Raw genomic sequence first — 288,358 nt, 5'->3', positions numbered from 1 at the left:
CCCTTAGGTACGAGGGTCCTAGGCCGTGAAGGGCTTTAAAGATCAAAAGCAGCACCTTAAATCTGACCCTGTACTCCACCAGAAGCCAGTGCAGCTTGAAAAGCACTGGCTGAATATGCTCCCATGGCAGAGACCCCGTGAGGAGCCTCGCTGCAGCATTCTGCACCCGCTGGAGTTTCTGTGACAGCTTCAAGGGCAGCCCCGCGTAGAGCGAATTACAGTAGTCAAGCCTGGAGGTGACCGTCGCATGGATCACTGTGGCCAGGTCGGGGAGGTAGGGACTGGAATGCCTCCCTGTCAAATATACTACAGTGCTAGTATGTGCAGGGGATTAGACTACATGACCACGTAGCTCTCTCCCAACTCTGCCATTCACCTTTTAGGAAAGGGTGGTCCTAAAAAGACCTACAATAAGGTGAATCTAGCCTGATATTCCCCAGAAACATCAGAAGCACAGAGGGGCTTGATCACATCAAAGGACCAGTTAGCCCAGCATCTTGTATTCAGATATGCTCACCTGATGCCTCTTCTGGAAAGGCCTGCAATCAGGACGCTCTTCACAATTTTGCTTCCCAGCAGCTGGCATTCAGAGGTTCCCTGCCTCTGAAAGTGGAGGGAAAATGTGGTCGTTGTGGGTAGAAAAGATTTTCTTTGTGGGGGCCACAAAGAAAATGTAAAGAAAGCTTCAATCTAGTTTATAGTAACATGGTACAATTTGTTTGACATTACAGTGGTTACTATTTGTTATATATGGTGGTTATAATAGTCATTAATGACTTTTCCAGTTTATAATGAAAGAACTATCTTTTAAAAATGTATTAATGGACATTTTTGCACCCCCAATGCAGCGTATTTATACATCTAATTACTGACACAATTTCACCATCCATTCACTATGCTAGTTTATCATGTGTTTTTATAATTAGGTCCAAGACAATCTCAAAAAGTGAGGTTTCTCCTAAGCATCCAAAACACATCTTTATATATCACTAGGTGTGTGTGTGTGTGTGTGTGTGTCTGTCTGCCTGCCTGCATGTGTATGTGTGTGTGTGTATACACCCCCCACAGCCTAGTATTTTTACAATATATACATATTTTGTCATAGAATCATAGAATTATAGAGTTGGAAGAGACCACAAGGGCCATTGAATCCAACCCCCTGCCAAGCAGGAAACACCACCAGAGCACTCCTGACATATGGTTGTCAAGCCTCTGCTTAAAGACCTCCAAAGTAGGAGACTCCACCACACTCCTTGGCAGCAAATTCCACTGTCGAACAGCTCTTACTGTCAGGAAGTTCTTCCTAATGTTTAGGTGGAATCTTCTTTCTTGTAGTTTGGATCCATTGATCCGTGCCCGCTTCTCTGGAGCAGCGGAAAACAACCTTTCTCCCTCCTCTAGATGGCATCCTTTTATATATTTGAACATGGCTATCATATCACCCCTTAACCTCCTCTTCTCCAGGCTAAACATGCCCAGCTCCCTTAGCCGTTCCTCATAAGGCATCGTTTCCAGGCCTTTGACCATTTTGGTTGCCCTCCTCTGGACACGTTCCAGTTTGTCAGTGTCCTTCTTAAACTGTGGTGCCCAGAACTGGACACAGTACTCCAGGTGAGGTCTGACCAGAGCAGAATACAGTGGCACTATTACTTCCCTTGATCTAGATGCTATACTCCTATTGATGCGGCCCAGAATTGCATTGGCTTTTTTAGCTGCCGCGTCACACTGTTGGCTCATGTCAAGTTTGTGGTCAACCAAGACTCCTAGATCCTTTTCACATGTACTGCCCTCAAGCCAGGTGTCCCCCATCTTGTATTTATGCCTCTCATTTTTTTTGCCCAAGTGCAATACTTTACATTTCTCCCTGTTAAAATTCATCTTGTTTGTTTTGGCCCAGTTCTCTAATCTGTCAAGGTTGTTTTGAAGTGTGATCCTGTCTTCTGGGGTGTTAGCCACCCCTCCCAGTTTGGTGTCATCTGCAAATTTGATCAGGATGCCCTTGAGTCCATCATCCAAGTCGTTGATAAAGATGTTGAATAAGACCGGGCCCAAGACAGAACCCTGTGGCACCCCACTAGTCACTCTTCTCCAGGATGAAGAGGAACCATTGATGAGCACCCTTTGGGTTCGGTCAGTCAGCCAGTTACAAATCCACTGAGTGGTAGTATAGTCAAGACCGCATTTTACCAGCTTCTTTACAAGAATATCATGGGGCACCTTGTCAAATGCCTTGCTGAAATCAAGGTAGGCTACATCCACTGCATTCCCTTCATCTACCAGGCTTGTAATTCTGTCAAAAAACGAGATCAGGTTAGTCTGACATGACTTATTTTTCAGAAATCCATGCTGACTATTGGTGATCACAGCATTCCTTTCTAGGTGCTCACAGACTGTTTGCTTAATGATCTGCTCCAGAATCTTCCCTGGTATTGATGTCAGACTGACTGGGCGGTAATTATTTGGGTCCTCTCTTTTCCCCTTTTTGCAAATAGGGACAACATTCTTTTAATACTCTTGGATGCAGTTCATCTGGCCCTGGAGACTTGAATACATCTAAACTAGCCAAGTATTCTTGTACTATCTCCTTAGTTATTCTGGGCTGTGTTTCCTTTGCTGAATCATTTGCTCCAAATTCTTCAGGTCGGGCATTTTTTTCTTTATTGGAGAAGACTGAGGCAAAGAAGGCATTGAGGAGTTCAGTCCTTTCTGTGTCCCCTGTTTGCATTTCACCATCTTCTCCTCTGAGTGACCCCACTGTTTCTTTGTTCTTCCTTTTGCTACGGACATACCCATAAAAGCCTTTTTTGTTGCTTTTAACCTCTCTAGCAAGCCTGAGTTCATTCTGTGCTTTAGCTTTTCTGACTTTGTGTCTACATGTGCTGGCTAGAGCCAGTGTGGTGTAGTGGTTAAGAGCGGTAGTCACGTAATCTGGGTAACCGGGTTCGTGTCTCCGCTCCTCCACATGCAGCTGCTGGGTGACCTTGGGCCAGTCACACTTCTTTGAAGTCTCTCAGCCCCACTCACCTCACAGAGTGTTTGTTGTGGGGGAGGAAGGGAAAGGAGATTGTTAGCCGCTTTGAGACTCCTGAAGGGGAGTGAAAGGCGGGATATCAAATCCAAACTCTTCTTCTCTTTGGTGGTTTCCCCCCTTTTCCATTTTTTGTACACATCCTTTTTTAATCTTAACTCAGTTAAAAGTTGTTTAGATAGCCACCCTGGCTTCTTTAGGCACCTTCCATGTTTCCGTCTCATTGGTCACATAGCTATATATTTCTCCACAACCTAATATTCTGAAGAAAGAGAATATCTGGACCTAAATCAGCCTCTACTCTTCCTCACCAGGTCAGCTATGGCTCTTCTCATAATGATAAAACTCAGTTCCCTTTTGTCTACCAGATGATCCCCAAGGAAGAAATCCAGTACCTGGGGATTGTCAAGTTGCTCCTGCATTTTGGATGGACATGGATTGGTCTCTTTGCTTCAGACAATGACAGTGGAGAAAGGTTTTTGAATGCTGTGAGACCTCTGATGATGGGTAGAGGAATCTGTGTCGCCTTCTCAGAAAGAGTGGAACGTGAGACTCTATATGCAGAGTTCATGGAGAGGAAGCCACCTGTCATGTGGAGAAAAGTCAATGTATTTGTCTTCTACGGGGACTCTCGCTATGAATTTACTCCAATATTTGTGATACAAGAAATTCTTGAAAAGATACAAACTGGGGGGAAAGTTTGGATTACAACAGCTTTTCAAGACATCAACAGGCTTTTGCACTACGATATTAAGCACTTTATGTACACCCATGGTTCTTTGTCCTTCACAATGAAGACCAGAAGATGGACAAAACATGACTACTTTGAGCCATGGTCTGAAAGGACAATACAATTTTGGGATGAATCATTTCACTGTTTATGTTCCAAGGATGTCTTGCCCGTGAAACAATGGATACGGTGCACAGAGAAAGAGAAACTGGAGATTCTTCCCCAGGAGGAGATTGAAAGGGCCCTGTCTCAAGACAGCTATATTACTTACAACAGCGTCCAAGCTGTGGCACTTGCCTTAAATTCTGCCTCTTCTTCCAGATCCAAACAGATGCTGATGATGGGTAGAGGAGACAGTTGGGGACATGGAAGACTGCAGCCTTGGCAGGTATACTTATCTCTTTTGCACCATCACTGCAAATGCGTAATCCACTCTCCAACTCTGGAATCAATGTCCTTCACTTAGGCATCATCTAAGATTAATACAGATTATTTTATTGATTTATGATAAGAATATGTAAAATTATCCGCTGTCTTGAGGGACATCATTGGGTGGTAAGAAAAGGGTAAGGATCAAACCCCAAACAAATTGGAGTGGAATTCCTAAGTTGGTTTGATGGCATCTTGTATGCTCCATGCTTCCGGCAAATTCTGCAGCCAAGCTGGTGCCAAATGTATTGCATTCCATTCCATTGGACTACATCAATGAGGCGGAAATGGTCTTGCCATCTGGGCAGCCTAGGACCTCCAGTCACACTGCCCCAGCTTGTGCCCCAGAGTAGGTCGCTTTGGTGCTGCCAGTGCAACAAAAGACAGGAGAAAGCAGTTACCAGTTACCAGTCTCTGCAGCCACAGCAGGCGCTGTGATTCTCCAGCCATTTCACTTCACCCCTGGAGGTGCACTCTATTGTCTCTCAAGACAGACGGATGCCCACAACAAAATGTGGGATTCATGACTGGGAATTCAGAAGGCTCTTATGTTACCTTAACTGCATTGTTTTTTCTTGCCATTCCAGCTTCACCCTTTCTTAAGAAGTGTCCAGTTGTTTAACACCTCCAGGGGCGGACTCTATTCAGATGAGAATGGGGATCTGGCAGCAGATTATGATATTGTGAACTGGGTGCTGTTTCGTAATAGGTCTCGTGGAAGAGTGAAAGTTGGGAGTGTAGAGAGACAGGCATCTTCAGATCTAAAACTCACCATTAACACAGAAGCCATTGTGTGGCCCTGGCAGTTTAAGCAGGTAGGGGAGATGAATGAAGTGTCCTCCCTCCCTGCTTTTCATCTGTGAAGCTGAAATCATTTATACTGTTTACAGGATACTGAAACAGGAAATTATTCTTATCCAATTCCTGTAAACCCAATCTAGAGCTCATCTGTAACCATCCCAACTCCTATCCCAAACACTCCTTTCTTGAGTGAATCAACCACACCACTTTGTGCTTCAATGTCAGGTTCAAACATGTGATAACAGCATGAAACATTTGTCTCTCCATTCATCCAACAGCCCTTGTTTCACATCTTTAATGCAGAATTCAAGCAATCTGAGCAGCATCCACACTCAGCTTCAGAAAGTCACTAGAAACACTCTAGCTCATGACCTGCAACAGGTGTGCCAAAAAAACCGTCCATACAGTACAATCCCTTTGGTTAACAAGTACTTCCTGTTCCAGCTTAGCATGAGACCTGTGATCTTTCCTTGGCCCTCTGCTCTGAAATTATCAGAGCAGAAAAATAATATATAGCAGAATAGTTTGTAAGCACAAAAAGTATTTGCCTAAAAGTGGCTGTTTATGGAAACCTCTTCCAAACCCCATGATTCATTTCCACACCTCTAACACATTCCTCTTGATGCCTCTTCACCTTTGTTTAGACTATGCCTCATGCCAGGTGTACCGAAAGCTGTCAACCTGGATACGCCAAGGTGATTCAAGAAGGGCTGCCCATTTGCTGCTATGCTTGTGCTCTCTGTGCAGAAGGGACCATCTCCACTCAGGAAGGTGGGTGATTCAGAGGGAAAGGGCATCCCTTGGGAGAATATAAATAGTGCAGAGATTCAAACACCGATAAAAAGGTGCTGATCTTTAAAGCCCTAAACGGTCTTGTTCCAGTATACCTGAAGGAGTGTCTCCACCCCCATCATTCTGCCCAGACACTGAGATCCAGCGCCGAGGGCCTTCTGGCGGTTCCCTTGCTGCAAGAAGCCAAGCTACAGGAAACCAGGCAGAGGGCCTTCTCGGTAGTGGCACCTGCCCTGTGGAACGTCCTCCCACCAGATGTCAAAGAGAAAAACAACCACCAGACTTCTATAAGACATCTGAAGGCAGCCCTGTTTAGGGAAGCTTTTAATGTTTAATAGACTATTGTATTTTAATATTCTGTTGGAAGATGCCCAGAGTGGCTGGGGAAACGCAGCCAGATGGGCGGGGTATAAATAATAAATTCTTCTTCTTCTTCTTCTTCTTCTTCTTCTTCTTCTTCTTCTTCTTCTTCTTCTTCTTCTATTCACTTTGGGGGAAAGGCACCAAGAATATCAAGGGAGTTAAGGGAAACATTTTTAGCAAGGAAAGATGTTATAGAAAGAAAAAGTGAACAAATGAAGCTCACAGAGGAGAGTTGGAACATGTAGGCAGTACAGGGGAGCTAGCGGTGTACAAAGTGAGTATGTAAGGTGAAGGACAGAAGAAGGTGACTGGAGATTAAAGCAAAAAATAAGAGGCACATGGAGGATGGAGGAAAATAAAGACCTTTCTCCATTTAGAGTCCTTTGGTCAATATATTCTGCCTTAAAAGAAAGGATGTGCCATAATGTCTAGAAAGACAGTGTTCATCCCCAGCTTGAGAAAAGGTGAGCTGTGGAACTCCTTCCCCCATGGAAAGAATGCTGCAATTTGTGCAACGTGTCCCAGTCATTTCCAGATCTTCTGAACAGGCTCTTGGGGGAAAAGGGGTGAGAATCCCAGTCACAAAGATTGGGTTAATATGAGATGAAAGATTTGACCTTGGAAGGAAAACTACAGGAGAGAAAAGAGAGAGAGGGTTTGATGGATGCTGCCCACAACATGTGCATCCTTTTTGTGATTTTAATTCCGTGCTGCTTTTTATATAAGATCTCAAAAGATATGATTGTTTCCCCTCAGCTGATTCTAGAATATAAACTGTCTCAAATGGATATGCTATAAAATGCAATAGAAAAAGTAATAGTATGTTTATACGTTTCCCCTTAAGATTACTGAAGCCTCCTTTCTTCCTTTCAGATGCAAACTGCTGCACCAAATGTCCAGAAGATGAACATCCAAACAAGGAGCAAGATCAATGCATCTCCAAGATTATCACTTTCCTTGCTCATAAGGAACCTTTGGGGATCACGCTTGGTTTCGTTGCCCTATTCTTATTCTTAAGTACGTGCTTCATTTTGGGGGTCTACATAAAATATATGGAAACTCCCATAGTCAAAGCCAATAACAGAGACCTTTCCTACATACTCCTTGTATCTCTCATGCTTTCATTTTTGTCCTCTTTTCTGTTCATTGGTCGGCCAAAGAAAGCAACCTGCCTCCTCCGACAAACAGCCTTCAGCATCATCTTCTCAGTTGCCGTCTCTTCTGTGTTGGCCAAAACCATCACGGTGGTGCTGGCCTTCCTGGCTACAAAGCCAGGGAACAAAGTGAGACGATGGCTGGGAAAGAGTCTGGCCAACTCCATTATCATTTCCTGTTCCAGTGTCCAGGTTCTCCTCTGTACCATCTGGATAGGGATTTCTCCCCCGTTTCCAGATTCCGACATGAACTCCAAGCCTGGAGAGATCATCCTGCAGTGCAATGAAGGGTCTGTTGCCATGTTTTACATTGCCCTTGGCTACATGGGCTTCCTGGCAGCCATCTGCTTCACGGTGGCTTTCCTAGCCAGGAAGCTGCCTGGGGCCTTCAATGAAGCCAAGCTGATCACCTTCAGCATGCTGGTCTTCTGCAGTGTTTGGGTGTCCTTTGTGCCCACCTACCTGAGCACCAAGGGGAAATACATGGTAGCCGTGCAGGTCTTCTCTATCTTGGCCTCCAGTGCTGGGCTTCTGGGCTGCATCTTCATCCCAAAGTGCTACATTATTGTGCTGAGGCCTCACCTGAATACAAAGGAGCATCTCACAATGAAAACAAAGTGAGACGCTTGAGTCTATTATGTTCAAATTAGCTGCCCTGTTTAGTGAGCAATCCAGTTATATAAAGATGCCACAACCTGACCCTGAGGCTTTCATTTGCCATTAAATTATAAGGAATTAGGTGATAACCAACTCTGGAAATCAACTTGTCAAAATGTTTTACACTATTGTTACTTTCCACTGGAAAGCAGTCTACCTATTTTCTCATAATTCATAATTTCTGAATAAATATGCCATCCATGCTGCTTCCAGGGCCTTTTTGTGTTTTTATTCTCTTGCAACCCGTGACTTACTCAAAATTTTGTGTTTTCTCAAAAGCTCTCCTGTGCAGTTTTTGCCAGTGGGTTAGGAAGCATCCATCAAGAGGGAGTGAGCAGAGCTGGTGGTGCTGGAGAGACAGAGTAAGAAAAAGAGAATAGCAGATAGATGTCTCTGTCCAGGAGAAAATACAGATATCCCTTCCAGGAGGAAAGTGAAGTAACTTAATTGCAGAGCACCTGCTTCCCATGCAGATGGTCCCAGGTTCAATCCCCAGCATCTCCAGTTGGGACTGGGTGAATGTCTCCTGTTTAAAACCCCGGAGGACCACTACCCATCAGTGTAGACCCTATGGAACATGTTCCGAGTTTCCCAAACTTGAGTCTCCAGCTGTTTTTGGACTACAGCTCCCATCATCCTTAGCTAGCCGTACCAGTGGTTAGGGAATATGGGAACTGTAGTCCAAAAACAGCTGGAGAACCATGTTTCGGAAACCATGAGCTAGGTGGACTAATGGCCTGATTCTGTATCCTGAGGATTTCTGTGTTCCTAAAAGCAGGATCCCCACTTGTTACTTTCTGTACACATTTCTCTGGATATTTCCTGCAGAGGCTCAGGGAAGCCAAGGGCCAGTGTGGTGTAGTGGTTAAGAGCGGTAGATTCGCAATCTGGGGAACCGGGTTCGCGTCTCCGCTCCTTCACATGCAGCTGCTGGGTGACGTTGGGCCAGTCACACTTCTCTGAAGTCTCTCAGCCTCACTCACCTCACAGAGTGTTTGTTGTGGGGGAGGAAGGGAAAGGAGATTGTTAGCCGCTTTGAGACTCCCTAGGGTAGTGATAAAGCGGGATATCAAATCCAAACTCTTCCTCTTCTTCAGATGTCAAAGAGAACAACAACTACCAGACTTTTAGAAGACATATGAAGGCAGCCCTTTTTAGGGAAGCTTTTAGCGTTTGATGCATTACTGTATTTTAATATTTTGTTGAAAGCCGCCCAGAGTGACTGGGGAAGCCCAGCCAGATGGGCGGGGTATTATTATTATTTAACAGTAACAATAACAATAATAATTTCATCAGAAAAAAATGTTGGAGGATAGGAGAATGAAATAGTACCACATAAGGAGATGTTTTTGTACACTGATGGGGGGGGGAGAGGGCTGGTGCTCCCATATTTCATGTGTGATCTTTCAAATATATCCTCAAAACTACAAGCATTTTCACCCATAGTCTTATGAAAGCCTCTCTTCAATACAATGTTGGCCAAATGCAGCTGAAGCCTCACTGGTCCTTCTCAGGATACAGAACCTCATCGGTGAGTTCTCACAAACATGTTTTTCTTCCAGCTCTGAACCTGTTCCTTGAGCCACACAAGGAATCCAAGACGTTTCAGAGGTGAAACTTCCTCCCCCTTTACAATTATAAAAAATAATAGTAATTTATTCCTCTCCTCACAACCAAATCTCCAGGGCCTTCCCATGAGACCAATAACTGAAACATCAAAATCAACGGAAGCATGATGTAACCTTTTCGTAAAAAGCTTGGAAGAATAACTGTGGTTTATATACCTCCTGCTAATGAAATGATAAATAAGACTTGTGCCGATGAGAACCTGGTCAGAGACTTGGCTTGTTTTTGCTGCCTTGAAAGCTGCACCCAAGCCTGGACTCCAGTTGTGCAACTGAAGTCTCTATTGCTGTCACAAGAGACTCTCACTGCCATCTCTAGAATGATATCTGTGCTTGTGCTCCTGCTGCTCCTAATGCCCCATGGAGCCTGTGGGATGCAGAAGGCAAAATGCTTCTTGAATCCACCCAAGCATCGGAATAAACCAATGCATTATTACAGGCCAGGAGAGTACCTTGTTGGTGGCGTCATATCTACAAAAAGCGCTACCTTTGAACCATACAACTTCTCCCAGCACCCCTCCACCAGGCTTGAAGAGTGAGTAGCTACGTGCTGACGGGTTCATTGTTGCTCCACCTTCACTCTTGACTCTTCCCACCTTCCAGTGCAGCCAAAACCCTGTTTCCCTGGGTCAAACTCTCCCCTTACGTTTAACCTGAATTTAGTGAACACAAAAACGGAATCATGAACACAGCTGGCCAGTTCATGAGCTGCATCCAGGGAGATTCACACAGTTTCGTGTGGTGATAATGTGTTAAGGAGCAACTTGGTTTTCTAGAATAATTTCGACCGAAATAACCAATAACATTCCTGCTTTCAGATCTTGTGATAAGAAGCAGTCTTAGCTAACGTGGGTCTTTTGGGGGGAGGGAGGGGGTGTCTAAAAGCAAATACCAACACACAGCTTCTCCCTCTATCCCCAGCATAACTGCCTAGCAGAAAAGTTCCAGGTGTTGCTGGATGTGTGTTCAAAATACCCCTGTTCTTTAGCAAGAAGAACCAATTTCACTGTAGTAGATAGGTAGCCGTGTTGGTCTGCCATAGTCAAAATAAAAAAATTCCTTCCAGTAGCACCTTAAAGACCAACTAAGTTAGTTCTTGGTATGAGCTTTCGTGTGCATGCACACTTCTTCAGATACACACTGAAGTGTATCTGAAGAAGTGCGCATGCACACGAAAGCTCATACCAAGAACTAACTTAGTTGGTCTTTAAGGTGCTACTGGAAGGAATTTTTTCAATTTCACTGTGCAATTGAGAATTTGGAGAGAGGGGAAGGGACAGTGAGGGGTCAAGCAGTGTTCACTGGCATGAGGGTCAAGTTACTGGGTGGAATTAAAAATAGTGCTAAGGAGGTCAATCAGTTAGTGCACGTACTTCTGCTTTCCTGACAGAACAATCTCTCCTCCCTTCCTCCAACCCCAGGCATTTCTGGGGATTCTCCCACCCCAAGCTGATTGTTGCAGGGTTGCACACAGTGGGGAGTAGATGGGAAGCCCCATTGTTCAAGTGGGGCTCTTTGCACTTGCTCCTGCTGGTGCAACTATTGAGTTGAACCCAACCCCTAAAAATATTTTCTGCTGGTATTTTGGAAGGCATGTGAGGTTTTTTTTGGTGCTCTGTTTTGTAACTTCCAGTCTGAAGAAACCTCCTCAAAGGTACTGGTAGAATGAGTCTCCCTGGTCTGACACTGCTCCTCGAGACTAAGGCAAGAATGGTTCTCTCAGGGAAGAGAAATGACTAACAAGGCAACTCTCTTTCTGCAGCAAAAAGCAACATTTTCCTTTATGCCTAAGCTGGATGGCAATTTAAAATAACATTTCCCAGCTGGAAGCTACCACTGGCAACTTTCCAGCAACACCCACCATCATTGCAAGCTGATTTATGCAGCCTCCAAGGCAAAATCTATGCTATGCTTACATGAGTACAGTGTAACCTGGAAACTCCATTTGATTCCAGAGATATTTTCTTTAGTTCATAGCACTAACCCCACTGCATCCCCAACACACACACAAATACACTGTGGCCATCAGCTAATTTCACTGGCAGAGTCAAGGCATAGCTGTCAACATTTCCATTCTTTTAAGGGAAATTCCCTTATTCCGAATAGGATTCCTCGCAAGAAAAGGGAAAAGTTGACAGCTATGAGTCAAGACAAGGGCTCATGAAGTCATTGAAGCTTCCTGATGGTTTCCTCCACTGAAATCCTTGTTTCATTCAAGGGCTGGACTGCATATCACCAGTCAAAGCAAAATTTACATTTATTGGCTTATATTGCAATATTCAGAAGTCCCAATGAGCTCATGGAGCTTACACCAAGGTAAGTGGGTATAGGATGGCAGTCTTTTCCTTTCCAATGTAAAAGTTGAGCATTCGGTTTCAGCACTCAGATCTTTTTTAAAGCAGACAAGCTACAGCTACCTTTTATCACTTTTCGAATGCTGAATTAGCATTTATTATGCCTTTAATATGGTTCTTTGAAGGCTGGTGCGGGATTACTCCTGAAAGCAATAACCTTCCCCATTTTTGTTCCTAACTGGACCTTCACTTTAGAACCCTCCTCACCCTCAATGCAACCATGAAGATCATTATCTGGGGATAACTTACTGTGATATTTATGCTGCCTGCATAAAAAGTGCATTAAAAGTTTAACATGTCAGAGACAGGAGCATGGCAGTGTGTCACTCACAAATGCTGTTTCTTTGATGGTAGTGAGTCTACTCCAAATTACTGGCACATCCTGTCCTTCTTGTTTGCTGTTCAGGAGATCAACCAGGATCCCAGGATCTTGCCCAACTTCACCCTGGGATACAACCTATTTGACACCTACTATGATGGCCGACTGGTTTCCAATGCCATGTTAGATATGCATTCCGGTAGGGAGAAAAATATTCCAAACTATAACTGTGGAAGACGCAAGAACCTCTTGACTGTTATTGAAGGGGCTGAATCAGACATCTCCACCCAGATTTCTAGCATGTTGGGCATCTACAAAATCCCACAGGTAGGGAATGGGATGGCCACCAACTAGGGATGTTCTGCATGGGGAAGGGGATGAGATTAGATGACTTATGAGCTTCCTTCCAACTCTATGATGATCCTTTTTTGAAGGATTCCCCTAAAATGATTTACAACAGACATTAGCATACTTGCCTTCTTGTTGTATGAATGCTTTAATTCACCTTCCTGCTGTGTTACTGGGGTTGAGATGATCTGTTAGCTGTTACTCCCTATTGTACTCATAGTTGAGCACGACTTGTATAAAAATGAAGAATCATGCCAGGCCCAAGCTAAGGTGGTATCTCTGTTCTCAATTCTTATCACCTCAGTGTCAGATATTTACTTGCCTGTGCATTTTACTTGCCTGTTTCACTGCTTGAATTTTAGGGGCAGCCATATATTATAATTTGGGGTTTTATTATTTTATAATTCTCTTGTAGGGTTCGCTTCTGAAATGTATTGGGTCCCTCTCTGGTATCTTAAACAAAAGCAAAATGAATAATGTTGTAAATTGGGTACAGTGTCTTTACAAAGCAGGTGGGGGTACCATTTAGTGGAACTGACTGGAAAAGAAATAGCATTTTTGGCAGCACATCGCTGCTATTTTCCCTAGCAATGAGAGATTCATTCTGCTCCATATTTCTAGATTTCTTTTTACCTCAAGCCAATTTTTTTCGTAGTTATTTTTGTATAAATTTATATTTCTTGATGTTAGCCATATCCCTAGATATTTAACCTTTTTATGTCTCTATGCCCCCCCTTCCTTTTCTCACTAGATCAGTTCGGGCTTTTCTCTTAATGATAAAACACAGTTCCCTTTTGCCTACCGGATGATCCCCAAAGAAGAAACTCAGTATATGGGGATTATCAAGTTGCTTCTTCATTTTGGATGGACATGGATTGGCCTCTTTGCTCCAGACAATTATAATGGAGAAAGTTTCTTAAATGCCTTGACTCCTTTGATGGTTACCAGTGGAATTTGTGTTGCCTTCACAGAAAGAATTACACAAAAGGCGCTATATGAAATTTTTTTACAGGGTGAACCACCTGACGTGTGGACACTAGTCAATGTATTTGTTTTCTTTGGAGACTCTCACTATGATTTTGGGTCGATCATCAGGGTACAAATGCTCCTTGAAAAGAGGCAAACCGGGAAAAGAATCTGGGTCACAACAGCTTTTCAGGACATGAACTCGAATTTGTCTCATCACATTGATTCCTTCAGGTACACCCATGGTTCTCTGTCTTTTGCAATAAAAACCAGAAAAAGGACAAAATATGAATACTATGCGCCGTTGTCTTTTGTAACAAGTCGGTTTTGGAGTCAATCATTTCATTGTTTATGTCCATCCATGGAAGGTTGGACAACATGTACAGAGAAGAGGAAACTGGTGATTCTCCCCCAAGAGGAGATTGAAAGGGCCCTGTCTCAAGACAGCTACATCATTTACAACAGTGCCCAAGCTGTGGCATTTGCCTTAAACTCGGCATATTTGTCCAGATCCAAACAGATGTTGATGGTGGGTGGAAGAGAGAGATTGGAACTTCAAAGGCTGCAGCCATGGCAGGTATTCCTTTTTCAAATTGCAATCCATTGTCCAGCTCTGCAACCATTATCCTGCATCCACAATTGAATTTGATAGTCATGATGAAACTCACTTCCCCGCCCCACCCAATTTCTGAGGCCCGTTTGTAAGCCTATGGGCACAGGTCAGCTGTTGGGCATACTTTGGTGCTGGAGTCAAACGGCGACCCAAATCTGTTTTTTAATTTATTTTTAATTTTTTAATTAATAAAAATCTCAAAGCAGTTTACAGCATATTAAAACAATAAAACAATAGCTGCGTGATGTTCCTCCGGCCTCATGAGGAGCCTCTTTTGTAGGGCTGGTGAGTCTGGACCTCGCCCCCTAGGCCAGGTGGAAAGGGCCTTGCAGGGAGCGGCCTTCACACTCACAGCCGGGCGATGTTCCTCTGGCCTCATGAGGAGCCCCTTGTTGCTTTAATTAGCTGACCTCACTTTCCCTAACAGTAGGATGAATTGATTCTGCTTTCACACTGAGCTCATATGTGTAATGACACTCCCTCTACTGATCTCCAGTACCCTGCAGCAGGGAGAGAAAACTCAAAATTGCATATCCACCTTGTCTGTGAAAGACCAATGACTTTCCTCCATTGGAAGCTTTAAAGCAAAGATTGGATAACCCTTGGTCGTTGATGCTCCAGTTGAGATTCCTGCATTGCAAGGGATTGGAACAGAGTTGTACATAGATGGACTTTAGGAAATGTAAATTGAATATTCAGCCACATATTATTGAGGGGAATTGTGTGGAACAGGTCTCTGTGTTTCGGTTTCTGGGAATGGAGTTGAGAGATGACCTAACCTGGGGAGAAAACAGTAAAGGCTTGATGAAGAGAGCACAGCAGAGGTTATATTTTCTGAGAATCCTCCAGAAAAATAATCTCTCAAAGGACCTGTTGATGGCATTTTACCATTGTACTGTTGAGAGTGTATTAACTTATGGTCTGTGCGTGTGGTTTGGGAGCTGCATGGTCAGGGGAAAAACAATGTTGTCCAGGGTTGTAAAGACTGCAGAGAGAATAACTGGGTGCACTCTTCCTACCTTGGATCAAATCTATGCTTCCAGGTGCCATAAGAAAACTGCAGAGATAGTGGAGCATAGTGCGCACCCCGGAAATGATCTCTTTCAGCTTTTGCCTTCTGGAAGAAGGTACAGGGTTATAAAGACTAGGACTAGCTGAGAACAAAGATAGCCTCCATGACTGTAACAACTACCAAGGAATCTCCCTGCTGAGTACTGTGGAGAAAGCCTTCACTTGTGTAGTTCTCAACAGATTACAGTCCCTCACTGACAGGGTCTATCCCAAGTCACAATGTGGCTTTAGAGCTCAGAGGTCATCAGTCAACATGATTTTCTCACTGCGCTAATGTGAGCAAGGCTGAGGTATTCAATAGGCTTTCATGTTTTCCTAATTCTGGTGCTTTCTCTATCATTCCAGTTTCACCGTCACTTAAAAAAAGTCCAGTTATTTAACACTTCCAGGGGTGGACTATATACAGATGAGAATGGGAAGCTGATAGCTGACTATGATATTGTGAACTGGGTGCTGTTTCCCAATGGGTCTCGTGGCAGAGTGAAAGTTGGGAGTTTTGAGAGACAGGCATCCTCAGATTTAAAGCTCACGATTAACCAAGAAGACATTGTGTGGCCCTCACAGTTTAACAAGGTTGGTGAAATTATCTGCATGCATCTTTCTCCCCTGCCCTCCAGTGACATTTTTTTTCCTGGTCTGGAAAAAAGGACTCAAGGCAACCTACAGAAATTAAAACCATGCAGTTCAAATATGGAAAGCTAAAAACATATTGAAGACAGGAGTGCCTGGCTTGCTCTGATCCATGGGGTCACGAAGAGTCGGACATGACTAAATGACTAAACAACAAGAAAAACATATTAAAGATAATAGTTTTATAACTTTTAAACCTGTTATCTGTTTTTGTTTTTAGCTTTCTGTAGTAGAATCTATGATAGAATCAAACCATACATAAGCAAATCTACCGAAATACAGATAGTAAAAGCAGCATAGTACTGTTAGATAAAGCAGTCCATTCCCCGAAGCTTGTTAAATTTAAACAGCCTTCACCTGCTAATGGAAGGACAAGAAGGAGGGAGCTGGTCTAGCTTCTCTAGGAAGAGCATTCCAAAGTCTGGGAGTAGCCCCTGGGAAGGCCCTGCCCCTCATTCCCACCAGGTGTTCATTTAGGAAGGCAACACACACACACACCCTACAAAATGCCTTTATAAGCCATCTTGGGGCTGGAAAGTACATTAACAATATGCAATGTATACCATATTAATCCACCCACCTGCAAATTCTTATTCCACAGCTTTAATGCAAATTTGCATGATCTCATTGGCATTCTGGCATCCGACTTGCAGAAGTCATCCTATAAATTTCCCTGCTCATGCCCTGCCAATAAATCTACGGATGATGGGTGGTATACAAATTCAATAAATAAGTAAATAAAATCTTCCACATGTTTTCTATTCTTAACAATGTGTATTCTTCAAACTTCTGTTGTCCCCTTTGTCCTCTGATCTGCCATTTTGGAGCAAAATCATTTACAATCACACAGTTGTGCATCAAAAGAATCATAGACTCATAGAACTGTAGAGTCGGAAGGAATCCATGGGTCATCTAATCCAAGAATGCAGGAATCTCAGCTAAAGCATCCATGGCAGATGGCCACCCAACCTTTGCTTTAAAACATTCAAGGAAGGAGAGTCCACAACCTCCGAAGGGAGACCATTCCGCTGTCAAACAGCTCTTCCTGTCAGAAAGTTATTCCGTATGTGTAGTCTTAATCACCTTTCTTGTAGCTTGAAGCTATTGGGTCGAGTCCTACCCTCCAGAGCAGGAGAAAACAATCTTGTTCCCTCTTCCATGGGACAGAACTTACCTATGAAGTGTGGATGGGATGGGACTCAATTAGATTGTCTTCAAAGCCCATGATTCACTTCAAGACCTCTAATACTTTTTTTCTGGATACATCCTGTCTTAATGCTTAGACCATACCTCGCTCCAGGTGTACGGAGAGCTGTCGCCCTGGTTACGCCAAGGTGGTTCAAGAAGGAGAACCGGTTTGTTGCTACGCTTGTGCTCTGTGTGCAGAAGGGACCATATCCACTCAGGAAGGTGCGTGACTCAAGGGGAGAAGGCATTCCTTGGGGAAACAGAGATAGGCCAAAGATTCGCTCAGCAGAAATTTTCTGTGAAGATCCTAAATACGTTTTTGGAATGTGAAACCATTCTTGGCTACTGTGATGCTAAGTTCCAAAATGCAGGATTTATCAAACTGCAGGCCAGGAGGTGGCACCAGTGGGCCTTAGCCTGATTTCAGGTGGGATTCTGCACAATAGCCTCCCACTGGCTGTGTCATGGCCTTTTGGCTGGATCAACACAAAACACCAGGAGCTACGTGCAGGCACAGTGCATAGGTACACTTGGGCTAGGAATTGCTTGAAGGACAGTCAGTCCTCATTCAGCCCCCACTTAACCGTCTTCTTGTGTTGCCACCTTAGAAGGATGGTGGAACAGACAACAGGAGAATTTTTTAAAATAATAATAATAATGCTTTATTAAACTAAAACAACAACAAAAGACCATACATTTATGTCATTTGTTACAAGGGAAACAAAGTTAACAACAACAACAACAACAACTCATATACTCTAACAATAAATCTTCTTAGTGTACATTTAACTTCCCATCATCTCCATACTTCACTTAATATTTACTAACTTATTGCATAAACATAACCATTCATTTTATAATAAAGTATTATTTCTCCTATGTCCTTATATCTTGCTTAGAAAAGCAACAGAAGTTATTCAAATGCTACGACAATAGGAGAATTAGTTGGCTCTGACTCCACCTCCTTCTACCAGATTTTTTTCAATGAATCCGGGGACACTTTTCAACTTCAATGGATTTTGTATGGGGACTGATTTATAAATCTGGGGACTGTCTCCAGGAAACCTTATTTTGGTCTCCCTACCTTCTGCAAACCCTCCAACATTTCTCTGATGAAAATAGGGATGTCTTATTCCATCATCATCATCATCATCATCATCATCATCATCATCATCATCATCACCACCACATCATCACCATTATTATTTATACCCCATCTATAAGACTGGGTTGTCCCAGCCCCTCTGGGCAGCTTCCAACATACAGTATATGTAAACATAATTAAACATTAAACATTTAAAAACTTTTCTACACAGGGTTGCCTTCTAAAGTTTGCATAGTTACTTATCTTCTTGGTTTGGGGGTCACGTAACTCCATACCTTCCAACATTTCTCCAGTCAAAATAGGGACATCCTAAGGAAAAGCGGAACATTCTGGATCAAATCAGAAACCTGGATGGCTTCTGTAAATTCAAGACTGTCCCTGAAAAATAGGGACACTTGGAGGGAAGGAAAGAACAGAAAGGGGATGGAGTGGCCATCACATTTGAAGCACATTCTTTCCCCCCATGAATTCTGGGCCCTGTAGTTTATCCCTCTCAGAGTTACAATTCCCAGGAACTCTTAACAAACTACAATGCCCAGAATTCTTCGAGGGGAAGAATGTGTTCTGAATGTGCTCTAAAGATGCAGTGCATACACAGCCCAAGTGTGAAGGAGGAGGAAAGTGAGAAGGAAGTTGATGGGAATGACCTTTCACACACACACTCCTAGCTCTACATCCCAGATTGTTAGGCCTCTGCAATTTCCTGCACCCTGAGGACAGAAAGTCTTGGAACCCCTGCTGTGACTAATGATGTAAACTGAAGTGAAAGAAATGGCCTTGAGAGGTCATTGGTCGTCTAGAAGGCCAAGCAGGGAAAGTGTCTGATGGGTGCTGTCCATATTATCCACCCTTTCTGTGGTTGTAACAACACTTTGCTTTGCGTATGATTAGGACAGACTAATTTGTAAAAAGATAGGCCTGGTTCCACTCAGCTTATTCTGGAATATAAACTTTGTCTCTGAAATATATATTTTATGGAATGCAATAGAGTATTCTGGTTATTAGCTTTATTTTAGGACTACAGAAGCCTCTCCCTTTCCTTTCAGATGCAGAGAAGTGTACCAGATGCCCTGAAGACCAACATCCAAACAAAGACCAAGATCACTGCATCCCAAAGATTATCACCTTTCTTTCATATAAAGAATATTTGGGAATCCTTTTGGCTTCTTCTTCCCTTTTCTTGTCATTTACTACAGGTATGCTGTTAGGAATCTTCATTAAATACAAGGAGACACCCATAGTCAAAGCCAACAACCGGGACCTCTCTTTCATCCTCCTCATCTCCCTCCTGCTTTCCTTTTTGTCCTCCTTCCTGTTCATTGCTCGGCCAAGAAAAGTGACCTGCTTTCTCAGACAAACGGCCTTCAGCATAATCTTCTCTCTTGCAGTCTCTTCTGTGCTGGCCAAAACCATCACTGTGGTGCTGGCCTTCCTGGCCACAAAGCCAGGGAACAGGGTGAGGAAATGGCTGGGGAAGAGTCTGGCCAACTCCATTGTTATTTCCTGTTCCAGTGTCCAAGTTCTCCTCTGCACCATCTGGTTGGGAATCTCACCCCCATTCCCAGACTTTGACATGAGGTCCCAACCTGGGCAGATCATCCTGAAATGCAATGAAGGATCTGTGGCCATGTTTTATGGTTCCCTTGGCTACATGGGCTTCTTGGCAGCCATCTGCTTCACAGTGGCTTTCCTAGCCAGGAAGCTGCCTGGGTCCTTCAATGAAGCCAAGCTGATCACCTTCAGCATGCTGGTCTTCTGCAGTGTTTGGGTGTCCTTTGTGCCCACCTACCTGAGCACCAAGGGGAAGTACATGGTTGCCGTGCAGGTCTTCTCTATCTTGGCCTCCAGTGCTGGGCTTCTGGGCTGCATCTTCCTTCCCAAGTGCTACATTATTGTTCTGAGGCCTGATCTGAATTCAAAGGAGCACCTGATGATCAAAACTAAGGACAGCATTTGATTCTTAGTACTAGGGATGCAATTGAAGTTTCTCTGTACCAGATTTTCTCTTGGAACCACAAGTTCTGTGAGGATTAAAAAAAATCTGGAATGGGTCTTGTGTGTGTTTGTCTCTAGTCAGCAGATTCTTGATCTCATAGAATCATAGTTGTGAAGGAAAATGAAAGGTACTCAAAGTATTTCCACCCAACTAAACAGAAAAAACTGCAAAGAGGCTTAGGCATGAATTTTGTTTTTTGTGGCCACTAAAACCAGGCACTGGGGAGTTTACTTAAAATTTAATAGTAAAATGGAATACATGCCTAGTCTTTTTGAATTGATAGCCTCAGCCTGACGAAGAATGTAGCGTAAGCTTTAGTATTTAAAAAAAGGAAGGAGAAATGAAAGATATAATTTCCATTGCGTGTATTAATACTCCCGTGAGTTCACTTTTACAGAGAGAATCAACCCTTGCTATGCTGTGTGTGTTTATATTAAACCCTCAATCCAACGGCCTGTTCTGAGATGTCTTTCTTACTGTGTCCCATGTTCATGATCTAACAGGATCACCTCCTATGACATGAAAGTTAATCAGTCATATAAAAAATAGTTTTCATTGGGTTTTAATTTTTTTTTAATTACAAGTGCACAGAGTAAGATAAGGCTCAAAAAAGAAGAAACAAGAAATAAAGGAAGAAACAAGAAATAGTGCCCATGTAGAAAACAAAACAGAACAACAACAACAACAACATTGTGTACATTACAAAAAAAGGAAAAAGCCTTAACCTTACATGGTATTTATAAAATGGACTTGTCCGTGGCAAGTCTAGATTTCTACACAACTTCTTCATGTGTAAGGAGTTTGTACATCTCTTCAAACCAATCATTAAAGGGAGCTGTATTTTTATTCCTCCAGTTATTATTAGTTTATTATTTATTTATTGAATTTATATGCCGTCCTATACCCGGAGGTCTCAGAGCGGTTCACAAAAATATATATATCACAACATATAAAATCAGGATAAGAACAATAACCGAATAATACCAATCAATACCAATCTTTTTGCTGTAGCTGGGGCACAGAGACTCCATCCATATTGTCCCTTTGTTAGATTCTATGTGTTTGGTATATAAGTCTAATGGATATTTCCCTCTGCAAATTTAAGATTGTTCTGTACAGTCATGTTGATCGTCTTTATTTCCTGCTGCCAAAAACTTTTCAGTGGAGTGCAATCTCACATGAAACTGGCTTGATTAATTTGCTTTAAGGTACAAAGAAAGGTAGGTCAGCTTTGGTGACCCGTGTCCCTTGACCTTGGGAGTTTCATTTTTATAGCACCAAGCTGCATACACTGCGTTCATTCAACACTGTCTTCATGAGACTTCCCTTGATGAATTTATTAAGGTTTTCAGTTGGGGTCAAAGAGGGCGGACGCCATCCTGACCAGAGAAAGATTACCACAACCTGTTAAAGAAAAGAGCTGATTGGTGATTTTTTCTTTCTTTCTCCTGCTTCCCCAGATGGCACAAATATGCCATTAGTTCTGATCCTAGGGCAGTTAATCCAGCCATGGAGTGCTTGAATGTTTTATCATGCTACTAATTTTTACTTCTCATTTACACAAACTATAAAGAATAAAGTTTATACAAACAGTTGTACATTGGTTTTCAAAGAGAATGCATTCCAGAAGTCCGTTCGACTTCCGAAACGTTCGGAAACCAAGGAATGGCTTCTGATTGGCTGCAGGAGTGTCCTGCAGCCAATCGGAAGCTGTGCCGGACATTCAGCTTCCGAGGCAAAGTTTGCAAACCGGAACACCTACTTCCGGGTTTGCGATGTTCGAGTTCCAAGTTGCTTGTGAACTAAGCAGTTTGAGAACCAAGGTACGACTGTATTCATGTAATATTGCTTTTTTGTAAGGGTATATTTTTCTTCAGTAATCTTCTGTCCACATTTGCTAATCTCCCCTGCGCACTGGATCATTGGAGAGTTTTGGCAGAAAGAGCAACACAAATAATTCATGGTTGATGGCAGAGCCAAGTCTTTCCCTTATCATTATGGAAATAATGGTGATTTGGCTCTCTAATTCTGCCAAAGCTCAAGGGATTTCTCTGAAGATCACATTTGGGACCAGGAACAGAAACAGCAGAATCAAGAATAACTGTACACAATTTTTTTGCATCCTGTCTGAAAATATATTGATTCTGCACACTGTTGAAAGCTTAGACTGGGATTTGAGGCAGGCAGAGATGCTATCAGTTTGAAGCTTAATATCAACCGCATTGGATGAGAAGCCCTTAGCTGAACTCCATCTGTATTAACAAAGTTCCACTTGCAGCTTTGGTCTTGCAAGAGGGTTTCGGCGATTCTGAAGAGAAGAGCCACAAACAGGGTGGGTGACAGCAGCACGTATGCCCATCAAAATTTTGCTTCTGCTGCTGCTCAGTACAGCCTATGGGATGTTGAAGCAAAAATGCCCCTTGAATTTAGTGAGAGATAGATATGAGCCCTGGGACTATTATAGAGCAGGAGACCATCTCATCGGTGGGATTATCCCCACACTAAATGGATTATCCCAGCCAGGCTCTTTCTCCCAGGTTCCTTTTATCCACATAATACCGTAAGTAAATTATGTGGGGATGAGTTTAATGGTACTCAAGCTGTAATCTAATGCTTTAAGCCTCTTTAAAAGAGACAATGGGCATTTCACTGCATCAGCCCCTGCTAAATCCCAGTTTCTTCGAATATCTCCATTTTACAGTAGGGATGTGATTCTGGAATGGAATATGAACCCTCCAGCGCCATGCAATCAGCCTATTTTCACCAGCTGGTGAGGTTCAGTTCAGACAATAATCTATGACCCATAAGAATTGTATCCTGATGTATGTGTGTGAATCCCCTGAATACCTGTTTTATTTGATTTTATATTGTTGTTCTTTCAGATTTAAGCTGCATTTTCATTTTAATGGATCTTGCTTTCATTTATTTTATTTATCTACTTGCTAGGTTGGCAGGAGCAGGGACCGAGCAAAGGGAGCTCACCCCGTCTCGGAGATTCGAACCGCCGTCCTCCTGATCGGCAAGTCCTAGGCTCTGTGGTTTAACCCACAGTGCCACCCGCATCCCTAACAAAACCCAATACATAGCCATATAAAGAGATTTCTCTGAATCTCGAGACTTTCCCCCCATCCCCTCCATGGGTTCTAATGTTGACGTTTTCAACTGCATATTATGCCATAGTCTGTCCATAGTATTTGTAACATTACAAGTGAGATTAAAATCCTGCTAATGTTTTCATCTGCTTACAGGGGTCTCCTAAATAGACTATAACCCCCCCATTCTTTTTTGAAGTTTTTGTCTTCTTGGTCCCTGAGCTTTCCGGTCAGTTTTGCCATTTCGGCATAGTCTAACAGCTTGATCTGCCATTCCTCTCTGATAGGGACTTTGTCTTCTTTCCATCTCTGGGCTAATAGCATTCGTGCTGCTGTTGTCGCATACATGAAAAGTCTTTGGATCTTGCTTTTAAATTGTACACTGTGTACACCACTTAGAGGTTCTCACACACCTACACACATCTAAACACCCACACACACCCTGTCTATTAAAGGTTATTTTCCTCCTTGGATTGCAACCATTTAATAAGGGAAGGGAAAGTAACCTGCTACAGCCCAGTTTGACAGGGAAACACTTACTGGGGTCTCCCATGGCAACCGTTGTTTATATCACTGATTCTTTGAGCCCAACTCCTTAAAGGGAGTGAAAGGTAGGATATCAAATCCAAACTCTTCTTCTTCCTCTTCTTCTTCTTAAAAAGTGTTGATTTGCATGGCCTATTCCTTGCTGCTTCAAAGTCCAGGTCTCAATTGCCCTCTAAGTAGCTAAAGATTGAGCCACCCCACTCTCTGCTTAGTGGTAGCAAGAGCCCATGGGGTACCAGGCACTCACACAGGGTCTGTTGTCCTTTGGAAAATGGAGGCACAGCAGAGACTATCGTGGCTTTAAGAAAAATGGTTTATTCACATATTTACACCATCAGTCTGCATGGGGGGAGTTCATGGTCCTTTCGAGAGGGGCTTGTACCCCAAATTAGTCCTGGAGCCCAAGGCATCTCTGCTAGCCAACCTCTCCCAAAGATGGATCCCAGCCTTTCTTCCTCCTTCTTCCTCCCAGCAACCTTTCCCCCAAACTCCTCCTTCACACCCAGTTACCCTGGCAAACTCAAATCCCAAATCCCCAGTCTCTGTTCACACCTCAGGTAAAGTTCTCTTGCACTGCCAATGTCCCGCAGTAGCCCTCTATTGTTCCTTGAGGTTCCTAGCTCAGCCAGGCTGTTTTGCATAGGCCAGCCCAGGAAATCCTCTGCAGCTTGCATTCTCCCTTTGGTTTTTGGGCGGCAAGGGGGTTCCCCTTAAAACCTATAGCAATATAAAATGGTCAGGCAAAAACATTCCTCTTTAACCAAGGCTTTCGGCTGATTAACATTCTTATGACCTTTTAAAAAAAATTGTGGGAGGGGGGACTACTGGTTTGTTTTTGTTTTTAATAGGTATTTTGTGTTCTCATTTTGTATTTTCATGTTGTAAATTGCCCAGTGATCTTCAGGTGAAGGGTGGTATACAAAAAAAACTAATAAATCAATTAATAACTAATAAAGAAACATTTCACTCAGGGTTGGCAATTGGGATTCCGATTCTGATCAAGCATGGGCGTTGTTCTTAAAATAAACTCAAGGTGCTTTCACTGTCTAGAAATCATACAATCATAGAATAGTAGTTGTAAATGCCCTTCAAATGGCAATTTCCCCAAGCCCACTCCCTTTCTGCAATGTACATCATGGCAGTGCAATGTAGTGGCTAGAGTTTTGGGATTTCGACTGAGGAGATGTACGTGCACATCAGCCCTCAGCCACGAAGTCTTTGGCTCTCCTGTGGCTTCTTTTACATCAAAGAGTTATTATCAGGGTCAAATGGTGGCATGAGGTATGGCACATATGTGCTGCCTTGAGCAAGTTGTTGTTGTTTAGTCGTTTAGTTGTGTCCGACTCTTCGTGACCCCATGGACCAGAGCATGCCAGGCACTCCTGTATGCCTCCCGCAGTTTGATCAGACTCATGTTTGTAGCTACGAGAACACTGTCCAACCATCTCGTTCTCTGTTGTCCCCTTGTCCTTGATCTTTCCCAACATCAGGGTCTTGAGCAAGAGGAGACTGCAAATGTGATGGGTCGCTTGGATGAATGGCCATCAGCAATTCCTGTGTTACAGGGGGTTGGCCTAGACTTTGGGGTCCCTGCCACCTCTACCATTTTCTGATTCTATGACTGTGACATATATTATTAAATGGAGGGTGAGTGTGAGATGTATGTTTTGTTGCAGAGAAGGATACACAATTTTACTCCACAATCTGGCCTTCCTGCTCGCCATCCACGAGATCAACCAGAATCCCAGGCTCTTACCCAACATCACCCTGGGCTACAATATATTTGAGAACTATGACAATACAAGAATCACATACGACGCCATGGTAGAGCTGCTTTACACCGGTCATGCAAGTATTCCAAACTACAGGTGTGGAAGGCAGAATAACCTGCTGGCTGTTTTAGATGGTGCAGACTCTGAAATCTCTCTCCATATTTCGAACATGTTGGGCATCTACAAAATCCCACAGGTGTGAATTGGGGAGCAGTCTAATTTCACTTTGCTTTAAAATGTTAAAGTTTGGCTGTCTGAGGGAGAAAGTTTCTGTTAGTAGCAACCTTCCTTCCTTCCTTCCTTCCTTCCTTCCTTCCTTCCTTCCTTCCTCCTGTCCATCTGGACTGACAGAATCCTATGTTATGGAGAGGAGACCTGTATTTCAGGAAATTCAAACAAAGCCAAGCCAAACACTTTTCTTTTCTGTTCCCATCCAGGTTAGTTATGGGTTTGTCTCCCATGACATCAATGATAAAACTCATCTCCCTTTTTTCTACCGGATGATCCCCAAAGATGACCACCAATACTCAGGGATTGTCAAGTTGCTCCTCCATTTCAGATGGACGTGGATCGGTCTCTTTGCTCCAGACAATGACAACGGAGAAAGGTTCATGAGGTCCTTGACCCCTATGCTCACCTCGAATGGTGTTTGTGCTGCCTTCTCATACAGAATCCCAGAAATGACTCGGTATTTAGTGAAAATTCAGGTTGATTCATTTCTCACATGGAGACAAGTCAATGTATTTGTTCACTATGCAGAGACTCGTTCTTTCTTCAGCGGAATATTCTTTATAAATGAATTACTAAGATTGTCGCTACAGTCCACTGAGGGGAAAATCTGGATCACAACAGCTTTGTGGGACATCACCCCAACGTTCTCTAACTGGAGATTACATTTCCAGCACCGCCACTGTTTCTTTTCCTTCTTAATTCAGACAGAGGTTGCCCTAAAACATGACAATTTTGACTTCAGTCGCTTAGTTCCTTACTGGAAGGAAGTGTTTGATTGTTTCATTTCGAAGCACTTGTTTTCTGCGAAAGAACGTCTCAGATGTGACCAAAAAGGGGAATTGCCCCTGGATATCCTTGTGCAGAGTCTTTCTCCAGACAACTACAACATCTATAGCAGTGTGTATGCTGTGGCACATGCCTTAAATGCTGCTTACTCATCCAGATCCAAGCAGGTGGCAATGATGGGTGGAGGAGACGGGCAGAGGCTTCAGAGGCTACAGCCATGGCAGGTATTCCTTTTTCCATCACTGATAGTACTAATGAAATGTGCAAAAGTGTTCTATCATTATTCAGAACAGGCTTTGTGGAGATCCTACAACCACCCTCCACTTCTTCAATATTTATGCATTTTGGAAGGGTATCTCACCAGTCGGGGCTTGTTTGTTTTTTGCGGGTTGGGGGTGGCATTGCTACAGAAAAAGCAACAACCTTTTCTTATATTTCTAACCCATGGTGGAGGAACTTCTGAGGCGGACAAATTTAACGTGTGTGTGTGTGTGTGTGTGTGTGTGTGTGTGTGTGTATTATAGCGATGAAAGGGAAAGGCGGAAAAAGAGGAAGAAGGAAAGTGCAAGAATTACAATAAGAAATATATAGTATGATACAGTAACTATAATCACTTACATTTCATAGAATCTTAGAGTTGGAAGGGATCCAAGGGCTATCTAGTTTAACCCCTTGCAATACAGGAATATTTTCCATACTTTGTTTTATAGATATATGAAAAATATATGAAGCTGGGATACAACACCAGACTTTGGAAAAAGAAACCGCATTGGCTGTTATAGAACATATATTAAGGTTTACAGTGGTACCCTCAGGTTACGTACTTAATTCGTTCCGGAGGTCCGCTCTTAACCTGAAACTGTTCTTAACCTGAAGAACCACTTTAGCTAATGGGGCCTCCCACTGCCGCCGCACAATTTCTGTTCTCATCCTGAAACAAAGTTCTTAACTCAATGTACTATTTCTGGGTTAGCGGAGTCTGTAACCTGAAGCGTATGTAACCCGAGGTACCATTGTATTTGATTTTTTTGCTGTATGCAGGGATGTAAAGGGGCAGCTGATGAATGATAATATCAGTAAATACTGGAGGAGTCATCTAGAGACTAATTAAGATTATGAGTCGGAACAGGTGAAACATCATGGACATACAGGTGAAAGTTCATTTATTTCAGTAATTCAACTTAAAAGGTGAAACTAATATATGAGATAGACTCATGACATGCAAAGCGAGATATGTCAAGGCTTTATTTGTTATAATTGTGATGATTGGCTTCCCAAATCTCTTTTCTGATGAGAGCAGCTTTTGCATCTCATTGGGAAACCAAGGACCCAGAGTCTGGAGGAAGGATGGGGAGGCACACAATGCCAGATGCTTGAAGTCCAATCTGACGTTTCCACAGTCTGTGTTGATTTGTCATCAGCTGGTGTTGGTCCACTGTGCTTCATTAAGTCCAGGGTCAACACAGCCATCTACCATGAGATTTTGGAGCACTTCATGCTTCCTTCCGCAGACAAGCTTTATGGGGATGCTGACTTCATTTTCCAGCAGGACTTTGGCACCTGCCCACACTGCCAAAAGTACCTAAACCTGGGTCAATGCTCATGGGATTACTGTCTTTGATAGGCCAGCAAACTCACGTGACCTGAACCCCATAGAGAATCTACGGGGCATTGCCAAGAGAAAGATGAGAGACATGAGACCGAGCAATGCAGAAGAGCTGAAGGCTGCTATTGAAGCATCCTGGTCCTCGATAACACCTCAGCAGTGACACAGGCTGATAGCATCCATGCCACGCCGCATTGAGTCAGTAATTGATGCAAAAGGGGCCCAAACCAAGTACTGAGTGCATATGCATGCTTCTACTTCTCAGAGGTCCAATATTGCTCTATTTGCAGTCCTTGTTTTGCTGATTTCATTTAATATTCTAATTTTGTGAGATTGTTAATTTGGGATTTTCATCAGCTGTATGCCATGATCAAGACAATTATAACAAATAAAGCCTTGACATATCTCGCTTTGCATATCATGAGTCTATCTCATATATTAGCTTCACATTTTAAGTTGAATTACTGAAATAAATGAACTTTTCCATGATATTCTAATTTTCCGAGTTTCACCTGTATCTTATAAGAAGAGCAGGAAGTCAGTTTTGGAATTAAATTACATTGTATTACATTGTATTGAATTGAAACAATTCAGCAAGATTTGTAATCATTTGGAAAATTGATAAAAAATAAGAAGTGGCAAATGTGGCAAGAATCACAGGGTAACAGTGGGGGAATCGCTCAGGTGCCTTCCAACCAACGGGTGCTTTCCCCATTAAGCCCAGAAAGCAAGCAAGCTAAAGGGAGATAAAGAGAAGAGAGGGGAAGGGGCTGTCCATTCAAGCAGCAGGAGGAGTGGAGTGAGCTTTTGAGGCAGAATTGGTTTATCTGGTGATCCAGTGCTGAAAAGCCTCCATGGCCGCCTCTCCAGAGTCAGAAGAGTTTTGTTTCTCTGACAACACCAGCAATAAGCAGGAAGAACAACCAGGGACAGTCGGAGTCCGGTGCTAAAAGCTTGATCTCTGGAACCATTGGGCAAAATTTGGTTACAATCAGAGCAATGAAACATAATTTCCAATAAAAGAACTTCACATTTCGTCCCATCCCCAAACGGGAAGCACTGAAGTGATGTTCTTTTTATCCATGTGCCGTTCTAGTTCCACTCATTTCTGAAGAACTTTGGATCTTACAACACCTCCATGGATGGGGATGGGGAGTTGGCAGCCAACTTTGATATTTTTACCAGGGTGGTGTGGCCCAACACTTCTGTGGCTTCTGTGAAAATTGGGAGTCTCAAGCAGCAAGCACCTCCAGACAAAATGTTGAGCATTGACGAAGATGCCATTGTGTGGCTTGCGCAGCTTCTTCAGGTGAGTCTTCTCTTCTCATGAGTGGCCAAAGTATTGTTGTTTAGTCGTTTAGTCGTGTCCCACTCTTCGTGACCCCCTGGACCAGAGCACGCCAGGCCCTCCTGTCTTCCACTGCCTCCCGCAGTTTGGTCAAACTCATGTTGGTAGCTTCAAGAACACTGTCCCACCATCTCGTCCTCTGTCGTCCCTTCTCCTTGTGCCCTCCATCTTTCCCAGCATCAGGGTCTTTTCCAGGGAGTCTTCTCTTCTCATGAGGTGGCCAAAGTATTGGAGCCTCAGCTTCACGATCTGTCCTTCCAGTGACCACTCAGGGCTGATTTCCTTCAGAATGCATAGGTTTGATCTTCTTGCAGTCCATGGGACTCTGAAGAGTCTTCTCCAGCACCAGAATTCAAAAGCACTTCAGTACACTAGGTGGGTGTTATTTGCAGAAACACCCGGTGAGCCCCTCACCCTACTGCAGTAAATATTAAGGCTCTTCTCATCCTAAGGCATTTCATAGAATCATAGTATTGCACAGCTGGAAGGGATCCCAAGGGTCATCTAGTCCAACCCTCTGCAATGCAAGAATCTCAGCTAAAGCATCCATGGCAGATGGCCATCGAACCTCTGCTTTAAAACTGCCAGGGAAAGAGTCCACAACCTCCCGAGGGAGACCAGGAAGTTCTTTCTGGTGTTTAATTGGAATCTCCTTCCTTGTAACTGGAAGGCATTGGTTCCGGTCCTACCCTCCGGAGCAGGAGAAAACAACCTTGCTCCATCTTCCATGTGGCAGTGAAGCTTTGGATCCATCTCATCTGCTTAATTTGCCCCAGATTGGACTAGATGCTGATATCAGTTTAAAGAATGCATTTACAACAGATCAATGATAGTGTGATGGCCTGGGATTCCGAGTCGGAGAGTGAACCGGAGGAATCCCAGCCGGCACAAGAGTCCCCGCCTCCAGGGCCGGCTGAACTGGGGCAAGGCCTAGATGCTGAGGAGCCTGCACCTGTGCCAGATCCTCAGGGGCAGGCACCAGGTGAAACCATTCTGGCCCCAGAGGTGCTGGAGGACTCAGTGGCTACAGGTGAGCCTCCCCCGGGGCCCAGTAACCCTTCGGCCTCTCCTGAACTGCAGAGGCTTAGAGCAGAGAGGCGAAGGGAACTGGTCTCTCCCAGGAGGAGTGCTCGCCTTAAGGCCAGGAGAGGCGGGGCTTCTGGGGGCTGGGACCGCCCCCGGCCTTAGAAGAAGATAAAGGTCAGGCAGCCCGTCCCAGGTTGTGGGAGCAACGTCGTTGTGGAGTACCTGCTTTTACCCAGATCTAGATCTGCACTCCCGGTGTGCCAATCTGGGGCAAACTTCCTCGCCCGGCTTCCTGCTTCTGACTCTCCAGTGTTCCTGTTCCTCGCCCGGCTGCCCGCTTCTGCCCTACCAGTGTTCCTGTTCCCCGCCTGGCTTCCTGCTGTTGCCCTACCAGCATTCCTGTTCCCCCGCCCGGCTCCATGTTTCGGACCTCGCGTCTCATCTAGTGATCGTCTACCCTGCTAGTGACTCTGGACTGAACCTCGGCTACGGTATTAGTACCTCCCCCCCCCGGGACCAGCACAGTTTGCTCCCGCCACACCCGCACTCCCTCTTTGTTGGGGTGCGTTCGGGAAGAGTCAGAGGCCATGGCCGACCAAGCGGCTAGACTGTTGGCAATAGCCCAGGAGAACCAGGCCTTGACGCACACCGTGCAGCAGCTCAGTAATGCGGTTACAGCACTTCAGCAGCGGTTGGACGCCCTACCGGCTCCTGGGGCCGACGCCCCGGCTCCTGGCAAGTACCCAGTGGCCTTGCCTGAGAAATTTGATGGGGCCCCGGCCAGCTTTCCCATGTTCCTTGCCCAGGCCAAGCTGTATATTCAGGGGCGCGCCCGCAACTTCCCTGACGACCGCACCAAGGTGCACTTTTTGATTAGTTTGTTAAAGGACCAGGCGGCCAAGTGGGCGTTGCCGCTACTCAGGCAAGACTCCCCCTTGCTGGCGGACTATGTGGGGTTTTGCAATCTGTTGGAGGCCGCGTTCGGCAACCCCCAGGAGGGGAGTCAAGCCAACTGGGCGATTCGGCGGTTGAAACAGGGCAAGTCCACGGTGGCCGCATACACCACGGAATTCCGGCCGCTGGCACAGGACTTGACCTGGAATGACTCTGCTCTTCGGGACCAGTATCTCGAGGGGCTTTCAGACGAGATACTGGACCAGCTGGCCACAATGGAACGCCCCACCACGCTAAACACCCTCATTCAACGGAGTCTACAGATAGACGATCGGCTAGAGGACCGTCGTCAGGCTCGGGGCCGCCGGCACTTCCAGTTCTCGGCACCAGTTTCTACCAGCAGCCCCACAGGCACAGCTGAGTCATTGGAGGAACCTATGCAGCTTGGGGCAGTGCGGCCACGCCTCTCCCCCACAGAGAAGTCGCGGCGTCGGGAGGGGAATCTATGTCTCTATTGTGGCGGATGCGGACACTATGCCCTGTCCTGTCCTGAGAAACGCCAGCCACAGGAAAACCGCCAACCCCAGTAGCTGATGGCCCTGGCTACCTGGGGTCCCAAACCGCACAGAATGGGGCCGCACCAATTGAACTACAACACCTTATGGTTCCGGTATGTCTATACCCTCCAGGTGGACCCTGGATTCTTACCCATGCTCTAGTGGATTCGGGGGAAACCTGCTCCTAAATGGACGCTGCTTTTGCTGCCCATCATCGGGTGCCACTTCGGAACAAGCCAGAACTGGTACAGGTGGAGGCAATCGACGGACAGCTCCTGCGTTCGGGTGCCGTTACTCAGGAGACCCAGCCCCTGGTCCTGTGCCTCCAGCAGCACCGTGAGATGCGAACTTTGGATGTTGCCTCCATGCCCCGGTTCCCCCTGGTGCTTGGGATGGACTGGCTGGAGGCTCACAATGTGCAGATTGACTGGGTCAAACGGACTGTACACTTCCCAGACCCAAGTTCTTCTGCTGAGACTGAGATGCTAGCAGCTGCGCCCACTGAGGAGGCTGCTGCAACGCTCCCCACTGAGTACCGGGACTATCACGACGTGTTCGAGGAACGGGGGGGGGGGTCAGACCAGCTGCCGCCGCATCGGTCCTTTGACTGCGGCATAGACCTCCAGCCCGGAGCGCCCCTACCGGTGAGTCGCTTATACTCTTTAACAGAGCCAGAGCGCGAGGCTTTGCAGGACTTCTTGCGCAAGAACCTGGAGCGTGGGTTCATTAGGCCTTCTACCTCGCCCACTGCTGCGCCAGTGCTCTTTAAAAAGAAATGTGGGGAGCTCCGCCTTTGCCATGATTACCGGGCCCTGAACAAAATTACCATCCCAGACCGGTACCCCTTGCCCCTTATTTCGGAGTTACTGGAGCGGGTGCAAGGGGCGCAGGTGTTCACCAAGCTAGACCTCCGGGGTGCCTACAATTTGATTCGGATCCGAGCCGGGGATGAGTGGAAGACAGCATTCGGGACCCGGTACGGGCCGTTCGAATACCTGGTTATGCCCTTCGGTTTGTGCAACGCGCCTGCTGTGTTCCAATGGTACATCAACCACGTGTTCCAGGACTTGCTAGACAAGTACGTGGTGGTGTACTTGGATGACATTCTGGTTTACTCCCGTGACCCGGCGCGCTACGAGGGTCATGTCCGGACCGTGCTGCAGCGCTCGCGCAAGCACCGTTTGTATGCAAAGCTCAGCAAGTGCGAGTTCCATCAGCGGTCAGTGGACTTCCTGGGTCACCGACTCTCACCAGGTGGGGTGCAGATGGATCCTGGGAAGGTGGCAGCGGTTCGAGAATGGGCGGCACCTCGGAACCAGAAGGACCTACAGCGTTTCCTGGGGTTCGCCAACTATTACCGGACCTTCATTGCGGATTATGCTCATCGCACCACCCCGTTGACCCGGCTACTATGCCCCAAGACGCCGTTTTCCTGGGACAAGGAGGCAGAGGAGGCATTTCAAGGGTTGAAGGCCTGTTTCCAGAGAGCGCCAATCCTGCAACATCCGGATCCTTCTCGACCTTTTGTGGTAGAGACTGACGCCTCCAGTACGGCTCTCGGTGCCGTCTTGTCTCAGCAGTGCGGACCGGAAGCGCCACTCTTACCCTGCGCCTTCTATTCCCGCCAGCTCCTTCCAGCAGAGCGTAACTATACCGTGTGGGAGCGGGAACTACTGGCCATCAAGGTGGCCTTTGAGGTTTGGCGCCACCATCTTGAGGGGGCACGACACCCGGTGGAGGTGAGAACCGACCACCGGAACCTGGAGTACCTCCAGACCACCCGCAAGCTGAACCAAAGGCAGATCCGGTGGGAATTGTTCTTTTCCCGATTCCAGTTCCGGATCCGCTACATCCCTAGCTCCCAAAACCAGAAGGCGGATGCCCTGTCCCGGAAACCTGAAGACAACGCAGACACGGTACAGCAAGCAGTACCCACCACAATTCTACCACCAGCTGCATTCCTGGCCACCCAGGAGGTTGAGCCACTACAGGCTCAGGTGCGGGAACAGCAGCGGGCTGACGCTTGGGCCCAGGAACGACTCTGGGAACTGGCCGAAGGGTCATGCCCTCAGTATCCAGGGCTGGTCTTGCATCAGGGTCTTCTGCTGCACCACGGGCGCCTGTACATCCCACCAGGGCCGCTGCGGGCTGAGGTTCTCCGGATGACCCATGATGCTCCAGCAGCGAGGCACTTTGGGCGGTATCGGACCACCCATCTGGTAAGCCGTGAGTTTTGTTGGCCCCGTCTGAAGGCTGACGTGGCTCGCTACGTCGCTGGTTGTGATGTCTGCAGGCGGGCCAAGGGGCCTACCGGGTGACCCCCCGGCCTTCTTCAGCCGTTGCCGGTTCCACCACGTCCGTGGCACACAGTTTCTCTGGACTTTGTAGTGGAGCTACCCCCGTCTCGGGGCTGCACCTGCCTTCTAGTTTTCTCCGACCATTTCACGAAGATGGTGCACTGTGCCCCCTGCCCACCCGTACCCTCAGCTAAGGAAACTGCGCAGCTGTACCTTCAGCATGTCTTCCGCCTGCATGGCCTACCTGAGCGTGTAGTGTCCGACCGTGGCGTTCAGTTCACGTCCCGGTTTTGGCGTGCTTTGCACCAGGCCCTCGGGACAGAGGTCTGTCTCTCATCTGCTTACCACCCACAGACTGATGGCCAGACGGAACGGGCGAACGCTGTGCTGGAGCAGTACCTCCGGTGTTACTGCAGCTACCAGCAGGATGACTGGGTCGACCACCTAGCCTTGGCGGAGTTCGCTTATAACAACGCGGTGAATGTGTCCACCCAGTAGACCCCGTTCCAGGCCAGCTACGGTTTTCATCCACGGTTGTTTCCGGATGTGCTGCCGGCATCTGCGGTCCCTGCGGTGACAGAGTGGCTTCAGGAGCTCCAGTCCCAGCAACAGCTGTTGATGGAGCAGCTGCGCCAGGCCAAGGAGGCGTACAAGGTCCAGGCCGACCGCCACTGCCAGGTGGGGCCGGAACTCCACGTCGGTGACCTGGTATGGCTCTCCACTCGCCACCTCCACCCTACTCGACCTTCGTGGAAGCTGGATGCCCGTTTCACCGGCCCGTTCCCTATCGTGAACCAGGTCTCGCCTGTGGCATTCCGTCTCTGGTTGCCAGCAACCCTGAAGGTTCACCCGGTATTCCACAGGTCCCTTCTGAGTCCGGTGGCCCCACCCGACGAGTTCCACCTGAACCGTCCCTGACTACAGACGGTTTTGGTTTGGGGAGAGCCTGAGTACGAGGTGGAACGCATTCTGGACTCCCGATACCGCAGGGGGAAGCTGCAGTATCTCATAGACTGGAAGGGGTATGGGCCGGAGGACCGTTCCTGGGAACCAGCGGCCTACGTCCACGTGCCTGCCTGCCACCGAGAGTTTCATGCGGCGTACCCCAACAAGCCGGGTCCGGACCCTCGGTTGGGGGGGGCCTGGGAGGGGGGATGGTGTGATGGCCTGGGATTCCGAGTCGGAGAGTGAACCGGAGGAATCCCAGCCGGCACAAGAGTCCCCGCCTCCAGGGCCGGCTGAACTGGGGCAAGGCCTAGATGCTGAGGAGCCTGCACCTGTGCCAGATCCTCAGGGGCAGGCACCAGGTGAAACCATTCTGGCCCCAGAGGTGCTGGAGGACTCAGTGTCTACAGGTGAGCCTCCCCCAGGGCCCAGTAACCCTTCGGCCTCTCCTGAACTGCAGAGGCTTAGAGCAGAGGGGCGAAGGGAACTGGTCTCTCCCAGGAGGAGTGCTCGCCTTAAGGCCAGGAGAGGCGGGGCTCCTGGGGGCCGGGACCGCCCCCGGCCTTAGAAGAAGATAAAGGTCAGGCAGCCCGTCCCAGGTTGCGGGAGCAAGGTCGTTGTGGAGTACCTGCTTTTACCCAGACCTAGATCTGCACTCCCGGTGTGCCTGTTCCTCGCCTGGCTTCCTGCTTCTGACTCTCCGGTGTTCCTGTTCCTCGCCCGGCTGCCCGCTTCTGCCCTACCAGTGTTCCTGTTCCCCTCCTGGCTTCCTGCTTCTGCCCTACCAGTGTTCCTGTTCCCCGCCTGGCTTTCTGCTGCTGCCCTACCAGCGTTCCTGTTCCCCCGCCCGGCTCCCTGTTTCGGACCTCGCATCTCATCTAGTGATCGTCTACCCTGCTAGTGACTCTGGACTGAACCACGGCTACGGTATTAGTACCTCCCCCCCCGGGACCAGCACAGATAGGTGGTTTCCCATTCTGAGAAAATAATGGGTCTCTGGTCTAATCTACAAGGGCCCTTTTCTGTGGGGCAGAAGGTAGAGCAGTTTTCTAGTAAAATGTGGAGTGATTGTGTATTTTCTTTGCCTGTTACTCAGTTCTGTGGCTTATTGACGCATTCCTAACACTTTTTATTTGATATTCATTCATCTTATGGTTAGACACTTCCACATTCAAGGTGCAGCAAAAGCTGCTCTTCTGGATACGTCAAAGTGATTCAAGAAGGAAAGCCGCTTTGCTGCTATGCGTGTGCTCAGTGTCCCAATGGGACCATATCCACCCAGGAAGGTAAGGAATTCCAGAGGGAAAGGAAGCCCTTTCAGAACCAGGCATGTCCCACCAAGTAGAAGACAAACACAACCCCCTGTGTTGCAAAATGTAACAATCAATGCAAATGCAACACGCTGGCTAATAACTGGTAGTGGATATATAATTAATTACAATGTCACTACAATACGCCACTATAAAATAATGTATCTATCATACAGTACATCTCACAAAATATACAAGTGACTTTAAGCTGTTGTATATATAAGAGTCAAATGAGGAGTCAAACAGGTCATTGAATAGTGAGGAACGCCAAGCTGTCTCTCAAAGGAAGACGTCCTATGAAAGTGTCAAAGGAAGACGTCTCTCAGAAGTCTTAAAAGGAAGTCTGAAGAGGACAATGTATCCGGAACAGTTCACTGTTTCGGAATAAAGTCTTCATCAGCTGGAAATGGAATAGAAGGCATTGCTAGCAATGAATGACAACAAAACTGAGCAACCTGCATGAATGTTATAAAGTAAAACAAAATATATAGAGGTACTGTACATACCGAATAATTATCAATGAGATATTCATCCTAGTCTTGATTACCACCAACTAGAAGAGGCTGACCCAAAAGGGTAGACAGAGTGAAGCCAGGAGTCTCAATAGCATGATTTAGGACATTCTAGGTCTCTGGTATAGGCTGCCACCCCATATATTATGGCATCTTGAAGAATCGAGACTAATACAAAGACCTGTATGATACATGGAACAAAAATCATAGGGCAATGAAGTAACTCTTTATCATTGCAGATGCAGACCATTGCAACAAATGTCCAGAAGATGAGCATCCAAGCAAGAACCATGATCAGTGTGTCCCCAAGATTATCAGCTTCCTAGCCTATGAAGACAAGTTGGGGATCCTCTTGTTTTCCATTGCCCTCTTCTTATTTTTAATCACAAGCTTTGTGTTAGTAAGCTTCATTAGATCCCAGGAAACTCCCATTGTCAAAGCCAACAATCGTGACCTCTCCTACATCCTCCTCATCTCTCTCTTGTTCTCCTTTTTGTCCTCCTTCCTCTTCATTGGCCGGCCAAGGAAATTGACCTGCCTTCTCCGACAAACGGCCTTCAGCATAATCTTCTCAGTTGCAGTGTCTTCTGTATTGGCTAAAACCATCACTGTAGTGCTGGCCTTCATGGCCACAAAACCCGGGAGCAAGGTGAGGAGATGGCTGGGGAAGAGTCTGGCCAACTCCATTATCATTTCCTGTTCTGGTGTTCAAGTTATCATCTGCAGCACCTGGCTGGGGGTGTCTCCCCCATTCCCAGAGTCTGACATGCAGTCTCAGCCTGGAGAGATCATCATGCAATGCAACGAAGGGTCTGTTGCCATGTTTTATGGTGCCCTCGGTTACATGGGCTGCTTGGCTGCCATCTGCTTCACAGTGGCTTTCTTGGCCAGGAAGCTTCCAGGGTCCTTCAATGAAGCCAAGCTGATCACCTTCAGCATGCTGGTCTTCTGCAGTGTTTGGGTGTCCTTTGTTCCCACCTACCTGAGCACCAAGGGGAAATACATGGTAGCCGTGCAGGTCTTCTCTATGTTGGCCTCCAGTGCTGGGCTTCTGGGCTGCATCTTCCTTCCCAAGTGCTACATTATATTACTCAGGCCTGATCTGAATACAAAGGAGCACCTCACAACAAAATCTAAAGATGGCATCTGACTTAAAATATGATTTTATAGTTGAACTGCAGTGCAGCAGTAATGGAACTGCAGTACTTCTCATTTAAATGTAGCTTCACACATGGTAAATCCCATTTATTTCTTTAATTAATTAATTTCATAAAATTTATGCTCCACTTCATTGTAGGAAAAAACCCTCAAAGCAGTTTCCAAAAGGATAAAGGAATAAAATTATCCTTTTATTTAACAAATGGCAAAACCACAATAGAATAAACTAAGACAAATTAAAACTCTTACAAGCTTTATAAACATCTGAGTAGGCCTGTCAAAATAAGAATGTTGGTAACAGTAAAAATCAATGCATAATAACTCACCAGTAGTCACAGACCTTTTGTACTTCATGTTTTAGAAGTGCTTGTTTTTTGCAGGGTCATCCATCAAACTGGTGGTCTTTCCTTCTTGGCAACGGTTGTTTCTGTGCAGGGCAGGCTCACCGAGTTGGGTCTAACTGGGGGGGGGGGGGGAGGCTGTCACACTGAAAGAAAGAAACAACCAACAATTCTCAAGCCTCTTACATGTGCATCACAAGATACTCCCAGTGGCAGCAGCTATTGGTCTGTCTCTCAACTCCGCTCCTAATTCAGTTCTTATCAGATGTTCAGCCTGGCCATCTGGGTGCAAGGCCTGCTTGGCAGCTGAGTGTTGGGTGCTGAAGGATAGCCTTTCCACCATGCAGGCCTGGCAGCACCTCTCTTTGGGGCGTGGCGTTGCTCAGGGACCAGGGTGGTGGCGACTGCTGCCCAGAAAGCTATAAAAGTGCCTTGAAGGGCATACAGGTTGCCCAGTTTTGGAGATATCCTCTGGGCCACTCTTGCTCCTGCTTGCATAAAACGGAATCCTTTCCACACATTGTTTATCTTCTTTTGGCTTTAAGAACCAGAGGAACTGAGACCCTCTTGTCAGTGTTTGTAAAAAAAAAGAAAAAAGAAGGTTCTGACCTCCCTTTGTCACCTCAGCCTGGTCCTTGGACCCTTGTCGGCATAAAAGAGTCCGCGAGGAGAGTATCCTTGCAGAGTACTTTCTGCTTTTATTCTTAAAAGTCTTTCTGCAAAAGCGACTGACCAACTGTACACACATCAACACTACCAGCTTTCACTAACTAACCAACCAATCCAACACCAAACTAACATTTCTCACTCTATATAGACAGCCCGGTGCAGGCCGTTGACTCATGCTGACCCAGATTTTTAAGCATTAAAGAAACAGCGGCTAATTTTCAGCCACCTCTTTGTAGGGTAACAATATGGAGGTGAAGTAACAAGGTTTAGTGAGCAGGAAGAGTTGGAGGCAGAGGACAGTTCAGACTCTGAGGTAGAAAGTGAGGTTGGAGAAGTGTGGAACTAGGAGACAGAGAGGTAGCCTGCTTCAAAAGCCATGGAGTCTCCTCCTCCCTCTGGCTGCACCCAGTTTCGATGTAGGAGTGCAAATATCCAGAGTGTGGGGTCAGGTGGGATTACTATGAGGAATTATAAAATATGCATCAAGCCATTGTGTCCACGATGAATGCATTGTCTTGACTGGGTTTGATATATTGACAATAATTTCTGATCAAATCCCACAACCCTCTGCATCTCTGGCCATTTCCTCTACTGCCCATTTCTCTTGCTTCACAAGTCACATACACAGCCCAGTTGTCGCCAGGCAGGCATCTTGGGCCATAAAGATAGTGGGCAAGCTTCTTTGAAGGAGCCTTTCCAATATGTTAATCTCAGGATGTTAATCTTAGGGCCAGGAAACAGGGTTCACATGATCACTGTCCTCCTGGCCATCCTTCTTATCATATGTATTGCTTGTTTATCACCTCCGGGATTGCCAAATGTCCTCCTTTGTAGTTCTGTTATTTGTTTACCCCATAAATATGTGTGCTTAATTAGTTTAACTTTTTCCCCCACGTGGGTTTGTTGAAATGCTCAGAAGAAATCTGATTGGTTCTTTCAAACACTCTGTAAAAGTTCTTTTGTGAATAAAACGACCTGGGCCAAGGGGGCTAGAGACACAGGCACAGAGAGACTATTATACGCACCCCTCCCAGAGTCTTGCTGGTTCAATCAGAGTTCAATCCTTCCTTTACTTTGAGAACGGCTCACTTCTCTCTCGCTTGGTCTCCAAGGACATGCAGAGAAATGAAGCAGGCTGAACAGAAATCAGTTGTGCAAAGGTGCAGATTGAAACTGCTTGGGATAGACCCTGGAGAGGAGTAGCATTAGTGGGCAGTGGGATGGTGGGGACCTTCAGTCCTTATAACTACCCCAACAGGGCAAAAGCTGCAGAGAAGGGTTGCTGGGATCACTAGGCCAAACTGCTTCTGTTTCACTTGGAATAAAGAGTTAACTTTTCTGACTTCTCTGTTGTTTTAATTGCTGACCTATACCTTACCCAAGTCCTGACATAGCTGGACTTTGGGGAAGGGGTTGTCTGTATCATGAAAAGCTTTTCAAAAAATCTTAACGGGCACAAAAGCGCCTCCTCTCCCACCCAGTGATACTGATGTAAAATAGAATGTCCCTTATAAACCCTTATAGGTCAAAGCCAGCATTTTGAATTAGGACAGGAAATGATTGAAGAAAGCAGAGTCATTTGTCACAAGGAAAACGTGTGATGGATAATTTAGCAATTTGCAAACGTGGACCCCACGTTCTGTTTAAGAACTGTCCCATACATCTGCTCCTTGGATGAATTAACTCTCCTTCCGGAACTGCTTCCCCCACTCCCGCCTTCTGACATTGCCTGTGTCACTTGAGAGAGTCAGTTTATCTCTAGCACACTCTGCATTCCTGCCCTTCTCACAGCAACGGGGAATTGATAAACTACTGTCTGGGAAGAATGCGAGCCTCTCTCTTGTTGGCTGCTTCCCGACTCCTCTGCAAATTTAAGATTGTTCTTTACAGTCATGTTGATCGTCTTTATTACCTGTTCATGCTTTGCATATGGAAGATCCCATGTTCAATCCCCAGAACTTCCAGGAAGAGCTGGGAAAGTTTCCTTGCCTGAAAGTCTGGAGAGCCATTGCTAGTTAATTTGCTAGACAATACTAAGAGCCAGTGTGGTGTAGTGGTTAAGAGTGGTAGACTAGTAATCTGGTGAACCGGGTTCGCTTCCCCGCTCCTCCACATGCAGCTGCTGAGTGACCTTGGGCCAGTCACACTTCTCTGAAGTCTCTCAGCCCCACTCACCTCACAGAGTGTTTGTTGTGGGGGAGGAAGGGAAATGAGAATGTTAGCCGCTTTGAGACTCCTTTGGGTAGTGATAAAGTGGGATATCAAATCCAAACTCTTCTACACGGGCCTGTTTACTGACTCAGTATAAGGCAGCTTTGTAGCTCCCAAGAGGTATCAGGTACCTCAAGGAGCCATTGACCCTGTTGAGCTGCCAGCTCCAGTCTGGATTGTCTTGGAAGGTGATTTGTGTAAATTGAGCTTCTTCTTCATCAGCTCAAGTGTAAGTGAAACCAGCTGTTTTGCCTCAAGGCCCCCAGTTTTTCCTCCAAATATGTTTTCTTCACTTTGGGGTGTACACCAAATCCAGTTCTTAAAAGAAAACATCATTTGGTGTAATCATGTTCCTGCCAAAGACAGAGAATGCCACCCTCTTTGCTCTTTGTTACTTCGGCCCAGTTGTCGCATTTGCATTGTCCTGCCTTTTAGGGCACAGAGAAATATCTTTTTGTAGATGCCGAAACATACTTGATTTACAAAATAAAAACAGAGTTCATTTAATGTGTTTGTTTTATACATATATCTTTGCTCATTGCACAATGATTCATTAAAGGGGCAAACAACACACAATTGCTTTTAAAGTTAACTGGTTTGCCTTTATATGCAGCGTTTCATACCCAGATGTATTTTATTCCAAACGTACTGAATGAAACTTAAGACAGTTTCATACTAAACACATCTTCTGTTGCTGCTGTTCCTCTGCAGAGGACTTGGGTGCATTGATGAAACTAACTAACTAACTAACTAACTAACTAACTAACTAACTAACTAACCAACCAACCAACCAACCAACCAACCAACCAACCAACCAAATAACTAACTAATTTACTTACTTATTGCTGCAACTGCAATTCCTTTAACAGAAATGAGTGTCTTTTTTATTTTTTAAATGCTTTTTTGGTTTTGAAAGAAAAAGCATAGCACAACAAAGAAAAACAAATCAGATAAGTCGTACTCAACAAAAAGCAATCCGAAAAAAGTTACATTTCTTACATCCAGAATTTAGTTAATTCTTCACTAATTCTGTGTAACATATTGGATAGATCGCAGCATGATCTAGTCTCCCCGCCACCCTTTCCCCTCACTGCAAAGCTTTCCTGCTTACAGGCTTTACCCCCCCCCCCGAATACAGTGGTACCACGGTTTTCCATTCTGGAAGAATGTTCAAGTTCTGAAACGTTCAAAAACCGAAAATTCCATACAGAAGAGTCAAACAGGAAGCTGCCTCCGAAGTACAACTTCAGAGACTGTTCGAAAATGGAAGCATTTACTTCTGGGTTTATGGCATTTGAGTTCCTAAATGTTTGTCAATAGAGATGTTCCAAAACTGAGGTACCACTATACACCTCTTCTCTTCCTCCTCTCCTCCCTTTCTTTTCTTATCTGGCACCACACAGGAGAAATGAAATATATAATTTCCAATGTGTGTACAGTGGTGCCCCGCAAGACGAATGCCTCGCAAGACAAAAAACTCGCTAGACGAAAGAGTTTTCCGTTTTTTGAGTCGTTCCGCAAGACGAATTTCCCTATGGGCTTGCTTTGCAAGACGTAACGTCTTGCGAGTTCTTGCGAGTTTGTTTCCTTTTCTTAAAGCCGCTAAGCCGTTAATAGCCGCTAAGCCGCTAATAGCCGCTAAGCCGCTAAGCCGCTAATAACCGTGCTTTGCAAGATGAAAAAACCGCAAGACGAAGAGACTTGCGGAACAGATTAATTTCGTCTTGCGAGGCACCACTGTATTCATACTCCCGTGAGTTCCCTTTTACAAAGAGAATCAACCCTTGTTATGCTGTGTGTGTTTAGGTTAAACCCTCACCCCAACAGCTTGTTCTGAGATGTCATTCCTACTGTGTCCCATTTTCATTATCCAACAGGATCACCTCCTATGACATGAAAGTTAATCCGTCATATAAAAAATAGTTTTCATTGGGTTTTCATTATTTTTAATTACAAGTGCACAGAGTAAGATAAGGCTCAAAAAAGAAACAAGAAATAAAAGAAACAAGAAATAGTGCCCATGTAGAAAACAAAACAGAACAACAACAAAAGCATTGTGTACATTACAAAAAAGGAAAAGGCCTTAACCTTACATGGTATTTATATAACGGAATTGTCCATGGCAAGTCTACATTTCTACACAACTTGTTCATGTGTAAGGAATTTATACATATCTTCAAACCAATCATTGAAGGGAGCTGTATTTTTATTCCTCCAGTTATTATTAGTTTTTTATTTATTTATTGAATTTATATGCCGCCCGATACCCGGAGGTCTCAGAGCGGTTCACAAAAATATATATATCACAACATATAAAATCAATAACTGAATAATACCAATCAATACCAATCCTTTTGCTGTAGTTAGGGCACAGAGACTCCATTCATATTGTCCCTTTGTTAGATTCTATGTGTTTGGTATATAATTCTAATGGATATTTTCCTCTGCAAATTTAAGATTGTTCTGTACAGTCATGTTGATCGTCTTTATTACCTGCTGCCAAAAACATTTCAGTGGAGTGCAATCTCACATGAAACCGACTTGATTAATTTGCTTTAAGGTACAAAGAAAGGTAGCTGACCCGTGACCCTTGACCTTGGGAGTTTCATTTTTATAGCACCAAGCTCATACACTACATTCATTCAACACTGTATTCATGAGACTTCCTTTGATGAAGTTTTCAGCTGGGGTCAAACAGGGCGGACGCCATCCAGACCAGAGAAAGATTACCACCACCTGTTAAAGCAAAGAGCTGATTGGCGATTTTTCCTTTCTTTCTCCTGCTTCCCCAGATGGCACAAATATGCCGTTAGTTCTGATCCTAAGGCTGTTTGTTCACTTCCAGTACATGCATCACCCCAATGCCTGCCATTTCTCCATGGCCTTGAGTTCCACAAACTTTGGAGTTTATCCAGCCATGGAGTGCTTGAATGTTTTATCATGCTACTAATTTTTACTTCTCATTTACACACAATAAAGTATAAAGTTTATACATACAGTTGTACCTTGGTTTTCGAACAGAATGCATTCCAGAAGTCCCTTCGACTTCTGAAACGTTCGGAAACCAAGGAGTGGCTTCTGATTGGCTGCAGGAGTGTCCTGCAGCCAATCGGAAGCTGTGCCGGACATTCAGCTTCCGAGGCAAAGTTTGCAAACCGGAACACCTACTTCCGGGTTTGCGACGTTCGAGTTCCAAGTTGCTTGTGAACTAAGCAGTTCGAAAACCAAGGTACGACTGTATTCATGTAATATTGCTTTTTTGTAAGGGTATATTTTTCTTCAGTAATCTTCTGTCCACGTTTGCTAATCTCCCCTGCTCACTGGATCATTGGAGAGTTTTGGCAGAAAGAGCCACACAAATAATTCATGGTTGATGGCAGAGCCAAGTCTTTCCCTTATCATTATGGAAATAATGGTGATTTGGCTCTCTAATTCTGCCAAAACTCAAGGGATTTCTCTGAAGATCACATTTGAGACCAATAACAGGAACAGCAGAAACAGCAGAAACAGCAGAATCGGGAATAAAAATTTTTTTGCATCCTGCCTGAAAAAAACATTGATTCTGCACTCTACTGAGAGCATGAACTGGGGTTTGAGGCAGGCAGGGATGCTGTGAGCTTGAAGCTTAATATCAACCGCATTGGATGAGAAGCCCTTAGATGAACTCCATCTGTATTAACAAAGTCCCACTTGCAGCTTTGGTCTTGCAAGAGGGTTTTGGCGATTCTGAAGAGAAGAGCCACTAACAGACTGGGTGACAGCAGCACGTTTTCCCATCAAAATGTTGCTTCTGCTGCTGCTCAGTACAGCCTATGGGATGTTGAAGCAAAAATGCCCCTTGAATTTAGTGAGAGATAGATATGATCCCTGGGACTATTATAGAGCAGGAGACCATCTCATCGGTGGGATTATCCCCACACTAAGTGGAGCATCCCTGCAAGGCTCGTTCTCCCAGGTTCCTTTTATCCACATATCTCCGTAAGTAAATTATGTGGGGATGGGTTTAATAGTACTCAAGCTGTAATCTAATGCTTTAAGCCTCTTTAAAAGAGACAATGGGCATTTCCTTGCATCAGCCCCTGCTAAATCCTAGTTTCTTCGTATACCTCCGTTTTACGGTAGGGATGTGATTCTGGAATGGAGCAGTTTGAACACTCCAGCGCCATGCAATGAGCCTATTTTCACCAGCTGGTGAGGTTCAGTTCAGACAATAATCTATGACCCATAAGAATTGTATCCTGATGTACGTGTGTGAATCCCCTCAATATCTGTTTTATTTGATTTTATATTGTTGTTCTTTCCGATTTAAGCTGCATTTTCATTTTAATGGATTTTGCTTTCATTTATTTTATTTATCTACCTGCACTTTGACATGCTTTCGAACTGCTAGGTTGGCAGGAGCAGGGACCGAGCAACGGGAGCTCACCCCATCACAGAGATTCAAACCGCCGACCTTCTGATCGGCAAGTCCTAGGCCAGGGGTCTGCAACCTTTAAGACAAAAAGAGCCACTTGGACCCGTTTCCAAAGGAAAAAAAACCGGGAGCCGCAAAACTCGTCATTATAAAAATAACTTTTTTGTCACTTTTTTATTATTTCTTTGTTTGACCCCTCAGAATTACTCCTCCTCATAGAAATAAGCATTAAATTAACAAGTTACCTTTTTGTGTGTGTGTGTTCTTCACTCCCCTTCAAAACAGTGACCAGCGTACATGCCCCTTACAATGTAGCGGGCGGGCGGGAAGGTGACGTCAGGACGGTGCGTGACTAACGCACGCACTGCCCCCATGTGATGTCACAGCCAGTACAGCGCCCGCCACAGTGGGGAGTGTCGGGGCGCACAATGCGCCTCCTCCCCTCGCTAGTATCCGCCCCGGAGCTGAGCAAAGGTGTAAAAGAGCCACATGCGGCTCCGGAGCCGCTGGTTGCAGACCCCTGTCCTAGGCTCTGTGGTTTAACCCACAGTGCCACCCGCATCCCTAACAAAACCAAATACATATCCATATAAAGAGATTTCTCTGAATCTCGAGACTCCCCCCCCCCATCCCCTCCATGGGTTCTAATGTTGACGTTTTCAACTGCATATTATGCCATAGTCTGTCCATAGTATTTGTAACATTACAAGTGAGATTAAAATCCTGCTAATGTTTTCATCTGCTTACAGGGGTCTCCTAAATAGACTATAAATCCCCCCCATTCTTTTTTGAAGTTTTTGTCTTCTTGGTCCCTGAGCTTTCCAGTCAGTTTTGCCATTTCGGCATAGTCTAACAGCTTGATCTGCCATTCCTCTCTGATAGGAACTTTGTCTTCTTTCCATCTCTGGGCTAACAGCATCCGTGCTCCTGTTGTCGCATACATGTAGTCTTTTCTGTTCCTTTGGATCTTGCTGTTAAATTGTACACTGTGCACACCACTTAGAGGTTCTCTCACACCTACACACATCTAAACACACACACACACACACACACACACCCTGCCAATTAAAGCTTATCTTCCTCCTTGGATTGCAGCCATTTAATAGGGGAAGGGGAAGTAACCTGCTACAGCCCACTTTGACAGGGAAACACTTACCGGGGTCTCCAATGGCAACGGTTGTTTATATCACTGATTCTTTGAACCCAACTCCTTAAAAAGTGTTGATTTGCATGACCTATTCCTTGCTGCTTCAAAGTTCAGGTGTCAATTGCCCTCTAAGTAGCTAAAGATTGAGCCACCCCCCTCTCTGCTTAGTGGTAGCAACAGCTCATGGGGTACCAGGCACTCACATAGGGTCTGTTGTCCTTTGGAAAATGGAGGCACAGCAGAGACTATCGTGGCTTTAAGAAAAATGGTTTATTCACATATTTACACCATCAGTCTGCATGGAGGGAGTTCATGGTCCTTTCGAGAGGGGCTTGTACCCCACCTTAGTCCTGGAGCCCAAAGCATCTCTGCTAGACAACCTCTCCCAAAGATGGATCCCAGCCTTTCTTCCTCCTTCTTCCTCCCAGCAACCTTTTCCCCAAACTCCTCCTTCACACCCAGTTACTCTGGCAAGCTCAAATCCCAAATCCCCAGTCTCTGTTCACACCTCAGGTAAAGTTCTCTTGCACTGCCAGCGTCCCGCAATAGCCCTTGATGTTCCTAGCTAGACCAGGGTGTTTTGCATAGGCCAGCCCAGGAAATCCTCTGCAGCTTGCATTCTCCCTTTGGTTTGGGGGCGGCGGCGAAGGGGTTCCCCTTAAAACCTATAGCAATATAAAATGGTGAGGCAAAAACATTCCTCTTTAACCAAGGCTTTGGGCTGATTAACATTCTTATGACCTTTTAAAAAAATATATTGTGGGAGGGGGGACTACTGGTTTGTTTTTGTTTTTAATAGGTATTTTGTGTTCTCATTTTGTATTTTCATGTTGTAAAGTGCCCAGTGATCTTCAGGTGAAGGGTGGTATACAAAAAAACTAATAAATCAATTAATAACTAATAAAGAAACATTTCACTCAGGGTTGGCAATTGGGATTCTGATTCTGATGAAGCACGGGTGTTGTTCCTAAAATAAACTCAAGGTGCTTTCACTGTCTAGAAATCATACAATCATAGAATAGTAGTTGTAAATGCCCTTCAAATGGCAAATTCCCCAAGCCCACTCCCTTGCTGCAATGTACATCATGGCAGTGCAATGTAGTGGCTAGAGTTTTGGGATTTCGACTGAGGAGATGTACGTGCACATCAGCCCTCAGCCACGAAGTCTTTGGCTCTCCTGTGGCTTCTCTTCATCAAAGAGTTATTATCAGGGTCAAATGGTGGCATGAGGTATGGCACATATGTGCTGCCTTGAGCAAGTTGTTGTTGTTTAGTCGTTTAGTCATGTCCGACTCTTCGTGACCCCATGGACCAGAGCACGCCAGGCACTTCTGTCTTCCACTGCCTCCCTCAGTTTGGTCGGACTCATGTTTGTAGCTTCAAGAACACTGTCCAACCATCTCATCCTCTGTCGTCCCCTTCTCCTTGTGCCCTCAATCTGTCCCAACATCAGGGTCTTGAGCAAGAGGAGACTGCAAATGTGATGGGTCACTTGGATGAATGGCCATCAGCAATTCCTGTGTTACAGGGGGTTGGCCTAGACTTTGGGGTCCCTGCCACCTCTACCATTTTCTGATTCTATGATTGTCACATATATTATTAAATATAGGGTGACGTGTGAGATGTATGTTTTGTTGCAGAGGAGAAGAACAAACAATTTTACTCCACAATCTGGCCTTCCTGCTCGCCATCCACGAGATCAACCAGAATCCCAGGCTCTTACCCAACATCACCCTGGGCTACAATATCTTTGAGAACTATCACAATGCAAGAATCACATACGACGCCATGGTAGAGCTGCTCTATACCGGTCATGCAAGTATTCCAAACTACAGGTGTGGAAGGCAGAATAACCTGCTGGCTGTTTTAGATGGTGCAGACTCTGAAATCTCTCTCCATATTTCGAACATGTTGGGCATCTACAAAATCCCACAGGTGTGAAATGGGGTGCACTTTAATTTCACTTTGCTTTGAATGGCCTTTTTCTCTGTCTCGGGGACAAAGTTACTGTCAGTCTCGAGTTTTATTTGTCCTTTCAACAGCCTTCTTTCTTTCTAAATCCTTCTAGGTTACAGGGTGTTGAATTTCGCTCCAGTCCACACAGAATGAATACAACAGAGAGTCTATTGAAATAATGTTAGTATGACTAGGGTTTGGGCTAATTCCCAAGAAATTCTATGTCTTCTTTTTAAGCAGACCTGGTTAGGATTGTTACTGGCACAATTTCTCTATTAATAAATATATATATATATTTCATATGGAAATTCTGTGATATGGGGATGAGACATGCATACAAAGTGTTTCAACGGAAGCCAAGCAAGACACTTTTCTTTTCTGTTCCCATCCAGGTTAGTTATGGGTTTGTCTCCCATGACATCAATGATAAAACTCAGTTCCCTTTTTTCTACCGGATGCTCCCCAAAGATGACCACCAACACACAGGGATTGTCAAGTTGCTCCTGCATTTCAGATGGACATGGATCGGTCTCTTTGCTCCAGAGAATGACAACGGAGAAAGGTTCGTGAGGTCCTTGACCCCTATGCTCACCTCGAATGGGATTTGTGCTGCCGTCTCATACAGAATCCCAGAAATGACTCGGTATGAAGTGAAATTTCAGGTTGATTCATTTCTCACATGGAGACAAGTCAATGTATTTGTTTACTATGCAGAGACTCGTTCTTTCTTCAGTGGGATATTCTTTATAAATCAAATACTCACATTGTGGCTACAGTCCACTGAGGGGAAAGTCTGGATCACAACTGCTTTGTGGGACATCACCCCAACACTGTCTGACTGGAGATTACAACACCAGCACCGCCACTGTTTCTTTTCCTTCTTAATTCAGACAGAGGTTGCCCTAAAACATGACAATTTTGACTTCAGTCGCTTAGTTCCTTACTGGAAGGAAGTGTTTGATTGTTTCATTTCGAAGCACTTGTTTTCTGCGAAAGAACGTCTCAGATGTGACCAAAAAGGGGAATTGCCCCTGGATATCCTTGTGCAGAGTCTTTCTCCAGACAACTACAACATCTATAGCAGTGTGTATGCTGTGGCACATGCCTTAAATGCTGCTTACTCATCCAGATCCAAGCAGGTGGCAATGATGGGTGGAGGAGACGGGCAGAGGCTTCAGAGGCTACAGCCATGGCAGGTATTCCTTTTTCCATCACTGATAGTACTAATGAAATGTGCAAAAGTGTTCTATCATTATTCAGAACAGGCTTTGTGGAGATCCTACAACCACCCTCCACTTCTTCAATATTTATGCATTTTGAAAGGGTATCTCACCAGTCAGGGCTTGTTTGTTTTTTGCAGGTTGGGGGTGGCATTGCTACAGAAAAAGCAACAACCTTTTCTTATATTTCTAACCCATGGTGGAGGAAGTTCTAAGGCGGCCAAATTTAACGTGTGTGTGTATTAAAGCGATGAAAGGGAAAGGGGGGGAAAGAGGAAGAAGGAAAGTGCAAGAATTACAATAAGAAATATATAGTATGATACAGGAACTATAATCAGTTACATTTCATAGAATCTTAGGGTTGGATCCAAGGGCTATCTAGTCTAACCCCTTGCAATACAGGAATATTTTCCATACTTTGTTTTATAGATATATGAAAAATATATGAAGCTGGGATACAACACCAGACTTTGGAAAAAGAAACCACGTTTGCTGTTATAGAACATATATTAAGGTTTATTTGATTTTTTGCTGTATGCAGGAATGTAAAGGGGCAGCTGATGGAGGATAATATCAGTAAATACTGGGGGAGTCATCTAGAGACTGATTAAGATTATGAGTAGGAACAGGGGATCACCATGGACATATCATAAGGAGAGCAGGAAGCCAGTTATGGAATTAAATTACATTGTATTAAATTGAAGCAATCCGGCAAGATTTGTAATAATTTGGAAAATTGATAAAAAATAAGAAGTGGCAGATGTGGCAAGAATCACAGGGTAACAGTGGGGGAATCGTGCAGGTGCCACAACCAGCGGGTGCTTTCCCCATTAAGCCCAGAAAGCAAGCAAGCGAAAGGGAGATAAAGAGAAGAGAGGGGAAGGGAAGGGACTGTGCATTCAAGCAGCAGGAGGAGTGGAGTGAGCTTTTGATGCAGAATTGGTTTATCTGGTGATCCAGTGCTGAAAAGCCTCCATGGCCGCCTCCCCAGCGTCAGAAGAGTTTTGTTTCTCTGACAACACCAGCAATAAGCAGGAAGAACAACCAGGGATGGTCAGAATCCGGTACTAAAAGCTTGATCTCTGAGATGCAAGACCTACCCACTCTGGAAGAATGGCAGATGAAGGTGATCGACTATATGGGACTGGCTGAAATGACCGGCAGAATCTGTGACCAGGGGAAAGAGACGGCGGATGAAGATTGGAAGAAATTTAAAATATATCTTAAGAAACATTGTAAAATTAATGAATATTAAAATGTTGAAGTTTTTGAAAAAAAAAGTGGATTACAGCTGTAAAAGATTAAGTAAAGGAAAAGAATAAGGGAAAATTGGATAAAATCAAGGGAGAGGATTTGCTGAAACAAATTTAGAAATTGGGATGCAGAAAGGGGAGGTATGGGGAAGTCGGTGAAGTAAGGTTTAAGAAATAAGGATTTGAAATTATGCATGTTTGTTTATGTGTTTGTTTGTTTTTATTGTGTTATGTTTGTGTTATAAAAATTGTGAAAAACTAATAAAAAATTTATTTTTTTAAAAAAAGCTTGATCTCTGGAACCGTTGTGCAAAATTTGGTTACAATCAGAGCAACGAAACATAATTTCCAATAAAAGAACCTCACGTTTCGTTCCATCCCCTAATGGGAAGCACTGAAGTGATGTTCTTTTTATCCATGTGTCGTTCTAGTTCCACTCATTTCTGAGGAACTTTGGATCTTACAACGCCACCATGGATGGGAAGGGGGAGTTGGCCGCCAACTTTGATATTTTTACCAGGGTGGTGTGGCCCAACACTTCTGTGGCTTCTGTGAAAATTGGGAGTCTCAAGCAGCAAGCACCTCCAGACAAAATGTTCAGCATTGACGAAGATGCCATTGTGCGGCTTGCGCAGCTTGTTCAGGTGAGGAAAACCAAGGGTTAAGAATCCCAGTTATTCAGTGCCTTCAGAACACTGTTGTTGTTGTTTAGTCATTTAGTCGTGTCCGCCTCTTCGTGACCCCATGGACCAGAGCATGCTAGGCACAACTGTCTTCCACTGCCTCCCACAGTTTGGTCAAACTCATGCTGGTAGCTTCGAGAACACTGTCCAACCATCTGTTGTCCCCTTCTCCTTGTGCCCTCCATCTTTCCCAACATCAGGGTCTTTTCCAGGAAGTCTTCTCTTCTCATGAGGTGGCCAAAGTCTTGGAGCCTCAGCTTCAGGACCTGTCCTTCCACTGAGCACTCAGGGCTGATTTCCTTCAGAATGGGTAGGTTTGATCTTCTTGCAGTCCATGGGACTCTCAAGAGTCTCCTCCAGCACCATAATTCAAAAGCACTTCAGAACACTAGAACAGAGAGCCAGTGTGGTGTAGTGGTTAAGAGCGGTAGTCTTGTAATCCTGGGAACCGGGTTCGCGTCTCAGCTCCTCCACATGCAGCTGCTGGGTGACCTTGGGCCAGTCACACTTCTCTGAAGTCTCTCAGCCCCACTCACCTCACAGAGTGTTTGTTGTGGGGGAGGAAGGGAAAGGAGAATGTTAGCCGCTTTGAGACTCCTTAAAGGGAGTGAGAGGCGGGATATCAAATTCAAACTCCTCCTCCTCCTCCTCCTCTTCTTCACTAAGTGGGTGTTATTTGCAGAAACACCCGTTGAGCCCCTCACCCTACTGCAGTAAATATTAAGGCTCTTCTCATCCTAATTCATTTCATAGAATCATAGTATTGCACAGCTGGAAGGGATCCTAAGGGTCATCTAGTCCAACTCTCTGCAATGCAGGAATCTCAGCTAAAGCATCCATGACAGATGCCCATCGAACTTCTGCTTAAAACTGCCAGGGAAAGAGTCCAGAACCTCCGAAGAGAGACCAGGAAGTTCTTTCTGGTGTTTAATTGGAATCTCCTTCCTTGTAACTGGAAGGCATTGGTTCCGGTCCTACCCTCCAGAGCAGGAGAAAACAACCTTGCTCCATCTTCCATGTGGCAGTGAAGCTTTGCATCCATCTCATCTGCTTAATTTGCCCCAGATTGGACTAGATGCTGATATCAGTTTAGAGAATGCATTTACAACAGATCAATGATAGGTGGTTTCCCATTCTGAGAAAATAATTGGTCTCTGGTCTAATCCACAAGGACCCTTTTCTGTGGGGCAGAAGGTAGAGCAGTTTTCTCATAAAATGAGGTGTGATTGTGTATTTTCTTTGCCTGTTACTCAGTTCTGTGGCTTATTGACCTATCCCTAACACTTTTTATTTGATATTTATTCATCTTCTGGTTAGACACTTCCACATTCAAGGTGCAGCAAAAGCTGCTCTTCTGGATACGTCAAAGTGATTCAAGAAGGAAAGCCGCTTTGCTGCTATGCGTGTGCTCAGTGTCCCAATGGGACCATCTCCACCCAGGAAGGTAAGGCATTCCAGAGGGAAAGGAAGCCCTTTCAGAACAAGGTATGTCCCACCAACTAGAAGACAAACACAACCCCTTGTGTTGCAAAATGTAACAATCAATGCAAATGCAACACACTGGCTAATAACTGGTAGTGGATATATAATTAATTACAATGTCACTCAAAATATGCTAATACGCCACTTCAAAATAATGTATATATGGAATAGAAGGCATTGTTAGCAATGAATGACAACAAAATTGAGCAACCTGCATGAATGTTATACAGTAAAATAAAATATATAAAGAGGTACTGTACATACCGAATAATTATCAATGAGATATTCATACTAGTGTTGATTACCACCAACTAGAAGAGGCTGACCCAAAAGGGTAGACAGAGTGAAGCTAGGAGTCTCAATAGCATGATTTAGGACATTCTAGGTCTCTGGTATAAGCTGCCACCCAATATATTATGGCATCTTGAAGAATCGAGACTAATACAAAGACCTGTATGATACATGGAACAAAAATCATAGGACAGCGAAGTAACTCTTTATCATTGCAGATGCAGACCATTGCAACAAATGTCCAGAAGATGAGCATCCAAGCAAGAACCAAGATCAGTGTGTCCCCAAGATTATCAGCTTCCTAGAATATGAAGACAAGTTGGGGATCCTCTTTGTTTCCATTGCCCTCTTCTTATTTTTAATCACAAGCTTTGTATTAGGAATCTTCATTAGATTCCAGGAAACTCCCATTGTCAAAGCCAACAATCGTGACCTCTCCTACATCCTCCTCATCTCTCTCTTTCTCTCCTTTTTGTCCTCCTTCCTCTTCCTTGGCCGGCCAAGGAAATTGACCTGCCTTCTCCGGCAAACAGCCTTCAGCATAATCTTCTCAGTTGCCGTGTCTTCTGTATTGGCTAAAACCATCACTGTGGTGCTGGCCTTCATGGCCACAAAACCCGGGAGCAAGGTGAGGAGATGGCTGGGGAAGAGTCTGGCCAACTCCATTATCATTTCCTGTTCCAGTGTCCAAGTTCTCATCTGCAGCACCTGGCTGGGGGTGTCTCCCCCATTCCCAGATTCTGACATGCAGTCTCAGCCTGGAGAGATCATCATGCAATGCAACGAAGGGTCTGTTGCCATGTTTTATGGTGCCCTCGGCTACATGGGCTTCCTGGCTGCCATCTGCCTTACAGTGGCTTTCCTAGCCAGGAAGCTTCCTGGGGCCTTCAATGAAGCCAAGCTGATCACCTTCAGCATGCTGGTCTTCTGCAGTGTTTGGGTGTCCTTTGTTCCCACCTACCTGAGCACCAAGGGGAAATACATGGTAGCCGTGCAGGTCTTCTCTATGTTGGCCTCCAGCGCTGGGCTTCTGGGCTGCATCTTCATTCCCAAGTGCTACATTATATTACTCAGGCCTGGTCTGAATACAAAGGAGCACCTGACAACAAAAACTAAAGATGGCATCTGACTTAAAATATGATTTTATAGTTCAACTGCAGTGCAGCAGTAATGGAACTGCAGTACTTCTCATTTAAATGTAGCTTCACACATGGCAAATCACATTTAATTAATTCATTAATTTCATAAAATTTACGCTCCACTTCATGGTAGGAAAAAACCCTCCAAACAGTTTCCCAAAGGATAAAGCAATAAAATTATCCTTTTATTTAACAAATGGCAAAACCACAATAGAATAAACTAAGACAAATTAAAACTCATACAAGCTTTATAAACATCTGAGTAGGCCTGTCAAAATAAGAATGTTGGTAACAATAAAAATCAATGCATAATAACTCACCACTCGTCACAGACCTTTTGTACTTCATGTTTTGGAAGTGCTTGTTTATTGCAGTGTCATCCATCATACTGGGCGTTGGCAGCTGCTGGTCTTTATGTCTTGGCTACGGTTGTTTCTGTACAGGGCAGGCTCACCAAGTTGGGTCTCACATGGGGGGTGGGGGCTGTCACACTGAAAGAAAGAAGCAACCAACATTTCTCAAGCCTCTTACATGTGAATCACAAGATACTCCCACTGTCAGCAGCTGTTGGTCTGTCTCTCAACTCCCCTCCTAATTCACCTCTGATCAGATGTTCAGCCTGGCCATCTGGGTGCAAGGCCTGCCTGGGAACTGAGTGGCAAGTGCCAAAGGGGAGCCTTTCCCCCATGCAGGCCTGGCAGCACCTCTCTTTGGGGCGTGGCGTTGCTCAGAGACCAGGGGCGGTGGCGACTGCTGCCCAGAGGACCCCCAAGGAGACGAAGGGGAAGGCTGAAAGGACACTCCACAAGGGAGAGTGCTCCAAAAGGGGTGAGGGGCTGCCAGCTCTGCAGGCGAGGGGTGACATAACTGGGCTTCTGAGGAGCCGCAAAAAGAATGGAGTTGGAGAGCTATGAACTCAAAAAGATTGAAAACCTCTGGTGTAACCAATTAGATGTGAACGTGAGGGGATCATGAGTTGTCCACGTGCTCAGGTATCCAATTACAGTGGTACCTCGGGTTACATATGCTTCAGGTTACACACGCTTCAGGTTACGGACTCCGTTAACCCAGAAATAGTGCTTCAGGTTAAGAACTTTGCTTCAGGATGAGAACAGAAATCGTGCTCCAGCAGCGCGGCATCAGCAGGAGACCCCATTAGCTAAAGTGGTGCTTCAGGTTAAGAACAGTTTCAGGTTAAGAATGGACGTCCGGAACGAATTAAGTACTTAACCCGAGGTACCACTGTATATTGCTTGGAAAGATCGGGCACAAGGTAATCATATACAGTGGTACCTCGGGTTAAGAACTTAATTCGTTCCGGAGGTCCATTCTTAACCTGAAACTGTTCTTAACCTGAGGTACCACTTTAGCTAATGGGGCGTCCTGCTGCCGCTGTGCAATTTCTGTTCTCGTCCTGAAAGTTCTTAACCCGAGGTACTATTTCTGGGTTAGCGGAGTCTGTAACCTGAAGCGTCTGTAACCCGAGGTACCACTGTACAGAAACAGCTTTTGGAAACAGCTTTTGAAGATATCCTCTGGGCCACTCTTGTTCCAGCTTGCATAAATCGGAATCCTTTCCACACACTGTTTATGTTCTTTTTGTTTAAAGAACCCGAGGAACTAAGACCCCCTTTGTAGGGTAACAATATGCAGGTGAGGTAACAAGGTATAGTGAGCAGGAAGAATCAGAGGCAGAGGGCAATTCAGACTCTGAGGCAGAAAATGAGGTTGGAGAAGTGTGGAACTAGGAGACAGAGAGATAGGCTGCTTCAAAAGCCATGGAGTCTCCTCCTCCCTCTGGCTCTCGCTTGGTCTCCAAGGACATGCAGAAAAACGAAGCAGGCTGAACAGAAATCAGTTGTGCAAAGGCGCAGATTGAAACTGCTGAATACAGTCGTACCTTGGTTTTCGAACAGCTTAGTTCACAAGCAACGTGGAACTCGAACATCGCAAACCCGGAAGTAGGTGTTCCAGTTTGCAAACTTTGTCTCAGAAGCTGAATGTCTGGCACAGCTTCCGATTGGCTGCAGGACACTCCTGCAGCCAATCAGAAGCCACTCCTTGGATTCCGAATGTTTCAGAAGTCAAACGGACTTCTGGAATGCATTCTGTTCGAAAACCTACGTACAACTATATGTATATACTTTATAATTTGTGTAAATGAGAAGTAAAAATTAGTAGCATGATAGAACATTCAAGCACTCCATGGCTAAATTACCTCCAAAGCTTGTGGAACTCAAGGCCATGGAGAAACGGCAGGCATTGGAGTGATGCATGCACTGGAAGTGCACAAACAGCCTTAGGATCAGAACTAACGGCATATTTGTGCCATCTGGGAAGCAGGAGAAAGAAAGAAAAAATCGCCAATCAGCTCTTTGCTTTAAGAGGTGGTGGTAATCTTTCTCTGGTCAAGAGGGCATCCACTCTGTTTGACCCCAGCTGAAAATTCATCAAGGGAAGTCTCATGAATACAATGTTGCAGTGGTTTATGCTTGGTCACGGGTCACCAAAGCTGACCTACCTTTCTTTGTACCTTAAAGCAAATTAATCAAGTCAGTTTCACGTGAGATTACACTCCACTGAAAAGTTTTTGGCAGCAGGTAATAAAGACGATCAACATGACTGTACAGAACAATCTTAAATTTGCAGAGGAGTCGGGAAGCAGCCAACAAGAGAGAGGCTCGCATTCTTCCCAGACCGTAGTTTATCAATTCCCCGTTGCTGTGAGAAGGACAGGAATGCAGTGTGTGCTAGAGATAAACTGACTCTCTCAAGTGACACAGGCAATGTCAGAAGGCGGGAGTGGGGGAAGCAGTTCCGGAAGGAAAGTTAATTCATCCAAGGAGCAGACGCATGGGACAGTTCTTAAACAGAACGTGGGGTCCACGTTTGCAGATTGCTAAATTATCCATCACGTGTTTTCCTTGTGACAAATGACTCTGCTTTCTTCAATCATTTCCTGTCCTAATTCAAAATGCTGGTTTTGACCTATAAGGGTTTATAAGGGACATTCTATTTTCCATCAGTATCACTGGGTGGGAGAGGAGGCGCTTTTGTGCCTGTTAAGATTTTTTGAAAAGCTTTTCATGATACAGACAACCCCTTCCCCAAAGTCCAGCTATGTCAGGACTTGGGTAAGGTATAGGTCAGCAATTAAAACAACAGAGAAGTCAGTAAAGTTAACTCTTTATTCCAAGTGAAACAGAAGCAGTTTGGCCTAGTGATCCCAGCAACCCTTCTCTGCAGCTTTTGCCCTGATGGGGTAGTTGTAAGGACTGAAGGCCCCCACCATCCCACTGCCCACTAATGCTACTCCTCTTCAGCGTCTATCCCAAGCAGTTTCTTTTTTTTAAAATCATATTTATTAAAATTTTTCCAATAATAACAGAGTAAGAAAGATAGAAAAGATAGAGAAAGAAAGAAAAAGAGAGAGAAGCTTAAATCCTTATTTTCATAACCTTCTTTCTGGGACTCCCTCCTTCCCCTCCCGACTGTATTCCCCTTTCCTTCAGTTGGTTCCACAAGCTCTCATTCCCAATTTAAAACCAATATGTTTAACCCATTAGCCAAAGTTTATACAATCTTACCATCGCTCCTCATCTTTAACAGAAAGAATAAAAAGATTTTCCCCCCAAGATCTGTCCCAATTTCCTTCCACGAGCTCCCCCTTTTTTTAAAAAACATGTTAAATTAAAATACCAAAGTTATATGAACAAATAGAAGACAAAAGATATAAGAAATCAAAAAGTTGGTTACGTAGCCTTTGGATTCCAAAACTCCCCCTCCCTTTCCCGGTTTGAATTCCCCATGTCCATCAGTCTATATGTTATCAGCCTGGAGATCTCAAGTCCATAGCCAAATTTTTCCCCGTTTCGCTTTGCCGGTTTTCTTTTAATTTGTTTATTTTAATGATGTTTAACTTCAAAAATCCAGTCAAATAGAGGCCTTTAGTTTCCTTAGTCTTTGTTGCTCCTCCCATTGTTCTTTCCGTGTCGTAATTAGTCCTTTGATCTTTTTATTCCTTACTTTCTCAGGTTTCTTATCTTGTTCAGCTGCTAAAACGTTCTTTTTCCGAATTCTGGTATCTCTACAGAGGTTTGTTATTCAGGAACAAAAACTTACGTCCAGTCCCTTCCTTTCTTCAATAGAAAATTCTATTGTCTCCTTTTAGTGTAAACACCTCTGTAGACAAAATACTGTTTCCGTTTTGCCGCTTTCCCAGAGAATAAGTCCTGTGCTCAGCCCAGAGTAATTTTCCACATACGACCACTTGTAATGTCCCGAAACCCCTCTAGGGGGATTGCAGTAACTTTGTATCCTCTAATCCAAAAGTCAAGTTGTTGTTTCTTTTCTTCCCGACAATTTATGTCCAAATAATGTCAATTTGTAACAGAGTTAGCCAACAAAATACTTGTAACAAAGTCCTCTTTATATTCTCAAGCTTTGACAGCTACTTTGACAGCTGTCAAAGTCTCCGTCTCTCTTCGCCAGGCTTTGCGAATCACCCCGGTTCCCAGGGGGGGTTGCCTTTTCCCTCTCACCCTCCACTCTTCTCCTCCAGCACAATTCTTGTAATTTCGCGTCGTGGAATTAATGATTTTTATCAGCGATAAACTTCTGAATCGATCTTGGTTACCCAGTCCTTGTTTTAGAATGTTTACAGTCATGGGAGGATTGACTTCCTTTTAAGATCGCCCCCGCTCGTGCCGAATCTGAAAAAAAATTCTTTTTTTCTCCTTTTGTGCCCGGTTTCCCAATTACTCACGGGTTGTTGTTGATAGTCCGAATTTCAAATGGAAGAAGCCAGCGCTCTCCGTCGAATGGCATGCGGCTGCGCTCGGCAGGGGAAGCGATAGACCCAAAGCACCACGCCACTTCCCGGCACCCGATCCGAAGCCTTTAAAAAGGCTCTTTCACGAGTCGGGAGGGCGCTAGCGGTGCCAGCCGGGTCCCCACGTCCACGGGCTCCGTGCCCGTGGTTTTTGAGGGTCCCCGCGTCGCCGGCGCGGTAGGACCCAGCCCCTGCCGAGCAGACTCCCTCCAGAGCTCGGAGGGAGTCCGCCATTCGGCGATGGCACCAACCAGGAGGTCTATCCCAAGCAGTTTCAATCTGCACCTTTGCACAACTGATTTCTGTTCAGCCTGCTTCATTTCTCTGCATGTCCTTGGAGACCAAGCGAGAGAGAAGTGAGCCGTTCTCAAAGTAAAGGAAGGATTGAACTCTGATTGAACCAGCAAGACTCTGGGAGGGGTGTGTATAATAGTCTCTCTGTGCCTGTGTCTCTAGCCCCCTCGGCCCAGGTTGTTTTATTCACAAAAGAACTTTTACAGAGTGTTTGAAAGAACCAATCAGATTTCTTCTGTGCATTTCAACAAACCCACGTGGGGGACAAAGTTAAACTAATTAAGCACACATATTTATGGGGTAAACAAATAACAGAACTACAAAGGAGGACATTTGGCAATCCCGGAGGTGATAAACAAGCAATACATATGATAAGAAGGATGGCCAGGAGGACAGTGATCATGTGAACCCTGTTTCCTGGCCCTAAGATTAACATCCTGAGATTAACATATTGGAAAGGCTCCTTCAAAGAAGCTTGCCCACTATCTTTATGGCCCAAGATGCCTGCCTGGCGACAACTGAGCTGTGTATGTGACTTGTGAAGCAAGATAAATGGACAGTAGAGGAAATGGCCAGAGATGCAGAGGGTTGTGGGATTTGATCAGAAATTATTGTCAATATATCAAACCCAGTCAACACAATGCATTCATCGTGGACACAATGGCTTGATGCATATTTTATAATTCCTCATAGTAATCCCACCTGACCCCACACTCTGGATATTTGCACTCCTACATCGAAACTGGGTGCAGCCAGAGTGAGGAGACTCCATGGCTTTTGAAGCAGGCTACCTCTCTGTCTCCTAGTTCCACACTTCTCCAACCTCACTTTCTACCTCAGAGTCTGAACTGTCCTCTGCCTCCAACTCTTCCTGCTCACTAAACCTTGTTACTTCACCTCCATATTGTTACCCTACAAAGAGGTGGCTAAAAATTAGCCGCTGTTTCTTTAATGCTTAAAAATCTGGGTCAGCATGAGTCAGCAGCCTGCACCGGGCTGTCTACATAGAGTGAGAAATGTTAGTTTGGTGTTGGATTGGTTGGTTTGTTAGTTAGTGAAAGCTGGTAGTGTTGATGTGTGTACAGTTGGTCAGTCGCTTTTGCAGAAAGACTTTTAAGAATAAAAGCAGAAAGTACTCTGCAAGGATACTCTCCTCGCGGACTCTTTTATGCCGACAAGGGTCCAAGGACCAGGCTGAGGTGACAAAGGGAGGTCAGAACCTTCTTTTTTCTTTTTTTTACAAACACTGTAAAAGGTCTTAGTTCCTCTGGTTCTTAAAGCCAAAAGAAGATAAACAATGTGTGGAAAGGATTCCGTTTTATGCAAGCAGGAGCAAGAGTGGCCCAGAGGATATCTCCAAAAGCTGGGCAACCTGTATGCCCTTCAAGGCACTTTTATAGCTTTCTGGGCAGCAGTCGCCACCACCCCTGGTCCCTGAGCAACGCCACGCCCCAAAGAGAGGTCTGCCAGGCCTGCATGGGGGAAAGGCTCCCCTTTGGCACTTGCCACTCAGTTCCCAGGCAGGCCTTGCACCCAGATGGCCAGGCTGAACATCTGATAAGAGGTGAATTAGGAGCGGAGTTGAGAGACAGACCAATAGCTGCTGCCACTGGGAGTATCTTGTGATGCACATGTAAGAGGCTTGAGAATTGTTGGTTGTTTCTTTCTTTCAGTGCGACAGCCCCCCCCCCCAGTTAGACCCAACTCGGTGAGCCTGCCCTGTACAGAAACAACCGTTGACAAGAAGGAAAGACCACCAGCTGCCAATGGCTAGTTTGATGGATGACCCTGCAAAAAAACAAGCACTTCTAAAACATGAAGTACAAAAGGTCTGTGACTAGTGGTGAGTTATTATGCATTGATTTTTATTGTTGCCAACATTCTTATTTAGAGGGCCTACTCAGGTGTTTATATTTTTTTTTAAAAAAAAATATTTATTAAGATTTTACAAATTACAACAAACACCACAAAACACACAAACACAAACACAAACAAAAACAAAAAAGATCAAGCATAGTTTCAAAATCTTAATTTCTTAAATCCTACTTCAACGACCTCCTCTTACCTCCCCTTTCTGCATTCCCATTTCAAAAATTTAGTTCAGCAAATCCTTACCCTTAATTTCATCCAACTGTCATCCTCTCTTTTCTTTTAACTTAATCTTTACAGCTGTACTCCCTTTAATTTAAAAACCACGTCATTCTAAAATTCATTAATTTTACAATATTTCTTAAGATAGTTCTTAAATTTCTTCCAATCTTCATCCGCTGTCTCTCTCCCCTGGTCTCGGATTCTGCTGGTCATTTCTGCTAGTCCCATATAGTCTATCACCTTCATCTGCCATTCTTCCAAAGTGGGTAGATCTTGTGTCTTCCAATACTTTGCGACGAGTATTCTTGCTGCTGTTGTAGCATACATAAAGAATGTTCTGTCTTTCTTTTGCACCAATTGGCCGACAATGCCCAAGAGAAAGGCCTCTGGTTTCTTAGGGAAGGTATATTTAAATACCTTTTTCATTTCATTATATATCATTTCCCAGAAAGCCTTAATCTTTGGGCACGTCCACCAAAGGTGAAAGAACGTACCTTCAATTTCTTTACATTTCCAACATTTATTATCAGACAAGTGGTAAATTTTTGCAAGCTTGACTGGGGTCATGTACCACCTATAAATCATTTTCATAATATTTTCCTTTAAGGCATTACATGCCGTAAATTTCATACCGGTGTTCCACAACTGTTCCCAGTCAACAAACATAATGTTATGACCAATATCTTGTGCCCACTTTATCATAGCTGACTTAACTATTTCATCTTGTGTATTCCATTTCAACAGCAAGTTATACATTCTTGACAAGTTCTTAGTATTGGGTTCTATCAGTTCTGTTTCTAATTTAGATTTTTCCACCTGGAAGCCAATTTTCCTGTCCTGCTCAGGTGTTTATAAAGCTTGTAAGAGTTTTAATTTGTCTTAGTTTATTCTATTGTGGTTTTGCCATTTGTTAAATAAAAGTATAATTTTATTGCTTTATCCTTTGGGAAACTGCTTTGAGGTTTTTTTCCCTACAACGAAGTGGAGCGTAAATTTTATGAAATTAATTAATTAAAGAAAGAAATGGGATTTACCGTGTGTGAAGCTACATTTAAATGAGAAGTACTGCAGCTCCATTACTGCTGCACTGCAGTTCAACTATAATATCATATTTTAAGTCAGATGCCATCTTTAGTTTTTGTTGTGAGGTGCTCCTTTGTATTCAGATCAGGCCTGAATATGATGATGTAGCACTTTGGGATGAAGATGCAGCCCAGAAGCCCAGCACTGGAGGCCAACATAGAGAAGACCTGCACGGCTACCATATATTTCCCCTTTGTGCTCAGGTAAGTGGGAACAAAGGACACCCAAACACTGCAGAAGACCAGCATGCTGAAGGTGATCAGCTTGGCTTCATTGAAGGACCCTGGAAGCTTCCTGGCCAAGAAAGCCACCGTGAAGCAGATAGCAGCCAAGCAGCCCATGTAGCCGAGGGCACCATAAAACATGGCAACAGACCCTTCGTTGCATTGCATGATGATCTCTCCAGGCTGAGACTGCATGTCAGACTCTGGGAATGGGGGAGACACCCCCAGCCAGATGGTGCAGATGATAACTTGAACACCAGAACAGGAAATGATAATGGAGTTGGCCAGACTCTTCCCCAGCCATCTCCTCACCTTGTTCCCGGGTTTTGTGGCCATGAAGGCCAGCACCACAGTGATGGTTTTAGCCAGTACAGAAGACACAGCAACCGAGAAGATGATGCTGAAGGCCGTTTGTCGGAGAAGGCAGGTCAATTTCCTTGGCCACCCAAGGAAGAGGAAGGAGGACAAAAAGGAGAGCAAGAGAGAGATGAGTAGGATGTAAGAGAGGTCACGATTGTTGGCTTTAACAATGGGAGTTTCCTGGAATCTAATGAAGATTCCTAACACAAAGCTTGTGATTAAAAATAAGAAGAGGGCAATGGAAACCAAGAGGATCCCCAACTTGTCTTCATAGGCTAGGAAGCTGATAATCTTGGGGACACACTGATCATGGTTCTTGCTTGGATGCTCATCTTCTGGACATTTGTTGCAATGGTCTGCATCTGCAATGATAAAGAGTTATTTCATTGTCCTATGATTTTTGTTCCATGTATCATACAGGTCTTTCTATTAGTCTCGATTCTTCAAGATGCCATAATATATTGGGTGACAGCTTATACCAGAGACCTAGAATGTCCTAAATCATGCTATTGAGACTCCTGGCTTCACTCTGTCTACCCTTTTAGGTCAGCCTCTTCTAGCTGGTGGTAATCAAGACTAGGATGAATATCTCATTGATAATTATTCGGTATGTACAGTACCTCTATATATTTTGTTTTACTTTATAACATTCATGCAGGTTGCTCAGTTTTGTTGTCATTCATTGCTAGCAATGCCTTCTAGTCCATTTCCAGCTGATGAAGACTTTATTCCGAAACAGTGAACTGTTCCGCATACACTGTCCTCTTCAGACTTCCTTTTAAGACTTCTGAGAGACGTCTTCCTTTGACACTTTCATAGGACGTCTTCCTTTGAGAGACAGCTTGGCGTTCCTCACTATTCAATGACCTGTTTGACTCCTCATTTGACTCTTATATATACAACAGCTTAAAGTCACTTGTATATTTTGTGAGATGTAGTGTATGATAGATACATTATTTTGTAGTGGCGTATTGTAGTGACATTGTAATTAATTATATATCCACTACCAGTTATTAGCCAGCGTGTTGCATTTGCTTTGATTGTTACATTTTGCAACACAGGGGGTTGTGTTTGTCTTCTAGTTGGTGGAACATACCTTGTTCTGAAAGGGCTTCCTTTCCCTTTGGAATGCCTTACCTTCCTGGGTGGAGATGGTCCCATTGGGACACTGAGCACACGCATAGCAGCAAAGCGGCTTTCCTTCTTGAATCACTTTGACGTATCCAGAAGAGCAGCTTTTGCTGCACCTTGAATATGGAAGTGTCTAACCATAAAATGAATGAATATAAAATAAAAAGTGTTAGGAATGCATCAATAAGCCACAGAACTGAGTAACAGGCAAAGAAAATACAGAATCACTCCTCATTTTACTAGAAAACTGCTCTACCTTCTGCCCCATAGAAAAGGGTCCTTGTAGATTAGACCAGAGACCCATTATTTTCTCAGCATGGGAAACCACCTATCATTGATCTGTTGTAAATGCATCCTCTAAACTGATATCAGCATCTAGCACTTCCGGAGGTGGCGCGTTTGGCAATGGCGGTCTCCTTCAGCTACTGAAGGGGAAGCTCCGCGGAAACGGGTCGTCCGCTACGGCGAAGCGGAGACCCACACCGGAAAACCACAGGCAGAGTGAGCCTGTGGCCGTGGGACTCGTCGAGCACCAGAAGCGCCCCCCAAAACGCAGAAGGGACCCCGTAAGGGGCCTCGGAACGTGGACGGGAGCGTGGTGCTGTGAGTCGATCGCTCTTTCCGTGTGAGCGAAGCCGCACAGCTGCTGTCGAAGAGCGCTGACCTTTTTTCCTGGACCATTGGAATTTGAAACAGCAACCCATGAGTAAAAGGGACTAAAATTAATCTAAATTAACTCTTAAAAATTTGGACAAAGCGGGAGATGTAACCAGGAAGTCCGTCTCCCTATCTTGCTGAAGTTTTAAAGCAAAGACCTTTTTCTGAAGCCTTTGAGAGGAGTTTAAACTTTTCTAACTTGGTGCATGAGCTGAACTGTCGTGTGGATCTAAGGGATTTACCCTTTCTTTTTCTTTTTCTTTTTTCTGGACTTTGATATTGGTTTTTTCCTCTCCCTGTGGATTTACAAATGTTATAAAGGAATCCAGGCACTTGACTGCCAGAATATTGAAGCTGTCAGTTTGCGGACTTTGCTATGTTGCAGTGAATTGCTACATCTGAGCTCTTGGACTAGTTATTTTGATACATTGTTTTTTGGCACTTTCCCTGAAACAGTGTTTAAATAAGGATTTACTCTGCTCCTAAAAGAAGACCTGAAGGTTTTCCTTTTGAAATATAGAACTGGCTGGACTTTGTTTGACTTTAGGGAAACGTTTTAAGTTTGGGAATAAGTTTTCTGGAAATTTTTCTTTGTTCCCTTCACGACTCCTTTCTTTCCCTCAAGATTTTTTTTTTGAACTCCCCCTACTGGATTGGATTAACAATTGCTTGTGACTGGTACTTTTCCTTTTTCTGCCTTAACTTGCTGTTTTCTCTCTGGGCTGGTGGTTTCCCATGGGAAGATAAACAACTTGACCTTGGCACATAGACAGGACTGGAATGAGTGGCACTGGGAAAACAAGAGCTGCTAAAGCGAAAGCAAAACAACTTTTTCAAACAACATTGACTTCCCAGGTGCGTAGATCATCAGTTCCCACGGTTTTGGGAACACAAGAATTAGAAACTGAATTGACCCCACTAGAAGGCATGGCATCTGGAGGAAATGAATCAGTACTAGAAAAAATCTTGGAGAAACTGGAATCATTAGATAAAAAAGTGGACGCACAATCGACTAAGATTGACCAAAACACTGCCAGCCTAAATAAATTAACTGAACAATCCACCCTGCATGCACAATCAATTGGGAAGCTTTTTGAAGCTACCACAGAGAATCGCAAGCTGGCTGAGGAGGCCAATCAGAAAGTGGATGCAGTGAAAAAGGAGGTCACACCTTTGCACAAACAGGTGGGTGAACATCAGGCCTACCTGTCTATGGTTGAACTACGCTCTAGGGAAAATAATCTGAGGCTTAGATCAATTTCAGAACTTCAGCAGGGGAATTTGATGGACTATTTGACCAAAGAATTTTCTAAGCTCTGGAATTTGGAGGAAGATAAAGACTTTAAAATTGTCAGTGCCTTTAGACTCGGAAGAGTACTGAAGAAAGACAGACCCAGAGACTGCTTGATTACTTTGAGATCTAAGGAGGAAAAGGAAAAAATACTAGGCCTACACTACGGAAAGTCACTTGAAATTCAGGGCAAGAGAGCCGAAATCTACAAAGATATCCCTAAACAACTTTTGGATCTCAGAACCACCTACACAGAACTAACAAAATTGTTGAAAAGCAACTCAATTCTCTTCAGGTGGGAATTTACTCAAGGATTATCCTTTACATTCAGAGGGAAGAAAGTGAAAATCAAAACACCGGAAGATAAAGATAAATTTTTGCACGACTACGGAGAAGACCTTCTGAAAGGGATTACAGGGCTTGAGGCCTGGCCACCACCACCGCCTGGATCTACACCTTTGGGATCTGACGACCAGAAGGAAAAGCCCCTACTTACTGAATAACAGATTTTTCCAGGATGTCTCTGCAACTTCTTAGTTGGAACATTAATGGCGGAAATTCCCCCGAAAAAGGAGAAGGGTATTTCATATATTAAAGAAAGAATAATTGGACATTATTTGCTTGCAAGAAACACATGTGACTAGGCTCCATAGAAAGGTGTTAATCAACAAAAGATTAGGCCAAGAATTTATTTCATCGGATAGAGTTAAAAAAAGAGGAGTGGTGATTTATGCAAAGGAGAGCCTATCACCAAAATTCCTTTTTAAAGGTGAGCAAGGAAGAATTCTGGCAATTGAAATACAAACTCAAGGTGAAAAGTTTTTGATATTGGGAATCTACGCACCTAACGAAGGGAAATCGGAATTTTTCAAGAAGCTGCATGAGATGATGCTGGATTATCTGGACTATAGCAACATCATCATGATGGGAGATATGAATGGGGTGGTGTCTACAAATATGGATAAGTCACAAAGCCAAAACATTTCAAAAGATGGCAGACTACCTAAAACTTTCTTTGAATTGACTGACAATATGGACTTGATTGACATTTGGAGAACAAAAAACCCACTAGGTAGAGAAGGAACTTTCTTTTCTGAAGCCCAACTGTCATGGACAAGAATCGACCAAATCTGGATAATTAGAGGTCTGGCACCTAAGACTAGAAAAGTGGAAATCTGCCCAAAGACTTGCTCCAACCACAATGCAGTAAAGATGGATATGAGACTAACTACAGCCGGCTCCTTTAGATGGAGGATGAATGACAACCTGTTCAGAGATCAAGAGATTATCAAAAAGGCCCAAAAAACTTTGAATGACTATTTTGAAATAAATTTGAACACTACTGTGGAAAAAAGAGTAATCTGGGACGCAAGCAAAGCTGTTATGAGGGGGTTTCTGATACAACAGAACACCATAAAGAAAAGAGCACAGAATGAGAAAAAGGATAAGATCTTGGAGAAAATTAAGGATTGTGAGAAAAAGCTAAGATCGAAACTGAAGTCACAGGAGATTCTGAGAGAAATTAAACTTTTTCAAGCACAATACTCCAAATTGATAAATCAGGAAGTGAAGTGGAAAATCAAGTTAATGAAACAAAGATCATTTGAATCGGCAAATAAATGTGGGAAACTGCTGGCATGGCAGTTGAAAAAGAGACAAAAACCAAATACAGTGACTAATCTAGAGATGGAAGGGAGAAACATCCAGAATCCTGTGGAGATCAGAAAGTGTTTCCAGAGATACTTCAAACAACTCTACACTCAAGGGCCGCAAGATGAGACTGAGATAGACCAATTTTTGAGAAGGAATGGACTACCAAAATTGTCTCAAGAAAATAGGACAATCTTGAATTACAAAATAACACAACAAGAGATCGAAGGCGCCATTCAGAATATGCAACTGGGCAAATCTCCAGGGCCAGATGGGCTCACCTCCAAATATTACAAGATACTGAAAGACTACTTGATACATCCGTTAATGGAGGTTTGCAATGAGATTATGGAGGGGAAGAGGGCACCAGAATCGTGGAAAGAAGCTTTCATCACATTGATACCTAAATCAGAAACTGAAAAGACACAACTTAAGAACTACCGTCCCATCTCTCTCCTGAATGTGGATTACAAAATTTTTGCTGATATTTTGGCAGGTAGACTCAAAAAAGTTTTAAAGGAAGTAATTCACAAGGACCAGGCCGGTTTTCTCCCAGGTAGACATTTGTTTGACAACACTAGAAACATTATTGACATTTTGGAACTTTTACAAACAAACATTAATACAAAAGCTGTGTTGATCTTTATAGATGCGGAGAAGGCCTTCGATAACATTTCTTGGAAGTTTATGAAGAAAAATCTTGAAGGGATGGGAGTGGGACGGGGGTTTGAAAATGGTATAGAGGCAATCTATTCAGAACAAAAAGCTAAATTGATAGTTAACAATGTGGTGACAGAAGAGTTTAAGATAGAGAAAGGAACACGACAAGGTTGCCCTATCTCCCCTTTGTTATTTATTTCGGTCCTGGAGGTGCTCCTAAACATGATCAGAGGGGACCGGTTGGTTGAAGGGATTCAGGTCGGAGCTAAACAGTACAAATTGAAAGCTTTTGCAGATGATCTGGTTTTGACATTGCAGGAGCCAGAATCTAGTACGAAAAGAGCTTTAGAATTGATTCATGAGTTTGGTCGGGTGGCGGGTTTTAAATTAAACAAGCAAAAGACAAAGGTTTTGGGGAAAAAATTGACAACTGAGGAATCAGATAGGTTTCAGAAAGAGACAGACCTAACAGTTGTTAAGAAGGTGAAATACCTAGGGGTTAATATGACTGCTAAAAATTTGAATCTATTTAAGGACAATTATGTAAAGTGTTGGACAGAAATTAAAAAGGACTTAGAAAGTTGGTCAAGATTAAAACTTTCCTTGTTGGGCCGAATTGCTGCAATTAAGATGAATGTATTGCCAAGAATGTTGTTTCTGTTTCAGACCCTACAGATTGTGGACAGAGTGGAATGTTTTACAAAGTGGCAGAGAGATATTTCCAAGTTTGTCTGGCAGCGCAAAAAGCCCCGAATAAAATTTAAAATACTAACTGACGCTAAGGAGAGAGGGGGGGTTTGCCCTGCCAGATTTGAGGTTGTATTATGAATCTGCAGCTTTCTGCTGGTTGAAAGATTGGTTTCTCCTTGAGAACACTGATGTCCTAGATCTGGAAGGGTTCAATAATGCTTTTGGATGGCATGCATACTTGTGGTACAACAAGGTAAAAATTCATAAGGCTTTCAAGAGCCATATTGTCAGGAGGGCAGTGCTTAATGTCTGGGTAAAATACAAAGACTTATTGGAAAACAAGACCCCAAGGTGGTTGTCACCAATGGAAGCTAAGGCCCAGAAAAGACTCAATATGGAGGCCAAATGGCCGAAATATTGGGAAATACTAGAGAAAGAAGGAGTCACTTGGAGATTGCAGAGTTATGAGAAACTAAAGGACAAAGTGCAAAATTGGTTACACTATGCTCAGATTAAAGAGGTTTTCAAGCTAGATAAGAAAATAGGTTTCCAGGTGGAAAAATCGAAATTAGAAACTGAACTGTTAGAACCCAAGACTAAGGTACTTTCAAAAATGCACAACTTGCTGTTGAAATGGAATACGCAGGATGAAACTGTCAAATCAGCCATGATAAAATGGGCACAGGACATTGGGTATAACATTATGTTTGCTGACTGGGAAAAGTTATGGACCACCGGTGTGAGGTTTACGGCATGTAATGCCTTGAAAGAAAATATTATGAAAATGATATACAGGTGGTACATGACCCCAGCCAAGCTGGCAAAAATATATCATTTGCCTGACAATAAATGCTGGAAATGTAAGGAAGCTGAAGGAACATTCTTTCACCTCTGGTGGACGTGCCCAAGGATCAAGGCCTTCTGGGAAATGATTTATAATGAGTTAAAAAAGGTATTTAAGTATACCTTCCTTAAGAAACCAGAGGCCTTCCTTCTGGGCATTGTAGGCCAAGGGGTGTTAAAGAAAGATAAAACTTTTTTTATGTATGCAACAACAGCAGCAAGAATACTCATTGCAAAGTATTGGAAGACCCAAGATTTACCCACGCTGGAAGAATGGCAGATGCAACTGATAGAATACATGGAGTTGGCTGAAATGACCGGCAGAATTCGAGACCTGGGAAAAGAGATGGTGGAAGAGGACTGGAAAAAATTTAAAGACTATTTACAAAAACATTACAAGTTGTATGAATGCTAGGAGAATGCACGATCGAAAGAAACATGGCAGCAGTAATCTTATTGTAAGACATATGAAAATAAGTGAAAAGGACGTAATTTGAAGTAACATTATGTTCGAGTTAAGTAGTTTATTTTATGATAAAACTAAGCAAAAGTTGGAACATAATATTGGAGATTTATATAATAAGAATGGAAGTAAGGTAATAAATTGCTGCATGTAACGATATGAATGAGAACGCAGGGAAGGGAGATGTGAGGAAGTCTGAAGATTAGGAAAGTATGATTTTTGAATAACATTTACTCTAATCTGTATCTTTTTTTCTCTTTTCTACTTTTTCTTTATTCTATAACTCTATTTTATATCCTTGTATGTCATATGGTGATGGTAATCTGTATGTTTGGTGTTTTAAAAATCGCAATAAATATCTTTTTTAAAAATAAATAAATAAACTGATATCAGCATCTAGTCCAATCTGGGGCAAATTAAGCAATGAGATGGATGCAAAGCTTCACTGCCACATGGAAGATGGAGCAAGCTTGTTTTCTCCTGCTCCGGAGGGTAGGACCGGAACCAATGCCTTCCAGTTACAAGGAAGGAGATTCCAATTAAACACCAGAAAGAACTTTCTGGTCTCCATTGGGAGGTTGTGGACTCTTTCCCTGGCAGTTTTAAAGCAGAGGTTTGATGGCCATCTGTCATGGATGCTTTAGCTGAGATTCCTGCATTGCAGAGAGTTGGACTAGATGACCCTTAGGATCCCTTCCAGCTGTGCAATACTCTGATTCTATGAAATTATTTAGGATGAGAAGAGCCTTAATATTTACTGCAGTAGGGTGAGGGGCTCACTGGGTGTTTCTGCAAATAACACCCACCTAGTGTACTGAAGTGCTTTTGAATTATGGTGCTGGAGAAGACTCTTCAGAGTCCCATGAAGTGCAAGAAGATCAAACCTATCCATTCTGAAGGAAATAAGTCCTGAGTGCTTACTGGAAGGACAGATCCTGAAGCTGAGGCTCCAATACTTTGGCCACCTCATGAGAAGAGAAGACTCCGTGGAAAAGACCCTGATGTTGGGAAAGATGGAGGGCACAAGGAGAAGGGGACGACAGAGGATGAGATGGTTGGACAGTGTTCTCAAAGCTACCAGCATGAGTGTGACCAAACTGCAGGAAGCAGTGGAAGACAGAAGTGCCAGGCGTGCTCTGGTCCATGGGGTCATGAAGAGTCGGACACGACTAAACGACTAAACAACAATACTTTGGCCACCTCATGAGAAGAGAAGACTCACCTGAACAAGCTGTGCAAGCCACACAATGGCATCTTCGTCAATGCTGAAGCTTTTGTCTGGAGGTGCTTGCTGCTTGAGACTCCCAATTTTCACAGAAGCCACAGAAGTGTTGGGCCACACCACCCTGGTAAAAATATCAAAGTTGGTGGCCAACTCCCCATCCCCATCCATGGTGGCGTTGTAAGATCCAAAGTTCCTCAGAAATGAGTGGAACTAGAACGACACATGGATAAAAAGAACATCACTTCAGTGTTTCCCATTAGGGGATGGGACGAAACGTGAGGTTCTTTTATTGGAAATTATGTTCCTTTGCTCTGATTGTAACCAAATCTTGCACAACGGTTCCAGAGATCAAGCTTTTAGCACCGGATTCCGACCATCCCTGGTTGTTCTTCCTGCTTATTGCTGGTGTTGTCAGAGAAACAAAACTCTTCTGACTCTGGGGAGGCGGCCATGGAGGCTTTTCTGCACTGGATCACCAGATAAACCAATTCTGCCTCAAAAGCTCACTCCACTCCTCCTGCTGCTTGAATGGACAGCCCCTTCCCCTCTCTTCTCTTTATCTCCCTTTTGCTTGCTTGCTTTCTGGGCTTAGTGGGGAAAGCACCCGCTGGTTGTGGCACCTGCTCGATTCCCCCACTGTTACCCTGTGATTCTTGCCACATTTTCCACTTCTTATTTTTTATCAATTTTCCTATTGATTACAAATCTTGCCGGATTGCTTCAATTTAATACAATGTAATTTAATTCCAAAACTGGCTTCCTGCTCTCCTTATAAGATATGTCCATGATGATCCCCTGTTCCTACTCATAATCTTAATCAGTCTCTAGATGACTCCCCCAGTATTTAGTGATATTATCATCCATAAGCTTCCCCTTTACATCCCTGCATACAGCCAAAAAAATCAAATAAACCTTAATATATGTTCCATAACAGCAAATGCGGTTTCTTTTTCCAAAGTTTGGTGTTGTATCCCAGCTTCATATATTTTTCATATATCTATATAACAATGTATGGGAATTATTCCTGCATTGCAAGGGGTTAGACTAGATAGCCCTTGGATCCTTTCCAACTCTAAGATTCTATGAAATGTAACTGATTATAGTTCCTGTATCATATTATATATTTCTTATTGTAATTGTGGTTCGAGGACCCGACCCCCGTGTGGTGAAATAAAGACACAAGGACACGTGATATATGGTTAATGGGCAAGAAAAGGCCACAACTTTATTGGTTACAGCAATGGAAAAGGTATTGGCTTAGGCATTGGACGATGGGTTATTCAACCAGTAGGTGGAGCCTGTCGATGCTGATCCGACTCTAGGCTCACCCCTGTTGTCACCGAGGGTCGTGCCAAGGCCTCCCGCCAAGCAGGCATCGGACGGATACACGACCCCCAGATTCCTTTAACGGAATACCCCTAAAAAATTGAAGGCATAGGCGATGGCCACACCTAGCACTTCGACACACCACAGCACATTATTCCAATGCCTAACCTACCCACCAATACCGCAAAAAGTTGTGACGATTGCTACGAGGTAGGCGAAAAAACCAAATAGCCTAGTGCCAAGTGGAAAAACTCCTACCAGGCCCCCCATGCAACCGGGGCGACCAACCTAAGGTCCATAGCAAGGCCAAAAAACCTAAGCCCTGACTAAAAGGGAGTGGAGGGTGGGTGACTTCCCGAAGAGGCGACGACGGAGAATGAGGCCGGGGAAAGGCTGTCGCTGCAGCAAAAGGCTGCTGAACACGCCCCCTCTGCGGCACCTGGTTGGGTGGCCCACCGAGGGGGCGTGAGCGCCAGCCAGGTGAGCTGAAGGCAGTGGGCTACGCCCCCTGCTAGGCGGAGCTCGGGCTCCCGACCACAACCCCTCCCCTCTCTTTCAGGGAGGAGAGTCTTTCTTGCACTTTCCTTCTTCCTCTTTTCCCCCCTTTCCCTTTCATCGCTTTAATACACACACACGTTAAATTTGGCCGCCTTAGAACTTCCTCCACCATGGGTTAGAAATATAAGAAAAAGTTGTTGCTTTTTCTGTAGCAATGCCACCCCAACCCGCAAAAAACAAACAAGCCCTGATTGGTGAGATACCCTTTCAAAATGCATAAATATTGAAGAAGTGGAGAGTGGTTGTGGGATCTCCACAAAGCCTGTTCTGAATAATGATAGAACACGTTTGCACAGTTCATTAGTACTATCAGTGATGGAAAAAGGAATACCTGCCATGGCTGTAGCCTCTGAAGCCTCTGCCCGTCTCCTCCACCCATCATTGCCACCTGCTTGGATCTGGATGAGTAAGCAGTATTTAAGGCATGTGCCACAACATACACACTGCTATAGATGTTGTAGTTGTCTGGAGAAAGACTCTGCACAAGGATATCCAGGGGCAATTCCCCTTTTTGGTCACATCTGAGACGTTCTTTCGCAGAAAACAAGTGCTTTGAAAAGAAACAATCAAATATTGTCCGCCAGTAAGGAACTAAGCGACTGAAGTCAAAATTGTCATGTTTTAGGGCAACCTCTGTCTGAATTAAGAAGGAAAAGAAACAGTGGCGGTGCTGGAGTTGTAATCTCCAGTCAGACAACGTTGGGGTGATGTCCCACAAAGCAGTTGTGATCCAGACTTTCCCCTCAGTGGACTGTAGCCACAATGTGAGTATTTGATTTATAAAGAATATTCCACTGAAGAAAGAACGAGTCTCTGCATAGTGAACAAATACATTGACTTGTCTCCATGTGAGAAATGAATCAACATCAATTTTCACTTCATACTGAGTCATTTCTGGGATTCTGTATGAGACGGCAGCACAAATCCCATTCGAGGTGAGCATAGGGGTCAAGGACCTCACGAACCTTTCTCCATTGTCATTGTCTGGAGCAAAGAGACCGATCCACGTCCATCTGAAATGCAGGAGCAACTTGACAATCCCTGTGTATTGGTGGTCATCTTTGGGGAGCATCCGGTAGAAAAAAGGGAACTGAGTTTTATCATTGATGTCATGGGAGACAAACCCATAACTAACCTGGATGGGAACAGAAAAGAAAAGTGTTTTGCTTGGCTTTGTTTGAATTTCCTGAAATACAGGTCTCCTCTCCATAACATAAGATTCTGTCAGTCCAGATGGACAGGAGGAAGGAAGGAAGGAAGGAAGGAAGGAAGGAAGGAAGGAAGGAAGGAAGGAAGGAAGGAAGATTGCTACTAACAGAAACTTTCTCCCTCAGACAGACAAACTTTAACATTTTAAAGCAAAGTGAAATTAGACTGCTCCCCAATTCACACCTGTGGGATTTTGTAGATGCCCAACATGTTCAAAATATGGAGAGAGATTTCAGAGTCTGCACCATCTAAAACAGCCAGCAGGTTATTCTGCCTTCCACACCTGTAGTTTGGAATACTTGCATGACCGGTATAAAGCAGCTCTACCATGGCGTCGTATGTGATTCTTGTATTGTGATAGTTCTCAAAGATATTGTAGCCCAGGGTGATGTTGGGTAAGAGCCTGGGATTCTGGTTGATCTCGTGGATGGCGAGCAGGAAGGCCAGATTGTGGAGTAAAATTGTTTGTTCTTCTCTGCAACAAAACATACATCTCACACGTCACCCTATATTTAATAATATATGTGACAATCATAGAATCAGAAAATGGATGAGGTGGCAGGGACCCCAAAGTCTAGGCCAACCCCCTGTAAGACAGGAATTGCTGATGGCCATTCATCCAAGTGACCCATCACATTTGCAGTCTCCTCTTGCTCAAGACCCTGATGCTGGGAAAGATGGAGGGCACAAGAAGAAGGGGACGACAGAGGACGAGATGGTTGGACAGTGTTCTCCCATGGACTGCAAGAAGATCAAACCTCTCCATTCTGAAGGAAATCAGCCCTGAGTGCTCAGTGGAAGGACAGATCGTGAAGCTGAGGCTCCAAGACTTTGGCCACCTCATGAGAAGAGAAGACTCCCTGGAAATGACCCTGATGTTGGGAAAGATGGAGGGCACAAGGAGAAGGGGACAACAGATGGTTGGAAAGTGTTCTCGAAGCTACAAACATGAGTCTGACCAAACTGCGGGAGGCAGTGGAAGACAGGAGTGCCTGGCGTGCTCTGGTCCATGGGGTCATGAAGAGTCGGACACGACTAAACGACTAAACAACAACAACTTGCTCAAGGCAGCACATATGTGCCATACCTCATGCCCCCATTTGACCCTGATAATAACTCTTTGATGTAAGAGAAGCCACAGGAGAGCCAAAGACTTCGTTGCTGAGTGCTGATGTGCACATACATCTCCTCAGTCGAAATCCCAAAACTCTAGCCACTACATTGCACTGCCATGATGTACATTGCAGAAAGGGAGTGGGCTTGGGGAATTTGCCATTCGAAGGGCATTTACAACTACTATTCTATGACTGTATGATTTCTAGACAGTGAAAGCACCTTGAATTTATTTTAGGAACAACGCCCCTGCTTGATCAGAATCAGAATCCCAATTGCCAACCCTGAGTGAAATGTTTCTTTATTAATTTTTTTGTATACCACCCTTCACTTGAAGATCACTGGGTGGTTTACAACATGAGAACACAAAATACCTATTAAAAACAAAAACAAACCAGTAGTCCCCCCTCCCACAGTATTTTTTTTAAAGGTCATAGAATGTTAATCAGCCGAAAGCCTTGGTTAAAGAGGAATTTTTTTGCCTCACCATTTTATATTGCTATAGGTTTTAAGGGGAACCCCTTCGCCGCCGCCCCAAACCAAAGGGAGAATGCAAGCTGCAGAGGATTTCCTGGGCTGGCCTATGCAAAACAGCCTGGCCGAGCTAGGAACATCAAGGAACAATAGATGGCTATTGCGGGACATTGGCAGCGCAAGAGAACTTTACCTGAGGTGTGAGCAGAGAGATGGTATTTAGGATTTGAGCTTGCCAGGGTAACAGGCTGTGAAGAAGGGAAGGAGGAGTTTTGGGGGAAAGGTTGCTGGGAGGAAGAAGGAGGAAGAAAGGCTGGGATCCATCTTTGGGAGAGGTTGGCTAGCAGAGATGCTTTGGGCTCCAGGACTAAGGTGGGGTACAAGCCCCTCTTGAAAGGACCATGAACTCCCTCCATGCAGATTGATGGTGTAAATATGTGAATAAACCATTTTTCTTAAAGCCACAATAGTCTCTGCTGTGCCTCCATTTTCCAAAGGACAGCACACCCTGTGTGAGTGCCTGGTACCCCATGAGCTCCTGCTACCACTAAGCAGAGAGGGGGGTGGCTCAATCTTTAGCTACTTAGAGGGCAATTGACACCCGAACTTTGAAGCAGCAAGGAATAGGTCATGCAAATCAACACTTTTTAAAGAGCTGGGTTCAAAGAATCAGTGATATAAACAACCGTTGCCATGGGAGACCCGGTAAGTGTTTCCCTGTCAAAGTGGGCTGTAGCAGGTTACTTCCCCTTCCCCTATTAAATGGCTGCAATCCAAGGAGGAAGATAACCTTTAATAGGCAGGTGTGTGTGTGTGTGTGTGTGTGTTTAGATGTGTGTAGGTGTGTGAGAACCTCTAAGTGGTGTGCACAGTGTACAATTCAAAAGCAAGATCCAAAGGAACAGAAAAGACTACATGTATGCGACAACAGCAGCACGGATGCCATTAGCCCAGAGATGGAAAGGAGACAAAGTTCCTATCAGAGAGGAATGGCAGATCAAGCTGTTAGACTATGCCGAAATGGCAAAACTGACCGGAAAGCTCAGGGACCAAGAAGACGAAAACTTCAAAAAAGAATGGGGGGGATTTATAGTCTATTTAGGAGACCCCTGTAAGCAGACAAAAACATTAGCAGGATTTTAATCTCACTTGTAATGTTACAAATACTATGGACAGACTATGGCATAATATGCAGTTGAAAACGTCAACATTAGAACCCATGGAGGGGATGGGGGGGGAAGTCTCGAGATTTAGAGAAATCTCTTTATATGGATATGTATTGGGTTTTGTTAGGGATGTGGGTGGCACTGTGGTTTAAACCACGGAGCCTAGGACTTGCCGATCAGAAGGTCGGCGGTTCGAATCTCCGTGATGGGGTGAGCTCCCATTGCTCAGTCCCTGCTCCTGCCAACCTAGCAGTTCGAAAGTACATCAAAGTGCTAGTACATAAATAAAATAAATGAAAGCAAGATTCATTAAAATGAAAGTACAGCTTAAATCTGAAAGAACAACAATATAAAATCAAATAAAACAGATATTGAGGGGATTCACACACATACATCAGCATACAATTCTTATGGGTCATAGATTATTGTCTGAATTGAACCTCACCAGCTGGTGAAACTAGGCTCATTGCATGGTGCTGGAGTGTTCAAACTGCTCCATTCCAGAATCACATCCCTACTGTAAATGGAGATATACGAAGAATCTGGGATTTAGCAGGGGCTGATGCAAGGAATGCCCATTGTCTCTTTTCAAGAGTCTTAAAGCATTAGATTACAGCTTGAGTACCATTAAACCCATCCCCACATAATTTACTTACGGAGATATGTGGATAAAAGGATCCTGGGAGAAAGAGCCTCGCCAGGATGCTCCACTTAGTGTGGGGATAATCCCACCGATGAGATGGTCTCCTGCTCTATAATAGTCCCAGGGATCATATCTATCTCTCACTAAATTCAAGGGGCATTTTCGCTTCAACATCCCATAGGCTGTACTGAGCAGCAGCAGAAGCAACATTTTGATGGGCAAACGTGCTGCTGTCACCCAGTCTATTAGTGGCTCTTCTCTTCAGAATCGCCAAAACCCTCTTTCAAGACCAAAGCTGCAAGAGGGACTTTGTTAATACAGATGGAGTTCATCTAAGGGCTTCTCATCCAATGCGGTTGATATTAAGCTTCAAGCTCACAGCATCCCTGCCTGCCTCAAACCCCAGTTCATGCTCTCAGTAGAGTGCAGAATCAACATATTTTCAGGCAGGATGCAGAAAAAATTGTGTACAGTTATTCCTGATTCTGCTGTTTCTGTTACTGGTCTCATCAAATGTGATCTTCAGAGAAATCCCTTGAGTTTTGGCAGAATTAGAGAGCCAAATCACCATTATTTCCATAATGATAAGGGAAAGACTTGGCTCTGCCATGAACCATGAATTATTTGTGTGGCTCTTTCCGCCAAAACTTTCCAATGATCCAGTGGGCAGGGGAGATTAGCAAATGTGGACAGAAGATTACTGAAGAAAAATATACCCTTACGAAAAAGCGCCTCCTCTCCCACCCAGTAATACTGATGTAAAATAGAATGTCCCTTATAAAGCCTTATAGATCAAAGCCAGCATTTTGAGTTAGGACAGGAAATAATTGAAGAAAGCAGTGTCATTTGTCACAAGGAAAACACAGGATGAATAATTTAGCAATTTGCAAATGTGGACCCCAGTAATGTTCAGCCATTTCAGGTGGTTCCTGGGGATAGAAAATGTGAGATCTAGGGTAATGACTGTTTCTTGGGGGGGGGGATAAAATGCAACCAAAAGATATTTCAGAATTAGATTTAAATGATGTTTATCTATTTTTGAGTAAAACAGTTTTGGCCAGCCCAAATCACATCTCCTCACCTACAGGACATTAAATATATATCCAGATTAGGTACTCAAAGCACATGGAAGCTACAGCTGGAATTGCAGTCGACTTTCCACACTTGGGAGGAATCCATTTTTCCTATGAATACAGCTATCTTCCATCTTCCCTAATAATTGTTACATACACATATGATCAGGGAAGGGTAAGGTACATTTCATGAGTGTAGTCATTATTGCTGATCAGTTACATGCGTGCTTTAGTGCATTACTAAAGAGTAATTACCTAAACAATGTCTTTTTAATTTTTAATTTTTAATACTTCAGGCTACACTTTTAAAGTAGATTATCTGAGATTCAGTACCAGGAAAATATGTGTCAGAAGCCAGGCTGCCATGTTGATAACACAACACACAAGTTGTAATAAGCTTGAAGATTTATTGCAATACAAGCACTCAGGCTCGGACACCTATCCACACATCTGACTTATGAATCATATGACCCTTCTGGGGAGTGATTCCGGGTATGGCAGAATATCTGGAACATATGCCCTTTCCGTTTCCAGGTTTGTTTTCTGTCTAAGATCTTTCCCATACGTCTGCTCCTTGGATGAATTAACTCTCCTTCCGGTGTGGAACTGCTTTACCCACTCCCGCATTCTGACATTGCCTGTGTCACTTGAGGGAGTCAGTTTCTCTCTAGCACACACTGCATTCCTGTCCTTCTCACAGCAATGGAGAATTGATAAACTACTGTCTGGGAAGAATGCAAGCCTCTCTCTTGTTGGCTGCTTCCCGACTCCTCTGGAGTTCTTATACCGTGTGCAGAACTGTTAATGACAATAGGCAGATATATAATTTCTCCTGTGGAACCATCTCACATAATTGAGAATTCTAGGGAACCTTGCACTTGTTTAAAGACTTTAAAAAAACTGTTTCAGCATCAGATTTTTACTTTGGTTTTATTGTTAAATATGCCTTTGTATTCATATCAGGCCTGTGTAGAATAATGTAGCACTTGGGGATGAAGATACAGCCCAGAAGCCCAGCACTGGAGGCTAAGATAGAGAAGACCTGCACGGCTACCATGTATTTCCCCTTTGTGCTCACATAGGTGGGCACAAAGGACACCCAAAACACTGCAGAAGACCAGCATGCTGAAGGTGATCAGCTTGGCCTCATTGAAGGACCCGGGAAGCTTCCTGGCTAGGAAAGCCACTGTGAAACAGATGGCAGCCACAAAGCCCATGTAGCCAAGGGCAATATAGAACATGGAAACAGACCCTTCATTGCATTGCAGGACTATCTGTCTAGTCTGAGAATGCGTTTCAGAATCTGGGAATGGAGGAGAAATTCCCAACCAGATGGTGCAGATGACAACTTGAAGACTAGAGCAGGAAATGATAATGGAGTTGGCCAAACTCTTCCCCAGCCATCTTTTCACCTTGTTCCCTGGTTTTGTGGCCAGGAAGGCCAGCACCACAGTGATGGTTTTAGCTAACACAGAAGAGACGACAACTGAGAAGATTATGCAGAAGGCTGTTTGTCGGAGAAGGCAGGTCACCTTCTTTGGCTGGCCAATGAACAAGAAGGAGAACAAAGAGGAAAGCAGGAGGGAGGCAAGGAGAATGTAGGAGAGATCCTGGTTGTTGGCTTTGACTATAGCAGTGTCCTTGTTTTTAATGAAGACTCCTAACACAATAACCGTGGCTAACGACAGGAATAGAGCAAAGCAAGCCAGGAGAATCCCCAAGTGTTCTTTATGTGATAGGAAAATGATAATCTTGGGAACACATTTATCTCGGTCATTGTTTGAGTACTTATCTTCTGGACACTTGGTGCAATGTTCTGCATCTGAGGAGGTGAAAAAGAGTTGATTTGGGCTCAGATGCTGATGTTGGGGAGGTAAGGAAATAAGAATGTGTAATAGGGAAAGCAATGAAAATGTTAGTTATTGAAGGTCTGCACATTTATCCTGCCTTTCCTGCAAGGAGTTGGAGCTTGAGATATTTCTCATTCTGGTTTCCAAAACAACCTTATGATGTTGGATAAAGCTGAGAGGTAATACTTATTTTTAAATAATTTCCTCCAGCTCAATTCCTGGATTTAATAATAATAATAATAATAATAATAATAATAATAATAATAATAATAATAAATTTTATTTATACCCTGCCCTCCCTGGCCAGAGCTGGGCTCAGGGTGGCTAACACCAGTAAAATTACTATAAAAACATAATGGGGGGGGGGGACCAATTTAAAATACAGGTTAAAATACAATTTAAAATGCAGCCTCATTTTAAAAGTAGCCCATAGATGAAAACCATAAGGGGAGGGAAACATAAGGGTCAGACTGAGTCCAAACCAAAGGCCAGGCGGAACAGCTCTGTTTTGCAGGCCCTGCAGAAAGATGTCAAGTACTGCAGGGCCCTAGTCTCTTGTGACAGAGCGTTCCACCAAGTTGGGGCCAGTACTGACAAGGCCCTGGCCCTAGCTGAGACCAATCTAACCACCTTGCGACTTGGGACCTCCAAAATGTTGTCATTTGTGGACCTTAAGGTCCACCGCGGGGCATACCAGGAGAGGTGGTCCCATAGGTTTGTGGGTCCTAGGCCGCATAGGACTTTAAAGGTCAAAACCATCACCTTAAACCTGACCCTGTACTCCACCAGGAGCCAGTTGCTAAAGCACTGGATGAATGTGATCCCACGGTAAGGACCCTGTAAGGAGCCTCGCCGCGGCATTCTGCACCCGCTGGAGTTTCTGGGTCAGTTTCAAGGGCAGCCCCGCGTAGAACGAGTTACAATCATCAAGCCTGGAGGTGACCGTCGCATGGATCACTGTGGCCCAATCTGAAGACATTGAACAATGGAGAAGTCAACAAAAGACCTAGATTCAAAAGTGTCTTTAGAATCTTCACACAAAATGTCTCTGGGTAACTCTCCACCCTCCTTTGATTCTCCCAAGGCATGCCTTCTCCCCTGGAGTCACCCACCTTCCTGGGTGGAGATCGTCCCTTCCACACACGAATCACAAGCATAGCAACAAACTGGCTCTCCTTCTAGAACCAACTTGGCATATCCAGGGCGACAGCTTTCAGTACATCTGGAGCGAGGCACAGTCTAACCATAAAGAGAATGAGGTGCATTAAGGGGAAAGTGTTAGCAGTATTTGTCTCTACTGTATTCGTAGATTTGGAAAAGGAACCATAAAGATTTCTAGCCCCACTAACCCCATCCGTTTTTCTTTCAAGGAAAACACTCTTGATGCAAAACAGTATGGCAGAGAAACCTCTTTGGTGTATCTGCTTACTCTGAGTTTTGCCACACTTCAAGATTTGGGTCATCTCTCACATGGCTATGCTGGGTGAATTCTACAGAGTATAACATTTGTAGGTGAGAAAAAAGCAGGCCCTGGAAAGAGATGGGTGCTGTTGCCTTCACTCCCCGAGTAAACTGAATCTGGATAGTTGTCCTATCTCAGTATCCCAGAATTGTAGTACTTCCTTGACCATCCCAGATCCCTTTCATGTCTGTGCTGCCTGTGGTAAGAGGGAGTGGTAGTGGCTGTTAGGATTTCTATCCATCCGTGCTGCTCCAGCAGTAGCACTATGTTGTTTATATCATGTGAGTGTCTGAGAGCATGAGACAGGAAGTCTCAGTACTGTTGGAGTACTGTTGGAAGTTAGTTTCACTTCCGTTTCTGATGCTGTTCTGTACTGGTGCTCAGAGAGCACAGACATGCTGATGAAGTCTCTGTATATAGACTGTAAAATAAAGTAGTTTTAGAACTACGATTAACTCTTTCTTCTGCTATGATATGCAAGAAAATGAGTGTGCTCCTCTCAGGAGGGAGGGCTCGCTTATTAGCGGTCTCTCTGGACTGAGGGAGATTTATAGCCAGGGAGGACCACCGGAGAGACGTCCCGGAGTCTTGGGAAGTTGGTGGCCTTCCTGGGTGAATTTCCAACAGTGGCAGCTTGTAATCGGTAGTTAAGACACAACTGGTCAAACTTACAAGGCCATTTTGCAGCAGTTGCACAAGGAAGAATGGAAGCAGAGTCAGCCAAGCTATGAAGCAGGTGTGGTTGCTGCTTCAGGTTTCAGAAGGTCTCCCCTGGCGGCACACCCATGCGCAGGTTGTGGAGAAGCACTGGCACCATCAGCACTGATTTTGGGGCAAGATCACAGCCATTTGGGACAAGATCAGCCTAAATTGGTGTGATCTTGCCTAAAATAGGCACCAATGGCAGCCTTTCTGCCAGCAGATGATGGGCAGTGTGTGTAGCAGCAGGAGGAGCAGGTAGTTGGTGGCAGGAGCAGTGGCAGCAGCAGGACAAAGTGGCTCTTCCTGTCTCACCTTAAGTGGCGAAACAGGATGCTCCATCCTTGCCTACCTTGTTAAACTGCTTGGGCCACTCAATGACCTCTGCATTAATAGTAAACTTTATCCCAGTAGATGCTTCTCTCTCTAGACTCCCGATTTTCACTCGAACAAGAGACAGATTAGGAAACATCACCCAATTCTCAATATCAAAGACAGCGGGCAGCTCCCCATTCTCATCCAAACATAGTCCACCCCTGGAAGTATTCAAACACCGGATCTCTTTTAAGAAAAGGTGAAGCTGGAATGACAGGGGAAACACCAGTGTTAAGAAACCATGAAAACATTGTGTATATCATAGTCCTGCTCAACTGGGGTTGGTGGACACCTCATCTTATCAGCCCTATTCAAGCATTCTGTTTTTATTAGAACATTTATATACAATTTCATATAAAATAATAAGGTGCAATACAGAAAATGATCAATACAAAGTACCTCCCTTCCAAAAAAAAAGTTTTTAAGTCTAACCAATATAGAAAAATAAAATACAGTACATCTCACCATAATGGAGAAGACTGTAACCAGGAGGTCTGTATGCCTGCTCAGTCTGTGTTCAACTGTTGATGGGCAACTTCAAGGCCCAGCAGAGACAGAGGAGGAGAGGAGGAGAATTCAACCTCAGCTCAAAAGAAGCGAGGCATTAGTAAGAGATCCCATAAGAAGAAAGCTGAAACTAAAAAGAAAAGTAAGAACATAAAAACTGCAAGGAAATCTGTTACAAACCGACGTGCATGCAAAGTATGCTGGAAAAGACTATATAAGCTGATTCCAACAAAATCAAAAACAAACTCTAATAAACCTGCTACACATGGCAGCAGAGAGAACAACAGTGTGGATCCAGGAAAAAAGATCCAGCTGAAGTCTTTGAAAGAAACATCATTGCTGCCTAATAAAACAAGTGAGGAAACGGAATCACTACCCGGGTGCCCTATGCTGAAACCCCAAGGATCCATAAATATTAAAGAAGACTCACCCCATACTATTGATTATGGCAGATTTCAAGATGAGCCAGTAGCAGGGCAAGACTTGCCCCAGGATAAAGGATGGAAACTGATGTTGGCAGATAGGAAGTTAGCTTTTCTTAACTACCCGAAGCCAAAGGGCTTCCTTACACAGGAAGAACGCTCGGTGCATTTTGTGAATATTTTAGATGATATGCTACCAGGGAAGATAAAATTAAATGACATTACCTCAGTAGATTTCATATTCTACAATGGATATTCTCTGCGAGTGATTGCCTCCTTCAAAGATCAAAACTTGGCTAAATATATATATAGATCAAGACATCTGCTGTCAAAGAAAAGGATAACGGTAACAAGATTCTTCGAAAACAGCACATGTTTGAAATTGTTCCCTGATGAGTTTACGACAGCTGAGATAAGATTTACTTGTAAACCAAAGGAGGAGAAAGGACACTCAAAAGACAAACTGGAACATACTGAGCAAGGGCCTTTGAAACCAAGACAGGAGATGAGATTGCCTAATGAGGGGATGGATAACTTCTACCCAGAAGAAAAGGCATTAATAAACCAGTTTGGATTGTTGCCTTTCTTTGCCCAATCTGAGATCTTGAGAAGATTGGAGACCCTTAGAAATAAGTTAACAGAGATGAATGCTCAGGAAAAAGTAAGAGAGAAAGAACCGGCAACGGACCAATTGAAGAAAGAGAACCTCTCTGTAAAAGCCAAGACAGACCTCATGAAAGATTACTTTTATAATACCTCTACAATTGCGGAGATAAACCTGTTAACAACAGATCTAACACAGTGCGTAAGGGACAGCAACAATCTACCATCTAAGAAGGAAACCATCCCTATGGCAACCACGAAAGACTACCCTTATATTACCTCTGCAGCTGCAGAGATAAACCTGAAAACAACAGATTTAACACAGTGCGTAAGGGATAGCAACAACCTACCATCTAAGAAGGAAACCATCCCTATGACAACCACAACGCGCTCTTGGACCAGCATGAGATACCTGGATGAGGATGAACTTGGTATCAGTCAAATAGAACACCTCAAGGCAGATTTGCCAAAAAAAGGAGTACTGATCACTAACGTTAGCACGCTGCACCCTTCAACTGATTCCATTGAGTACCTGGGCGATAATACATCTATGGACATTGCCAAAATGAATGAAATCCAACCAACAGATAAAAAGATAGGCCCAAAAAATCTTTCAAAGGCAAATTGACTAAGATCAATTTTTGGCAAGACAACGTGCAACCTTGCCTTGCTAACTTGGAATATTGCAGGTTGGCAAAAGAGGGTCTCTGACCAATCTTTTGCTAAATATATCCAGAGACATGACATTGCGTTTCTTCAGGAGACCTGGAGCACAAGTGAAGTGGAGTTAAATGGTTTTTCTGCGTTCTCCCTCCCAGGTCTTTTAAGTACTAGAGGGGGGAGAGTTAAAGGTGGGTTAGTTACTTTAATCTCAACAAGGCTAAGGGCCACATTTAAAAAACTAGACCCACTAGACCATCTGGCCACAGCTGTGCAAGTACAGTGGAGAACCCACAGCTGGCTGCTGATTAATGTATACCTACCCCCACAAAGAGAGAAAAGATTGATAAGAAATACTTGGGTTCAGTTAGAACAGTATCTTGACAAACTACTAAATCAATTTCCTGATGCCTCTGTAGTGGTGGCAGGCGACCTAAATGCCAGAACTGGACAATCTGATGAGGCTTTGTTTGCCCATTTCCACGAAACAGTCCCCATTATAGAGGAAACCCATCCAATACCAGCTAGAATCTCAAAGGATAAAGGCTGCAATTATGCCGGCTTATGCCTACTACACTTGGTCAATAAGTTGGACCTGGTTATATTAAATGGCCGTACAGAGGGGGAGAAGGTCGGAGAATTCACATTTATATCTAACAATGGCGCCTCCACAATTGATTATATAATCGTGTCGTATGATCTTCAAAACAAAGTTCTGGAATGTAAAGTGGAGGAGCGCTTAGACAGTGATCATCTGCCATTAAGTGCACTCGTAGATGCGGGAAAGGATTTATCCTGCGCTGAAAAAATCGAGCATTCGAGCCCTACAGCTTTGGAGCTCAGATATTCGCGCATTAGATGGACAGATGAACTGCATAAGGAAATTTCAAGTAGGCTATGCTCAAAGGAATTCCTCATTAAGAGAGAAAACCTTATAACTTCCTCAAGCCATGAATTAAAGATAAATTTATTTCAGGAGTTAATTCTACTCCTTCAAGATCCCCTGAAGGAAAAAAGGAACAGGCCAAGTAGGCAATCCTCAGTATATAAAAACTCCAAACCCTGGTTTGATCAAGAATGTCAGGATATGAAGCTAAATTTATTGAAAAAATACAAGAATTATAGATCTGCCAATTTACCCCAACTCCCCACGGGCTGGTTTGAAGATAAACGGAATTATAAAATTTTGATCAAAAACAAAAAACTCCTGGCACAGAAAAGAGAATGGAAATGCCTAATAGATGCATCCAGAGAGAGAGATTCGGCCACCTTCTGGAGACTGGTAGCAAATGGAGTGCGACCCACTTCCTCAGAAGTGGAGTATACTATACCTGCAGGGACTTGGGAGGCATTTTTCCAATCTTCATATTCAGCTCTGCCTTTGACTCAGCCACTAATACAGTGTGCGGCAGGTGATGAGTGGCCTCCGGTGTCGGTCGCGGAGATTAGGAGGCTTATTCAGGCACTCAAACACAGAAAAGCCCCGGGAGCAGATAACATCTCTCCTGAACTTCTCAAAGCCAATATTGACTGGTGGGCCCCAGTCCTTGCCACCCTTTTCACCAGCATAGATCAAACAGCAATAATACCAGAGGACTGGGGATTGGCAATCATCGTTCCCATATTCAAGAAAGGCTGTAAACTTGATCCAGCCAATTACAGACCAATCAGTCTCTTAAGCATCATCAGCAAACTTTATGCAACTCACTTACGTGAAAAGTTTGCGGACTGGCTGGAACAGGAGCACATCCTAAAGGAAGCCCAGGCTGGTTTCAGGGCACATAGATCAACTCTAGACCAAGGATTGGTATTGCAACATCTAGTGGAGAAATACACCTCAAAGAAAGGAGGCTCTCTCTATGTAGCCTTTATAGATTTTAAATCAGCCTTCGACTCGATACCCCGGCACAGACTTTGGGAAAAACTAAATGTCACAAACATCGATAGACGTCTTTTGCTTCTTATCCGTAGACTACATGAAAACACTCGGATCCGTGTTAGATGCGACCGTTATGGGAACCTATCAAAGGAAATCCAAAGTTCCCATGGTGTCAAGCAAGGCTGTGTTCTTGCTCCTATTCTTTTTAACTTCTATATAAACTCCTTAGTCGGAAAGATGGAGGAAGCAAGCACTCATTCCCCAAATCTAAATAATACACCAATCCCGATCCTTTTGTACGCGGATGATGTGGCACTTATTTCCTTCTCTTGTGTGGGTCTAAGAAAGCTTTTACGAGCTCTTACAGAGTATTGCGAAGCTGAACACCTAATAGTAAATTACACTAAATCAAAAATTATGGTGTTCTCCAAGAGAAAACTCCGACATAAATGGAAAATTAATAACCAACCTATTGAGCAAGTAACATCTTTTAGATATCTTGGAATAATTTTTGATGAGAAGGGATCCTGGTGCCATCAGATTAAGAATTCCATTGTAAATGCGCAAAGATCTTCCAGAGCTATTATAAGATTCTTTTACAGAAAAGGAGGTCAATATGTCCCTGCTGCCTCCCAGGTCTTTGTTGCAAAAATACTTCCACAATTGATGTATGGCACCCAGATATTTAATTGTCAAAAACTCAAGTCCCTGGAATCTGTACAAACTAAATTTTATCGTTCCCTACTAGGGTTACCTACCTGTGTCTCTAACACTGCCATTAGGCTGGAGGTTGGCCAACTCCCTATTAATGCCAGGATATGGATCTTGAAGATTCACTTCTGGCTAAAACTCATATTTTTCCCAGTGGGAGTGGCTCCATTGACTCTACTAGACCCATTCCAGTCTAAATGGAGATTGTCGCTTTATGAAAAATTGAGGGGCCTGGGGCTTTCCCCACAAGAACTCATAGCCTCAGGTTTTGAAAAGGCTAAAATGATGGTGAGCCAGCGAATAGGAGATGTAGAGCTTCAGGACCATATGAGCAAGATAGATAAATATCCAGCTATCCAAGATTATGGGAAAGGGTTTAATCTAACCCCATATTTGCTGGACCTACAAATCGCAAAATATAGGCGGGCGTTTACCCTTACCAGATTTGATGTATTGCCATCTGCCTTACTAAAGGGCAGATACGAGGGCACACCCTATGCTGAACGAGTTTGCCCATGTGGTCTGAAGGAGGTGGAAACGGCTTCACATGTGCTGTTACACTGCGACCTTTACGGGGATATCAGGTTACTGTTTATCTCCCCTATCGTTGAGAAATTTCCAGGTCGATCTGAATCTCAGCGGCTGAAAATCCTACTAGGAGATAAAAACCCAGAAGTAACACTGAAAGTGGCCAAGTTTTCTGCGGCCGCGATCAAGCGGAGGGCATTAGCTGTAAAAAAGTAAAAGATCTGACCCCTGGATAAGCCCCCCCCCCCTTTTTTTAAGCCCATACATATACTGTAGTGCATATATGAGTATGTATATGTGTGTGTGTGTGTATATGTGTATTGTTTTTATGTATAATTTTACAACTTTTAATTGACACCATCACTCCCTTGTAAACTATTGCTGCCTTTTATGTTTTTCTTTTCTTCTGGTCTATGACCGTAATAAACTATTCATTCATTCGTTCGTTCGTTCAACCTCAGCTAAGAAATCTGTTTCTTTCTAAGGTCACCAGGGAAGAAGCACAATATTGGAGTGGGGAGTGTTCTGAGATAATCAGCATGGGCAGAAAGGATGGCTTTCACCAGGAGCATCACTAATTAGATTTGTCTCTTAAAATGGAAAAAAACAATTCTCACAATTAAATTTGATTTGCGAAAAGGGGCAATGGATTGCGGTTTGCAAAAAAGGAAAGGAAATACCTGCCATGGCTGTAGCCTTTGAAGTTCCAGCCTGTCTCCTCCACCCCTTATCAACATCTGTTTTGATATAGATAAATATGCAGCATGTAAGGCCTGAGCCACAGCGTGAACATTAATATAAGTGCCATAGCTGTCTTGAGACAGGGCTCCCTCCAGCGGCTCCTGGGGCAGAGTCTGCAGTTTGTCCCCTTCTCTGCACCTTGCCCAGCCTCTCACAGCCAACACATGTTTTGAATATGAACAATGAAATACTTTCTCCCAAAAATGCTTCAGAAGGGAGAGGTCTGGTTCACAGTAGTCACGCTGGGTGCTTCTGAAATTGCTCTTCATCACAAGGGAGACAGAACCATGGATGTACTTGAAGAAATCTGGAGAAAAAGACCAATTCAAGTTGATGTCCTGAAAAGCTGTTGATATCCAGACTTTTGCACCAAATTCTTTCTCAAATATGCTTTGAAATGAGATGATTTGAAACCATCCCATGCGAGTGTTTTTATAGAAAACAAATACACCAACTTGTCTCCAGAGGTAAAATTCTTCACTCAGGCTGATTATTTGCTGAGGATAATTTCCTGCTAGTCTCTTTGATAAGGCAACACAAATTCCATTCTTGATCATAAGGTATGTCATGGCACTCACAAACCGTTCTCCACCATCATTGTTTGGAGCAATGAGGCCAATCCACATCAATCCAAAATGTAGCAGCAACTTGACAGTCCCCAGGTACTGAGTTTCTTCTTTGGGGACCACCCGGTAGAGAAAGGGAAACTCAGTTTTATCCTCCAGAACCTGAGCAATAAAGCCATAACTGATCTAGTGAGGAAAGGAAGAGATTAAGTGCTTTCTTTTGCTTGCAGTATAAAGAAAAAATGCATTTTCTTACCAGAATTGAGAAATATCTGACAAAAAATGTGCCGGCTGGGACTGATAGGAGTTTTAGTTTGAAACATCTGGTAGGTGCCACATTGGTGAAGGCTGAGGGGTTTTTTTGGGAGGGGCAGGAGAAGAAAAGACATACAAGATGACCCTCAGGGTCCCTTCCAACTCTCCAATTCTATGATCTATAGCTCAGGATCCCCCTGCCCTTCGTAAAGTCTCTTCTGGACTGCCCTAAAGAGAAAGTGGGATTTTATGCAGCCGACAATGTGCACTGTCTCTCTAGGCCACCTCTTCATACCTGTGGGATTTTGTAGATGCCAGACATGGCCGAAATCTCTTTCAAGATTACAGAATTGGCCCGTTCAAGAACAGCCAGAAGGTTATTCCATCTTCCACAGCTATAGTTTGGAATATTGCTTCCACCACCTGCAAGCAAGTCTATCATGGCATCAGAAGTCATCCTTGCATTGAAATAGTTCTCATAGAGGTTGTAGGCCAAGGAGATGTTGGGCAAGAGCTTGAGGTGCTGGTTGACCTTTTGCACGGTGAACATGAAGGACAAGGCGTGCCACTTGTACCATGTTTTTGTGCTGCAATAAATAGATCAGTTAGGAGATGTCACAGAATCTTAGAATTTGAGAGTTGCAAGGGACCACGAGGGTCATCTGGTCCAACTCTCTGCAATGCATGGATCTTTTGCCCAACCCTGAGATTAAGAGTCTCATGCTCCACCAACTGCACTATCCCAGCTCTTAACTGCCACTTCAAATAATGAAAGCAAATAGTGGTCTGTATGTCCATTATGCAAGAAAAAAATGGAGATGCATGCTCTATTGCAGAAGCATAGAACCATGCCGCAGGTGTGTGTGAAAAAGCTGAATAGTTCTTGTTCATATTGTGGTGATCTGACTTCAGTGATGAGGGAGTCCCTGGACTGTATCATTTTATTTAAAGCATATTTCCCCCCTGCTCTTCTGCCAAAAAAAGTGACCCAGAGCACCCTAAATTTTCATTTTTAAGACAGTCTCTGTTCACAGGCATATAGTTTAAAAATACGTAACACAAAAGGAAAAGAGTTTGGGATGGTGGCAGAAAGCTTAAATTCAGGTAAGAAATAGTTTTGTATGGTCTGCTGTTGAGCTGCAGTTGCATTTCTTAGAGATGATAGTAACTGGGCAATATATAAATTGTCCAATAAAAATATAATATTGACAGCTTGGAAATTGCCTGAGTTCTGTGCCACCCTCACCTCCCTCCTGCTGGCGAGACAATTCCATGCATGCTTTTAATCCTGCTCAGATTCATTTGCATTATTCTGTTGCCATCTTCCAAAGGCAGCAGAGCAGCATAACTAGGAGTGAGCTACACCAGGGAAGACCTAGGGAACAAAGAAATAGGACATTGGGGAATCTTTTCCTGTACTCCAACTCCAATCTACCCAAGCCAGCTACGACAGTCATAGAATCACAGGACTGTAGAGTTGGAAGGTAACCCAAGAGTCATCAATTTCAACTCCCTACAATGCAGGAATCTCAACTAAAGCATCCAGGGATGGTGGGAGCCTTAGTCTGGAAGGCCACAGGCTCCCTGGTCCTGAGATGGGGCTCTTTCCTTATGAAATAGGAACCATTGGAATGGTGGCAGAGAAATATGGCATCCCACTTCCTGCTACTTACTCCTTAATCCTGGTGAAGGGGATCTGGGAAAATACATATGGAAGCTGTTCAATAATATATTTAGGAGATATGATCCCGCTAATGAGGAAGTCTCCAGGCCGGTAGTAACTGAGTGCCTCATTTTGATCTCTAATCAGATTCAAGGGACATGTTGCCTTCAGGTTCTCACAGACTCCATGGGGCATAATTAGCAACAGAAGCAGCAGCAGAAACAGAAGGAATCTCCCTCTGTCGATGCCACCACCACCTCCTTTGTCAGTGGTTCTGCTCACATCCAGGGCCAGCTAATTCAAAGAAGCCGAAAACTCTTGCAACACCAAAGTTACAGTGGTTTTCCCAGTCTGGGTGGTATTCAACAAGGGCTTCAGAGATATTAAAAGTCACACAGCAATCACACATTGCCTCTCAACTGCACTAAATCTTGACTCAATCTGTCTTAGGGACAGGAATTGTTCTCTGCATCCACTTTATTTTTCAGGCACAGTAGAATTAATAGCCTTACGCTGTTGTTGATCTCGGTGTTTAGGCAACCTCCAAAAATATCTCGAGCTTTTAGAAAAATACATCACTGTAATTTTGATAATTACAGGTTTCTCATCTACAACTTTCTTGAGACTCCAATGGCAGAAGCAGAGCTGGAGAAAAACATGTTTGCAATATGCATCTCCAAAGTCTGACATGACTCAATGAGGGTGGGTGGTTGCGACGGGGATTTGTCCTGAATTTTGGTCACAGGAACCTAAGAAGATCCTGGCAGCTGGATCAAACCAAAGTCCCATCTAGTCCAGCCCCATGTATCTCCCAGTGGTGAATAATCTCTGGGAAGCTCACGTTCAGGGCAAGAAATATAGGGCATGAGCATATAAGACCCACAAAAAAATAGGGATGGGAGCAAATATACATTATACTGAAGATTCAGTCAGGATCAAGAGTCTATGTCTGTGAGAGCTATGCTCTTCACTTAAAAACAATCATGTGTCCAAAACAATAGCAATCTCTCACCCTTCCTTAGTCTGGGGTCCCTTAGGAGACTGCAATTGAGAACATCGTAGTGTAAAACATTGGAGCAAGAGGACGCTGAATTACACATAAAAAAGGCTATGCCTTAAATAAAATTTAGGACCTCATTGATTCCTGTGTAAAAGGGCAGAGGGAATTCTCATATGGAAAAGGAACATTAAACGCTTCCTTTGAAATGTACAGTTTAATATTTATTCCTTAGGATTACTATTGTGCCCACATGACAAAAAATTGGGGAAACAAGCATTTTCTTCAAAATGTCAAGGTGTCATAAATAAAGCAAATGTGTGCATAAGTGTTTGCATGGAACTAAAACTCATCCCTGGAGTAACTGATAAACAGGAACATTGCGGAGGACAGCTAGATCGTTTACCAATTTAATCTGCCACTCTGGAGTCAAGAAATCTAGTTGTTATATGGTCAGGTCACAAACAGAGTAAAGCTGGAGGGCACCTGTAAAGCTGGAGGTGCCCTGCAGTCATCACTGTCCACAAAAGTGCCAGGAATTCAGCCTACACTCGAGTAGGACCCTGGCAGAGACACATGCCTGACTGGCATGTTCCCTCCCTCCTGGTCGATCGTTCAGGAGCTTCATAAGCTTTCTTCAGCCTGAACATCACAGCAACTGATGCCAACCGACACCGGCACACTTAGGGATCTGCAGAGTTTGCGCATTTCGCATGACAGACCTCAGCAACTCAGCATTTTGGCTAATCTACTTTATTTACATGTAAACACACACGGAGCACTGCAATATGACTCCCCCTCTCTCTAGCATCAGACAGCAAAGAGAAAAAGAACAAAGGACAATAGTCCCACATCACAGAACACAGTAACACAAACACCCTGTCTCCGTCACTTCCCACTCTGTGGAGTCAAAACATATTCCGTCATGTGAAAGACAAAAATCCCATGACTGCAATCATGAAGCAGGAATTCTAAGAAAAAACAGTGTGGGGCTGGCCTATGCCCACTGCATCCCCCTTAGCCACCATCCACCTGGAGGGTGTCTGAGAAGGATGCAGTTGCTCTGGCAGTGTTCCCCACCCATGGGAGAAGAATCCCCTAGTGTGGTCACAGACAGCAATATCCCTTAAAGTCTGATCTGAAACTGTGTAGGGATGTGATCCAGGGCTTCTTTTTCATTGTTTGTGACTAATAAAGGTAAAGAGAGATGTATATTTAAGTATACATATTCCCACAACAACTATTAGGTTTTCATTACAACTGTAGTGGGAAACGGGTGTCAAAACTGAATATGTGAATAATTAGATGCCATTTTTAGCTTTTGCTGTCAGTTGTCCCTTTGTATTCAAATCGGGCCTTAGTATAATAATGTAGCACTTTGGGATGAAGATGCAGCCCAGAAGCCCAGCACTGGAGGCTAAGATAGAGAAGATCTGCACGGCTACCATGTACTTCCCCTTGGTGCTCAGGTAGGTGGGCACAAAGGACACCCAAACACTGCAGAAGACCAGCATGCTGAAGGTGATCAGCTTGGCTTCATTGAAGGCCCCAGGAAGATTCCTGGCTAGGAAAGCCACTGTGAAGCAGATGGCAGCCAGGAAGCCCATGTAGCCAAGGGCAATGTAAAACATGGCAACAGACCCTTCGTTGCACTGCAGGATGATCTCTTTAGGCTGAGAGCGCATGTCAGAGTCTGGGAATGGGGGAGAGATGCCCAGCCAGATGGTGCAGATGACAACTTGGACACCGGAGCAGGAAATGACAATGGAGTTGGCCAGACTCTTCCCCAGCCATTTCCTGACCCTGTTCCCTGGCTTAGTGGCCAGGAAGGCCAGCACCACAGTGATGGTTTTTGCCAAAACAGAAGAGACAGCAGCTGAGAAGATGATGCTGAAGACCATTTGCCGGAGAAGGCAGTTCTCTTTCCCTGGCTCGCCAATGAAGAGGAGGGAGGAGGAAAAGGAAATCAGGAGGAAGATGAGGAGGATGTATGAGAGGTCCCTGTTGTTGGCTTTGACTATTGGAGTTTCTTTATATTTAATGAAGATTCCTAAAATGAATCCTGTGATTAAAGACAAGGATATAGCAATGGAAGCCAGTAGGCTCCCCAAAGGGTTTTCATAGGCCAGGAATGTAATAACTTTGGGAACACATTGATCTCGGTACGTGTTTGAGTGTTGATCTTCTGGACATTTGGTGCAATGTTCTGCATCTGAGGAGGAGAAAAAAGGTGCCTTAGTATCGTTTAGATATCTGCATAGCTTACTGTGCTGCATTACATATATTTTTTAAGATGCTGATGTCAGCAATAATTTATAACAGGAAATGAACAAATTTTTTTTTCCAAAACCTAGTTTACAGAAGTGCCTGGCATGCTCTGGTCCATGGGGTCACAAAGAGTTGGGCATGACTAAACGACTAAACAAGAACAACAGTTTACTGTTTAACATTGTACCATCCCTTGTCTCCAAGGAAATGGAGGTGTTGCACAAAGCCCCCCCCCCCATTTTTACCTTCAAAATATCCTGCATTGTGATGTAGGAAATGCAGAGAGGCTCCACGGAGATTGTGTCTTCGCTGTACAGCTTTTGCCATATAGTGAAGACACATCTCTTTAATTGTGGATATTCAAGATTTTTTTTATTGTTTGGCCCATCTGAATTTATATGGTCCTGTTCCATGTGAGCGGGTTATATTTTATAGAAATATTTGACTCTCTATGATCACCAGCTTGTAGCCCACAGATTGCTTCCCTGAGATCATTTGTTTCAACCAACTTCCTTGAATTAATGAAGCTGATTAAAGATATAGAAGCCAAAAGAGGGTTAACATTCAGAATAAATCCTCAGAGTCTTTATAGAAAGTGAATGTTTTCCCTGTTGACATTCTCTCAAGCAATGCCCTCACCCTTGGAGTCACCCACCTTCCTGAGTGGATATTGTCCCTTCGATACATGGAGCACATACATAGCAGCAAACCGGCTCTCCTTCTGGAACCACTTTGGCAAATCCAAGCTGACAGCTCTTGGTACACCTGGAGCAAGGCACAGTCTAATAATAAAGAGAAGATTGTGCATTAAAGGAAACGTGTTAGGAGTATATGTGTTTATGGGATTCATATGAAATTTGGAATTAGAGTTTGCAAATGATTCAACAGGATCTTAGTTCTCACTGACCCTAGGCATTATTATTTTTCAGGAAAGCAATTTGCAGAAGAAAGGCATCACTGGGAGACTCCTTTGGTGTGCTTCTTGTTTGTTCCAACATTTATATTCAAAACATATATAAAAAACATAATAAAGCATTAAACATTAAAAAAACTTCTCTATACAGTGGTACCTCGGAATAAGAACTTAATTCGTTCTGGAGGTCCGTTCTTAACCTGAAACCATTCTTAACCTGAGGTACCACTTTAGCTAATGGGGCCTCCCGCTGCTGCTGCCATGCGATTTCTGTTCTCATCCTGAAGCAAAGTTCTTAACCCGAGGTACTGTTTCTGGGTTAGCGGAGTCTGTAACCTGAAGTGTCTGTAACCTGAAGCGTCTGTAACCCGAGGTACCACTGTACAGGGCTGCCTTATGGTGTCTTCTACAAGTTGTATAGTTACTTATCCCCTTGGCTCGGGGGAGTCACATAACTCCATACCATCCAACATTTCTCTGATGAAAATAGGGACGTCCTAAGGAAAAGAGGGGCGTTCCGAGATCAAATCAGAAACTGGGATGGTTTCTGTAAATCCAGGACTGTCCCTGGAAAATAGGGACAATTGGAGGGTCTTGTGCTTTCGAAATTATCCAGCAAATGATTTGAGCTTACCAGATGTCACATCAATAAAGTTTCCTCTAATAATAATAATAATAATAATAATAATAATAATAATAATAATAATAATAATAATAATAATATCTTTATTGTCATTGCCCCCTCTCGGACACAACGAAATTACTTATTTCTCTACCTTGTTAAACCATGTGGGCCACACTATGGCTTCCAAGTTAATAGCGAACTTTATCTCAGTAGACGCCTCTCTCTCTATGCTCCCAATTTTCACTCTAACACGAGACTTATTAGGGAACATCACCCAGTTCTCAATATCATAGTTGGCTGGCAGCTCCCCATTCTCATTCAAATTCAGGCTCCCCATGGAAGTATTCAGAAACTGGACCTCTCTTAGGAAAGAGTGCAGCTGGAATGACAAGGAAAGGCCCAGTGCAAAAAAAAAAAAAATGAAACCCTATTGAGTATCTCAGCCCTACACATTTTGAGCTCCTATGAATTGGGGCCAGTGTGCATCTCGTCTGTTCTGATAAGCCCTTATAGGCATTCCATTTTATTTATTTAACCATTCAAAGACCACCTTTTATATAGAATAACAAGGTGCTGTACAGAATAAGATCTATACAAAAAAATATGGCTGGATCTACACAGATATAAAAAATGCTATTAAAAAAACACTATAAAATGTACTCCAATGCAATTTAGCATTGACTTCGGATAGCAGATCTACAGTCGGTATTACACATCAGTGTAATGGGAAGCCTTTCTGAATAGCTTTGTTAGAAGTAGCTGGTGAGACACCATTACCCCGACACCCTCTGTATCTCTATAGAAGTTATTCCATGGTATGGGGGCCATTACAGAGAAGACCCTCGCAGGTCTACTCACAGTCAAGAGCAGCCTATGAGGGGGATCTGTGGCTGTATTAAGCATCCCCACTGCCTGATGCAAATATGTGAAAGAAAGGGAAACTTTTACACTTGCAAACTTCCATGTGAAATGGAACATTGATCACTAGATCATGTGGAAGCCTGCAGATATGAAGTCTCTCCCTTCCCTTCAGACAGCAGCAGCTTTTGGTAGAACTTGCACAACTCCACAAGGGAGGGCACAGTTTTGCATAATATTTCATTGTGCTTATTTATGAGCACAGAGGTAAATTTAGTAACAATTACTATGTGTGCATTCTGGAATGGTTGAAGGTAATTTTGTTCTAACAAGGTGTTATAGAAAGATGAAAAGTCCTCTGCTTTTCATACTATTTTTACATTCTTGCATTGTGTTTTATTCTATCCACAGCTGTTTTGTAATGTTAAACCACCTTGAGGATTTTTTGGTGGGGGGAGCAAAGAGTGTTATATAAAGCTTCTAATAGAAACTTGCTATTTTCTATTTTGCCAACAAAGGTCCATATAGTTAAAGCTATGGTTTTCCCAGTAGTGATGTATGGAAGTGAGAGCTGGACCATCAAGAAGGCTGATCGCCGAAGAATTGATACTTGTGAATTATGGTGCTGGAGGAGACTCTTGAGAGTCCCATGGACTGCAAGAAGATCAAACCTATCCATTCTTAAGGAAATCAGCCCTGAGTTCTCATTGGAAGAACACATCGTGAAGCTGAGGCTCCAATATTTTGGCCACCTCATGAGAAGAGAAGACTCTCTGGAACAGACCCTGATGTTGGAAAAGGTGGAGGGCACAAGGAGAAGGGGACGACAAAGGACGAAATGGTTGGACGGTGTTGTCAAAGCTACCAGCATGAGTTTGACTAAACTGCTGGAGACAGTGGAAAACAGAAGTGCCTGGCGTGCTCTGGTCCATGGGGTCATGAAGAGTCGGACACGACTAAATGACTAAACAACATTTTCTAGAGCCATAGCTATGGGGCTGGGGGCTAGCCAGGTGTTGTATTTTTTGCCCTGGGTGAAGCTTCCAGAGGGGCGCCATTAGGCATGCAATGCGCATGGGGGTGTGCCAAACTGGGTCTTTGACCCAGGTGAAAAAAAGCCTAGTTTCACCCCTGCCAGAAAGGGCAGAAATGTTTGCCTTCTCCATGGGCCTTACTAATTAGATTTTCCTCCAAAATGGAGATGAGGAGACGGGTAAATTTCATTCCAGAGTTGGGACAATGGTTTGCAATTTGCAAAAAGGGAAAGGGAATACCTGCCATGGCTGCAGCTTTTGATGCTCCAACCTGTCTCTTCCACCCACCATCAACATGAATTTTGATCTGACTGAATATGCGGCTTTTAAGGCCTGAGCCACAGCTTGGATACTGAAGTACGTGATGTAACTGTCTTGAGACAGGGCTCTCTCCAACTCCTCTTGGGGCAGCGTCTCCAGTTTCTCCTTCTCTCTGCATCTTGTCCGACCTTTTACAGCCAACATGTGCTTTGAATATGAGCAACGGAATGCTTTATTGATAAACTGTCCAAGAAGATTGGATTCTGGTACATAGTATTGGTATTTTCTCCTTATTTGGGGCTTCATTATAAAGGACAAAGAGCCATGGATGTACTGGAAGTAATTTGGAGGAGCAGACAAATGCACATTAATTTCCTGAAAACTTGTTGAGATCCAGACTTTTGCTCCAATTTCCTTCTCAAATTTTTCTTGAAACTGCATGATCGGATTCCATCCCAAGCGAGTGATTTCATAGTAAACAAATACATTGACTTGCTTCCATATGGCAACTGGTTTACTCAGTCTGAACATTTCAAGTTGATTGTTTTCTGGTATTCTTTTTTCTAAGGCAATGCAAATTCCACTCTTGATAGTCAGGGATGTCAGGGCACTCACAAACCTTTCTCCATTGTCATTGTCTGGAAAAATGAGGCCGATCCAAGTCCATCCGAAATGCAGGAGCAACTTGACAATCCCCCGGTACTGAATTTCTTCTTTGGGCATCATCCGGTAGACAAAAGGGAACTGGGCTTTATTATTATGAAGATGATGTGTAAAGCCACAACTGACCTTGTGAGGAAATGAAGAAAAAAGTGTGTGATTGCCAATCAAAATAGGGAAGAGATATTTATTTGCCTGGAGGGTGCCAAGTTGGCAGAGGCTAGAAGAAAGGTCCCTGGATCAGATATTATGCTATAGCTAAGGAATTCCCACTTTGTGATGCCCTTTCTTGACCCACATGAAGAGTAAGTGGAATTCTATGCTGCCAAAGTTGTCCTCTGTCTTTCTACCCACACAACTTCATACCTGTGGGATTTTGTAGATGCCTGACATGTCCGAAATTTCTTTTGAGATGACGGAATCAGCCCCTTCAAGAACAGCCAGAAGTTTATTCCTTTTTCCACAGCTGTAGTTTGGAATATTGCTTTTGCCAAGGTCCAACATTGCACTGGAAGTCGTCCTTCTATCAAAATAGTTCTCATAGAGATTGTAGCCCAGGGTGATGTTGGGTAGGATCCTGGGATCCAGATTGATCTCCTGGACGGTGAACAAGAAGGGTAAGATGTACCAGTAGTAGTAACTTTTTGAACTGCAATAAAGAAATCAAAAGGTGTCAAACCACTATTCACCATTTAATGAAAACCAACATTGTCTTCAAATCCTGGTTTGTAGATCCAGTATGTGTTGGCATGCAGAGGGCCGGGAGGCCAGCTGGCTAGTCCTGGCTAGGTTGTTCCCTTCCAGCTGTCCCTCTGCGAAGACCATCACCTCTGCTCCGACGTAAATCAGCAACCCGGGCTTCTGAGCCAGGGCACACTACCAGCAGATCAAATTGCACACACAGAATAGGCATGAGGCTTGTGGAAGCATACTACAGCTACAGATTTATTAATCATAAATCAGGACAAAGAAACATGTCATCTCTCTCTCTCGTCGTCTCAGAGAGAACAGCCAAAGTGAAAACTATACACAAATGGAAGTTCCCAGGAAGCTGTGCTGGAATGTAAACAGACATGTAACACGTAACAATCCTATGTTTGTGGGAGGTGGAATAGAATAAGGTGGAATAAGGTGGAATAGAAATGTCAAACAGTATTATTATTCATAGTAAGATAAAGGTAAAGGTACCCCTGCCCGTACGGGCCAGTCGTGTCCGACTCTAGTGTTACGTGCTCATCTCGCTCTAGAGGCCGTGAGCCAGCACCGTCCGAAGACACTTCTGGGTCATGCCGTTTACCTTCCCGCTATAAAGTGGTACCTATTTATCTACTTGCACTTAAGAGTGCTTTCGAACTGCTAGGTGGGCAGGAGCTGGGACCGAACGACGGGAGCTCACCCCGCCGCGGGGATTCGAACCGCCGACCATACGATCGGCAAGTCCTAGGCACTGAGGTTTTACCCACAGCACCACTGTATTGTTCATAGTAGTACACCTGTATTATTCATAGTAGTGTATATTTATACTCCACCTTTACCCCAATGGGACTCAGAACAGCTTTACAGATAAAAAATGAAAGGGAAAAAATCCAGGCTTTTCAGAAATTCCCTATGTTTCATGCCACCCTCACTCTCCTCATGCAGGTGGGATAGTTTAATCCTCAAACAGGTGCATTAAATCAATGCATTATTTTTATCTCCAGCAAGTCATTTGCATTCTTCTGTTGCCATTTCAACAGGCAGCACAGCAGCTTAGCTAGAGCAGCATTTTAGCCAGGAAAAGCCAGGGAACAAGAAAATAGGACAGATGTGGGGAGGATCCTGCTGCTGGACTCCAACTCCCATCAGCCTCAGCCAGCAGGGCAAATGATTGGCAGCTATAATTCAGCAATTGCTAGGGGATCACAGGCTCCCAGGCCTGAAATAATAGCCGTTTCCCTGATATATGCAAAACTTTGGAATGATGATGACATTCATCTGCCTATAATTACTTACACTAGAAGCTTTGGTGAGGGGGTCTGAGAAAAGTTGTATGGCCATTGTTTATAAATATTTCTTGGAGATATAATCCCATTAATGAAGAATTCACCAGGCCGGTAGAAATTGAATGCTTCGTTTTTTTCCTTGATCATATTCAAGGAGCATGTTGCCTTCAGTTTCCCGCATACTTCATGGGGCATTAGCAGCAGCAGTAGCAACAGCAGGAATATCATTCTGCCTCTGTGGTTGCTTTTACCTCCAGAGACAGTTAAGCAGAAGAAGCGAAAAACTCTTGCAAGACCAAAGCTGGTGTGGTTTCACCAGTATGCATGCTGTTCAGCTATGGCTTCAGAGCCATTAAACCCCAGACAGGAATATATCCCTCTTCCCCTATGGGAAATCTCGACTCCATCTGTCTCTGACACTTTCCAAAAAAACCACAGTGCAGCAAATAACCACTTGCTTCTATTCTTTCTGATGCTTTGGAAAGTTTCAGAAACACCTTTGGCAAGAACAAATCACTATGATTTGGATAATTATAAGGCAAAGAAGTTTCATCTCTGCAATATTCTGGAGTCTCTTGGTGACAAGAGGCAGACGCAGAGCTGGAGAGAAACATATTTGCAAAAAGTCACAGATGTGGCTCCAGAGTTTGAGGTATGATCCAGCATGTCTCTTAGTTGTCTCTTAGCAAAGTTTAGGCCAAACTCCACACACACATCCAACAGACACATAGACTCACTGGAGACTCACTGGAGAGCCAGTGTGGTGTAGTGGTTAAGAGCGGTAGACTGGTAATCTGGGGAACTGGGTTCACGTCTCTGCTCCTCCACATGCAGCTGCTGGGTGACCTTGGGCTAGTCACACTTCTTTGAAGTCTTTCAGCCTCACTCACCTCACAGAGTGCTTGTTGTGGGGGAGGAAGGCAAGGAGAATGTTAGCCACTTTGAGACTCCTTAGGGTAGTGATAAAGTGGGATATCAAACCCAAACTCCTCTTCTTCTTCTTCTTCTTCTTCTTCTTCTTCTTCTTCTTCTTCTTCATCATCATCATCATCATCATCATCGAATTGTACAATTGGAAGGGATCCTGCGGGTCATCTAGTGCAATTCCCACATTCCTTCAGGTCCTAGTCTCCAGGGCAGGCTAAAGCAAGCTCGCTCCATCTTCCATGGGACAGCCCTTTAGATATGCCTCTCACATCTCCTCTCACTGTCCTCTTCTCCAGGCTAAACATAGCCAACTCTCTCAACCATTTATCATAAGGCTTCCAGACCCTTGATCATCTTGGTTGCCCTCCATTGCACATGTTCCATGCTATTGCTTCCCTTGTTCTGGGCACTATACGTCTGATGATGCAACCTAGAATAATGTTAGCTTTTCCACTGCTACATCATACTGTTGACTCATGTTAAGCTTGTGGTCTACTAAGCCTCCTAGAACCTTTACACATGTATTACTGGCAAGCCACGTGTCCCGCATCTTAAAGTTGTGCAGCTGGTTCATCCTGCCTAAGTTTCGAACCGGACATTTGCATGCCAAGGCCCCGTGACCAAGTCACTCCTTATGTATTGAGTCACCTGATAAGACACTAGCATACAGATTTTGGGTTCAAAGAGGTCACAACTTTATCGGATACAGATGTAAAAGGTTTGGCATAGGCATTGGGTGAAGACATTTAACTAAATCCAGCCCATCTTCTAGGGTGCTTATCTAAGGGTAACTGACACCATGGGAAGGGGGGGCTATGACCTACATCAAATAGGGGTACCCCTTGAGGGTTCCCTTTGGAGGAGTGCTATGGCATCCCAACAGAAGTGACTCCTTGCAGATCCCTTAAACAGGTTTCCCTCAACTAAGGAGGGGCAGGCAGAGGCTACAACCTCCCCTCCAGCTAAGACTAAGGCTTACCCAATACCTAACCTAACAAGGTTATGACGATTGCTGTGAAGTAGGTGAAAACCAAGTGGTTGGTGCTAATTTGCCAAGTGCAAAAAGTCCAGCTTGGTCCTAAAAAGTCCATAGCAAGGTTTTAGCAAGAAAGAAAAAACATATGAAAAAAGAATTGGAGGGTGGGATATACGACGGAAAAGCTGAGATTCCCGAACAAGAGACTGAGCTGTTGTTAATCTAAAACTATAGGCCAATTTCGTTATTAAGTAACGATTATAAATTATTTGCAAACATATTAGCCAATAGAATGAAAGGAATATTGTTAGATATAATACATCATGACCAAGCAGGATTTCTTCTAGGTCGTCAGATGAAAGATAATATAAATATAAATAATGTAATTGATGTCATAGAGTACGTGGAGGTAGGAAATGAAAAACAAGCAGCCTTAGAATCATAGAATCATAGAGTTGGAAGAGACCAAAAAGGGCCATCGAGTCCAACCCCCTGCCAAGCAGGAAACACCATCAGAGCACTCCTGACATATGGTTGTCAAGCCTCTGCTTAAAGACCTCCAAAGAAGGAGCCTTGATGTTTATTGACACTGAAAATAATATTTCTTGGTCATTTATGCATAAGGTTTTAGAAGAGTTGAATTTCGGGAAAAGGTTCAGAAGAGGAAAAGATGCAATTTATTCAAAGCAACAAGCAAGATTAATTGTGGATAGTGTTATTACTGAGAAATGCCAAATTTTGAAAGAGGCAAGACAAGAATGCCCCTTGTCACCATTATTGTTTATCTTAGTATTAGAGGTTCTGGTGAGAAATATAAGAGCAGAAGAAACCATCAGAGGAATAAAAGTAGGAAATAAAGCATATAAATTTAAAGCATTCGCTGATGGCCTTGTAATAACAGTTGAAGACCCTATAATCTCATTACCAAAAGTATTAGAAAAAAATACTGGAATTTGGACAAGTATCAGGTTTTAAATTGAATAAAAATAAGACTAAGCTTTTAGTGAAGAATGTTTCAGAGCAAGCTAAAAAGGAGATACAGCAGAAGAGATAAGTATGTATAAAAAAGTTAAATATTTGGGAATATGGTTGACAGTCAATAATATTAATATATTTGAAGATAATTATGAAAAATTATGGAAATAAATAAAAAGGAATTTAGAAATTTGGGGAAGGATGAGTTTGTCTTTATTAGGAAGAATTTCAGTAATTAAGATGAACATATTGCCAAAAATGTTGTTTTTATTTCAGTCAATCCCGGTGGTAAGCAGTGTGAGCTGTTTCAAAGAATGGCAAAAAGACATTAGAAGATTTATCTGGAGGGGGGGGACCCAAGAATTAAACATAAATTATTAATGGATGTTAAAGAGGTTTCTCTCTACCGGATTTAAGATTATATTATAAAGCATCATGCGTTTGCTGAATCTGGGATTGGATAAATTTAACAAATGCTGATTTATTAATTTGGAAGGTCATGATAATAGAGTTGGTTGGCATGGGTATCTATGGTATCATAAGGCAAAAGTTCACAAAGGATTCTATAATCATATAAAAAGAAACTCGATTCTTAAAGTCTGGGAGAAATATAAAGATCTGTTAGAACAGAAAACACCATGGTGGCTTTCCCCATTAGAAGCAAGATCTTTGAAAACAGTGAATATGAGGACAAATTGACCGACATATAGAGAGCTGTTAACAGAAACAGACAACCAATTAAAATAAAAAGATTTTGAAGAAGTTAGAGAAAAAGTAATAGGCTGGTTCCAATATTTTCAATTAAGTGAAACTTTTAAAAATGATAAAAAGAAATGATTTAGATATGAAATGTCAAGATTTCAGAGGGAAATAGTAGAAGGTAGGACAAAATTGCTGTCAGAAATGTACAATCTGCTCTTGGAGTGGGACACCAAAGAGGAACAGGTCATATGTGTTATGATACAATGGGTGAAAGATGTGGGGCATAATATACTAATGATGGATTGGGAAAGGCTTTGGAAGTCACATACTCTACTGAAAGAGAACTATATGAAAATGATGTATCGGTGGTATCTAACCCTGGTTAAATTAGCAAAAATATGTAGAACAAGATCTTATAAGTGTTGGAAATGTAGAGAAACAGAGGGTACATTTTATCATATGTGGTGGGTAATTTTCTTTGTGGTTGTCATTGTTTGCTTTATTTTTGTTGAAAAAATTAATAAAAAATATTTTTAAAATGAAAGAAAAAACCAATGAAAAAGGAATCGGAGCGTGGGAGATAGGAGGGGAAAACCAAGGTGTGCTGGGCGGGCCTCAATTTATTCCCCTTGGGCAGACGCAAGTGATGTGCATTGGCTGGTTGGGCCTGTCCCTTAGGGAATCCCCAGATTCAGGCTTGCCTGCCATTGGCCAATCCACAGGCAAGCTTGTAGTCCTCCCCAGCCAGCCACTGGATCGCTGACGTGGGGCTGTGGCCAGACTGCAATGCCGTCTAACCGTTTAAGGTAAGCAGACTTGTCCCTATTGAAATAATGATTTTTTATTTGGGCTGTTAGGATATTTCCGTTCCACCTTAAAAGGGAGCAGGATGTTTGTGTCACAACCTGCGTATTTCCTGTTCACAGGATGTTTATGTTAGCTATTGCTTTCGTTTCTCTCTCTGTCGAAGACACTGACGCAGAACAGTCATGTCTTTCTTTGTTCTGATCAACGCTGAATAAAAGCTTGTAAATAATGCTCTCCTGGGTGCGACTTTTGCTGTGCATTATCTGCTGATAAGAGTGTGCATGAGCCCTGGAATGTGGCAAGGTATTTCCAGGAAACTCGTGTCGCTAATAGCTCATACTGTGTGACTACGGGAGGTCGATGGATCGTCCGGCAGCCGGCTTGGGGGCCATGATGGACTTTATCTCCCTGGCAGTATCCCAACATGGGCTTGGTTTTCCAATCTCATTTGATCATCCTAAATCCTAATTCTGTCCACCTTTGGCAGCATTAGTTACCCTTCCCAGTTTGGATTCATCTGCAAAATTGATTAGTATCATTTCAATTCATTCATCCAAGTCATTCATAAAGATTTTGAAATAAATAAATTAAAAATCTTGAAAAGGGTTAAAAAACTCTTCCCTAAAAATTTTCTTTAAAAGAACCAAGTCCTAAAAAAAAATTTTTCTAAAAAAAAAGTCTTTAAAAGAATCCTTCTGAAAAAATTAAAAAATTGTCCAGTAGCACCTTAGAGACCAATTAAGTTTGTTCTGGGTATAAGCTTTTGTGTGCATGCACACTGCTTCAGATACTCTGAAACAGAAGTCACCAGACCCTTATATAATGAGAGGGTGGGGAGTGTTGGGATTCAAGCCATTATTAGGAGAAACTGGCCATTCTCCAGGCACCCGGCTTGAACTCCGGTTGACCTCCCCGTCTGCATTTCCCGGCAGGATACAGGCTAGGTCGCGATCGGCGATCCTTCTCAGCGTGAGAAGGACACACCACTCTTCCCTACTCCCCCCCAGGGAGGGGAAACAGATAGACAGAAATGTATTTACATGTCTTTATTTCTGTCCTTGCAGCGTTACAGAAAACACGTCTGCTCTCATCAAACTCCAACAGCCGAGAGAGTAAAACTCCTCCTTCTGTACTTCCTGTACAGCTCACATTACACTCTGAGCTAATTACGGTGCTTCACACTGTGTATAGACTGTCCCTCTGCTTCCCATGGAACAGTCCCAACATTCCCATCATGTTTTGCTTTCCAGCTAGCTGCAGCTCGCTGCCGCATTGCTTCTATATCGTATTTCTCAGAAGGGTAGTGGGATTGTGTGATTGGCTATTAGGTATGGTAAACATTGTATCCAAGATTGAGGGGGACCATCACGCATCACACGGGTGTGATGTCACACAGGTGCAAAGCTGTTTCGTCAGGAGGAGACCGAGGATGGAGCCCAGCAGCTTTAATGCCGGCGGCTCCTCTTGTTTCCTGCTGAAACTGAGCCACACTCATGTAAATACATTTCTGTCTATCTCTTTCCCCTCCCTGGGGGGGGGGGAGCAGGGAAGAGTGGTGTGTCCTTCTCACGCTGAGAAGGATCGCCGATCGCGACCTAGCCTGTATCCTGCTGGGAAATGCAGACGGGGAGGTCAACCGGAGTTCAAGCCGGGTGTTTCTGGCCACTGAAACTGAGCCACACTCGGCTCCACACTCGGCCTCCTACACCCCCTCAACACTGAGGGGCCCTGCCCTATGTCAACAGATATTGTGGGAGCCAAAATAATAATAATAATAATAATAATAATAATAATAATAATAATAATAATAATAATAATAATAATAATAATTTATTATTTATACCCCGCCCATCTGGCTGGGCTTCCCCAGCCACTCTGGGCAGCTTCCAAAAAATATATTAAAATACTGTAATACATCAAACAAACAAAAACAGCTTGGTCTCAAAGAATCAGTGTCCCTTGAGATTGGGAATCTTGACCATGAGACTAATAGTTACTTCTCATTCAAGCAAACGATAAAGTGCCAATATTGGTGTGTTGGTTTCATGTTTGTTTGTTTTTGTAATCCTAACATGTTTATTCTGTTTTTCCAAAATCTTTCACAGGAGGTCTTTGTGGATGGTAGATTTTTCTCCACTGTAACGCAGACCGCTTTTTCTAATCCCAACCTCGTTTTGTTGGATCATTGTTGAGTTTTTGTAAACAAGTTTTGCTCCACCCAAGCACCTGTGCAAGGAGCCACATAGAGAGTTTGTGATCCATTGGAGAGGCAATTCTTCCCTTTATCATTGTGTAAATCATGGTGATTTAGTTCTCTAATTCTGCCAAAGCTCGAGGGACTTCCATGAATATCACATCTGAGACCATTAGCAGAAACTGCCAGATTTGGGAGCAACAAGATGCAATTTATTGCATCAAGCCTGAAAAAGGTTGAGGTATAAATATGTTGCACTCCACTGAGATCTTGGGTTGGGGGTTTCAAAATAGCAGGGATACTGTCAGTGTGATATCACCCTCTTTGAATGAGAAGCCATGGTGGGACTTGTCTGTATTAGAAAAATCATTGATAGCAGGCAGTTTTGTTCAGTTTTGGCTTCTTTGAAGCAAGTGGGCGAGAGGGAAGTGAGTGACAGCCTCAGACATGTCCATGATAATACTACTTCTGCTCTACAACGTCTATGGGCAGCTGAAGGGAAAATGTCCCTTGAATTTAGTGAGAGATCAGTATAATCCCTTTAACTTTTACAGAGCAGGAGACCATCTCATCGGTGGGATTATCCCCACACTAAGTGGAATATCTCAACCAGGCTCTTTCTCCCAGAATCCTTTTATCCACATATCTCCGTAAGTAAATTATGTGGGGATGAGTTTAATGGTAGGAAACCATAAATCTAATGCTATAAACCTCATTAAAAGAGATGGTGGGTATTTCCTTGCATTGTTCCCTGCTAAATCCCAGTCTCTTCATATGTCTCTGTTTTGCAATGCAATTCTGGAAGGGAGCAATATGAACCCTCCAGCTATTTTCACCATCTTATTTTGAATAGCACACTCTGATAACAGATTAAAGCTTTTACCTGACCCATAAGATTGGACCCTAGTGTATGTCTCCAAATCCCCTGGATCAATGCCTTATTTCCTTTTGCCTTGCTGTTTATTGGTTTTAAGTTGCATTTTCAATTTTATTATTGTATCATGACATAGTATGAAAAGTCTTTCTTGTAAGGTTGTACAAACCTAGACGGTGGCATGGCTGTTACTGTCATGACAGACACTGTCACATCTGAATATACCACTACATTATTGGATAGACACATCTGCCTTGCCTTTGTGGTGAGGATTGTCCCAACATTTCAAGGTGGGTTGGCTATTAAAAACCTGTTTATGACTGAGCATGAGTATCACCCTAAAACTAAATTTATATTGCTTCAAAATTCCCTTCATGTTCCAGAGTGAGGAAAGTTACATGTGTTGTTAAATTGAGGGTGATGATACAGAATATATGATATCTTGCAGAAGTAAAGACATAGATTTACTCCACAAACTGGCCTTCCTGCTCGCCATCCACGAGATCAACCAGAATCCCAGGCTCTTGCCCAACATCACCCTGGGCTACAATATCTTTGAGAACTATCACAATGCAAGAATCACATACGACGCCATGGTAGAGCTGCTCTATACCGGTCATGCAAGTATTCCAAACTACAGGTGTGGAAGGCAGAATAACCTGCTGGCTGTCCTAGAAGGTGCAGACTCTGAAATCTCTCTCCATATTTTGAACATGTTGGGCATCTACAAAATCCCACAGGTGTGAAATGGGGTGCACTTTAATTTCACTTTGCTTTGAATGGCCTTTTTCTCTGTCTCGGGGACAAAGTTACTGTCAGTCTCGAGTTTTATTTGTCCTTTCAACAGCCTTCTTTCTTTCTAAATCCTTCTAGGTTACAGGGTGTTGAATTTCGCTCCAATCCACACAGAATGAATACAACAGAGAGTCTATTGAAATAATGTTAGTATGACTAGGGTTTGGGCTAATTCCCAAGAAATTCTATGTCTTCTTTTTAAGCAGACCTGGTTAGGATTGTTACTGGCACAATTTCTCTATTAATAAATATATATATATATTTCATATGGAAATTCTGTAATATGGGAATGAGACATGCATACAAAGTGTTTCAACGGAAGCCAAGCAAGACACTTTTCTTTTCTGTTCCCATCCAGGTTAGTTATGGGTTTGTCTCCCATGACATCAATGATAAAACTCAGTTCCCTTTTTTCTACCGGATGCTCCCCAAAGATGACCACCAATACACAGGGATTGTCAAGTTGCTCCTGCATTTCAGATGGACGTGGATCGGTCTCTTTGCTCCAAACAATGACAACGGAGAAAGGTTCGTGAGGTCCTTGACCCCTATGCTCACCTCGAATGGGATTTGTGCTGCCGTCTCATACAGAATCCCAGAAATGACTCGGTATGAAGTGAAAATTAACGTTGATTCATTTCTCACATGGAGACAAGTCAATGTATTTGTTCACTATGCAGAGACTCGTTCTTTCTTCAGCGGGATATTCTTTATACATCAAATACTCACATTGTGGCTACAGTCCAGTGAGGGGAAAGTCTGGATCACAACTGCTTTGTGGGACATCACCCCAACACTGTCTGACTGGAGATTACAACTCCAGCACCGCCACTGTTTCTTTTCCTTCTTAATTCAGACAGAGGTTGCCCTAAAACATGACAATTTTGACTTCAGTCGCTTAGTTCCTTACTGGAAGGAAGTGTTTGATTGTTTCATTTCAAAGCACTTGTTTTCTGCGAAAGAACGTCTCAGATGTGACCAAAAAGGGGAATTGCCCCTGGATATCCTTGTGCAGAGTCTTTCTCCAGACAATTACAACATGTATAGCAGTGCGTATGCTGTGGCACATGCCTTAAATGCTGCTTACTCATCCAGATCCAAGCAGGTGGCAATGATGGGTGGAGGAGACAGGAGGAGGCTTCAGAGGCTACAGCCATGGCAGGTATTCCTTTTTCCATCACTGATAGCTCCACTGAAATATACATATTATATGCATGCAGATACCAGTCTCCACAGTGCCTCCTTCCAAGGGAACACAAACCCTGGATTCAAATTGAGACCCCTAGATCTTGAACTCCGGGAGCAGGTTTTGTGGTGAGCCAGTGTGGTGTAGTGGTTAAGAGCGGTAGACTCGTAATCTGGGGAACCGGGTTCGCGTCTCCGCTCCTCCACATGCAGCTGCTGGGTGACCTTGGGCTGGTCACACTTCTTTGAAGTCTCTCAGCCCCACTCACCTCACAAAATGTTTGTTGTGGGGGAGGAAGGGAAAGGAGAATGTTAGCTGCTTTGAGACTCCTTCAGGATATCAAATCCAAACTCCTCCTCCTCCTCCTCCTCTTCTCTGTGTGTATATTCAAATGTAATTAGGTGTCATTCTGAATCAATATAGTGGGCTGAGGCTTTAAAACTGCACTGATATTTGGAATTCCTGAGCAGTGCTGGGAATGAGGCTACTAGTGCCTTCTCTAATGGGGTTATGTATCAATTCTCCTTCCTGGAGGAAGATTAGAGAAATGAGAGAACTTCACAGGGAGCTTCAGAACTTAAGTTCCATCAGAATTTTTCCACATCTCTACGTCTATACCCAATACCTTCTCATAGCCTATCAGTTTTATATATATATATATATCTGTTTAGTTCTGAGGCAAAGTTTGTTTTTAAAGGAATGAATAAGGGAATTCACATTGCTGAATATAAAGCTTTAACTGTATATAAATTGTCTTCACCTTCTGCTGAGCAAGATGGGAATGTAAGGATCAATAACTCCTCTTTCCACAACACATTTTAAAATGACATTAGACGTCAACTTGCTTTCCAAGAAAAAAATCTTCACAAAGCAAAAATCACCATCACTTTGGCATCTTTGGGTCTACTGTTCCTCAAGTTCCAGGACAATGACATAGTATCTCCCTAGCCAAGGGAAGGTTCAGGGGGTCCATTTCCTGCCCCCAGATTGAACTCCTGATGTGAAGGATTCCTGTCTGTGCTGTGGTTACTCTGTTCTCTGTGTTGTCTGGATTAAGAAGGGAAATTTATCCCCAAATGAGCAGCGCTGAAATAACCTTCATTTTCTCTGTGTGCCATTCTAGTTCCACCCTTTTCTAAGTAACTTTGAGTGTTACAATACTTCCATGGATGGCGTGTATTTGAACAAAGATGGGGAACTTCCAGCCAGCCTTGATATTTTGACCTGGATCGTGTGGCCCAACACTTCAGTGGCTTCAGTGAAAATTGGGAGTCTAGAGCGGCAGCCATCCCGAGAAACCTGGTTTCGCATTGACCAGGATGCCATTGTGCGGCTCAAGGGATTTACCCAGGTGAGGAAAGCCATGGATGGAAAATTTATCAGTATTGATTGCTATGTAAGACCTCTCACACATTGCAATGTTTTTAAGAATATACATATATCAGCAAAATAGGAAGCTATTTGAATATAAGACATAAATAAAAGGACATGTATATGTGTTTATAATACATTTAGTCTTGAGAATATAGCATGTACACATCTTTATAGTTGGATAAGTGTTCTTATGTTTCTATACAATGTCCTGATCTGTTGTTAAACGGTGGTATAGAAACACTTCATAAAGAAATGGAAATGAGGGCAAGTTGAGGGGGGAGAAAGGAAAACCATGGACTCTAGTAATTTGTTGGGTAGTAAAAGAGGTCATTTAGGGTTACCATATCGTGATGAGGGGGGGGGGAGAGGACAGCCACAGCCGCTGCCAGCCCAAGCCTGGTAAAGAGGCACACACGTGTGGGCACACTGCCACGAACACACACCTCTTGTCCTGGCTTGGGGTGGCAGTGGCTGAGGCATGCAGAGTAGCCCAAACCCAAGCCCAAACTGCCCAAGGCTGAACCCAAGGCCAAGTTGATGCCAGTCTGAGCAGAAACATGACCCCAGCTCTTACCTGATCTTCACTGCAACAGCCTCGCTCTGATACTGCACTTCGATTTCCAGAGCACATCGCCCTCCCAAGCATATACTACTACTACTATCTACTACTACTACTACTACTACGACTAATAATAATAATAATAATAATAATAATAATAATAATAATGTCTTATAAAAACCATGTAAAATGCACATTGGGCCCCAAAAAGAGGACATATGAGGGGAAACCCAGACCTATGGCAACACTGAGTAATTAATAAGATATGACAAGAGGCAGAAATCAGTTTAGAAAATTTATTCAATAAGGAAACGTGGAAAACTGATGAATGCAGCTTCTGAAAGACTACTGGCCATTCTGAGAACAAGATGGGCAAACCTAAGAAACCACTTCTATAGCTTCTACAGTGGTACCCTGTGTTAAGAACTTTATTCGTTCCGGAGGTCCGTTATTAACCTGAAACTGTTCTTAACCTGAAGCACCACTTTAGCTAATGGGGCCTCCCACTGCTGCCGCGCCGCCAGAGCACGATTTCTGTTCTTATCCTGAAGCAAAGTTCTTAACCCGAGGTACTATTTCTGGGTTAGCGGAGTCTGTAACCTGAAGTGTATGTAACCTGAAGCGTATGTAACCTGAGGTACCACTGTATAGCTATAGAGCGGCAGGCATCCCCAGAAACCAGGTTCCACATTGACCGGGATGCCATTGTGTGGCTCAAGGGGATGGATGGAGAATTTAAGAATGTTGATCACTCAGTAAGACCTCTTACCCATTGCAGTGTTTTTAAGCATAGGCCAAATACCAATAAAATCCAAAAGGTGCACCTGCACACCTCTTTCCCTGGCTTGGGCTGGCAGCTGCTACACCCCAAACCCATGCCCAAGCTTCCCAAGGCCAAGCCACTGCCAGCCTGAGCGGAAACAGGACCCCAGCTCCTACCTGATCTTCACTGCAACAGCCTTGCTCTGATATAGCAGTTTTACTTCCAGAGCACAGCGCCCCACCCCGATGATGATGATGATGATTATTATTATTTCTTATAAAAAATCCAAACCCAAATATTTCTTGTAAAATGCACACCGGGCCCCCAAAAGAGGAAATGTGTAGGGAAACCCAGACAGATGGCAACACTAGGTAATTAATTAGATATGACCAAAGGCAGAAATGAGTTTAGAAAATTTATTCACTAACTAAAAGTGGAAAACTAGTGAATGCAGCTTCTGAAGGACAACTGACCATTCTGGGAATCGAGACAGGCAAACCTAAAAAACTGGAGTCATTTGCTAGAGAAATAAGGCTATGCCTTTTCTATGTCTTTGACTCAGTTCAGTAGCTTATTGATACATTTCTGCCACTTTTCCTTCTCTTTATGGTTAGACCTTGCCACAGTCACAGTGCACCAAAAGCTGTCACCCAGGATACGTCAAGGTGATTCAGGAAGGAAAGCCATTGTGCTGTTATGGTTGTGCACCATGTGTGGAAGGGACCTTCTCCACTCGGGAAGGTAAGGGATGCCAGGGAGAAAAGAAGCCCTTTCAGGAGAGCACAGACATAATTTGGGGTATGTTTCTGTATGTTTGTTTAATTTCCAGAAATGGGGAAGTGTGATCCTACATTATTTCTGGAGATTAGCAAAACAAATGCTAACTTCACGGTTAATGAGCTGGATGGATGAACCTGGAGGAGGAGGTGGGCATGAAAAGCAATGTGTGGCATGACAGTGGCTGGCATGTCCCACCAACCATAGGCGTCTGATCCAAAAGGTGCATCTTCAGTAGAAGTAAACACAGGGAGGGTGAAATCTCAATGTGCACCTTGGAGTCTGATTTGCATAATTTGGAAAATTCTATGCTATGGGTCTAAGCTGCCACCCAGAATGATGTTCCAAGCAATCTTGAAGAGTCTAGATCAATATTATAGATGGAACAGAGATGCCATGACAGTGGTCTTTCTTGCTCATTGCAGATGCAGAGCATTGCAACAAATGTCCAGAAGATGAGCATCCGAGCAAGGACCAAGATCAATGTGTCCCCAAAATTATCAGCTTCCTAGCCTATGAAGATACTTTGGGGGTCCTCTTGACTTCCATGGCACTCTTATTGTCTGTCACCACAGGCTCTGTGATAGGAATCTTCATTAAATTCCTGGAAACTCCTATTGTCAAAGCCAACAATCGTGACCTCTCCTACATCCTCCTCGTCTCTCTCTTGCTCTCCTTTTTGTCCTCCTTCCTCTTCATTGGCCGGCCATGTAAATTAACCTGCCTTCTCCGACAAACGGCCTTCAGCATCATCTTCTCAGTTGCCGTGTCTTCTGTACTGGCTAAAACCATCACTGTGGTGCTGGCCTTCATGGCCACAAAACCCGGGAACAAGGTGAGGAGATGGCTGGGGAAGAGTCTGGCCAACTCCATTGTCATTTCCTGTTCTGGTGTTCAAGTTGTCATCTGCACCATCTGGATGGGCATCTCTCCCCCTTTCCCAGACTCTGACATGCACTCCCAGGCTGGAGAGATCATCCTGCAATGCAATGAAGGATCTGTTGCCATGTTTTACACTGTCCTTGGCTACATGGGCTTCCTGGCTGCCATCTGCTTCACGGTGGCTTTCCTGGCCAGGAAGCTGCCTGGGGCCTTCAATGAAGCCAAGCTGATCACCTTCAGCATGTTGGTCTTCTGCAGCGTTTGGGTGTCCTTTGTGCCCACCTACCAGAGCACCAAGGGGAAATACATGGTAGCTGTGCAGGTCTTCTCTATCCTGGCCTCCAGTGCTGGGCTTCTGGGCTGCATCTTCCTTCCCAAGTGCTACATTATCATATTGAGGCCTAATCTGAATACAAAGGAGCATCTCACAACAAAAGCTAAAGACAGCACCTGACTCTGAAAATATTATTTTATAGCTGAACTGCACTGCAGCAGTAATGGAACTGCAGTGCTTCTCATTTAAATGTAACTTCACACATGATAAATCACACTTGTTGGAATTTATTAAATTTATTTTTTTCATAAAATTGACATTCCACTTCATTGTAGAAAAACCTCAAAGCAGTTTCCAAAAGGATAAAGCAATAAAATTATCATTTTATTTACAAAAAGGTGAAACCACAATAGAATCAACTAAAACAAATTAAAAACTCGTACAAGTTTTATGAACATCTTAGTGAGCCTGTCTAAATAAGAATGTCTTCAACAGAAATGTGTACCTTAAATGTGTCTGCCTGGTATCAATAAAAATCAATGCATAATAACTCACCACTCGTCACAGACCCTTTGTACTTCATGTTTTAGAAGTGCTGGTTTATTGCAGTGTCATCCATCAAACTGGCCATTGGCGGCTGCTGGTCTTTCCTTCTTGGCAACGGTTGTTTCTGTACAGGGCAGGCTCACCGAGTTGGGTCTAACGAGGTGGGTGGGGGCTGTCGCACTGAAAGAAAGAAACAACCAACAATTCTCAAGCCTCTTACATGTGACTCACAAGATACTCCCAGTGGCAGCAGCTGTTGGTCTGTCTCTCACCGCCCTTCCTAATTCAGTTCTTATCAGATGTTCAGCCTGGCCATGGGCAAAAGGAAAGAGGAGGGGTGGGGGGAGATAGGCGGGGAGGCCCTGTCACTCTCTCAACACTCCCCAGCCTAATCCTGGCCAATTCCCCCCCGACTCTTTTCCCTCTCCCACATACTCGTGGCTAGTTTTCAAGCATCCAAACCAAAGTCACTCCTGAAACGCCTTTCGAAACACAGCAGAAACCTCCCAGCGCCAGTTGCATTGGTCAATCCTCCCTCTTTCTTTCCGACTCTCTCTGCCCCCACTTTTAAAAAATAATAATATAATAATAATTTATTATTTATACCCCGCCCATCTGACTTTGTTTCCCCAGCCACTCTCGACGGCTTCCAACCAAATATTAAAAACACAAAACGGCATCAAACATTAAAAACTTCCCTAAACAGGGTCACCTTCAGTTGTCTTTTAAAAGTAAAATAGTTGCGTATTGCCTTGACATCTGCTCTGAGGGCATTCCACAGGGCAGGTGCCACCACCTAGAAGACCCTCTGCCTGGTTCCCTGTAACCTCACTTCTCGCAGTGAGGGAACCACCAGAAGGCCCTCGGCACTGGTCCTCAGTGACTGGGCTGAACGATGGGGGTGGAGACGCTTCTTCAGTTATACAGGACCGAGGCTGTTTAGGGCTTTAAAGGTCAGCACCAACACTTTGAATTGTGCTCAGAAATGTACTGGGAGCCAATGCAGATCTCTCAGGTGTTATATGGTCTCGGCGGCCACTCCCAGTCACCAGTCTAGCTGCCGCATTCTGGATTAATTGCAGTTTCCGAGTCACCTTCAAAGGTAGCCCCATGTAGACCGCATTGCAGTAGTCCAAGCGGGAGATTACTAGAGCATACACCACTCTGGCAAGACAGTCTGTGGGCAGGGAGGGTCTCAGCCTGCATACCAGATGGAGCTGGTAGACAGCTGCCCTGGACACAGAATTAACCTGTTCCTCCATGGACAGCTGTGAGTCCAAAATGACTCCCAGTCTGCGCACCTGGTCCTTCAGGGGCACAGTTACCCCATTCAGCATTAGGGAGTCCTCCGCACCAGCCCACCCCCTGTCCCCCAAGAACAGTACTTCTGTCTTGTCAGGATTCAACCTCAATCTGTTAGCTGCCATCCATTCTCCAACTGCCTCCAGACACTCACGCAGGACCTTCACTGCCTTCACTGGTTCTGATTTTAAAAAGAGGTAGAGCTGGATATGATCCCCATATTGATGAACACTCAGCCCAAAACCCCTGATAATCTCTTCCAGCAGCTTCAAGTTAAAAAGCATGGGGGAGAGGACAGAACCCTGAGGCACCCCACAAGTGAGAGCCCAGGGGTCTGAACATTCATCCCCCACCACCACTTTCTGAACACGGCCCAGGAGGAAGGAGCGGAACCACTGTATGACAGTGCCCCCAGCTCCCAGCCCCTCTAGACGGTCCAGAAGGATGTTATGGTCGATGGTGTCAAAGGCCGCTGAGAGATCCAGCAGAACTAGGAAACAGCTCTCACCTTTGTCCCTAGTCCGCCAGAGATCATCGACCAGCACGACCAAGGCAGTTTCAGTCCCATGGTGAGGCCTGAATCCTGATTGGAAGGGATCCAAATGGTCCGCATCCTCCAGGCGTGCCTGGAGTTGTTCAGCAACCACCCGCTCAATCACCTTGCCCAAGAATGGAAGATTTGAGACTGGGAGATAGTTGGCCATATTGGCCAGGTCTAAGGGTGTATTTTTAAGAAGCAGTTTAATGACTGCCTCTTTCAGGGGACCTGGGAAGGCTGCCTCACAGAGTGAAGCATTTACCACCCCACAGAACCCATCACCCAGCCCTTCCCGGCTTGCTTTTATCAGCCAGGAAGGACAAGGATCAAGAAGACAGGTGGTTGGTTTCACTCGTCCAAGCAGCCTGTCCACATCCTCGGAAGTAACAGATTGAAATTGATCCCATGACTAGACAGGACTCCAGCACTCTCCCGCCCCGGCCCTGCTCCCACGGTGGAGTCTACCTCCTTCTGAATCTGAGCGACTTTATCTGCAAAAAACTTTGCAAAAGCATTGCAGGAGATTGTGGGGTCCCTACTAGGCCCCAATGACAAAGGTGGTTCCGATAGATTGCGAACCACCTTAAAGAGTCTCCTGCTGCTGTTTTCTGCAGATGCAATAGAGGTGGCAAAGAAAGTCCTTTTCGCCGTCGCCACTTGGTAGGCTCGATGTTGAGCTCTAACCCATGTCTGGTCCGATTCAGAGTGAGCTTTCCGCCACCGGCGCTCTAGCCATCTCAGCGATTGTTTCATCGCCCTCAGCTCCAGGAGAAACCATGGGGCTGTCTGGGCTCCATGCAATAAGAGAGGGCGCTTCGGAGTCAGACAGTCAATAGCCCTGGTTAACTCTGTATTCCAATGGGTCACCAGGGAATCAGCTGAAAGGCTATCAACATGGGATAAAGCATCCCCTACCACTCTCTGGAAACCATTTGGACCCATTAAGTGGCGGGGGCAGACCATCCAAATTGGTCCCCCCTCCCTGCAGACGGGAAGGGTCGCGGAGAAGTCCAGTTGCACCAGGAGGTGATCTGACCATAGCACTTCTTTTGTTTCACTTTTACTTAGTGTCAGATCACCCACATCACTAGAGGTGAACACCAGGTCTAAGGCATGTCCGCGGCTATGAGTTGGGCCAAACTTATTCAGGGACAGCCCCTTGGTGCTTTCCACGAAGTCCCGAGCGACCCCTTGTAAGGTTGTTTCGGCATGGATGTTAAAATCCCCTAGGGCAACCAAACTAGGTGTCTCCAGAAGCACATCTTCCACGACCTGAAGCAGCTCGGGCAGGGAATCCTTGGTGTAGCGGGGAGGTTGGTACACCAAAAGGACAAAAGTACAACTCCCATGATCCCTAGCTAACAGGACCAGTGGTCAGGGTTGATGGGAATTGTAGTCCCAAAACATCTGGAGGGCCGAGTTTGCCTATGCCTGGTTTACTCTATTGTGGTTTTACCTTTTTGTAAATAAATAAAATAAAATAAATAAAATGGTAATTTTATTGCTTTACCCTTATGGAAATTGCTCTGAGATTATTATTTTTTCTACAATGAAGCGGAATGTGAATTTTATGAAATAAATAATTTAAATAAATTTCATCAGGTGTGATTTACTATGTGTGAAGCTACATTTAAATTAGAAGTATTGCAGTTCCATTACTGCAACCCTGCCGTCCAGCTGTAAAATAATATTTTCAGAGTCAGGTGCTATCTTTAGTTTTTGTTGTCAAGTGCTCCCTTTTATTCAGATCAGGTCTCAGTATAATAATGTGGCACTTGGGAAGGAAGATGCAGCCCAGAAGCCCAGCACTGGAGGCCAACATAGAGAAGACCTGCACGGCTACCATGTATTTAACCTTGGTGCTCTGGTAGGTGGGCAGAAAAGACACCCAAACACTGCATTTGGTGGAGATCTTGTAGCCTGGGCTGCTGCAACAAACAAGTCATACAAGCCGTAGGGAGGCAGAAACACAAGAGGGAGCTTCCTTGCTGAGAGAGGATTTGAACCCTAGCCTCCCAGGCCCTATTCCAGCACTCTAACCGTTACTTCACATTGTGAAGACACAAAAGTATATGCCGTGCTGAAGGCACAATAAACAGCTGTATGGAAATTCCCCAAGCCCATTGTGCTAAACCAGGAAGCTTTGCTCTAAGTGAGGAAAAGGAAATCCTGTTTTTCTATATCAAACCTCCTCTCTTGATCCTTTTTCCTTGGGGGAGGGGGAGAGAGTTGCTTTAAAAGAAGTAATATACCAACATAAGTAGGCAACAGGCCTCTGCCAGATGTCATGCAGTTGCCCATGATAGTTCAGGTAAATCCTAAAAGGAAACATTGAACGTTGACTCCTATGAATGTCTTATTTCACCAAAGTTGGGCATGATCATGTCAGAATTTGGAGCCAGATGTCAACCTTTTTTACAAACATGTTTTTCCTCCAGCGCCACACCTGCAGGTGGAGCTGCATAAGGAGTTCAGAGTGTCACAGAAGTGATACTTCTTCCCTTTATAATTATCAAAATAATAGTGATTCATGGGGAGAGGGCTGCTGATACTTTGCACTAAAGCCCAAGAGATTTGTCCAGATCAACTTCGAGTCTGCTAAAAGACACGTTGGAAATTAGAACAATACGAGGTGATGTCTTGCATCTGAGCCACACAAACATCTCCTGTGCCACCGAAAGCCTGGGCTGAGATGGAGGACATAATAACTCTGCCCTTTGTGATTCCTTGGCTGGGCTCCATCAAGAAAGCTACTGAACCGCCATAATCACTGCAACAAAAGCTTTGGCTTCTTCCAACGATTCTTCTAATTCATCGTAGGAGAGCTGCCATAAAGGAGGCAGCACTTCCAGGAAGACCCAGCATGGCCCTGGTTCTGCTGCTGCTACTGCCTTACGCAGGCTGCGTGATACAAAATACAAGGTGCCCTCTTACTTTGAAAAGGGATGGAATAGACTCAGCTAATTATTACAGGCCAGGAGACCAGTTCATCAGCGGGGTCATCTCTGCCACAAATACTTTATTTCGAGCTCATAGCTTCAACAGCACTCCCTCTACCAGCTTTCTTTGGTAAGCCATGGAATTATGGGTGCTTTGCTTCCTGTTTGCTCCCTTCCTTCCTTCCTATCCAGTGTGGTGTAGTGATTAAGAGCGGTAGTCACGTAATCTGGGTAACTGGGTTCGCGTCTCCGCTCCTCCACATGCAGCTGCTGGGTGACCTTGGGCCAGTCACACTTCTCTGAAGTCTCTCAGCCCCACTCACCTCACAGAGTGTTTGTTGTGGGGGAGGAAGGGAAAGGAGAATGTTAGCCGCTTTGAGACTCCTGAAGGGGGAGTGAAAGGCGGGATATCAAATCCAAACTCTTCTTCTTCTTCTTCTTCTTCTTCTTCTTCTTCTTCTTCTTCTTCTTCTTCTTCTTCGCACCTGGCCAGGTGGTTGGGTGCTGACTGATACCAGCTACAAAAGCTGAGGATGCTGAACAGACTTGGGCTGCAGTGTTGTTTGGCAGGGTTGTCGTGGGAGCAGGGGATGTTGCTGTTGGGGTTTTTTACATCTTGATTTTAGATATTGCGATTTATGCAGAAATGGTTCCGTATGGTTGCAATTTTTTTTTGTTTTTCTTCGTCGTTTTGTTACGTTGCAGTTATTCATTTTTCACATTGTAAGCAGGGGTGCCAACTTGAATAAAATATTGGGGGAGGGGCAAGTAAGCTCATGTGTGAGCATGAGCGTGCAGTTGCTATGACTTCGCTTGATCTGCACTATAGAGTACACTAGACTCCATTGCATGCGTCCCATATAATGAGAACAAATGGAGGAGACAATGGTCAGGGAAATGGAAAGTTAAGAAAATAAAATGTTGGCAAGAGGGTGAATCATCAAGAGGGAGCCAGTGTAGTGTAGTGGTTAGGAGTGGTAGACTCGTAATCTGGTGAACTGGGTTCGCGTCTCCGCTCCTTCACATGCAACTGCTGGGTGACCTCGGGCTAGTCACATCTCTCTGAAGTCTCTCAGCCCCACTGACCTCACAGAGTGTTTGTTGTGGGGGAGGAAGGGAAAGGAGAATGTTAGCCGCTTTGAGACTCCTTAAAGGGAGTGAAAGGCGTGATATCAAATCCAAACTCCTCCTATCTGTAAAAGCTTGTAAAACAGCCAGAGTTAAATCTGATATGTTCACTGAATGCTCAAGGATGATCTGATATGTACATTTTTGTAGGAAAGGAACCACAAAATACTGGCAGCTCTCGTCCTTTGTGTTTTCCATCCAAGAGATCAATCGGAATCCCAAGCTCTTACCCAACATCACCCTGGGCTATAGCATCCATGAGAACTTTTTTGATGGAAGGGTGACCTATGATGCCTTGCTGGACCTGCTGTCTCCTGGGCAGGCAAATATTCCAAACTACAACTGTGGTAGACACACTAATGTATTCACTGTTTTGGAAGGGGCTGGCTCTCAAAACTCCATCTGGATTTCAAGCTTGCTGAGCACATATAAAATTCCACAGGTAGGAATGGAGACAGGTGGGGCATTTGTATATTCAAAGTGATGCTGGAAAGAGATACTTTTTAAAACAGAGAATTGTTGGTGAATTGAAATAGATTTCACTGCTCTTGGAGGACAGAAATATATCTTTCTTCTCTCACATAGTCATCTCTACTCATATATATTTTCGCATAGTTTCAAAACAAGACTATGGATGCTTCCATACAACATTTTATGATGGACTTGATGTTCCTCATACATGTTTTTCAACATCCACATGGCATTATCCTCATCAAAATGCCATCAGACATTATTATTCCATTTATACCAGCTTTAGTGTTTGGTTGGGGGACGGACATTAAGTAAAGAGCCAAGCTCATTCCATTATCCATGTGACAGCCCTTGAGATATTTGAAGATGGCTATCATATCTCCTCTCAGTCTCTTCTTTTCCAGACTTAACATATGCAGCTCCTTCAACCATTTCTCATAACTCTTGGTTTCCAGACCGTTGGTCATATTGGCCACCCTCCTCTGCCCATGTTCCAGCTTGTCAACATCCTTCTTAATTTGTGGTGCCCAGAATTGGACACAGTATTCCAGGTGTGGTTTGACCAAGGCAGAATAGAGTGGTACTATTACTTTCCTTGATCTGGACACTATACTTCTGTTGATGCAGCCGAGAATAGCATGAGCTTTTTTGCTGCTGCATCCTACTGTGTTTTTTTTTTAATAAGATATTTATTGAGATTTTTTAACATATTACAATAAAAATAGAAAAAGAAAAAGAAAAATACAAAATAAAAACAGTTAAAAATACATTAAAAATGCATCCTACTGTTGTTATGTGTTAAGCTTGTGGTCTACTAAGATCACAAGCTACCCCAGATCCTTTCCACATGTACTACTAGCAAGTCAGGTGTCCCCCATCTTATATTTATTATATTTAAAGTCAGGTGTCCCCCATCTTATATTTATTATATTTAAAGTCAGGTGTCCCCCATCTTATATTTGTGCAGCTGATTCTTCTTCCTTAAGTGCAGAGCCTTACATTTGTTGCTATTGAAATTCATTTTGTTAGTTTGGGCCTAGTTCTCCTATCTACAGATTGGATGAGCACTCCATCAGTTCCTTCATCCAAGTCATTTATAAAGATATTGAACAACAACAGGCCCAGGACAGAACCCTGCAGCACCCTGCTTGTTACTTTTTTCCAGGTTGATGAAGAACTATAAATGGGCACTCTTTGGGTTTGGATAGTAAACCAGTTACAAATTCACCCTAACAGTTACCTCAGTAATCACAGCATCCTTTTTTAAATGCTCACAGACAGATTGTTGAATTATCTGTTTCAGGACCTTCCCTGGTATCGATGTCATGCCTACTGGTTGGTAGTTACCTCCTTTTTGAAGATGGGGACAACATTTGCCCACCTCCAGTTTGCATGGACCTCACCTGTTCTCCAAGAATTCTCAAAGATTATAGACAGAGGCTCTGGGATTACATGCGCAAGCTCTTTTAGACATTTCGATATGATGTTTGTGTATGATTATTTCAATATGATAGCCATCTTCCAATATCTAAAGGATATAGAAGATGGAGCAAGCTTGCTTTCTGCTGCTCCAGGTGGTAGAACCCAAACCAATGAGGGAGATTCCAACTGAACATTAGGAATAACTTTCTGAAAGTAGGAGCTGTTTGACAGTAGAATGGACTCCCTTGGAAGACAGTGGGCTCTCTTTCTTTGGAGGTTTTTTTTAGCAGAGGTTGGCTGGCCATCTGTCGAGGATGCATTAGTTGAGATTCCTTCATTGCAGGGGTTGGACTAGATGACCCTCAAGGTCCCATCCAATTCCACAATTCTATGTTTCTAATATTATTCCAGTGCAGGGGTTGGAAATATTTGGGCCTTGATTTGAACTCAAATGAGTCACAAATCTTCCATTCCTTCCCAGGTCAGTTATGCTTTTGTCTCTAATGTTCTAAATGATAAGAAGCAGTATCCTTTTTTCTACCGGATGGTCCCCAAAGAAGAAGCCCTGTACCCAGGGATTGTCAAGCTGCTCCATCACTTCAGATGGACATTGATTGGTCTCATTGCTCCAGACACGGACGATGGAGAGAGGTTCATGAAGACCTTGACACCTGTGCTCACCCGAAGTGATGTTTGTGTTGTCATCTCACTAACCATCCAAGGACTGAATACAAATACAATACGGACGGATTTGTTTCCATTCCTCAAGTGGAGACAAGTCCATGTATTTGTTTACTATGCAGAGATGACTTATTTCTTAGATGGAATAATAATTGTACAAAATGCTCTTAAGATGAAATCCCTCGTTGGGAAAATCTGGATCACAACAGCTATGTGGGACGTCTCCTTGGAGTTGATGTACAGTGGCTTATCTTCCCAACAAATCCGTGGTATTTTTTCCTTCTTTATTGAGACAAATGAAAGGACCAAATATGATGACTTTGAGCCCTTTTTCATTGCTATCAAGCAGTTTTGGGACAAAGCTTTTCGTTGTTCCTATTTAAAGGATGCATTGTCAGTGAAAGGTTGGACAAGATGCAGAGAGAGAGAGAAACCGGAAGTGCTGCTGCCCCAAGATGATCTGCAAAGAAGCCTTTCTCTGGACTGCCACAGAATCTACAATGCTGTCCAAACCATGGCACATGCCTTAAATGCTGCATATTCATCTAGATCTAAGCAAAGGGTGAGGGAGAGACTGGAAGCTCAAAGGCTACAGCCATGGCAGGTATGGTATTTTCTTTTCCATCATAGACAGTCTGAAAAAGTTTGTGAATCCCTGGTTTAGGACATAGAGAGCTCCTCATCACTAGAGAATGTGGAGTGGTAAAGTGAAAAATTGCAAACCCAGTTTCTGTTCCAATTTTTGCTCCGTTACACTGGCCTCAGAGGACACAACCCTTCTGGTAACAAGTCCCAACCACTCCTTTACCTGGAGTGCTTGTTGGGATTTTTGACTACGTGCCATTCTGTGCAGCTTCACACAGAGTCAATTAAGAGTTGGCCAAAAGCCAAAGATGACTGAGCAGAGAGGAGTTATTCTGCCTAGAGATATGGGACCCTGGATACAGCTTTACCATTGGTTGAGGTCTCACACAGGCATGATGACTTATGACCTTACTGATTGGATAGTTTGTTGGTCAGTATGGTGTTCTGAGTTCTGAGAGTCATTTGGAGTTTGTTAAGAGAGAGCTAGTTAAGATCCGTATCAGTTCCTGTATATGGTAACTTGCAGAGTCTGCTGTAAATAATAAACACCTCTAAGTAACCAAGTTACTAGTAGCAGCATTTTGTTCCTGCTTCATCCATCCTGCCTGCAACTGATTGCTTTCTGAAACTCTGCATATGCTCTGCTAAGGTCTGGCTAAGGTCCTGCAACAGGTCAAAGTTGTGAAACACCAATAGTTCTTTTGGGCAGGGGAGATAACATTCCTCAGGCTCTCTCTAAGCCTTCCTTCCTTCTCCATACCAGGCAATACCCACCTGGCTATGTTCTGGCACCTCACACCCTCCACCAAGCACACAACTTTGAGGGAGAGTGTGTGCTGTGAGTCCATATTAGAAACTTGTTTCAGTTTGATTTAATAGGGGGGAATCTACCTAATCCATACTTTCAGAAACAATTCAAGAAGGGAAGCACAGCCATCCTTTGAAATTCCCACTTTTATTAGTTTTTGTTTGACGCAGTTCTCCAACCAGTGCTTAGAAAAACGCTTATATTGGGGCAGGTGTGCATAAAAAATGAAAATATATATCGTAGTGTGTATATATTAGCCAAACCCATGTACAAAGACGTGTCCATTAGAAGAAATGGGCACTAAAATGCTGGTGAAGCTGGATGAAGTACATGGAGAACGGAATTCAAGATTGGAAAAAATGAGAAACCGAGAGAACCATAATTGACTGAGCTACTTGAGTCTGCAACCAGCCCCAAATCAGAGCTGCTCCAAGCATGAAATGGGCAGAAATGGATTGTCCGTGTCATTTCCCATGTTCTAAATGCTGCTCTTTTCTCTACCATTCTAGCTCCATCCTTTCCTAGGAAATTCCCAGTTCTACAATGCTTCCATGGATTTAGTGTATTTGGACGAGAACGGGGAGCTGGTAGCTGACCTGGACATAGTGAACTGGGTGGTGTTCCCCAATAGGTCCGTACTCAGAGTGAAGTTTGGGAGTATTGACAGACAGGGATCGCCAGACCTGAAGTGCTCCATCGACCAGGAGGCCATTGTGTGGCCAAAGTGGTTCAATCAGGTGTGGGGGGAGGGCAATCATATATTTCTTTTCATTGTATGTTCCTTAAGCTTTTATGTGTACGATACAGTGGTACCTCGGGTTACAGACGCTTCACGTTACAGACGCTTCACGTTACAGACTCCGCTAACCCAGAAATAGTACCTTGGGTTAAGAACTTTGCTTCAGAATGAGAACAGAAATTGTTCGGCAGCGGCAGCAAGGAGGCAGCGGGAGGCCCCACTAGCTAAAGTGCTATCTTAGGTTAAGAACAGATTCAGGTTAAGAACGGACCTCTGGAACGAATTAAGTTCTTAACCCGAGGTACCACTGTATACAGAACACCACACCAGAAGAAAAAGAGATGGAAAGAGAAAGTGAAACCTGGGCTCCTTCTGTCCCTACTTTTATAGTCAGCATTACCTTGACTGAAAGAGATAACAGAACCAGTTTAAGCCAGCTGTACTCAGCTTCTCTGAAGGAATAACCCAAACACCACGAACCTTCTGCTTGTTTCTTTCACCCAGAACCCTCTTGAATTAATTAGAATAGGAAAGATATCTACACATCAGATCAATACTTTCTGTACTAAGAAATGCAAACTGACAGAAACATCTATTCCATGGGTAGGTAAACTAAGGCCCAGGGGCTGGATCCGGCCCAATCGCCTTCTAAATCCAGCCCACAGACAGTCCAGGAATCAGCGTGTTTTTTACATGAGTAGAATGTGTCCTTTCATTTAAATTGCATCTCTGGGTTATTTGTGGGGCCTGCCTGGTGTTTTTACATGACTAGAATGTGTCCTTTCATTTAAAATGCATCTCTGGGTTATTTGTGGGGCATAGGAATTTGTTCTCCCCCCCAAAAAAAAATAGTCCGGCCCCCCACAAGGTCTGAGGGACAGTGGACCGGCCCCCTGCTGAAAAATTTTGCTGACCCCTGATCTATTCTTACAGCTGGGGTGTGCAACAGAGAAGACCCAGTTTTATGTTACCGTGCAACATATTGTGTCTCAAGCAACGTGGTGGTTGTTTCAGCCTTGCAGGGTTCGATTTAATTGCAAAATTCGCATTAAACTTACTATACTTTAAAAATGCAAGGCTCAAGTTGAACCTGGGGCTAAAGGTCCAGTTAGGCCCTTCCCAACCCTACGTCTTATTTACATTGTTACATTACCCTGAACACGTTTTCATTGACCCGCCTTGTCTTTATTCTTAGACACTTCCTACTTCCCGGTGTGTGGGAAGTTGTGCACCTGGATTTGTCAAAGTGATTCAGGAAGGAAAGCCAATCTGCTGCTATGACTGCATTCCTTGTGCAAAAGGGACGATCTCCACTCAGGAAGGTGGGTGACACCAGCAGAAAGGGAAGCCCTTGGGGAAGAATCCAGTCAGGCATCTTCTAAAAGCATTTCAAGGTAGGATGGGCTAGTATGCTTCAAGTGCAGTAGAATTCTTGATTTAGGCAGGAGGTGAAATGGATGACCCATGAAGTCACTTTTGACTGGGAGCTTCAGTGTTGGGCTTCCTGTTTCCTAAGTTTCATATATTTCATTGAAATTTTGTATTTTTAATTGTGTTCATGCTATTGTTTTGATATATACTTTCAAGGCTCCGGGGAGCTGAAACACTGTGGGGGCCCAATCTTTTTTTGAGGGGGCCACCCCCCAATGTTTAGGATGTCCCCTCAATCCTCTTGAGAAGGTGGTGCCTCTATATACTTGTACAGTGGAACCTTGGTTCTCGAACGGCTTAGTTGACGAACAAATTGGCTCCCAAACGCCAAAAACCCGGAAGTAAGTGTTCCGGTTTTTGAACGTTTTTCAGAAGCCAAATGCGGTTGTCGGCTATTGTTTCTGGGGCGCCTGTGCCAATCAGAAGCCATGCCTTGGTTTTCAAACATTTCAGGAGTCGGGTGGATTTCTGAAATGGATTAAGTTCAAGGACTAAGGTCTCACTGTATTTCTCTCACACATTTGTGTGTGTGTGTGAATTAAGCTTCTTTGAAAAGTCTGATAGAAATACCTAAATCACTAAATGCCTGCCAGCCACCCCTGCTCCTCAGCCTTACTACATGTTGTCATCTCACAGCCACTTGCCTTTTCAGGCTCTTTGGTATAAATTCTGAATCCAGATGTGCATGTTTTACAGAAATCTGTTATGGAACTACGGTAGATTATTAGGCCTCAGCATAGTTCCCTGATACACCCCATGGCCTCAAAACAGGCCCCCCCATTGGTCTGATAAGCTAGAGGCCAACCTGATGAACCCACCCACACCCACCTTAGATCCAATCTTGAATTAGTTCACAGATTAGTTAATATTTAATAATAATTTTTATTTATATCCCACCCTCCCCTGCCAAGGCCGGGCTCAGGGTGGCTAACAAGCAATAATAAAAACAAGTTGAATGAATACAACTTAAAAACAAGATTAGAATACAACAATTAAAATATTGAAACATTAAAATATTAAAATGCAGCCTCATCACAGGAAGAGAAAGAAAAAAGAAAGAGGGGGAGGGAATCAAATTGGCTCCAAGCCAAAGGCCAGGCGGAACAACTCTGTCTTACAGGCCCTGCGGAAAGAAATCAGATCCTGCAGGGCCCTGGTCTCATGAGGCAGAGCGTTCCACCAGGCCGGAGCCAGTGTTGAAAAGGCCATGGCTCTGGTTGAGGCTAATCTGACTTCCTTAGGGCCCGGGACCTCTAGGATGTTGCTATTTATGGACCTTGAGGCTCTCTGTGGGGCATACCGGGAGAACTTTATAGAATAAAAGCCCCCCATTCTAATTAAAAACAGTATACGGATGGTTGGAGGCAAGGAAGTAGACAGTTTGCCTCCTTCTGTCCTACCCAACCAAAAGCAGCAGGGTCTGTTTTGTAGGGTTCCCCTTCATATGCGACTTTTCTGCAGGGACGCCAATTGGAATGAGCCCCTATACACCATACAATTGATGCATATGTTCAACAGCTGTTGAGAGGAGTCATAGATTGGACCAACGTTGCTTTGCAAAGTGGCTTTCTCCACAGAAACAGCCTGATTACTCTGGGCCACCCAACCTGACCCACATTGATATGTGACTGTCTCAACACAACCTGAATGCCAACATAATCCCGTCAAATAGGGTGGATATGGCTCAGGGCCTTGGCTGAACCCAATGAAAAGCTCTATTAAACATTACTCTTCTTCTTTGCAGATGCAGAGCATTGCACCAAGTGTCTAGAAGATCACCATCCAAACAAGGCCCAGTATAAATGTGTACCCAAGATAACCATCTTCCTCGCTTATGCAGAATATTTAGGGATCCTCCTAACTTCCTTTGCCCTCCTATTGTCCTTAACCACAGTGATAGTGCTAGGAATCTTCATCAAATACTTTGACACTCCCATAGTCAAAGCCAACAACAGGGACATCTCCTACATCCTCCTTGTCTCCCTCCTGCTTTCCTTTCTGTCCTCCTTCCTCTTCATAGGCCAGCCAAGGAAAATGACCTGCTTTCTCCGACAAACAGTCTTCAGCATCATCTTCTCAGTTGCCGTCTCTTCTGTGTTGGCTAAAACCATCACTGTAGTGCTGGCCTTCCTAGCCACTAAGCCAGGGAACAGGGTGAGGAGATGGCTGGGAAAGAGTTTGGCCAACTCCATTGTCATTTCTTGTTCCACTGTCCAAGTTGCTATCTGCACCTTATGGTTGGGACTTTCCCCACCGTTCCCAGAGTCTGACCTGCACTCCCACGCTGGAGAGATTGTCTTGCAATGCAATGAAGGATCCATTGCCCTGTTCTATAGTTCCCTCTGCTACATGGGATTCCTGGCTGCCATCTGCTTCACAGTGGCTTTCCTAGCCAGGAAGCTGCCTGGGGCCTTCAATGAAGCCAAGCTGATCACCTTCAGCATGCTGGTCTTCTGCAGTGTTTGGGTGTCCTTTGTGCCCACCTACCTGAGCACCAAGGGGAAATACATGGTAGCTGTTCAGGTCTTCTCCATCTTGGCCTCCAGTGCTGGGCTTCTGGGCTGCATCTTCTTTCCCAAGTGCTACATTATTGTACTGAGGCCTGATCTGAATACAAAGGAGCAACGAAAACTAAAGAAGGCATCTGATTTTTAACATACTTTTACATTATAACAATTAATGTCCAGCACAAAAGTCAGGAACCCCACATACAGAAATGGTTTTTTTCCTTTCACCTAAATCCTGAATGATGAAAAAGAATTCATAATGTTCTTTTGGGCATAATGTTTGACATATGCTGTTGTACCACTGCCTGATCCCAGTATCAAAATAAAAAAATTCCTTCCAGTAGCACCTTAAAGACCAACTAAGTTAGTTCTTGGTATGAGCTTTCGTGTGCATGCACACTTCTTCAGATACACAGAAGAAGTGTGCATGCAGAAAAAGAAGTGTATCTGAAGAAGTGTGCATGCACACGAAAGCTCATACCAAGAACTAACTTAGTTGGTCTTTAAGGTGCTACTGGAAGGAATTTTTTTATTTTGACTATGGCAGACCAACACGGCTACCTATCTGTAACTGATCCCAGTATGTATCTGTTCAACAACACTAGTCTTTATGCAGTTTTCATCTGGGGTCACCCAGACTCATTTTGCACAGTTTTATTTTCTAATTCATTTCATTTCTATACCAGTCTGATGCTTGGATTTGTTAGGCTACTTTATAGCCTATACTGATGGCTGGGCCATTTTTTAAAGTATAATTTTTCTTTTTCATTGTGAAAATTGATTGGGAGTGCTAAAATAAATTCAGTAAAGGCACAGACCTCTTTGGTGTCATGTAACCTCTCCATGATCCCATGTTATCACCTCAAATTTGGTGGGAGGGTGTTAATTGAGACCCTCTGAGTTTTAGTACTATGGGTGTTAATATTTTAAGATTACAGTGGTACCTCAGGTTAAGTACTTAATTCGTTCCAGAGGTCCGTTCTTAACCTGAAACTGTTCTTAACCTGAAGCACCACTTTAGCTAATGGGGCCTCCTGCTGCTGCCGCGCTGCCGGAGCACGATTTCTGTTCTCATCCTGAAGCAAAGTTCTTAACCTGAAGCACTATTTCTGGGTTAGCGGAGTCTGTAACCTGAAGCGTATGTAACCCGAAGCGTATGTAAGCCGAGGTACCACTGTATAAACTTCCTTGGGTGCCTTGGATAAAAGGCGGTATTGAAAAATAATAAACAGAGAAACCATGTGCTGGAGAACAGAGGTGCATTCACTCACGCTGTCAGAGCTGCTTCAAGATCCTAGCTCACAGAGGATCACGCTAGCCAGCGGTCATTAAGTAAAAGTCTTTATTGAGTTACAGTTTCCATTCCCAAGCTGCTGCGTGCAACTCTACGTCTAATGGCTAGATCGGCGAAGCTCCGTCTGAGTCTCCGCCCCTTGTGCACCAACTTAATATCCTAGCCCTGCTCCACCTTTTCCGCCTGACTGCTCTCCTCTGGGTCCCTCTGCCCCCCGGGGTCTCTTCCTTCCGGGATTCTTCTGACGCCGACCCCCCGGAACTCCCTGTCTCCTTGCGCCGGGCTTTAGGACCTGGCTCCCTTTCCTGGCTGCCTACTGCGTCACTTTCCTGTGCATTTGAACTTGGCGCGCGCGCCCAACCTTCCACTTTCCGTCTGACCGTTTCTTCGCTCCCCGATGGAGGTGTGGCCACTCCTGACTCGTGCCCTCCCCCCTGTTGCGAGCTGCCAGCGCTTGATCTCTGGCGCTCTTCCTCTTCCCTGCTCTCTGGCTGTGACGCTGGTCCCGATTTCCAACTGCTCTCCTCGGAGTCCCCTCTGGCTCTATCTTCCTGGGGTGTCCCCCTAGGCTCCCCCCTTGCCCTGACCACTGGTGCTCCTTTCTGTGAATCTTCTGATTCACTGGAAAGACTCGGAGATCTCGGGTCGTCGTCATCACTCATCTTTTCTTCTGCCTCCTCCCCCTCGCTCTCTGTTTCCTCCCTTGCCCTTGCCTCTGCTCCTGAACCCCTGACATCCACCCCCCTCGAAGCCCCCCGTTCCCCCCTCCCCTCCTTCCGGTGCGGGAACTGGGTGCTGCTGTGTCAGAGGGACGAACGTCGGATACAGTTCGCTTCCCGTGGCGGGCCTCCATCTGAAGTCTCCCGGTTCTGCCTCCCTGCTCTCGTCGACGACAGTCACCTCCGCTTCCATCTCTGTGCCGCCGTGCTCGAAACCAGGGTCGTCCCCGAAAACGTCCATGTCCGTCTCTCCCTCACTTCCTCCTGGCGGCGTTGCTCGTCCTGGACCTCCCAGCCACTGCCTGCGCCACTGCTCCTCTGGTCTATCGTCCCACCAATACGAGGGTTCTGAGGCAGATCCCGAGGGTGACCCCTCCGGGGAACGGGCGTCTCGTATCGGGTCCTCGTCCGAGTCGAACCCCCGGAACGTGCTGGCAGAAAGCGTTGGCGTGAAAAGCCAGTCGTCGAAAAAGTCTGCTGGCATTGGTCTATGTGGGAAGAGGGCATGAAACTCGTCTTTGAGCAGAGGTTCGTCCAAGGCGTAGCCCGGCACCCAGCTGTTCGCACTGGCCGGGGTGCCCTCCTTGGCGAGAAGGTATTCTACCCCTTCTTCCCCCCATCTGGAGTCCAAAATCTCCGTGACTTCGTTGATGCGTTCCTTCTGTGCCACTCCCGCGTGCCCGGTTTCTTCTCTGAGCGGACTCGGTGCCGTTCCGGGTTCCTGAAACCTGTGCGGTGCCTTGTAGGGAGTGAGCACCGATCTGTGGAACACCGGATGCATTCTGGAACCCTCCGGAAGCGCCAGCCTGAAAGCCACCGGGTTGACCTGCTCTTCGACTTGGTAGGGCCCCAGTTGCTTATGCCCCAGCTTCTTCTTGGCCAACGACCTGGCCGGCACTGCGTGGGCTGCTAACCAGACCCAGTCTCCCACATGGATCCCTTCGCCAACCCTTCTGTGTTTGTCCGCTTGCACCTTGTATGCATGTTTGGCCAGCTCCAGGTGTCGCCGCAGCTGATCGTGGACCTCCTGCAACTCCGACGCGAACGCATCTGCTGTCTGCGGCTCCCCCTCCCCTATCCTTTCCAGTCCCGGGAAGGTTCTGGGGTGCCTCCCGTTGTTAGCGAAGAATGGCGTGACCCCCGTGGACACGTGCTTCGTGTTGTTGTAGGCAAACTCGGCGAGCGGCAGGTAATCCACCCACGTCGCAGGCTGTTGATTCGCATAACATCTCAGGTACTGCTGCATGATGGCATTGACCCGCTCCGCCTGCCCGTTGGTCTGCGGGTGTCTCGCCGACGCCAGGTTGATCTTGACGTTCAGGAAGCCCATCAGCTTCTGCCAGAAATTCGAGATGAACTGTCGCCCCCGGTCGGACAGAATAGACCGTGGCAGACCGTGAACCTTGAACACGTGGTCTATGAACAGTTTGGCGGTTTGCTCCGCCGTGGCCACCTTGGCACACGGAATGAAATGTGCCATCTTGGAGAACAAGTCCACCACCACCAGCACGGCCGTCTTGCCCCTCGAGCTGGGCAGATCCGTGACAAAGTCCAGGGCCACTCTCTCCCATGGTTCGACCGGAGTTTGCAGCGGTTCCAACAGTCCGGCCGGCGGTTTGTGCACCGGTTTGGCCCTCTGGCAGGTGTCACACCTCGCCACGTAGTCGGCGACCTCCCCTCTCATTCTGGGCCACCAGAAGTCCCTGGCGACTAATTCCACCGTCTTCTCCATGCCAAAGTGTCCGGCAGTGGGTGCGTCGTGCAGCTGCTGCAGTACCTTGGCGCGAAGTTCGTCTCCCGGCACGTAGATGGCCCCTTTACGGATGAGCAATCCATCTCGCAGCTGGAACTCGTCGGTCGCTGCCGTGCCCCTGTGCACCTCTGCCATCTTCGCTTGCGCGAAGGAGTCATCCTGCAACGCTCGCCGCACCGCCTCCAGGTCCACTGTTGCCGCAGCGCACGCCCACACTGTTGGTGCGAAGATGTGCATGGCGGCCGCTGGCTTGGCGTCCTCCAGATACTGTGGCTTACGAGAGAGAGCGTCCGCCATGATGTTGGTGTCCCCCGGGACATACTCTATTCGGAAGTTAAAGTTCGCAAAGAACTCAGCCCAACGTATCTGCCTTTGGTTCAGGAACTGTGCCGTGCGCCAGTGCTCCAGATTCTTGTGGTCCGTGCAGACCTGCACCGTGTGCTTGGCGCCGATCAGGAAGTGCCTCCATGCTTTGAATGCTGCATGAATGGCCAGCAACTCCCTGTCCCAGATGGTGTAGTTCTGTTCGGACTTGCTGAGCTTCCTGGAGTAAAACGCTCCCAGCCGCCAAACCCCCTGCGGGTCTTTCTGCAGCAGGACTGCTCCCACGGCTCTGTCCGAGGCGTCTGTCTCCACCCTCATCGGCCTGCTGGGGTCGACATGCAGCAGCTGCTCTTCCGACGCAAAGAGACGCTTGAGTGCCTGAAAGGACTTCTCCGCCTGCTCTGTCCAGATGAACTTCTTTTTCTTGGAGCTAAGCGTGTCCGTGATGGCCGCTGTCTGCATAGCGAAGCCTTTGATAAACTTGCGATAGAAGTTCGCGAAGCCGACAAACCGTTGGACCTCCTTCCGGTTGCGTGGGCTCTTCCAGTCCAACACCGCTCGAACCTTGGCGCTGTCCATGGCGAGCCCCTTGTCAGACAACTTGTAGCCCAGAAAATCCACCTCCGTCACGTCGAATTGGCACTTCTCCAGCTTGGCGTAGAGCCTATGCTGCCGTAGCCTGCTTAGCACTTCTTTGACGTGTCTGTCATGCTCCTGCCGCGATTCCGAAAAGATCAGGATGTCATCTAAGAAACAGACGCACGTCTTGTAGAGGAGCCCCGCCAACACGTGATGCATGAACGCTTGAAAAACGTGGGAGCCATTTTGCAATCCAAAAGGCATAACTCTATATTCGTAGGTGCCCAGAGGCGTGAACATGGCCGTCTTCCACTCATCCCCTTCCCGCATGCGAATGAGGTTGTACGCCCCTCGCAGGTCTAACTTGGTGAACACGCTGCCCTTCCGTACCTTTGCGAGGAGGTCGTCGATTCGGGGCATGGGGAAGTCCGATGGCTTGGTCACACTGTTTAAGATGCGATAGTCCACCACAAGTCTTTTTTGGGGCGTGTCCCGCTTCTTAACAAAGAATACCGGACTGCCCCCCGCTGCCTTGGACTCCCGGATGAAACCGCGCTCCAAATTATGATCTATGAACTCTTTGAGTTCCTGCAGTTCGTCCTCAGACATGGAATACAGCTTCCCTTTAGGCAGCGCCGCCCCCGGCAGCAGGTCAATTTTGCAGTCATATGGTCTGTGGGGGGGTAGCCTGTCTGCCTCCTTCTCGCAGAAAACCTCCAAAAATTCTGCGTACTTGTGGGGAATCGCTTGCAGCGTGCCTAGCAGCAGCTGTGACTCCTCTTCCTCTCCTTCCTGCCGGGGGACGATGCAGTGTTCAGCACAAAAGGAAGAGCCGAAGGTCAGCTGCCTCTGGTACCAAGCCAGCGTTGGGCTGTGCTTGTCCAGCCAGCTCATGCCCAATACAATGGGCGTGTCCGATAGTTGGGTGACGTTGAAGCTGATGATTTCCCTGTGATTCCCAAGTCGCATCACCATTGGTGGCGTCTGCTTCACCACTTGCCCCCCTAGCAGCTCCCTGCCATCCACCGTGACCACCTGCAGGGGCAGCGTGGCCGGCAGCAACTGTATAGCGTGCCTGTCTACAAAGTCCTGCCCTATAAAGTCCGCATTGCTTCCCGAGTCAATGGTGAGCGGCACGTCCATGGTGATTCCATTGGGCAGCTGGAGCGATGCGGTGAGCCTCACTACTGGTTTGGGTGGGAGGGGGTCCATGGGCTGTGAAATCTCCGGGGACTTCTTCACTGACACGTCTGGCTGGGCCCCATTGCCTCTTCCTCCAGCCAGACATCGTCGTTTCCCTGCTGTGGTCCTCCTTGTTGCGTTGCTGCAGTCACCATTGCTGAGGCTGCAGTGTGCTTGTGGAGCCTCCGGGGACACTCTTTCGCCATATGCCCTGGATCCTCGCAGATGTAACACTTCCTGTTCCCTCTAGGAGGCTTCGCTTTCACTGTTGTCGGTGCTAGGGCTCTGGCTGCTGATTGAGCCCTTGCACTTCCAACCTCCATAGGTTCCACCCCTCCTCCTTGTGGAGGCGTGGATTGCGCACGCGCTGCTTCTCTGGGAAGGAAGGAGGAGCCCCTGGCTGGTTCGCGCCCTCCACGCCCTTCGTCCCTGCTCCACGGACGTTCTTCCAGCCGCACCCCCACGGCTAGCGCCCTCTGAACGATCTCCTGCGTGGTCCGGGGTCTCTCCCCCCTCGCAATTTCATCTTTAACCGAGCCGTGCAATCCCTCCCAAAACAGGTCTCTTACAGGAGCCGAATCCCTGTCCCATTCCAGAGCACTGACCAAAGCGAAAAAGCGGGCATGATACTGCCTTACGCTGGCCCTTCCTTGTTTCAGTCCATGTATCTGCTGCCGAGCAAGGTCCACGTCAATGCTTGATAAGAAACACCCATCCATCGCTTTAATAAAGGCATCCGCATCTTGGAGCGCCGGATCCTTATCCCTCCACAAATTGCGCAGCCATGCTTTAGCCTCCCCATGCAAATGGGACATGATGAACCCCACTTTCTCTTGCTCATCTCTAAAGTCTTTTTTCAGCAGTTCCAGTGCGCACATTACATCTGCTCTAAAGTTGGGGTACTGCTGCAGGTTCCCATCGAAGTGAGAGACCAGACCGCCTGTTCGTCTCGCCAACCCAATTCCCTCCTGTTTGGGTGTCAGTTGCCCGTGCTTCGTAAGCATGTCCAACCTGACCTGGAGATCCCTGCAGGCGGCAGCTGCCTCCTCCTCTCTCTTCCTGGATGCGAGAGCCTCGGCATTCAGTTGTGACACTGCTTTTCTGAGTTCCTCTATCTGCTGCTCAGCCGTCATGTTGTCTGCCGTTCGTGAGCTAGCTAGTAGGCACCTGCTTCTCTCCTCTCCTCGAGGCTGTAGATGCCCACAATTAGGAGACGGAGCTTACTGTCAGAGCTGCTTCAAGATCCTAGCTCACAGAGGATCACGCTAGCCAGTGGTCATTAAGTAAAAGTCTTTATTGAGTTACAGTTTCCATTCCCAAGCTGCTGCGTGCAACTCTACGTCTAATGGCTAGATCGGCGAAGCTCCGTCTGAGTCTCCGCCCCTTGTGCACCAACTTAATATCCTAGCCCTGCTCCACCTTTTCCGCCTGACTGCTCTCCTCTGGGTCCCTCTGCCCCCCGGGGTCTCTTCCTTCCGGGATTCTTCTGACGCCGACCCCCCGGAACTCCCTGTCTCCTTGCGCCGGGCTTTAGGACCTGGCTCCCTTTCCTGGCTGCCTACTGCGTCACTTTCCTGTGCATTTGAACTTGGCGCGCGCGTCCAACCTTCCACTTTCCATCTGACTGTTTCTTCGCTCCCCGATGGAGGTGTGGCCACTCCTGACTCGTGCCCTCCCCCCTGTTGCGAGCTGCCAGCGCTTGATCTCTGGCGCTCTTCCTCTTCCCTGCTCTCTGGCTGTGACGCTGGTCCCGATTTCCAACTGCTCTCCTCGGAGTCCCCTCTGGCTCTATCTTCCTGGGGTGTCCCCCTAGGCTCCCCCCTTGCCCTGACCACTGGTGCTCCTTTCTGTGAATCTTCTGATTCACTGGAAAGACTCGGAGATCTCGGGTCGTCGTCATCACTCATCTTTTCTTCTGCCTCCTCCCCCTCGCTCTCTGTTTCCTCCCTTGCCCTTGCCTCTGCTCCTGAACCCCTGACACACGCGTAATGAAAGTTAACAAGTTGTTTCACAAAAAGTTATTAGTATTATTATTATTTATTGAATTAGTATTAGTATTAGTATTAGTATTAGTATTAGTATTAGTATTAGTATTATTTATTGAATTTATATACCATCCTATACTTTCAAGTCTCAGGGCAGTTCACAGAATAAAATCAGAATATGAAACCTCAATATACATAATCAAAATAAAAACCACAACCAAAGGCTAGAATCATAGAATCATAGAGTTGGAAGAGACCACAAGGACCATCGAGTCCAACCCCCTGCCAAGCAGGAAACACCATCAGAGCACTCCTGACATATGGTTGTCAAGCCTCTGCTTAAAGACCTCCAAAGAAGGAGACTCCACCACACTCCTTGGCAGCAAATTCCACTGTCGAACAGCTCTTACTGTCAGGAAGTTCTTCCTAATGTTTAGGTGGAATCTTCTTTCTTGTAGTTTGGATCCATTGCTCCGTGTCCGCTTCTCTGGAGCAGCAGAAAACAACCTTTCTCCCTCCTCTATGTGGTTGTTTGTGCTGGTTTCCAAACTCCCTTTTCCAGAGTGCAAATATGGAGCGTGACTTTCCATATGTTTCCACACTGTTCCTGAAAAATTCACGAACACTCCTATTGATATGACTGATGACTATGAGACAAGGCCACACATGTTTCAGACATCCAATTCCTCACTCCAACACTCCTCTGCCTAGATCACTGTTACAATAGTTTAGTCTTCCTGTACAAAATATAATGTCATCATGGTTACATTGGGGGTCCAATTCATGCTAGCACGTAACAGGCCAAATCCTGGCAAATGCACCACCACTAACTGGGTCCTTCACTCCAGGTTCAAATTTGTTCAATGATCTTCTTCTTCTTTGGCAATTACTCATAGCCAAGTAAGATTGTCATCCATAAACACAGTTTTAACAATGAGTCCGTAGGTGACTGTGGAGGCCAATTTCCGGGTGGGAGTTGATCACAGTGAGGATTTGCCAAGCATGCCTTCCTCTTATCACATTTCTCCCTTGCGTCCTGAGTTTGAGTGTCTTCAAAGCCCATGACACCTTTGGTAAAGGCTGTTCTCCAACTAGAGAGGTCGCAGGCCAGTACTTCCCAGTTGTCAGTGTTTATACTACATTTTTTAAAAATGTAAATGTTCAATGATACACAGGAATTAAAGCATAACCAGTGTCAGACACAGGTTCAACTTTGTCACTGAAATGTGTCACTTGATGTACAAAGTTTAATGATATTACAGTGGAGCCTTGGGTAACATTGCCTGCGGCTTACATCACCCTTGGTTTGCGACCGGTGCAAATCCGGAAGTACCGGAATGAGTTACTTCCGGGTTTGCGCTGTTCACACATGCGCAGACGTGACGCTTTGGGTCACGTCGTTTTCAGGTTGTGGTGGGGCCTCCAAAATTGATCCCTGCCATAACACAACTGTCAGGGAACTGCCATCAGTGCCGGAGGGAGAGAGAGAGCTCCAGAGGGATCCCAAAGAGCGTCCTGGGATTGGGAGAGGAAGCCCATATTCTGGGGAAGGGAATCAGCTCAGCTCCAGTGGAGAAGGGGGGCAGATGGGGGAATCTGAGAGGGAGTCACATGACTCCTTGCCTGGGACCAGTGGGGGGGGAGGAAGGGACCTCTGCTGCCTACGCCTTCCTTGCGCAGAAGGCTTCCGCGCAGGGAAAGTAGGAGGCGACTGGGCGTGAAAGAACTTCTATGCTGGAAGAAGTTTAAGAAACGCCCACTGATGGATTCTGCCAGCGATTGAGACAGCCATGGGTGAGTGGCTGTCCGGACAGAAAAGGTTCACTTAGGCAACCCAGTCATGTGTGGGCACTGGCTTACGCACGAGCAACCCCTTGAACCACTACAACAAGGTTCCACTGTATAACATTTGGATGAAATAAAGCAGTTTGCAGAATGTTACAAATCATTACCAAATTTTGCCATGTATAAGACAATGCTCCTGGCAAATAGAAGGGGAAGAAATGGAGGCAGTGAGAGATTTTTCTTTCCTGGGCTCCACGATTGCTGCAGATGGTGACAGCAGTCACGAAATTAAAAGGCGCCTGCTTCTTGGGAGAAAAGCAATGACAAACCTAGACAGCATCTTAAAAAGCAGAGACATCACCTTGTCAACAAAGGTCCGTATAGTTAAAGCCGTGGTTTTCCCAGTAGTGATGTATGGAAGTGAGAGCTGGACCATAAAGAAGGCTGATCGCCGAAGAATTGATGCTTTTGAGTTATGGTGCTGGAGGAGACTCTTGAGAGTCCCATGGACTGCAAGAAGATCAAACCTATCCATTCTTAAGGAAATCAGCCCTGAGTGCTCACTGGAAGGACAGATCGTGAAGCTGAGGCGCCAATACTTTGGCCACCTCATGAGAAGAGAAGACTCCCTGGAAAAGACCCTGATGTTGGGAAAGACTGAGGGCACAAGGAGAAAGGGACGACAGAGGATGACATGGTTGGACAGTGTTCTCGAAGCTACAAACATGAGTCTGACCAAACTGCGGGAGGCAGTGGAAGACAGGAGTGCCTAGTGTGCTCTGGTCCATGGGGTCACGAAGAGTCGGACACGACTAAACGACTAAACAACAACAACATAAAACAATGAGCTGGGTTGAAGCCAATGTTAATACGAAGGCAGGGATGTGGGAAGCAGTAAGAGCACCAGCATTGAGCTTCCCTTGTTGGGTGGTGGCGGCAGTGCTGCATAGCCATGCAAGAACCTCAACAACTTTTGGTGATCTTTTTGAGTTCTGAAAAATAGGGGTTGTTTTATACCTGAAGGAGTGTCTCCTCCACCCACTGTTCAGCCCAGAAACTGAGGTCCAGCTCCAAGGGCCTTCTGGCATTTCCCGCACTGCAAGAAATGAGGTTACAGGGAACCAGGCAGTGGGCCTTCTCAGTAGTGGCACCCTCCCTGTTGAACTCCCTCCCACCAGATGTCAAGGAAATAAACAACTATCTGACTTTTAGAAGACATCTGATGGTAATCTTGTTTACGGAAGTTTTTAATGTTTGATGTTTTGCCATTTTTTAAGTGTTGTAAGGCGCCCAGAGTGGCTGGGGAAACCCAGCCAGATGGGTGGGGTATAAATAATAAAACTATTATTATTATTATTATTATTATTATTATTATTATTATTATTATTATTATTACTACTACTACTACTACTACTACATGGGAGGATCTTATACATGAGAAAATATGGTACATTTAAAGAAAATAAAGCGACATAAACCAATGAGATGTAACTTGCAAAAACTTATTGATGATAGTCGCACTCCTGTAATAATGTATTCATGTTTCAAATGTGAAAGTCACTTCAGGTTTAGCTCAAGTGTGATTTTTCATCAGAAAATCCACATGGAAGAAAAACCTGATAAATGCTTCAACTCTGAAAAGAGCATTTGGTGGAACCCAAACTTTGCATCCCACCAATGAATGTTTATTGGGAAAGAAACAGGAAAATATCACACCATGTTAGAAGTAGTTATATTACTTCAAGCCTCCCTCTTTTATATTGCAATAAAGCTCAGAGGTTTCTCCTCCTTGGGTGGCCTCATTGCATCTTGATTCATCCAAGAATCTTCGCCCTCAAAAGCCACCAGGGAAGCATCTTCAGGCAGCTCAAGCAACAGTAATGGATCATCACTAACTTTTAGCAAGTACAGCTAGGTAGCCGTGTTGGTCTGTCATAGTCAAAATAAAAAAATTCCTTCCAGTAGCACCTTAAAGACCAACTAAGTTAGTTCTTGTTATGAGCTTTCGTGTGCATCTGAAGAAGTGTGCATGCACACGAAAGCTCATACCAAGAACTAACTTAGTTGGTCTTTAAGGTGCTACTGGAAGGATTTTTTTTATTTTAGCAAGTAAACAAGCTTTAAAATATATAGCTAACAGCCCTAGCACTCTACACACACACACACACAGAGAGAGAGAGAGAGAGAGAGAGAGAGAGAGAGAGAGAGAGAGAGAGAGAGAGACTGCTGCAGAAACACTTAGAATCCTCTTTGTCATTCTGGTCACTTCTCAAAGAAGATTTTATGAGGTCAAGAAAGAATTGTAAAGAGTCCGAAGCATGTTTGTGGCTGGAGCATGTTCACTGTGGAGAGAGGCTGAAGCGCTTGTGGTCTTTGAGTTAGGGCCAGGAGGATGGGGAACCTAGAAGTTCACATAGAACTGTACAGCTGGAAGGGACCCTGAGGGTCATCTAGTCCAATCACCAGCAATGCAGGAATCTCAGCTAAAGCATCCTTGATATTTGGCCATCCAAACTCTCCTTGAAAACCTCCAAGGAAGGAGAGTTCACCACCTCCACTGTCAAACAGCTCTTACTAGCAGAAAGCTTTTCCATATGTGTCGTCGGAATCTCCTTTGTTGCAACCTGAATTCTGAATTCTTGTTAGATATTTTGAACTGTTTGGAGAAAAACTAGAAATCATCACCACATGTTGGGGAAAAATGGATAAAAGGAAGCACTGATATCCTCACATCCTCATCCCCCCCCACCTGCCCTTCACCATAAGATACTAGGATTGGTTACAACAATATATATATATATATATATATTTGTTTTCGTAGATTTTCACGGGTACAGGAATGCAGGTTTTGGTGTCTTCGGGTCTCTTCCCGTGTAAGAGTTGGGGTGTCTAGGCGACGTTTCGACGAGGTCTCACTCGTCATCTTCAGGCTGGTGCTTTCGGCTTCTTGTTACTGGAACAGAGCAGGATCTCAGTGTTTGAGTTCCTATAAATACTGTTGAGGGGGTGTGGTGTATAGCCTCCAACGTTCTGGGCAGAGAGGAAGTTCCCAGGTTAGTGTGTCTTTTCTTCTTTTGTTCATTAATTACCTGAGGGATATCTTGAGTGATTTCTTGAGTGATATTCTGAGTACCACTTAGGAGGGTCATTAGGTGTGGATTAGTTGCTAAAGCTTTCGTGTCTTGACCTCTTGAGCTAGTGAAGAGTTTTTTCTGAGAAGATGGCTGTACTGCACTTAGTTGTGCTCTCTCTCTATATATATATATATACTAGGATTGGTTACAACAATATATATATATATATATATATATATAGAGAGAGAGAGAGAGAGAGAGAGAGAGAGAGAGAGAACCTTCTCCTGGCAAAAAAGAAAAGGATAAAGGCTATGTAAAAGTATGTACCGGTAAGTACCTATTGTAGAATAATAACAGGGACCCTGAAGCCCACTACATATCCCACGGTCCTGTGTCACACGTGAATTAAGTTCACACCAACTGTTTCTGATTGAGAGTCTGTTGTAATCAGACCCCATCCCTTTATATAGCCTGGAGAATCAGATGCCATCTTTAGGATTTTGCTGTCAAGTGCTCCTTTGTGTTCAGATCAGGTCTCAGTATAATGATGTAGCACTTTGGGATGAAGATGCAGCCCAGAAGCCCAGCACTGGAGGCCAACATAGAGAAGACCTGCACAGCTACCATGTATTTCCCCTTGGTGCTCAGGTAGGTGGGAACAAAGGACACCCAAACACTGCAGAAGACCAGCATGCTGAAGGTGATCAGCTTGGCCTCATTGAAGGCCCCAGGCAGCTTTCTGGCTAGGAAAGCCACCACGAAGCAGATAGCAGCCAGGAAGCCCATGTAGCCCAGGGCACCATAAAACATGGCCACAGACCCTTCATTGCATTGCAGGATAATCTCTGCAGGCTGGGAGTGCATGTCAGACTCTGGGAATGGGGGAGAGGTACTCAGCCAGGTGGTGCAGATGAGAACTTGGACACTGGAACAGAAAATGACAACAGCGTTGGCCAGACTTTTCCCCAGCCATCTCCTCACTCTGTTCCCTGGCTTTGAGGCCATGAAGGCCAGCACCACAGTGATGGTTTTAGCCAGCAAAGAAGAGACGGCAACTGAGAAAATGACGCTGAAGACCATTTGTCGAAGAAGGCAGGTCTCCTTCCTTGGCCGGCCAATGAATAGGAAGGAGGACAAAAAAGAGAGCAGGAGGGAGACAAGGAGGATGTAGGAGAGGTCCCGGTTATTGGCTTTGACTATTGCAGTTTCTTTGTACTTAAGGAAGATTCCTAAAACAATGCTTGTCATTAATAGCAGCAAGATAGCAATGGAAGCTAAAACACTCCCCAAAGTTTCTTCATATGTCAGGAAGGCGATACTTTTGGGAACACATTGAACTTGACCCTTGTTTGGATGCTGATCTTCTGGACATTTGGTGCAATGTTTTGCATCTAAGGAGGGAAAAGGAGTGCTTAAGCGTCATTTAAATCCATAGCAATCTATGTTCTATTACATTTTAGGGGGAAAGGTGTCCATATAAGGGAGGGTCAGGGGGGGGGGAAATGTCTAAAAAAGGAGTGGATAAAATTGGTTATTTCATTTGCTTATTTATGTTTATACTGTTGCCTTCCTCCATGACAATAAAGGTGGTTTTGAGAAGTTTCTCAGTTTTATCACCAAAACAAACTTGGGATATAGCTAAAGCTGAGAGGCAATGACCTCCCACAGAGGTGCTTCTTGTACAGCTTTTGCTGAATTTATACTGTCCTGTTCCATGTGAAACTGAGGAAGAAAAATAGAGAAGCCAAAAAATGAGACACATTCAAAAATGTCTTTTGACTCTTCACAGAAAGAGTCCCTAAGTGAATGTTTACACAATTTATATTCTCAAAAGGGCTCCCGTTTATATTCACCCACCTTCCTGAGCAGAGATGGTCCCTTCTGCACATGGGGCACAAGCATAGCAGCAAACGGGCTTTCCTTCTTGAACCACTTTGGCATATCCAGGTTGACAGCTCTTGGTACACCTGGAGCTAGGTACAGTCTAAACATTGAGAACATGCATCAAACAGAAAGTGTCTGGACTATCTGTGTCTATGTCATTCATTTATGGAGTTTAGAATGGACCTAACAGGGTCCCTATTCCCACTGACCCCAGGCACTTTTCCATGGAAGCATTTTGATGCAGGACAACATGGCAGGGAAACCTCTTTGGTGTGTTTCCTTTTTTGTTCGGAGAATTATATCTGACTATTCTAAGCAAGTTGGGACACGGGTGGCGTGTGGGTTAAACCACAGAGCCTAGGACTTGCCGATCAGAAAGTTGACAGTTCGAATCCCCACAACGGGGTGAGCTCCCATTGCTCAGTCCCTTCTCCTGCCAACCTAGCAGTTTGAAAACACGTCAAAGTGCAAGTAGATAAATAGGTACTGCTCTGGCGGGAAGGTAAAGGGCGTTTCCGTGCACTGCTCTGGTCCGCTAGAAGTGGCTTAGTCATGCTGGCCACATGACCCGGAAGCTGTACACTGGCTCCCTCGGCCAATAAAGCAAGATGAGCGCCGCAACTCCAGAGTCAGTCATGACTGGACCTAATGGTCAGGGGTTCCTTTACCTTTATTCTAAGCAAAAGTATATATTAAAAAAGCAATTTTAAAACCCTAGAATGACAGTGATAACAAAACAGCAGCAATAAAACATACATGAAGGTAAAGGCAAAGGATCCCTAGATGGTTAAATCCAGTGAAACTTGACTGTGGCATGCTGTGCTCATCCCCACTTTCAGGCCAAGGGAGCCGGCGTTCATCCTCAGACAGCTTTCCGGGTCATGTGTGCAGTATGACCAAACCCCTTCTGGTGCAATGGGACACTGTGATGAGTGCCAGAGTGCACAGAAACTCTGTTTACCCTCCTGCTGCAGCGGTACTTATTTATCTACTCGCACTGGTATGCTTTTGAACTGCTAGGTTGGCAGTAGCTGGGACACAACAATGGGAGCAGCAGTTAAACATACCACCACCTGACGACTCCAATTTCAAAAAGTGCCTCCTGAATTATGGTTACATTATTATTCTTTTTCCAAGAATAATTGTTTTGAGTCCTGGCAAGAAAATGGAGAGATGAGTCTCTTGCGACAGCTTCTTCCACTTAGACCTTCTGTCTCCCATCCCTCTATTAATGCGATTGCTGCTGCTAATAATGCTAATTGCTTAAGGTGGAATCCTTGGTGTCAAGAGTGTGGCATTCAGTTTCCAATCAACCCCTCCCTGCACGGTAGTATGAAGAAGAAGAAGAAGAAGAAGAAGAAGAAGAAGAAGAAGAAGAAGAAGAAGAAGAAGAAGAAGAAGAAGAAGAAGAAGAGTTTGGATTTGATATCCTGCCTTTCACTCCCCTTCAGGAGTCTCAAAGCGGCTAACATTCTCCTTTCCCTTCCTCCCCCACAACAAACACTCTGTGAGGTGAGTGGGGCTGAGAGACTTCAGAGAAGTGTGACTGGCCCAAGGTCACCCAGCAGCTGCACGTGGAGGAGCGGAGACACGAACCCGGTTACTCAGATTACGAGACTACTGCTCTTAACCACTACACCACACTGGCTCTCCATGTTGTATGCGGGCACCATGTTGTTAACACAGGCCAGGAGATGCCATCAAAATTCCAGGTAGCAAGAGCTCTCCTTTCTACTCATTGCTTCCTGAAATCTGGACATGAATCTCATTCACCCCCTGGGCTGACTTTGGAAATCCTGCACTCCACTGATTAGGGCTTATCCACACTTCCTTTTGGGCCATCTTTCTAGTCACAGGTCCATGCATTAAAGCTCCATGTCAAAGCAGTCCCTTCCTTCCTTCCTTCCTTCCTTCCTTCCTTCCTTCCTTCCTTCCTTCCTTCCTTCCTTCCTCCCTCCCTCCCTCCCTCCCTCCCTCCCTCCCTTCCTTCCTTCCTAAAACAAAACCCTGCTCTGACACAAATCAGGACCTGTAAGTCGCATTGTGGCACAAATGGAAGTGTCAATGAGCCCTTACTCCTCACCAGGTGTGCAAAGGGCTGTAGTCAAAGTGCCCTTGGAATTATTCACTTAGTGACTAGAGCTTTACAGATGTCATGTGGGATAAAGTAGATTGCCATACCTTCTCAGACCACTTGGGCCACACAATGGCTTGTGAGTTGATTGTGAACTTCATGCCAGTGGATCCGTCTCTCCCTATACTCCCAACCGGCACTCTTACACGAGTCTTATTGGGAAACATCACCCAGTTCTCAATGTCATAGTAAGCTGGTATCTGCCCATTCTCATCCAATCTGAGGCTGCCCATGGAAGTATTCAAAAACTGGAGTCCTCTTAAGAAAGGGTGAAGCTGGAACAGCAGGAAAAAACACCAGCATTTATGAAACAGAAAAGTTGAATATAAGCCCTCTACACTTTGAGCTCTAATCTCCTAGGAATTGGGGTCTGTGCACATTTCATCCAAAGTCGTGAATCTTTTCAGCTATTCCATTTCCTTATTAGAACATTTGTAGGCAAGTCATTGTATAAAATATCAAGGTTTACAGAGATTAAGATAAATACAAAAGACAATAAAAATACTTCTTAAAAAATAAAAATAGCACAAATGCCAAACTTTTTAAACATAGATGGTCCTAGAAATCAGTGCACAGCTTAGATGCCAACTCCCTGTGGCCGTGGGTGCCCAAGCACCAACAAAATTCCCCATGAAGGGGTCGGGCATCCACAAATTTTGGTGCCAGAGTGATGCACGCGGCATGACACCTACAGGCCCAGGCATAGGGGCCATATTGGCACTCCTAGTGCACAGTTAGACCCTTATGACTAGAACACCATTTCCTCAGCTGCTCACTGTATCACCAGGGAAGGTTATTTGTCAATAGGGGCCACTCAGGTCTGCTCACAGTCAAGAGCATAGGAGTGGGATGTGTGGCTGTTCAGAGTAGTCACCCTGCCTGGTAAAATTATCTGAAAGTAGGGGGAATTTGCACATACATACTCCCATGAGATTGAAACTTTGGTTGCTCAGAATTCTAGATAATGTGGAAGCCTGCAAACTGAAGTCTCTCCTTTCCCTTCAAAGTGTAGCCGCTTTCAGTAGAACTTGCACAATGTGTTTCATACTATCCAAGTTGTTAAACCGCCCTGCACTCTTTTGACAAAGGCCAATTTTATTATGTAAAAGTTTAGATATTAATATATAATTAAAAATTCCTTCTGTTTTACACTTGATGGGCAATTTCAAGTCCCAGCAGAGACACAATGGGAGATGAGGAGGAAACAACTTCTGCTATGATGGCTGCATCTCTCTCAGGGCACCAGAGAGGAAGAACTAGATGGTGGGGGACTGTTCTGACATAACCAGAATAGGCACAAACGTTTTCTTCCGTCACAAGACTCACTAATGAGATTTTCCACCAAAATGAGCAAAAAGGGGGGTGGGGGAATCCTCAGCCATAAATTTGATTCCAGTGGTGGGGAAATGGGTTGCCATTTGCAACAAGGAACAGGAAATACCTGCCATGGCTGTAGCCTTTGACGTTCCAGCCTGTCTCCACCACTTCCCATCATCATGAACTTTGATCTGGATGAATAGGCAGCATTCAAAGCCTGAGCCACAGCTTGGACACTGAAGTAAGTGATATAGTTGTCTTGAGACAGGACTCTCTCCAGCTCCTCTTCAGGCACCATCTCCAGTTTCTCATTCTCTGTGCATCTTGTCTGAATTTTTCCAGCCAATGTGTCCTTTCTATATAAACAATGAAATACTTTATCCCAAAACTGTATAAGGAGTTTGGAAAGTGGATCATAGGGTTGGTATCTTTTCCTTAGTTGGGGCTTCATTATGAAGGACAAAGATCCATGGATGTACTGGAGAAGATCAGAATCACTATTCAAATTAACATTAATGTCTTGAAGACCTGTTGAGATCCAAACTTTCCCCCCAATTTGTTTCTCAAGAAATTGTTGTATTATCATGAGATCAATCCATGCTGCTTGACTGCTTCTATAGTAAACAAATATTTTGACTTTGTCCCATATGATAAATGGTTCACTTGGAATGAGATATGGATTTAGGTTATGGTCTGGCATTCTTTTTAATAAGGCAATGCAAATTCCATTGTTGATCATCAGAGGTGTCAAGGCACTCAAGAACCTTTCTCCATTATCATTGTCTGAAACCAAGAGGCCAGTCCATGTCCATCCAAAATTCAGGAGCAACTTGACAATCCCCCAATACTGGATTTCCCTCTTGGGGACCATTTGATAGACAAAGGGGACTTCAGTTTTCTTATCCAGTGTCTGAGTCATAAAGCCATAACTGATCTAGTGAGAAAAGGAATGGATTAGTGATTTGTTTGACTTTGAGTAAAAGGAATAGATACTGTATTTATTGTCTGTTATTACTGTGGTACCTCGGGTTAAGTACTTAATTTGTTCCAGAGGTCTGTTCTTAACCTGAAGCACCAATTTAGCTAATGGGGCCTCCTGCTGCTGCCGCGCCGCTGGAGCACGATTTCTGTTCCCATCCTGAAGCAAAGTTTTTAACCCGAGGTACTATTTCTGGGTTAGCGGAGTCTGTAACCTGAAGCGTATGTAACCTGAAGCGTATGTAACCTGAAGCGTATGTAACCCGAGGTACCACTGTACTTATTGTCTGTTATGGCTGGAGTTGACTGGAGTTTTTGTCTGAAAAAATTGGAGAGTGCCAGATTGGTGGATGTTGGAAGAAACATCCCTGGATCCAGTCTTCTTCTATGGCTAAGGTTTTTCTCACTTTTTCATAGACCCTTCTTGTCCCTTCCCTTCATACCTGTGCAACTTTGTAGATACCTGACATGACTGAAATCACTTTTGAGATGGCAGAATTGGCCCGTTCAAGAACAGCCAGAAGGTTATTCCATCTTCCACAGCTATAGTTTGGAATACTGCTTTCACCACCTGCAAGCAAGTCTATCATGCCATCAGAAGTCATTCTTGCATCCAAAAAGTTCTCAAAGAGGTTGTAGCCCAAGGAAATGTTGGGTAAGAACCTGGAATTCTGGTTGACCTCCTGAACAGAGAACAAGAAGGACAAGATGTGCCAGTAGAACCTAGGTGTAAGACTGCAATGAAACATCAAATAAAAAATGTCAGAAACCTATTCACCATGTAAAGAAAACAAATGTTATTTCTAATCGATATCAATCTCAAAGTATCTCATCCCCAAACAATGATATGTATGTTTGTAGTTTGGGCTGAGACAAGACATATTTTATTTTATTTCTTATTTAATAAAGTTATATACCGCTCTACATCTGAGGATCACTTTGTTACAAGGTGAAAATTTATTGGCCATTTATTATTATAAATTACCGGTAAGTAGAAACTATTGGAGTGGTGTTGGAGAAGCATGACATTCAGTAGCCTCTAATTATTTACCATGCAAGCCTCTTTGAGGGAGTCTGGGAAAAAATGTATGGGTCTTCTTCAGTGAATGAACGTGGAGATATGATCCCAGCAATTAGGAAGTCTCCAGGCCGGTAGTAATTGAGTGTTTGACTTTCTTCCCAGATCAGATTCGTGGGACATATTTGTCTAACATTTTTGCAGTCTCCATGCTGCATTAGCAAGAGAAGCAGGAGGGAAATCATTTTGCCTGTGCCTCCTACACTTGTAGCTCCTTCTCTCTCCTCTCCAACTAGATAATCAGAAGCCAAAAACTCTTGCAAGAGCAAAACTGCAGTGACTTTCCCAGTATGGATAGCGTTCAGGTATCCCTCAGCTGTTCATTCAGACTGTGTCTGACATATCAGCTATTTTGTGCATCCACTTTTCTCCCCAGGCACAGAGCTAGGAATAACGTCATCCTGCCCTTGATTGTGATGTCTAGAAATATATCCTGATCTTGGCAAGAATGAATAGCTATGATTTTGACAATCATAAGGAGAAGAAAATTGACCACTGTAACAACCTGAAGTCCTTGCGCAACTTGGGTGGCAGGTGCAGAGATGAACAAAAACATGTTTACAAGAAATCACAGGTGCAGTGCCAAAGTTTGACGTGTGTGTGCGTCTCAACAGCAAGTTTGGCCTCAACAGCATTAGGAAAGCTCTACAGGCAGGTCAGACCAAGTCCCATCTAGTCCAGCATGCTGTATATTTCTTTTTTTTAAAAAAAATGATGTTTATTAAGGTTTCCAAGGGGGGGGGGAGTTACATATATAAGAAAAAGAAAAATAGAAAAAAGAAAAAATACAAAATACAGAAAAAATAAAAGAGACTTAAAAAACAAATCAATCTTTCCATGCCTTACATTTCATTTACTTGTTTCCCTGACCTCCTCACGCCTCCCTTTTTTGTATTCCAGTTCAGTTAATTAATTCAGCAATTCCTTTCCCTCTTTGTTTTTATCTTAATCCTTTAACTTAATATATTATAGCTTTAGGTTCTCACCTGTTAACAATCCATTTTTACAGACACCTTTATAACATTGCTGCTAAAACCACTTAACTTCATTCTGACATCATTCTAACATTCATTAATTTTACAGTATTTCTGTAAATAGTCTTTAAATTTCTTCCAATCTTCTTCCACCGACTCTTCTCCCTGGTCTCGGATTCTGCCAGTCATTTCCGCCAATTCCATGTAGTCCATCACCCTCATCTGCCATTCTTCCAGAGTGGGTAGATCTTGTGTCTTCCAATACTTTGCAATAAGTATTCCTGCTGCTGTTGTGGCATACATAAAGAAAGTTCTGTCCTGCTTTAGCACCATTTGGCCGACCATGCCCAGGAGAAAGGCCTCTGGTTTCTTAAGAAAGGTATATTTAAATACCCTTTTCATTTCATTATAAATCATCTCCGAGAAAGCCTTAATCCTTGGCACGTCCACCAAAGGTGAAAGAATGTACCTTCAGTTTCTTTACATTTCCAACATTTGTTATCGGACAAATGGTAGATTTTTGCAAGCTTGACTGGGGTCATGTACCACCTGTATATCATTTTCATAATATTCTCTCTTAAGGCATTACTTCATACCTGTGGTCCATAACTGTTCCCAGTCAGCCATCATTATGTTATGTCCAACATCTTGTGCCCATTTAATCATAGCAGATTTCACCGTTTCATCCTGAGTATTCCATTTCAACAGCAAATTATACATCTTTGACAAAATCTTGGTTTTGGGTTCTAACAGTTCTGTTTCCAATTTTGATTTTTCCACCTGGAAAGCTCCGACTTGTATACCTTTAACCAATTGGTCCTTTCTAATCATGTTCAGCAGGACCTCCAGGACCGATATAAAAAGCAATGGGGAGATTGGGCAACCTTGTCGTGTCCCTTTTTCTATCTTAAATTCTTCTGTCACCACGTTATTAACAATTAATTTAGCCTTTTGTTCTGAATAAATTGCACTTATACCGTTTCCAAAGCCTTGGCCTACCCCCATCCCCTGTAGATTCTTCTTCATGAAACTCCAAGAAATGTTGTCAAAAGCTTTCTCCGTGTCCACAAATATCAAAACTGCCTTGGTGTTAATATTCACTTGTAATTTTTCTAAAATATTGATTATGTTTCTCATATTATCGGACAAGTGTCTACCTGGGAGAAAGCCTGCTTGATCTTTATGAATCTCTTCCACTAACACTTTTTTTAGTCTTTTAGCCAAAATGTCTGCAAAGATTTTATAATCCACATTAAGCAGTGATATGGGGCGGGAGTTCTTAAGCTGCGTCTTTTCAGTCTCTGTCTTCGGTACAAGTAGAAGAAGAAGAGTTTGGATTTGATATCCCGCCTTTCACTCCCCTTCAGGAGTCTCAAAGCGGCTAACATTCTCCTTTCCCTTCCTCCCCCACAACAAACACTCTGTGAGGTGAGTGGGGCTGAGAGACTTCAAAGAAGTGTGACTGGCCCAAGGTCACCCAGCAGCTGCATGTGGAGGAGTGGAGACGCGAACCCGGTTCCCCAGATTACGAGACTACCGCTCTTAACCACTACACCACAATGTAATATACGCTTCTTTCCATGACTCTGGTGCCCTTTTCCCATCCATTATTTCGTTGCAGACTTCCTTTAAAGGTTGTACTAACCATTCTCTTAAAGATCTGTAGTATCTAGAAGTCAGTCCATCCGGTCCTGGAGATTTACCTAATTGCATATTCTGGATGGCACCTTCTACCTCCTGTTCAGTTATTTTATAGTTCAGCATTAATTTATTTTCTTGAGAGATTTTTTGTAATCCATTTATTTTCAACAATCAGAATACATCAATTTCTTTCTGTGGCCCTTGTGTATATAGTTGTTTAAAATACCTCCGGAAACAGTTTCTAATCTCAACTGGGTTCTGTATGTTCTTTCCTTCCACTTCTAAATTTATAATAGTATTTAGTTTTTGTCTTTTTTTCATTTGCCAAGCCAACAATTTTCCACATTTATTAGCCGACTCAAATGTCTTTTGTCTCATTTGTTTAATTTTCCATTCTATCTCCTGATTCATCATTTTCATATATTGTACTTGATATAACTTTATTTCTCTCAAGATCTCTTGCGACTTTGGTTTTGCTCTCAATTTCTTTTCACTTTCCTTTATTTTCTCCAATATTTTATCTTTCTTCTCATTTTGAATTCTCTTCTTTATTGCATTCTGTTGTATCAAGAACCCTCTCATAACAGCTTTGCTTGCGTCCCAGATTACTCTTTTTTCAACATTGGTGTTCATATTTATCTCAAAATAGTCTCTCAAGGTTTTTTGGGCCTTCTTAGTCACTTCTTCATCTCTAAATAAGGTGTCATTCATCCTCCATCTGAAGGAGCCAGTTGATGTTAGTTTCATCTTCATCTTCACAGCATTGTGGTCGGAGCAGGTTTTGGGGCAAATTTCCACTTTTCTTGTTTTTTGTGCCATTCCTCTAGTTACCCATATTTGGTCAATTCTTGTCCAAGTCATTTTGGCTTCAGAGAAGAAGGTTCCCCCTCTAGCCAAGGGATTCTTTGTTCTCCAGATATCAACTAAGTCCAGGTTGTCTGTCATCTCAAAAAAGGTTTTCGGTAGTCTACCATCCTTAGTGACTACCTGTCTTTGTGCCTTGTCCATAAGTGTAGATACCACTCCATTCATATCTCCCATCAAAATCACATTATAGTCCAAATAGTCCATCAAGGTCTCATGCAACTTTTTAAAGAATTCGGATTTCCCCTCATTTGGTGTGTAAACTCCTACTATTAAGAATTTCTCTCCTTGTATTTGAATATTTTTTTTAATGATATTTATTGGGGGGGGAATTGTATTTGTATTTGAATTTCAATTGCCACAAATCTTCCTTGGTCATCTTTAAAGATAAATTTCGGTGATAGTCTCTCCTTTGCATAAATCACTACTCCTCTTTTTTTAACTTTATCCAATGAAATAAACTCCTGGCCCAGTCTTTTATTGATCAATACTTTTCTATGTAGCCTTGTCACATGTGTTTCCTGTAGACAAATCAAATCCAATTTTCCTTTTTTAATAAATGAAACACTGTTTTCCTTTTCTGGGGGGAGTTGAGACCATTACAATTCCAACTTAATAGTTGCAGAGCCATGATGTAGTTACTTTACTTTCCTCCAACTGCACCAAGTGCCTGTTCCTGCTCTGTCGGTGGTATCACCTTCTCTGGGCAGTCTTTTAATCCAAAAGGTAGTTTTGCTATGTCTATTATTACTTCTAGTGCTCTTGACTCTTCTCCAGATTCTTTCTGCAGGTCTTCCCCGTGGTCTTTCAAAAATCTTTCTTTGTCGTCCACTGATCTTATTTTTATCTTTCTTCCTTTAAAGCTAAAGGATAGGCCTTGGGGAAATTCCCACCTAAGGATAATTCTGTTGCTTCTCAACAGGGCAACCAAATCTCTATAATTGGACCTAAGGTCCAAAAGATATTTCGGAATGTCTTTAAATATCTCCACTTTCGATTGATGTATTTCCAAAGTCTTCTGGAAGTGCAGACTCAAGATTTTGTCTCTCTCCTCTTTTGTTCAGAGGGTGATCAAACAGTCTCTCACCCTGTTCTTCTTCCCTCCTCTTCCAAGCCTGAAAGCACTCACTATCTTAAAATCTTCCTTCTCCAAGTCTGGGTTCCAAAAGTCTGCAAATTCTTGCATAAGAAAGTCAGTCAGGTTGTCTTTCTCAAGTTCAGGTACGGCCCTGATCCTCAAATTCGTTTGTTTCTCCTTCAATTCAATCATAGACAATATTGACCTGTGGTCTTCAAGTTGCCTGTGTATCGGTGGTATCTTCTCTTCTACAGCAACTGCTATTTCCTTTGCTTCATCAGCTGTCTTTCGGGTCAAAGTAGATTCCTGTAGCAATTTCTCAATAGTTTCTGTATTAGTATTTACCTTCTGTCCCAAATTGTTAATACTAGTGGTATTTTGATCAATTTTTTTTGATGCTTCAGCCACTTGTTTACTTAGTTTTTCCAAAGATTCATTAATTTTGCCTGATGCCTGAACTAAAACATCTTCGGATGCCATTCCTTTGGGTTTGGGTTGTACAAATGCAGCCCCTGTTGATGAGCCAGAGGGGCCAGATGTTGATGCTCTTCGCTGCAGCCCAGCATCTGGGCGAAATGATCTACCAGACCTCGTTGTTTTTTCCTGAGGCAAATCTATCTTCTCTTTTCCATTTGCCATAACACTCTAGATAAGGCTCAAGGTCAGTCCCACGACCAGAATTTGTTTTAAAGTGGAAAATTCCCCTGGCCCAGTTGTTATTGTAACAATTTCAAACTTCCACTAGGGGGACACAGTAGCAGTCAGAAGTTATTGCCTTAAAATAAATAACCTTTTTTTTAAATCCCCCAATTCACAAAATAGACGACAGTTTCAATTCCAGTTATTTTCCAGTTACTTTAAAACCAGGAGAAGCCAGCCAGAAACATTGTATCTCACTTGCAGAGTTAGCTGTCAAAAGGTACTCTATTCACCAACAGCGCATTTCACAGTACGGCATTCTTATTGTCCATTGGCAGCCCATTCCCAGGTTTTAAGCGGTGGATTTTAGCTTCCTTTTCTTTCTTTTTGGAGGGAAATACAGTTCACACCTTTCCCCCCTCCTCTCCTGCAGCCAAGGGGGGAAGTCGCTTGTTTTGATGTTAGACTAATAGTCCTTTTCAAGCGTCTTTCACGGTTTTAGCTTACAAGTTCAATGCTTTACTCTATTTACAAAGAACGGAAGGCAGACTTCCTGTTTATGCCTCCCCGCTTCGGTATCAAATTACTTCTTTGTTCTCCTTTATTTCCCAAATTAACCTACTCACAGGTAGCTGTTTTGTAGCCAAATTGTCAGAGGAAAAAGGTAGTGCTCTCCGGTAACGGCTGTGCAGCTTCGCTCCACGGAAGAAGCAGTTGACTCACAGCACCGCGCCGCTTCCCCGCTTCACTCCGGAGCCCGTAATCGGGCTCCTTTGCAGATTGGGGGGGCGCAAAAGGTGCCCGCCGAGTCCCACGGTCACAGGCTTCACCCGCCTGTGATTTTTTCGAGGGTCCCCGCTTCGCCGTAGCGAAACAGACCCGATTCCCATAGAGCTGGTCTCAGCCCCACTCACCTCACAGAGTGTTTGTTGTGGGGGAGGAAGGGAAAGGAGAATGTTAACCGCTTTGAGACTCCTTCGGGTAGTGGTAAAGCGGGATATCAAATCCAAACTCCCCCTCCTCCTCCTCCTCCTCCTCCTCCTCCTCCTCTTCTTCTTCTTCTTCTTCTTCTTCTTCTTCTTCACTGGTTCCTTTATGAATAATTATTAAGATTTTTCTTATTATGTTAAATATCCACAAAGTCTCCTGCAGACATTAATCAAAACAAGTGCAGGTATGTATTTTAGGGCACTGTTTTGTGAAGTATTCTCTGCATTTTCGCCATGCTTTTTGAAACTCTTGTCTAGTGTGATCTCTAATTGCCTCTGTTAATCTAGCCAGTTCAATATACTCTAACAGTTTGTCTTGACATTCCTTTTTTGTTGGCACAGTCCCCCCACCCCCCAGTTTTTAGCAATTAGGATCCTTGTTGCTCCTGTTACATAGAGGAATATTTTCTGATCTTCTCTTGCTATACCTGTGTCCATTCCCCCAATAGAAAAGCTTATATATTTTTCATTAAGATATACTTAAACATTTTTTTAAGCTCGTCATATACTGTGTTCCAGAAGCTTTTGATTTTTTCACAGGTACACCAAACATGTATAAGTGTCCCCTCTGTTTTACTACACGACCTTTGGTGGTCTTGTTCCCCAACAAATGACATTCAGAGACATGCAAGCCTCTGATCCCCCACAGAAATCCACTCACCATTAATTCATTAAGAATTATGAACTGCTCTTTTCATTGAGGCGTGTGGCCCAGGGGGCTTACTCCCAGGTAAGTAAGTCCAGGTTCCCATTCAGTACATTCTTATCTGTGTGTCCCATTGAACTTAATGGGAAATCTGGCTAACAAGCCATAGGGTAGTGCCAGAAAATATATCTTTCTTATGGAGTTGGGAGATACCTTCTTGGCTCAGCATCAAATTCTGCATGTTAGTAGAAACATATTCCCAGCACACAGCCTATGCCTGATCTTTAGAAAGACAAATAAAAGAAACTGCAAAAATAAAGTGAAGAAGAAATACAAGAAATGCTGGTGTATATAAAAGGTGGGATAGATTGGTTTCATGTGTATCAATGGAACAAAAACTTTACAAATCTCCATACAAATCAAACAGTAACATTAGCCACCCAGACACTTAATTCAGACTCCAGCAATACACACAGATCCTTCAACCAAGAATGGAGCTTAGTGGAGCTTGCTAAGGGCCAAAGTAGCACTCCAACGAGGGGGGGAGGGAGTCTGGTCCTGTTACATGGGATCAATTCCAATCTGTTACCTCCGAGGATGTGGACAGGATGCTTGGACAAGTGAAACCGACCACCTGTCTCCTGGATCCTTGCCCATCCTGGCTGATAAAAGCGAGCCGGGAAGGGCTGGGCGATGGGCTCTGCGGGGTGGTGAATGCTTCCCTCTGTGAGGGAGCCTTCCCAGACCCGCTGAAAGAGGCGGTCATTAAACCGCTTCTTAAAAAACCATCTTTAGATGCGGCCACGATGGCCAGCTATCGCCCAGTCTCAAATCTTCCATTCTTGGGCAAGGTGATTGAGCGGGTGGTTGCCAAACAACTCCAAGCACGCCTGGAGGAAACAGACCATTTGGATCCCTTCCAGTCGGGATTCAGGCCTCACCATGGGACTGAAACTCATGGAACTTTGAAGTGTCAGGCATAGCCCTACTGGCTTTAGCCCAAACGTAGCAGAGTTTTCCTGCACAGCGAAGAAGCTAGTTGAGGTGGTAATGACTAGTCAGCTAGACTCAGAATAACTATTTACAGGATTTATTAAAAAGGAAAAATAAAACCAGCAGAGTTTCTGCATACAAAACAAAGCAAAATAAATCCTTTCTTTCTTTCTCTCTCTCATAACCATACACAGCACTTCTAACTCCTAACACACCTAACAACAAACTGTGCTAGCATTTCTAGATAACAGAGTTGAGTGCTGGTCGTTAACCAATCAGAGTAAGTAGTTTCTAGGTCAAGCAGACCTTGGCTTTCTGCCAAGAGTAAATTGACACTGCCTTGAGTTAATTGTGTGAAGCCAGAATCTGCAAGTTCCCACAAAATCAATTAACAGAACCTGAACACCCCCTCACAGATTCTGCTGGACAATTAACATCAAATAACACCTATGTAGGAGATTATTTTTCCAGCAAACCTAAACCCTTGCACATTTGCTTGTTCTTTATCTTTGCCAATGGTTTAGTTAATACATCTGCTACATTTTCTTCACTTGATACATAAGTACATGTGATTATATTGTCTTGTACACAGCAACGTACATTTTGGTATTTTACAGAGATATGTTTAGAACGTGATTTGAAACCCTCTGTTTTACTTAAGGTTATACAAGCCTGATTATCAATGTAAACTTGTACTGGTTTTCCACAATTCACATTTAAATCTGCTAACAAATGCTTGAAATAAATCACCTCGTTGCACAATTCACTCAATGCGGCGTACTCAGATTCCGTTGATGACACACTTACAATGTCTTGCTTGCGTGACCGCCAGCTGATTAAAGCTCCACCGACCATTATGACTAGTCCTGTGACAGATTTTCTATCTGGCAAATTTCCCCAGTCACTATCACAGTAGCAACTCAACATTTCGTCCTCGGAAGAATTTAATTGTAACATATAGCCAATTGTCTGTTTGAGGTATCTCAGAACTTGTTTTACCCCTTTCCAGGCATTTAGTGTGGGTTTTGAGACCAATCTACTTAATATGCCTACTGCGTAGCTAATATCAGGTCTGGACCACTGTGCTAGATACAATAAACTTCCAATTACAGAGTGATATACATCAGGATGTTCAAATTCAGGACTCTCATCTGTATGAAGTGTTTTTATGAAACCTGGATCCATAGGCACCGCTGCCCCTTTGCAATCCTGCATCCTGTATGTAGTCAGTAGTTGTTTAACTTTGTTCTGCTGACTAATTAGGCAGCTGCCATCTTGGGCCCAGCACACTTCCAACCCTAGATATGTCCTAACCGGGCCTAAGTCCTTCACTTTGAACTTACTGGACAATTGCTTGGCAAACCTTTTAGTTTGTTTATCTGTTTTGCAGGCATACAATACATCATCTACATAAATCAGACAAAACTCTTGATCACTGCCTGTACCACGTACATAAACACAATTGTCAGCTGTACTCTGCTTGAAACCAAATGACACTAAGGCCTCATGGAAACATTTGTTCCAAGATCTTGCAGCCTGTTTGAGACCATATAAAGCTTTGTTTAATTTCAACACTCTATTGGAACCTGTCTCATAACCAGGCGGTTCGGCTAGATACAGGTCTTCTGATATTGGTGCATGTAAATATGCAGTCTGGATATCAAAATGGTTTAACAGGAGTTTTCTCTTTGCTCCAAGCGTTAAAATCAGCCTTACACTGTCCCCCTTAGCAGTAGGGAAAAAAGTTTCATCATAATCTTTTCCAGGCCTCTGAGAATATCCTTGAGCCACTAGACGAGCTTTGTATTTGTACTCTCCTGTCACCAGAGGTTTAAGTTTGTACACCCACCTGCAGCCTACAATCTTTGCCCCCTCAGGTGCTGCTACTGGTGTAAAAACCTTGTGCTCATTCAGAGAGGACATCTCTTCCTCCATTGCCTGTTTCCAGAGCTCTGCCTCCTCTTTTGGTAACTTTAACACCTCCTGAAAACTCTTGGGTTCTGCAATTACACTAAACACATTTGCAGTATCTGGAGAAAAACGCACCGGAGGCACTCCTTTGTTTTGTCTTTTAGATCTTCTGGGAGAAAATTTTTCTTCTGACCCACTTTCCTCCTCAGAACTACGACCTCTCTTTTGTTGCTTAGCAACTGGTCTCTGGCTAACTCCACTTTCTTGAGAGCTCTTATCTGAACTTTCCTCCCCCTCAGACTCTGATTCTCTATGTTTACCTTCAGAGTCATGAAGCTCCTGGGAAGGTTCAAACCAAACCTCAGTATTGGCATGTAGTCTCTCCCAGCCACTATGTTCACAAAAACTGGCATTCCTGGAGATCACAATGCCATTTGTCCCTTCAGCAAAGCGGAAACCTTTTCCCAGCTCCTGGTAACCCACAAACACTAACTGTTTGGTCTTAGGATCTCCCTTCTTTCTCATTTGTTTCGGAATTAATACCCAGGCTTTTGATCCAAACACATGCAAATGGTCAATTTTAGGTTTTTTCTGAAACAATTTAAAGTACGGGGTTGTACCTATTGTTTGATGAAAGAGCCTATTTTGGAGATAACACGCGGTGAGCATGCTCTCCCCCCAATAAGACATGGGCAAATCAGCATCATCAAGCATGGCAAACATCATATCTTGTAAAGATCTGTTTTTTCGCTCTGCAACGCCATTCTCCTCTGGGGAAAAAACGTTCGTTTTTCTATGCCCAATGCCACGCTTTTGTAACCAATCTCTAAAGGCATTTGACATAAATTCGCCACCTCTGTCCGTCTGAATCCTTTTGAGTTTAATGGACAGAAATCTTTCCACAGATGCCACCCAGCCTTTAAACTTAGTGAACACATCACCCTTATTCTTCATGGGAAAAACCCAAGAGTAACGTGTGGCATCATCCACAATTGTTAGTGAAAAGCGTGCTCCACCCCTGCTTACAGCAAATGGACCAATTACGTCCATGTGAACCAGCTGTAGCGGTGACTCACTAACTCTGTCACTTCTGGGGTAAGAGACTCTGTGGGTTTTAACCTTTTTACAAACATTACAATCAAGGTACTTGTTACAACTCTTTAAATTACCCCCATCAGCCAATTCAGACATTTTTAGTACAATTTTCCAGCAAGCATGCCCCATTTTCCTATGCAATAAGTGCACACAGTTGTCATGTATAGCTTTGTTATTCACGGCAGGCTGAGATTTACTGACTACTGCTGCAACTTGAGATCCTGCTTTAAGCCAAAACAAGCCTCCCTCTGACTTAGCAGTGCCTAAAATCTCACCAGCCTTCTTAATAATGCAACTGTCTCCTTCAAAATACACTTTAAACCCAGCTTTTAGCAAACAATCTACAGACATCAGATTGCTCCTTAATGAAGGCACACAAAGTACATTTTGCAGGCATTCACGAAGACAAGGAACAAAAACTGCACCCCCCGAAATCACTTCGGAAGTACTTCCGTCTGCTAGAGCCACCTGGCTGCGCTGTGCTGAGTTCTTGGAAACAAACAATTCATCTGAATTTACGATGTGCCGAGACGCTCCCGAATCGACCACCCAGACAGCTTGTTTCTCATCAGCAACCTTGACCTTGGCGGTCACCAGCTGAGCCGACTGTTTTTGTTTGAAGAATTTCTTTTTACGCTGCTGCTGCTGCTGATCTCGTCTCTGCTCCTTCACCGGCAACTGAGACTTGACCAACTCCGGACATTGTCGTTTTAGATGCGCTGAAGACCCACATCGGAAACAACGCCTAACAGCAAACGCTGACTCCTCACCAGTACGCTGCTTTTGCTTCACCTCTGGCACGGCATGAGAACTCCTTCCAAACCGCCCGCCAGTAAAAGTCTCTGCAGCCAACGACCTTTCTTGCCTCTTCTGCCATTCTTCAATCAAACGCCCAGTAACGTAACTGACTGATAAATCACGCTCCTGTATGCCCTCTAGAGACAAAACTAAATTATCCCAGCTTTCCGGGAGAGAACTCAAAATAATAGCCACCTTCTCCTGCTGGTCTAACGCACAGTCTCTTTCCTGTAGCGCAGCAAACTTTAACTGTAAACTGTGTAGGTGTTCCTGCATTGTAACCCCAGGCTGTAACATTGCCTTGTACAATGCCTGGCGAATGAACAGCTTGGAAACCGCTGTCTCACGCACATGGAGTTCTTTAAGTGCTTGCCACACACCTCTAGCTGTCTTGATTCCCCTCACATATGGCAACTGGGAATCTTCCAGCCCCAAGACAATTGTGGCCCTTGCTCTTTGGTCTTTATCGAGGTCTTCATCATCAGGCTTCGTAGGAAACTTACTCACCACTTGCCAGAGACGATCCCTCTGCAGCACTGCCTGCATGCGTTCCGACCACAGCAAGTAATTGGAGTCATTCAGACGCTCAAAAGCCATCTGAACTGGTTGTGAGGCCATCTTGAGAGCGATGTCCCTGGAACCCGGAACCAGCTACTCACGACCACCGAGAGAGAAAACAGGAACCACAGCACCCAGCACTCACACGCTGCAGCTGTTGTCCTTGTGTCCACTGCGTCACCAGCTCACAACAGTCAGGAACCAGCCAGTGTCCATCTGCTGCACCGACAGGAACAACAACTTCTGGGACTACTGGAACCAACACCGTTGATGCTGACACCACCACAACTCAGGCTGGCAGCACAATGCCCATAACCTCATGGAACTTTGAAGTGTCAGGCATAGCCCTACTGGCTTTAGCCCAAACGTAGCAGAGTTTTCCTGCACAGCGAAGAAGCTAGTTGAGGTGGTAATGACTAGTCAGCTAGACTCAGAATAACTATTTACAGGATTTATTAAAAAGGAAAAATAAAACCAGCAGAGTTTCTGCATACAAAACAAAGCAAAATAAATCCTTTCTTTCTCTCTCTCATAACCATACACAGCACTTCTAACTCCTAACACACCTAACAACAAACTGTGCTAGCATTTCTAGATAACAGAGTTGAGTGCTGGTCGTTAACCAATCAGAGTAAGTAGTTTCTAGGTCAAGCAGACCTTGGCTTTCTGCCAAGAGTAAATTGACACTGCCTTGAGTTAATTGTGTGAAGCCAGAATCTGCAAGTTCCCACAAAATCAATTAACAGAACCTGAACAGAAACTGCCTTGGTCGCGCTGGCTGATGATCTCCGGCGGGCTAGGGACAAAGGTGAGAGCTGTTTCCTAGTTCTGCTGGATCTCTCAGCGGCCTTTGACACCATCGACCATAACATCCTTCTGGACCGTCTAGAGGGTCTAGGAGCTGGGGGCACTGTCATACAATGGTTCCGCTCCTTCCTCCTGGGCCGTGTCCAGAAAGTGGGGGGGGGGGATGAGTGTTCAGACCCCTGGGCTCTCACTTGTGGGGTGCCTCAGGGTTCTGTCCTCTCCCCCATGCTTTTTAATATCTATATGAAGCCGCTGGGAGAGATCATCAGGGGGGTTTGACTGGGTGTTCATCAGTATGCAGATGACACCCAGCTCTACCTCTCCTTTAAATCCGAACCAGTGAAGGCGGTGAAGGTCCTGTGTGAGTGCCTGGAGGCGGTTGGAGGATGGATGGCGGCTAACAGATTGAGGTTGAATCCTGACAAGACAGAAGTACTGTTTTTGGGGGACAGGGAGCGAGTTGGTGTGGGGGATTCCCTGGCCTTGAATGGGGTAACTGTGCCCCTGAAGGACCAGGTGCGCAGCCTGGGAGTCTTTTTGGACTCACAGCTGTCCATGGAGGTGCAGGTTAACTCTGTGTCCAGGGCAGCTGTCTACCAGCTCCACCTGGTACGCAGGCTAAGACCCTACCTGCCCACGAACTGTCTCGCCAGAGTGGTGCATGCTCTAGTTATCTCACGCTTGGACTACTGCAATGCGCTCTACGTGGGGCTACCTTTGAAGGTGACCCAGAAACTACAATTAATCCAGAATGCGGCAGCTAGACTGGTGACTGGGAGTGGCCGCCGGGACCACATAACACCGGTTCTGAGAGATCTGCATTGGCTCCCAGTACATTTCCGAGCACGATTCAAAGTGTTGGTGCTGACCTTTAAAGCCCTAAATGGCCTCGGTCCTGTATACCTGAAGGAGTGTCTCCACCCCCATCGTTCAGCCCGGACACTGAGATCCAGCGCCGAGGGCCTTCTGGTGGTTCCCTCATTGCGAGAAGTGAGGCTACAGGGAACCAGACAGAGGGCCTTCTCGGTAGTGGCGCCCCCCCCCCCGTGCAACGCCCTCCCATCAGATGTCAAAGAGATAAATAATTACCTGACATTCAGAAGACATCTTAAGGCAGCCCTGTTCAGGGAAGTTTTTAATATTTAACGCTGTACTGTTTTTAACACTGTTTGGGAGCCGCCCAGAGTGGCTGGGGAAACTCAGCCAGATGGGCGGGGTATAAATAATAAATTATTATTATTATTATTATTATTATTATTATTATTATTGAGAACCTCTGCAACACCACCTCCCCTGCCCAAGGGAGCTCTTGAGTGGGAGGTGAGCAGGTCTTACTTGAAATGGGCCACTACAGACAAAACAGGGTTTGGCCAGTGGTGGTGGTGGTTTGTAGAGGTGCTGTGTTTTGTTGTTGTTATTTAGTCATTTAGTCGTGACTGACTCTTCATGACCCCATGGACCAGAGCACGCCAGGCACTCCTGTCTTCCACTGCCTCCCACAGTTTGGTCAAACTCATGCTAGTAGCTTCGAGAACACTATCCAACCATCTCGTCCTCTGTCGTCCCCTTCTCCTTGTGCCCTCCATCTTTCCCAACATCAGGGTCTTTCCCAGGGTGTCTTCTCTTCTCATGAGGTGGCCAAAGTCTTGGAGCCTCTGTCCTTCCAGTGAGCACTTAGGGCTGATTTCCTTCAGAATGGAGAGGTTGGATCTTCTTGCAGTCCATGGGACTCTCAAGAGTCTCCTCCAGCACCATAATTCAAAAGCATCAATTCTTCGGCGATCAGCCTTCTTTATGGTCCAGTATGGAAGTGAGAGCTGAAGGTGCTGCGTTGTCTGAGGTCAATGTTAGGCAGCATAACAAGCAGAGAAGAAAGTTTGAATGGCAACCATTTGACTAAATGAAGTTTGCCTGGATCTTTTCACAGTATCTGTAAGTTTACAACCATGGCTCAACTGAAGAGGAGTGCCATTTTGGCGCCATGATAGGGGGTGCCCGACGCCATGGATGCCATGCAGCATGGATGGCCCTGGCACTGAAATTTGTGGCTGCTCAGCCCCTTCATGGGGAATTTTGTGTTGGGAGGCCCCCAGCTGGCCCCCAGCTGGCTCCGGACGATCACCGGTCTCCCGTGGAACAGCATCAGTCAGTTAGTGACACGAGTCTCAGGTACGTTCTGAGACCCGTGCACACTCTGTCAGCAGAGTGTATAAATAATCCACAATGGAAGATGCATACAGAGAGAGCACATTTACAGCTTTATTCAGCATAGTTCAGGAACAAAGGAAAACATGACTGCATCCCTTCGTCTCCAGGAAAAACAGCCGAAATACAAAAGCAACATACAACGGAAGCTCCCAGCAGACAATGCTGGGAGTAAACAGGCATGTGATACACAAACGTCACGCCTGTACCCTTTTAAGGTGGAATGGAACTATATCCTAACAGCTTGTGGGTGCATCTATGTGACTGAATATTGCAATGGCAAAACTGTCCCTCTGTTTATCATCTGCTAGCAAATAAGACAAGTCAAGGTAACCCCAGAGGAGCATTAGTAGCAATGGTTTGGTTGATCAGGTATTTTCTGTGACTTGTCTCTGAGAAAGCAGTACATTATGCACAGGGGACCTGAGGCCACTGCAGAGTCAGAATGTGCCGGAGTGTGTCAGTTTATCCTTGCAGATAAAAAGCCAAGGCAGGGTTAATTCAGAGTACTTGCTTGCAAAGTATTGGAGCCTCAGCTTCAGGATCTGTCCTTCCAGTGAGCACTCAGGGCTGATTTCCTTCAGAATGGGTAGGTTTGATCTTCTTGCAGTCCATGGGACTCTCAAGAGTCTCCTCCAGCACAGTAATTCAAAATCATCCATTCTTCAGCTATAAGCCTTCTTTATGGTCCAGCTCTCACTTCCATAATAAGGGGGTTCAAAAACAACATTGAAGTTCAGAGGGAAATCAAAGGGACCAAAAGAGAAAAATCTGGGACATAGAGTAGTGAGTCCTATAGGGCTGGGCAAGACCCCTGTGCAGGTCCCCTAAATTTGGTATGAAACTTCCTCCCCACTTCCCTGCTTTTCCACTGTTGCAGGCAGCATGCTTCTGAATTCCCTTTGATGGAAACTGTAGGAAGGGACAGCACTGTTGTGCTCAGGACCTGTCTGTGGACATCCCAGATGTGTCTGCTTGGCCAACGTGGGAACAGGATGCTGGACTAGATGAGTCTCTGGCCAGTCCCAGAAGACTCTTCTTTGGCAAAGAGGAGCTTCAAGCAGCATTGCCAATCTTTGCTGCTCACATTGACAGCAGAACCTCTGGGCACTCCTGGCACCAACAAGAACTTGGGTGAGCTTTAGGACTGGTTTCTTGACCAAGGTATACATGGTAGAAAGCCTTGGTAGGTCTTCTCAGAAGACATACTGAGTAAGATTCACCTTCATTACTTCCTTGAGCACCCCTTGAAAAGAAATGTCCAGTGAAGGGTTGTTGGAGCGACACAGATTGACCATAACAGCCATACAGGTCTAAAGGGGAGGGGAATCTGATGGGTCTAATCTGGCCTATAGAGCAGAATTTCCTCCCCACTGTCTGAAAACCGAATGTTGACCATGACTCTTGTGAATGTGCTTTTCCACAAAGTTTAGATATATTCAGCTGTGACTTCCCTTTGCCATCTCAGAGTCTAGAGTGACATCTGAGGGCTGTTGCAAAACATGTTTTTCTCCAGCCCTGCACCTGAGCATGGAGCCATGTAAAGATTGCAGGATGTTGCAGAGCCAATGCTTATCTCCCTTATGGCTATCAAAATCACCCCAAAATTATAAATACATTTTCATCATTCCTGACAACATTTTGGAGGCCCCAAGTTGCACAGTGGTTAGATTGGTCTTAACTAGGGCCAGGGCTTTTTCAGTACAGGCCCTGACTTGGTGGAACGCTCTCTCACAAGAGACTAGGGCCCTGCGGGGCTTGACATCTTTCCGCAGGGCCTGCAGGATGGAGCTGTTCCACCTTGCCTTTGGTTTGGACTCAGTCTGACCCTTATGTTTCCCTCCCCTTACGGTTTTGATCTATGGGCTACTTTTAAAATGAGGCTGCACTTTAAATTGCATTTTAACCTCTATTTTAAATTCCCCCCCCCATTTTGTTTTTATTTTACTGGTGTTAGCCACCCTGAGTCTGTCTCTGGCCGGGAGGGCGGGGTATAAATAAAATTTATTTATTTATTTATTTATTTATTTATTTATTTATTTATTTATTTTTATTATTATTTACTTGAGTGGAAGAGAAGATTACATTGAAAAAGCTGCAGTCACATGACAAGTATGTAGTTTTCATAACTGTTGTGCTGGACATCAAAACTGAAAAGAATCCATAGGTGAAATCTACACAAATAAAAAATGCTGTGAAAATGCCTTTTTAAAATAAAAAAAAACATTTTTACAAATACATTGAATTTAGTATAGATCACTGTTGCTTTCTAGTGTCACATTTGTATATTGCACTTTACAACACATTTATAACATTTTATTTGCAGCTATTTACCGTATTTTTCGCTCTATAACACGCACCTGACCATAACACGCACATCGTTTTTAGAGGAGGAAAACAAGGGAAAAAATATTCTGAATGAAACAGTGGACGTATCATTTTTGTGCTTCATGCTGTGGCCACAGACATGTGATCTGATGGTGAATTTGGGGTGACCCAATGCAAAAATCCTGAGAATCCCTGTGGATCCATGCTTTGTAACCACGTTTTTGCACCATTGCAGCCCCAGGCAACAGTGGGTGTGTGATTTTTGGGGGGCAGGCTGTAGCCATGGACATGCTATGTGATCTGATGGTGAATTTTGGCTGACCCAATGCAAAGATCCTGAGGATCCATGTGGATCCATGCTTTGTAACCACGTTTTTGCACCATTGCAGCCCCAGGCAACAGTGGGTGTGTGATTTTTGGGGGGCAGGCTGTAGCCATGGACATGCTGTGTGCTCTGATGGTTAATTTGGGGTGACCCAATGCAAAGATCCTGAGGATCCATGTGGATCCATGCTTTGTAACCACATTTTAAGTGGGGAGGGAAGGAAAAACACAGAAGGCTAAGAATGCAGGAGAGGGCTATGACGTGAGGAAAGGAAGGCAAAAGTTTCCCCCCACCCACCCACACAAGCCAGCCAGCGTGCTCTCTCTCTCTCTCTCTCTCTCTCCCTCTCCCTCTCCCTCCCACCTGCATGTTTTCCGGCTGCCTGATATATACGTATTTTTTTTAACTGCCTTGACAGAGCCAGCAGGGAAGCAGTTGAAGAAGGAGCAAAAAGGGTTTTCTCTTGTGTGTGTGTGTTTCTTTGTGGCTGATTAGCTGTTCTCCCTGTGCAAAGGTCAGAGGGGGCAGGGTTTCTGTTGAGGAAGGTGATTAGCTGTGGGAGGAGCTTATCAGAGCCAGCAGGGAAGCAGTTGAAGAAGGAGCAAAAAGGGTTTTCTCTTGTGTGTTTGTGTTTCTTTGTGGCTGATTAGCTGTTCTCCCTGTGCAAAGGTCAGAGGGGGCAGGGTTTCTGTTGAGGAAGGTGATTAGCTGTGGGAGGAGCTTATCAGAGCCAGCAGGGAAGCAGTTGAAGAAGGAGCAAAAAGGGTTTTCTTGTGTGTGTGTGTTTCTTTGTGGCTGATTAGCTGTTCTCCCTGTGCAAAGGTCAGAGGGGGCAGGGTTTCTGTTGAGGAAGGTGATTAGCTGTGGGAGGAGCTTATCAGAGCCAGCAGGGAAGCAGTTGAAGAAGGAGCAAAAAGGGTTTTCTCTTGTGTGTTTGTGTTTCTTTGTGGCTGATTAGCTGTTCTCCCTGTGCAAAGATCAGAGGGGGCAGGGTTTCTGTTGAGGAAGGTGATTAGCTGTGGGAGGAGCTTATCAGAGCCAGCAGGGCAGCGGCGCGCGCCTAGCGGCGTGCGCAGTTTCACCCATCTTTTAGATTTAGGAGAGCTAGTCTCAAACGTTTGTTGGGGGAGACCTAGGTTTTTTTTTTGTGGGTGGAGTTATTTGTCCTGTCTTCACGCTTTTTATGATGGAGGACCGCTGTAGCCACCCCCAACGACACATTCTCAAGATGGAGGGGGAGGGAACAGCTGCTGTCGCCTGCGGTTCCTGCGCAATGTTTGCCATCTTGCCAAAGGTTGCAGGCAGCTTTACCTGCAGCAATTGCATGTTGATTGCACTCTTAAAAGACAAAGTCCAGCAACTGGAGGAACGTGTAGCTACGCTTCAAAGAATTAGAGAGCTGGAGCTCTTCTTGGAAGCAACAGACCACACCGTCTCCATCAAAGAGGAGACAGGGGACTCCCCTGAGAAGGAGGCTAGTTCACCAACACAGGAGCCAGATATATGGAGAAACGTGACTCAAAGAAGTAGGAGGCCCAGGGTTCGTTCTGATTGTTTAGAAATACACAATCGCTTTGAGGTCCTCTCCCCTAGCATGGAAGACAAAGAGCAGACTCCATTTGAGGATCTCTCCCTCATTTCAGTCGATCAGGTAAATGAAGACGAGCAGCAAAGTCAGTCCTCAGGGGATGTGCAGGCGACCTTGGAACGGACAGCTCATGGAAGAACCCCGACCAAACCTAAGAGGAGGCGTGTAGTGGTGATAGGGGATTCCCTACTGAGGGGAACAGAAGCAGTGATTTGTGGGCCTGACAAGATGTCTCGGGAAGTGTGCTGTCTCCCCGGGGCTAAGATCCAAGATGTAACTGAACGACTGCAAGGAATCATAAAACCCACTGACAAATACCCCTTCCTCTTGGTTCATGTGGGAACCAATGACACTGCAAGCAATAGCCTCCAGAAGATCAAAAGAGACTACGAGGCTCTCGGCAGGAAATTGAAGCAACTAAATGCACAAATTGTCATCTCATCTCTCCTCCCAGTTGAACGACGTGGCCCAGGGAGAGAGGGAAAAATAGTGGAAGTGAACAGCTGGCTTCGCAGATGGTGTAAACAGGAACGGTTTGGATTCTTAGATCACGGACTGCAGTTTCTTGAAGATGGACTTCTGGCAAGCGATGGGCTGCACCTCACAACGGTTGGGAGAAATGTTTTTGCCAAAAATCTCAGAAACCTCATCAGGAGGGCTTTAAACTGACTAATGTGGGGGAGGGAGACAGTGCTCCTGAAGGTAGGAGCCTATCAATTGATGAAGATGATCATCCAAATGTCATAGAACAAATGGAGCAAACAGCACGCAGACCTAGTGGTGGGAGGAAAAAATCCTTAAATAAGAGACACAGGGGGGTGATTAATGGACTTCAATGTCTGTACACTAATGCGCAAAGCATGGGAAATAAACAAGATGAGCTTGAGCTCTTGGTACAGCAAACTAAATATGACATAATAGGCATCACTGAAACCTGGTGGGATAAGTCCCATGATTGGAATGTAATAATGGGGGGATACAATCTATTTCAGAGAAACAGACCAGACAAGAAAGGAGAAGGAGTGGCGTTATATGTCAGGGATGTGTATACCTGTGAAGAGATCCAAGATTCAGAACCTCAAAGCCAAAGTGAGAGCATTTGGGTCAAAATTAAGGGAGACAAGAATAACAGGGACCTCATTGTGGGAGTTTACTATAGATCCCCAAACCAAACGGAGGACATAGATGATGCCTTCCTGGAACAGATGGCCAAGCATGCAAAAGGAAGGGAGATAGTAGTAATGGGGGACTTCAATTACCCGGATATTTGTTGGATGTCAAACTCAGCCAAGAGCATAAGGTCAAACAGATTCCTCACTGGCCTTGCAGACAACTTCATTGTCCAGAAAGTGGGAGAAGCAACAAGAGGAACAGCCATTTTAGATCTGGTCCTAACCAATGTTGATGATCTGGTTAGTGGGGTAGAAGTGGAAGGATCATTAGGCGCGAGTGATCATGCTCTTCTGAAGTTTACTATACAGCGGAAAGGAGCAGCCAAGCATACTAGGACTCAATTTCTTGACTTTAAGAAAGCTGACTTCATAAAACTTAGGGAAGTGCTGGGTGGGATCCCATGGACAGTAATACTAAAAGGAAAGGGAGTTCATGATGGCTGGGAGTTTGTTAAGAGGGAGATACTAAAAGCACAACATCAGGCAATACCAATGAGACGGAAACATGGAAGGTGCCTAAAGAAGCCAGGGTGGCTATCTCAAGAACTTTTAACTGAGTTAAGATTAAAAAAGGATGTGTACAAAAATTGGAAAAGGGGGGAAACCACCAAAGAGGAATTCAAACAAATAGCCAGCACGTGTAGACACAAAGTCAGAAAAGCTAAAGCACAGAATGAACTCAGGCTTGCTAGAGAGGTTAAAAGCAACAAAAAAAGGCTTTTATGGGTATGTCCGTAGCAAAAGGAAGAACAAAGAAACAGTGGGGTCACTCAGAGGAGAAGATGGTGAAATGCAAACAGGGGACACAGAAAGGGCTGAACTCCTCAATGCCTTCTTTGCCTCAGTCTTCTCCGATAAAGAAAACAATGCCCGACCTGAAGAATTTGGAGCAAATGATTCAGCAAAGGAAACATAGCCCAGAATAACTAAGGAGATAGTACAAGAATACTTGGCCAGTTTAGATGTATTCAAGTCTCCAGGGCCAGATGAACTGCATCCAAGAGTATTAAAAGAACTGGCAGATGTGATCTCAGAACCACTGGCAGTCATCTTTGAGAATTCCTGGAGAACAGGCGTAGTCCCGGCAGACTGGAGGAGGGCAAATGTTGTCCCTATTTTCAAAAAGGGGAAAAGAGAGGACCCAAATAATTACCACCCAGTCAGTCTGACATCAATACCAGGGAAGATTCTGGAGCAGATCATTAAGCAAACAGTCTGTGCGCACCTAGAAAGGAATGCTGTGATCACCAACAGTCAGCATGGATTTCTGAAAAATAAGTCGTGTCAGACTAACCTGATCTCGTTTTTTGACAGAATTACAAGCCTGGTAGATGAAGGGAATGCAGTGGATGTAGCCTACCTTGATTTCAGCAAGGCATTTGACAAGGTGCCCCATGATATTCTTGTAAAGAAACTGGTAAAATGCGGTCTTGACTATGCTACCACTCAGTGGATTTGTAACTGGCTGACTGACCAATCCCAAAGAGTGCTCATCAATGGTTCCTCTTCATCCTGGAGAAGAGTGACTAGTGGGGTGCCACAGGGTTCTGTCTTGGGCCCGGTCTTATTCAACATCTTTATCAACAACTTGGATGATGGACTCAAGGGCATCCTGATCAAATTTGCAGATGACACCAAACTGGGAGGGGTGGCTAGCACCCCAGAGGACAGGATCACACTTCAAAATGACCTTGACAGATTAGAGAACTGGGCCAAAACAAACAAGATGAATTTTAACAGGGAGAAATGTAAAGTATTGCACTTGGGCAAAAAAAATGAGAGGCACAAATACAAGATGGGGGACACCTGGCTTGAGGGCAGTACATGTGAAAAGGATCTAGGAGTCTTGGTTGACCACAAACTTGACATGAGCCAACAGTGTGACGCGGCAGCTAAAAAAGCCAATGCAATTCTGGGCTGCATCAATAGGAGTCTAGCATCTAGATCAAGGGAAGTAATAGTGCCACTGTATTCTGCTCTGGTCAGACCTCATCTGGAGTACTGTGTCCAGTTCTGGGCACCACAGTTCAAGAAGGACACTGACAAACTGGAACGTGTCCAGAGGAGGGCAACCAAAATGGTCAAAGGCCTGGAAACGATGCCTTATGAGGAACGGCTAAGGGAGCTGGGCATGTTTAGCCTGGAGAAGAGGAGGTTAAGGGGTGATATGATAGCCATGTTCAAATATATAAAAGGATGTCACATAGAGGAGGGAGAAAGGTTGTTTTCTGCTGCTCAAGAGAAGCGGACACGGAGCAATGGATTCAAACTACAAGAAAGAAGATTCCACCTAAACATTCGGAAGAACTTCCTGACAGTAAGAGCTGTTCGACAGTGGAATTTGCTGCCAAGGAGTGTGGTGGAGTCTCCTACTTTGGAGGTCTTTAAGCAGAGGCTTGACAACCATATGTCAGGAGTGCTCTGATGGTGTTTCCTGCTTGGCAGGGGGTTGGACTCGATGGCCCTTGTGGTCTCTTCCAACTCTATGATTCTATGATTCTATGACAGAAGAAAGCATTTTAACTGCATTAAGAACTATTTAGCAGCGAAACCTAAGCTTTGCCATCCCTTAAGAGGTACAGACACTGTAATCTTCCAGATCGCATGAATTTACAGGCAAAACACTGTTTAAGGATTTCATCCTTTTAAATGGAAGAAAGCATATTTGAATGCTGTGTGTCTCCAAAAACAAAAAGCAGGAAGTCAAATCAGAATTTTAAGCCGAACCTGTAATCTCTCTTCCCTTCACAAACATTGTTCCCTCCGGAGCAGGGAGAGGATAGAACGAAGGACGCTCTGCTTTTCCCCTCTTCTTGCCTGGAGGGGAGGGGCTTTCCCTGCTCTTTGTTCCGTTTGAGCAAACACAGTAACGAAACAGAGGGGGTAGGCAGTAAGACCCTGAGGCAGAATGCAGGAAAGCAACCACTTCCTCTTTTCAGGTTTCCCTTCTCCCTGAAGCGCGGTTTGATTTTTGCCTGATTTTTCGGCTCCAGGGACCACACATTCGCTGCATAACACGCACAGACATTTCCCCTTCCTTTTTAGGAGAAAAAATCTGCGTGTTATAGAGCGAAAAATACAGTAGCTGAGTCCTTAGGGAATCACATGACTTATTTAATTTTTGTTGCTAGGCGCTCCTTTGTATTCAGATCAGGCCTCAGTACAAGGCTGTAGCACTCAGGTAGGAAGATACAACCAAAAAGCCCAGCACTGGATGATAAAATAGAGAAGACCTGCACGGCTACCATGTACTTCGCCTTGGTGCTCAGGTAGGTGGGCACAAAGGACACCCAAACACTGCAGAAGACCAGCATGCTGAAGGTGATCAGCTTGGCCTCATTGAAGGCCCCAGGCAGCTGCCTGGCTAAAAAAGCTGGGAAACTCTATTAAACATTACTCCTGTTCGTTGCAGATGAAGGGTATTGCACCAAGTGTCTAGAAAATCAGCACCCAAACAAGGCCCAGTATAAATATATACCCAAGGTAATCAGCTTCCTCACTTATGGAGAGTATTTAGGGATCCTCCTGATGTCCTTTGCGCTCTTGTTGTCCTTAACCACAGAGATTCTGTTAGGAACCTTCTTCTAATACCTTGACATTCCCATAGTCAAAGCCAACAAAAAGAACCTCTCCTCTATTCTGAGGATTTCCTGCTTGGCAGGGGGTTGGACTCGATGGCCCTTGTGGTCTCTTCCAACTCTATGATTCTATGATTCTGTGATTATCTCCCTCCTGCTCTCTTTTTTGATGCTTGGATTTGTTAGGCTACTTTATTGCCTATACTGATGGCTGTGCCATTTTTTAAAATATAATTTTTCTTTTTCATTGTGAAAAATGATTAGGAGTGCTAAAATAAATTCAGTAAAGGCACAGACCGTACCCTCTCCTTGATCCCATGTTATCATCCCAAATTTGGTGGGAGGGTGCTAATTGAGACCCTCTGAGTTCCAGTACTATTGGTGTTAATATTTTGGGTGCCTTGGATAAAAGGCAGTATTGAAAAATAATAAACAGAGAAACCATGTGCTGGAGAACAGAGGTTCATTCCCACACGGGTAATGAAAGTTAATAACTTATTATAAGTTATTAACAAGAAGTTATTATTATTGTGGTATTATATTTGAAGTTATATACCGTCCTACACGCCCAGGTGTCAGGGCGGTCCTCAGAATAAAATCAGATATAAAACCTCCAAATACATAATCAAAATAGAACAAAAGGGGAAAGTTGTTCGCGCAGGTTTGCAAACTCCCTTTCCAGAGTGCAAATATGGAGCGTGATTTTCCACATATTTCCACACTGTTCCTAAAGAATTCATGAGCAGTCCTATTGATATGACTGGTGTCTTTACAATGAGAAAAGGCCACACATTTTTCAGTCACCCAACTACCTGACTTTTTGAAGACAGGAACGTTTTTAATGTTTGATGTTTTACAATTTATTAAGTGCTTTAAGCTCCCCAGAGTAGCAGGGGAAACCCAGCCAGATGGGTGGGGTATAAATAATAAAATTCTTATTATTATTATTACTACGCGTCACTCCTTGGTGTGTGGAGTGCCTCAGGGTGCGATTCTCTCCCCGATGCTTTTTAACATCTTTATGCGCCCCCTCGCCCAGCTTGTCCGGAGTTTTGGGCTGGGCTGCCATCAGTATGCTGATGACACCCAACTCTATCTGTTGATGGATGGCCATCCTAACTCGGCCCCAGACACACTGACCAAATGTCTGGAAGCTGTGGCTGGATGGTTACGTGGGAGCCGGTTGAAGTTAAATCCTTCGAAGACAGAGGTCCTCTGGCTGGGGCGGGACGATATGGGATCGAGGGGGCAACTCCCATCTCTTGCGGGGGTGCAATTGGTGCCAGCACCGTCCGTTAAGAGTTTGGGTGTAATCTTCGATACCTCCCTTTCTATGGAGGCGCAGATTACAGCTATAACAAAGGCGGCATTTTTCCATCTCCGCCAAGCTAAGCAGTTGGCCCCTTATCTCTCTCGCCCTGACCTAGCCACTGTGATCCATGCGACGGTCACCTCCAGACTGGATTATTGTAACTCGCTCTACGTGGGGCTGCCCTTGAGACTGACCCAGAAACTCCAGCGGGTGCAGAATGCCGCAGCGAGACTCCTTACAGGGTCTTCGCCGCGGGATCACATTCATCCGGTGCTATACCAGCTGCACTGGCTCCCGGTGGAGTACAGGATCAGGTTTAAGGTGCTGGTTTTAACCTTTAAAGCCCTATACGGCCTAGGACCCTCGTACCTACGGGACCGCCTCTCCTGGTATGCCCCACAGAGAAACCTACGGTCTACAAATAATAACACCCTCAAGGTCCCAGGCCTCAGAGAGGTTAGGCTGGCCTCAACTAGAGCCAGGGCCTTCTCGGCTGCAGCTCCAACCTGGTGGAATGCTCTGTCACAAGAGACTAGGGCCCTGCGGGATCTGACATCTTTCCGCAGGGCCTGCAAGACAGAGTTGTTCCGCCAAGCCTTTGGTCAGGGCGCAGCCTGACTCCCTCCTCTGGCAACCTGCACAGAATTTTGTTTAATCGGTTGCCATCAATTTGATTTTAACTAATTTTTATAATGAAATATTTTTAGAATGTGTTATTATTTGACTGTTATTTGGTTGTTGTTAGCCGCCCTGAGCCCGGCTCAGCTGGGGAGGGCGGGATATAAATAAAATTTATTATTATTATTTATTATTACTACTACATGGGAGCATCTTATACATGAGAAAATTGTTGGGATACTGCCAGGGAGACAAAAGCCATCATGGCCCCACGCCGATGCCGGACGATCCATCGACCTCCCGTAGAAACGCAGTATCAATCAATTAGCGACAAAAGCCTCGGAAATAGCTTTCCACATTCCAAGAACTGATGCACGCTCTATCAGCAGAGTTCGCACAGCGAAAGATGCACTCAGGAGAACATTATTTACAACTTTATTCAGCGTTGGTCAGAACAAAGAAAAAACATGACTGCCTGCTTCGATGTCTCAGGCACGGAGAGAAAAGGAAAGCATATACAAAACATAAACTTCCTGTGAACAGGAAATAAACAGGCCGTGACACAACAACCTACTCCCTTTTTAAGGTGGAACGGAAATATCCTAACAAAAATATGGTACATTTAAAGGAAATAAAGCAACATAAACCAATGAGATGTAAATTGCCAAAATTTATTCATGATAGTCACACTGCTTTAATAATGTATTCATGTTTCAAAGGTGAAAGTCCCTTCAGGTTTAGCTCAAGTGTTACTTTTCATCAGATAATCCTCATGGAAGAAAAACCTGATAAATGCTTGAACTCTGAAAAGAGCATTTGGTGGAACCCACACTTTGCATCCCACCAATAAATGTTTAATGGGAAAGAAACAGGAAAATACCACACCATGTTAGAAGTATTTATATTACTTCAAGCCTTGCGGCCCTTTTAAGAATCCAGAAAGGATAAAATAGTGTCCCTCTTTTATATTGCAATAAAGCTCAGAAGTTTCTCCTCCTTGGGTGGCCACATTGCATCTTGACTCACCCAAGAATCTGAGCCCTCAAAAGCCACCAGGGAAGCATCTTCAGGCAGCTCAAGCAACAGCAACGGATCATCACCAACTTTTAGTAAGTAAACAAGCTTTAAAATATATAGTGAACCTTCTCCTGGCAAAAAAGAAAAGGATAAAGGCTATGCAAATGTATGTAAGTACCTATTGTAGAATAATAACAGGGAGCCTGAAGCCCACTACATGTCCCACGGTCCTGTGTCACACCTGAATTAAGTTCACACCAACTGTTTCTGATTAATATTCTGTTTTAAGCAGAACCCATCCCTTTATAAAGCCTGGAGAATCAGATGCCATCTTTAGGATTTTGCTGTCAAGTGCTGCTTTGTGTTCAGATCAGGTCTCAGTATAATGATGTAGCCCTTTGGGATGAAGATGCAGCCCAGAAGCCCAGCACTGGAGGCCAAGATAGAGAAGACCTGCACAGCTACCATGTATTTCCCCTTGGTGCTCAGGTAGGTGGGCACAAAGGACACCCAAACACTGCAGAAGACCAGCATGCTGAAGGTGATCAGCTTGGCCTCATTGAAGGCCCCAGGCAGCTTCCTGGCTAAGAAAGCCACCGTGAAGCAGATGGCAGCTAGGAAGCCCATGTAGCCCAGGGCAATATAAAACATGGCCGCAGACCCTTCATTGCATTGCAGGATAATCTCTCGGGGCTGGGAGTGCATGTCAGACTCTGGGAATGGGGGAGAGGTACTCAGCCAAGTGGTGCAGATGAGAACTTGGACACTGGAACAGAAAATGACAACAGCGTTGGCCAGACTTTTCCCCAGCCATCTCCTCACTCTGTTCCCTGGCTTTGTGGCCATGAAGGCCAGCACCACAGTGATGGTTTTAGCCAACAAAGAAGAGACGGCAACTGAGAAGATGATGCTGAAGACCATTTGTCGGAGAAGGCAGGTCTCTTTCCTTGGCCGGCCAATGAATAGGAAGGAGGACGAAAAAGAGAGCAGGAGGGAGACAAGGAGGATGTAGGAGAGGTCCCGGTTATTGGCTTTGACTATTGCAGTTTCTTTGTACTTAAGGAAGATTCCTAAAACAATGCTTGTCATTAATAGCAGCAAGATTGCAATGGAAGCTAGAAGGCTTCCCAAACTTTCTTCATAGGTCAGAAAGGAGATACTTTTGGGAACACATTGAACTTGACCCTTGTTTGGATGCTGATCTTCTGGACATTTGGTGCAATGTTTTGCATCTAAGGAGGAAAAAGGAGTGATTTAGCATCATTTAAATCCATAACAATCTATGTTCTATTACATTTTAGGGGGAAAGATGTCCATATAAGGGAGGGTCGGGGGGGAATGTCTAAAAAAGGAGTGGACAAAATTGGTTATTTCATTTGCTTATTTATGTTTATACTGTTGCCTTTCTCCATGACAATATAGGTGGTTTTGAAAAGTTTCTCAATTTTATCACCAAAACAAACTTGGGATATAGCTAAAGCTGAGAGGTAGTGACCTCCCACAGAGGTGCTTCTTTTACAGCTTTTGCTGAATTTATACTGTCCTGTCCCATGTGAAATTGTTTTACCTTATATAAATAATATATCTGATTACTGAGGATGCCCTCACAATGATCGTTGATTTGTAGTCCACCAACTGCTTCATTTAGAAAAATAGAGAAGCCAAAAAGGAGACACAATCAAAAATGTCTTTTGACTCTTCACAGAAAGTGTCCCTAAGTGAATGTTTACACAATTTATATTCTCAAAAGGGCTCCCGTTTATATTCACCCACCTTCCTGAGCAGAGATGGTCCCTTCTGCACATGGGGCACAAGCATAGCAGCAAACGGGCTTTCCTTCTTGAACCACTTTGGCGTATCCAGGTTGACAGCTTTTGGTACACCTGGAGCTAGGTACAGTCTAAACATTGAGAACATGCATCAAACAGAAAGTGTCAGGACTATCTGTGTCTATGTCATTCATTTATAGAGTTTAGAATGGACCTAACAGGGTCCCTATTCCCAGTGACCCCAGGCACTTTTCCATGGAAGCATTTTGATGCAGGACAACATGGCAGGGAAACCTCTTTGGTGTGTTTCATTTTTTGTTCGGACAATTATATCTGACTATTCTAAGCAAGTTGGGACACGGGTGGCGTGTGGGTTAAACCACAGAGCCTAGGACTTGCCGATCAGAAGGTTGACGGTTCGAATCCCCACAACAGGGTGAGCTCCCATTGCTCAGTCCCTGCTCCTGCCAACCTAGCAGTTCGAAAACACTTCAAAGGGGTGGAGTAGCGCCTCCGGTGATGGCAGACTCCCTCTGAACTGCAGGGACAAGCTCCGCACAAAACAGGTCTTTCCCGCTGCGGCGTAGCGGGGACCCTTCTGAAAATCACAGGCGGATGAAGCCTGTGACCGTGGGACTCGGCGGGCACCTTTAGTGCCCCCCCAACCCACTAAGGAACCCAGAAACGGGCTCCGAAGTGAAGAGGGGGAAGTGGCGCGGTGCTGTGAGTCAATTGCTTTTTCTGCGGACCGAAGCCACACAGCCGTTGCCGGAGAGCGCTGCCTTTTTCCTGGGACAATTTGGCATCGAAAATAACTAACCGTGAGTACTGGAACGCTAAATACCTGGATTTTAAACAAGAATTCGCAAAATAAAAGGAACTTGGTCTCTAAAATTTACCCTAATTTGGTACTGAAACGGAAAGGGCTAAACAGGAAGTCACCCTTCCGTTTTCTTGTATTTATAACAAAGCAAAGACAACGTAATCTAGAGCCTTAAAAATCACTTTTAAAGGATAGTCTTTCATCATTCAAAGTTGTGGAACCCCCCTTCGGAAGCAGGGGAAGAAGGGGGACCTTTATTGAGTTGTTTAAACCTGCGGAAATAAAGTTAAAGTAAAATAATTTTCCACTGTCCTGACCCTGGAGTGGGGTGTCAGATTTGACGACTGAAGCTCATTGACCAGAAATAAATGCTTTGCCAGATAGTTAAAAGGAGGGAAATATTGTGATTCCATTGTTTCCTTTTGTCTCTTAAAAGAACAAATATGGACAAAATATCCTAAAGAAGAAACTCTGTTGCTATTGTTTTCAAGGAAAAGAACAATCAGAAGTTTTTCCCCCTAGAGGGGAACTATGAAACTGTAACTAAATCCTGGGAACTTGCGGCTGTTACTGATTACAACTGTGGGAAAGAGTTTTGTGACCTTGCAGGACAATGCCTTCAGAAGCACTGTTGGGTGCTTTCTGTAAAATAAACGCCCTATTGGATCAGTTAAGTCAGAAGATGGTTTTTATGACTAATGCTGCCAGAACCTTTGATCAAGTAGTGGAAAAGTACATGGAGCCCATTCAGGAACTAAAACAGGAGCGTGCCATGATAGAACAACAGAAAGAAGAGGATTTTGCTGAATCTGGGACGCCAGGCATGGAGGGACTTTTGGCCCAGCAGGAAAATGAGCCTTTGGATCTGATAATTGAACTTGGAAAAAACCAGATTTGGAAAGATAAAGTTTGGATGGAGCTGGAAATGGGGGTTGGACTGACCCCCCTTTGCAGGGATGTTTGGACTTTCCGAGTCTGGTAATGGGCCGTCAGAGGTTTGGAGCTGTTGGGACTTTCAATGTTGGAGGGAATTTGAAATATGTTTTTAAACATCACATGGACCTTAGTCTGGACTGTGAGAAAAGGGCTGATTTGCTGAAAAGGGTCAAAAACACTATTAAGCTGGAGTTCCCGCGAGTGAAAGAAAAATATGAAGAAGAGCTGCAGAAGGGACATGGAAAAGATTTGAAGGCCTCGGATATAAGAGCACCAGGTTAATGGACCAGACTAATGGGACAAAAAAAAAAAAAAAAAAAAAAGACTGACAATCCCGGGACCGGGGGGAGGGGACGCTGGAAGAAGATTGGATTGTTTTTATTTTACTGTATTTTTTTATATTATGTTTACTAGAAATGTTTTATGAATGTTGGGAAAATGTTGAAATGAAATAACTTGGCTCTTGTAAAAATGTTTAAAGAATTTGGCAAAAAGGTAATGGTTATGAGAAGTTGGTAAAAAAGATTTAAGTTTTAAGCTTTGAGGTCGTTTTTATAAGACAAGATGATAACAGAGTAAGGTAACGTAAAGATAAAATATTATGAATTATGGAAAGGATTTGCTGTGACAATTATTAATTAAGATACAAGAGATGGTAGGAGGAGGAAGTCATGGAAAAAAGGTAACGGAAATTGGAGAATTTGAAACTGATGGTTTTATTTTTTATTTTTCTTCTTATGCTTCTTTTTTCTTTTTTGTAATTTTGTCTTTTTTCTGTGTAATTTTTTTTAAAAAAAATTGTTTCAATAAATATTTTTTTTAAAAAAAGGAAACACGTCAAAGTGCAAGTAGATAAATAGGTACCGCTCTGGCGGGAAGGTAAATGGCGTTTCCGTGCACTGCTCTGGTTCGCCAGAAGCGGCTTAGTCATGCTGGCCACATGACCCAGAAGCTGTACGCCGGCTCCCTCGGCCAATAAAGCAAGATGAGCGCCGCAACTCCAGAGTCAGTCATGACTGGACCTAATGGTCAGGGGTTCGTTTACCTTTACCTTCATTCTAAGCAAAAGTATATATTAAAAAAGCAATTTTAAAACCCTGGAGTGACAGTGATAACAAAACAGCAGCAATAAAACACACATGAAGGTAAAGGGAAAGGATCCCTAGATGGTTAAATCCAGTGAAACTTGACTGTGGCATGCAGTGCTCATCCTCACTTTCAGGCCAAGGGAGCCAGCGTTCATCCTCAGACAGCTTTCCGGGTCTTGTGTCCAGCATGACCAAACCCCTTCTGGTGCACTGGGAGTTGCTATAAAATTATGGACATTGGGATGCAGAAAGGGGGGGGGTATGGGGGAGTCTCGGAAAAGAGGTTTATGAAAAAAATGTTATGAAATTATACGTGTTTGTATGTCTTTTTAAGTGTTTGTTTGTTTCTTAAAAATTTTGTAAAACCAATAAAAAAATTATAAAAAAAACAAACCCCTTCTGGTGCAATGGGACACTGTGATGAGTGCCAGAGTGCACAGAAACTCTGTTTACCCTCCTGCTGCAGCGGTACTTATTTATCTACTCGCACTGGTATGCTTTTGAACTGCTAGGTTGGCAGCAACTGGGACACAGCAACGGGAGCAGCAGTTAAACATACCACCACCTGAAGACTCCAATTTCAAAAAGTGCCTCCTGAATTATGGTTACATTATTATTCTTTTTCCAAAGTGTTTTGAGTCTTGGCAAAGAATGGAGAGATGAGTCTCTTGCGACCGCTTCTTCCACTTAGACCTTCTGTCTCCCATCCCTCTATTACTGCCATTGCTGCTGCTAATAATGCTAATTGCATAAAGTGGAATCCTTGGTGTCAAGAGTGTGGCATTCAGTTCCCAATCAACCCCTCCCCGCACGGTAGTATGCTGGCACCATGTTGTTAACACAGGCCAGGAGATGCCATCAAAATTCCAGGTAGCAAGAGGTCTCCTTTCCACTCGTTGCTTCCTGAAATCTGGACATGAATCTCATTCACCCCCTGGGCTGACTTTGGAAATCCTGCACTCCACTGATTAGGGCTTATCCACACTTTCTAGTCACAGGTCCATGCATTAAAGCTCCATGTCAAAGCAGTCCCTTCCTTCCTTCCTTCCCTCCTTCCTTCCTTCCTTCCTTCCTTCCTTCCTTCCTTCCCTCCTTCCTTCCTTCCTTCCTTCCTCCCTCCCTTCCTTCCAAAAACAAAACCCTGCTCCGACACAGATCAGGACCTGTAAATCGCATTGTGGCACAAATGGAAGTGTCAATGAGCCCTTATTCGCAGGAGGTGTGCAAAGGGCTGTAGTCATAGTGCCCTTGGAATTATTCAGTTAGTGATTAGAGCTTTACAGATGTCATGTGGGATAAAGTAGATTGCCATACCTTCTCAGACCACTTGGGCCACACAATGGCTTGTGAGTTGATTGTGAACTTCATGCCAGTGGATCCGTCTCTCCTTATACTCCCAACCGGCACTCTTTCTCGAGTCTTATTGGGAAACATCACCCAGTTCTCAATGTCATAGTAGAATGGAATCTCCCCGTTCTCATCCAATCTGAGGCTGCCCATGGAAGTATTCAAAAACTGGATTCCTCTTAAGAAAAGGTGGAGCTGGAACGGCAGGAAAAAACACCGGCATTTATGAAATAGAAAAGTTGAATATAAGCCCTCTACACTTTGAGCTCTAATTCTCCAAGGAATTGGGGTCTGTGCACAGTTCATCTGGACTCATGAGCCTTTTGCAGACATTCTTTTTTCTTTATCAGAACATTTGTAGGCAACTCATTGTATAAAATAACAAGGTTTCTGGAGAATAAGATAAATATATAAGACAATAAAAAAAAACTTCTTAAAAAATGAAAATAGTCAAATACCAAAGTTTTTAAGTAGAGATGGTCCAACAAATCAGTGCACAGCATAGGATGCCAACACCCTGTGGCCGTGGGTGCCCAAGCACCAACAAAATTCCCCATGAAGGGGTCAGGCATCCACAAATTTTGGTGCCAGAGTGATGCACGCGGCATGACACCTACAGGCCCAGGCCAAGGGGCCATATTGGCACTCCTAGTGCACAGTTAGAACCTTATGAATAGAACACCATTTCCTCAGCTGCTCACTGTATCACCAGGGAAGGTTATTTTTCAATAGGGGAAACTCAGGTCTGCTCACAGCCAAGAGCATAGGAGTGGGATGTGTGGCTGTTCAGAGTAGTCCCCCTGCCTGGTAAAATTATCTGAAAGTAGGGGGAATTTGCACATACATACTCCCATGTGATTGAAACTTTGGTTGCTCAGAATTCTAGATAATATGGAAGCCTGCAAATTGAACTCTCTCCTTTCCCTTCAAAGTGTAGCCGCTTTCAGTAGAACTTGCACAATGTGTTTCATACTATCCAAGTTGTTAAACCGCCCTGCACTCTTTTGACAAAGGCCAATTTGTCAAATTTGTCAAGGAGTGTGGTGGAGTCTCCTTCTTTGGAGGTCTTTAAGCAGAGGCTTGACAACCATATGTCAGGAGTGCTCTGATGGTGTTTCCTGCTTGGCAGGGGGTTGGACTCGATGGCCCTTGTGGTCTCTTCCAACTCTATGATTCTATGATTCTATGATTCTATGATTCTAATTTTATCATGTAAAAGTTTAGATATTAATATAGAATTATAAATTCCTTCTGTTATACACTTGATGGGCAATTTCAAGTCCCAGCAGAGACACAATGGGAGATGAGGAGGAAACAACTTCTGCTATGATGGCTGCATCTCTCTCAGGGCGCCAGAGAGGAAGAACTAGATGGTGGGGGACTGTTCTGACATAACCAGAATAGGCACAAACGTTTTCTTCCGTCACAAGACTCACTAATGAGATTTTCCGCCAAAATGAGCAAAAAGGGGGGTGGGGGAATCCTCAGCCATAAATTTGATTCCAGTGGTGGGGAAAGGGGTTGCCATTTGCAACAAGGAAAAGGAAATACCTGCCATGGCTGTAGCCTTTGACGTTCCAGCCTGTCTCCACCACTTGATATCATCATGAACTTTGATCTGGATGAATATGCAGCATTCAAAGCCTGAGCCACAACTTGGACACTGAAGTAAGTGATGTAGTTGTCTTGAGACAGGACTCTCTCCAGCTCCTCTTCTGGCACCATCTCCAGTTTTTCATTCTCTGTGCATCTTATCCGACTTTTTCCAGCCAATGTGTCCCTTCTATATAAACAATGAAATACTTTATCCCAAAACTGTATAAGGAGTTTGGAAAGTGGATCATAGGGTTGGTATCTTTTCCTTAGTTGGGGCTTCATTATGAAGGACAAAGATCCATGGATGTACTGGAGAAGATCAGAATCACTATTCAAATTAACATTAATGTCTTGAAGACCTGTTGAGATCCAGACTTTCCCCCCAATTTGTTTCTCAAGAAATTGTTGTATTATCATGAGATCAATCCATGCCGCTTGACTGCTTCTATAGTAAACAAATATTTTGACTTTGTCCCATATGATAAATGGTTCACTTGGAATGAGAAATGGATTTAAGTTATGTTCTGGTATTCTTTTTAATAAGGCAATGCAAATTCCATTGTTGATCATCAGAGGTGTCAAGGCACTCAAGAACCTTTCTCCATTATCATTGTCTGAAACCAAGAGGCCAGTCCATGTCCATCCAAAATTCAGGAGCAACTTGACAATCCCCCAATACTGGATTTCCCTCTTGCGGACCATTTGGTAGACAAAGGGGACTTCAGTTTTCTTATCCAGTGTCTGAGTCATAAAGCCATAACTGATCTAGTTAGGAAAGGAATAGATTAGTGATTTGTTTGACTTTGAATAAAAGGAATAGATACTGTATTTATTGTCTGTTATTACTGTGGTACCCTGGGTTAAGTACTTAATTCGTTCCAGAGGTCTGTTCTTAACCTGAAGCACCACTTCAGCTAATGGGGCCTCCTGCTGCTGCCGCATCGCTCGAGCACGATTTCTGTTCCCATCCTGAAGCAAAGTTTTTAACCCGAGGTACTATTTCTGGGTTAGCAGAGTCTGTAACCTGAAGCGTATGTAACCTGAAGCGTATGTAACCCGAGGTACCACTGTACTTATTGTCTGTTATGGCTGGAGTTGATTGGAGTTTTAGTCTGAAAAAATTGGAGAGTGCCAGATTGGTGGATGTTGGAAGAAACATCCCTGGATCCAGTCTTCTTCTATGGCTAAGGTTTTTCTCACTTTTTCATAGACCCTTCTTGTCCCTTCCCTTCATACCTGTGCAACTTTGTAGATACCTGACATGACTGAAATCACTTTTGAGATGGCAGAATTGGCCCGTTCAAGAACAGCCAGAAGGCTATTCCATCTTCCACAGCTATAGTTTGGAATACTGCTTTCACCACCTGCAAGCAAGTCTATCATGCCATCAGAAGTCATTCTTGCATCCAAAAAGTTCTCAAAGAGGTTGTAGCCCAAGGAAATGTTGGGTAAGAACCTGGAATTCTGGTTGACCTCCTGAACAGAGAACAAGAAGGACAAGATGTGCCAGTAGAACCTAGGTGTAAGACTGCAATGAAACATCAAATAAAAAATGTCAGAAACCTATTCACCATGTAAAGAAAACAAATGTTATTTCTAATCGATATCAATCTCAAAGTATCTCATCCCCAAACAATGATATGTATGTTTGTAGTTTGGGCTGAGACAAGACATATTTTATTTTATTTCTTATTTAATAAAGTTATATACCGCTCTATATCTGAGGATCACTTTGTTACAAGGTAAAAATTTATTGGCCATTTATTATTATAAATTACTGTAAGTAGAAACTATTGGAGTGGTGTTGAAGAAGCATGACATTCAGTAGCCTCTAATTATTTACCATGCAAGCCTCTTTGAGGGAGTCTGGGAAAAAATGTATGGGTCTTCTTCAGTGAATGAACGTGGAGATATGATCCCAGCAATTAGGAAGTCTCCGGGCCGGTAGTAATTGAGTGTTTGACTTTCTTCCCAGATCAGATTCGTGGGACATATTTGTCTAACATTTTTGCAGTCTCCATACTGCATTAGCAAGAGAAGCAGGAGGGAAATCATTTTGCCTGTGCCTCCTACACTTGTAGCTGCTTCTCTCTCCTCTCCAACTAGATAATCAGAAGCCAAAAACTCTTGCAAGAGCAAAACTGCAGTGACTTTCCCAGTATGGATAGCGTTCAGGCATCCCTCAGCTGTTCATTCAGACTGTGTCTGACATATCAGCTATTTTGTGCATCCACTTTTCTCCCCAGGCACAGAGCTAGGAATAACGTCATCCTGCCCTTGATTGTGATGTCTAGAAATATATCCTGATCTTGGCAAGAATGAATAGCTATGATTTTGACAATCATAAGGAGAAGAAAATTGACCACTGTAACAACCTGAAGTCCTTGCGCAACTTGGGTGGCAGGTGCAGAGATGAACAAAAACATGTTTACAAGAAATCACAGGTGCAGTGCCAAAGTTTGACGTGTGTGTGCGTCTCAACAGCAAGTTTGGCCTCAACAGCATTAGGAAAGCTCTACAGGCAGGTCAGACCAAGTCCCATCTAGTACAGCATGCTGTATATTTCTTTTTTTTAAAAAAAAAATGATGTTTATTAAGGTTTCCAGGGGGGGGGGAAGTTACATATATAAGAAAAAGAAAAATAGAAAAAATACAAAATACAAAATACAGAAAAAATAAAAGAGACTTAAAAAACAAATCAATCTTTCCATGCCTTACATTTCATTTACTTGTTTCCCTGACCTCCTCACGCCTCCCTTTTTTGTATTCCAGTTCAGTTAATTAATTCAGCAATTCCTTTCCCTCTTTGTTTTTATCTTAATCCTTTAACTTAATATATTATAGCTTTAGGTTCTCACCTGTTAACAATCCATTTTTACAGACACCTTTATAACATTGCTGCTAAAACCACTTAACTTCATTCTGACATCATTCTAACATTCATTAATTTTACAGTATTTCTGTAAATAGTCTTTAAATTTCTTCCAATCTTCTTCCACCGACTCTTCTCCCTGGTCTCGGATTCTGCCAGTCATTTCCGCCAATTCCATGTAGTCCATCACCCTCATCTGCCATTCTTCCAGAGTGGGTAGATCTTGTGTCTTCCAATACTTTGCAATAAGTATTCCTGCTGCTGTTGTGGCATACATAAAGAAAGTTCTGTCCTGCTTTAGCACCATTTGGCCGACCATGCCCAGGAGAAAGGCCTCTGGTTTCTTAAGAAAGGTATATTTAAATACCCTTTTCATTTCATTATAAATCATCTCCGAGAAAGCCTTAATCCTTGGCACGTCCACCAAAGGTGAAAGAATGTACCTTCAGTTTCTTTACATTTCCAACATTTGTTATCGGACAAATGGTAGATTTTTGCAAGCTTGACTGGGGTCATGTACCACCTGTATATCATTTTCATAATATTCTCTCTTAAGGCATTACTTCATACCTGTGGTCCATAACTGTTCCCAGTCAGCCATCATTATGTTATGTCCAACATCTTGTGCCCATTTAATCATAGCAGATTTCACCGTTTCATCCTGAGTATTCCATTTCAACAGCAAATTATACATCTTTGACAAAATCTTGGTTTTGGGTTCTAACAGTTCTGTTTCCAATTTTGATTTTTCCACCTGGAAAGCTCCGACTTGTATACCTTTAACCAATTGGTCCCTTCTAATCATGTTCAGCAGGACCTCCAGGACCGATATAAAAAGCAATGGGGAGATTGGGCAACCTTGTCGTTTCCCTTTTTCTATCTTAAATTCTTCTGTCACCACGTTATTAACAATTAATTTAGCCTTTTGTTCTGAATAAATTGCACTTATACCGTTTCTAAAGCCTTGGCCTACCCCCATCCCCTGTAGATTCTTCTTCATGAAACTCCAAGAAATGTTGTCAAAAGCTTTCTCCGTGTCCACAAATATCAAAACTGCCTTGGTGTTAATATTCACTTGTAATTTTTCTAAAATATTGATTATGTTTCTCATATTATCGGACAAGTGTCTACCTGGGAGAAAGCCTGCTTGATCTTTATGAATCTCTTCCACTAACACTTTTTTTAGTCTTTTAGCCAAAATGTCTGCAAAGATTTTATAATCCACATTAAGCAGTGATATGGGGCGGGAGTTCTTAAGCTGCGTCTTTTCAGTCTCTGTCTTCGGTACAAGTAGAAGAAGAAGAAGAGTTTGGATTTGATATCCCGCCTTTCACTCCCCTTCAGGAGTCTCAAAGCGGCTAACATTCTCCTTTCCCTTCCTCCCCCACAACAAACACTCTGTGAGGTGAGTGGGGCTGAGAGACTTCAAAGAAGTGTGACTGGCCCAAGGTCACCCAGCAGCTGCATGTGGAGGAGTGGAGACGCGAACCCGGTTCCCCAGATTACGAGACTACCGCTCTTAACCACTACACCACAATGTAATATACGCTTCTTTCCATGACTCTGGTGCCCTTTTCCCATCCATTATTTCGTTGCAGACTTCCTTTAAAGGTTGTACTAACCATTCTCTTAAAGATCTGTAGTATCTAGAAGTCTGTCCATCCGGTCCTGGAGATTTACCTAATTGCATATTCTGGATGGCACCTTCTACCTCCTGTTCAGTTATTTTATAGTTCAGCATTAATTTATTTTCTTGAGAGATTTTTTGTAATCCATTTATTTTCAAAAATCAGAATACATCAATTTCTTTCTGTGGCCCTTGTGTATATAGTTGTTTAAAATACCTCCGGAAACAGTTTCTAATCTCAACTGGGTTCTGTATGTTCTTTCCTTCCACTTCTAAATTTATAATAGTATTTAGTTTTTGTCTTTTTTTCATTTGCCAAGCCAACAATTTTCCACATTTATTAGCCGACTCAAATGTCTTTTGTCTCATTTGTTTAATTTTCCATTCTATCTCCCGATTCATTATTTTCATATATTGTACTTGATATAACTTTATTTCTCTCAAGATCTCTTGCGACTTTGGTTTTGCTCTCAATTTCTTTTCACTTTCCTTTATTTTCTCCAATATTTTTTCTTCTCATTTTGAATTCTCTTCTTTATTGCATTCTGTTGTATCAAGAACCCTCTCATAACAGCTTTGCTTGCGTCCCAGATTACTCTTTTTTCAACATTGGTGTTCATATTTATCTCAAAATAGTCTCTCAAGGTTTTTTGGGCCTTCTTAGTCACTTCTTCATCTCTAAATAAGGTGTCATTCATCCTCCATCTGAAGGAGCCAGTTGATGTTAGTTTCATCTTCATCTTCACAGCATTGTGGTCGGAGCAGGTTTTTGGGCAAATTTCCACTTTTCTTGTCTTTGGTGCCATTCCTCTAGTTACCCATATTTGGTCAATTCTTGTCCAAGTCATTTTGGCTTCAGAGAAGAAGGTTCCCCCTCTAGCCAAGGGATTCTTTGTTCTCCAGATATCAACTAAGTCCAGGTTGTCTGTCATCTCAAAAAAGGTTTTCGGTAGTCTACCATCCTTAGTGACTACCTGTCTTTGTGCCTTGTCCATAAGTGTAGATACCACTCCATTCATATCTCCCATCAAAATCACATTATAGTCCAAATAGTCCATCAAGGTCTCATGCAACTTTTTAAAGAATTCGGATTTCCCCTCATTTGGTGTGTAAACTCCTACTATTAAGAATTTCTCTCCTTGTATTTGAATATTTTTTTTAATGATATTTATTGGGGGGGGAATTGTATTTGTATTTGAATTTCAATTGCCACAAATCTTCCTTGGTCATCTTTAAAGATAAATTTCGGTGATAGTCTCTCCTTTGCATAAATCACTACTCCTCTTTTTTTAACTTTATCCAATGAAATAAACTCCTGGCCCAGTCTTTTATTGATCAATACTTTTCTATGTAGCCTTGTCACATGTGTTTCCTGTAGACAAATCAAATCCAATTTTCCTTTTTTAATAAATGAAACACTGTTTTCCTTTTCTGGGGGGAGTTGAGACCATTACAATTCCAACTTAATAGTTGCAGAGCCATGATGTAGTTACTTTACTTTCCTCCAACTGCACCAAGTGCCTGTTCCTGCTCTGTCGGTGGTATCACCTTCTCTGGGCAGTCTTTTAATCCAAAAGGTAGTTTTGCTATGTCTATTATTACTTCTAGTGCTCTTGACTCTTCTCCAGATTCTTTCTGCAGGTCTTCCCCGTGGTCTTTCAAAAATCTTTCTTTGTCGTCCACTGATCTTATTTTTATCTTTCTTCCTTTAAAGCTAAAGGATAGGCCTTGGGGAAATTCCCACCTAAGGATAATTCTGTTGCTTCTCAACAGGGCAACCAAATCTCTATAATTGGACCTAAGGTCCAAAAGATATTTCGGAATGTCTTTAAATATCTCCACTTTTGATTGATGTATTTCCAAAGTCTTCTGGAAGTGCAGACTCAAGATTTTGTCTCTCTCCTCTTTTGTTCAGAGGGTGATCAAACAGTCTCTCACCCTGTTCTTCTTCCCTCCTCTTCCAAGCCTGAAAGCACTCACTATCTTAAAATGTTCCTTCTCCAAGTCTGGGTTCCAAAAGTCTGCAAATTCTTGCATAAGAAAGTCAGTCAGGTTGTCTTTCTCAAGTTCAGGTACGGCCCTGATCCTCAAATTCGTTTGTTTCTCCTTCAATTCAATCATAGACAATATTGACCTGTGGTCTTCAAGTTGCCTGTGTATCAGTGGTATCTTCTCTTCTACAGCAACTGCTATTTCCTTTGCTTCATCAGCTGTCTTTCGGGTCAAAGTAGATTCCTGTAGCAATTTCTCAATAGTTTCTGTATTAGTATTTACCTTCTGTCCCAAATTGTTAATACTAGTGGTATTTTGATCAATTTTTTTTGATGCTTCAGCCACTTGTTTACTTAGTTTTTCCAAAGATTCATTAATTTTGCCTGATGCCTGAACTAAAACATCTTCGGATGCCATTCCTTTGGGTTTGGGTTGTACAAATGCAGCCCCTGTTGATGAGCCAGAGGGGCCAGATGTTGATGCTCTTCGCTGCAGCCCAGCATCTGGGCGAAATGATCTACCAGACCTCGTTGTTTTTTCCTGAGGCAAATCTATCTTCTCTTTTCCATTTGCCATAACACTCTAGATAAGGCTCAAGGTCAGTCCCACGACCAGAATTTGTTTTAAAGTGGAAAATTCCCCTGGCCCAGTTGTTATTGTAACAATTTCAAACTTCCACTAGGGGGACACAGTAGCAGTCAGAAGTTGTTGCCTTAAAATAAATAACCTTTTTTTTTAATCCCCCAATTCACAAAATAGACAACAGTTTCAATTCCAGTTATTTTCCAGTTACTTTAAAACCAGGAGAAGCCAGCCAGAAACATTGTATCTCACTTGCAGAGTTAGCTGTCAAAAGGTACTCTATTCACCAACAGCGCATTTCACAGTACGGCATTCTTATTGTCCATTGGCAGCCCATTCCCAGGTTTTAAGCGGTGGATTTTAGCTTCCTTTTCTTTCTTTTTGGAGGGAAATACAGTTCACACCTTTCCCCCCTCCTCTCCTGCAGCCAAGGGGGGAAGTCGCTTGTTTTGATGTTAGACTAATAGTCCTTTTCAAGCGTCTTTCACGGTTTTAGCTTACAAGTTCAATGCTTTACTCTATTTACAAAGAACGGAAGGCAGACTTCCTGTTTATGCCTCCCCTCTTCGGTATCAAATTACTTCTTTGTTCTCCTTTATTTCCCAAATTAACCTACTCACAGGTAGCTGTTTTGTAGCCAAATTGTCAGAGGAAAAAGGAAGTGCTCTCCGGTAACGGCTGTGCAGCTTCGCTCCACGGAAGAAGCAGTTGACTCACAGCACCGCGCCGCTTCCCCGCTTCACTCCGGAGCCCGTAATCGGGCTCCTTTGCAGATTGGGGGGGGCGCAAAAGGTGCCCGCCGAGTCCCACGGTCACAGGCTTCACCCGCCTGTGATTTTTTCGAGGGTCCCCGCTTCGCCGTAGCGAAACAGACCCGATTCCCATAGAGCTGGTCTCAGCCCCACTCACCTCACAGAGTGTTTGTTGTGGGGGAGGAAGGGAAAGGAGAATGTTAACTGCTTTGAGACTCCTTCGGGTAGTGGTAAAGCGGGATATCAAATCCAAACTCCTCCTCCTCCTCCTCCTCCTCCTCCTCCTCTTCTTCTTCTTCTTCACTGGTTCCTTTATGAATAATTATTAAGATTTTTCTTATTATGTTAAATATCCACAAAGTCTCCTGCAGACATTAATCAAAACAAGTACAGGTATGTATTTTAGGGCACTGTTTTGTGAAGTATTCTCTGCATTTTCGCCATGCTTTTTGAAACTCTTGTCTAGTGTGATCTCTAATTGCCTCTGTTAATCTAGCCAGTTCAATATACTCTAACAGTTTGTCTTGACATTCCTTTTTTGTTGGCACAGTCCCCCCACCCCCCAGTTTTTAGCAATTAGGATCCTTGTTGATCCTGTTACATAGAGGAATATTTTCTGATCTTCTCTTGCTATACCTGTGTCCATTCCCCCAATAGAAAAGCTTATATATTTTTCATTAAGATATACTTAAACATTTTTTTAAGCTCGTCATATACTGTGTTCCAGAAGCTTTTGATTTTTTCACAGGTCCACCAAACATGTATAAGTGTCCCCTCTGTTTTACTACACGACCTTTGGTGGTCTTGTTCCCCAACAAATGACATTCAGAGACATGCAAGCCTCTGATCCCCCACAGAAATCCACTCACCATTAATTCATTAAGAATTATGAACTGCTCTTTTCATTGAGGCGTGTGGCCCAGGGGGCTTACTCCCAGGTAAGTAAGTCCAGGTTCCCATTCAGTACATTCTTATCTGTGTGTCCCATTGAACTTAATGGGAAATCTGGCTAACAAGCCATAGGGTAGTGCCAGAAAATATATCTTTCTTATGGAGTTGGGAGATACCTTCTTGGCTCAGCATCAAATTCTGCATGTTAGTAGAAACATATTCCCAGCACACAGCCTATGCCTGATCTTTAGAAAGACAAATAAAAGAAACTGCAAAAATAAAGTGAAGAAGAAATACAAGAAATGCTGGTGTATATAAAAGGTGGGATAGATTGGTTTCATGTGTATCAATGGAACAAAAACTTTACAAATCTCCATACAAATCAAACAGTAACATTAGCCACCCAGACACTTAATTCAGACTCCAGCAATACACACAGATCCTTCAACCAAGAATGGAGCTTAGTGGAGCTTGCTAAGGGCCAAAGTAGCACTCCAACGAGGGGGGGAGGGAGTCTGGTCCTGTTACATGGGATCAATTCCAATCTGTTACCTCCGAGGATGTGGACAGGATGCTTGGACAAGTGAAACCGACCACCTGTCTCCTGGATCCTTGCCCATCCTGGCTGATAAAAGCGAGCCGGGAAGGGCTGGGCGATGGGCTCTGCGGGGTGGTGAATGCTTCCCTCTGTGAGGGAGCCTTCCCAGACCCGCTGAAAGAGGTGGTCATTAAACCGCTTTTTAAAAAACCATCTTTAGATGTGGCCACGATGGCCAGCTATCGCCCAGTCTCAAATCTTCCATTCTTGGGCAAGGTGATTGAGCGGGTGGTTGCCAAACAACTCCAAGCACACCTGGAGGAAACAGACCATTTGGATCCCTTCCAGTCGGGATTCAGGCCTCACCATGGGACTGAAACTGCCTTGGTCGCGCTGGCTGATGATCTCCGGTGGGCTAGGGACAAAGGTGAGAGCTGTTTCCTAGTTCTGCTGGATCTCTCAGCGGCCTTTGACACCATCGACCATAACATCCTTCTGGACCGTCTAGAGGGGCTAGGAGCTGGGGGCACTGTCATACAATGGTTCCGCTCCTTCCTCCTGGGCCGTGTCCAGAAAGTGGGGGGGGGATGAGTGTTCAGACCCCTGGGCTCTCACTTGTGGGGTGCCTCAGGGTTCTGTCCTCTCCCCCATGCTTTTTAATATCTATATGAAGCCGCTGGGAGAGATCATCAGGGGGTTTTGACTGGGTGTTCATCAGTATGCAGATGACACCCAGCTCTACCTCTCCTTTAAATCCGAACCAGTGAAGGCGGTGAAGGTCCTGTGTGAGTGCCTGGAGGCGGTTGGAGGATGGATGGCGGCTAACAGATTGAGGTTGAATCCTGACAAGACAGAAGTACTGTTTTTGGGGGACAGGGAGCGGGTTGGTGTGGGGGATTCCCTGGCCTTGAATGGGGTAACTGTGCCCCTGAAGGACCAGGTGCGCAGCCTGGGAGTCTTTTTGGACTCACAGCTGTCCATGGAGGTGCAGGTTAACTCTGTGTCCAGGGCAGCTGTCTACCAGCTCCACCTGGTACGCAGGCTAAGACCCTACCTGCCCACGAACTGTCTCGCCAGAGTGGTGCATGCTCTAGTTATCTCACGCTTGGACTACTGCAATGCGCTCTACGTGGGGCTACCTTTGAAGGTGACCCAGAAACTACAATTAATCCAGAATGCGGCAGCTAGACTGGTGACTGGGAGTGGCCGCCGGGACCACATAACACTGGCTCTGAGAGATCTGCATTGGCTCCCAGTACGTTTCTGAGCACGATTCAAAGTGTTGGTGCTGACCTTTAAAGCCCTAAACGGCCTCAGTCCCATATACCTGAAGGAGCGTCTCCACCCCCATCGTTCAGCCCAGACACTGAGATCCAGCGCCAAGGGCCTTCTGGCGGTTCCCTCATTGCGAGAAGTGAGGCTACAGGGAACCAGACAGAGGGCCTTCTCGGTAGTGACGCCCGCCCTGTGGAACACCCTCCCATCAGATGTCAAAGAGATAAATAATTACCTGACATTCAGAAGACATCTTAAGGCTGCCCTGTTCAGGGAAGTTTTTAATATGTAACGCTGTACTGTTTTTAACACTGATTGGGAGCCGCCCAGAGTGGCTGGGGAAACTCAGCCAGATGGGCGGGGTATAAATAATAAATTATTATTATTATTATTATTATTATTATTATTATTATTATTATTATTGAGAACCTCTGCAACACCACCTCCCCTGCCCAAGGGAGCTCTTGAGTGGGAGGTGAGCAGGTCTTACTTGAAATGGGCCACTACAGACAAAACAGGGTTTGGCCAGTGGTGGTGGTGGTTAGTAGAGGTGCTGTGTTTTGTTGTTGTTGTTTAGTCATTTAGTCGTGTCTGACTCTTCATGACCCCATGGACCAGAGCACGCCAGGCACTCCTGTCTTCCATTGCCTCCCACAGTTTGATCAAACTCATGCTAGTAGCTTCGAGAACACTATCCAACCATCTCGTCCTCTGTCATCCCCTTCTCCTTTTGTCCTCCATCTTTCCCAAGATCAGGGTCTTTTCCAGGGAGTCTTCTCTTCTCATGAGGTGGCCAAAGTCTTGGAGCCTCTGTCCTTCCAGTGAGCACTCAGGGCTGATTTCCTTCAGAATGGAGAGGTTGGATCTTCTTGCAGTCCATGGGACTCTCAAGAGTCTCCTCCAGCACCATAATTCAAAAGCATCAATTCTTCGGCGATCAGCCTCCTTATGGTCCAGTATGGAAGTGACAGCTGGAGGTGCTGCGTTCTCTGAGGTCAATGTTAGGCAGAATAACAAGCAGAGAAGAAAGTTTGAATGGCAACCATTTGACTAAATGAAGTTTGGCTGGATCTTTTCACAGTATCTGTAAGTTTACAACCATGGCTCAACTGAAGAGGAGTGCCATTTTGGCGCGACAATAGGGGGTGCCTGACACCATGGATGCCATGCAGCATGGATGGCCCTGGCACTGAAATTTGTGGCTGCTCAGCCCCTTCATGGGGAATTTTGTGTTGGGAGGCCCCCAGCTGGCCCCCAGCTGGCTCCGAACGATCACCGGTCTCCCGTCGAACAGGAGTCAATTAGCAACACGAGCCTCAGATACATTCCGAGACCAGTGCACACTCTGTCAGCAGACTGTATAAATCATCCACAATGGAAGATGCAGACAGAGAGAGCATATTTACAGCTTTATTCAGCATAGTTCAGGAACAAAGGAAAACATGACTGCATCCCTTCGTCTCCAGGAAAAACAGCCGAAATACAAAAGCAACATACAACGGAAGTTCCCAGGAGACAGTGCTGGGAGTAAACAGGCATGTGATCCACAAACGTCATGCCTGTACCCTTTTAAGGTGGAATGGAAGTATATCCTAACATCTTTTGGGTGCATCTATGTGACTGAATATTGCAATGGCAAAACTGTCCCTCAGTTTATCATCTGCTAGCAAATAAGACAAGTCAAGGTGACCCCAGAGGAGCATTAGTAGCAATGGTTTGGTTGATCAGGTATTTTCTGTGACTTGTCTCTGAGAAAGCAGTACATTATGCACAGGGGACCTGCGGCCACTGCAGAGTCAGAATGTGCCAGAGTGTGTCAGTTTATCCTTGCAGATAAAAAGCCAAGGCACGGTTAATTCAGAGTACTTGCTTGCAAAGTATTGGAGCCTCAGCTTCAGGATCTGTCCTTCCAGTGAGCACTCAGGGCTGATTTCCTTCAGAATGGGTAGGTTTGATCTTCTTGCAGTCCATGGGATTCGCAAGAGTCTCCTCCAGCACCATAATTCAAAATCATCCATTCTTCCGCTATAAGCCTTCTTTATGGTCCAGGTCTCACTTCCATAATAAGGGGGTTCAAAACCAACATTGAAGTTCAGAGGGAAATCAAAGGGACCAAAAGAGAAAAATCTGGGACCTAGAGTAGTGTGTCCTATAGGGCTGGGCAAGACCCCTGTGCAGGTCCCCTAAATTTGGTATGAAACTTCCTCCCTACCTCCCTGCTTTTCCACTGTTGCGAGCAGCATGCTTCTGAATTCCCTTTGATGGAAACTGTAGGAAGGGACAGCACTGTTGTGCTCAGGACCTGTCTGTGGACATCCCAGATGTGTCTGCTTGGCCAACGTGGGAACAGGATGCTGGACTAGATGAATCTCTGGCCAGTCCCAGAAGACTCTTCTTTGGCAAAGAGGAGCTTCAAGCAGCATTGCCAATCTTTACTGCTCACATTGACAGCTGAACCTCTGGGCACTCCTGGCACCAACAAGAACTTGGGTGAGCTTTAGGACTGGTTTCTTGACCAAGGTATATATGGTAGAAAGCCTTGGTAGGTCTTCTCAGAAGACATACTGAGTAAGATTCACCTTCATTACTTCCTTGAGCACCCCTTGAAAAGAAATGTCAAGTGAAGGGTTGTTGGAGCGACACAGGTTGACCATAACAGCCATGCAGATCAAAAGGGGAGGGCGATCTGCTGGGTCTAATCTGGCCTATAGAGCAGAATTTCCTCCCCACTGTCTGAAAACCGAATGTTGACCATGACTCATGTGAATGTGCTTTTCCACAAAGTTGAGATATGTTCAGCTGCCCCTTCCCTTCACCATCTCAGAGTCTAGAGTGACATCTGAGGGCTGTTGCAAAACATGTTTTTCTCCAGCCCTGCACCTGAGCATGGAGCTATTTAAAGATTGCAGGATGTTGCAGAGCCAGTGCTTATCTCCCTTATGGCTATCAAAATCACCCCAAAATTATAAATACATTTTCATCATTCCTGACAACATTTTGGAGGCCCCAAGTTGCACAGTGGTTAGATTGGTCTTAACTAGGGCCAGGGCTTTTTCAGTACAGGCCCTGACTTGGTGGAACGCTCTCTCACAAGAGACTAGGGCCCTGCGGGGCTTGACATCTTTCTGCAGGGCCTGCAGGATGGAGCTGTTCCACCTTGCCTTTGGTTTGGACTCAGTCTGACCCTTATGTTTCCCTCCCCTTATGGTTTTGATCTATGGGCTACTTTTAAAATGAGACTGCATTTTAAATTGAATTTTAACCTCTATTTTAAATTGCCCCCCCATTTTGTTTTTATTTTACTGGTGTTAGCCACCCTGAGTCTGGCTCTGGCCAGGGAGGGCGGGGTATAAATAATTTTTTTATTTATTTATTTATTTGTTTGTTTATTTATTTGTTTATTTATTATTATTATTATTTACTTGAGTGGAAGAGAAAATTACATTGAAAAAGCTGCAGTCACATGACAAGTATGTAGTTTTCATAACTGTTGTGCTGGACATCAAAACTGAAAAGAATCCATAGGTGAAATCTACACAAATAAAAAATGCTGTGAAAATGCCTTTTTAAAATAAAAAAACCTTTTTACAAATACATTGAATTTAGTATAGATCACTGTTGCTTTCTAGTGTCACATTTATATATTGCACTTTACAACACATTTATAACATTTTATTTGCAGCTGTTTAGCTGAGTCCTTAGAGAATCACGTGACATATTTAATTTTTGTTGTTAGGTGCTCCTTTGTATTCAGATCAGGCCTCAGTACAACAATGTAGCACTCAGGTAGGAAGATACAACCAAAAAGCCCAGCACTGGATGCTAAAATAGAGAAGATCTGCACGGCTACCATGTCTTTCCCTTTGGTGCTCAGGTAGGTGGGCACAAAGGACCCAAACGCTGCAGAAGACCAGCATGCTGAAGGTGATCAGCTTGGACTCATTGAAGGCCCCAGGCAGCTGCCTGGCTAAAAAAGCTGGAAAACTCTATTAAACATTACTCCTGTTCGTTGCAGATGAAGGGCATTGCACCAAGTGTCTAGAAAATTAGCATCCAAACAAGGCCCAGTATAAATATATACCCAAGGTAATCAGCTTCCTCACTTATGGAGAGTATTTAGGGATTCTCCTGATGTCCTTTGCGCTCTTGTTGTCCTTAACCACAGAGATTGTGTTAGGAATCTTCTTCTAATACCTTGACATTCCCATAGTCAAAGGAAATCCATTGAAGGAACCTATCAAAGGAAATCCAAAGTTCCCATGGTGTCAAGCAAGGCTGTGTTCTTGCTCCTATTCTTTTTAACTTCTATATAAACTCCTTAGTCGGAAAGATGGAGGAAGCAAGCACTCATTCCCCAAATCTAAATAATACACCAATCCCGATCCTTTTGTACGCGGATGATGTGGCACTTATTTCCTTCTCTTGTGTGGGTTTAAGAAAGCTTTTACGAGCTCTTACAGAGTATTGCGAAGCTGAACACCTAATAGTAAATTACACTAAATCAAAAATTATGGTGTTCTCCAAGAGAAAACTCCGACATAAATGGAAAATTAATAACCAACCTATTGAGCAAGTAACATCTTTTAGATATCTTGGAATAATTTTTGATGAGAAGGGATCCTGGTGCCATCAGATTAAGAATTCCATTGTAAATGCGCAAAGATCTTCCAGAGCTATTATAAGATTCTTTTACAGAAAAGGAGGTCAATATGTCCCTGCTGCCTCCCAGGTCTTTGTTGCAAAAATACTTCCACAATTGATGTATGGCACCCAGATATTTAATTGTCAAAAACTCAAGTCCCTGGAATCTGTACAAACTAAATTTTATCGTTCCCTACTAGGGTTACCTACCTGTGTCTCTAACACTGCCATTAGGCTGGAGGTTGGCCAACTCCCTATTAATGCCAGGATATGGATCTTGAAGATTCACTTCTGGCTAAAACTCATATTTTTCCCAGTGGGAGTGGCTCCATTGACTCTACTAGACCCATTCCAGTCTAAATGGAGATTGTCGCTTTATGAAAAATTGAGGGGCCTGGGGCTTTCCTCACAAGAACTCATAGCCTCAGGCTTTGAAAAGGCTAAAATGATGGTGAGCCAGCGAATAGGAGATGTAGAGCTTCAGGACCATATGAGCAAGATAGATAAATATCCAGCTATCCAAGATTATGGAAAAGGGTTTAATCTAACCCCATATTTGCTGGACCTACAAATCGCAAAATATAGGCGGGCGTTTACCCTTACCAGATTTGATGTATTGCCATCTGCCTTACTAAAGGGCAGATACGAGGGCACACCCTATGCTGAACGAGTTTGCCCATGTGGTCTGAAGGAGGTGGAAACGGCTTCACATGTGCTGTTACACTGCGACCTTTATGGGGATATCAGGTTACTGTTTATCTCCCCTATCGTTCAGAAATTTCCAGGTCGATCTGAATCTCAGCGGCTGAAAATCCTACTAGGAGATAAAAACCCAGAAGTAACACTGAAAGTGGCCAAGTTTTCTGCGGCCGCGATCAAGCGGAGGGCATTAGCTGTAAAAAAGTAAAAGATCTGACCCCTGGATAAGCCCCCCCTTTTTTTAAGCCCATACATATACTGTAGTGCATATATGAGTATGTATATGTGTGTGTGTGTATATGTGTATTGTTTTTATGTATAATTTTACAACTTTTAATTGACACCATCACTCCCTTGTAAACTATTGTTGCCTTTTATGTTTTTCTTTTCTTCTGGTCTATGACCGTAATAAACTATTCATTCATTCATTCATTCAACACATTTATAACATTTTATTTGCAGCTGTTTAGCTGAGTCCTTAGAGAATCACGTGACATATTTAATTTTTGTTGTTAGGTGCTCCTTTGTATTCAGATCAGGCCTCAGTACAACAATGTAGCACTCAGGTAGGAAGATACAACCAAAAAGCCCAGCACTGGATGCTAAAATAGAGAAGATCTGCACGGCTACCATGTCTTTCCCTTTGGTGCTCAGGTAGGTGGGCACAAAGGACCCAAACGCTGCAGAAGACCAGCATGCTGAAGGTGATCAGCTTGGACTCATTGAAGGCCCCAGGCAGCTGCCTGGCTAAAAAAGCTGGAAAACTCTATTAAACATTACTCCTGTTCGTTGCAGATGAAGGGCATTGCACCAAGTGTCTAGAAAATTAGCATCCAAACAAGGCCCAGTATAAATATATACCCAAGGTAATCAGCTTCCTCACTTATGGAGAGTATTTAGGGATTCTCCTGATGTCCTTTGCGCTCTTGTTGTCCTTAACCACAGAGATTGTGTTAGGAATCTTCTTCTAATACCTTGACATTCCCATAGTCAAAGGAAATCCATTGAAGGAACCTATCAAAGGAAATCCAAAGTTCCCATGGTGTCAAGCAAGGCTGTGTTCTTGCTCCTATTCTTTTTAACTTCTATATAAACTCCTTAGTCGGAAAGATGGAGGAAGCAAGCACTCATTCCCCAAATCTAAATAATACACCAATCCCGATCCTTTTGTACGCGGATGATGTGGCACTTATTTCCTTCTCTTGTGTGGGTTTAAGAAAGCTTTTACGAGCTCTTACAGAGTATTGCGAAGCTGAACACCTAATAGTAAATTACACTAAATCAAAAATTATGGTGTTCTCCAAGAGAAAACTCCGACATAAATGGAAAATTAATAACCAACCTATTGAGCAAGTAACATCTTTTAGATATCTTGGAATAATTTTTGATGAGAAGGGATCCTGGTGCCATCAGATTAAGAATTCCATTGTAAATGCGCAAAGATCTTCCAGAGCTATTATAAGATTCTTTTACAGAAAAGGAGGTCAATATGTCCCTGCTGCCTCCCAGGTCTTTGTTGCAAAAATACTTCCACAATTGATGTATGGCACCCAGATATTTAATTGTCAAAAACTCAAGTCCCTGGAATCTGTACAAACTAAATTTTATCGTTCCCTACTAGGGTTACCTACCTGTGTCTCTAACACTGCCATTAGGCTGGAGGTTGGCCAACTCCCTATTAATGCCAGGATATGGATCTTGAAGATTCACTTCTGGCTAAAACTCATATTTTTCCCAGTGGGAGTGGCTCCATTGACTCTACTAGACCCATTCCAGTCTAAATGGAGATTGTCGCTTTATGAAAAATTGAGGGGCCTGGGGCTTTCCTCACAAGAACTCATAGCCTCAGGCTTTGAAAAGGCTAAAATGATGGTGAGCCAGCGAATAGGAGATGTAGAGCTTCAGGACCATATGAGCAAGATAGATAAATATCCAGCTATCCAAGATTATGGAAAAGGGTTTAATCTAACCCCATATTTGCTGGACCTACAAATCGCAAAATATAGGCGGGCGTTTACCCTTACCAGATTTGATGTATTGCCATCTGCCTTACTAAAGGGCAGATACGAGGGCACACCCTATGCTGAACGAGTTTGCCCATGTGGTCTGAAGGAGGTGGAAACGGCTTCACATGTGCTGTTACACTGCGACCTTTACGGGGATATCAGGTTACTGTTTATCTCCCCTATCGTTCAGAAATTTCCAGGTCGATCTGAATCTCAGCGGCTGAAAATCCTACTAGGAGATAAAAACCCAGAAGTAACACTGAAAGTGGCCAAGTTTTCTGCGGCCGCGATCAAGCGGAGGGCATTAGCTGTAAAAAAGTAAAAGATCTGACCCCTGGATAAGCCCCCCCCTTTTTTTAAGCCCATACATATACTGTAGTGCATATATGAGTATGTATATGTGTGTGTGTGTGTATGTGTATTGTTTTTATGTATAATTTTACAACTTTTAATTGACACCATCACTCCCTTGTAAACTATTGTTGCCTTTTATGTTTTTCTTTTCTTCTGGTCTATGACCGTAATAAACTATTCATTCATTCATTCATTCAACACATTTATAACATTTTATTTGCAGCTGTTTAGCTGAGTCCTTAGAGAATCACGTGACATATTTAATTTTTGTTGTTAGGTGCTCCTTTGTATTCAGATCAGGCCTCAGTACAACAATGTAGCACTCAGGTAGGAAGATACAACCAAAAAGCCCAGCACTGGATGCTAAAATAGAGAAGATCTGCACGGCTACCATGTCTTTCCCTTTGGTGCTCAGGTAGGTGGGCACAAAGGACCCAAACGCTGCAGAAGACCAGCATGCTGAAGGTGATCAGCTTGGACTCATTGAAGGCCCCAGGCAGCTGCCTGGCTAAAAAAGCTGGAAAACTCTATTAAACATTACTCCTGTTCGTTGCAGATGAAGGGCATTGCACCAAGTGTCTAGAAAATTAGCATCCAAACAAGGCCCAGTATAAATATATACCCAAGGTAATCAGCTTCCTCACTTATGGAGAGTATTTAGGGATTCTCCTGATGTCCTTTGCGCTCTTGTTGTCCTTAACCACAGAGATTGTGTTAGGAATCTTCTTCTAATACCTTGACATTCCCATAGTCAAAGCCAACAAAAAGAACCTCTCCTCTATTCTGAGGATTTCCTGCTTGGCAGGATGGCCCTTGTGGTCTCTTCCAACTCTATGATTCTATGATTATCTCCCTCCTGCTCTCTTTTTTGATGCTTGGATTTGTTAGGCTACTTTATTGCCTATACTGATGGCTGTGCCATTTTTTAAAATATAATTTTTCTTTTTCATTGTGAAAAATGATTAGGAGTGCTAAAATAAATTCAGTAAAGGCACAGACCGTAACCTCTCCTTGATCCCATGTTATCATCCCAAATTTGGTGGGAGGGTGCTAATTGAGACCCGCTGAGTTCCAGTACTATTGGTGTTAATATTTTGGGTGCCTTGGATAAAAGGCAGTATTGAAAAATAATAAACAGAGAAACCATGTGCTGGAGAACAGAGGTTCATTCCCACACGGGTAATGAAAGTTAATAACTTATTATAAGTTATTAACAAGAAGTTATTATTATTGTGGTATTATATTTGAAGTTATATACCATTCTACACGCCCAGGTATCAGGGCGGTCCTCAGAATAAAATCAGATATAAAACCTCAAAATACATAATCAAAATAGAACAAAAGGGGAAAGTTGTTTGCGCAGGTTTGCAAACTCCCTTTCCAGAATGCAAATATGGAGCGTGACTTTCCACATATTTCCACACTGTTCCTAAAGAATTCATGAGCAGTCCTATTGATATGACTGATGTCTTTACAATGAGAAAAGGCCACACATTTTTCAGTCATCCAACTACCTGACTTTTTGAAGACAGGAACGTTTTTAATGTTTGATGTTTTACAATTTATTAAGTGCTTTAAGCTACCCAGAGTAGCAGGGGAAACCCAGCCAGATGGGTGGGGTATTGTCAGGGGTTCAGGGACAGAGGCACAGGTGAGGGGGGAGACGGAGAGCGATGGGGAAGAATCCCAGGACAGTGAGGAAGAGGATGACAATGACTTGAGGTCTTCCATGAGTCTCTCAAGTGAATCGGAGGATTCCCAGAAGGGGGCGCCCCTGGTCAAGCCAAGGGGGGGTCACAGGGGGGACTTTCCAGGAGCAGGGAAGCAGCAGGGAAACCCCGAGTGGGAGTGGGAGATCGGGGTCGGCTTCCCAGGAGGAACGGAGTGAGAAGGGTGGAGTTCCCAGTGTGACACACGGAGCAGAGCAGGAAGGAGACAGGGGAAGGAGATCGGGGCAGGACGTCCTGCCGGAAGGGGCGGAGAGTAGTACAGGGAGTAGTGTAACTGTCAAAAGGAAGGTCAGGGGTAGCGAACGCGCGCCAAGTTCAAATGTGGAGGCGCGCGGAAATGCAGAGAGCCCGGAGGAGGAGCCTGGCCCCAAAGCACGAAGGAGGGGGGAGCAGGCATCTGAGGGATCCGCGTCAGGGGAAAGCAGGAGGGAAGGAACCCAGGGGGGCAGAAAGACCCTGCGGAAAAGAAAGGACAGGAAGAGGTGGTCTAGCACAAGCCTCTTAAACTGGTGTAGAGGCGGGACCGATTCAGAGGGGACTTCAAACGTCTAGGCTAAGAGACGCGGGGCTGCACGCCTCGGTTGTGGAACCAATAATGAACTGCAATAAACATCCTTGTATATAAGAAGAGCTTGGCGTTGGTCTTTTGTGAGCTGAGACCTGAGGCAGCCCCTGACAGGTATAAATAATAAAATTATTATTATTATTATTACTACTACTACTACTACATGGGAGCATCTTATACATGAGAAAATTGTTGGGATACTGCCAGGGAGACAAAAGCCATCATGGCCCCACGCCGATGCCGGACGATCCATCGACCTCCCGTAGAAACGGAGTATCAATCAATTAGCGACAAAAGCCTCGGAAATAGCTTTCCACATTCCAAGAACTGATGCACGCTCTATCAGCAGAGTTCGCATAGTGAAAGATGCACTCAGGAGAGCATTATTTACAACTTTATTCAGGGTTGGTCAGAACAAAGAAAAAACATGACTGCCTGCTTCGATGTCTCAGGCACAGAGAGAAAACGAAAGCATATACAAAACATAAACTTCCTGTGAACAGGAAATACACAGGCTGTGACACAACAACCTACTCCCTTTTTAAGGTGGAACGGAAATATCCTAACAAAAATATGGTCCATTTAAAGGAAATAAAGCAACATAAACCAATGAGATGTAAATTGCAAAAATTTATTCATGATAATCATACTGCTTTAATAATGTATTCATGTTTCAAAAGTGAAAGTCACTTCAGGTTTAGCTCAAGTGTTACTTTTCATCAGAAAATCCTCATGGAAGAAAAACCTGATAAATGCTTGAACTCTGAAAAGAGCATTTGGTGGAACCCACACTTTGCATCCCACCAATAAATGTTTAATGGGAAAGAAACAGGAAAATATCACACCATGTTAGAAGTACTTATATTACTTCAAGCCTTGCTGCCCTTTTAATAACCCAGAAAGGATAAAATTGTTGTTGTTGTTTAGTCATTTAGTCGTGTCCGACTCTTCGTGACCCCCTGGACCAGAGCACGCCAGGCACTCCTGTCTTCCACTGCCTCCTGCAGTTTGGTCAGACTCATGTTTGTAGCTTCGAGAACACTGTCCAACCATCTCGTCCTCTGTCGTCCCCTTCTCCTTGTGCCCTCCATCTTTCCCAACGTCAGGGTCTTTTCCAGGGAGTCTTCTCTTCTCATGAGGTGGCCAAAGTATTGCAGCCTCAGTTTCACGATCTGTCCTTCCAGATAGCACTCAGGGCTGATTTCCTTTTTTTTTTTAACAGATATTTATTAGAGTTTAAGTATTACAAAAAGAAAAGAAAAAAGAAATACGTACAATGAACAGCTACAAAGCCTCAAAGACAAAGGAAAATACAATAAAACAAAACATCAACAGTACATCAAAACATTAGGGGAAAAGGGGGGAAAGTGATAAAAAAAGCAAAAAAGAAACCCCATATTTTCATATCCATCTCTTTCATTTGCTTATTTCCTCGACTTCCTCACACCTTTTTTGTATTCTAATTCAATTAATTGTTCCAGCAAGTCCTTTCCCTCTTTCTCAAATTTAGTTCCATAATTTATCTTAACGCAATTTAGCCTTAAATTTACGCCTTTACCCAATGTCAATCTATTCATACTTAATTCTTTATAATATTTCTGCTAAAGTCATGTTGTGACGTGGGGTTTGTGATTTCAGCTCTCTTGACATAATATGCTGGAGACAGTTCTCTAGTAACACTTCTTTATTAAGCAAACAAGACTGAAGACTGAGGAGGGGAAAGCTACATTTATAGGGACAGGGAACTAGCTAGAAAGGATACATTTTGGAGGGAACAATATCAGGCAATCACAGTCCTGCCTTTTGGAGGAAACCAATAAGACAGAGGATCCAAATACAGCAGCTTAAATGAACCAATAGTAGCTGTACCCTTTGAAACCAAAAGGCAGTTACTTTACCCTAATGCAAATACAGACAATAATAATACAGATATAAAATCCTTTGACTCAATACACAACAAGTCATATAACTTCTTTCCAGCATCCTTCTAACATTCATTAATAGGGCTGATTTCCTTAAGAATGGATACGTTTGATCTTCTTGCAATCCATGGAACTCTCAAGAGTCTCCTCCAGCACCATAATTCAAAAGCATCCATTCTTTGGCTATCAGCCTTCTTGATGGTCCAGCTCTCACTTCCATACATCACTACTGGGAAAACCATGGCTTTAACTATACGGACCTTTGTTGGTAAGGTGATGTCTCTGATTTTTAAGATGCTGGATAAAATAGTCTCCCTCTTTTATATTGCAATAAAGCTCAGAAGTTTCTCCTCCTTGGGTGGCCACATTGCATCTTGATTCATCCAAGAATCTGAGCCCTCAAAAGCCACCAGGGAAGCATCTTCAGGCAGCTCAAGCAACAGCAACGGATCATCACTAACTTTTAGCAAGTAAACAAGCTTTAAAATATATATATAGTGAACCTTCTCCTGGCAAAAAAGAAAAGGATAAAGACCATGTAAAAGTATGTAAGTACCTATTGTAGAATAATAAAAGGGACCCTGAAGCCCACTACATGTCCCAAGGTCCTGTATCACACCTGATTTAAGTTCACACCAACTGTTTCTGATTGAGAGTCTGTTTTAAGCAAAACCCATCCCTTTATATAGCCTGGAGAATCAGATGTCATCTTTAGGATTTTGTTGTCAAGTGCTCCTTTGTGTTCAGATCAGGTCTCAGTATAATGATATAGCACTTTGGGATGAAGATGCAGCCCAGAAGCCCAGCACTGGAGGCCAACATAGAGAAGACCTGCACAGCTACCATGTCTTTCCCCTTGGTGCTCAGGTAGGTGGGCACAAAGGACACCCAAACACTGCAGAAGACCAGCATGCTGAAGGTGATCAGCTTGGCCTCATTGAATGCCCCAGGCAGCTTTCTGGCTAGGAAAGCCACCACGAAGCAGATAGCAGCCAGGAAGCCCATGTAGCCCAGGGCACCATAAAACATGGCCACAGACCCTTCATTGCATTGCAGGATAATCTCTGCAGGCTGGGAGTGCATGTCAGACTCTGGGAATGGGGGAGAGGTACTCAGCCAGGTGGTGCAGATGAGAACTTGGACACTGGAACAGAAAATGACAACAGCGTTGGCCAGACTCTTCCCTAGCCATCTCCTCACTCTGTTCCCTGGCTTGGTGGCCATGAAGGCCAGCACCACAGTGATGGTTTTAGCCAACAAAGAAGAGACGGCAACTGAGAAGATGATGCTGAAGGCCATTTGTTGGAGAAGGCAAGTCTCTTTCCTTGGCAGGCCAATGAATAGGAAGGAGGATGAAAAAGAGAGCAGGAGGGAGACAAGGAGGATGTAGGAGAGGTCCCGGTTATTGGCTTTGACTATTGCAGTTTCTTTGTACTTAAGGAAGATTCCTAAAACAATGCTTGTCATTAATAGCAGGAAGATAGCAATGGAAGCTAGAACACTCCCCAAAGTTTCTTCATATGTCAGGAAGGCGATACTTTTGGGAACACATTGAACTTGACCCTTGTTTGGATGCTGATCTTCTGGACATTTGGTGCAATGTTTTGCATCTAAGGAGGGAAAAGGAGTGCTTAAGCGTCATTTAAATCCATAACAATCTATGTTCTATTACATTTTAGGGGAAAAGGTGTCCATATAAGGGAGGGTCAGGGGGAAAAATGTCTAAAAAAGGAGTGGACAAAATCGGTTATTTCATTTGCTTATTTATGTTTATACTGTTGCCTTCCTCCATGACAATAAAGATGGTTTTGAGAAGTTTCTCAGTTTTACCACCAAAACAAACTTGGGATATAGCTAAAGCTGAGAGGCAGTGACCTCCCACATAGGTGCTTCTTGTACAGCTTTTGCTGAATTTATACTGTCCTGTTCCATGTGAAATTGAGGAAGAAAAATAGAGAAGGCAAAAAAGGAGACACATTCAAAAATGTCTTTTGACTCTTCACAGAAAGTGTCCCTAAGTGAATGTTTACACAATTTATATTCTCAAAAGGGCTCCCGTTTATATTCACCCACCTTCCTGAGCAGAGATTGTCCCTTCTGCACATGGGGCACAAGCATAGCAGCAAACGGGCTTTCCTTCCTGAACCACTTTGGCATATCCAGGTTGACAGCTTTTGGTGCACCTGGAGCTAGGTACAGTCTAAACATTGAGAACATGCATCAAACAGAAAATGTCAGGACTATCTGTGTCTATTTCATTCATTTATAGAGTTTAGATGGACCTAACAGGGTCCCTATTCCCAGTGACCCCAGGCACTTTTCCATGGAAGTATTTTGATGCAGGACAACATGGCAGGGAAACCTCTTTGGTGTGTTTCATTTTTTGTTCGGACAATTATATCTGACTATTCAAAGGAAGTTGGGACACGGGTGGCGTGAGAGTTAAACCACAGAGCCTAGGACTTGCCCATCAGAAGGTTGATGGTTCGAATCCCCACAACGGGTTGAGCTCCCATTGCTCAATCCCTGCTCCTGCCAACCTAGCAGTTCGAAAACACGTCAAAGTGCAAGTAGATAAATAGGTACCGCTCCGGCGGGAAGGTAAACGGCATTTCCGTGCACTGCTCTGGTTCGCCAGAAGCGGCTTAGTCATGCTGGCCACATGACCCGGAAGCTGTACACTGGCTCCCTCGGCCAATAAAGCAAGATGAGCGCCGCAACTCCAGAGTCAGTCATGACTGGACCTAATGGTCAGGGGTTCCTTTACCTTTACCTTAATCTAAGCAAAAGTATATATTAAAAAAGCAATTTTAAAACCCTGGAGTGACCGTGATAACAAAACAGCAGCAATAAAACATACATGAAGGTAGAGGCAAAGGATCCCTAGATGGTTAAATCCAGTGAAACTTGACTGTGGCATGCAGTGCTCATCCCCACTTCCAGGCCAAGGGAGCGGGCGTTCATCCTCAGACAGCTTTCCGGGTCATGTGTCCAGCATGACCAAACCCCTTCTGGTGCAATGGGACACTGTGATGAGTGCCAGAGTGCACAGACACTCTGTTTACCCTCCTGCTGCAGCGGTACTTATTTATCTACTCGCACTGGTATGCTTTTGAACTGCTAGGTTGGCAGCAGCTGGGACACAGCAACAGGAGCAGTAAACATACCACCACCTGAAGACTCCAGTTTCAAAAAGTGCCTCCTGAATTATGGTTACATTATTATTCTTTTTCCAAAGTGTTTTGAGTCTTGGCAAAGAATGGGGAGATGAGCCTCTTGTGACAGCTTCTTCCACTTAGACCTTCTGTCTCCCATCCCTCTATTAATGCCATTGCTGCTAATAATAATGCTAATTGCTTAAGGTGGAATCCTTGGTGTCAAGAGTATGGCATTCAGTTTCCAATCAACCCCTCCCTGCACGGTAGTATGCTGGCACCATGTTGTTAACACAGGCCAGGAGATGCCATCAAAATTCCAGGTATCAAGAGCTCTCCTTTCCACTCCTTGCTTCCTGAAATCTGGACATGAATCTCATTCACCCCCTGGGCTGACTTTGGAAATCCTGCACTCCACTGATTAGGGCTTATCCATACTTCATTTTGGGCCATCTTTCTAGTCACACGTCCATGCATTAAAGCTCCAAGTCAAAGCAGACCCTTCCTTCCTTCCTTCCTTCCTTCCTTCCTTCCTTCCTCCCTTCCTCCCTTCCTCCCTTCCTCCCTTCCTCCCTTCCTCCCTTCCTTCCTTCCTTCCTTCCTTCCTTCCTAAAACAAAACCCTGCTCTGACCACAGATCAGGACCTGTAAGTCGCATTGTGGCACAAATGGAAGTGTCAATGAGCCATTACTCCTCACCAGGTGTGCAAAGGGCTGTAGTCAAAGTGCCCTTGGAATTATTCAGTTAGTGATTAGAGCTTTACAGATGTCATGTGGGATAAAGTAGATTGCCATACCTTCTCAGACCACTTGGGCCACACAATGGCTTGTGAGTTGATTGTGAACTTCATGCCAGTGGATCCGTCTCTCCCTATACTCCCAACCGGCACTCTTACACGAGTCTTATTGGGAAACATCACCCAGTTCTCAATGTCATAGTAAGCTGGTATCTGCCCATTCTCATCCAAACTGAGGCTGCCCATGGAAGTATTCAAAAACTGGAGTCCTCCTAAGAAAGGGTGGAGCTGGAAGAGTAGTTAAAAAACACCAGCATTTATGAAACACAGAAGTTGAATATAAGCCGTCTACACTTTGAGCTCTAATCTCCTAGCAATTGGGGTCTGTGCACATTTCATCCAAAGTCATGAATCTTTTCAGCTATTCCATTTCCTTATTAGAACATTTGTAGGCAAGTCATTGTATAAAATAACAAGGTTCCCAGAGATTAAGATAAATACAAAAGACAATAAAAATCCTTCTTAAAAAACAAAAACAGCACAAATACCAAACTTTTTAAACATAGATGGTCCTAGAAATCATTGCACAGCTTAGATGCCAACTCCATGGGGCCCTGGGTGCCCAAGCACCGACAAAAGTCCCCATGAAGGGGTCGGGCATCCACAAATTTTGGTGCCAGAGTGATGCACGCGGCATGACACCTACAGGCCCAGGCATAGGAGCCATATTGGCACTCCTAGGGCACAGTTAGACCCTTATGACTAGAACACCATTTCCTCAGCTGCTCACTGTATCACCAGGGAAGGTTATTTGTCAATAGGGGCCACTCAGGTCTGCTCACAGCCAAGAGCATAGGAGTGGGATGTGTGGCTGTTCAGAGTAGTCCCCCTGCCTGGTAAAATTATCTGAAAGTAGGGGGAATTTACAAATACCTACTCCCATGAGATTGAAACTTTGGTTGCTCAGAATTCTACATAATGTGGAAGCCTGCAAACTGAAGTCTCTCCTTTCCCTTCAAAGTGTAGCCGCTTTCAGTGGAACTCGCACAATGCCACAAAGGAGGACATCGTCTCCCATTATCCTTTTTTAAAAATATTTTTATTTCAACAGCTTTTCCAGCAAGCTGAGAAGCTCTTTGCTTTTCATGTTCTTTCTGTAGTTTTACAGTGTGTTTCATACTATCCAAGTTGTTAAACCGCCCTGCACTCTTTTGACAAAGGCCAATTTTATCATGTAAAAGTTTAGATATTAATATAGAATTAAAAATTGAATCACATCATACCATAATGGGGAAGACTGAGTCTAGGAGAACTGTGTTCTCTGTTCCTGCTGTTGAACAGTTGATGGGCAACTTCAAGTCCCAGCAGAGACACAGTGGAAGATGAGGAGGAACCAACTTCTGCTATGATGGCTGCATCTCTCTCAGGGCACCAGAGTGGAAGAACTAGATGGTGGGGGACTGTTCTGACATAACCACAATAGGCAGAAAGGTCTTCTTCTGCCACAAGACTCACTAATGAGATTTTCCACCAAAAGGAGCAAAAAGAAATCAAAATCTCATTCCTAAATCTGAATCCACTGGTGGGAAAATGAGTTGCAATTTGCAACAAGGAAAAGGAAATACCTGCCATGGCTGTAGCCTTTGACGTTCCAGCCTGTCTCCTCCACTCGCCATCAGCATGACCTTTGATCTGGATGAATAGGCAGCATTCAAAGCCTGAGCCACAGCTTGGACACTGAAGTAAGTGATGTAGTTGTCTTGAGACAGGACTCTCTCCAGCTCTTCTTCAGGCACCATCTCCAGTTTCTCATTCTCTGTGCATCTTGTCCGACCTTTTCCAGCCAATGTGTGCTTTCTATATAAACAATGAAATGCTTTATCCCAAAACTGCTCAAGAAATTTGGAACCTGGATTATAGTGTTGGTAATTTTTCCTTAGTTGGGGCTTCATTATGAAGGACAAAGATCCATGGATGTATTGGAAGAGATCAGGATTAATATTCAAATTAAAATTAACATCTTGAATATGTGTTGAGATCCAGACTTTCCCCCCAATTTGATTCTCAAGAAATTGTTGTAGCACCATGAGATCAATCCATGCCACTTCAGTGCTTGGATAGTAAACAAATATTTTTACTTTGTCCCATATGATAAATGGTTCACTTGGGATGAGATCTGGATCTGGATTAATTTCTGGTATTCTTTTTAATAAGGCAATGCAAATTCCATTGTTGATCATCAGAGGTGTCAAGGCACTCAAGAACCTTTCTCCACTATCATTGTCTGAAACCAAAAGGCCAGTCCATGTCCATCCAAAATTCAGGAGCAACTTGACAATCCCCCAATACTGACTTTCCCCCTTGGGGACCATTTGGTAGACATATGGAACTTCAGTTTTCTCATCCAGTGTCTGAGTAAAAAAGCCATAACTGACCTGGTGAAGAAAGGAGTAGATTAGTGATTTGTTTGAATTTCAGGAAAAGGAATATATACTGAATTTATTCTCTGTTATTACTTATTATCTGTTCTTATATGTGAAAAAATGTGCTTGCCTGGGTTTGACTGCAGTTTTGTTGTTGTTGTTGTTGTTTAGTCATTTAGTCGTGTCCGACTCTTCGTGACCCCATGGACCAGAGCGCGCCAGGCACTCCTGTCTTTCACTGCCTCCCGCAATTTGGTCAGACTCATGTTGGTAGCTTCAAGAACATTGTCCAACCATCTTGTCCTCTGTCGTCCCCTTCTCCTTGTGCCCTCCATCTTTCCCAACATCAGGGTCTTTTCCAGGGAGTCTTCTCTTCTCATGAGTTTGCCAAAGTATTGGAGCCTCAGCTTCACGATCTGTCCTTCCAGTGAGCACTCAGGGCTGATTTCCTTAAGAATAGATACGTTTGATCTTCTTGCAGTCCATGGGACTCTCAAGAGTCTCCTCCAACACCATAATTCAAAAGCATAAAATTCTTCGGCGATCAGCCTTCTTGATGGTCCAGCTCTCACTTCCATACATCACTACTGGGAAAACCGTGACTTTAACTATACGGACCTTTGTTGGTAAGGTGATGTCTCTGCTTTTTAAGATGCTGTCTAGGTTTGCCATCGCCTTTCTCCCAAGGAGCAGGCGTCTTTTAATTTCGTGACTGCTGTCAGTGATCTGCAGTGATCATGGAGCCCAAGAAAGTAAAATCTCTCACTGCCTCCATTTCTTCCCCTTCTATTTGCCAGGAGGTGATGGGCCCAGTGGCCATGATCTTCGTTTTTTTGATGTTGAGCTTCAGACCATATTTTGCGCTCTCCTCTTTCACCCTCATTAAAAGGTTCTTTAATTACTCCTCACTTTCTGCCATCAAGGTTGTGTCATCTGCATATCTGAGGTTGTTGATATTTCTTCCGGCGATCTTAATTCCAGCTTGAGATTCATCCAGCCCAGCCTTTCGCATGATGAATTCTGCATATAAGTTAAATAAGCAGGGAGACAATATACAGCCTTGCCGTACTCCTTTCCCAATTTTGAACCAATCAGTTGTTCCATATCCAGTTCTAACTGTAGCTTCTTGTCCCACATAGAGATTTCTCAGGAGACAGATAAGGTGATCAGGCACTCCCATTTCTTTAAGAACTTGCCATAGTTTGCTGTGGTCAACACAGTCAAAGGCTTTTGCATAGTCAATGAAGCAGAAGTAGATGTATTTCTGGAACTCTCTAGCTTTCTCCATATTCCAGCGCATGTTTGCAATTTGGTCTCTGGTTCCTCTGCCCCTTCGAAATCCAGCTTGCACTTCTGGGAGTTCTCGGTCCACATACTGCTTGAGCCTGCCTTGTAGAATTTTAAGCATAACCTTGCTAGCGTGTGAAATGAGTGCAATTGTGCAGTAGTTGGAGCATTCTTTGGCACGTTCCTTCTTTGGGATTGGGATGTAGACTGATCTTCTCCAATCCTCTTGCCACTGCTGAGTTTTCCAAATTTGCTGGCATATTGAGTGTAGCACCTTAACAGCATCATCTTTTAAAATTTTAAATAGTTCAGCTGGAATATCATCACTTCCACTGGCCTTGTTATTAGCAGTGCTTTCTAAGGCCCATTTGACTTTACTCTCCAGGATGTCTGGCTCAAGGTCAGCAACCACACTACCTGGGGTGTACGAGACATCCATTTCTTTCTGGTATAGTTCTTCTGTGTATTCTTGCCACCTCTTCTTGATGTCTTCTGCTTCTGTTAGGTCCTTTCCACTTTTGTCTTTTATTATGGAAATCTTTGTACGAAATGTTCCTTTCATATCTCCAATTTTCTTGAACAGATCTCTGTTTTTCCCCATTCTATTGTTTTCCTCTATTTCTTTGCGTTGCTCGTTTAAGAAGGCCTTCTTGTCTCTCCTTGCTATTTTTTGGAAATCTGCATTCAATTTCCTGTATCTTTCACTATCTCCCTCACATTTTGCTTGCCTTCTCTCCCCCACTATTTGTAAGGCCTCATTGGACAGCCACTTTGCTTTCTTGCATTTCCTTTTCATTGGGATGGTTTTAGTTGCTGCCTCCTGTATAATGTTACGAGCCTCCATCCATAGTTCTTCAGGCACTCTGTCCACCAAATCTAAATCCTTAAACCTGTTCCTCACTTCCACTGTATATTCATTAGGGATTTGACTTAGATAGTATCTTACCGGCCCCATGGTTTTTCCTACTTTCTTCAGTTTAAGCTTGAATTTTGCTATAAGAAGCTGATGATCTGAACCACAGTCAGCTCCAGGTCTTGTTTTTGCTGACTGTATAGAGCTTCTCCATCTTTGGCTGCAGAGAATATAATCAATCTGATTTTGATGCTGCCCATCTGGGGATGTCCATGTGTAGAGTCGTCTCTTGTGTTGTTGGAAAAGAGTGTTTGTGATGACCAGCTTGTTCTCTTGGCAGAACTCTATTAGCCTTTGCCCTGCTTCATTTTGAACTCCAAGGCCAAACTTGCCAGTTGTTCCTTTTATCTCTTGACTCCCTACTTTAGCATTTCAATCCCCTATAATGAGAAGAACATCCTTCTTTGGTGTCATTTCTAGAAGGTGTTGTAAGTCTTCATAGAATTGGTCAATTTCAGTTTCTTCAGCACCAGTGGTTGGTGCATAAACTTGGATTACTGTGATGTTAAAAGGTCTGCCTTGGATTCGTATCAAGATCATTCTATCATTTTTGAGATTGCATCCCAGTACAGCTTTTGCCCCTCTTTTGTTGACTATGAGGGCCACTCCATTTCTTTTACGTTATTCTTGCTCACAGTAGTAGATGTGATGGTCATCCGAATTGAATTCGCTCATTACCGTCCATTTTAGTTCACTGATGCCCAGGATGTCAATATTTATTCTTGCCATCTCATTTTTGACCACATCCAACTTACCAAGGTTCATGGTTCTTACATTCCAGGTTCCTATGCAATATTTTTCTTTACAGCATTGGACTTTCCTTTCGCTTCCATTCATATCCGCAACTGAGCGTCCTTTCGGCTTTGGCCCAGCCGCTTCATCAGCTCTGAATCTACTTGTACTTGTCCTCCACTCTTCCTCAGTAGCATGTTGGACGCCTTCCGACCTGAGGGGCATCTTCCAGCATCATAACTTTTATATGCCTGTTGTCTTTGTCCATGGAGTTTTCTTGGCAGGGATACTGGAGTGGCTTGCCGGTTCCTGCTCCAGGTGGATCACGTTTGGTCAAAACTCTCCACTATGACCTGTCCATCTTGGGTGGCCCTGCAAGGCATAGCTCATAGCTTCTCTGAGTTATTCTAGCCCTTTCGCCACGGCAAGGCAGTGATCCATGAAGGGGATTGCAGTTTTAGTCTGAAATATTTGGAGACTGCCAGATTAGTGGATGCTGGAAGAAAGATCTACTATTGCTAAGGGTTTGCTGACTTTTTTATTTCCCTTATTACCTCCCCTGGAAAGAAAGTGGAATTTCATAAAGCTGAATTTCTCCTCTGACTCTTCTTATCCCTATCCTTCATACCTGTGGGATTTTGTAGATGCCAGACATGGCTGAAATCTCTTTCGAGATGGCAGAATTACCCCCTTCAAGAACAGACAGCAGGTTATTCCATTCTCCACATTTATAGTTTGGAATATTGCTTTGTCCCCCTGCAAGCAGGTCTAGCATGGCAGCAGAAGTCATCCTTGCATCCAAAAAGTTCTCAAAGAGGTTGTAGCCCAAGGAGATGTTGGGTAAGAACCTGGAATTCTGGTTGATCTCCTGAATGGAGAACAAGAAGGACAAGATGTGCCAGTAGAACCTAGGTAAAAAACTGCAATAAAACATCAAATTAAAAATGACAAATTTGCACATTCCACTGCAAAAAAAGAAAGAAAACAGAGAGGCACACAACCTTCAAAGTGGAAAATTGCTTTATTATGATTAATTAAACATTAACTATTGAAGTGGTGTTGGAGAAGCATGACATCCAGTGGCATCTAATTACTTACCATGCAAGCCTCTTTGAGGGAGTCTGGGAAAAAATGTATGGGTCTTCTTGAAGTAATCTACTTGGAGATATGATCCCAGTAATTAGGAAGTCTCCGGGCTGGTAGTAATTTTGTGTTCTACTTTCTTCCCAGATCTTAAAGATACAACTTTTTCCTTGATTTTTGCAGTCTCCATGCGGCATGAGCAGGAGAAGCAGGAGGGAAGTCATTTTACCTGTACCTCCTACACTTCTCTTGTGGCTGCTCCTCTCTCCTCCCCAGCCAGATAATCAGAAGTCAACAGCTCTTGCAAGAGCAAAGCTGCAGTGACTTCCCCAGTATGGGTAACATTTAGGTTTGCCTCAGCTGTTCATTCAGACTGTCTCTGACATATCAGCTATTCTCTGCATCAGCCTTTCTCCCCAGGCACAGAGCTAGATATAACCTCCTGCTGTCCTTGATTGCGCTGTCTTGGCAACCTCCAGAAATATATCTTGATCTTGGCAAGAATAAATAGCTATGATTTTGATAATTAGAAAGAGAATACATTTGACCACTGCAACCACCTGGAGTCAATGTGCAGCTTGGGTGGCAGGTGCAGAGCTGGGGAAAAAAACATGTTTACAAGAAATCACAGGTGATGTGCCAAAGTTTGGTGTGGGTGTGCAGGTTTGGACTCAACAGCATTCGGAAAGCTCTGCAGCCAAATGAGACCAAGTCCCATCTAGTCCAGCAACCCATATATTGAAGTGTCTGATCTTTGGGAAGCTCACAAGCAGGGCATGGGGATAAGAGCCCTTTGGTGGTCTTGTTCTGCAACAAACGGTATTCAGAAACAGTGCCAGATTTACGTATAAGCTAAACAAGCCATAGCTTAGGGCCCCTCTGTCTTGGGGGCCCCAAAATGTTAAAGGGGGGAAAACTGCATGTTCATTTCCAAAATATTGGATAAAAAACAAATAATATAAAGCCTACATACAGCAACAGTGTTTTGTGTTGTGTATGTACCTATTAGGTCCATAAATTGCAGTATAGCCTATATTCAACACAAAAACCAGCAACAATTTGTTGTTGACAAAGGACAGCTGAACATATAAAGGGCCCCATTATCTTCAGTAGCTTGGGGCCTCATCAAACATAAAATCCAGCCCTGTTCAGAGACATGCAAGCCTCTGATCCCCACAAAAACCAACCCACCGTTACATCGTTAAGAATTATGAACTGTTTCATTGAGGCATATGGCCCAATGGGGCTTACTCCCAGGTAAGTAAGTCCAGGTTCTGTGTGTCCCATTGAACTTAAAGGGAATTCTGGCTAACAAGGCATAGGGTACTGCAGGAAAATAGATCTTTCTTATGGAGTTGAGAGATGCCTTCTTGGTTCAGCATCAGATTGTGCAGGTTCATAGAAACAGATTCCCAGTACACAGGTATTAACTGATCTTTAGAAAAAAGAAATAAAAGAAACTGCAAAAATAAAGCAAAGAAGATATACAAGAAATGCTGGCGAGCATAAAAGGTGGAATAGATTGGTTTAAAGTGCATCAATGAGACAAAAACATTACAAATCTGCATATAAATCAAAGAGTAACACCAGCCACCCAGACACTTCATTCAGGCTCCAGCAATAAACACAGACCCTTCAACCAAGATTGGAGCTTAGTGGAGCCTGGTAGATGCCAAATTAGCACTCCAACTAAGAGGGAGGAAGTGTTAGGGGGAGCCTCTGCAACACCACCTTCCCTGCCCAAGGCAGTTCTTGAGTGAGAGGTGAGCAGGTCTTACTTGAAATGGACCACTATAGACAAAACAGGTCCGCGGCCACTGACCTTCCTTGGGCTCTTGGGATGCTAAAAGAACCATGTTGTATATTTTCTTCTACAAGCAAAGTTGTGGCTTCAATTACGCAATCCACTGGCAGGCTGACTGCACACTGCACACACCCCAACGTTAACAAAAACATTTTCATCATTCATTATTTACGGGAAAGGAAGAGAAAATTACATTGAAGAAGCTGCAGTCACATGATCAGTGTGTAGCTTTCATAACTGTCATGCGGGACATCAAATATCAAAATTGAAAAGAATAATAATAATAATAATAGTTGGTTCGTAAAATAACTTTTGGTCATTATTATTATTATTATTATTAATTATTATTTATACCCCACCCATCTGGCTGGGTTTCCCCAGCCACTCTGGGCGGCTTCCAACTGAATATTAAAAACAGTACAGCTTCAAACAATAAAAACTTCCCTAAAGAGGGCTGCCTTCAGATGACTTTTAAAAGTAAAATAGTTGTTTATTGCTTTGACATCTGCCGGGAGGGCGTTCCACAGGGCAGGCGCCACTACCGAGAAGGCCCTCTGCCTGGTTCCCTGTAACCTTACTTCTCGCAATGAGGGAACCGCCAGAAGGCCCTCGGTGCTGGATCTCAGTGTCCGGGCTGAACGATGGAGACGCTCCTACATAGGTGAAATCTACACACATATACAAAATGCTGTAAAATGCTTTTTTAAAAAAACCTTTTGAAAAATACATTGAATTTTGCATAGCTCGCTGTTGTCATCTGGTGTCACATTTGTAAAATGCACTTTACAACACACTTAAAATGTTTTATTTGCGGCTATTTAGCTGAGTCCTTAGAGAATCACATGACATATTTAATTTTTGTTGTTAGTTGCTCCTTTGTATTCAGATCAGGCCTCAGTACAATAATGTAGCATGGATTGGCGTAACAAGCTACAAGAATTTGCTGAAATGGTGCAGTTGACAAATAGCCTGAGAGGCAACTCAAAACAAAAATTTACGGAAAAGTGGGATAGATATAAGATATATGTTCAAAAATACAGTAAAGGGTCACTATCTATGCTAGCATTCAATAGACGTTGGAGAGAGACTGAGTTGAGAAATGAGACCAAGGGGACATATTGATATAGGAATGTATTAGATAAAATGTAAAGAAATATACAATAATAAGAGTACATTCATTTGTAAAAAAAGGAATATACAAAGGGATAGACAGGAAGTCCAATGTGTTGGTACAGATATGATTTTGGAATAGTTTTTTGTCCTTGTTTTTCTTCTTCTTCTTTTAGTATATAAACTTTGTATACATGTTGAAAATTATAGTACAATAAGCCTTGTGATGTAATGTGATAAAATTTACCGATGAAACATAAGAACTTTAATAAACAAATAAAATTCAAAAATAAATAAATAAAATGTTTTATTTGCAGCTGTGTAGCTGAGCCCTTAGAGAATCATATGGCATCTTTAATTTGAGTTGTTAGGTGCTCCTTTGTATTCAGATCAGGCCTCAGTACAATAATGTAGCACTTAGGGAGGAAGATACAACCAAGAAGCCCAGCACTGGACGCTAAAATAGAGAAGACCTGCACGGCTACCATGTGTTTCCCCTTGCTGCTCAGGTAGGTGGGCACAAAGGACACCCACACACTGCAGAAGACTAGCATGCTGAAGGTGATCAGCTTGGCCTCATTGAAGGCCCCAGGCAGCTTCCTGGCTAGGAAAGCCACCACGAAGCAGATGGCAGCCAGGAAGCCCATGTAGCCCAGGGCACTGTAAAACATAGCAACAGACCCTTCATTACATTGCACAATGATCTGTCCAGCCTGGGAGTGCATGTCAGACTCTGGGAATGGAGAAGAGATCCCTAGCCAGATGGTGCAGATAACCACTTGGACACTGGAACAGGAAATGACAATGGAGTTCATCAGACTTTTCCCCAGCCATCTCCTGACTCTGTTTCCTGGCTTAGTAGCAAGAAAGGCCAGCACCACAGCGATGGTTTTTGCCAACACAGAAGAAACTGCAGTGGAGAAGATGATGCTGAAAGCTGTTTGCCGGAGAAGGCAAGTCGCTTTATTTGGCTCTCCAATGAACAGGAAGGAAGACAAAAAGGAAAGCAGGAGAGAAATGAGGAGGATGTAAGAGAGGTCCCTGTTGTTGGCTTTGACTATGGGTGTTTCCTTGTATTTAATGAAGATTCCTAAGGCAAAGCCTGTTGTTAAAGACAGGAATAGGGAAAGGAAAGCTAAAACGATTCCCAAGTAGTCTTCATAAGCCAGGAAGGTGATAATCTTGTGGATAGAATCATAGAATCATAGAATCATAGAATCATAGAGTTGGAAGAGACCACAAGGGCCATCGAGTCCAACCCCCTGCCAAGCAGGAAACACCATCAGAGCACTCCTGACATATGGCTGTCAAGCCTCTGCTTAAAGACCTCCAAAGTAGGAGACTCCACCACACTCCTTGGCAGCAAATTCCACTGCCGAACAGCTCTTACTGTCAGGAAGTTCTTCCTAATGTTTAGGTGGAATCTTCTTTCTTGTAGTTTGGATCCATTGCTCCGTGTCCGCTTCTCTGGAGCAGCAGAAAACAACCTTTCTCCCTCCTCTTTGTGACATCCTTTTATATATTTGAACATGGCTATCATATCACCCCTTAACCTCCTCTTCTCCAGGCTAAACATGCCCAGCTCCCTTAGCCGTTCCTCATAAGGCATCGTTTCCAGGCCTTTGACCATTTTGGTTGCCCTCCTCTGGACACGTTCCAGTTTGTCAGTGTCCTTCTTGAATTGTGGTGCCCAGAACTGGACACAGTACTCCAGGTGAGGTCTGACCAGAGCAGAATACAGTGGCACTATTACTTCCCTTGATCTAGATGCTATACTCCTATTGATGCAGCCCAGAATTGCATTGGCTTTTTTAGCTGCCGCGTCACACTGTTGGCTCATGTCAAGTTTGTGGTCAACCAAGACTCCTAGATCCTTTTCACATGTACTGCTCTCAAGCCAAGTGTCACCCATCTTGTATTTGTGCCTCTCATTTTTTTTGCCCAAGTGCAATACTTTACATTTCTCCCTGTTAAAATTCACCTTGTTTGTTTTGGCCCAGTTCTCTAATCTGTCAAGGTCGTTTTGAAGTGTGATCCTGTCCTCTGGGGTGTTAGCCACCCCTCCCAGTTTGGTGTCATCTGCAAATTTGATCAGGATGCCCTTGAGTCCATCATCCAAGTCGTTGATAAAGATGTTGAATAAGACCGGGCCCAAGACAGAACCCTGTGGCACCCCACTAGTCACTCTTCTCCAGGATGAAGAGGAACCATTGATGAGCACTCTTTGGGTTCGGTCAGTCAGCCAGTTACAAATCCACTGAGTGGTAGAATAGTCAAGACTGCATTTTACCAGTTTCTTTACAAGAATATCATGGGGCACCTTGTCAAATGCCTTGCTGAAATCAAGGTAGGCTACATCCACTGCGTTCCCTTCATCTACCAGGCTTGTAATTCTGTCAAAAAACGAGATCAGGTTAGTCTGACATGACTTATTTTTCAGAAATCCATGCTGACTATTGGTGATCACAGCATTCCTTTCTAGGTGCGCACAGACTTTTTTCTTAATGATCTGCTCCAGAATCTTCCCTGGTATTGATGTCAGACTGACTGGGCGGTAATTATTTGGGTCCTCTCTTTCCCCCTTTTTGAAAATAGGGACAACATTTGCCCTCCTCCAGTCTGCCGGGACTTCGCCTGTTCTCCAGGAATTCTCAAAGATGACTGCCAGTGGTTCTGAGATCACATCTGCCAGTTCTTTTAATACTCTTGGATGCAGTTCATCTGGCCCTGGAGACTTGAATACATCTAAACTGGCCAAGTATTCTTGTACTATCTCCTTAGTTATTCTGGGCTGTGTTTCCTTTGCTGAATCATTTGCTCCAAATTCTTCAGGTCGGGCATTGTTTTCCTTATCGGAGAAGACTGAGGCAAAGAAGGCATTGAGGAGTTCAGCCCTTTCTGTGTCCCCTGTTTGCATTTCACCATCTTCTCCTCTGAGTGACCCCACTGTTTCTTTGTTCTTCCTTTTGCTACGAACATACCCATAGAAGCCTTTTTTGTTGCTTTTAACCTCTCTAGCAAGCCTGAGTTCATTCTGTGCTTTAGCTCTTCTGACTTTGTGTCTACATGTGCTGGCTATTTGTTTGAATTCCTCTTTGGTGGTTTCCCCCCTTTTCCATTTTTTGTACACATCCTTTTTTAATCTTAACTCAGTTAAAAGTTCTTTAGATAGCCACCCTGGCTTCTTTAGGCACCTTCCATGTTTCCGTCTCATTGGTATTGCCTGAAGTTGTGCTTTTACTATCTCCCTCTTAACAAACTCCCAGCCATCATGAACTCCCTTTCCTTTTAGTATTACTGTCCATGGGATCTCACCCAGCACTTCCCTAAGTTTTATGAAGTCGGCTTTCTTAAAGTCAAGAAATTGAGTCCTAGTATGCTTGGCTGCTCCTTTCCGCTGTATAGTAAACTTCAGAAGAGCATGATCACTCGCGCCTAATGATCCTTCCTCTTCTACCCCACTAATCAGGTCATCAACATTGGTTAGGACCAGATCTAAAATGGCTGTTCCTCTTGTTGCTTCTCCCACTTTCTGAACAATGAAGTTGTCTGCAAGGCCAGTGAGGAATCTGTTTGACCTTATGCTCTTGGCTGAGTTTGACATCCAACAAATGTCTGGGTAATTGAAGTCCCCCATTACTACTATCTCCCTTCCTTTTGCATACTTGGCCATCTGTTCCAGGAAGGCATCATCTATGTCCTCCGTTTGGCTTGGGGATCTATAGTAAACTCCCACAATGAGGTCTCTGTTATTCTTCTCTCCCTTAATTTTGACCCAAATGCTCTCACTTTGGCTTTGAGGTTCTAAATCTTGGATCTCTTCACAGGTATACACATCCCTGACATATAACGCCACTCCTCCTCCTTTCTTGTCTGGTCTGTTTCTCTGAAATAGATTGTATCCCCCCATTATTACATTCCAATCGTGGGACTTATCCCACCAGGTTTCAGTGATGCCTATTATGTCATATTTAGTTTGCTGTACCAAGAGCTCAAGCTCATCTTGTTTATTTCCCATGCTTTGCGCATTAGTGTACAGACATTGAAGTCCATTAATCATTCCCCCGTGTCTCTTATTTAAGGATTTTTTCCTCCCACCACTAGGTCTGTGTGCTGTTTGCTCCATTTGGTCTATGACATTTGGATGATCATCTTCATCAGTTGATAGACTCCTACCTTCAGGAGCACTGTCTCCCTCCCCCACATTAGTCAGTTTAAAGCCCTCCTGATGAGGTTTCTGAGATTTTTGGCAAAAACGTTCCTCCCAACCATTGTGAGGTGCAGCCCATCGCTTGCCAGAAGTCCATCTTCAAGAAACTGCAGTCCGTGATCTAAGAATCCAAACCGTTCCTGTTTACACCATTTGCGAAGCCAGCTGTTCACTTCCACTATTTTTCCTTCTCTCCCTGGGCCACGTTGTTCAACTGGGAGGACAGATGAGATGACAATTTGTGCATTTAATTGCTTCAATTTCCTGCCCAGAGCCTCGTAGTCTCTTTTGATCTTCTGGAGGCTATTGCTTGCAGTGTCATTGGTTTCCACATGAACCAAGAGGAAGGGGTATTTGTCAGTGGGTTTTATGATTCCTTGCAGACGTGCAGAGATACATTGATCTCGGTCTTTATTTGGATGTTGATCTTCTGGACATTTGATGCAATGATCTGCATCTAAGGAGAAGGAGAAAAGAGTGTCCAAACATCATCCATATGAATTACCATCTGTATTCTATAATACCAGGAAGAATAATTCTGATGCAAGGGTGATCAGGGAAGGAGGCATTGTAGGGAGGGAGAGGCAAAAGTTTGTTTATTTCCTTTTTCAATGTTTACCATAGCATCCTGACTTTCCTTAAAGGAGAGAGAGGGTTTCCTTGCTTTTTATCACCCAAACAACCTTGGGATATAGGAATAGCTTAGAAACTCTCACCTCCACAGACATGTGTCTGGTGTCGACATTGTACACCTTTCACCAAATACCAACGACATGCCTCTTTACCTTGAGCTTTTACCGTTCATATTTTGTCTTCTGGGGCCCATATCAATTGGGGTTCCCCCCCTTTTACACTTCTGACCTATTTGCAGTTATTTACTTTTATATAAGTAATATTTATCCAACATCTTCAGCAACATTTCAGTTAGCTGCATTAGAGAAAATTTGTTAGAAGTATAATTGCTCACTATTAAGTTTGTACATATGTCTTTAAATAGGTAGCACAAACATTTTTGTATTTCTTGTATTTCTTCCATGTAATAATTTTAATATGATTTATTTTATTTTGTATTGTGCTTTCACTAAGTGAACATTTACTATTGTATTTTTAATATATATATTTTTAAAAAACCTCATTTTCTTTTTGTGTGGTTTTGGTTCTTTACTCACTGAGCGCACCGTTTAATATCCCAAATAAATGCATTGTGGGCAGTGCATCCAAAGTTCTCCACTTCGCTCTCCACTTTTTGGCCAGAGATTCCTATTCCTATTCTCCTTCTAACTTGGAGTCACCCACCTTCACAAGTAGAGATTGTCCCTTCTGCACATGGAGCACAAGAATAGCAGCAAATCGGCTTTCCTTCTTGAACCACTTTGGTGTATCCAGGTAGACAGATTTTGGTACACCTAGAGAAAGGCACAGTCTAGCCATAAAGAGAAAAGGGAACATCAAGGGGGAATTGTTAGGAATTTTTGTGTCTATAGAGGTTATTCATAGAGTTTGGAAACAAACCAACTGGATCTCTGGTTCCACTGGCTCCGAACCCTTTGTTCACAAGAGCAGTTCTGTTGCAGAACAACATGGCAGGGGAATCTCTTTGGTGTGTTTCCTTCAACATTCATATCCCAGATAAGTATATTTAAGGCAAAAAAAAACAGGAACAATCTCTGAACAGCAGCAACAACAAAACAACAGCAATTAAACAGGCAATAAAACATACCAGCTACTGAAGATGCTAGCTTAAAAAAAATGATTCTAAATTCAGGTAAGTAGCTGTGTTGGTCTGACGCAGTCGAAATAAATAAATAAAATCAAAAAAATGTCCAGTAGCACCTTAGAGACCAACTAAGTTTGTTCTGGGTATAAGCTGAAGTGTGCATGCACACGAAAGCTTATACCCAGAGCAAACTTAATTGGTCGCTAAGGTGCTACTGGATAATTTTTTAATTTTATTATTTTTTAAAAAATGCTTCCTGATTTGTTTTTTGCCCAATCATGGGATCAAGTGTCCCTTACCTGGTTAAACCGTTTTGGCCACACAATGGCTTCTGGGCTAATGGTGAAGTTGATATCAGCAGATGCCTTTCTCTGTATATTCCCTATTTTCACTCTGACACGAGACTTATTGGGAAACATCACCCAGTTCTCAATATCAAACTCAGCTGGCAGCTTCCCATTTTCATCCAAATGCAGTCCATCGATGGAGCCATTTGAAAACTGGATTTCTCTTAAGAAAGGGTGAAGCTGCAGTGACAGGGAAACATCAGATATCCTGCCTGTATTCTGTATGGTGTTTTATACTATATTCAGTTCTTTTGTATCATTTTTAAAAACTGTTTTGTTTTGTTTTACTGTATTGAAAGCTGGCCTGGCAGCTTTTGAGAAATGGCAGTATATAAATGCTGAGATAAAAATGAAAAGAGAGCCCATCTCAACCAAGTGTAGAATCCTATGGCCAGGAGACCTTGTGCCTGTGCAGTCTGCTTTCTAGGTGCTGCTAACTGTTGATGGGCATCTTCAAGACTCAGCAGGGACAGAGGAAGAGGTGAGAAGGCTCCAACTCCAGCTGAGAAGGCTGGATCTCTCTGTGGGCAGCAAGGAGGAACCACCAGAAAGTGTGGGGGTCCTCTGACAAAACTTTGACCTCTGCCAGAAGCCTCACAAAATTGGATTTGCTTCAGTAACGGACAGACATTTTGTCTCACTACTCAATTTGATTCCAGTTGGTTTTGGGGGGTTTTCCAGTTGGTTTTGGGGGATGTCATAAAGTTGGAATGCTGTATTTAAGAGACAGTCAATGTTAGGGACAGTATGTACACAAATTGTATAAGGGTAGAATGCACAGGGATGTATGGGGTGTTACGGAAGGTATTTTGTCCACCTTTGATCCTCAGCTCTCCATCGTGGCTCCTAGAAGCTGTCAGCATGTGACAGAAGCCACACTCTGAGACATGGCTTTGACTAAACCAGGTGAGGGGGGCTGATGGGTCTCAAGCTCTTGGTGAGTTAGGGACTTCCTCTGTATACAAAAAACCAGGCTCTGGAGGATTGAGCGGGTGAGACCAATAGTGGGTCCAATGGTCAAGAAGGTGGTTACTGCATGTGCTATAGAGGGAAATGAAAGCTGGATAGGGTTTTTGCAACCTGAGAAACTAGCCGGCGGGGAAGAGATGGAGGCTTCGGGCGCGGTGCTAATTCAGCGAGACAGGTGAGGGGAGCAAGGTGATGCCGGGAGGCCCAAACAACCTCCACCTCTTCCTTGACGCCCTGCTGCCCCACACCACTTTCCTCTATGGGCAAGACGCCCCTGAAGCCAGCCCTTCTAGGAGAAGGGAAGCTTGGATGCAGCCTTGCAGCCATGCACATTGGTGAGAAATGTTTCAGGAGTAAACCCTGAGGAACAACCCATAACTGCTGCCCTGTAAGGCATCTTCAGGAGAAGGAAAGGCTAAGGAGTAAACCCTACACAAATCTGGAGTCCCAAAGCAGGTTAGGGGGCATCTTGCGTTCCTCCTTCTGCCAACTCCTGCATCCACCCTAGTGCCCATAAATATTGTTCTCCTTTCCTTTGGACCATACCAATGAGGCTGAGGGGGGTATTCTTGTGCTCTAGGCGTCCCAGGACCTCCCAACACACTGTCCAGGCTTGCATAATAGAAGTCAACCAGTAACTCCTACTGATAAAGGGTGTAAGTAAGCAGAAACAATGCTTTCCATTCATTTGGCTTTTGTTTTCTTTGTATGTAGAGATGGGGAACTTGTGCAGGTGGAATTTATTATTGTAGTTATTAGTAGTATTTCATTATTTCATTTCCTTCAGAATGGAGAGGTTTGATCTTCTTGCAGTCCAAGGGACTCTCAAGAGTCTCCTCCAGCACCATAATTCAAAAGCACTTCAGAACACTAGAACAGAGAGCCAGTGTGGTGTAGTGGTTAAGAGCGGTGGTCTCATAATCTGGGGAACCGGGTTCGCGTCTCAGCTCCTCCACATGCAGCTGCTGGGTGACCTTGGGCCAGTCACACTTCTCTGAAGTCTCTCAGCCCCACTCACCTCACAGAGTGTTTGTTGTGGGGGAGGAAGGGAAAGGAGAATGTTAGCCGCTTTGAGACTCCTTAAAGGGAGTGAGAGGCGGGATATCAAATTCAAACTCCTCCTCCTCCTCCTCTTCTTCACTAAGTGGGTGTTATTTGCAGAAACACCCAGTGAGCCCCTCACCCTACTGCAGTAAATATTAAGGCTCTTCTCATCCTAAGGCATTTCATAGAATCATAGTATTGCACAGCTGGAAGGGATCCTAAGGGTCACCTAGTCCAACTCTCTGCAATGCAGGAATCTCAGCTAAAGCATCCATGACAGATGCCCATCGAAATTCTGCTTTAAAACTGCCAGGGAAAGAGTCCAGAACCTCCCGAGGGAGACCAGAAAGTTCTTTCTGGTGTTTAATTGGAATCTCCTTCCTTGTAACTGGAGCAGGAGAAAACAACCTTGCTCCATCTTCCATGTGGCAGTGAAGCTTTGCATCCATCTCAACTGCTTAATTTGCCCCCAGATTGGACTAGATGCTGATATCAGTTTAGAGAATGCATTTACAACAGATCAATGATAGGTGGTTTCCCATTCTGAGAAAATACAGTGGTACCCCGCAAGACGAATGCCTCGCAAGACGGAAAACCCGCAAGACGAAAGGGTTTTCTGTTTTGGAGGCGCTTCGCAAGACGAATTTCCCTATGGGCTTGCATCGCAAGACGAAAGCCCATAGGGAAATGCTGGCGGTCGGGAGCAAAGACTTTCGCCCACAGCCGGCCTTCAGAAGAGGACCTCTTCTGAAGGCCGGCGGGGGGCAAAAGTCTTTGCTCCCCCCCGCCTGCCTTCCCCCCACCTGCCCCGGGCGATCTTAAAATGCTGGCGGGCGGGAGCGAAGCGTTCGCTGCCGACCCCCAGCATTTTAAAATCTCCAAGGGACAGCAGAGAAGTCTCTGTCCCGGGGAGGTTTTAAAATGCTGGGGGTCGGGAGCGTTCGCTGCCGACCCCCAGCATTTTAAAACGATGTTCCGAAGTGGGGAGGTGGGGCGGGAACATCTGCCCCAGCCGCCCCACTTCGGAACGATGTTCCGAAGGGGGGGAGGGGGGGCGGGAACAGCTGCCCCATCCGCCCCACTTCGGAACGATGTTCCGAAGGGGGGAGGTGGGGCGGGAACATCTGCCCCAGCCGCCCCACTTCGGAACGATGTTCCGAAGGGGGGAGGGGGGGCGGGAACAGCTGCCCCATCCGCCCCACTTCGGAACGATGTTCCGAAGGGGGGAGGTGGGGCGGGAACAGCTGCCCCATCCGCCCCACTTCGGAACGCTGTTCCGAAGTGGGGAGGTGGGGCGGGAACAGCTGCCCCAGCCGCCCCACTTCGGAACGATGTTCCGAAGGGGGGAGGTGGGGCGGGAACAGCTGCCCCAGCCGCCCCACTTCGGAACGATGTTCCGAAGGGGGGAGGTGGGGCGGGAACAGCTGCCCCAGCCGCCCCACTTCGGAACGATGTTCCGAAGGGGGGAGGGGGGGCGGGAACAGCTGCCCCATCCGCCCCACTTCGGAACGATGTTCCGAAGGGGGGAGGGGGGGCGGGAACAGCTGCCCCATCCGCCCCACTTCGGAACGATGTTCCGAAGGGGGGAGGGGGGCGGGAACAGCTGCCCCATCCGCCCCACTTCGGAACGCTGTTCCGAAGGGGGGAGGTGGGGCGGGAACAGCTGCCCCAGCCGCCCCACTTCGGAACGATGTTCCGAAGGGGGGACGTGGGGCGGGAACATCTGCCCCAGCCGCCCCACTTCGGAACGCTGTTCCGAAGGGGGGAGGTGGGGCGGGAACAGCTGCCCCAGCCGCCCCACTTCGGAACGATGTTCCGAAGGGGGGAGGTGGGGCGGGAACAGCTGCCCCAGCCGCCCCACTTCGGAACGATGTTCCGAAGGGGGGAGGGGGGGCGGGAACATCTGCCCCGTCCGCCCCACTTCGGAACGATGTTCCGAAGGGGGGAGGTGGGGCGGGAACAGCTGCCCCAGCCGCCCCACTTCGGAACGATGTTCCGAAGGGGGGAGGTGGGGCGGGAACAGCTGCCCCATCCGCCCCACTTCCGAACGCTGTTCCGAAGTGGGGAGGTGGGGCGGGAACAGCTGCCCCAGCCGCCCCACTTCGGAACGATGTTCCGAAGGGGGGAGGGGGGCGGGAACAGCTGCCCCAGCTGCCGGGCTTCGTAGCGCTGCTGCGAAGCCGGGCGGGGGGGTGGGAACACCTTCTGAAGGCGGGCAGGGGGCGAAAGTCTTTGCTCCCCCCTGCCTGCCTTCCCAGGGGCTTTTAAATCGCCCCGGACAGCGGAGAAGTCCTCCGCTGTCCGGGGCGATTTTAAAATGCCGCCCGCCAGCATTTTAAGATCGCCCGGACAGCGGAGAAGTCCTCCGCTGTCCCAGGGTTTTTAAAAATGCTGGGGGTGGGAAGAAAAGCCCTTGTCCCCCCCCCCAGCCTTCAGAAGAGGTCCGGGGACAGACTGTCCCCGGACCTGGTCTGAAGGCGGTTTCCCTAGGAACGCATTAATTGATTTTCAATGCATTCCTATGGGAAACCGTGCATCGCAAGACGAAAAACCCGCAAGACGAAGAGAATTGCGGAACGAATTAATTTCGTCTTGCGAGGCACCACTGTAATGGGTCTCTGGTCTAATCTACAAGGACCCTTTTCTGTGGGGCAGAAGGTAGAGCAGTTTTCTAGTAAAATGAGGAGTGATTGTGTATTTTCTTTGCCTATTACTCAGTTCTGTGGCTTATTGACCCATCCCTAACACTTTTTATTTGATATTCATTCATCTTATGGTTAGACACTTCCACATTCAAGGTGCAGCAAAAGCTGCTCTTCTGGATACGTCAAAGTGATTGAAGTAGGGAAGCCGCTTTGCTGCTATGCGTGTGCTCAATGTCCCTATGGGACCATCTCCACCCAGGAAGGTAAGGAATTCCAGAGGGAAAGGAAGCCCTTTCAGAACAAGGTATGTCCCACCAACTAGAAGACAAACACAACCCCCTGTGTTGCAAAATGTAACAATCAATGCAAATGCAACACGCTGGCTAATAACTGGTAGTGGATATATAATTAATTACAATGTCACTCAAAATATGCTAATACGCCACTTCAAAATAATGTATATATGGAATAGAAGGCATTGCTAGCAATGAATGACAACAAAATTGAGCAACCTGCATGAATGTTATACAGTAAAATAAAATATATAAAGAGGTACTGTACATACCGAATAATTATCAATGAGATATTCATACTAGTGTTGATTACCACCAACTAGAAGAGGCTGACCCAAAAGGGTAGACAGAGTGAAGCCAGGAGTCTCAATAGGATGATTTAAGACATTCTAGGTCTCTGGTATAAGCTGCCACCCAATTTATTATGGCATCTTGAAGAATTGAGACTAATACAAAGACCTGTATGATACATGGAACAAAAATCATAGGACAGTGAAGTAACTCTTTATCATTGCAGATGCAGACCATTGCAACAAATGTCCAGAAGATGAGCATCCAAGCAAGAACCAAGATCAGTGTGTCCCCAAGATTATCAGCTTCCTAGAATATGAAGACAAGTTGGGGATCCTCTTGGTTTCCATTGCCCTCTTCTTATTTTTAATCACAAGCTTTGTGTTAGGAATCTTCATTAGATTCCAGGAAACTCCCATTGTCAAAGCCAACAATTGTGACGTCTCCTACATCCTCCTCAACTCTCTCTTGATCTCCTTTTTGTCCTCCTTCCTCTTCCTTGGCCGGCCAAGGAAATTGACCTGCCTTCTCCGACAAACGGCCTTCAGCATAATCTTCTCAGTTGCTGTGTCTTCTGTATTGGCTAAAACCATCACTGTGGTGCTGGCCTTCATGGCCACAAAACCCGGGAGCAAGGTGAGGAGATGGCTGGGGAAGAGTCTGGCCAACTCCATTATCATTTCCTGTTCTGGTGTTCAAGTTATCATCTGCAGCACCTGGCTGGGGGTGTCTCCCCCATTCCCACACTCTGACATGCGCTCCCAGCCTGGAGAGATCATCCTGCAATGCAACGAAGGGTCTGTTGCCATGTTTTATGGTGCCCTCGGCTACATGGGCTTCCTGGCTGCCATCTGCTTCACACTGGCTTTCCTGGCCAGGAAGCTTCCAGGGTCCTTCAATGAAGCCAAGCTGATCACCTTCAGCATGCTGGTCTTCTGCAGTGTTTGGGTGTCCTTTGTACCCACTTACCTGAGCACCAAGGGGAAAGACATGGTAGCCGTGCAGGTCTTCTCTATGTTGGCCTCCAGTGCTGGGCTTCTGGGCTGCATCTTCATTCCCAAGTGCTACATTATATTACTCAGGCCTGGTCTGAATACAAAGGAGCACCTGACAACAAAAACTAAAGATGGCATCTGACTTAAAATATGATTTTATAGTTCAACTGCAGTGCAGCAGTAATGGAACTGCAGTACTTCTCATTTAAATGTAGCTTCACACATGGCAAATCACATTTAATTAATTCATTAATTTCATAAAATTTACGCTCCACTTCATGGTAGGAAAAAACCCTCCAAACAGTTTCCCAAAGGATAAAGCAATAAAATTATCCTTTTATTTAACAAATGGCAAAACCACAATAGAATAAACTAAGACAAATTAAAACTCATAAAGCTTTATAAACATCTGAGTAGGCCTGTCAAAATAAGAATGTTGGTAACAATAAAAATCAATGCATAATAACTCACCACTCGTCACAGACCTTTTGTACTTCATGTTTTGGAAGTGCTTGTTTTTTGCAGTGTCATCCATCAAACTGGCCATTGGCAGCTGCTGGTCTTTACGTCTTGGCTACGGTTGTTTCTGTACAGGGCAGGCTCACCAAGTTGGGTCTCACATGGGGGGGGGGGGCTGTCGCACTGAAAGAAAGAAACAACCAACATTTCTCAAGCCTCTTACATGTGAATCACAAGATACTCCCACTGGCAGCAGCTGTTGGTCTGTCTCTCAACTCCCCTCCTAATTCACCTCTGATCAGATACTCAGCCTTGCCATCTGGCCTGCTTGGCAGCTGAGTGTTGGGTGCTGAAGGATAGCCTTTCCACCCTGGCAGAACCTCTCTTTGGGGCATGGTGTTGCTCAGGGACCAGGGGCGGTGGCGACTGCTGCCCAGAGGACCCCCAAGGAGACGAGGGGGAAGGCTGAAAGGACACTCCACAAGGGAGAGTGCTCCAAAAGGGGTGAGGGGCTGCCAGCTCTGCAGGCGAGGGGTGACATGACTGGGCTTCTGAGGAGCCGCAAAAAGAATGGAGTTGGAGAGCTATGAACTCAAAAAGATTGAAAACCTCTGGTGTAACCAATTAGATGTGAACTTGAGGGGATCATGAGGTAACCAATTAGATGTGAACTTGAGGGGATCATGAGTTGTCCACGTGCTCAGGTATCCAATTACAGTGGTACCTTGGGTTACATATGCTTCAGGTTACACACGCTTCAGGTTACAGACTCCGTTAACCCAGAAATAGTGCTTCAGGTTAAGAACTTTGCTTCAGGATGAGAACAGAAATCGTGCTCCAGCAGCATGGCATCAGCAGGAGGCCCCATTAGCTAAAGTGGTGCTTCAGGTTAAGAACAGTTTCAGGTTAAGAATGGACCTCCGGAACGAATTAAGTACTTAACCCGAGGTACCACTGTATATTGCTTGGAAAGATCGGGCACAAGGTAATCATATACAGTGGTACCTCGGGTTAAGAACTTAATTCGTTCCGGAGGTCCATTCTTAACCTGAAACTGTTCTTAACCTGAGGTACCACTTTAGCTAATGGGGCGTCCTGCTGCCGCTGCGCAATTTCTGTTCTCGTCCTGAAAGTTCTTAACCCGAGGTACTATTTCTGGGTTAGCGGAGTCTGTAACCTGAAGCGTCTGTAACCCGAGGTACCACTGTACAGAAACAGCTTTTGGAAGCAGCTTTTGAAGATATCCTCTGGGCCACTCTTGTTCCAGCTTGCATAAATCGGAATCCTTTCCACACACTGTTTATGTTCTTTTTGTTTAAAGAACCAGAGGAACTAAGACCCCCTTTGTAGGGTAACAATATGCAGGTGAGGTAACAAGGTATAGTGAGCAGGAAGAATCAGAGGCAGAGGGCAATTCAGACTCTGAGGCAGAAAATGAGGTTGGAGAAGTGTGGAACTAGGAGACAGAGAGATAGGCTGCTTCAAAAGCCATGGAGTCTCCTCCTCCCTCTGGCTCTCGCTTGGTCTCCAAGGACATGCAGAAAAACGAAGCAGGCTGAACAGAAATCAGTTGTGCAAAGGCGCAGATTGAAACTGCTGAATACAGTCGTACCTTGGTTTTCGAACAGCTTAGTTCACAAGCAATGTGGAACTTGAACATCGCAAACCCGGAAGTAGGTGTTCCAGTTTGCAAACTTTGCCTCAGAAGCTGAATGTCTGGCACAGCTTCCGATTGGCTGCAGGACACTCCTGCAGCCAATCACAAGCCACTCCTTGGATTCCGAATGTTTCAGAAGTCGAACGGACTTCTGGAATGCATTCTGTTCGAAAACCTACGTACAACTATATGTATATACTTTATAATTTGTGTAAATGAGAAGTAAAAATTAGTAGCATGATAGAACATTCAAGCACTCCATGGCTAAATTACCTCCAAAGCTTGTGGAACTCAAGGTCATGGAGAAACGGCAGGCATTGGGTTGATGCATGCACTGGAAGTGCACAAACAGCCTTAGGATCAGAACTAACGGCATATTTGTGCCAACTGGGAAGCAGGAGAAAGAAAGAAAAAATCGCCAATCAGCTCTTTGCTTTAAGAGGTGGTGGTAATCTTTCTCTGGTCAAGAGGGCATCCACCCTGTTTGACCCCAGCTGAAAATTCATCAAGGGAAGTCTCATGAATACAATGTTGCAGTGGTTTATGCTTGGTCACGGGTCACCAAAGCTGACCTACCTTTCTTTGTACCTTAAAGCAAATTAATCAAGTCAGTTTCACGTGAGATTACACTCCACTGAAAAGTTTTTGGCAGCAGGTAATAAAGACGATCAACATGACTGTACAGAACAATCTTAAATTTGCAGAGGAGTCGGGAAGCAGCCAACAAGAGAGAGGCTCGCATTCTTCCCAGACAGTAGTTTATCAATTCCCCGTTGCTGTGAGAAGGGCAGGAATGCAGAGTATGCTAGAGATAAACTGACTCTCTCAAGTGACACAGGCAATGTCAGAAGGCGGGAGTGGGGGAAGCAGTTCCGGAAGGAGAGTTAATTCATCCAAGGAGCAGACGTATGGGACAGTTCTTAAACAGAACGTGGGGTCCACGTTTGCAGATTGCTAAATTATCCATCATGTGCTTTCCTTGTGACAAATGACTCTGCTTTCTTCAATCATTTCCTGTCCTAATTCAATATGCTGGCTTTGACCTATAAGGGTTTATAAGGGACATTCTATTTTACATCAGTATCACTGGGTGGGAGAGGAGGCGCTTTTGTGCCTGTTAAGATTTTTTGAAAAGCTTTTCATGATACAGACAACTCCTTCCCCAAAGTCCAGCTATGTCAGGACTTGGGTAAGGTATAGGTCAGCAATTAAAACAACAGAGAAGTCAGTAAAGTTAACTCTTTATTCCAAGTGAAACAGAAGTAGTTTGGCCTAGTGATCCCAGCAACCCTTCTCTGCAGCTTTTGCCCTGATGGGGTAGTTGTAAGGACTGAAGGCCCCCACCATCCCACTGCCCACTAATGCTACTCCTCTCCGGGGTCTATCCCAAGCAGTTTCAATCTGCACCTTTGCACAACTGATTTCTGTTCAGCCTGCTTCATTTCTCTGCATGTCCTTGGAGACCAAGCGAGAGAGAAGTGAGCCGTTCTCAAAGTAAAGGAAGGATTGAACTCTGATTGAACCAGCAAGACTCTGGGAGGGGTGCGTATAATAGTCTCTCTGTGCCTGTGTCTCTAGCCCCCTCGGCCCAGGTCGTTTTATTCACAAAAGAACTTTTACAGGGTGTTTGAAAGAACCAATCAGATTTCTTCTGTGCATTTCAACAAACCCACGTGGGGGACAAAGTTAAACTAATTAAGCACACATATTTATGGGGTAAACAAATAACAGAACTACAAAGGAGGACATTTGGCAATCCCGGAGGCGATAAACAAGCAATACATATGATAAGGATGGCCAGGAGGACAGTGATCATTATCACCTTAATGTGAACCCTGTTTCCTGGCCCTAAGATTAACATCCTGAGATTAACATATTGGAAAGGCTCCTTCAAAGAACCTTGCCCACTATCTTTATGGCCCAAGATGCCTGCCTGGCGACAACTGGGCTGTGTATGTGACTTGTGAAGCAAGAGAAATGGACAGTAGAGGAAATGGCCAGAGATGCAGAGGGTTGTGGGATTTGATCAGAAATTATTGCCAATATATCAAACCCAGTCAAGACAATGCATTCATCGTGGACACAATGGCTTGATGCATATTTTATAATTCCTCATAGTAATCCCAACTGACCCTACACTCTGGATATTTGCACTCCTACATCGAAACTGGGTGCAGCCAGAGGGAGGAGGAGACTCCATGGCTTTTGAAGCAGGCTACCTCTCTGTCTCCTAGTTCCACACTTCTCCAACCTCACTTTCTACCTCAGAGTCTGAACTGTCCTCTGCCTCCGACTCTTCCTGCTCACTAAACCTTGTTACCTCACCTCCATATTGTTACCCTACAAAGAGGTGGCTAAAAATTAGCCGCTGTTTCTTTAATGCTTAAAAAGCTGGGTCAGCATGAGTCAGCGGCCTGCACCGGGCTGTCTATATAGAGTGAGAAATGTTAGTTTGGTGTTGGATTGGTTGGTTGGTTAGTTAGTGAAAGCTGGTAGTGTTGATGTGTGTACAGTTGGTCAGTCGCTTTTGCAGAAAGACTTTTAAGAATAAAAGCAGAAAGTACTCTGCAAGGATACTCTCCTCGCGGACTCTTTTATGCCGACAAGGGTCCAAGGACCAGGCTGAGGTGACAAAGGGAGGTCAGAACCTTCTTTTTTCTTTTTTTTACAAACACTGTAAAAGGTCTTAGTTCCTCTGGTTCTTAAAGCCAAAAGAAGATAAACAATGTGTGGAAAGGATTCCGTTTTATGCAAGCAGGAGCAAGAGTGGCCCAGAGGATATCTCCAAAAGCTGGGCAACCTGTATGCCCTTCAAGTCACTTTTATAGCTTTCTGGGCAGCAGTCGCCACCACCCCTGGTCCCTGAGCAACGCCACGCCCCAAAGAGAGGTCTGCAAGGCCTGCATGGGGGAAAGGCTCCCCTTTGGCACTTGCCACTCAGTTCCCAGGCAGGCCTTGCACTCAGATGGCCAGGCTGAACATCTGATAAGAAGTGAATTAGGAGCGGAGTTGAGAGACAGACCAATAGCTGCTGCCACTGGGAGTATCTTGTGATGCACATGTAAGAGGCTTGAGAATTGTTGGTGGTTTCTTTCTTTCAGTGCGACAGCCCCCCCCCCCCCCAGTTAGACCCAACTCGGTGAGCCTGCCCTGTACAGAAACAACCGTGATGCCAAGAAGGAAAGACCACCAGCTGCCAATGGCTAGTTTGATGGATGACACTGCAATAAACAAGCACTTCCAAAACATGAAGTACAAAAGGTCTGTGACTAGTGGTGAGTTATTATGCATTGATTTTTATTGTTACCAACATTTTTATTTAGACAGGCCTACTCAGGTGTTTATAAAGCTTGTAAGAGTTTAAATTTGTCTTAGTTTATTCTATTGTGGTTTTGCCATATGTTAAATAAAAGGATAATTTTATTGCTTTATCCTTTTGGAAACTGCTTTGAGGGTTTTTTCCTACAACGAAGTGGAGCATAAATTTTATGAAATTAATTAATTAAAGAAATAAATGGGATTTACCATGTGTGAAGCTACATTTAAATGAGAAGTACTGCAGTTCCATTACTGCTGCACTGCAGTTCAACTATAAAATCATATTTTAAGTCAGATGCCATCTTACGTTTTTGTTGTCAGGTGCTCCTTTGTATTCAGACCAGGCCTGAGTAATATAATGTAGCACTTGGGAATGAAGATGCAGCCCAGAAGCCCAGCACTGGAGGCCAACATAGAGAAGACCTGCACGGCTACCATGTATTTCCCCTTGGTGCTCAGGTAGGTGGGAACAAAGGACACCCAAACACTGCAGAAGACCAGCATGCTGAAGGTGATCAGCTTGGCTTCATTGAAGGACCCTGGAAGCTTCCTGGCCAAGAAAGCCACCGTGAAGCAGATAGCAGCCAAGGAGCCCATGTAACCGAGGGCACCATAAAACATGGCAACAGACCCTTCATTGCATTGCATGATGATCTCTCCAGGCTGAGACTGCATGTCAGACTCTGGGAATGGGGGAGACACCCCCAGCCAGGTACTGCAGATGATAACTTGAACACCAGAACAGGAAATGATAATGGAGTTGGCCAGACTCTTCCCCAGCCATCTCCTCACCTTGCTCCCAGGTTTTGTGGCCATGAAGGCCAGCACCACAGTGATGGTTTTAGCCAATACAGAAGACACGGCAACTGAGAAGATTATGCTGAAGGCCGTTTGTCGGAGAAGGCAGGTCAATTTCCTTGGCCGGCCAAGGAAGAGGAAGGAGGACAAAAAGGAGAGCAAGAGAGAGATGAGGAGGATGTAGGAGAGGTCACGATTGTTGGCTTTGACAATGGGAGTTTCCTGGAATCTAATGAAGATTCCTAATACAAAGCTTGTGATTAAAAATAAGAAGAGGGCAATGGAAACCAAGAGGATCCCCAACTTGTCTTCATATTCTAGGAAGCTGATAATCTTGGGGACACACTGATCATGGTTCTTGCTTGGATGCTCATCTTCTGGACATTTGTTGCAATGGTCTGCATCTGCAATGATAAAGAGTTACTTCGCTGTCCTATGATTTTTGTTCCATGTATCATACAGGTCTTTGTATTAGTCTCGATTCTTCAAGATACCATAATATATTGGGTGGCAGCTTATACCAGAGACCTAGAATGTCCTAAATCATGCTATTGAGACTCCTGGCTTCACTCTGTCTACCCTTTTGGGTCAGCCTCTTCTAGTTGGTGGTAATCAATTCCAGCTGATGAAGACTTTATTCCGAAACAGTGAACTGTTCCGAATACACTGTCCTCTTCAGACTTCCTTTTAAGACTTCTGAGAGACGTCTTCCTTTGACACTTTCATAGGACGTCTTCCTTTGAGAGACAGCTTGGCGTTCCTCACTATTCAATGACCTGTTTGACTCCTCATTTGACTCTTATATATACAACAGCTTAAAGTCACTTGTATATTTTGTGAGATGTACTGTATGATAGATACATTATTTTGTAGTGACATTGAAATTAATTATATATCCACTACCAGTTATTAGCCAGCGTGTTGCATTTGCATTGATTCTTACATTTTGCAACACAGGGGGTTGTGTTTGTCTTCTAGTTGGTGGGACATGCCTGGTTCTGACAGGGCTTCCTTTCCCTCTGGAATGCCTTACCTTCCTGGGTGGAGATGGTCCCATTGGGACATTGAGCACACGCATAGCAGCAAAGCGGCTTTCCTTCTTGAATCACTTTGACGTATCCAGAAGAGCAGCTTTTGCTGCACCTTGAATGTGGAAGTGTCTAACCATAAAATGAATGAATATCAAATAAAAAGTGTTAGGGATAGGTCAATAAGCCACAGAACTGAGTAACAGGCAAAGAAAATACACAATCACTCCACATTTTACTAGAAAACTGCTCTACCTTCTGCCCCATAGAAAAGGGTCCTTGTAGATTAGACCAGAGACCCATTATTTTCTCAGAATGGGAAACCACCTATCATTGATCTGTTGTAAATGCATTCTCTAAACTGATATCAGCATCTAGTCCAATCTGGGGCAAATTAAGCAGATGAGATGGATGCAAAGCTTCACTGCCACATGGAAGATGGAGGAAGGTTGTTTTCTCCTGCTCCGGAGGGTAGGACCGGAACCAATGCCTTCCAGTTACAAGGAAGGAGATTCCAATTAAACACCAGAAAGAACTTTCTGGTCTCCCTCGGGAGGTTCTGGACTCTTTCCCTGGTAGTTTTAAAGCAGAGGTTCGATGGCCATCTGCCATGGATGCTTTAGCTGAGATTCCTGCATTGCAGAGAGTTGGACTAGATGACCCTTAGGATCCCTTCCAGCTGTGCAATACTATGATTCTATGAAATGAATTAGGATGAGAAGAGCCTTAATATTTACTGCAGTAGGGTGAGGGGCTCACTGGGTGTTTCTGCAAATAACACCCACCTAGTGTACTGAAGTGCTTTTGAATTATGGTGCTGGAGGAGAGTCTTGAGAGTCCCATGAACTGCAAGAAGATCAAACCTATCCATTCTGAAGGAAATAAGTCCTGACTGCTTACTGGAAGGACAGATCCTGAAGCTGAGGCTCCAATACTTTGGCCACCTCATGAGAAGAGAAGACTCCCTGGAAAAGACCCTGAAGTTGGGAAAGATGGAGGGCACAAGGAGAAGGGGACGACAGAGGATGAGATGGTTGGACAGTGTTCTCGAAGTGTTTCCCTGTCAAAGTGGGCTGTAGCAGGTTACTTCCCCTTCCCCTATTAAATGGCTGCAATCCAAGGAGGAAGATAACCTTTAATAGGCAGGTGTGTGTGTGTGTGTGTGTGTGTGTGTGTGTGTGTGTGTGTGTGTGTTTAGATGTGTGTAGGTGTGTGAGAACCTCTAAGTGGTGTGCACAGTGTACAATTCAAAAGCAAGATCCAAAGGAACAGAAAAGACTACATGTATGCGACAACAGCAGCACGGATGCCGTTAGCCCAGAGATGGAAAGAAGACAAAGTTCCTATCAGAGAGGAATGGCAGATCAAGCTGTTAGACTATGCCGAAATGGCAAAACTGACTGGAAAGCTCAGGGACCAAGAAGACAAAAACTTCAAAAAAGAATGGGGGGGATTTATAGTCTATTTAGGAGACCCCTGTAAGCAGATGAAAACATTAGCAGGATTTTAATCTCACTTGTAATGTTACAAATACTATGGACAGACTATGGCATAATATGCAGTTGAAAACGTCAACATTAGAACCCATGGAGGGGATGGGGGGGGGGGAAAGTCTCGAGATTTAGAGAAATCTCTTTATATGGATATGTATTGGGTTTTGTTAGGGATGTGGGTGGCACGGTGGTTTAAACCATGGAGCCTAGGACTTGCCGATCAGAAGGTCGGCGGTTCGAATCTCCGTGATGGGGTGAGCTCCCATTGCTCAGTCCCTGTTCCTGCCAACCTAGCAGTTCGAAAGTACATCAAAGTGCTAGTACATAAATAAAATAAATGAAAGCAAGATTCATTAAAATGAAAGTACAGCTTAAATCTGAAAGAACAACAATATAAAATCAAATAAAACAGATATTGAGGGGATTCACACACACACATACATCAGCATACAATTCTTATGGGTCATAGATTATTGTCTGAATTGAACCTCACCAGCTGGTGAAACTAGGCTCATTGCATGGTGCTGGAGTGTTCAAACTGCTCCATTCCAGAATCACATCCCTACTGTAAATGGAGATATACGAAGAATCTGGGATTTAGCAGGGGCTGATGCAAGGAATGCCCATTGTCTCTTTTCAAGAGTCTTAAAGCATTAGATTACAGCTTGAGTACCATTAAACCCATCCCCACATAATTTACTTACGGAGATGTGTGGATAAAAGGATCCTGGGAGAAAGAGCCTCGCCAGGATGCTCCACTTAGTGTGGGGATAATCCCACCGATGAGATGGTCTCCTGCTCTATAATAGTCCCAGGGATCATATCTATCTCTCACTAAATTCAAGGGGCATTTTCGCTTCAACATCCCATAGGCTGTACTGAGCAGCAGCAGAAGCAACATTTTGATGGGCAAACGTGCTGCTGTCACCCAGTCTATTAGTGGCTCTTCTCTTCAGAATCGCCAAAACCCTCTTTCAAGACCAAAGCTGCAAGAGGGACTTTGTTAATACAGATGGAGTTCATCTAAGGGCTTCTCATCCAATGCGGTTGATATTAAGCTTCAAGCTCACAGCATCCCTGCCTGCCTCAAACCCCAGTTCATGCTCTCAGTAGAGTGCAGAATCAACATATTTTCAGGCAGGATGCAAAAAAAATTGTGTACAGTTATTCCTGATTCTGCTGTTTCTGTTACTGGTCTCATCAAATGTGATCTGCAGAGAAATCCCTTGAGCTTTGGCAGAATTAGAGAGCCAAATCACCATTATTTCCATAATGATAAGGGAAAGACTTGGCTCTGCCATGAACCATGAATTATTTGTGTGGCTCTTTCCGCCAAAACTTTCCAATGATCCAGTGGGCAGGGGAGATTAGCAAATGTGGACAGAAGATTACTGAAGAAAAATATACCCTTACGAAAAAGCGCCTCCTCTCCCACCCAGTAATACTGATGTAAAATAGAATGTCCCTTATAAAGCCTTATAGATCAAAGCCAGCATTTTGAGTTAGGACAGGAAATAATTGAAGAAAGCAGTGTCATTTGTCACAAGGAAAACACAGGATGAATAATTTAGCAATTTGCAAATGTGGACCCCAGTAATGTTCAGCCATTTCAGGTGGTTCCTGGGGATAGAAAATGTGAGATCTAGGGTAATGACTGTTTCTTGGGGGGGGGGATAAAATGCAACCAAAAGATATTTCAGAATTAGATTTAAATGATGTTTATCTATTTTTGAGTAAAACAGTTTTGGCCAGCCCAAATCACATCTCCTCACCTACAGGACATTAAATATATATCCAGATTAGGTACTCAAAGCACATGGAAGCTACAGCTGGAATTGCAGTCGACTTTCCACACTTGGGAGGAATCCATTTTTCCTATGAATACAGCTATCTTCCATCTTCCCTAATAATTGTTACATACACATATGATCAGGGAAGGGTAAGGTACATTTCATGAGTGTAGTCATTATTGCTGATCAGTTACATGCGTGCTTTAGTGCATTACTAAAGAGTAATTACCTAAACAATGTCTTTTTATTTTTTAATTTTTAATACTTCAGGCTACACTTTTAAAGTAGATTATCTGAGATTCAGTACCAGGAAAATATGTGTCAGAAGCCAGGCTGCCATGTTGATAACACAACACACAAGTTGTAATAAGCTTGAAGATTTATTGCAATACAAGCACTCAGGCTCGGACACCTATCCACACATCTGACTTATGAATCATATGACCCTTCTGGGGAGTGATTCCGGGTATGGCAGAATATCTGGAACATATGCCCTTTCCGTTTCCAGGTTTGTTTTCTGTCTAAGATCTTTCCCATACGTCTGCTCCTTGGATGAATTAACTCTCCTTCCGGTGTGGAACTGCTTTACCCACTCCCGCATTCTGACATTGCCTGTGTCACTTGAGGGAGTCAGTTTCTCTCTAGCACACACTGCATTCCTGTCCTTCTCACAGCAATGGAGAATTGATAAACTACTGTCTGGGAAGAATGCAAGCCTCTCTCTTGTTGGCTGCTTCCCGACTCCTCTGGAGTTCTTATACCGTGTGCAGAACTGTTAATGACAATAGGCAGATATATAATTTCTCCTGTGGAACCATCTCACATAGTTGAGAATTCTAGGGAACCTTGCACTTGTTTAAAGACTTTAAAAAAACTGTTTCAGCATCAGATTTTTACTTTGGTTTTATTGTTAAATATGCCTTTGTATTCATATCAGGCCTGTGTAGAATAATGTAGCACTTGGGGATGAAGATACAGCCCAGAAGCCCAGCACTGGAGGCTAAGATAGAGAAGACCTGCACGGCTACCATGTATTTCCCCTTGGTGCTCACATAGGTGGGCACAAAGGACACCCAAAACACTGCAGAAGACCAGCATGCTGAAGGTGATCAGCTTGGCCTCATTGAAGGACCCGGGAAGCTTCCTGGCTAGGAAAGCCACTGTGAAACAGATGGCAGCCACAAAGCCCATGTAGCCAAGGGCAATATAGAACATGGAAACAGACCCTTCATTGCATTGCAGGACTATCTGTCTAGTCTGAGAATGCGTTTCAGAATCTGGGAATGGAGGAGAAATTCCCAACCAGATGGTGCAGATGACAACTTGAAGACTAGAGCAGGAAATGATAATGGAGTTGGCCAAACTCTTCCCCAGCCATCTTTTCACCTTGTTCCCTGGTTTTGTGGCCAGGAAGGCCAGCACCACAGTGATGGTTTTAGCTAACACAGAAGAGACGACAACTGAGAAGATTATGCAGAAGGCTGTTTGTCGGAGAAGGCAGGTCACCTTCTTTGGCTGGCCAATGAACAAGAAGGAGAACAAAGAGGAAAGCAGGAGGGAGGCAAGGAGAATGTAGGAGAGATCCTGGTTGTTGGCTTTGACTATAGCAGTGTCCTTGTTTTTAATGAAGACTCCTAACACAATAACCGTGGCTAACGACAGGAATAGAGCAAAGCAAGCCAGGAGAATCCCCAAGTGTTCTTTATGTGATAGGAAAATGATAATCTTGGGAACACATTTATCTCGGTCATTGTTTGAGTACTTATCTTCTGGACACTTGGTGCAATGTTCTGCATCTGAGGAGGAGAAAAAGAGTTGATTTGGGCTCAGATGCTGATGTTGGGGAGGTAAGGAAATAAGAATGTGTAATAGGGAAAGCAATGAAAATGTTAGTTATTGAAGGTCTGCACATTTATCCTGCCTTTCCTGCAAGGAGTTGGAGCTTGAGATATTTCTCATTCTGGTTTCCAAAACAACCTTATGATGTTGGATAAAGCTGAGAGGTAATACTTATTTTTAAATAATTTCCTCCAGCTCAATTCCTGGATTTAATAATAATAATAATAATAATAATAATAATAATAATAATAATAATAAATTTTATTTATACCCTGCCCTCCCTGGCCAGAGCTGGGCTCAGGGTGGCTAACACCAGTAAAATTACTATAAAAACATAATGGGGGGGGGACCAATTTAAAATACAGGTTAAAATACAATTTAAAATGCAGCCTCATTTTAAAAGTAGCCCATAGATGAAAACCATAAGGGGAGGGAAACATAAGGGTCAGACTGAGCCCAAACCAAAGGCCAGGCGGAACAGCTCTGTCTTGCAGGCCCTGCGGAAAGATGTCAAGTCTCGCAGGGCCCTAGTCTCTTGTGACAGAGCATTCCACCAAGTTGGGGCCAGTACTGAAAAGGCCCTGGCCCTAGCTGAGACCAATCTAACCACCTTGCGACTTGGGACCTCCAAAATGTTGTCATTTGTGGACCTTAAGGTCCACCGCGGGGCATACCAGGAGAGGTGGTCCCATAGGTTTGTGGGTCCTAGGCCGCATAGGACTTTAAAGGTCAAAACCATCACCTTAAACCTGACCCTGTACTCCACCAGGAGCCAGTTGCTAAAGCACTGGATGAATGTGATCCCACGGTAAGGACCCTGTAAGGAGCCTCGCCGCGGCATTCTGCACCCGCTGGAGTTTCTGGGTCAGTTTCAAGGGCAGCCCCGCGTAGAACGAGTTACAATCATCAAGCCTGGAGGTGACCGTCGCATGGATCACTGTGGCCCAATCTGAAGACATTGAACAATGGAGAAGTCAACAAAAGACCTAGATTCAAAAGTGTCTTTAGAATCTTCACACAAAATGTCTCTGGGTAACTCTCCCTCCACCCTCCTTTGATTCTCCCAAGGCATGCCTTCTCCCCTGGAGTCACCCACCTTCCTGGGTGGAGATCGTCCCTTCCACACACGAATCACAAGCATAGCAACAAACTGGCTCTCCTTCTAGAACCAACTTGGCATATCCAGGGCGACAGCTTTCAGTACATCTGGAGCGAGGCACAGTCTAACCATAAAGAGAATGAGGTGCATTAAGGGGAAAGTGTTAGCAGTATTTGTCTCTACTGTATTCGTAGATTTGGAAAAGGAACCATAAAGATTTCTAGCCCCACTAACCCCATCCGTTTTTCTTTCAAGGAAAACACTCTTGATGCAAAACAGTATGGCAGAGAAACCTCTTTGGTGTATCTGCTTACTCTGAGTTTTGCCACACTTCAAGATTTGGGTCATCTCTCACATGGCTATGCTGGGTGAATTCTACAGAGTATAACATTTGTAGGTGAGAAAAAAGCAGGCCCTGGAAAGAGATGGGTGCTGTTGCCTTCACTCCCCGAGTAAACTGAATCTGGATAGTTGTCCTATCTCAGTATCCCAGAATTGTAGTACTTCCTTGACCATCCCAGATCCCTTTCATGTCTGTGCTGCCTGTGGTAAGAGGGAGTGGTAGTGGCTGTTAGGATTTCTATCCATCCGTGCTGCTCCAGCAGTAGCACTATGTTGTTTATATCATGTGAGTGTCTGAGAGCATGAGACAGGAAGTCTCAGTACTGTTGGAGTACTGTTGGAAGTTAGTTTCACTTCCGTTTCTGATGCTGTTCTGTACTGGTGCTCAGAGAGCACAGACATGCTGATGAAGTCTCTGTATATAGACTGTAAAATAAAGTAGTTTTAGAACTACGATTAACTCTTTCTTCTGCTATGATATGCAAGAAAATGAGTGTGCTCCTCTCAGGAGGGAGGGCTCGCTTATTAGCGGTCTCTCTGGACTGAGGGAGATTTATAGCCAGGGAGGACCACCGGAGAGACGTCCCGGAGTCTTGGGAAGTTGGTGGCCTTCCTGGGTGAATTTCCAACAGTGGCAGCTTGTAATCGGTAGTTAAGACACAACTGGTCAAACTTACAAGGCCATTTTGCAGCAGTTGCACAAGGAAGAATGGAAGCAGAGTCAGCCAAGCTATGAAGCAGGTGTGGTTGCTGCTTCAGGTTTCAGAAGGTCTCCCCTGGCGGCACACCCATGCGCAGGTTGTGGAGAAGCACTGGCACCATCAGCACTGATTTTGGGGCAAGATCACAGCCATTTGGGACAAGATCAGCCTAAATTGGTGTGATCTTGCCTAAAATAGGCACCAATGGCAGCCTTTCTGCCAGCAGATGATGGGCAGTGTGTGTAGCAGCAGGAGGAGCAGGTAGTTGGTGGCAGGAGCAGTGGCAGCAGCAGGACAAAGTGGCTCTTCCTGTCTCACCTTAAGTGGCGAAACAGGATGCTCCATCCTTGCCTACCTTGTTAAACTGCTTGGGCCACTCAATGACCTCTGCATTAATAGTAAACTTTATCCCAGTAGATGCTTCTCTCTCTAGACTCCCGATTTTCACTCGAACAAGAGACAGATTAGGAAACATCACCCAATTCTCAATATCAAAGACAGCGGGCAGCTCCCCATTCTCATCCAAACATAGTCCACCCCTGGAAGTATTCAAACACCGGATCTCTTTTAAGAAAAGGTGAAGCTGGAATGACAGGGGAAACACCAGTGTTAAGAAACCATGAAAACATTGTGTATATCATAGTCCTGCTCAACTGGGGTTGGTGGACACCTCATCTTATCAGCCCTATTCAAGCATTCTGTTTTTATTAGAACATTTATATACAATTTCATATAAAATAATAAGGTGCAATACAGAAAATGATCAATACAAAGTACCTCCCCCCCCAAAAAAAGTTTTTAAGTCTAACCAATATAGAAAAATAAAATACAGTACATCTCACCATAATGGAGAAGACTGTAACCAGGAGGTCTGTATGCCTGCTCAGTCTGTGTTCAACTGTTGATGGGCAACTTCAAGGCCCAGCAGAGACAGAGGAGGAGAGGAGGAGAATTCAACCTCAGCTAAGAAATCTGTTTCTTTCTAAGGTCACCAGGGAAGAAGCACAATATTGGAGTGGGGAGTGTTCTGAGATAATCAGCATGGGCAGAAAGGATGGCTTTCACCAGGAGCATCACTAATTAGATTTGTCTCTTAAAATGGAAAAAAACAATTCTCACAATTAAATTTGATTTGTGAAAAGGGGCAATGGATTGCGGTTTGCAAAAAAGGAAAGGAAATACCTGCCATGGCTGTAGCCTTTGAAGTTCCAGCCTGTCTCCTCCACCCCTTATCAACATCTGTTTTGATATAGATAAATATGCAGCATGTAAGGCCTGAGCCACAGCGTGAACATTAATATAAGTGCCATAGCTGTCTTGAGACAGGGCTCCCTCCAGCGGCTCCTGGGGCAGAGTCTGCAGTTTGTCCCCTTCTCTGCACCTTGCCCAGCCTCTCACAGCCAACACATGTTTTGAATATGAACAATGAAATACTTTCTCCCAAAAATGCTTCAGAAGGGAGAGGTCTGGTTCACAGTAGTCACGCTGGGTGCTTCTGAAATTGCTCTTCATCACAAGGGAGACAGAACCATGGATGTACTTGAAGAAATCTGGAGAAAAAGACCAATTCAAATTGATGTCCTGAAAAGCTGTTGATATCCAGACTTTTGCACCAAATTCTTTCTCAAATATGCTTTGAAATGAGATGATTTGAAACCATCCCATGCGAGTGTTTTTATAGAAAACAAATACACCAACTTGTCTCCAGAGGTAAAATTCTTCACTCAGGCTGATTATTTGCTGAGGATAATTTCCTGCTAGTCTCTTTGATAAGGCAACACAAATTCCATTCTTGATCATAAGGTATGTCATGGCACTCACAAACCGTTCTCCACCATCATTGTTTGGAGCAATGAGGCCAATCCACATCAATCCAAAATGTAGCAGCAACTTGACAGTCCCCAGGTACTGAGTTTCTTCTTTGGGGACCACCCGGTAGAGAAAGGGAAACTCAGTTTTATCCTCCAGAACCTGAGCAATAAAGCCATAACTGATCTAGTGAGGAAAGGAAGAGATTAAGTGCTTTCTTTTGCTTGCAGTATAAAGAAAAAATGCATTTTCTTACCAGAATTGAGAAATATCTGACAAAAAATGTGCCGGCTGGGACTGATAGGAGTTTTAGTTTGAAACATCTGGTAGGTGCCACATTGGTGAAGGCTGAGGGGTTTTTTTGGGAGGGGCAGGAGAAGAAAAGACATACAAGATGACCCTCAGGGTCCCTTCCAACTCTCCAATTCTATGATCTATAGCTCAGGATCCCCCTGCCCTTCGTAAAGTCTCTTCTGGACTGCCCTAAAGAGAAAGTGGGATTTTATGCAGCCGACAATGTGCACTGTCTCTCTAGGCCACCTCTTCATACCTGTGGGATTTTGTAGATGCCAGACATGGCCGAAATCTCTTTCAAGATTACAGAATTGGCCCGTTCAAGAACAGCCAGAAGGTTATTCCATCTTCCACAGCTATAGTTTGGAATATTGCTTCCACCACCTGCAAGCAAGTCTATCATGGCATCAGAAGTCATCCTTGCATTGAAATAGTTCTCATAGAGGTTGTAGGCCAAGGAGATGTTGGGCAAGAGCTTGAGGTGCTGGTTGACCTTTTGCACGGTGAACATGAAGGACAAGGCGTGCCAGTTGTACCATGTTTTTGTGCTGCAATAAATAGATCAGTTAGGAGATGTCACAGAATCTTAGAATTTGAGAGTTGCAAGGGACCACGAGGGTCATCTGGTCCAACTCTCTGCAATGCATGGATCTTTTGCCCAACCCTGAGATTAAGAGTCTCATGCTCCACCAACTGCACTATCCCAGCTCTTAACTGCCACTTCAAATAATGAAAGCAAATAGTGGTCTGTATGTCCATTATGCAAGAAAAAAATGGAGATGCATGCTCTATTGCAGAAGCATAGAACCATGCCGCAGGTGTGTGTGAAAAAGCTGAATAGTTCTTGTTCATATTGTGGTGATCTGACTTCAGTGATGAGGGAGTCCCTGGACTGTATCATTTTATTTAAAGCATATTTCCCCCCTGCTCTTCTGCCAAAAAAAGTGACCCAGAGCACCCTAAATTTTCATTTTTAAGACAGTCTCTGTTCACAGGCATATAGTTTAAAAATACGTAACACAAAAGGAAAAGAGTTTGGGATGGTGGCAGAAAGCTTAAATTCAGGTAAGAAATAGTTTTGTATGGTCTGCTGTTGAGCTGCAGTTGCATTTCTTAGAGATGATAGTAACTGGGCAATATATAAATTGTCCAATAAAAATATAATATTGACAGCTTGGAAATTGCCTGAGTTCTGTGCCACCCTCACCTCCCTCCTGCTGGTGAGACAATTCCATGCATGCTTTTAATCCTGCTCAGATTCATTTGCATTATTCTGTTGCCATCTTCCAAAGGCAGCAGAGCAGCATAACTAGGAGTGAGCTACACCAGGGAAGACCTAGGGAACAAAGAAATAGGACATTGGGGAATCTTTTCCTGTACTCCAACTCCAATCTACCCAAGCCAGCTACGACAGTCATAGAATCACAGGACTGTAGAGTTGGAAGGTAACCCAAGAGTCATCAATTTCAACTCCCTACAATGCAGGAATCTCAACTAAAGCATCCAGGGATGGTGGGAGCTTTAGTCCAACAATGTCTGGAAGGCCACAGGCTCCCTGGTCCTGAGATGGGGCTCTTTCCTTATGAAATAGGAACCATTGGAATGGTGGCAGAGAAATATGGCATCCCACTTCCTGCTACTTACTCCTTAATCCTGGTGAAGGGGATCTGGGAAAATACATATGGAAGCTGTTCAATAATATATTTAGGAGATATGATCCCGCTAATGAGGAAGTCTCCAGGCCGGTAGTAACTGAGTGCCTCATTTTGATCTCTAATCAGATTCAAGGGACATGTTGCCTTCAGGTTCTCACAGACTCCATGGGGCATAATTAGCAACAGAAGCAGCAGCAGAAACAGAAGGAATCTCCCTCTGTCGATGCCACCACCACCTCCTTTGTCAGTGGTTCTGCTCACATCCAGGGCCAGCTAATTCAAAGAAGCCGAAAACTCTTGCAACACCAAAGTTACAGTGGTTTTCCCAGTCTGGGTGGTATTCAACAAGGGCTTCAGAGATATTAAAAGTCACACAGCAATCACACATTGCCTCTCAACTGCACTAAATCTTGACTCAATCTGTCTTAGGGACAGGAATTGTTCTCTGCATCCACTTTATTTTTCAGGCACAGTAGAATTAATAGCCTTACGCTGTTGTTGATCTCGGTGTTTAGGCAACCTCCAAAAATATCTCGAGCTTTTAGAAAAATACATCACTGTAATTTTGATAATTACAGGTTTCTCATCTACAACTTTCTTGAGACTCCAATGGCAGAAGCAGAGCTGGAGAAAAACATGTTTGCAATATGCATCTCCAAAGTCTGACATGACTCAATGAGGGTGGGTGGTTGCGACGGGGATTTGTCCTGAATTTTGGTCACAGGAACCTAAGAAGATCCTGGCAGCTGGATCAAACCAAAGTCCCATCTAGTCCAGCCCCATGTATCTCCCAGTGGTGAATAATCTCTGGGAAGCTCACGTTCAGGGCAAGAAATATAGGGCATGAGCATATAAGACCCACAAAAAAATAGGGATGGGAGCAAATATACATTATACTGAAGATTCAGTCAGGATCAAGAGTCTATGTCTGTGAGAGCTATGCTCTTCACTTAAAAACAATCATGTGTCCAAAACAATAGCAATCTCTCACCCTTCCTTAGTCTGGGGTCCCTTAGGAGACTGCAATTGAGAACATCGTAGTGTAAAACATTGGAGCAAGAGGACGCTGAATTACACATAAAAAAGGCTATGCCTTAAATAAAATTTAGGACCTCATTGATTCCTGTGTAAAAGGGCAGAGGGAATTCTCATATGGAAAAGGAACATTAAACGCTTCCTTTGAAATGTACAGTTTAATATTTATTCCTTAGGATTACTATTGTGCCCACATGACAAAAAATTGGGGAAACAAGCATTTTCTTCAAAATGTCAAGGTGTCATAAATAAAGCAAATGTGTGCATAAGTGTTTGCATGGAACTAAAACTCATCCCTGGAGTAACTGATAAACAGGAACATTGCGGAGGACAGCTAGATCGTTTACCAATTTAATCTGCCACTCTGGAGTCAAGAAATCTAGTTGTTATATGGTCAGGTCACAAACAGAGTAAAGCTGGAGGGCACCTGTAAAGCTGGAGGTGCCCTGCAGTCATCACTGTCCACAAAAGTGCCAGGAATTCAGCCTACACTCGAGTAGGACCCTGGCAGAGACACATGCCTGACTGGCATGTTCCCTCCCTCCTGGTCGATCGTTCAGGAGCTTCATAAGCTTTCTTCAGCCTGAACATCACAGCAACTGATGCCAACCGACACCGGCACACTTAGGGATCTGCAGAGTTTGCGCATTTCGCATGACAGACCTCAGCAACTCAGCATTTTGGCTAATCTACTTTATTTACATGTAAACACACACGGAGCACTGCAATATGACTCCCCCTCTCTCTAGCATCAGACAGCAAAGAGAAAAAGAACAAAGGGCAATAGTCCCACATCACAGAACACAGTAACACAAACATCCTGTCTCCGTCACTTCCCACTCTGTGGAGTCAAAACATATTCCGTCATGTGAAAGACAAAAATCCCATGACTGCAATCATGAAGCAGGAATTCTAAGAAAAAACAGTGTGGGGCTGGCCTATGCCCACTGCATCCCCCTTAGCCACCATCCACCTGGAGGGTGTCTGAGAAGGATGCAGTTGCTCTGGCAGTGTTCCCCACCCATGGGAGAAGAATCCCCTAGTGTGGTCACAGACAGCAATATCCCTTAAAGTCTGATCTGAAACTGTGTAGGGATGTGATCCAGGGCTTCTTTTTCATTGTTTGTGACTAATAAAAGGTAAAGAGAGATGTATATTTAAGTATACATATTCCCACAACAACTATTAGGTTTTCATTACAACTGTAGTGGGAAACGGGTGTCAAAACTGAATATGTGAATAATTAGATGCCATTTTTAGCTTTTGCTGTCAGTTGTCCCTTTGTATTCAAATCGGGCCTTAGTATAATAATGTAGCACTTTGGGATGAAGATGCAGCCCAGAAGTCCAGCACTGGAGGCTAAGATAGAGAAGATCTGCACGGCTACCATGTATTTCCCCTTGGTGCTCAGGTAGGTGGGCACAAAGGACACCCAAACACTGCAGAAGACCAGCATGCTGAAGGTGATCAGCTTGGCTTCATTGAAGGCCCCAGGTAGCTTCCTGGCCAGGAAAGCCACTATGAAGCAGATGGCAGCCAGGAAGCCCATGTAGCCAAGGGCACAATAAAACATGGCAACAGATCCTTCGTTGCACTGCAGGATGATCTCTTTAGGCTGAGAGCGCATGTCAGAGTCTGGGAATGGGGGAGAGATGCCCAGCCAGATGGTGCAGATGACAACTTGGACACCGGAGCAGGAAATGACAATGGAGTTGGCCAGACTCTTCCCCAGCCATTTCCTGACCCTGTTCCCTGGCTTAGTGGCCAGGAAGGCCAGCACCACAGTGATGGTTTTTGCCAAAACAGAAGAGACAGCAGCTGAGAAGATGATGCTGAAGACCATTTGCCGGAGAAGGCAGTTCTCTTTCCCTGGCTCGCCAATGAAGAGGAGGGAGGAGGAAAAGGAAATCAGGAGGAAGATGAGGAGGATGTATGAGAGGTCCCTGTTGTTGGCTTTGACTATTGGAGTTTCTTTATATTTAATGAAGATTCCTAAAATGAATCCTGTGATTAAAGACAAGGATATAGCAATGGAAGCCAGTAGGCTCCCCAAAGGGTTTTCATAGGCCAGGAATGTAATAACTTTGGGAACACATTGATCTCGGTACGTGTTTGAGTGTTGATCTTCTGGACATTTGGTGCAATGTTCTGCATCTGAGGAGGAGAAAAAAGGTGCCTTAGTATCGTTTAGATATCTGCATAGCTTACTGTGCTGCATTACATATATTTTTTAAGATGCTGATGTCAGCAATAATTTATAACAGGAAATGAACAAATTTTTTTTCCCAAAACCTAGTTTACAGAAGTGCCTGGCATGCTCTGGTCCATGGGGTCACAAAGAGTTGGGCATGACTAAACGACTAAACAAGAACAACAGTTTACTGTTTAACATTGTACCATCCCTTGCCTCCAAGGAAATGGAGGTGTTGCACAAAGCCCCCCCCCCCCATTTTTACCTTCAAAATATCCTGCATTGTGATGTAGGAAATGCAGAGAGGCTCCACGGAGATTGTGTCTTCGCTGTACAGCTTTTGCCATATAGTGAAGACACATCTCTTTAATTGTGGATATTCAAGATTTTTTTTATTGTTTGGCCCATCTGAATTTATATGGTCCTGTTCCATGTGAACGGGTTATATTTTATAGAAATATTTGACTCTCTATGATCACCAGCTTGTAGCCCACAGATTGCTTCCCTGAGATCATTTGTTTCAACCAACTTCCTTGAATTAATGAAGCTGATTAAAGATATAGAAGCCAAAAGAGGGTTAACATTCAGAATAAATCCTCAGAGTCTTTATAGAAAGTGAATGTTTTCCCTGTTGACATTCTCTCAAGCAATGCCCTCACCCTTGGAGTCACCCACCTTCCTGAGTGGATATTGTCCCTTCGATACATGGAGCACATACATAGCAGCAAACCGGCTCTCCTTCTGGAACCACTTTGGCAAATCCAAGCTGACAGCTCTTGGTACACCTGGAGCAAGGCACAGTCTAATAATAAAGAGAAGATTGTGCATTAAAGGAAACGTGTTAGGAGTATTTGTGTTTACGGGATTCATATGAAATTTGGAATTAGAGTTTGCAAATGATTCAACAGGATCTTAGTTCTCACTGACCCTAGGCATTATTATTTTTCAGGAAAGCAATTTGCAGAAGAAAGGCATCGCTGGGAGACTCCTTTGGTGTGCTTCTTGTTTGTTCCAACATTTATATTCAAAACATATATAAAAAACATAACAAAGCATTAAACATTAAAAAAACTTCTCTATACAGTGGTACCTCGGAATAAGAACTTAATTCGTTCTGGAGGTCCGTTCTTAACCTGAAACCATTCTTAACCTGAGGTACCACTTTAGCTAATGGGGCCTCCCGCTGCTGCTGTCATGCGATTTCTGTTCTCATCCTGAAGCAAAGTTCTTAACCCGAGGTACTATTTCTGGGTTAGCGGAGTCTGTAACCTGAAGTGTCTGTAACCTGAAGCGTCTGTAACCCAAGGTACCACTGTACAGGGCTGCCTTATGGTGTCTTCTACAAGTTGTATAGTTACTTATCCCCTTGGCTCGGGGGAGTCACATAACTCCATACCTTCCAACATTTCTCTGATGAAAATAGGGACGTCCTAAGGAAAAGAGGGGCGTTCCGAGATCAAATCAGAAACTGGGGTGGTTTCTGTAAATCCAGGACTGTCCCTGGAAAATAGGGACACCTGGAGGGTCTTGTGCTTTTGGAATTATCCAGCAAATGATTTGAGCTTACCAGATGTCACATCAATAAAGTTTCCTCTACCTTGTTAAACCATGTGGGCCACACTATGGCTTCCAAGTTAATAGCGAACTTTATCTCAGTAGACGTCTCTCTCTCTATGCTCCCAATTTTCACTCTAACACGAGACTTATTAGGGAACATCACCCAGTTCTCAATATCATAGTTGGCTGGCAGCTCCCCATTCTCATTCAAATTCAGGCTCCCCATGGAAGTATTCAGAAACTGGACCTCTCTTAGGAAAGAGTGCAGCTGGAATGACAAGGAAAGGCCCAGTGCAAAAAAAATATATGAAACCCTATTGAGTATCTCAGCCCTACACATTTTGAGCTCCTATGAATTGGGGCCAGTGTGCATCTCGTCTGTTCTGATAAGCCCTTATAGGCATTCCATTTTATTTATTTAACCATTCAAAGACCACCTTTTATATAGAATAACAAGGTGCTGTACAGAATGAGATCTATACAAAACAATATGGCTGGATCTACACAGATATAAAAAATGCTATTAAAAAAACACTATAAAATGTACTCCAATGCAATTTAGCATTGACTTCGGATAGTAGATCTACAGTCGGTATTACACATCAGTGTAATGGGAAGCCTTTCTGAATAGCTTTGTTAGAAGTAGCTGGTGAGACACCATTACCCCGACACCCTCTGTATCTCTATAGAAGTTATTCCATGGTATGGGGGCCATTACAGAGAAGACCCTCGCAGGTCTACTCACAGTCAAGAGCAGCCTATGAGGGGGATCTGTGGCTGTATTAAGCATCCCCACTGCCTGATGCAAATATGTGAAAGAAAGGGAAACTTTTACACTTGCAAACTTCCATGTGAAATGGAACATTGATCACTAGATCATGTGGAAGCCTGCAGATATGAAGTCTCTCCCTTCCCTTCAGACAGCAGCAGCTTTTGGTAGAACTTGCACAACTCCACAAGGGAGGGCACAGTTTTGCATAATATTTCATTGTGCTTATTTATGAGCACAGAGGTAAATTTAGTAACAATTACTATGTGTGCATTCTGGAATGGTTGAAGGTAATTTTGTTCAAACAAGGTGTTATAGAAAGATGAAAAGTCCTCTGCTTTTCATACTATTTTTACATTCTTGCATTGTGTTTTATTCTATCCACAGCTGTTTTGTAATGTTAAACCACCTTGAGGATTTTTTTTTGGGGGGGGAGCAAAGAGTGTTATATAAAGCTTTTAATAGAAACTTGCTATTTTCTATTTTGCCAACAAAGGTCCATATAGTTAAAGCTATGGTTTTCCCAGTAGTGATGTATGGAAGTGAGAGCTGGACCATAAAGAAGGCTGATCACCGAAGAATTGATACTTGTGAATTATGGTGCTGGAGGAGACTCTTGAGAGTCCCATGGACTGCAAGAAGATCAAACCTCTCCATTCTGAAGGAAATCAGCCCTGAGTGCTCACTGGAAGGACAGATCGTGAAGCTGAGGCTCCAATATTTTGGCCACCTCATGAGAAGAGAGGACTCTCTGGAACAGACCCTGATGTTAGAAAAGGTGGAGGGCACAAGGAGAAGGGGACGACAAAGGACGAGATGGTTGGACGGTGTTGTCAAAGCTACCAGCATGAGTTTGACTAAACTGCTGGAGACAGTGGAAAACAGAAGTGCCTGGCGTGCTCTGGTCCATGGGGTCATGAAGAGTCGGACACGACTAAATGACTAAACAACATTTTCTAGAGCCATAGCTATGGGGCTGGGGGCTAGCCAGGTGTTGTATTTTTTTGCCCCAGGTGAAGCTTCCAGAGGGGCGCCATTAGGCTCCCTGCCTGTGCATGCGTGCATGCAAATGTGCATGCAATGCGCATGGGGGTGCGCCAAACTGGGTCTTTGACCCAGGTGAAATAAAGCCTAGTTTCGCCCCTGCCAGAAAGGGCAGAAATGTTTGCCTTCTCCATGGGCCTTACTAATTAGATTTTCCTCCAAAATGGAGATGAGGAGACGGGTAAATTTCATTCCAGAGTTGGGACAATGGTTTGCAGTTTGCAAAAAGGGAAAGGGAATACCTGCCATGGCTGCAGCTTTTGATGCTCCAACCTGTCTCTTCCACCCACCATCAACATGAATTTTGATCTGACTGAATATGCGGCTTTTAAGGCCTGAGCCACAGCTTGGATACTGAAGTATGTGATGTAACTGTCTTGAGACAGGGCTCTCTCCAGCTCCTCTTGGGGCAGCGTCTCCAGTTTCTCCTTCTCTCTGCATCTTGTCTGACCTTTTACAGCCAACATGTGCTTTGAATATGAGCAACGGAATGCTTTATTGATAAACTGTCCAAGAAGATTGGATTCTGGTACATAGTATTGGTATTTTCTCCTTATTTGGGGCTTCATTATAAAGGACAAAGAGCCATGGATGTACTGGAAGTAATTTGGAGGAGCAGACAAATGCACATTAATTTCCTGAAAACTTGTTGAGATCCAGACTTTTGCTCCAATTTCCTTCTCAAATTTTTCTTGAAATTGCATGATCGGATTCCATCCCAAGCGAGTGATTTCATAGTAAACAAATACATTGACTTGCTTCCATATGGCAACTGGTTTACTCAGTCTGAACATTTCAAGTTGATTGTTTTCTGGTATTCTTTTTTCTAAGGCAATGCAAATTCCACTCTTGATAGTCAGGGATGTCAGGGCACTCACAAACCTTTCTCCATTGTCATTGTCTGGAAAAATGAGGCCGATCCAAGTCCATCTGAAATGCTGGAGCAACTTGACAATCCCCCGGTACTGAATTTCTTCTTTGGGCATCATCCGGTAGACAAAAGGGAACTGGGCTTTATTATTATGAAGATGATGTGAAAAGCCACAACTGACCTTGTGAGGAAATGAAGAAAAAAGTGTGTGATTGCCAATCAAAATAGGGAAGAGATATTTATTTGCCTGGAGGGTGCCAAGTTGGCAGAGGCTAGAAGAAAGGTCCCTGTATCAGATATTATGCTATAGCTAAGGAATTCCCACTTTGTGATGCCCTTTCTTGACCCACATGAAGAGTAAGTGGAATTCTATGCTGCCAAAGTTGTCCTCTGTCTTTCTACCCACACAACTTCATACCTGTGGGATTTTGTAGATGCCTGACATGTCCGAAATTTCTTTTGAGATGACGGAATCAGCCCCTTCAAGAACAGCCAGAAGTTTATTCCTTTTTCCACAGCTGTAGTTTGGAATATTGCTTTTGCCAAGGTCCAACATTGCACTGGAAGTCGTCCTTCTATCAAAATAGTTCTCATAGAGATTGTAGCCCAGGGTGATGTTGGGTAGGATCCTGGGATCCAGATTGATCTCCTGGACGGTGAACAAGAAGAGTAAGATGTACCAGTAGTAGTAACTTTTTGAACTGCAATAAAGAAATCAAAAGGTGTCAAACCACTATTCACCATTTAATGAAAACCAACATTGTCTTCAAATCATGGTTTGTAGATCCAGTATGTGTTGGCATGCAGAGGGCCGGGAGGCCAGCTACTAGTCCTGGCTAGGTTGTTCCCTTCCAGCTGTCCCTCTGCGAAGACCATCACCTCTGCTCCGACGTAAATCAGCAACCCGGGCTTCTGAGCCAGGGCACACTACCAGCAGATCAAATTGCACACACAGAATAGGCGTGAGGCTTGTGGAAGCATACTACAACTACAGATTTATTAATTATAAATCAGGACAAAGAAACATGTCATCTCTCTCTCTCGTCGTCTCAGAGAGAACAGCCAAAGTGAAAACTATACACAAATGGAAGTTCCCAGGAAGCTGTGCTGGAATGTAAACAGACATGTAACACGTAACAATCCCATGTTTGTGGGAGGTGGAATAGAATAAGGTGGAATAAGGTGGAATAGAAATGTCAAACAGTATTATTATTCATAGTAAGGTAAAGGTACCCCTCCCCGTATGGGCCTGATATATGCAAAACTTTGGAATGATGATGACATTCATCTGCCTATAATTACTTACACTAGAAGCTTCGGTGAGGGGGTCTGAGAAAAGTTGTATGGCCATTGTTTATAAATATTTCTTGGAGATATAATCCCATTAATGAAGAATTCACCAGGCCGGTAGAAATTGAATGCTTCGGATTTTTCCTTGATCATATTCAAGGAGCATGTTGCCTTCAGCTTCCCGCATACTTCATGGGGCATTAGCAGCAGCAGTAGCAACAGCAGGAATATCATTCTGCCTCTGTGGTTGCTTTTACCTCCAGAGACAGTTAAGCAGAAGAAGCGAAAAACTCTTGCAAGACCAAAGCTGGTGTGGTTTCACCAGTATGCATGCTGTTCAGCTATGCCTTCAGAGCCATTAAACCGCAGACAGGAATATATCCCTCTTCCCCTATGGGAAATCTCGACTCCATCTGTCTCTGACACTTTCCAAAAAAACCCACAGTGCAGCAAATAACCACTTGCTTCTATTCTTTCTGATGCTTTGGAAAGTTGCAGAAACACCTTTGGCAAGAACAAATCACTATGATTTGGATAATTATAAGGCAAAGAAGTTTCATCTCTGCAATATTCTGGAGTCTCTTGGTGACAAGGGGCAGACGCAGAGCTGGAGAGAAACATATTTGCAAAAAGTCACAGACGTGGCTCCAAAGTTTGAGGTATGACCCAGCATGTCTCTTAGTTGTCTCTTAGCAAAGTTTAGGCCAAACTCCACACACACATCCAACAGACACATAGACTCACTGGAGACTCACTGGAGAGCCAGTGTGGTGTAGTGGTTAAGAGCGGTAGACTCGTAATCTGGGGAACTGGGTTCACGTCTCTGCTCCTCCACATGCAGCTGCTGGGTGACCTTGGGCTAGTCACACTTCTTTGAAGTCTTTCAGCCTCACTCACCTCACAGAGTGCTTGTTGTGGGGGAGGAAGGCAAGGAGAATGTTAGCCACTTTGAGACTCCTTAGGGTAGTGATAATGTGGGATATCAAATCCAAACTCTTCTCTTCCTCTTCTTCTTCTTCTTCTTCTTCTTCTTCTTCTTCTTCTTCTTCATCATCATCATCATCGAATTGTAGAATTGGAAGGGATCCTGCGGGTCATCTAGTGCAATTCCCACATTCCTTCAGGTCCTAGTCTCCAGGGCAGGCTAAAGCAAGCTCGCTCCATCTTCCATGGGACAGCCCTTTAGATATGCCTCTCACATCTCCTCTCATTGTCCTCTTCTCCAGGCTAAACATAGCCAACTCTCTCAACCATTTATCATAAGGCTTCCAGACCCTTGATCATCTTGGTTGCCCTCCACTGCACATGTTCCATGCTATTGCTTCTCTTGTTCTGGGCACTATACGTCTGATGATGCAACCTAGAATAATGTTAGCTTTTCCACTGCTACATCATACTGTTGACTCATGTTAAGCTTGTGGTCTACTAAGCCTCCTAGATCCTTTACACATGTATTACTGGCAAGCCACATGTCCCGCATCTTAAAGTTGTGCAGCTGGTTCATCCTGCCTAAGTTTCGAACCTGACATTTGCATGCCAAGGCCCCGTGACCAAGTCACTCCTTATGTATTGAGTCACCTGATAAGACATTAGCATACAGATTTAGGGTTCAAAGAGGTCACAACTTTATCGGATACAGATGTAAAAGGTTTGGCATAGGCATTGGGTGAAGACATTTAACTAAATCCAGCCCATCTTCTAGGGTGCTTATCTAAGGGCAACTGACACCATGGGAAGGGGGGACTATGACCTACATCAAATAGGGGTACCCCTTGAGGGTTCCCTTTGGAGGAGTGCTATGGCATCCCAACAGAAGCAACTCCTTGCAGATCCCTTAAACAGGTTTCCCTCAACTAAGGAGGGGCAGGCAGAGGCTTCAACCTCCCCTCCAGCTAAGACTAAGGCTTACCCAATACCTAACCTAACAAGGTTATGACGATTGCTGTGAAGTAGGTGAAAACCAAGTGGTTGGTGCTAATTTGCCAAGTGCAAAAAGTCCAGCTTGGTCCTAAAAAGTCCATAGCAAGGTTTTAGCAAGAAAGAAAAAACATATGAAAAAAGAATTGGAGGGTGGGATATACGACGGAAAAGCTGAGATTCCCGAACAAGAGACTGAGCTGTTGTTAATCTAAAACTATAGGCCAATTTTGTTATTAAGTAATGATTATAAATTATTTGCAAACATATTAGCCAATAGAATGAAAGGAATATTGTTAGATATAATACATCATGACCAAGCAGGATTTCTTCTAGGTCGTCAGATGAAAGATAATATAAATATAAAGAATGTAATTGATGTCATAGAGTACGTGGAGGTAGGAAATGAAAAACAAGCAGCCTTAGAATCATAGAATCATAGAGTTGGAAGAGACCACAAGGGCCATCGAGTCCAACCCCCTGCCAAGCAGGAAACACCATCAGAGCACTCCTGACATATGGTTGTCAAGCCTCTGCTTAAAGACCTCCAAAGAAGGAGCCTTGATGTTTATTGACACTGAAAATAATATTTCTTGGTCATTTATGCATAAGGTTTTAGAAGAGTTGAATTTCGGGAAAAGGTTCAGAAGAGGAAAAGATGCAATTTATTCAAAGCAACAAGCAAGATTAATTGTGGATAGTGTTATTACTGAGAAATGCAAAATTTTGAAAGAGGCAAGACAAGAATGCCCCTTGTCACCATTATTGTTTATCTTAGTATTAGAGGTTCTGGTGAGAAATATAAGAGCAGAAGAAACCATCAGAGGAATAAAAGTAGGAAATAAAGCATATAAATTTAAAGCATTCGCTGATGGCCTTGTAATAACAGTTGAAGACCCTATAATCTCATTACCAAAAGTATTAGAAAAAAATACTGGAATTTGGACAAGTATCAGGTTTTAAATTGAATAAAAATAAGACTAAGCTTTTAGTGAAGAATGTTTCAGAGCAAGCTAAAAAGGAGATACAGCAGAAGAGATAAGTATGTATAAAAAAGTTAAATATTTGGGAATATGGTTGACAGTCAATAATATTAATATATTTGAAGATAATTATGAAAAATTATGGAAATAAATAAAAAGGAATTTAGAAATTTGGGGAAGGATGAGTTTGTCTTTATTAGGACGAATTTCAGTAATTAAGGTGAACATATTGCCAAAAATGTTGTTTTTATTTCAGTCAATCCCGGTGGTAAGCAGTGTGAGCTGTTTCAAAGAATGGCAAAAAGACATTAGAAGATTTATCTGGAGGGGGGGGGGACCCAAGAATTAAACATAAATTATTAATGGATGTTAAAGATAGAAGAGGTTTCTCTCTACCGGATTTAAGATTATATTATAAAGCATCATGCGTTTGCTGAATCTGGGATTGGATAAATTTAACAAATGCTGATTTATTAATTTGGAAGGTCATGATAATAGAGTTGGTTGGCATGGGTATCTATGGTATCATAAGGCAAAAGTTCACAAAGGATTCTATAATCATATAAAAAGAAACTCGATTCTTAAAGTCTGGGAGAAATATAAAGATCTGTTAGAACAGAAAACACCATGGTGGCTTTCCCCATTAGAAGCAAGATCTTTGAAAACAGTGAATATGAGGACAAATTGACCGACATATAGAGAGCTGTTAACAGAAACAGACAACCAATTAAAATAAAAAGATTTTGAAGAAGTTAGAGAAAAAGTAATAGGCTGGTTCCAATATTTTCAATTAAGTGAAACTTTTAAAAATGATAAAAAGAAATGATTTAGATATGAAATGTCAAGATTTCAGAGGGAAATAGTAGAAGGTAGGACAAAATTGCTGTCAGAAATGTACAATCTGCTCTTGGAGTGGGACACCAAAGAGGAACAGGTCATATGTGTTATGATACAATGGGTGAAAGATGTGGGGCATAATATACTAATGATGGATTGGGAAAGGCTTTGGAAGTCACATACTCTACTGAAAGAGAACTATATGAAAATGATGTATCGGTGGTATCTAACCCTGGTTAAATTAGCAAAAATATGTAGAACAAGATCTTATAAGTGTTGGAAATGTAGAGAAACAGAGGGTACATTTTATCATATGTGGTGGGTAATTTTCTTTGTGGTTGTCATTGTTTGCTTTATTTTTGTTGAAAAATTAATAAAAAATATTTTTAAAATGAAAGAAAAAACCAATGAAAAAGGAATCGGAGCGTGGGAGATAGGAGGGGAAAACCAAGGTGTGCTGGGCGGGCCTCAATTTATTCCCCTTGGGCAGACGCAAGTGATGTGCATTGGCTGGTTGGGCCTGTCCCTTAGGGAATCCCCAGATTCAGGCTTGCCTGCCATTGGCCAATCCACAGGCAAGCTTGTAGTCCTCCCCAGCCAGCCACTGGATCGCTGACGTGGGGCTGTGGCCAGACTGCAATGCCGTCTAACCGTTTAAGGTAAGCAGACTTGTCCCTATTGAAATAATGATTTTTTATTTGGGCTGTTAGGATATTTCCGTTCCACCTTAAAAGGGAGCGGGATGTTTGTGTCACAACCTGCGTATTTCCTGTTCACAGGATGTTTATGTTAGCTATTGCTTTCGTTTCTCTCTCTGTCGAAGACACTGACGCAGAACAGTCATGTCTTTCTTTGTTCTGATCAACGCTGAATAAAAGCTTGTAAATAATGCTCTCCTGGGTGCGACTTTTGCTGTGCATTATCTGCTGATAAGAGTGTGCATGAGCCCTGGAATGTGGCAAGGTATTTCCAGGAAACTCGTGTCGCTAATAGCTCATACTGTGTGACTACGGGAGGTCGATGGATCGTCCGGCAGCCGGCTTGGGGGCCATGATGGACTTTATCTCCCTGGCAGTATCCCAACATGGGCTTGGTTTTCCAATCTCATTTGATCATCCTAAATCCTAATTCTGTCCACCTTTGGCAGCATTAGTTACCCTTCCCAGTTTGGATTCATCTGCAAAATTGATTAGTATCATTTCAATTCATTCATCCAAGTCATTCATAAAGATTTTGAAATAAATAAATTAAAAATCTTGAAAAGGGTTAAAAAAACTCTTCCCTAAAAAATTTCTTTAAAAGAATCAAGTCCTAAAAATTTTTTTTCTAAAAAAAAAAGTCTTTAAAAGAATCCTTCTGAAAAAATTAAAAAATTGTCCAGTAGCACCTTAGAGACCAATTAAGTTTGTTCTGGGTATAAGCTTTTGTGTGCATGCACACTGCTTCAGATACTCTGAAACAGAAGTCACCAGACCCTTATATAATGAGAGGGTGGGGAGTGTTGGGATTCAAGCCATTATTAGGAGAAACTGGCCATTCTCCAGGCACCCGGCTTGAACTCCGGTTGACCTCCCCGTCTACATTTCCCGGCAGGATACAGGCTAGGTCGCGATCGGCGATCCTTCTCAGCGTGAGAAGGACACACCACTCTTCCCTACACCCCCCCAGGGAGGGGAAACAGATAGACAGAAATGTATTTACATGTCTTTATTTCTGTCCTTGCAGCGTTACAGAAAACACGTCTGCTCTCATCAAACTCCAACAGCCGAGAGAGTAAAACTCCTCCTTCTGTACTTCCTGTACAGCTCATATTACACTCTGAGCTAATTACGGTGCTTCACACTGTGTATAGACTGTCCCTCTGCTTCCCATGGAACAGTCCCAACATTCCCATCATGTTTTGCTTTCCAGCTAGCTGCAGCTCGCTGCCGCATTGCTTCTATATCGTATTTCTCAGAAGGGTAGTGGGATTGTGTGATTGGCTATTAGGTATGGTAAACATTGTATCCAAGATTGAGGGGGACCATCACGCATCACACGGGTGTGATGTCACACAGGTGCAAAGCTGTTTCGTCAGGAGGAGACCGAGGATGGAGCCCAGCAGCTTTAATGCCGGCGGCTCCTCTTGTTTCCTGCTGAAACTGAGCCACACTCATGTAAATACATTTCTGTCTATCTCTTTCCCCTCCCAGGGGGGGGGGGAAGCAGGGAAGAGTGGTGTGTCCTTCTCACGCTGAGAAGGATCGCCGATCGCGACCTAGCCTGTATCCTGCTGGGAAATGCAGACGGGGAGGTCAACCGGAGTTCAAGCTGGGTGTTTCCGGCCACTGAAACTGAGCCACACTCGGCTCCACACTCGGCCTCCTACACCCCCTCAACACTGAGGGGCCCTGCCCTATGTCAACAGATATTGTGGGAGCCAAAATAATAATAATAATAATAATAATAATAATAATAATAATAATAATAATAATAATAATTTATTATTTATACCCCGCCCATCTGGCTGGGCTTCCCCAGCCACTCTGGGCAGCTTCCAAAAAATATATTAAAATACTGTAATACATCAAACAAACAAAACCAGCTTGGTCTCAAAGAATCAGTGTCCCTTGAGATTGGGAATCTTGACCATGAGACTAATAGTTACTTCTCATTCAAGCAAACGATAAAGTGCCAATATTGGTGTGTTGGTTTCATGTTTGTTTGTTTTTGTAATCCTAACATGTTTATTCTGTTTTTCCAAAATCTTTCACAGGAGGTCTTTGTGGATGGTAGATTTTTCTCCACTGTAACGCAGACCGCTTTTTCTAATCCCAACCTCGTTTTGTTGGATCATTGTTGAGTTTTTGTAAACAAGTTTTGCTCCACCCAAGCACCTGTGCAAGGAGCCACATAGAGAGTTTGTGATCCATTGGAGAGGCAATTCTTCCCTTTATCATTGTGTAAATCATGGTGATTTAGTTCTCTAATTCTGCCAAAGCTCGAGGGACTTCCATGAATATCACATCTGAGACCATTAGCAGAAACTGCCAGATTTGGGAGCAACAAGATGCAATTTATTACATCAAGCCTGAAAAAGGTTGAGGTATAAATATGTTGCACTCCACTGAGATCTTGGGTTGGGGGTTTCAAAATAGCAGGGATACTGTCAGTGTGATATCACCCTCTTTGAATGAGAAGCCATGGTGGGACTTGTCTGTATTAGAAAAATCATTGATAGCAGGCAGTTTTGTTCAGTTTTGGCTTCTTTGAAGCAAGTGGGCGAGAGGGAAGTGAGTGACAGCCTCAGACATGTCCATGATAATACTACTTCTGCTCTACAACGTCTATGGGCAGCTGAAGGGAAAATGTCCCTTGAATTTAGTGAGAGATCAGTATAATCCCTTTAACTTTTACAGAGCAGGAGACCATCTCATCGGTGGGATTATCCCCACACTAAGTGGAATATCTCAACCAGGCTCTTTCTCCCAGGATCCTTTTATCCACATATCTCCGTAAGTAAATTATGTGGGGATGAGTTTAATGGTAGGAAACCATAAATCTAATGCTATAAACCTCATTAAAAGAGATGGTGGGTATTTCCTTGCATCGTTCCCTGCTAAATCCCAGTCTCTTCATATGTCTCTGTTTTGCAATGCAATTCTGGAAGGGAGCAATATGAACCCTCCAGCTATTTTCACCATCTTATTTTGAATAGCACACTCTGATAACAGATTAAAGCTTTTACCTGACCCATAAGATTGGACCCTAGTGTATGTCTCCAAATCCCCTGGATCAATGCCTTATTTCCTTTTCTCTTGCTGTTTATTGGTTTTAAGTTGCATTTTCAATTTTATTATTGTATCATGACATAGTATGAAAAGTCTTTCTTGTAAGGTTGTACAATCCTAGACGGTGGCATGGCTGTTACTGTCATGACAGACACTGTCACGTCTGAATATACCACTACATTATTGGATAGACACATCTGCCTTGCCTTTGTGGTGAGGATTGTCCCAACATTTCAAGGTGGGTTGGCTATTAAAAACCTGTTTATGACTGAGCATGAGTATCACCCTAAAACTAAATTTATATTGCTTCAAAATTCCCTTCATGTTCCAGAGTGAGGAAAGTTACATGTGTTGTTAAATTGAGGGTGATGATACAGAATATATGATATCTTGCAGAAGTAAAGACATAGATTTACTCCACAAACTGGCCTTCCTGCTCGCCATCCACGAGATCAACCAGAATCCCAGGCTCTTGCCCAACATCACCCTGGGCTACAATATCTTTGAGAACTATCACAATGCAAGAATCACATACGACGCCATGGTAGAGCTGCTCTATACCGGTCATGCAAGTATTCCAAACTACAGGTGTGGAAGGCAGAATAACCTGCTGGCTGTCCTAGAAGGTGCAGACTCTGAAATCTCTCTCCATATTTCGAACATGTTGGGCATCTACAAAATCCCACAGGTGTGAAATGGGGTGCACTTTAATTTCACTTTGCTTTGAATGGCCTTTTTCTCTGTCTCGGGGACAAAGTTACTGTCAGTCTCAAGTTTTATTTGTCCTTTCAACAGCCTTCTTTCTTTCTAAATCCTTCTAGGTTACAGGGTGTTGAATTTCGCTCCAATCCACACAGAATGAATACAACAGAGAGTCTATTGAAATAATGTTAGTATGACTAGGGTTTGGGCTAATTCCCAAGAAATTCTATGTCTTCTTTTTAAGCAGACCTGGTTAGGATTGTTACTGGCACAATTTCTCTATTAATAAATATATATATATATTTCATATGGAAATTCTGTAATATGGGGATGAGACATGCATACAAAGTGTTTCAACGGAAGCCAAGCAAGACACTTTTCTTTTCTGTTCCCATCCAGGTTAGTTATGGGTTTGTCTCCCATGACATCAATGATAAAACTCAGTTCCCTTTTTTCTACCGGATGCTCCCCAAAGATGACCACCAATACACAGGGATTGTCAAGTTGCTCCTGCATTTCAGATGGACGTGGATCGGTCTCTTTGCTCCAAACAATGACAACGGAGAAAGGTTCGTGAGGTCCTTGACCCCTATGCTCACCTCGAATGGGATTTGTGCTGCCGTCTCATACAGAATCCCAGAAATGACTCGGTATGAAGTGAAAATTAACGTTGATTCATTTCTCACATGGAGACAAGTCAATGTATTTGTTCACTATGCAGAGACTCGTTCTTTCTTCAGCGGGATATTCTTTATACATCAAATACTCACATTGTGGCTACAGTCCAGTGAGGGGAAAGTCTGGGTCACAACAGCTTTGTGGGACATCACCCCAACACTGTCTGACTGGAGATTACAACTCCAGCACCGCCACTGTTTCTTTTCCTTCTTAATTCAGACAGAGGTTGCCCTAAAACACGACAATTTTGACTTCAGTCGCTTAGTTCCTTACTGGAAGGAAGTGTTTGATTGTTTCATTTCAAAGCACTTGTTTTCTGTGAAAGAACGTCTCAGATGTGACCAAAAAGGGGAATTGCCCCTGGATATCCTTGTGCAGAGTCTTTCTCCAGACAACTACAACATCTATAGCAGTGTGTATGCTGTGGCACATGCCTTAAATGCTGCTTACTCATCCAGATCCAAGCAGGTGGCAATGATGGGTGGAGGAGACAGGAGGAGGCTTCAGAGGCTACAGCCATGGCAGGTATTCCTTTTTCCATCACTGATAGCTCCACTGAAATATACATATTATATGCATGCAGATACCAGTCTCCACAGTGCCTCCTTCCAAGGGAACACAAACCCTGGATCCAAATTGAGACCCCTAGATCTTGAACTCCGGGAGCAGGTTTTGTGGTGAGCCAGTGTGGTGTAGTGGTTAAGAGCGGTAGACTCGTAATCTGGGGAACCGGGTTCGCGTCTCCGCTCCTCCACATGCAGCTGCTGGGTGACCTTGGGCTGGTCACACTTCTTTGAAGTCTCTCAGCCCCACTCACCTCACAAAATGTTTGTTGTGGGGGAGGAAGGGAAAGGAGAATGTTAGCTGCTTTGAGACTCCTTCAGGATATCAAATCCAAACTCCTCCTCCTCCTCCTCCTCCTCTTCTCTGTGTGTATATTCAAATGTAATTAGGTGTCATTCTGAATCAATATAGTGGGCTGAGGCTTTAAAACTGCACTGATATTTGGAATTCCTGAGCAGTGCTGGGAATGAGGCTACTAGTGCCTTCTCTAATGGGGTTATGTATCAATTCTCCTTCCTGGAGGAAGATTAGAGAAATGAGAGAACTTCACAGGGAGCTTCAGAACTTAAGTTCCATCAGAATTTTTCCACATCTCTACGTCTATACCCAATACCTTCTCATAGCCTATCAGTTTTATATATATATATATATATATATCTGTTTAGTTCTGAGGCAAAGTTTGTTTTTAAAGGAATGAATAAGGGAATTCACATTGCTGAATATAAAGCTTTAACTGTATATAAATTGTCTTCACCTTCTGCTGAGCAAGATGGGAATGTAAGGATCAATAACTCCTCTTTCCACAACACATTTTAAAATGACATTAGACGTCAACTTGCTTTCCAAGAAAAAAATCTTCACAAAGCAAAAATCACCATCACTTTGGCATCTTTGGGTCTACTGTTCCTCAAGTTCCAGGACAATGACATAGTATCTCCCTAGCCAAGGGAAGGTTCAGGGGGTCCATTTCCTGCCCCCAGATTGAACTCCTGATGTGAAGGATTCCTGTCTGTGCTGTGGTTACTCTGTTCTCTGTGTTGTCTGGATTAAGAAGGGAAATTTATCCCCAAATGAGCAGCGCTGAAATAACCTTCATTTTCTCTGTGTGCCATTCTAGTTCCACCCTTTTCTAAGTAACTTTGAGTGTTACAATACTTCCATGGATGGCGTGTATTTGAACAAAGATGGGGAACTTCCAGCCAGCCTTGATATTTTGACCTGGATCGTGTGGCCCAACACTTCAGTGGCTTCAGTGAAAATTGGGAGTCTAGAGCGGCAGCCATCCCGAGAAACCTGGTTTCGCATTGACCAGGATGCCATTGTGCGGCTCAAGGGATTTACCCAGGTGAGGAAAGCCATGGATGGAAAATTTATCAGTATTGATTGCTATGTAAGACCTCTCACACATTGCAATGTTTTTAAGAATATACATATATCAGCAAAATAGGAAGCTATTTGAATATAAGACATAAATAAAAGGACATGTATATGTGTTTATAATACATTTAGTCTTGAGAATATAGCATGTACACATCTTTATAGTTGGATAAGTGTTCTTATGTTTCTATACAATGTCCTGATCTGTTGTTAAACGGTGGTATAGAAACACTTCATAAAGAAATGGAAATGAGGGCAAGTTGAGGGGGGAGAAAGGAAAACCATGGACTCTAGTAATTTGTTGGGTAGTAAAAGAGGTCATTTAGGGTTACCATATCGTGATGAGGGGGGGGGGAGAGGACAGCCACAGCCGCTGCCAGCCCAAGCCTGGTAAAGAGGCACACACGTGTGGGCACACTGCCACGAACACACACCTCTTGTCCTGGCTTGGGGTGGCAGTGGCTGAGGCATGCAGAGTAGCCCAAACCCAAGCCCAAACTGCCCAAGGCTGAACCCAAGGCCAAGTTGATGCCGGTCTGAGCAGAAACATGACCCCAGCTCTTACCTGATCTTCACTGCAACAGCCTCGCTCTGATACTGCACTTCGATTTCCAGAGCACATCGCCCTCCCAAGCATATACTACTACTACTATCTACTACTACTACTACTACTACGACTAATAATAATAATAATAATAATAATAATAATAATAATAATGTCTTATAAAAACCATGTAAAATGCACATTGGGCCCCAAAAAGAGGACATATGAGGGGAAACCCAGACCTATGGCAACACTGAGTAATTAATAAGATATGACAAGAGGCAGAAATCAGTTTAGAAAATTTATTCAATAAGGAAACGTGGAAAACTGATGAATGCAGCTTCTGAAAGACTACTGGCCATTCTGAGAACAAGATGGGCAAACCTAAGAAACCACTTCTATAGCTTCTACAGTGGTACCCCGTGTTAAGAACTTTATTCGTTCCGGAGGTCCGTTATTAACCTGAAACTGTTCTTAACCTGAAGCACCACTTTAGCTAATGGGGCCTCCCACTGCTGCCGCGCCGCCAGAGCACGATTTCTGTTCTTATCCTGAAGCAAAGTTCTTAACCCGAGGTACTATTTCTGGGTTAGCGGAGTCTGTAACCTGAAGTGTATGTAACCTGAAGCGTATGTAACCTGAGGTACCACTATATAGCTATAGAGCGGCAGGCATCCCCAGAAACCAGGTTCCACATTGACCGGGATGGCATTGTGTGGCTCAAGGGGATTATACAGGTGGAAAAAGCCATGGATGGAGAATTTAAGAATGTTGATCACTCAGTAAGACCTCTTACCCATTGCAGTGTTTTTAAGCATAGGCCAAATACCAATAAAATCCAAAAGGTGCACCTGCACACCTCTTTCCCTGGCTTGGGCTGGCAGCGGCTACACCCCAAACCCATGCCCAAGCTTCCCAAGGCCAAGCCACTGCCAGCCTGAGCGGAAACAGGACCCCAGCTCCGACCTGATCTTCACTGCAACAGCCTTGCTCTGATATAGCAGTTTTACTTCCAGAGCACAGTGCCCCACCCCGATGATGATGATGATTATTATTATTATTATTATTTCTTATAAAAAATCCAAACCCAAATATTTCTTGTAAAATGCACACCGGGCCCCCAAAAGAGGAAATGTGTAGGGAAACCCAGACAGATGGCAACACTAGGTAATTAATTAGATATGACCAAAGGCAGAAATGAGTTTAGAAAATTTATTCACTAACTAAAAGTGGAAAACTAGTGAATGCAGCTTCTGAAGGACAACTGACCATTCTGGGAATCGAGACAGGCAAACCTAAAAAACTGGAGTCATTTGCTAGTGAAATAAGGCTATGCCTTTTCTATGTCTTTGACTCAGTTCAGTAGCTTATTGATACATTTCTAACACTTTTCCTTCTCTTTATGGTTAGACCTTGCCACAGTCACAGTGCACCAAAAGCTGTCACCCAGGATACGTCAAGGTGATTCAGGAAGGAAAGCCATTGTGCTGTTATGGTTGTGCACCATGTGCGGAAGGGACCTTCTCCACTCGGGAAGGTAAGGGATGCCAGGGAGAAAAGAAGCACTTTCAGGAGAGCACAGACATAATTTGGGGTATGTTTCTGTATGTTTGTTTAATTTCCAGAAATGGGGAAGTGTGATCCTACATTATTTCTGCAGATTAGCAAAACAAATGCTAACTTCACGATTAATGAGCTGGATGGATGAACCTGGAGGAGGAGGTGGGCATGAAAAGCAATGTGTGGCATGACAGTTGGTGGCATGTCCCACCAACCATAGGCGTCTGATCCAAAAGGTACATATTCAGTAGAAGTAAACACAGGGAGGGTGAAATCTCAATGTGCACCTTGGAGTCTGATTTGCATAATTTGGAAAATTCTATGCTATGGGTCTAAGCTGCCACCCAGAATGATGTTCCAAGCAATCTTGAAGAGTCTAGATCAATATTATAGATGGAACAGAGATACCATGACAATGGTCTCTCTTGCTTATTGCAGATGCAGAGCATTGCAACAAATGTCCAGAAGATGAGCATCCGAGCAAGGACCAAGATCAATGTGTCCCCAAAATTATCAGCTTCCTAGCCTATGAAGATACTTTGGGGGTCCTCTTGATTTCCATGGCACTCTTATTGTCTGTCACCACAGTCTCTGTGATAGGAATCTTCATTAAATTCCTGGAAACTCCTATTGTCAAAGCCAACAATCGTGACCTCTCCTACATCCTCCTCATCTCTCTCTTGCTCTCCTTTTTGTCCTCCTTCCTCTTCATTGGGTGGCCATGTAAATTAACCTGCCTTCTCCGACAAACGGCCTTCAGCATCATCTTCTCAGTTGCCGTGTCTTCTGTACTGGCTAAAACCATCACTGTGGTGCTGGCCTTCATGGCCACAAAACCCGGGAACAAGGTGAGGAGATGGCTGGGGAAGAGTCTGGCCAACTCCATTGTCATTTCCTGTTCTGGTGTTCAAGTTGTCATCTGCACCATCTGGATGGGCATCTCTCCCCCTTTCCCAGACTCTGACATGCACTCCCAGGCTGGAGAGATCATCCTGCAATGCAATGAAGGATCTGTTGCCATGTTTTACACTGTCCTTGGCTACATGGGCTTCCTGGCTGCCATCTGCTTCACGGTGGCTTTCCTAGCCAGGAAGCTGCCTGGGGCCTTCAATGAAGCCAAGCTGATCACCTTCAGCATGTTGGTCTTCTGCAGTGTTTGGGTGTCCTTTGTGCCCACCTACCAGAGCACCAAGGGGAAATACATGGTAGCTGTGCAGGTCTTCTCTATCCTGGCCTCCAGTGCTGGGCTTCTGGGCTGCATCTTCCTTCCCAAGTGCTACATTATCATATTGAGGCCTAATCTGAATACAAAGGAGCATCTCACAACAAAAGCTAAAGATAGCACCTGACTCTGAAAATATTATTTTATAGCTGAACTGCACTGCAGCAGTAATGGAACTGCAGTGCTTCTCATTTAAATGTAACTTCACACATGATAAATCACACTTGTTGGAATTTATTAAATTTATTTTTTTCATAAAATTGACATTCCACTTCATTGTAGAAAAACCTCAAAGCAGTTTCCAAAAGGATAAAGCAATAAAATTATCATTTTATTTACAAAAAGGTGAAACCACAATAGAATCAACTAAAACAAATTAAAAACTCGTACAAGCTTTATGAACATCTTAGTGAGCCTGTCTAAATAAGAATGTCTTCAACAAAAATGTGTACCTTAAATGTGTCTGCCTGGTATCAATAAAAATCAATGCATAATAACTCACCACTAGTCACAGACCTTTTGTACTTCATGTTTTGGAAGTGCTGGTTTATTGCAGGGTCATCCATCAAACTGGCCATTGGCAGCTGCTGGTCTTTCCTTCTTGGCAACGGTTGTTTCTGTACAGGGCAGGCTCACCAAGTTGGGTCTAACTGGGGGGGGGGGGCTGTCGCACTGAAAGAAAGAAACAACCAGCAATTCTCAAGCCTCTTACATGTGAATCACAAGATACTCCCACTGGCAGCAGCTATTGGTCTGTCTCTCAACTCCCTTCCTAATTCAGTTCTTATCATATGTTCAGCCTGGCCATGGGCAAAAGGAAAGAGGAGGGGTGGGGGGAGATAGGCGGGGAGGCCCTGTCACTCTCTCAACACTCCCCAGCCCAATCCTGGCCAATTCCCCCGGACTCTTTTCCCTCTCGCACATACTCGTGGCTAGTTTTCAAGCATCCAAACCAAAGTCACTCCTGAAATGCCGTTCGAAACACAGCAGAAACCTCCCAGCGGCAGTTGCATTGGTCAATCCTCCCTCTTTCTTTAGCACTCTCTCTGCCCCCACTTTAAAAAAATAATAATATAATAATAATTTATTATTTATACCCCGCCCATCTGACTTTGTTTCCCCAGCCACTCTCGACGGGTTCCAACCAAATATTAAAAACACAAAACGGCATCAAACATTAAAAATTTCCCTAAACAGGGTCACCTTCAGTTGTCTTTTAAAAGTAAAATAGTTGCGTATTGCCTTGACATCTGCTCTGAGGGCATTCCACAGGGCAGGTGCCACCACCTAGAAGACCCTCTGCCTGGTTCCCTGTAACCTCACTTCTCGCAGTGAGGGAACCACCAGAAGGCCCTCGGCACTGGTCCTCAGTGACCAGGCTGAACGATGGGGGTGGAGACGCTTCTTCAGTTATACAGGACCGAGGCCGTTTAGGGCTTTAAAGGTCAGCACCAACACTTTGAATTGTGCTCAGAAATGTACTGGGAGCCAATGCAGATCTCCCAGGTGTTATATGGTCTCTGCGGCCATTCCCAGTCACCAGTCTAGCTGCCGCATTCTGGATTAATTGCAGTTTCCGAGTCACTTTCAAAGGTAGCCCCACGTAGACCGCATTGCAGTAGTCCAAGCGGGAGATAACTAGAGCACACACCACTCTGGCAAGACAGTCTGTGGGCAGGGAGGGTCTCAGCCTGCGTACCAGATGGAGCTGGTAGACAGCTGCCCTGGACACAGAATTAACCTGTTCCTCCATGGACAGCTGTGAGTCCAAAATGACTCCCTGGCTGTGCACCTGGTCCTTCAGGGGCACAGTTACCCCATTCAGCATTAGGGAGTCCTCCGCACCAGCCCACCCCCTGTCCCCCAAGAACAGTACTTCTGTCTTGTCAGGATTCAACCTCAATCTGTTAGCTGCCATCCATTCTTCAACTGCCTCCAGACACTCACGCAGGACCTTCACTGCCTTCACTGGTTCTGATTTAAAGGAGAGGTAGAGCTGGGTGTCATCTGCATATTGATGAACACTCAGCCCAAAACCCCTGATAATCTCTTCCAGCAGCTTCAAGTTAAAAAGCATGGGGGAGAGGACAGAACCCTGAGGCACCCCACAAGTGAGAGCCCAGGGGTCTGAACATTCATTCCCCCCCCCCCCACTTTCTGAACACGGCCCAGGAGGAAGGAGTGAAACCACTGTATAACAGTGCCCCCAGCTCCTAGCCCCTCTAGACGGTCCAGAAGGATGTTATTGTCCATGGTATCAAAAGCCGCTGAGAGATCCAGGAGAACTAGGAAATAGCTCTCACCTTTGTCCCTAGCCCGCCGGAGATCATCGACCAGCACGACCAAGGCAGTTTCAGTCCCATGATGAGGCCTGAATCCCGACTGGAAGGGATCCAAATGGTCCGCATCCTCCAGGCGTGCCTGGGGTAGTTCAGCAACCACCCGCTCAATCACCTTGCCCAAGAATGGAAGATTTGAGACTGGGCGATAGTTGGCCATACTGGCCGGGTCTAAGGATGTATTTTTAAGAAGCGGTTTAATGACCGCCTCTTTCAGGGGACCTGGGAAGGCTCCCTCACAGAGTGAAGCATTTACCACCCCACAGAACCCATCGCCCAGCCCTTCCCGGCTTGCTTTTATCAGCCAGGAAGGACAAGGATCAAGAAGACAGGTGGTTGGTTTCACTCGTTCAAGCAGCCTGTCCACATCCTCGGAAGTAACAGATTGAAATTGATCCCATGACTAGACAGGACTCCAGCACTCTCCCGCCCTGGCCCTGCTCCCACGGTGGAGTCTACCTCCTTCTGAATCTGAGCGACTTTATCTGCAAAAAACTTTGCAAAAGCATTGCAGGAGATTGTGGGGTCCCTACTAGGCCCCAATGACAAAGGTGGTTCCGATAGATTGCGAACCACCTTAAAGAGTCTCCTGCTGCTGTTTTCTGCAGATGCAATAGAGGTAGCAAAGAAAGTCCTTTTTGCTGTCGCCGTCGCCACTTGGTAGGCTCGATGTTGAGCTCTAACCCATGTCTGGTACGATTCAGAGTGAGCTTTCCGCCACCGGTGCTCTAGCCATCTCAGTGATTGTTTCATCGCCCTCAGCTCCGGGGGAAACCATGGGGCTGTCTGGGCTCCATGCAATAAGAGAGGGCGCTTTGGAGTCAGACAGTCAATAGCCCTGGTTAACTCTGTATTCCAATGGGTCACCAGGGAATCAGCTGAAAAGCTATCAACATGGGGTAAAGCATCCCCTACCACTCTCTGGAAACCATTTGGACCCATTAAGTGGCGGGGGCGGACCATCCAAATTGGTCCCCCCTCCCTGCAGAGGGGAAGGGTCGCGGAGAAGTCCAGTTGCACCAGGAGGTGATCTGACCATAGCCATTATTTCGTTTCACTTTTTACTTAGTGTCAGATCACCCACATCACTAGAGGTGAACACCAGGTCTAAGGCATGTCCGCGGCTATGAGTTGGGCCAAACTTATTCAGGGACAGCCCCTTGGTGCTTTCCACGAAGTCCCGAGCGACCCCTTGTAAGGTTGTGTCGGCATGGATGTTAAAATCCCCTAGGGCAACCAAACTAGGTGTCTCCAGAAGCACATCTTCCACGACCTGAAGCAGCTCGGGCAGGGAATCCTTGGTGCAGCGGGGAGGTTGGTACACCAAAAGGACAAAAGTACAACTCCCATGATCCCTAGCTAACAGGACCAGTGGTCAGGGTTGATGGGAATTGTAGTCCCAAAACATCTGGAGGGCCGAGTTTGCCTATGCCTGGTTTACTCTATTGTGGTTTTACCTTTTTGTAAATAAATAAAATAAAATAAATAAAATGGTAATTTTATTGCTTTACCCTTATGGAAATTGCTCTGAGATTATTATTTTTTCTACAATGAAGCGGAATGTGAATTTTATGAAATAAATAATTTAAATAAATTTCATCAGGGGTGATTTACCATGTGTGAAGCTACATTTAAATTAGAAGTATTGCAGTTCCATTACTGCAACCCTGCCGTCCAGCTATAAAATAATATTTTCAGAGTCAGGTGCTATCTTTAGTTTTTGTTGAGAGGTGTTCCTTTGTATTCAGATCAGGCCTCAGTACAAGAATGTAGCATTTGGGGATGAAGATGCAGCCCAGAAGTCCAGCACTGGAGGCCAAGATAGAGAAGACCTGCACGGCTACCATGTCTTTCCCCTTGGTGCTCTGGTAGGTGGGCAGAAAAGACACCCAAACACTGCATTCGGTGGAGATCTTGTAGCCTGGGCTGCTGCAACAAACAAGTCATACAAGCCGTAGGGAGGCAGAAACACTAGAGGGAGCTTGTGTGAGGATTTGAACCCTAGCCTCCCAGGCCCTATTCCAGCACTCTAACCATTACTTCACATTGTGAAGACACAAAAGTATATGCCGTGCTGAAGGCACAATAAACAGCTATATGGAAATCCCCCAAGCCCATTGTGCTAAACCAGGAAGCTTTGCTCTAAGTGAGGAAAAGGAAATCCTGTTTTTCTATGTCAAACCTCCTCTTGATCCTTTTTCCTTGGGGGAGGGGGAGAGAGTTGCTTTAAAAGAAGTAATATACCAACATAAGTAGGCAACAGGCCTCTGCCAGATGTCATGCAGTTGCCCATGATAGTTCAGGTAAATCCTAAAAGGAAACATTGAACTTTGACTCCTACGAATGTCTTATTTCACCAAAGTTGGGCATGATCATGTCAGAATTTGGAGCCAGATGTCAACCTTTTTTACAAACATGTTTTTCCTCCAGCGCCACACCTGCAGGTGGAGCTGCATAAGGAGTTCAGAGTGTCACAGAAGTGATACTTCTTCCCTTTATAATTATCAAAATAATAGTGATTCATGGGGAGAGGGGTGCTGATACTTTGCACTAAAGCCCAAGAGATTTGTCCAGATCAACTTCGAGTCTGCTAAAAGACACGTTGGAAATTAGAACAATACGAGGTGATGTCTTGCATCTGAGCCACACAAACATCTCCTGTGCCACCGAAAGCCTGGGCTGAGATGGAGGACATAATAACTCTGCCCTTTGTGATTCCTTGGCTGGGCTCCATCAAGAAAGCTACTGAACCGCCATAATCACTGCAACAAAAGCTTTGGCTTCTTCCAACGATTCTTCTAATTCATCGTAGGAGAGCTGCCATAAAGGAGGCAGCACTTCCAGGAAGACCCAGCATGGCCCTGGTTCTGCTGCTGCTACTGCCTTACGCAGGCTGCGTGATACAAAATACAAGGTGCCCTCTTACTTTGAAAAGGGATGGAATAGACTCAGCTAATTATTACAGGCCAGGAGACCAGTTCATCAGCGGGGTCATCTCTGCCACAAATACTTTATTTCGAGCTCATAGCTTCAACAGCACTCCCTCTACCAGCTTTCTTTGGTAAGCCATGGAATTATGGGTGCTTTGCTTCCTGTTTGCTCCCTTCCTTCCTTCCTATCCAGTGTGGTGTAGTGATTAAGAGCGGTAGTCACGTAATCTGGGTAACTGGGTTCGCGTCTCCGCTCCTCCACATGCAGCTGCTGGGTGACCTTGGGCCAGTCACACTTCTCTGAAGTCTCTCAGCCCCACTCACCTCACAGAGTGTTTGTTGTGGGGGAGGAAGGGAAAGGAGAATGTTAGCCGCTTTGAGACTCCTGAAGGGGGAGTGAAAGGCGGGATATCAAATCCAAACTCTTCTTCTTCTTCTTCTTCTTCTTCTTCTTCTTCTTCTTCTTCTTCTTCTTCTTCTTCTTCTTCTTCGCACCTGGCCAGGTGGTTGGGTGCTGACTGATACCAGCTACAAAAGCTGAGGATGCTGAACAGACTTGGGCTGCAGTGTTGTTTGGCAGGGTTGTCGTGGGAGCAGGGGATGTTGCTGTTGGGGTTTTTTACATCTTGATTTTAGATATTGTGATTTATGCAGAAATGGTTCTGTATGGTTGCAATTTTTTTTGTTTTTCTTCGTCGTTTTGTTATGTTGCAGTTATTCATTTTTCACATTGTAAGCAGGGGTGCCAACTTGAATAAAATATTGGGGGAGGGGCAAGTAAGCTCATGTGTGCGCATGAGCGTGCAGTTGCTATGACTTCGCTTGATCTGCACTATAGAGTACACTAGACTCCATTGCATGCGTCCCATATAATGAGAACAAATGGAGGAGACAATGGTCAGGGAAATGGAAAGTTAAGAAAATAAAATGTTGGCAAGAGGGTGAATCATCAAGAGGGAGCCAGTGTGGTGTAGTGGTTAGGAGTGGTAGACTCGTAATCTGGCGAACCGGGTTCGCGTCTCCGCTCCTTCACATGCAGCTGCTGGGTGACCTTGGGCTAGTCACACTTCTCTGAAGTCTCTCAGCCCCACTCACCTCACAGAGTGTTTGTTGTGGGGGAGGAAGGGAAAGGAGAATGTGAGCCACTTTGAGACTTCTTTGGGTAGTGATAAAGCGGGATATCAAATCCAAACTCCTCTTATCTGTAAAAGCTTGTAAAACAGCCAGAGTTAAACCTGATATGTTCACTGAATGCTCAAGGATGATCTGATATGTACATTTTTGTAGGAAAGGAACCACAAAATACTGGCAGCTCTCGTCCTTTGTGTTTTCCATCCAAGAGATCAATCGGAATCCCAAGCTCTTACCCAACATCACCCTGGGCTATAGCATCCATGAGAACTTTTTTGATGGAAGGGTGACCTATGATGCCTTGCTGGACCTGCTGTCTCCTGGGCAGGCAAATATTCCAAACTACAACTGTGGTAGACAGACTAATGTATTCACTGTTTTGGAAGGGGCTGGCTCTCAAAACTCCATCTGGATTTCAAGCTTGCTGAGCACATATAAAATTCCACAGGTAGGAATGGAGACAGGTGGGGCATTTGTATATTCAAAGTGATGCTGGAAAGAGATACTTTTTAAAACAGAGAATTGTTGGTGAATTGAAATAGATTTCACTGCTCTTGGAGGACAGAAATATATCTTTCTTCTCTCACATAGTCATCTCTACTCATATATATTTTCGCACAGTTTCAAAACAAGACTATGGATGCTTCCATACAACATTTTATGATGGACTTGATGTTCCTCATACATGTTTTTCAACATCCACATGGCATTATCCTCATCAAAATGCCATCAGACATTATTATTCCATTTATACCAGCTTTAGTGTTTGGTTGGGGGACGGACATTAAGTAAAGAGCCAAGCTCATTCCATTATCCATGTGACAGCCCTTGAGATATTTGAAGATGGCTATCATATCTCCTCTCAGTCTCTTCTTTTCCAGACTTAACATATGCAGCTCCTTCAACCATTTCTCATAACTCTTGGTTTCCAGACCGTTGGTCATATTGGCCACCCTCCTCTGCCCATGTTCCAGCTTGTCAACATCCTTCTTAATTTGTGGTGCCCAGAATTGGACACAGTATTCCAGGTGTGGTTTGACCAAGGCAGAATAGAGTGGTACTATTACTTTCCTTGATCTGGACACTATACTTCTGTTGATGCAGCCGAGAATAGCATGAGCTTTTTTGCTGCTGCATCCTACTGTGTTTTTTTTAAATAAGATATTTATTGAGATTTTTTAACATATTACAATAAAAATAGAAAAAGAAAAAGAAAAATACAAAATAAAAACAGTTAAAAATACATTAAAAATGCATCCTACTGTTGTTACGTGTTAAGCTTGTGGTCTACTAAGATCACAAGCTACCCCAGATCCTTTCCACATGTACTACTAGCAAGTCAGGTGTCCCCCATCTTATATTTATTATATTTAAAGTCAGGTGTCCCCCATCTTATATTTATTATATTTAAAGTCAGGTGTCCCCCATCTTATATTTGTGCAGCTGATTCTTCTTCCTTAAGTGCAGAGCCTTACATTTGTTGCTATTGAAATTCATTTTGTTAGTTTGGGCCTAGTTCTCCTATCTACAGATTGGATGAGCACTCCATCAGTTCCTTCATCCAAGTCATTTATAAAGATATTGAACAACAACAGGCCCAGGACAGAACCCTGCAGCACCCTGCTTGTTACTTTTTTCCAGGTTGATGAAGAACTATAAATGGGCACTCTTTGGGTTTGGATAGTAAACCAGTTACAAATTCACCCTAACAGTTACCTCAGTAATCACAGCATCCTTTTTTAAATGCTCACAGACAGATTGTTGAATTATCTGTTTCAGGACCTTCCCTGGTATCGATGTCATGCCTATTGGTTGGTAGTTACCTCCTTTTTGAAGATGGGGACAACATTTGCCCACCTCCAGTTTGCATGGACCTCACCTGTTCTCCAAGAATTCTCAAAGATTATAGACAGAGGCTCTGGGATTACATGCGCAAGCTCTTTTAGACATTTCGATATGATGTTTGTGTATGATTATTTCAATATGATAGCCATCTTCCAATATCTAAAGGATATAGAAGATGGAGCAAGCTTGCTTTCTGCTGCTCCAGGTGGTAGAACCCAAACCAATGAGGGAGATTCCAACTGAACATTAGGAATAACTTTCTGAAAGTAGGAGCTGTTTGACAGTAGAATGGACTCCCTTGGAAGACAGTGGGCTCTCTTTCTTTGGAGGTTTTTTTAGCAGAGGTTGGCTGGCCATCTGTCGAGGATGCATTAGTTGAGATTCCTTCATTGCAGGGGTTGGACTAGATGACCCTCAAGGTCCCATCCAATTCCACAATTCTATGTTTCTAATATTATTCCAGTGCAGGGGTTGGAAATATTTGGGCCTTGATTTGAACTCAAATGAGTCACAAATCTTCCATTCCTTCCCAGGTCAGTTATGCTTTTGTCTCTAATGTTCTAAATGATAAGAAGCAGTATCCTTTTTTCTACCGGATGGTCCCCAAAGAAGAAGCCCTGTACCCAGGGATTGTCAAGCTGCTCCATCACTTCAGATGGACATTGATTGGTCTCATTGCTCCAGACACGGACGATGGAGAGAGGTTCATGAAGACCTTGACACCTGTGCTCACCCGAAGTGATGTTTGTGTTGTCATCTCACTAACCATCCAAGGACTGAATACAAATACAATACGGACAGATTTGCTTCCATTCCTCAAGTGGAGACAAGTCCATGTATTTGTTTACTATGCAGAGATGACTTATTTCTTAGATGGAATACTAATTGTACAAAATGCTCTTAAGATGAAATCCCTCGTTGGGAAAATCTGGATCACAACAGCTATGTGGGATGTCTCCTTGGAGTTGATGTACAGTGGCTTATCTTTCCAACAAATCCGTGGTATTTTTTCCTTCTTTATTGAGACAAATGAAAGGACCAAATATGATGACTTTGAGCCCTTTTTCATTGCTATCAAGCAGTTTTGGGACAAAGCTTTTCGTTGTTCCTATTTAAAGGATGCATTGTCAGTGAAAGGCTGGACAAGATGCAGAGAGAGAGAGAAACAGGAACTGCTGCTGCCCCAAGATGATCTGCAAAGAAGCCTTTCTCTGGACTGCCACAGAATCTACAATGCTGTCCAAACCATGGCACATGCCTTAAATGCTGCATATTCATCTAGATCTAAGCAAAGGGTGAGGGGGAGAGTGGAAGCTCAAAGGCTACAGCCATGGCAGGTATAGTATTTTCTTTTCCATCATACACAGTCTGAAAAAGTTTGCGAATCCCTGGTTTAGGACATAGAGAGCTCCTCAACACTAGAGAATGTGGAGTGGTAAAGTGAAAAATTGCAAACCCATTTTCTGTTCCAATTTTTGCTCCGTTACACTGGCCTCAGAGGACACAACCCTTCTGGTAACAGTCCCAATCACTCCTGTTACCTGGAGTTCTTTTGGGCAGGGGGGATAACATTCCCCAGACTGTGAGTCCATATTAGAAATTTGTTTTAGTTTGATTTAAAAGGGGGAAACCTACCTAATCCATACTTTCAGAAACAATTCAAGAAGGGAAGCACAGCCATCCTTTGAAATTCCCACTTTTATTAGTTTTTGTTTGATGCAGTTCTCCAACCAGTGCTTACAAAAACGCTTATATTGGGGCAGGTGTGCATAAAAAATGAATATACTAGAGAAAATATATATCGTAGTGTGTATATATTAGCCAAACCCAAATACAAAGAAGTGTCCATTAGAAGAAATGGGCACTAAAATGATGAATGATGAAGCTGGATGAAGTGCATAGAGAACGGAATTCAAGATTGGAAAAAATGAGAAACTGAGAGAACCATAATTGACTGAGCTACTTGAGTCTGCAACCAGCCCAAAATCAGAGCTGCTCCAAGCATGAAATAGGCAGAAATGGATAGTCAGTGTTCTAAATGCTGCTCTTTTCTCTACCATTCTAGCTCCATCCTTTCCTAGGAAATTCCCAGTTCTACAATGCTTCCATGGACTTAGTGTATTTGGACGAGAACGGGGAGCTGGTAGCTGACCTGGACATAGTGAACTGGGTAGTGTTCCCCAATAGGTCCGTCCTCAGAGTGAAGTTTGGGAGTATTGACAGACAGGGATCGCCAGACCTGAAGTGCTCCATCGACCAGGAGGCCATTGTGTGGCCAAAGTGGTTCAATCAGGTGGGGGGGGCAATCATATATTTCTTTTCATTGTATGTTCCTTAAGCTTTTATAAGTGTACGATACAGTGGTACCTCGGGTTACAGACACTTCAGGTTACAGACGCTTCAGGTTACAGACTCCGCTAACCCAGAAATAGTACCTTGGGTTAAGAACTTTGCTTCAGAATGAGAACAGAAATTGTTCGGTAGCGGCAGCAAGGAGGCAGCGGGAGGCCCCACTAGCTAAAGTGCTATCTTAGGTTAAGAACAGTTTCAGGTTAAGAATGGACCTCTGGAATGAATTAAGTTCTTAACCCGAGGTACCACTGTATACAGAACACCACACCAGAAGAAAAAGAGATGGAAAGAGAAAGTGAAACCTTGGCTCCTTCTGGCCCTACTTTTATAGTCAGCATTACCTTGACTGAAAGAGATAACAGAACCAGTTTAAGCCAGCTGTACTCAGCTTCTCTGAAGGAATAACCCAAACATCACGAACCTTCTGCTTGTTTCTTTCACCCAGAACCCTCTTGAATTAATTAGAATAGGAAAGATCTCTACACATCAGATCAATACTTTCTGTACTAAGAAATGCAAACTGACAGAAACATCTATTCCATGGGTAGGTAAACTAAGGCCCAGGGGCTGGATCCGGCCCAATCGCCTTCTAAATCCAGCCCACAGACAGTCCAGGAATCAGCGTGTTTTTTACATGAGTAGAATGTGTCCTTTCATTTAAATTGCATCTCTGGGTTATTTGTGGGGCCTGCCTGGTGTTTTTACATGACTAGAATGTGTCCTTTCATTTAAAATGCATCTCTGGGTTATTTGTGGGGCATAGGAATTTGTTCTCCCCCCCAAAAAAAAATAGTCCGGCCCCCCACAAGGTCTGAGGGACAGTGGACCGGCCCCCTGCTGAAAAATTTTGCTGACCCCTGATCTATTCTTACAGCTGGGGTGTGCAACAGAGAAGACCCAGTTTTATGTTACCGTGCAACATATTGTGTCTCAAGCAACGTGGTGGTTGTTTCAGCCTTGCAGGGTTCGATTTAATTGCAAAATTCGCATTAAACTTACTATACTTTAAAAATGCAAGGCTCAAGTTGAACCTGGGGCTAAAGGTCCAGTTAGGCCCTTCCCAACCCTACGTCTTATTTACATTGTTACATTACCCTGAACACGTTTTCATTGACCCGCCTTGTCTTTATTCTTAGACACTTCCTACTTCCCGGTGTGTGGGAAGTTGTGCACCTGGATTTGTCAAAGTGATTCAGGAAGGAAAGCCAATCTGCTGCTATGACTGCATTCCTTGTGCAAAAGGGACGATCTCCACTCAGGAAGGTGGGTGACACCAGCAGAAAGGGAAGCCCTTGGGGAAGAATCCAGTCAGGCATCTTCTAAAAGCATTTCAAGGTAGGATGGGCTAGTATGCTTCAAGTGCAGTAGAATTCTTGATTTAGGCAGGAGGTGAAATGGATGACCCATGAAGTCACTTTTGACTGGGAGCTTCAGTGTTGGGCTTCCTGTTTCCTAAGTTTCATATATTTCATTGAAATTTTGTATTTTTAATTGTGTTCATGCTATTGTTTTGATATATACTTTCAAGGCTCCGGGGAGCTGAAACACTGTGGGGGCCCAATCTTTTTTTGAGGGGGCCACCCCCCAATGTTTAGGATGTCCCCTCAATCCTCTTGAGAAGGTGGTGCCTCTATATACTTGTACAGTGGAACCTTGGTTCTCGAACGGCTTAGTTGACGAACAAATTGGCTCCCAAACGCCAAAAACCCGGAAGTAAGTGTTCCGGTTTTTGAACGTTTTTCAGAAGCCAAATGCGGTTGTCGGCTATTGTTTCTGGGGCGCCTGTGCCAATCTG

General features: G+C 44.2%; 10 protein-coding genes across 10 annotated transcripts in view; 6 read left to right on the top strand and 4 right to left on the bottom strand.

The window, feature by feature from the left end:
• The window catches only part of LOC308580485 (vomeronasal type-2 receptor 26-like), an 8,770-nt gene extending 710 nt beyond the window's left edge, over positions 1-8,060 (top strand). The window contains exons 2-5 of the mRNA XM_081182192.1: positions 3,343-4,146; positions 4,775-5,002; positions 5,633-5,759; positions 7,017-8,060. Coding sequence (XP_081038318.1) covers positions 3,343-4,146; positions 4,775-5,002; positions 5,633-5,759; positions 7,017-7,918 — 2,061 coding nt within the window. The 3' untranslated portion in view covers positions 7,919-8,060. The remainder of the gene's footprint in view (positions 1-3,342; positions 4,147-4,774; positions 5,003-5,632; positions 5,760-7,016) is intronic.
• A 16,930-nt stretch (positions 8,061-24,990) lies between these two features.
• LOC308579744 (vomeronasal type-2 receptor 26-like) lies at positions 24,991-38,241 on the top strand (the record flags this gene model as incomplete). Its single annotated transcript, XM_081180677.1, has 6 exons — positions 24,991-25,088; positions 25,484-25,775; positions 26,017-26,820; positions 29,299-29,511; positions 36,429-36,555; positions 37,331-38,241. The coding sequence occupies 6 exons, from the start codon at positions 24,991-24,993 to the stop codon at positions 38,239-38,241; spliced, it is 2,445 nt and encodes an 814-aa protein (XP_081036803.1).
• A 10,015-nt stretch (positions 38,242-48,256) lies between these two features.
• On the top strand, positions 48,257-55,045 carry LOC308579743 (vomeronasal type-2 receptor 26-like; the record flags this gene model as incomplete). The annotated part of the gene is made up of 6 exons (XM_081180676.1): positions 48,257-48,261; positions 48,672-48,966; positions 49,878-50,183; positions 51,892-52,104; positions 53,461-53,587; positions 54,135-55,045. 6 exons carry the CDS (start codon positions 48,257-48,259, stop codon positions 55,043-55,045), a joined length of 1,857 nt encoding a protein of 618 aa, XP_081036802.1.
• An 8,344-nt stretch (positions 55,046-63,389) lies between these two features.
• On the bottom strand, positions 63,390-102,857 carry LOC308578863 (vomeronasal type-2 receptor 26-like; the record flags this gene model as incomplete). Its single annotated transcript, XM_081179475.1, has 6 exons — positions 63,390-64,300; positions 83,073-83,199; positions 84,474-84,701; positions 99,967-100,776; positions 101,014-101,296; positions 102,640-102,857. The coding sequence occupies 6 exons, from the start codon at positions 102,855-102,857 to the stop codon at positions 63,390-63,392; spliced, it is 2,577 nt and encodes an 858-aa protein (XP_081035601.1).
• Positions 95,330-98,171, bottom strand: LOC308578868 (vomeronasal type-2 receptor 26-like; the record flags this gene model as incomplete). Its single annotated transcript, XM_081179486.1, has 3 exons — positions 95,330-96,240; positions 96,952-97,078; positions 97,986-98,171. The coding sequence occupies 3 exons, from the start codon at positions 98,169-98,171 to the stop codon at positions 95,330-95,332; spliced, it is 1,224 nt and encodes a 407-aa protein (XP_081035612.1).
• Positions 102,858-109,657: 6,800 nt separating the features above from the next.
• LOC308578857 (vomeronasal type-2 receptor 26-like) lies at positions 109,658-116,874 on the top strand (the record flags this gene model as incomplete). Its single annotated transcript, XM_081179457.1, has 6 exons — positions 109,658-109,860; positions 110,533-110,824; positions 111,238-112,041; positions 113,189-113,416; positions 115,376-115,502; positions 115,964-116,874. The coding sequence occupies 6 exons, from the start codon at positions 109,658-109,660 to the stop codon at positions 116,872-116,874; spliced, it is 2,565 nt and encodes an 854-aa protein (XP_081035583.1).
• A 5,069-nt stretch (positions 116,875-121,943) lies between these two features.
• LOC308578849 (vomeronasal type-2 receptor 26-like) lies at positions 121,944-234,915 on the top strand (the record flags this gene model as incomplete). The annotated part of the gene is made up of 6 exons (XM_081179428.1): positions 121,944-122,149; positions 123,298-123,589; positions 125,522-126,325; positions 127,624-127,851; positions 129,049-129,175; positions 234,005-234,915. 6 exons carry the CDS (start codon positions 121,944-121,946, stop codon positions 234,913-234,915), a joined length of 2,568 nt encoding a protein of 855 aa, XP_081035554.1.
• Positions 144,826-156,914, bottom strand: LOC308578855 (vomeronasal type-2 receptor 26-like; the record flags this gene model as incomplete). Its single annotated transcript, XM_081179445.1, has 6 exons — positions 144,826-145,877; positions 146,344-146,470; positions 148,552-148,779; positions 149,946-150,755; positions 151,243-151,482; positions 156,780-156,914. 6 exons carry the CDS (start codon positions 156,912-156,914, stop codon positions 144,979-144,981), a joined length of 2,439 nt encoding a protein of 812 aa, XP_081035571.1. The 3' UTR covers positions 144,826-144,978.
• A 20,418-nt stretch (positions 234,916-255,333) lies between the features above and the next one.
• On the bottom strand, positions 255,334-262,046 carry LOC308578842 (vomeronasal type-2 receptor 26-like; the record flags this gene model as incomplete). The annotated part of the gene is made up of 5 exons (XM_081179407.1): positions 255,334-256,244; positions 256,957-257,083; positions 259,894-260,703; positions 260,941-261,223; positions 261,829-262,046. The coding sequence occupies 5 exons, from the start codon at positions 262,044-262,046 to the stop codon at positions 255,334-255,336; spliced, it is 2,349 nt and encodes a 782-aa protein (XP_081035533.1).
• Positions 262,047-268,840: 6,794 nt separating this feature from the next.
• Positions 268,841-276,093, top strand: LOC308578837 (vomeronasal type-2 receptor 26-like; the record flags this gene model as incomplete). The annotated part of the gene is made up of 6 exons (XM_081179394.1): positions 268,841-269,043; positions 269,716-270,007; positions 270,421-271,224; positions 272,381-272,608; positions 274,595-274,721; positions 275,183-276,093. 6 exons carry the CDS (start codon positions 268,841-268,843, stop codon positions 276,091-276,093), a joined length of 2,565 nt encoding a protein of 854 aa, XP_081035520.1.
• Positions 276,094-288,358: the final 12,265 nt, after the last annotated feature.

This window comes from Podarcis bocagei (genome assembly GCF_964188305.1).
Source record: "Podarcis bocagei genome assembly, chromosome: 2".
Lineage (NCBI taxonomy): Eukaryota > Metazoa > Chordata > Lepidosauria > Squamata > Lacertidae > Podarcis > Podarcis bocagei.
Note: the sequence above shows the minus strand (reverse complement) of the source record. Positions and strands in the feature narration are given on the sequence as shown.